A 288,358-nucleotide genomic window follows, 5' to 3' on the forward strand; every position below is an offset into this window, starting at 1 on the left:
GACGCTCGTCCACAGGCGTGAGCGCCAGTACTTGGCCACAAAGTCTGTCTCCCACCACGAATCCTAAACCGAAACTGCGCTTATTCGTATGGCCACTCTAATAGATGTCACAATTTTTGATCTTCTTTCTTCCTTGCTTCGTCCAACGCATTTCTTGTATGGCGGTGATGTCAGATTTTGTTTTGACGAGGACATCAACCAGCCGGGCATCTGCACCAATCCCATTCAGAAAGCGGACGTTCCAGGTGCACGCCCTCAATTCATTGTCCTTCAAACGTTTGCCATGGTCGTCATCAATAGAGAGTGTATTTATCCGAGGCTTGTTGTTATATTTCATTGGAGTATGGTTTTACGTGGCGGGTCCCAAGCCCAGCGCACAACCCGCTCAGCGGGGGTATAAATATTACTTGCACGTTTATATAGCGAGCCGCTTGCTCCAAGACAGACGCCCGCTTGCAGCCGCACCTAGAGATGTACAGACGCTGCCGATGAGATCTCCCACGGCTAGCCCTTAAACCGATTATGTCAGAGTGGCCTAACCAGGTTGTCGCCTTCTCACATTAGCTCACCGCTAAACGGATGTTTAGCGGCTACCCAGAGGATACTTGGCCGCAAGCGGCCGGCAGTAGTGAGCTGCTTGAACCGCATGCAAAAGAATGGCTCTGGTCATTCCCAGGTGAACGGCGGTCAGAAGCTTTCCCCACTTTCGTGGACTTCTACACAGGGCTCCACCCTAAAATCTAGTTAATAGATTAAATGTGAGCAGCCAGGTAAGCGACCATTTTAAAATATGTAAACAATGCAATGTACCAGTCGTCTACAAAAATGTTTGAAAAAGACTATTGAGCAAATGATTTAAGTAATCGTACAGCGATTAAACAGGTGATCGAGGCTGTTTACTATTGTGAACGTTTTTATCGAACATTCGCCACATGTATGAATGCCCACTTGCATGAATCCACAATGCTGTGAACTATTATTTAACAGGTAGGTATGGCAATGGAGGAATAGAAAGATTTTTCACTTGTATGAATTCAAAATGTGTATAATATTGACTTCACCTGTCTGGTTTTATTGCATCATGATCACTTGGAGTAGAGTGTCAGAAGAGATTAATAATATTAAAAAAAAAAAAAAAACATTCACATAAATAAAAGAGAATAAAATATTTGTTTGGATGCCTTTTAACATAAAAAGTTAGATTATCAAAAACTAAGCCAAAAAACTAGAAGAGAACAAAATATTGAGCGAAATTTTTCGAAATGAGTCAAAATCCTTGTAATAATCCAAACATTAGTACGACACTCAGAAACAGTACCTTATCAAATCACGAAGAACAATGCCAACAAGTTCGTGGTCGTTCGCGTAACCACCAGTTTCGCTTGTTTTCTACTTCAGATGCATATGGTATAACCGACGACACCACAACAAGTACTCCAACAGCTCTCAATATTGTAGTTCCAAGCCATATCACTAGTAAAACCTCAATTGTGTCCAAGTCGTCGTTACCTTCACAAATATTAGACCCATCGAATCAAACCCATAATTTGCACCTTTCTAAAATGAATTCATGGATGGAGCAGCCACATTCAACAAGTAGCTCATCCGCTAAGAAATGCCAGGTGAAACCCGAGAGAGTCGAAAAATTGAATTTTGCGGATAGTAAGAATAAGTCCCCTCCAAAAAAATCTCCACAGCACGATGTCAAACATTTAAAACAACGACCCTTTCAAAATCAAACCGAACCTGAGATTTGCGGTGATGCAGCGAAGCTCAATGGGCAGCTAAATGAAATATTTGTGCGTCGTTTGGAAGAAATCGAAAATGTAGCGAGAGGCGACACCGACGTACGTAAGCCAACACATATGTATATATGTATGAATTTATTTCATAATCATTGTTGTCACTTTGGTCCGAGATGTAATAAAACAGACAGGTGAAGTTCAGACTACACAACAAAAATTTGACGGCCTCATAATCCGGTAAAGAATTTTAAAGTAGGCAGAGAGCATTTTGGTAGTATTTGCTAGAAAAGCTAAAAGAAACACGAAGAAATGGTGAAGGAAAAGTATAGGAAGCTGGAGGGCAGTCGGAAAAGTAAAGATAACTAGATAAAGATGGAGAAAGGGAGGGAAAAAGGTAAGGATAAGGGTAATGGTTTCAGGAAAAGTAGGAATAAAAGGTAAAAAGGAAGAGTTGGAATAACAATATGTCCATGCTTCTGCCCCATACAGCAGGACGGGTACGATAAAAGACTTGTAGAGGGAGCATGATTTTCGTTTGCCGAGAGAGAACTTTGCTTTTCAGTTGCCTACCTAGTCCAAAGTAACATTTATTGGCAAGAGTGATTATCCGCTGGATTTCAGAACAGATGTTATTGTTTATGTTAATGCTGGTTCACAAATAAACGAAGTTTTACTATTTCGAAATTGTTTACCAACAATAGCGTGGTTGCCAAAGTGCAAATGCGCTGACTCTCTGCTCGATTGCAACAGGTACTTCGTTTTGTCCTCATTCACCATCAAACCATGTACGGCGAGGTTGTTCAGGCCTATGATATCAATGTCATCAGAATACGCCAGTGATTGCATGCTTTTATAGAATATTGTTCAACAGAGCGGTTAAGTTCTTATCAGGTTCGGAAATTGTGTTTTATGTACACATCTGTATATTGTTATATGTACTATTTTCAATCTTTCTTATACAAGGGTACTGATAAATGATGTATATTGGAACGATTTTCCGTCATCCCTTGTCAAATTTGGTTTTGATACAAACCGGTTTCGGCGTTGTGGCATCATCAGTGTCGATTTTCGTTCTGATCTGTTGCTGTCGTTTGTCCTGTATTTATAGTTCGTAGGTATATGAGCAGGTATTGTCAAATTGATGCTTGTGCATATTAAGTTATGTGTATGTGCTGTGTGTTCATTCAGAACCGAGGGTGGTTTACTAATCGATTTGTGTGGCTGACTGGGGTAGGTAGAAATCTGTGATTTTAGTCGTTTGACCTTCTTTGTCGGTTTTTTGTTTTGGCGTGTTAATTGTTTTGTGTTTATTTCTTGTTGTGTGTTTGTTTGTTGTACCTGTGTGATGTTTTCGAGTACGTTGAGACGTCGGCCCTTTTCCTGTATGTGAAGAACCCTAACTGTTTTATTGATGTTTGCTGGGGAACATTCATTCTCGACCATGTGATTCGCGAAGTTAGACTCGGGAATAATGTTTGGATTCCGTATTTTTTTGTTGTAATCTCTAATATGTTCTCTGAACATCGTTCTTATTTGCCGTCCTGTTTGTCCTATGTAACTATGCTGGCATCCGCAGGTAAGCTTGTATACGCCGTGGCTGCTAAACGGATCCTCTGAGTTAATGTTAGTTCTTAGTTTTCGCCATAGATTGTTCGTTGTTTTGAATGCTGTGTTAATGTTGTATTTTTTAAAGAAGTTTGCCAATTTATATGTTGCTTTTCCAGTATATGTCATAGTCGTCCAGCTATTATTTTCCTTTTCATTATTTCTTTTTGGTTCTCCATTTGTCCTTCTGAGCTTATCTACTAGTGCTTTTTTATATCCGTTGTTTGCAGCAATATTATATATGATCTCAAGTTCTCTCTTATATGCCTCTTGTGTAAGAGGTGTTCTTTCAAGTCTATGTACCAAGTACCTTAATGCTGCATTTTTATGCTGTTGAGGGTGATTTGAGGTATTGTGTATTATTGTGTCGGTGGCCGTTGACTTTCTATATATGCCATAGTTAAATCTTTTGGCTTCTTTATCAATATTTATCGTGAGGTCTGGATAGTTGATTCCTCCGTCTTTTTCGGTTTCCATTGTAAATTTTATATTTCGGTGCTGCTTGTTGAGGTACTCCAGTACAAGCTCTTCGTTATTAGTAGTTAAAACGCATATTATGTCATCCACGTATCTAGCATAAAATGACACGCCTAATTTGGACTTCAGCTCCTGTATGTACTTTTCTTCCAGATTTTGCATGAACACTTCCATAAGAATTGCTGATGTGGGGCTTCCCATTCCAAGACCGTTTGTTTGTCTATATATTTTATTGTTGAATTGAAAATAGTTTTGACGTAAAGTGGTTCTTAACGTATTTGTGATTTGCATACTTTTCACTTTGTTTTTTGTGTTATGAACTATTGTTGAGCTAACTATGTCCAAAGTCTCCGATAGTGGTATAGATGGGTATAAATCTTTTATGTCAAAATATACCAATTTGCTGTTTCTTTTTAGCTCTACGGTCTCGAGTCTCTCTATTAGTTCTTTTGTGTTAGCTATTGCATATTCGTTCCTTAGCTCCAGAGTATCTATCAATATCGTTTTTAAATATTTGGACAGTTTGTAACATGGTGCCGATTTAAAATTAATGATGGGCCTCATTGGCGTGTCCGGCTTGTGGATTTTTTGTAGCGCAACCAGTGGAGGCACCGAAGGGTTCATTTGGACCAATCTATGTGCATGTTAGCATCTACTATATTGGTTGCATTTTTTATAGCAACTTTGATTTGTTTTTGGTATTCATCTGTGGGATCCTCTCTCATTCTACGACATTTCATTTCCTCTATGAGATCCTCCGTTTTGGATATATATTGCTCTTTTTCGATTAGCACAGTGGTGCTTCCTTTGTCCGCTTTCGTTGTGACAATATTGTTTTTCCTTAGTTTATGCCGTAGATTCTTTATTGTTTTCTCCTCTGTATTCGATTTTTGTACTTCCTGTGCTTCCACCACCTTTTTTATGATTTCCCTGCACATGTGTCTTGCGTGCTCCTCTTCTTCCTGTGGTATCAATGATATTGCGATCTCCGCATCTACAATCGCTTGCTCCGTTTTTCTTACTGTATTCTGGTCCATGATATTGTGCTTCAGGCCCTTTTCGAGAAGTTGTTCCTCTTTCTTGGTAATGGCCACTGTTGTGAGGTTAACGAACTTGTCATGAAACTGGTGGGTGTTTTGGTTTTGGTTACCCTCTCGTCGTCCTGCCAGCTTGTCCAATTTTCGGTTCAGCGACCTGTATTTTTGTTGTAGTTCCTGATCGACCTCTGTCTTAATGCGGTCGAAACATTCCATTAATGCAGTCGTAGGCACTTGTTCTGCCAATCTTAAATGGATAGATAATAACTCGGCATTTATCTCATCCTTCTTCGAGTATAAGCGTTCCAACTCATATTTTAAAAAATCCTTTTCCGCTTTTCTAACTGTTTTCCTGCTAGAGGTACTGATAAAGGCTACTTCGGAGATATCGTATTTCGATAGAAATTTCTACTGGACGTAATTATCTCTCTGCTAGGATTATAAGGTGTATTAGCAATGCCTTGTCACTATAAAAATATTTCTGGTTCTTGTCATTGTGTTATAACTCCATAACACATTCGTAGACGCTAAAAGTTTCATGGAGCTACAGAAATATACTGGCAATTTTTTTTAAACTAGTGGAATAATGAAATATGATTAGACATGTATAATAGATTAGTCAGAACATCGTTTTTTAACCGTCTTATGAACCCTAGGATAGTATAGGCTTTTTTATTATTGGACGTTGGGGTAGCGCACTACCCTGAAGTGGCCCAATTAAACCAGGCTAATCCTGTTCATGTGTCCGCACCCCGTGGGACCGCCGTTGGGCATAACGTCACCCGGGGGTGGGGGGGGGGGGGGGGAGTCGATTTAGTCGCCACTACTTCGTATGCGCATTTCTCTCCGCTCCCTTTCAGTATGTATCAATTTCGTTATAACTATAAAGGCCATATTGCTCACAGCAGTCCAACAATCTATTTGTCCGCACATTCGTGAAACTAAATCCCTAATGTAATAATCCTCTCCAAAAACTCTGTATACAGAGAGTCGTTTGACGTAAAACGAGGGCAGAGAAACATTACATGTTCATCGCTTTCCAATTCGGAGGGACAGTGTGGACAGAAAGGATCCTCCTCTATCCCACGCTTATGTAGATATTCCTTGAAGCCACGGTGTCCGATCAATATATGCGTGAGGTGGTAATTTAATTCGCCGTGTTTTCACTCGTACCATTCCGCTATATTCCGAACAAGCATGAAGGTCCAGCGCCTTTTTCTCGATACTTTACACCGTTCTTGCCACCTAACTATTGTTCGCTACCTTGCACCTTTCTTAGCATCTTCAGATGGTCGGCTAATTCCAATGCCATACAGATCGGCCATTTCACTTGATAGTAGATCTACGGGGATTTTCTTGGATAAAACATGGATCGCGTCGTCGGACACTGTCCGATAAGCACATACTATTCGTATAGCAGTAATGCGGTAGGCTGCTAGTATTTCTTTTTGGTGGACCATTTTAGATCCGTGCCATACTGGTGATGCACATAATATTATAGAGCTGTTTATGTTGGATAGCTGGCGGATGGCTTCGCCTTGGCCGCCGATGTTGGGCATTATTCGCGTTAGGGCTCCCCTAACTCTAGAAACTTTCTCCCCCACCGCCCTGAAGTGCTCCTTAAAAGCTAGTTTTGAGTCAGTGATTACTCCTAGATATTTCAGGGAAGGCTTTGAATTTATTTCATGATCTCCTATGGTTAAGACTAACTCATCCACAGTCCGCTTTGAGCTCACCAAAACCACTTCTGCCGTATTGCTAGCCATCTCCAGCTCCATGTTCGTCAGCCATTCCTTTATTCTTTCCACGTCGTCAATACATAATGCTTGGAGCAGATCAAGTTTCTTGGCCACTGCTACTACGACAATATCATCTGTATAGCCAACAACTTCCATGCCTCCGGGAAGGTCGATTTGTAGCACACCATCATACATCGCATTCCAAAGAGTTGGACCTAGAACAGATCCCCGAAGGACACCGAGGGATGTTGTGCTTTCTTGGTCCCTCATCCGTATAAAAAAAAGAGTACTCTGTCGCTTAAATAGCTACCAATTATTCGGAGCAGGTAAGCAGGTGTGCCAAAGTTTCGTAGCGCTGTCATTATCTGCACCCAGTTCGCGATGTTAAACGCCTTTCTAATATCTAAAGTTATCAGTGCACAGAGCTTCCTTTTACTTTGGCCTACGGTTATGGCTCCGCTGGCTATATTGACAACTGTTTGTATTGCATCTATCGTGGATCTCGGTTTTCGAAATCCAAACTATTTGAGAAGCAACCTGGGCTTTCCAGGGTCTGCTGCAGACGCTCACTAATAACACTGCACCACGAATTTCAACTTTTTTTCTTTACCAGAAACGCCGTTATGAAATTCGTATATAAAATCACCCCCTGATTTTGAAAATTGAGTTCATTTTTGATTCTATGGTACCGTTTTTGAGATATTTGCAATTGACCGTTATTCGAAAAAACCAAAAAGATGGCTCCTTTAATTACGTATATCTCACGAAAGGGTCAAGCAATTGCAAATAAGTTTACAGAATCGAAAAGACGATAAAATTTGCTATAAATGCATCATACATTGTTTTTTGCTCAACCATACAGTTTTCGAGATATTAGCTCATCATTTCAGATTTTTGTTTTTTTTTTTATGAAAAAATATGAAAAAAATTACTTTTTGCGAGGGCAGCATTCCAAAACCACAACTTTTTTTCCAAATATTTTTTATTTACGTAAAGCTCTGTTTAATTAGAAAAAAGATAAGCTATCATAGAAGAAAATTGATGCAAAAGTGTAAGTTATAAGCGATCAAATAAAAATACCCAGGTTGCGCAATTTCAACGTATACCTCAAAACGTATGTATGGTATAAAGAAGAGTGAAATATCTAGCTATGCTCTGTTTCTATTTAGTTAAAAGTTCAATTTATGAATAAAATTACCCATATTTTAAACTTTTTTTTTTAATTTATTTATGTTTGTACTATATTCTACCAATCTTTATCTTAATTTTATTTTACTATGTAGTCGAAATAATTATGTGTTCGACTTTGACGCTTATTCAGTTTAGGATCGGTTTCTCTTATGAGAAACCAGCAGTAATCACCCATCATTGCGACGTCCCAGAATCCTTGATATCGATTTTCAATTAATTTCATTTGCTGATGAAACCTTTCACCATGTTCGTCACTTTCGTCGCCAAGATTTGCCGGAAAAAAGCTCAAATGTGAGTGCAGAAAGTGAATTTTTAACGACATATTTACGCCTGGAAAGAAAATATTAGTTAGGTAAACAAGTTATAGAATTTTGGGAAATTAATTTTAATAAGCCTTTAATATTTACCCATTTTCGCATAATTATTGATTAAGTCGTTCACTATCTGCTCGTAGTTAGGGCTTTTGTGTCTACCGAGAAAAGAAGCAACGACGTTTTCAAAGGATTCCCACGCTGCTGCCTCAACTGATGAGAGTAGTCCTTTGAATTGATTATTGTTGATCAACTTTTTTATTTGTGGTCCGACAAAAATACCTTCCTTTATCTTGGCTTGAGAAATATCTGGACAAATTTTTTTCAAATAGTCGAATGCTTCGCCTTCTTTGTCCAAAGCCTTAACAAAGTTTTTAATGAGACCGAGCTTGATGTGTAAGGGTGGAAGTATGATTTTCTCTTTCTTGACAAGAGGGGTGTATTTGATGTTATCCACACCAACGGTAAACTCGACTCTTTCCGGCCAATCCTTTCTGACGTAGTGGTCCTTACGAGCTCGGCTATCCCACTTGCAGAGGAAGCAGCAGTGCTTGGTGTAGCCACTTTGTAGACCGCATAGCATGGCAACGACTTTGAGATCAGAACATATTTTCCAATCATGCTCTTCATATTTGATAAATTTTAGTAGTTTTTGCATTTCCTCGTAGGTTTTATTTGTATTTACTGCATGTGCTAGCGGGATAGAAGGCTTTTTGTTACCAATATGCAATAATACAGCATTTAAACTCAGTTTATTGCTGTCTATGAACAATCGCCACTCTTTTGAATAATATGTTTGACCAAACTCTTTGAATAAACCAGGAATGTCGTTGCAGTAGCATTTACTGTCTTTCTTGGTATAGTGTTTGGAAAATGGTTCGTGACGAGTTCTACAATATATCACCTTAACATCGGATGATACAAATTTAAATTGTTGCATACGAGAAGTGTGGATCTCGGCCTTTTCCTCGGATAGTTCCAAATCTCTTATCCAATCATTAATTTGTGCTTGTGATAGAACGTTTCTCTCCTTTCCCATGCGAAATTCAGTACAACTTGATTCCCCGCACTCAGATGTTACTGTTGACAATGGAACTGGATCCGCAACTGCCGTTGAATGTAGTACTGGTAATGTCACTGTAGGTACGCTGGCATAGGTTACTCTTCTTGATCTTCCAACGCCAAGTACTTTTGTTTGACAAATATAGCACTCTATTGAATGGCAAGTAGGTTCTCTCCATATCATTGGTGTATCAAATTTTATTTGTTGTCCGGATTCCGACAGAATCAATTCTACTCGACACGATGTACACAAAGTGTTCGGTGTCCATGGTTTTTCAGCATTTTTAGGCTCAATACCAAAATACTTGGAGTATAAAGTTTTGATATGATCTGAGAACACTCGTCGTCGCCTTATGATAGTATATTGGCCACACATGAAACAGAACATATCTGGATTGTTATTACACTCAAATTCTCGCGTCCTTTTACTCATTTTATTTTTTTTACTAAATCACGGTTTTGAAATTTGACTTATGAACTGAACTATCTCCGGCGAGCCTTGCAGATGTTATGAAATTTCAAGGCGCATTAACTCATATTTACACTCGGAACAAGAATAAAATTTAAAAAATCAAATCTTACCTAGACAGAAAGGTTCCTTTTTATACGAAGCCGGGAAAAGAAAATACTACCTGCTTTAGATGTAGGCTTTAAAAATTTTCTGTGTCTTATAATTTTGAAAATCTACCTGCATACTTACCCATAAGTGACGGAAATACATGTTTATAACTACATGCCTACAACAGCTTTCGAACCCAACCACTCTTCCTTTCGATGCAACCACTCTACCTACTATAAAACAATTCGAGTATTAAAAGTACTATTTGATTTATTTAAAGAAAAAGTATTATCATTGTTATGGTGTTATTCGTTTATCCGGATAATATCCCATTTGCACTTTATACCTTTAATATATGTATGTATACATACATTAAAGTTGCGCAACCTGGGTATTTTTATTTGATCGCTTATAACTTACGTAGTTTTGCATCGATTTTCTTCGATGATATTTCTTCTAATTAAACAGAGCTTTACGTAAATAAAAAATATTTGGAAAAAAAGTTGTGGTTTTGGAATGCTGCCCTCGCAAAAAGTAATTTTTTTCATATTTTTCATAAAAAAAAGAAAAATCTGAAATGATGAGCTAATATCTCGAAAACTATATGGTTGAGCAAAAAACAATGTATGATGCATTGCTTGACCCGTTCGTGAGATATACGTAATTAAAGGGAGCCATCTTTTTGGTTTTTTCGAATAACGGTAAATTGCAAATATCTCAAAAACGGTACCATAGAATCAAAAATTAACTCGATTTTCGAAATCAGGGGGTGGTTTTACGTACGAATTTCATAACGGCGTCTCTGGTAAATTTTGGCCGTCGACCAGTGTAATACGTTCGAGACTCTTTCCTATTGAATCCAACATACAAAGTGGCCTGTATGAAGATGGCTTGTCGGGCATATTACCAGGTTTCAGCAAAAGAACCAGTCTTTGACGTTTCTTTGATCGAGGAAAGGCGCCTTCTTGGATACAAGCCCTGAAGAGATCCGTAAATACTGATGTTCTAGACCTTATCGCTGATTTAAGGGCTATATTTGGCACTTCATCCGGTCCAGGAGACTTATTATCCGCAACTCTTTGTGTTGCATCCAGTGCCTCCTGCTCTGTTTTTTCTGGGATTTCCATACCTTCGAGGTCCTCACTTTGATAGGTCCAGGTCGGAAAAAGAGTTTCTACGATTCTTCTCATTAGTATCGGGTATGTAGGCTGCTTTGATTTCCGCCCTTTAATTTTCACCATCACCGTTCTTTAAGCCAAACCCCTAGGATCAAGATCCGCACTGTCTATCAGATCCTTGATGCAAGTTCTCTGGCTCTTGTAGCATTTTTAGCGCTGTTCTTTGGGTTTTGTATCTACTATTTAGTTCATCATATCGTGGTGATGAACGTTCTCCCTGTGCCCTTCGTCGTACCTTGTGGCATTTTCTATGCTCCTCCGCTATTTCGTCGTTCCACCAGTATACAGGAGTCCGATTTCCTTTGGGGCGACTTCTGGGCAAGGTAGCATCACACGCCGTACTTAATGATTTATGACCAGCTGGATCGCCTCGCTATTTCGCTACTAGCAAATATGAGATCTATAGTGGAACGTCTACTGCCAGTGTCAAATGTATATATCCTGGCTCATTTAGAAGTTCCTGCCTTGTGTAAGGCTTTCGAGAAAACTCCACTTCTATCGTTAGTTCTACTACTACCCCATACAGTTCACCATTCATTGAAGTGCCGACATATTATAAGCGGGTGTTTACCCTTTGCTTCTATGGTCATCCCAAGAATTGTGTTCTCAAACTCGGTCAACTAGTCATGCTCGGAGGTGCATATCAACTAAAAAAATATATTCCTTTGATTTTTGCAGACGTGAATCCAGCCACTCTCGGTGCCATCTTTCCGTGTGGAAGTTTTCCTGGTATCCAAATTGAAGTTTTCCCAGCCGAGTCCACGACCCACCCTTGTTCCTGCTTATTTATGTACGGCTAGTTTGGGATAAGAGGTCTTGAACTTCACAGTGTTTTAAATTGAGTTGCAACAATCTCATAGGTCAATCTGGCTCCTTCCTTTCCGTTGTGAGCATCTAAATCTAAATCTACCAGCCGAATGTTATCGCCCACATAACGCCCATTTCGGTACGTTTGAGCAGTTCGCTGCCTTATGGCCCTCCTGACCGCATTTCCTTTGGCATCATCCGCTGTAAGGCTTACAGGTGCCGATTTTGTACCGCTGTACCCTGTACGTATACTTTTCATGGCCGTTGGATCAGGCCATTATATCCTGCATTGCTGATGCCTCGCATCACAAATCTCATCGGGCGTTGTAGTTTCATCGAGGTCTTTTAGCTGCAGTGTGACCGTTTGAGACTTTGCTGTGACCTTCGCTGTATCCTTTAGAACTGCTTCAATCTCTGCTTGCATCTCCAGAAATTATGATTGCATCTGGCCTGGCTTTAATCATTTTCTTCCTATTGGTCTTTTTGGGTTTGGCTACCAGCCACTATCCCGACTGCTATTTAACTCGCTTGTGATTCCCGTCATATTGTGGCGTATCGCCCTTGGCTGGGATCGTGGGCTTAGCTACTTGGTTTTCCCTTGTCGAATTTTTTTCGGTCTCCTTCCTGAGGGTGACGAACTTCTATCCCTAGCGGTATCATTGGCAATTATTTCTTCTTTAAGTCCCTTAATGTAATATGATTGGGTCCCCACTTGAGGCCGCTATCTTAGTCCGAATGTACAGTCAGGTAGACCACGTGTAGGTTGATGCAGTCCCTCATGAAAACTGCGTTCAGAGCCAGGTCAGCGTTAATTGGGAGAATCTTAACCGCACCTGCACTACCAACTTAATGATGATGGACTTCGAACGTACCCCAAGGCCTGCCAAAGTTTTAACGGGACGGAAATGAATGTCACATTAGCCGGAAAGTCGTTTTGACGGGGTGTCAAGTCTTGTGCTAAGATTTCCGAATGTCACACTCGCCAACCCTTAGCAAACATATCCAAATCGTTATTCCAGTATACCTTAATTATGACCTTACTGGGCTCAGTCGTAATATACTATCAAATATAAGCTTTCTTAATAATTAAGAATTAAGCTTTTTTCCTTGCTGAATGTGCAGTCTCAACGTGGGTTGTGGATGCCAAACCCTCCTCCCAAGCCGCTTTTGGTCAGGGGCTGCTTGTTTGAATATTCGCAACTATCCTAAATTAATATGTCGTTCACTTTTCGCCGGCAGTGACCCCCTTGGCCTGACCTCAACCATAACGCTGTGGTGCGGCATTTACTTCTGTGCCTGTGACAAGCTGTCCTCTACAAGCTTCTTGATAAACCAACTTTTGAACTCATCTGGTGGGGCTTATACGTTATGTGCCATGTAGCAGGATACCAGGATATGGGTCGTCTCCTTCTTCCCCTCTATTGCGACCACCGCTAGATCTTCGGTGCTGAAGTTAGAAAGCATACACGAGTATACGTGTATACTTACCATGACTGCAGTTCTAATCCTGATTTCCCTCTTTGGTAATAAACGCTGAATCTGCGAGCGCTGAGTCCAGATATCATTCCTCCAGATGAGAGTCATGGCTCCTGTGTCAGCGCCACATAAACGAGCCCTCCTCAAGAGTCAGGAGAAGCTCGATCGATGCCACTTTACTGTGTTAGAAGTTAATCTGTAAGACTCGCAGCGCCATTGAGCTGCTTGTCTCTCTTCTAATTCTCCGCCATTGCGCTGAAGCAATGGATTTTTTCCACTGTTTTAAGAGTGTGGAGGTCCGCTGCCCTTCCCGATTCTGCCTCTAAAAAGCAGGCTTGTGAGGTTCATGTTGTGATTGCTGCCTTTTGCTTCTCGGGGCGTCTTGCTCTTCGATGCATTTTCAAAATTGAGGATTGCTCGCAGCAAAGTTTTCGTCAGTGAACTTTCTCCGACATTCTTTCACTGTCTCACGGGGCCATGCCAAGCGATCGCTCTCATCGTTGTTCGATATAAAAAATAAAAAAAAACGGTTCCCTTAAGCTCCCTATCTCGTTGTTCTCGTTCTAACGTTAGTTTTGTCCGGGCTAGTATACCGCTCTTTTACTGAGCGCACTGACTGCCACTATCATCCGCATCCGAATCATCGCTGAAAGCGATTTCCTTTTTCCGGGCTTGCGGATTGACCGCCTTTTCCTTCTCACCTTTACTTTGTTTTAAAGTTTTTGAGTTCATCTGGATCGTAAGACCACCTGCCCGTCAAGGCGGGCTAAGTGGTCTAATGTTAAAAATGTAGATAAAAACCGTCTCCTACAACTGCGCCCTTTGCTGTGGTAAGGCCGTCATTAATTCCAGAGGCGGGAAAGCTCCGTTCATATACAGCCGAAAATTCCCCTTTGGCTGCAAATAACACCCTGGATAAGGAGGTTGGCAGTTCTTGGTCACCGCCATCCCGCCGCCCTCCTATGAAGCGAAACGGCGTAAATGCAGGCCCTAAACCGCTCAGCCACATAGTCGGGCGCTGTGAAGTTCGGTTAAGCCCTCACACCAACGACAAGGTTCCTGCTTTAGTCAGGGGATGAGTTAAGGTAGTTATTTTTCTTCTTTATCATTGGAATAGTAAATCAGAAATTGTTTGACAGGTTTTTAAAACAAGCTGTTTCAACCTAATTGAAATAGTTAAATGACCACTTTACTTTAAGAAAAAAAAGGTTTTAAAAACGCAGTTGAAGGTGAAATTTTATATTTTTGGGTTGATTGAAGGTTTTACAACATTTGATCCACACCAGTGGAAACATGAGTTTTATAAAAAAAAAATTATATCACAAACTGAACAACGTATATATGTATTATATTGTTATATTTTTCAGATGCGTTTGCGAGACCTTTATCTGGTTAAATGTCTTAAACCGTTCATATGAGGTATCATTTGATAGCATTTGGTCTGCTGGGATGTTTCTTAAATAGCCAACATCGCTAACATTGGCGAACAGAAATATGAGGTTCTTACTATTGAGCTTTACATATTTGTGCTCATCACAGCTTGGAAATAGATTAATGGGGTATTTAAAGGAATAGAGCATGGTGGGAATTGGTTTAATATAACAAAAAATACTCTTTAAATAAAGTTTAAAAAAATTATATGCGGGTTTGCACTTTCACCCGCAATATAAACTTAAACTTATTATTAAGAATTCATGAGCTTAACACCGGCTTATAATAAACGAATATTCAATTATTATGTTTTTCTAAGAGAAACTGAAAAAAAGAAAGAAACATTTATTGGCATATTGCGATGGGATTTCGAAAACCGCCACGTAATCATCATCAGGCAATTTCGTAATGTTATCAAAGGTTTCCACGAGATTCGAACCGCGAATCACACGGTGATACGGCAGTTGCCTTAACCACTAGGCTATACTGCTTGTGTTTGTTTTTCCTTGCTTCCCAAGGCAGTCGGTTCCATGTACCGGAGCGACTCGGGATTTTTCCCGACCAAGGACTGTCATTTCAGTGTGACCCCATTTAATTTGTTGCGTCCCTCCCACAAATTGTCATCCTCCCAGCAGCTCCTTGCAGCAGGACTGCTCCATATTCTCTTACTCCGGGAAGGCATCGAATCCAATCCGGGTCCGTCTCCTGACCCCGGTCCTGAGAAATGGTTTTGCTGCATCTGCCGGAAAAGAATCTTTTTAGGACGGTCATACTCTGTTCAGTGTGTCTCGTGCAAGGGATGGTTGCATCGGACAGGTTGTTCTGGGCTTGATCCCAAAACCCGACGTCCACGTAACTTTTATAAATCTGTTGTGCCTCCTTGCTGTTCACGCCCGTACTCTACTCCTAAGCGCCCCCACTACCTTCCAGCAGCCCCGCTGCTCAGCAAGCCACAACAAGTACCCGCTGCTGCTCGCGCCCCACGGCGCCAACAACTCAAACAGCTGCTACCACTCATAACTACTACCTTTATAGTAGAGTCGGTAGCAATGCTGAGCATCAGCCCCTGCCCCGTCTTCTCCGCCCCCCCCCCCCTCGTTTCCGACAGCAATCGTGCAGGTCAGGGACACAGACTCTTAGTCCCTACCTCCGTTTGCACCGTTTGCCAGCACAGAATATATAGGTTTGCGTCATCCGCCCAATGCAGCTCCTGCCTTGGGTGGTGCCACTTTCCTAGATGTGCTGGTCTCCGCGACGGCAACCCCCCGACGGGTTTCATCGCGCCATGTTGCCAGGTCGCAAACCCAAATCATCCGGGTACCCCAATGCGTGCCCAAGGACGCCCAGTCCCAGGGCCACAACAGCAATTGCGTCCTGGCCTTCCACAACCCAGGCGTAGTCACCCGTCACTTACCCCCAGAGTGGCGGCGTCTCCCCTTATGCACTTCAGAATTCCGCAGTTAAACTGTAATGGACTAACTGGGAAGATTAAGGAGATAGTCGATTTCATGAAGCGGCACAACATCCGTATTGCTGCGATTCAAGAGACTAAACTCACAGCAAGATCTGCATTGCAGACCTGCTCTGGGTATAATGTCCACAGGAAAGACCGCGAGAGCGGAAATGGAGGGGGCCTCGCGTTTATCATACACCACTCTGCGCAATATTATATATTTGATCCTGGCATCGACCGCAGGGACAATGTCTTAGAACGTCAAGGCCTATCTGTCCGGTCATGCGATGCAAACCTAGAAATCATGAACATCTACATCCCTCCTGCCAACTGTTGCCCCAGTGGATACCGCCCTAATATCAGAGCCTTACTCACTGGCAACAATCGCATTATCTTAGGCGGATCAAATAGAAGAAATGACGTTCTGCACAATAAACGGAGACGCCCCCACACGTATTGTAGGAAGCTGTCACAGTTCGCCAGATATCTCAATCGTGAGCGCAGAACTCGTAAACTGCGTCAACTGGCAGCCGATGGTAACATTGGCATCCGACCACCTGCCCATACTTATTTCGCTCGAGCGTACCGCCGACTTCATCGTCACCGAAAAACGCACTTTCATAAACTTCAAAAAAGGAAAGTGGGAAGAATATAAATCTTTTACAGACAACCGCTTTTCTGCCCTCCCTATCCCGACTGATGACCGCCAAGGGGAGCGTGCCTTCCGTAAAGTCATTGAATCCGCCTCGGAACGTTTCATTCCCGCCGGGAGAATTCCCGAAATCCGCCCTAATTCCCGGCGAAGGCCGCAAACCTAGCGAGAAAACGTGACCTTATAAGACAGCTTGATCCAAGCGACCCCCAAATAAGGGATATAAACCAACGCATCAGATTGCTTGTGGACGAACACAAGCGGGCGAAATGGGAAGAGCATCTCAGAGGTTGTAACCTCTCTACCGGTGTGGGTAAACTTTGGTCCACCGTAAAGTCCCTATCGAATCCGACTAAGCACAAAGACAAAGTTTCCATCGCCTTCGGCGACAAAGTGCTGTCGGATGCGAAAACATGCGCGAGCCCTTTCTGCCGACAATATATAATGCATCTTACGGTCGACAAAGATAGACGGAGAGCCAATAGACACGCACATAAACACAAATTCAGCGCGTCACCAATCACCATCACCGCTAAAGAGGTTGAGGACGCCATTGGTCGTGCAAAACCATCCAAAGCAGTGGGCCTAGACGGCATAGCCATGCCGATGCTCAAAAGCCTAGGGAAAGAGGGTTTCAAATATTTAGCGCATGTCTTCAACCTGTCTCTTTCCACTTTTGTCATACCCGAGAAATGGAAAATGGCCAAGGTGGTCCCGCTACTAAAGCCTGGGAAACCAGCTAACATAGGTGAGCCGTATCGTCCGATATCCCTCCTATCGCCAGTGTCAAAGACGCTTGAAGCCATTTTGCTCCCTTATTTCCAAGCAAATTTGCAGCTATCCTCACATCAGCATGGCTTCAGAAAACTCCATAGCACTACCACCGCGCTAAATGCCATTAGCACCCAGATAAATTGCGGTTTAAATCAATACCCCCACCACAGAACAGTATTCGTAGCGCTAGACCTATCAAAAGGTTTTGATACGGTCAACCATGACTCGTTACTGCAAGACCTGGAAGGGTCTACCCTTCCCCCATGTCTTAAAAGGTGGACCGCAAATTATATGGGTGGTCGGCAGGCATTGATGCAATTTAGAAACGAAACATCAAAACCAAGGAGAATTAAACAAGGGGTGCCACAGGGTGGTGTTCTATCTCCACTTTTGTTTAATTTCTACATATCTAAGCTACCTTCACCACCGGAAGAAGTCACAATCGTTTCCTACGCCGATGACTGCACAATAATGGCCACAGGCCCAGGCCCAAAGATCGATGCGCTATGCAATAAAATAAACGGCTACCTCCCTGATCTCTCCAGTTTTTTCCCCTCGCGAAACCTGGCATTATCACCGACTAAATATTCCGCGACCTTATTTACAACATGGACGTCCCAAATGTCGACCATTTTGAACATCCACGTCGATGGCACTACGCTACCGACTGTCCTACACCCAAAAATCTTGGGTGTGACGTTCGATCAGGATCTACATTTTGGTGAGCACGCAGCCGCAATCGTTCCGAGAATTCAGAGCCGTAACAAAATCCTCAAATCCCTCGCTGGCAGTACCTGGGGAAAAGATAAAGAAACGCTCATGACTACATACAAAGCAATTAGCCAGCCGATTACGTGCTACGCGTCACCCATATGGTCGCCAAGCCTAAAAATTACTCACTGGAAGAAACTACAGGCCTGCCAAAATACTGCTCTCAGAATCGCCACGGGCTGTCTTCTTATGTCCCCAGAACACCATCTGCATAATGAGGCGAGAATACTCCCCATCAGGGAGAGAAATGAGATGCTGACCAAACAGTTCCTGTTGAATACCCAGAAACCTGAGCATCCCATCAGACATCTGATTGATGAACCAGCACCGCCTAGGGGCTTAAGGAGTCATCTCCGTAAGCATTCTGAGGAAATACGGCACCTGAGAACCCAGCCGTATGAAGCGAAAAAACACGAGCAGGTCCTTGGTGAACTCCATAAACAGGCGTCGGACCTTTATGCCGGGAATTGCCCGGTGAATCCAGTACTTAAAGAAAATTATCCAAAACTCGCGGAAGAGGAACGCGTACTCCCCAGGGAAATGCGTGTCACTCTTGCTCAACTTCGTTCTGGAAACTGTAACAGGTTAAACTCTTACCTATCCAGAATCAACCCCGACATACAAAATATATGCCCCGCTTGCAATGTGTCCCCACATGACACCAACCATCTCTTTTATTGTAATGTGGAACCAACGCCTCTAACACCCCTTTCCTTATGGTCCACCCCTGTTGAAACGGCAAGTTTCCTTGGACTCCCGTTAGCGGATACTGATGACAATTTGTGATCGGACGCTGCTATTAGGTGGGGCGAAGCATTGCTACAACAACAACAACAACAGAACAGGACTCCTAGCGATAGACTTATGAAATGCTATTGCTACAGTCAACCACGGCACGTCAATGCAAGATCAATTCTCGGGTCCTCCCTTCCTCCAAATCTGAAAAGGTGGACCGCAAATTATCTGGCTGGTCAGCAGGCTTCGGTGCAATTCAGGAACCTAGCATCTAAACCTAGAAGAATTAAACAAGGGAACCCAGGGTAGTGCTATCCCGCTCTTGTTTAACTTCTACATACCAAAGCTCCTTAAGCCACCAGAAGGAGTCACCATTATTTCCTACGCCGATGACTGCACGATAACGGCTACAGGTCCCGCCCCACGCACTATAGAAAATCGTAGAACAACTGCTAATTAAAAATGGTTTTTCGATGTCGCTCCTGGCATGCTTTTTTTATTTTAATCAATGGTATAAGGACCAAACTAGACTATAATATCAAAAAAGTATACATATTATATGAAATGATTTTTTTATAATATCACAAACTTTATAGTTTTGACGGACGTCCATGTTAAGCCCGTTCCCTTCATCACTTTCAAAGTTTTTTTAATGTTATACGTTACAGGAAAAGGTATGATGTATTATATATTTCTGGAAACCTCGTTTTTTGAAAAATATGAAACATCTAATTTTTTTTTTTATGGCCGCGTCACAACCATCTTTTTTCATCTAGATGTGACATTTTCATACAGATGTGCATGTGCTTTGACTAAGAGTGCTTTCATCCTTTGCAAGTGAGAATCGCCAAAAAAATGTTAAGAATGATAGAACATACCTTCGAAAGAATCACCAGTATCCTCAACGAAATCCCGATCCCTCGTGAAACAAACCTCTGATTCTGCAATCGAAATCAGTTAAATAAATCGGTTTTTAAGTATAATATAAATATAAACGAAATCTAACCATCATCAGTGTCAAAAGCAACATTATCCTCAGCAGTAACATGTATTTTAGTTGCATCGTTAACAGCAGAAGCTTCAAAAAATTCGACCGTTGTAAACGAAGCGTCTGCAATCAAAATAATAATAAATTCTTTTGTTGCATTAGACTCTGCCCCACTCTTCCTTTCTTTCTTTCTCTTTCCCAAATTCCTCCGTTTTCATCTGTCATTCTAATTCTGAGTCTCCCTCTCCTTTCCCCTCTTCCTTCCTCAATACCACTCATACTCCCATCCAACTTCTATTTCCGAAAAAAATGGAACAAGTGCAGAATGCATTCATTTGTCAAAAATGAAAAATCGAACTTTATAGAGGTTTTTATGCTGATTCCAACGGTGTATTTCTTTTTTGGTGCAAATGAAAGGTTTAGGGGTAATTGCATGTCAAAAAGCGAAATTATGAATTTTTCAAATCAAAATATCTCCGAAACTAATGAATGGATTTCAAAAATTAAAAAAATCGAAAAATAACTTATAAAAATACCTTTCATCTGATGTATAAATATCTTTAATTTTTCTAGTCTTTATTTACCAAAAATTTCAAAAAACTCTTGCATTCGTGAACGAGCTGATATTACCTTATAACTCTTATGTTTATTGTTATGTTAGCCGATCCAACACCGGCTGCGCCATGCACAGTAATTCTGCGTAGAACAAAAAAAAATATGGTGAAAACATGTTTTTTTAAAGTTCATCGAGACTTTTGACAGTTGCACACGTTTACCCACGCAGTACATTTTATGTTGATTTGTAGCCTAGCTATCCATAAACATAATCAAATAAAAAAAAAAGCTGCGGGAATTTGCGATTTTCGGAGTAACTAGTAAAAATGTTATAAAAGTCAGAAAACGGAAAACCGCTCGCTATCTATTGGGGTTTTAAATGTTGCTGTGTACATCAATAGTTTGCGGTAAGTTTTGTAATTTTTCATTGATATTAGGACGTTTACCTTTTTTGCACTCATGTTGCGAGTGAAAATATTGATAAACAATTTGCACACCAGAGAACAGCGCTGAATGTTTCTTCTCAATAAAAATCCTAGATTTCTCGAGTGACCGTGAGGGTTGAATACAGCTTTAAACAATAAAAAAAGTAAAGCATTATCTTTTCAAACATCATAACAAAAACACTAAATGCAGTTTTGCCTAAATTTTTCAATTTCAGTTGGCGGAAATATATATTTACTATGTATTATTCCTATTTTTTATCAATAAAATTTTCAGTTCTCCCTTGTGACATTGAGCGTTGAATCCTATTTTAAACAATAAAAAGGTAAAGCATTAAGTGCAGTTTTGCATAATATACCTACAATTCGAAACTTTGTGGACGAATAATACATTAAACTAAGAATTTTTAGTTTTTTTAATTTTTTAGGTAGACTGAATGAGTGTGAAGTATGTGCATGGGGACATTTGGTTTCTACTTACTTGCGCAAGGAACTTAGGCATATGTTTAAGAGTACTTATGAGTGTACACCTTATTGAAAAGCCGAGATCTTTATTAATTGCGTTCTTTATTAAAGCAGTAACAAATTCGAAGTAAGAAGTTTTTCACAAAAATTAGACGCTTATATATTTATTACAGAGTTGGCATGTGTATAAAATTGAACAAAGCTATTTGGACATAGCAGATTTGTATTTTCAACACTCCTCCTTTTTGATCAATTTTTCTAAACCACACATTTGATTGTCTTCATATATTTTAACAGGTAATTTTGTTTCGTAGCCCATGGCATTTAAAAGCGCGTATAACCATTTCATTTCTCTACTTGCTTCAGCAAGTGCAATATATACTGCTTCAGTAGAAGAAAGCGAAACACAATTTTGTTTACGACATGCCCAGCTTATTAGTCCTCCATTTAAATAGAAAACATAGCCACTATTTGTACTATTTTCACCCCAATCAGCATCCCGTGAAAATCAATTGTGCCTTTTAAATAATTCATGACGCGCTTAACCTCATTCCAATTGTTTTTAGTTGGACTACAAGTTTTCTCTTTTTTCTCGAAATACTAGCTGTAATATCTGGTCGCGTGTTGAGCGCCAAGTACAATAAACTACCAATAGCCTTTTGATATAATTTATTATCTGGAAGTTTTTCATCACAGGAATTTTTCGAATATGAAACTGATAATGGAATCTCTGATATTTTTGAGTCTTGTAACCCAAAACAACTTAAAATATTTTTAATATAATTTCATTGATTTAGTAAATAATTTCCGTTTGAATCATTGTTTATTTCCCAAATTATTCATTTACAATTTTTTGACTAGGGCTTTTAAAAACTTCAACGATGTGATGAATCTTTGTTTATTTACATTCCTAAATAATGCTTGATCTGTCCCAAATTATTCGTTTCAAATTTTTTGACTAAGACTTTTAAAAACTTCAACGATGTGATTACTCTTTTTACATCCAACAAGAATGTCATCAACACATACTAAAAGAAAAATCATTTCACCTTCTGCTATCTTACTATATAAGCATTGATCAACTTTACTTTGCGGGAACTTTATATTTAAAAGTGCCTTATGTATAGTTTGATTTCATGCTCTTGCTGATTGTTTTAGCCAGTAGAGGGCTTTACTTAGCAGACAAACCTTATTTCCTATTTCAAATCCTGGGGGATGTTACATGTAAACAACTTCGTTGAGATCGGCGTTCAAATATGCTGTTTTGACATCAAAATTATGTATAAACATTTGACCTTTTCCAGCAACTGAAAACAAAGTTCTTATAGTACTTTGCCTAACAACTGGAGCAAATACAGCATCATAGTCAATCCCAAACTTCTTATTAAATCCTTGTGCAACTAACCTTGCTTTAAATCGTTCAATACTTCCGTTTACATTTATCTTTTTCTTGAATACCCATTTACAACCAATATCTTTCTTGCCCTTTGGCAAATCTACAAGCTTCCATGTTTTATTATGTTGTAAAGAATTTAACTCCTCCTGCTTCGCGTCAATCCAATAATCCTTCTCCTCCTTAATTTTAGTAGCCTCATTAAAATTATTTGGATCCGGAGTGCAAGATGCCAAGCTAACATTTTCTTGAATTAATCTTTTTGGTGGAATAAATTTATTAACACGTATAGATATTCTACCAATAGGACCTTCGACAACATCACTAGCATCCAAAAACTCTTCCTCTGTAAACATGACACATTAACATCCATTATTTCCACACTAATTATACTCAGTTGAGCAGAGCTCACAGAGTATATTAACTTTGATTGGATAACGGTTGGTTGTACAGGTATAAAGGAATCGAGATAGATATAGACTTCCATATATCAAAATCATCAGTATCGAAAAAAAATTTGATTAAGCCATGTCCGTCCCAGACCGTTAACACGATAACTTGAGTAAATTTTGAGATATCTTGACGAAATTTGGTATGTAGATTCCTGGGCGCTCATCTCAGATTGCTATTTAAAATGAACGATATCGGACTATAACCACTCCCACTTTTTCGATATCGAAAATTTCGAAAAATCGAAAAATTGCGATATGTCATTACCAAAGAGGGATAAAGCGATGAAACTTGGTAGGTGCGTTAAACTTATGACGCAGAATAGAAAATAAGTAAAATTTTGGACAATGGGCGTGGCAACGCCCACTTTTAAAAGAAGGTAATTTAGAAGTTTTGCAAGCTGTAATTTGGCAGTCGTTGAAGATATCATGATGAAATTTTGCAGGAACGTTACTCCTATTACTATATGTATGCTTAACAAAAATTGGCAAAATCGGAAAATGACCACGCCCACTTTAAAAAAATTTTTTTTTTAAAGTGAAATTTTTACAAAAAATTTTATATCTTTACAGTATATAAGTAAATTATGTCAACATTCAACTCCAGTAATGATATGGTGCAACAAAATACAAAAATAAAAGAAAATTTCAAAATGGGCGTGGCTCCGCCCTTTTTCATTTGATTTGTCTAGGATACATTTAATGCCATAAGTCGAACAAAAATTTACCAATCCTTGTGAAATTTGGTAGCGGCTTAAATTCTAGGACGATAACTGTTTTCTGTGAAAAAGGGCGAAATCGGTTGAAGCCACGCCCAGTTTTTATACACAGTCGACCGTCTGTTCTTCCGCTCGGCCATTAACACGATAACTTGAGCAAAAATCGATATATCTTTACTAAACTCAGTTCACATAATTATCTGAACTCACTTTCTATTGGCATAAAAAATGGCCGAAATCTGACCACGCCCACTTTTTCGATATCGAAAATTACGAAAAATGGAAAAAGTGCCATAATTCTATACCAAATACGAAAAAAAGGGTTGAAACATGGTAATTGGATTGGTTTATTGACGCAAAATATAACTTTGTAAAATAGGTGTGACACCTACCATATTAAGTAAAAGAAAATGAAAAATTTCTGCAGGGCGAAATCAAAAGCCCTTGGAATCATGGCAGGAATACTGTTCGTGGTATTACATATATAAATAAATTAGCGGTACCCGACAGATGATGTTCTGGGTCACCCTGGTCCACATTTTGGTCGATATCTCGAAAACGCCTTCACATATACAACTACCACCACTCCCTTTTACAATTCTTATTAATACCATTAGCTTGACACCCATATTGTACAAACACATTATAGAGCCACCCCTGGTCCACCTTTATGGCGATATATCGAAAAGGCGTCCACCTATAGAACTAAGGCCCACTCCCTTTTAAAATACTCATTATCACCTTTCGTTTGATACCCATAATGTACAAACGCATTCTAGAGTCAACCCTGGCCCACCTTTATAACGATATCCCGAAAAGGCGTCCACCTATAGAATTAAGGCCCACTCTCTTTTAAAATACTCGTTAACACCTTTCATTTGATACCCATATCGTAAAAAAATTCTAAAGATACCCCTGGTCCACCTTTATGGCGATATCTCGAAAAGGCGTCCACCTATAGAACTAAGGCCCACTCCCTTTTAAAATACTCATTAACACCTTTCATTTGATACCCATATCGTACAAACAAATTCTAGAGTCATCCCTGGTCCACCTTTATGGCGATATCTCGAAAAGGCGTCCACCCATAGAACTAAGGCCCACCCACTTTTAAAATACTCATTAACATCTTTCATTTGATACCCATATCGTACAAGTTAATTCTAGAGTCACACCTGGTCCACCTTTATGGCAATATCTCGAAAAGGCGTCCACCCATAGAACTAAGGCCCACTCCCTTTTAAAATACTCATTAACACCTTTTATTTGGTACCCATATCATACAAATAAATTCTAGAGTCACCCCTGGTCCACCTTTATGGCGATATATCGAAAAGGCGTCCACCTATAGAACTAAGGCCCACTCCCTTTTAAAATACTCATTATCACCTTTCGTTTGATACCTATAATGTACAAACGCATTCTAGAGTCAACCCTGGTCCACCTTTATAACGATATCCCGAAAAGGCGTCCACCTATAGAATTAAGGCCCACTCCCTTTTAAAATACTCATTAACACCTTTCATTTGATACCCATATTGTACAAACGCATTTTAGAGTCATCCCTGGTCCACCTTTATGGCGATATCTCGAAAAGGCGTCCACCTATATAACTAAGGCCCACTCCCTTTTAAAATACTCATTAACACCTTTCATTTGATACCCATATCGTACAAATTAGTTACAGAGTCACCCCTGGTCCACCTTTATGGCGATATCTCGAAAAGGCGTCCACCTATAGAATTAAGGCCCACTCCCTTTTAAAATACTCATTAACATCTTTCGTTTGATACCCATATTGTACAAACGCATTCTAGAGTCATCCCTGGTCCACCTTTATGGCGATATCTCGAAAAGGCGTCCACCCATAGAACTAAGGCGCACCCACTTTTAAAATACTCATTAACACCTTTCATTTGATACCCATATCGTACAAGTTAATTCTAGAGTCACACCTGGTCCACCTTTATGGCAATATCTCGAAAAGACGTCCACCCATAGAACTAAGGCCCACTCCCTTTTAAAATACTCATTAACACCTTTTATTTGGTACCCATATCGTACAAATAAATTCTAGAGTCACCCCTGGTCCACCTTTATAACGATATCCCGAAAAGGCGTTCACCTATAGAACTAAGGCCCACTCCCTTTTAAAATACTCATTAACAGCTTTCATTTGATACCCATATCGTACAAACAAGTTCTAGAGTCACCCCTGGTCCACCTTTATGGCAATATCTCGAAAAGGCGTCAACCCATAGAACTAAGGCCCACTCCCTTTTAAAACACTCATTAACACCTTTCGTTTGATACCCTTATTGTACAAACGCATGGTCCACCTTTATAACGATATCTCGGAAATGCGTCCACCTATAGAACTAGGGCCCACTCCCTTTTAAAATACTTATTAACACCTTTCATTTGATACCCATATCGTACAAATAAATTCCAGAGTCACCCCTGGTCCACCTTATGGCGATATTTCGAAAAGGCGTCCACCTATAGAACTAAGCCCCACTCCCTTTTAAAATACTCATTAACACCTTTCATTTGATACCCATATCGTACAAACAAATTCTAGAATCAGCCCTGGTCCACCTTTATGGCGATATCTCGAAAAGGTGTCCACCTACAAAACTATGGCCCACTCCCTCTTAAAATACTCTTTAATACCTTTCATTTGATACGCATGTCATACAAACACATTCCAGGGTTACCCGAGGTTCATTTTCCTACATGGTGATTTTCCCTTATTTTGTCTCCATAGCTCTCAACTGAATATGTAATGTTCGGTTACACCCGAACTTAGCCTTCCTTACTTGTTTTATTCTCATCTACGTCATCACCTACTTCATCTTCATGCATTGAAGAAACATTGCCGATAGATTTAGGTAAAAGTATATAAGTATCGTTCTTCTGAATATCTAAATTATAATCATCTTTTTTATAATTTTTCTCATCCATGAAAACTACATATCGAGACACAACCGCTTTAAAATTATTTCTGTCCATTACCCCGAAAACCTTTTGAGTCTTGAGAATATCCAATAAAAACTTTTTTGTATGAGTTTAAGCGGGGTTTACTCTTATTGCTTTAAATGTATGAAAACATTTATTTGAAGCAATTTTGAATTTTATAATTTATTTAATAATTTGGGAAACATTTTAACAACGTGACACCAGGACGTACAAGGCGAAACAGTTTCAATTATACCTTGTAAATCTCTTCAAAGCCGTTTCCCTCGGGAGTGGGATTTGAACGCGCACCCCTACGATGGTTGAAGTGTTATTTGAACTATTTTCTAATTTTTCTTTCATCTACTCCAATTTGCTGAGGACTGTATGATGTTGTATTCTGAACTTGTGTACCACAGCTAGCTAGAAAATCTTTGACATTACGTCCCATATATTCCCCTCCACGATCCGACCTCATTACTTTCGGATATTGATTGAATTGATTTCTTAATAAAATCCAATACTCTTTAATTTTACTAAACACTTCATCCTGAGATTTCAATAAAAATATCATCATCAACATCAACATCAATAAAAGTAATAAAGTATTTGTAACCACTATTAGTCGACGGTGAAATAGGACCACACACGTCTTATTCATTATCAAATTTACTATCACGTCTATTTTGGCTCTCTTTTGGAAATGGCAATCTTGAAACCTTTCCCTGAACACACTCACGTTTACTATTATCAGAGCAATGGGCTATTTTCATATTTTGTGCTAATTTGTCATAATGAACTTATCGAATAGCCTCAAAATCTCTATGTCCAAAAACACGATGCCAATAATGTACACAATTTAGTCTGAAATTATTAAATTTAGTGTTTAGAACATACAAATCATTATATATACTAGCTGTACACACAATAGTATTACACTTTTCTATAATACACAAGTCTTTTTTAAAAGAAATTTTACATCCATTTTCAACCATTCTTCTTACCGAAAAAAGATTTGAATTTAAATCCGGAACATAGTATACATCTTCAATCCTGAAAGTGATTCCATCAACTTCAACTTTGCATATACCTTTACCTTGGGAGAGGGAAATTTTTCCATTGGCCACAGTAATTGACTTATGTCTCGCATTCGCATCCAGTTTGGTAAACATTCTTTTGTCGTTAGCAATATGACATGTTGCGCCTGAATTGATTACCCAAATTTATTGACTGCTGCATTTTTCAGGCCCACACCACAGCAATTTCTTCTGCAGCTTTATGTACGTCCTACTTTGTCTTTTTCTTATTGTTTGACACCCATGATTTGTATTTTAGACAATTTTTCTTGATATCGGGGCATTCGTTACAAAAATAACATTTCCTTTTTCCTTCGTTTGCATTGTTTACAGCCTTTAGCGTAGAAGTCAATCTACACTCTTACGATCATTTCACTGTTCGGAAATGTCCTTTGCACTCATTGTCATCAGTTTGTCGAATAGTTCATCCATCACATCCACATGCTTTTCCAAATTACCTTCTTCACATAATTGAGTGTATTCGTCTCATCAAATGAACCTTTGAGCTTAAATTTGGTTTTTCGTGCTGGTCCTTTAACTTTAACCATGCACCTTTTGCATCAATTTCATTACGTATGTAAATCAGCTGGCTATCGTCAACACACAAACTGATGATTGCAAACGCATTTTTATCTTTCTTTATAAGTACATCTGCACTGCCTTCCGGAACGCCAGTTTCCAAAACGTTCCATAAATCCTCTTTTTGAAGATACATACGCATTTTAAATTTCCAATTGTAGTAATTATCCGCATTGAGTTTTTCAACTCCGAAAAACCTTTTATCCGCCATTATATTGTGCATTTATTTGGCAAATCGTACTGCAATTAATTGCGCTTAACAAAATGATTCACGAAGACCTCGAAAAACTTTTGTTTAATTCCTTAAATTAATAATGCTGGAATTCATAGGCCCATAACCTATTGAAAAGCCGAGATCTTTATTAATTGCGTTCTTTATTGAAACAGTGACAAATTCGAAGTAAGCAGTTTTTCACAAAAATTAGACGCTTATATATTTATTACAGAGTTGTAGATTTGTATTTTCAACACACCTTAGGTAAGAAACTAACGGGGTTAAAAGCGATTATAACGGAATTTCCAAAATACTCTTTATTTCAACGCATTACCCTTATATTTCATATTAGTACTAGCAGACCTGGCAGACGTTGTTCGGCCCCAAACTTGGTATATCGGCATACATTTTAATAAGCTTTTTCCGTCCTCCCCCTCCTCCCATTTTCCTTATCCTTTTGTTCACTCCTCCCTCCGTCCTTTTCGCTTCATCTATCTCCATCTTCGTCTCCTTCTATCTCTTTCTCAGTTTTCGCATGCATATTTATCAGTTTTGCCAGGTTGATGCGACTAAATCGAATATCACAATGAAAATTACTTTAAAGCTCTCAGCAACAGCTTTCATTTGATATCCATATTACACAAACATTCTAGGGGTGCCCGAGTCCATGTTTTGGGCTATATCTCTAGACCCTAGCCTCCCAGTTGTATGAAAATTATCCTGTACTATAGCACTCATCAACAGGTTTCATTTGATATCCATATTGTATAAACACATTCTAGGGGTACCCGGGCCCACGTTTTGGGCTATATCTCGGGACCCTAGCCTCCCAGTTGTATGAAAATTATCCTGTACTATATCACTCATCAACAGCTTTCATTTGATATCCATATTGTATAAACATATTCTAGGAGTACCCGGGTCCACGTTTTAGGCTATATCTCGAGACCCTAGCCTCACAGTTGTATGAAAATTATCCTGTACTATAGCACTCATCAACACCTTTCATTTGATATCCATATTGTATAAACACATTCTAGGGGTACCCGGGTCCAGGTTTTGGGCTATATCTCGAGACCCTAACCTCCCAGTTGTATGAAAATTATCCTGTACTATAGCACTCATCAACAGCTTTCATTTGATATCCATATTGTATAAACACTGTCTAGTCGCTCACGGGCCCACGTTTTGGCTTATATGTATCTCGAGACTCTAAGCATCCAGGGGTATGAAAATTACCCTCTACTAAAGCACTCATCAACAGCTTTCATTTGGTATCCATATTCTATAAACACATTCTACGGGTACTCGGGTCCACGTTTTGGCCTTTATCTCGAGACCCTAGTGAGCCAAAGGTATGAAAATTACCCTTTACTTCCCATTGAAAAGGTATTCGGTTCGGCTTTCGAAAATATAAACTGTAAAATTTTTTTATTACACTGAAAAAAAATGTTTTTTTCAAAAATAAATTCTTAAACTTCGTTGGCCAAGCGTTTTAAAATAAAAGAATTTCTTTTAAGAAGTTTCTATTTAATATATATAACATATCCAAAAACTAAAATGGCGTATTTTTTTTTTTAATTTTTAAGTAAATGCATCTCTTTATATTTTGTTATCATGGTACTTTTGAGCTGTGATTACTACGGAACGGCTTAACCGATTTCCAAGAGCTTGGTACCAATGGAATGGTATTCAAATCGGCTTTCGAAAACGTACACTGTAAAAATTTTTATTACACTGGAAAAAATGTTTAATTTTTTATTTTTTTTGTTTTAGATTTAATATAATATTTGTACATACTATTTTAAACATAGCTTGGAACCCAGTGAAAAGTAAATATTTTTCAGGAGATAAAAAAGCAAACCAACAAACACCGCTACAGACCTGTTATTCGACCTCCTCAAATTGCTATACGGAAAAAAGAACAAAGCACAGGCAATTGATGTGAGAACAAAATCACGCAATCAATCAACCTTCAGAAGAAATGAGAACCACAGTTTTCTACCTGCAAACAAGTGGGCCACTCACTTAACGAGGGAATACTTACACATACACGAATAACCTGCTACTTGCAACGCATACAAAAGGCACCTCAAAATTGCAAACTAAACCCTTACTCAACGAGCGCATTCACAGAAACACACGAACTACCAGCTACCTGCAAAGTTGCCTGATTATTTTGTTTAATTATGCAAAGGACCGAAGCTATGTAAAGTGGCCTGATCAGGTACAATTCTCCCGTCAACACATGGGACGTTCGAACCGCAAAGTGGCGCAATTTTGTGATTGGTCAACAGGGTCCCTTTGTTCCTAGCTCAATAATTACTTATTAAGTATAAATATGTGATAATTAAGGAAATTGGGTTAGTTTTAATTCTGATGCTAAATAAAAAGCAAGCTAAGCATTTAGTCTCGTGGAATTATAATAAATTGTTTTACGATTTCTTTGACAGAATTTTATCAATCAAAGTTCATCAAAAATAGGGCTTTGTATAAGGACACATTTTCCGCTGATCTTTGTGCATTTATCTGAAGGAACTACTTAAAATTTTTTAATTTTCTTTATTTTTTCAGAACAATAAAGGCATATATTTTCCAAAAATAAATATGGAATCAACACATAAGTATAGATATGTGCGTCTATCATAAAAATTTAGCTCTCAACTTCGAAAAATTAGTCAATATGAAGGAGCGCTGATATCTATATATTTTCCAGCAGTCTCCAACATTGATTGTTACTGCATTCGTGGAATTTGTCGGCTTACACTGCAGAAGTCTGTCAAGGAAAGCACAAGAAATATGTGAAGAATATAATGAACTTCCAACGTGCAGCAGGAATAGTGAACGCGACGAACTCGTAGACGAAATAATTGAGCATGTTATTCCTCATCTCGGAAGCCATCCATCACCAATGAAGCGAAAATATTTAGACAGGGATACATACTGCAAAAAAAAAACAATGCAAATTGTGCAAGGTATTTCAGATACACTTGGATGTGGCTTATTACGAACAAATTTTGGAGAACATGAAATATCAAATTGCAAACTGTTCAAATAATTTGGATAAGCAAACAATTTTATCTCTACTACCAAGCAGTATGACACATAAAGAAATTAAAGACATTTTTGGCCATGACCTGTCTTACGATTTGCTAAAAAATAACACAGTAAAATTGTTTTGTGAAGATGATGAAATCAGCCGAATCATGCCAGGATCATAGGACTCAATTGTAATAAGAAAAGGGAGCTCCCGCGAGAAAGTTCAAAAAAGGCTAATGCTGTCATCCCTTCGTGAAACCTACTACGAATTTAGAAAAAGACACCCTTCACTTCAATTGGGATTTACAAAATTTACCCCGTCGCGACCAAAAAATTGTATCAAGCTTGGGGTTGGAAACCACACAAAATGTTTGTGTGTGCACTTGAGATATACGCCGCCGCCGGCGCCGATTTGAGACTTTTTCGCACGCCGCCGCCGAATGTTAAACAGCGGCGTTCGGCGCGTTACTATATTTTCTACTCTTTTAAGACTGTCTAGGCCATTTATTATTCATCTCGAATATGGTCGAAAGGGGTATCAAGGTATGCGCATCACTGCCAGTTATAAAACTCCAATTGCGAAATTTAACACTTTCTAACCGTTAAAAAGTTATTTGAGAAAACAATGCCAGCTTAACACGGATTTTGTATCATTCACCATGTTATTAAAACAAAACACTTAAAGAAAACTTATATAATAAACTAGCAGACCCGGCAGACGTTGTTCTGCCCTAAATTTGGCCTATCTACATACATTTTAATAAGCTTTTTCCATCTAACTCTGCCCTACCCCTCTACACTTTTTCCTAATCTTTTTATTCACTCCTCCCTCCTTCTTTTTCGCTTCATCTCGATCTTCGTCTCATTCTATCTCTTTTTCAGTCTCCTTCTCTCTTTTCTCTTCTCTCAAACTTTTCACCTTCTTCTTCATCTCTTATTGCCAGTCCCAGAGGGTGATATGTATTTTGTTCCAGTCCCATTCCGAGTCTCAGTCCCAGTCTCACTCCGAGTATCAGTCTCAGTCCCAGTCCTAGTCCTAATCCCAGTCCCAGTGCGTCTCTGGTATACTTGCCGGAAAAAAGCATCGTAAATACTTATATAGGCAAATTTATATATGAAATTTCAGGCAAATCGAATAAGACGTATGTAAATAGGTACATATGTGGGTACTTTAATTCTTGTCTTTATTTCGGCTTCGCACGCATATTTATCAGTTTTGCCAGGTTGATGCGACTAAATCGAATATCACAATGAACTTTAGAGCTCTCAGCAACAGCTTTCATTTGATATCCATAATACACACACATTCTAGGGGTATCCGGGTCCATGTTTTGGACTATATCTCTAGACCCTAGTCACTCAGCGGTGTAAAACTTACTATGTATTATAGCACACATCAACAGCTTCAATTTGATACCCATAATATAAAAACACATTCTAGGTGTATCCGCGTCCATATTTTTGGGCTATATCTCGAGACCGTAGTCACCCAGCGGTGGAAAACTTACTCTGTAGTAAAGCATACATCAACAGCTTAAATTTGATACCCATAATGCAAAAACACATTCTAGGTGTATCCGGGTCCACGTTTTAGGCTATATCTCGAGACCCTAGCCTCCCAGTTGTATGAAAATTATCTTGTACTATAGCACTCATCAACAGCTTTCATTTGATATCCATATTGTATAAACACATTGTAGGGGTACCCGGGTCCCCGTTTTGGGCTATATATCGAAACCCTAGCCTCCCAGTTGTATGAAAATTATCCTGTACTATAGCACCCATCAACAGCTTTCATTTGATAGCCAGATTGTATAAACATATTGTAGGGGTACCCGGGTCCACGTTTTGGGCTATATCTCGAGACCCTAGCCTCCCAGTTGTATGAAAATTATCCTGTACTATAGCACTCATCAACAGCTTTCATTTGATATCCATATTGTATAAACACATTGTAGGGGTACCCGGCTCCACGTTTTGGGCTATATCTCGAGACCCTAGCCACCCAGGGGTATGAAAATTATCCTGTACTATAGCACTCATCAACAGCTTTCATTTGATATTCATATTGTATAAACAAATTCTAGGGGTACCCGGGTCCACGTTTTGATCTCAAGACTCTAGGCACGTAGCGCAAAAAAGGTAGACGTTGGCCGATTCTCAGACCTACCCAATATGCTCACAAAATTTCATGAGAATCGGTTCAGACGTTTCGGAGGAGTTCAGCCTCTAAAACCGTGACAGAAGAATTTTATATATTAGATTTAAATGCTCACCGCATAATTTTAAAAAAAAATTTATAAAATACAATGAATTTAAATAAAATGTCCCAAGTCGAACATATTTTCAAATTGTCCTCAAGTTGTTAAAAAAGCAAGCTGCGCGAAAAAGGTGCCAAATTTTATATCTCGATTGGCTGAAAGAATAAGCGAATCAGTGATGCAAAATCCTTTAGTAGGCTCCAGTGGTTTAAATTCTCCTTTGAAATGGTTCTCAGCTCACACTTAAGTTGCATATATCTTCAACAGACTTTACTTGCTTGACTATAAAATAGCATGAACCAATAAACAGATCCCGCATTAAAAAATGAGAGAGCAGAAAAATCATAGTTGGCTGGGAAATAAATTTCTCAGCGTGACGTCACGCTTTTGACAACATGTTTTATTGCTGACGTAGTGTTCAGACTTTATTCCAACCGGAGTATTTTGCTCCGCTCTTACCTCCTACTACATTTTTTATCTCAAAGGTTTATTTGGGTCGAGTTGAAAACTAAATAATATTACTACCTAATATCTTTTGGTTGAAGTTTTCAATGCATATGTACGTATGAAAAGCTGATTGTTTACAAGTGACGATAGGACGAAATGATTGTTCGTGTCTTAAGACATGTTTGTTCACATTTTTCGTATGGAATCAGAATAGAAGGTTTAAAATGCAAGCAAAAAATGTGTCCGGACGCGATCTGTAAATCCTGCCTAAATTCAACATACTGCTCTTCTTGAAGTTTTATATAAAAATGAAGTACGTTGAGTCAGTGAGGTCAGCTAACCCTGTTTTGCGATAACAGTCGCCAATTGGGAGCACCAAGCGAGGTCAAAGCTTCTTTCAACTGTCTTTCCAAACTCAGTGAAAGTATTCTCTTTCCTATGTTTACAAACTGCCGGAGCGTATTCGTTCATCCGCATAACATGGCCTAGGTAGCGAAGCTTTCTGTTTTTATTGGCTGCACTATCGTCATATCTTCGAAAAGCTCAAATAGCTCATCGTTATACCTCCTCGATACTCGCCGTCGACATCACGGATAGGACTATAAATCCTCCGGAGAACTTTTCTCTCGAATACTCCCAAGAGCCATCTCATCTTCTCTCGACACCTTTCATCATTCCGAGCCATACATCAGGACAGTTATGATGAGTGACTTATAGAGCGAGAATTTTGTTCGTCGAGACAGGACTTTACTTTTCAATTGCTTAAAGAAGCACTTGTTGGCAAGAGTTTTTCTCCGTTTCATTTCTAGGTCGACATTGTTTTTGCTTTTAATGCTGCTTCCCAAATAGACGAAATCCTTCACAGTCCCAATTTTGAATCCGTTAACAGTGACGTGGCTACAAAGGCCACGATTATAGCAAGTATTTCGTCTTGTCCACATTTACTGCAAGACCCACTTTTTTGGTTCTTTATCTTATACCAGATCATCGCCTCCATGTTTGAACAGCCCGGCGGGTATCCCGCCATTACTTGGCAGCTTGTGATTTTTTAGCCGTAATATTGCCATTTTCACTTCGCCAAAGTTGGATGCCGGAGCGTGTTTTTCATCATCGGCAATCGGGGTATCGGGTTCGTCTTACTCCACACTCTGTAGTCAGTTACCAGGCCGCCATTATCATTCCTACAGAAATCTGCCCGTTCCTGAAACCTTCTGTCATTAAGAGAGTATGAAAAATGTATGATAAACCAAAAATAATGATATTTTTCGCGATATATATCCGGGGAGATAGAGCCCACTTTTCTTGCAGAATGTTATGTGCTAATGGGAGCATTATTTGGTAATCCTACACGTTTTAGGCCGACTCCATGTGCATCTGATAACGCAGATTACTTTTTTGCTGAGAAACTTTTCATGACGAAAACACAATCGAAGGGATTGCCAAGCCACCAAATCAATTTGATGTTAGTTCTTCGTCCGCTTTCAAAAAGGAAAAAATATATACTCCGAAAATTTTATTTTTACTCCGCCGTAGTCGTTTACTCAGGTAACAGTTTTAAATACTCCGAACACTGGTAGCGAAATATGAGAGAAATGTAATAAATCGAAAAACTTCAAAAGCGTTACGTCATCAAACTTTTTTTTCAAATTCGATTACAAATACAACAATTCCGGAATGCGAGATCTTTGCTGATTTGTTTATGATAAAATAGCGTCTGAAATCTTAATTTTGATTTTCACACATCATCATTCAACTCCCAAGTTTCCCGGTTTGACATTTCCTAAAGTTGGCGGCCCTATCCCCAACTAGTCCCTTGGAGTGAAACACATTGGATATAGCCTATCAAACATGTTTAAATACGACCTAAACGTGACAGCTCCAGTTACAATTGTGAATACGTATGTACATTTTTTAACCAGGTTAGGCGTTGTCTTTCGCAAGAACACTCAAAGTGGTTAAGCAAAAGCTTTCTAAAGACAGTCGACCAAATTACCGTGTGTTCTACTACCCTAACGTAGGGGATAGCGAACTTGTCTGAAAAATGAAGGCGGTCATCCATAATGAGCTCCTATATTATAAGGCCGGAAGGTCAATGTATCGAACACAAAGGTCTGCAAATTTTGGTCTAAATTTCTAAACTTTCTTTTATATAGATGCGCCAAAGATTATACGATTTTCACCCAAGAGTTACGTAATGATATCCAATTAGACTGCTTATGATTTCGAGGGCGGCAGCCTTGACCGAATAGTTACTCCCTAACGTTTTAAGATTTTTTTTTTTGTGTAACTCGGAAGCGTAGCGCGACAAAAGCATCCGTCAGAATGTCCTCGGAGTTACACCTAGAGATTCGAGGAAAGTGACGTCGACGAAGGTATGAGTTCGAAGTCGTAGTCTTATGGCTTCTGCGCTGGCATATGGTATAAGGGCCAGGATGAGTGGTAGCGACTGGTGGTCGGGATTGCTATTGTTCGCACGTTGGGAATTGTAGCTCTTAAAAACAGCCGAAAAAACTGAAGGCGCTCTTTGTCACGATCAACAATAAGCCAGCATTGATGCTAATCGTTAAAACTGTGTCACGAGAGTCATGACTATTAGTAGATAATTAATAGCAACCGGAAGTCGCCTTTGTGCGTGACCAGCATGTAGCCATAAATGATTTAAAGAAATCGTGGCGACGTCGGGTATTAGAGTTAGCCCAGAACATCTCCTTCGGTGAAACTACGCTACAAAAGTGTGACTATTTCAAGTATTTCTCCCTCTCTCCGCAAGGAGCTACTCCCGAAATTTTTTGAACGATCCACGAGATTTTGAGGCAAAAACCGCGGATATTTTTGAAATTGGCCGAAACGTCGACTTCCTTAAATACATATAAACAAAACCTTTCTAAATATTATTTTTATTTAATTTTCGCTTTACAAGACTTCCAGATACTCATCCGCAAGTTAATGATATTGTTCCAGATCGTCAAAAATACCATTGACGTCAGCAGTATGTTTCCATATTGATTAGTTGTGAACAATATGATACTCTGAAATCCAGCCATTCAATTCAGAGGTTAACGCCGATCACTTAGTCGGCGCGCTGGGCACGCCGCCGCCGCCGATTAAGTGACCGGCGTAAACCTCTAGTGTGCACGCTGCATCAGAATGTGAAGCTGATGTATGAAAAATCCGCCTTGAAATGTATGGAAACTGAAGGTGAGCAGAACTTTATAAACTATAAAGATGTTATAAAATTGGTTATTTGTGATGGTAATATAGAAAACACTGAGTGTGGCGTATCAATGTGTGGCCGCTGCTACAATAATTTAAGAAACCTTAAAGCGATGATGTTGGGATATTATGAAAAAAAATGGAATTCAAGAAGTAATTTACAAAAAATGGAACACAACTCTCAGATGTAATCTAGAGACCATTTCCTCTACTACAGACACATTTGTTGACGATTTTGTTGAACATATCAAAAGATGGTGCCACACCATTTTATAGCTAAGCGCGGTCCCGATTCGTAAGTAAAAAAAAAATGGAATTGCTGCCAGGATAAATGCTAGTTCAAATGGATTTTGCTGAAAACTATGCGTTTGTTTTACAAGATGCCATTCAAAGATACCATTGGAATAATAATCAAGCCACAATACATCCGTTTGTTGCCTATTACAAAGATAACGAAAAGTTAACACATAAGGGGGTTTTTTTTACGCGAGCTCTAAAAAAATGCTCCATCTAGCTAAACAATTTTATTATGTTGCTTCACAGCACTGGTGTCAGGTGTCAAAATAAATGTTGTGTTTGTGAAAATTTTAAAAGAAAAACGAAAAAAATGAGTAATCCTGTCGATTCATTGGTAAATATTTGTATTTAATTGTAAATATTAAATAAAGAGTGTTTATTTATTGTCTAGTTTGTTTCCCTGCCCATTGGCCAGCAAAATGATGTATGCGAAGTGGTGAACGAAATATTGGAGGCCGTATATGCTAGCTCCAGTTCATCCTCCGAAGATTTGGAAAGCGAAAATGAACAGCATGAGAGGTGTAGCAACTTCGAAGTCACGCTTGATGCGATGAGCGGGATGGATTTCAAAGCGCACGTGAGACTCAAGCGTGAAACAGTAGTGTATCTTACCAGTAATAACAAAAGCTTTTTTAATTAGTAAATACATTTATAAACTAAACAAATATTTGATTTCTCTAGCGAGGTATTCCACATCTTCTTTTGTTGCTGACCAGTCTGGTATTGGAAGATCACGTATCACACCCAAGAAATCCATTTACATGTATATATGGTATATTAGCAACAGCGTGACATTTCGCCAACTAGGAAATTTTTTTGGTGTAGCCATATCAAGCGCATGTTCCGTTGTCCAATGCGTTTCTCGCTATTTGGTATATATTAGTGATGAATATATCAAGTGGCCAGAAGGCATTGAGCTACAAAAAACGACTGAAAAGTTTTACCAAAAACAACGTATCCCTGGTGTTATTGGAACTATAGACTGTACGCACATTGGTATTAAAGGCCCGAAGGATCAAAAAGAAATGTACTTCAATCGTAAAAAAACCTATAGTATAGTGCTGCAAGCTGTGGTGGATGCCGATAGAAAGTTTATTGATGTAACCTGTGGCGAGCCTGGGTCAATTCATGACTACAGAGTGACTCTTTAACGATGCCGACAGACTACACGAACAAATGTTTGCAGGTTCATATTTTATAATTGGGGACTCGGCTTATCCGACGACGAATTGGTTGGTGTCTCCATATAAAGACTACGGAAATTTGACTCAAAATCAGCGAAAATTTAACGAAATCCATTCTTCAACGAGAATGGTTGTTGAAAATACGTTTGGACTTTTTAAAGGACGTTTGCGAAGACTTATGAAGTTTACGGAACAAACAGATTTGCAGACGATTACCAACATCGTTGTCAGTGCGTGTGTTTTGCATAATATTTGCATCACCCATGACGATTTGTGTGACGCTGAAGAAAATGAAATGGACGATGCAGTTTCCTTTGAGATTGAAGAGGAAATAGAAGACTCGAATTCCAATTCCAACTTAGATAGAAGGGAAAATCTTTTTAATTATTTAAGGCAACACAATTTAATTTAAAATAACCTTTTGACTTTGAAGAATAAATTATTATAAAAATCTGAAGATAACACGTTCATTTTCCTTCGACCAATGCTTGAAAGTATAATGGGATGCCAGAAAATTTCCCTCATTACCAAGGTGCCTTATGCGATTCGATGAGGGACTCGTAAACCTAACGGCAAACGCAGATGGCGTTGGAATTGTCATAAGTGAAAGTGTCTTCCAACGATTAGCTCTTTGATGGATCGGGCGCTTCCGGAATTCATACCTGGACATCAAATGTCGGGTTGAAAGTCAACGCAGATAAGACGGATATGGTCTTGTTTACAAAGAGGTACAAAGTCCCAAATTAGACCAGGCCTAAGTTAGGAGCGGTGACCCTACAATAGAAACCTTGCACAAAATATCTAGGAATCATCCTAGACAGTAAGCTGTCATGGAAGCTCAACGTGGAGGAGAGTGTGAGAAGGCCTCAACGGCTTTTTATGCATGTAAAAGAATGCTGGGGTGTACGTGGGGCTTATCGCCCTCTCTTTGTCATAGCATTTACATTCCAACCAGGCTCGGTGCCTCGGGGCAGCTTGAGCGCCGACCATACGGCCATAGTAGTATAGCGTCATCAATCACAAGACGAACAGACTACCTGATTCCCTATCTGCGCTTCAAGGGAGATCTTAAGGCCACAATAGAGGTGGACGGTTGGCGCAAGGGTGCTCAAATGGCGGTTCCAAAGTAGTGGAAGAAGAAGGGTCTGTGGCACACTGTGCTGAGATGCGCGGGGCTGTAAAGTGTCGAAGATTATGTGTAGGTCTTTCAACCTTAGACTAACTGAGTTGAAATCTTCAATCATTCGATTTTCGCACCCTAAATTAAAAAGATTCAGAACTCTAAAACATTTTATATAGATTTATTAAAGTTAATCCATTCAAGTTAATATTAATTAGTCCCATCTGACCTATTGAAAATCGATTTTTCAGTAAAGTTCAAAGTTAATAAATAATGTTTGATTTGAAAATTGTTTGCCGATATGAGAAAAATCGAATACAGGTGAAAATTGCAAAACCAAGCATTGAAAAACGTTTTAAAAAAATTGCAAAATTTAAAGTTAAGAGTTTTTTTTTAACGGATGACTTTTGCGGTTTTCACCTAAGTTTACTTTTTTATAAAAACATGTACAAACACATACGTCATAAAATGAATATAAACGAAAGCTCATGCATCTTACTCAAAATTCGAATTCTAAACACGAATCCTCAGTTAAATTTAAAATTTGTTACTAAGATTTTTTATAATTCTTCTGAGTTTGCAGTTTTGTATTTATTTATTGAATTTAAGTATGACAAATTGTTAGTCCTAATGCAAGAAAAGTCTACTGTTTTTTGACACCTTTTTTGTCCACTCAGCTGGAGCAATTTCTTCCCTATAAAGAGAATAAGTTCAAAAGAATATACTCAACTCAGCTGAAAAAACTGTATACTAAATATCTTATTCTTAGTGACTCATTTTTAAATTTTACTGAAGATGCGTATTTCAAATACAAATTCTGCGTAAGATCGTGAGCTTAACTTTATATCGACTTTGTTACGTGTTTGTACATGTTATTACGATATCCGATTTTGATTCGGAACAAAGTCGTGTCAAACCTATCACACAAATTTCTTTATAAATTCGAATACAAATCGAAAGAAATGAAATAAACGAAATTAGAAATAATGGTAAAAATTTACAAAGCGGGTGTATTGCAGAAAATGACCTAGAAGGTTCAATGTAGACATATCATATCGTTTTCGAGATAGTCTCACTTATTCACCCATTTTTCCATTAATTCCAATTTCCTCTGCTCCATCTGCGCATCCTTCTCAAATTTTTCCCTCACCAATTCTTTGAAATACTGCAGGGATTTGTCTCGCGATTTCACTTTTTCTTCTGCCATTTTTTTCTTCAGCTCAAATTTTTTTTCATAGTACAGCTCCCGTGCGGAACGCTTTTTGCGTGATGATGTATTAGCTGACGCAGATGGCACTAGCGATGGCGATGCAATTGGTGGAGGTGTTTGCGTTGATGATGGCATAATCGGTGAAGGTGTTTGCCTTGGTGATGGCATTATTGGTGAAGCTGTTTGTGTTGGTGATAATATTGCTGATGGAGAAGGCACCAACACTGTGAGTACTGCTGGCGTTGATGAGGGAGGCGATGGTGAAACTACCGACGACTGACACGTTGATGATAGTGGTAGTTGCAGTTTTTCAACCGGCCTGCATCCAACGTGGACGGTGTGGGTATTAGAAATTATTGGGCTTTTACCAAATATCTCGTCCATAATTTCCATATATGGAGTAAAGCATGGAGTAGCGCCAGTTCTGCGGTTGTTGCTTTTTGCTGCTTTGTATGCGTTAAGCAACGTACGCATTTTCGCTTCCAAACATAATGGTGTCATATCCGCATCCTAAAACGAATGTTTATTAATTTGATATGCCATGTAATTTATATGATGGTTAAATATGTTTTCTAACATACCCCAATACCAATGGACACCATATCTTCCAATACATTTGAGAAGGCTGACCTCTTTTTTTTTTGGATGCAGGAGCTCCTCCTTCCGTGCAAGGTAGCATCTCAAGAATCCTGTGGTTTGTTCCCGGCTCCACTTTCTCCGTTTTTTTTTGCTGAAATCTATACAACAATTGCTAATTTAATATTTTTGTTTATAAAAAACTCTAGCGCATATTTACTTACGTTTGCTCCATTTTGTTTCACTTTATTTTCTTATTGACGTTTATCTGCACATTCGTATATTCATTTCATTCGCTCGTTCACAATAGTGCCCTATATTTGAATATGCAACACTATACAACACTATCAATCAGGTCGACAATTACCTAAGCGGTTTCAACTGAAAGCGCTTAGCCAACTCAACTCGACAACTTTTTATTGTTGCTTTCCATGCAATTCGGTAAGCTAGCTAGTGTTTTAATTGTACTCGTTAGCAACGAAATACAGCTATAGAAAATTTACCATAATATCCGACTGTAATACCTATGATAGCATAGCAGGTCATTTGTATATTTCAAGAATGATTAATTTTGTTAAGACCAATATAAGAAATTCAATTACGAAAGTTATCTACGTTTCTGATGGTGCAGGGCCACAAAACAAAAACAAATACATACAACTTAATTAATTTATGTCATCATAAAGTTGATTTCGATATATTCGCTGAGTGCCACTTTTACGCCAAACAAAACAAAACAAAAATTTTTTCAGTATACGTTTTCGAAATTCGATTTGAATATCTTTCCAATGGTACCAAGATCTTTTAAATCTGTTGAGCCATTCCGTAGTTATCACAGCTCAAAAGTACCCACTACCGTCATTTTTCACGCATTTTTTACAACTTTGAGACCTTGCGACGCCCACAATTTTTCAAAAATGGAATTTCTAAAAATGAGGTTGTGCTTGTATAAATTGAACATATGTTTTCGGTTTTTAATTAAAATTAATGATTTAGCGTTAAAAATTAATGGTTAGCGTATTTAGCGTTAATAATTTCAACCCATGCGGTCAGTTCCAATTGCAACACAAAACTGATCTAATTGGACTCATAAGAACACTCTTAAGGCTCCATTACTGATACTTAGCATAGACTTGACTTGACTTGGCGTAAACTTGGCAACTTAGCCACGATTATACTCCACTTAGCGCATACAATCTAGCATCATAATCAATAAATGTCAATTTGTATGACAAAATGTCAAAATGAAATGGAAACAAACAAATGGCATCTCAAAATATAAACGTCACATAGAACTTACATATAAAATCAAAATTCAACAGACTTCTAAGTCAAGTTAAGTGTTGGTAAGTTTTGAGTAATCAGTAACATGCAATGTTCATTTAACAGAACTGGAAGTGACAGTTCTCAAGTCAAGTTTAAGTATCAGTAATGGATCCTTTAAGCTACCTATACTGCCTCTCTATTTCCATAAGTGCTATAATTCACTCCAATAAGAAATACTAACGTTGGATCACCATAACAATACTCTCCACTGCCATCTATACAAACTGGTCTCTCGACAGTCAGCGCACTTTTGCTTTGTAAATGTGGTGATGCCGTGAATTATTCTCCTCATGATGCTATGAAAGACATCAGACAACAAATTTGCTTACGTGGGTGGCCATCACTAGTTTATGGGCTTAACTCCTACCCTTATAAATGCGGAGCGTCCTCGATTATTTATGTTTTGTGCAATGGTAAGTCTTAACGAAGGTATGTTCAATAATGAAGTGTATTTGATGGCGTTAAGCGGGGTGTGAAAGTGGTGCATGGATTGTGTTTGAAAAGTTGTGTTCTTTTGGGATAAGTGCTAGGAACTTTGTACTACAAAGTGAATATTAACACTATTTTCTTACTACTACTGGATAGTTAATACAAAGTATTTTTCGCAGCTCTTAAGACTAAGTACCAAATATGGGAGTGCCACGAAATCCCCAAAAAAAAAAAAAATACCCAAACACAAAATCCCCAAAGAAAAAAAATACCCAAACACATAATCCCAAAATTCAAAATCCCCAAAATCAAAATCCTCAAACACAAAATCCCAGTGCTATGATAAACATCATGACCGTGTAAAAAATAGCAATATCTCTTTCCTCTTTCATTCATATTTATGTATGTATAACTATATATTGACGTTTTGGAAATACATATTTTTACTTATCCATATATAGGACTGCTAGTCGCTCTAATTCGAACAAGCTAACAGAAGCATGTTCTACGCAGAAGGATATCACCGTGGCGGTAGCCACGGTTATACCACATACCCGGACTTGGCATGGCGTAGCCCATGGTTATTTTTTATAAGCGCGGCCGAAGGCCGCCTATGCAGAAAGTTGGTATGGATTATTAGCCTTTTTTGGTCGCGGCGATTTTAAACCTATTTTGAATTTTTTTCACACATAAAATGGGGATTTTGTTTTGGGGATTTTGATTTTGGGGATAACGTGGTAGACCCAAATCGAAATCCCCAAACACAAAATCCTAGTGCTATGATAAACATCATGACCGTGTAAAAAATAGCAATACCTTTTTCCTCTTTCATTCATATTTATGTGTGTATAACTATATATTCACGTTTTGGCAATACATATTTTTACTTATCCATATATAGGACTGCTAGTCGCTCTAATTCGAACAAGCTAACAGAAGCGTGTACTACGCAGAAGGACATCACCGTGGCGGTAGCCACGGTTATACCACACACCCGGACTTGGCATGGTGTAACCCGCCGAACGCGTCATGCAAATGCTGCGGCATTACAAAGGCGATCACAGACTCCAGATGAACGAGCACAAGCTAATGCATCGCAGCGTGAACGTAATGCACGAAATAGATCTGTTGTACCTGAAATTATGCGTGCTGCTTTTAATTACAACAGTCAGATTGGTTAGAGTATGTTCGGATATATTGGAATAATGGACGCTATATGTCCACATTGTGATGCGGCTAAATTTCCAGGTAAAACGGCCAGCATGTGTTGTGCTAAAGGCAAAGTGAGATTGCCGGCATTAGAAATTCCACCCGAACCATTGTCTTCATTAAGTTTTGGGACTTCTGAAAATTCGAAGCACTTTTTGAGTCATATTCAACAATACAATTCGGCATTTCAAATGAATTCTTTTGGTGCTAGTAACATTATTAGAGATAATTTTATGCCGACGTTTAAGGTAAATTCTTAAACAGGATTGTCCCAATCAATCTGAATCATACAAGTATTCTATAGTTTTAAAAATTATTATGCAATATATACCTAAAATTGCATACATGTTGCAGATTCAGGGCCAAATTTATCATCAAGCTGGTTCGTTATTGCCATACCCCGACGCTGATGATTGGTGATGAAAATCGTGAGTTGGATCAACGTTGCGCAATTGCTTTGAATACAAGACGAGAAATTATTTGTGAGCTACAAAGGTTTTTCCATCAGCATAACGCATTAGTTCAATTGCTCAAAATTCGAATGCTATTTGCCATTATATTATCAACACGTATGCCATCAAATCCACTTGAATTATGGAACAAATATATACATTATATTGCAGAAGATATTTCAATTCGTATGCGTCATCATGCAAGAAATCCTGATTTGTTGATAAATTTGGAAATGTACAACGAAGCTTTGATAATAATTGAAGATATGTGTCTAACGATTGAAAATAAAACGTTAGTACAATTGGGTATGATCGTACCAAATCGTGAGATGCATGATCTGTTTGATCGTGAATTGCAACGTGAGCAGGAATTCAATTCTAATGATTTGCGTTTATACAATCGAATATAACCAAAATGAATATTCAGCAAAAACATGTATATGTACAAGCCATTTCCAATAATGCAGGTGGATTATATTTCTTGGATGCACGTGGTGGTACAGGCAAAACGTTCGTTATATTACTGATTTTAGCGACTATTCGATCGGAACAGAAAATTGCATTGGCACTTGCATCTTTGGGAATTCCTGCTACATTATTAGAAGGTGGTCGGACAGCACACTCTGCATTAAAATTGCCACTGAATGTCCAGGTGATTGAAACTCCAACTTGAAATATTTCAAGAAATTCTGCTATGGCAAAAGTTCTGCGATTAACGTCAATTATTTTATGGGATGAGTGTACAATGGCAAAAAAAATGACTAGAACAATTTAATCGAACAATGCAAGATTTACGTGGTAATCAACAGCCTTTTGGTGGTGCTTTGATATTACTGTCAGGAGATTTTCGACAAACATTGCCTGTCATTCCTTGATCTACTCCTGCTGATGAAACAAATGCCTGTTTGAAGTAATCAGTTCTTTGGAGATATGTACAAGAATTGACACTGAATATTAATATGCGTATTCACCTACAAAATGATCCAGCTGTCCATGAGTTTTTAAAACATTTGTTAGAAATTGGTGATTGCAAAATACAAATCGACAGTACCAACGAATTGATTACTGTACCGAACAATTTTTGTACAATTACGAAATCGATAGATGAATTGATTGAATGTGTTTTTCCAAATATTCTTCAGAATTACAGAAATCATGATTGGTTGAGAAAACGTGCCATTTTAGTACCGAAGAACATTCATATCAATGCCATTAATTTTCAAATTCAAGCAAAACTCCCAGGTGTAGTCACGACATATAAATCAATTGACAGTGCTATGAATCAAGATGAGGCAATGAATTATCCAATTGAATTTTTAAATTCATTAGAACCGGCTGGTATGCCACCGCATTGTTTGAATTTGAAAGTGCGTTCTTTGGTTATATTATTGCGAAATATTAATCCCCCAAAACTGTGTAATGGCACCAGATTGGCAGTCAAAAATGTATTGCCAAATTAGATTGAAGCTACGATCTTAACTGGTAAATCAAAAGGAGAAGTTTGTTTAATACCGCGTATCTCTATGATTCCAACTGATATGCCATTTGAATTCAAACGATTACAATATCCAGTGCGTTTATCATTTGCGATGTCCATCAACAAAGCCCAAGGGCAAACACTTAACGTTTGTGGTGTGAATTTGGAGGAATCATGTTTTTCACATGGCCAACTTTATGCTGCCTGTTCCAGAGTCGGTACCCCCGCCGTTTGTTTATTCATGCTCAAAATGAAAAAAAAAAAAATATTATTTATCCAAATGTTTTGGATTAAGTTTTAAAATAGCTAGCAAATAATAAAATATCTCTTTTTGGAATAAATGAGTTTGATTTAATGTTTCACTTTATACGTAGCGAAGCACGTACCGGCCCGCTAGTTGTTGTATAAATTAAACAAAAATGAATAAACACTTGTGAAATGCTCAGTTACGAACTTCTGAAATTAACACTGTAAATCCAAAGCAAATGTAAGCTTTCAATTAAAAGTCTGTAGCATGTCTGAAACTTATTTCCAAGTCGAGTGTTTCTTTTTACCAAAACCTTGTCTCCTACCTTGAATGAAAATTCTATTCAACCTTTGTTATGAGTATTTAATTCTAATTGCTGGGCTTGCCTTAGACGCGACGGTATTTCGTTATCCGTAACGACTGTAGTTGGTCTAAATAAGTCGGTTGGCCTTTCACTAGTTACAGAATGAATTGTTTTATTATATTCGATGGCTGAAAGCAAAATTAAATCCTTTGTATCATCTCTATCAACGTACTATGGAACCTTTCTACTTGACCGTTGGAGGTGCTGTGAAGTGGTGGAGCATTTACAATTTCAATACCAAAGCTATTGGCAAGGAGATATCTCTAGCCCTAGGGAAAATGTTCAAGAGTTGTATAAGTTGGGGTTTAATATCCAAAATTGTTCTAGATGATATTGTTTGGACAACCGCAAATTTGGAAAACTTATCCAAACAGTGCATTATGTTCATCAATAAACGCTTTCCAACGCTTGAGTTTTGCGTTTGGATTGCAATCTGAAACCGCAAATGTTAAAGGTTGGTGATCTGTGAAGATATTCAAAAGATGTACTCCATACAGGTGGTTTCTAAAGCTCTTTAATGCCCACACTATTGCTAGAAGCTCTCTTTCGTTTGTTGCAAAGTTGAACTCATTATCTTTCAAAGTTCTAGATATCATGGTTATGGGCCTGCCTTCTTGAGATAGAACAGCACCGAGGCCATGGTTTGACGCATCCGTTGTTAAATCAAATGGCTTTTTAAAGTCAGGGTAAGTAATCTTCACTTATCAACTTTTTCAAATAAATATGCTGTTTATCGGCGGTATCGCATCTCTAGAGCGGGAGGTGTCCTTATTGCTGTTGAATCTAACCTATCGTCTGAGTTGATTTCGCTGGACAATATCTCTCATATCGAATTCATAGCCGTTACACTTTCATTCGGTAGCTATAGCGTAATTGTTTGCTGTTCGTATATACCACCTCGTTCGGATATGGATGTTTATGCTAGTCATAGCTCGGCCATCTGTGATTTGCATTCGTTGGGAGATAATGATCGACTTGTTGTTGTTGGTGACTTTAACTTGCCAACAGTTAGTTGGGTTAATATAAGTGATTCAAACTTTTTAACTCCCACTGCTCAACATGAGTTTCTCAATTGCTTGTTAGACTCATCTCTTTTACAGATTAACAATGTTCCAAATAGTGGAAATAAAATGCTGGATTTAGTATTTGTGGATGGCTCGGTGGGTACTGCCCTTAAGCGAATACCACCTTTATCCCTTCCAGAAGACCCTCTTCACCCTACGCTAGAGATATCACTTGATATCAGCCTACCCCGTAGGATTCAAGTACAGTCTCGTCCCCGATCTAGATGCTTCTACAAAGCGAATTTCATTATGCTCAATGATCTGTTGGCTTCCCATGATTGGTCGGATCTCTATGCTTGCACTGATGTCGATTCGGCTATCTCTATATTTTACAGTACGCTTGATGGCTTCTTTGATACCTGCATTCCTACTTGCTATAACCTATGTTCGAATAAGCCCCCTTGGTTTTCAAGGCAACTTATCAGACTTAATAACATTAAATCTAGGCTTTATAAGAGGTTCAAGAAATCTGGAGCATCTGCAGACCTCTCTAAATATCTAATAGCTCGTTCTAAATTTCACCGTCTTAATCAGCTTTGTTATAAAAATTACTTGAGTTGTTGTAAAGCCCAATTTTTTAGAAATCCAAAAAAGTTTTACAGTTTCGTAAATTCAAAGCGGAAAACTTCTGGGTATCCTTCCTCATTAACCTTTGGAGGTAAAAAAGCTTGCACTGATGACGACGTTGCTGAACTATTTTCTGAGTTCTTTAAGTGCACGTATTCATCCAGTGGTTTTCATTCCGGTCAATATCCCTATCACTTAGATAGCTCGAATTACATTAGGAATCCTGCTATTGATGTTAATATTGTTCTTCAGAGTCTTCAATCTTTGAAGCCCACCTTTTCTCCGATACCGGACGGTGTTCCAAGTTGCGTGCTTAGGTACTGCGCCGAAAACATGTATGAGCCTATTTTAAAATTATTTGAGCTATCTCTGGGATCTGCGTCATTCCCGGCACTTTGGAAACAGTCTTTTATTATACCCCTGCATAAAAAAGGTAGTAGGTCAAAAGTTGAGAACTACAGGGGTTTTGCTAAACTTTCAGTCATTCCTAAAGTCTTTGAACAGATTGTCACCAGTCAACTGCAATATCAGTGTTCTAGTCTTTTATCTGCATGCCAACACGGTTTTATTCGTCAAAAGTCAACCACTACAAATTTGCTTGTATTCACCTCTATAGTTATGGAAGGATTTTTAGCGAACAAGCAAACGGATGTCATCTACACGGACTTCAGCAAAGCATTTGATACCGTCAACCATGAGTTGCTTATTCATAAGCTTGATTTACTGGGCTTTCCATTTCACCTATTAATGTGGCTGAAAAGCTATCTTTCTAACCGGACCCAACAAGTCCTGTTCAAGTGCAATCTGTCGGAATCGTTCGGAGTTTCCTCCGGCGTACCCCAGGGAAGTCATCTAGGCCCTTTGCTCTTTGCCCTTTTCATTAATGACTTGCCACAGACAATATTATATTCCCATACTATAATGTATGCGGATGATGTAAAACTTTGCTACACTTACTGTCCTACCGATTTGAGTTCCTTGGATCTTCTTCAGGCCGACTTGGACTCGTTCCAATGTTGGTGCACAACAAATTTACTAGCTTTAAATTGCTCTAAATGTAAGCATATGACATTTCACCGAGTGAAGCCAGCATTGAAATCTTATGTAATAGATGGTACGCCTTTGGAGCGTATATCTATTGCAAATGATCTAGGTGTCCTTTTTGATCCGAAATTGAATTTTAACATGCATATTTCATCTATAACCAACAAAGCGTTGGGTTTACTTGGATTTGTTAAAAGATGGGCTAAAGAGTTCGATGATCCATACCTCACTAAGGTTCTTTACACATCGCTGGTTCGCCCAATACTCGAGTATTGCTCATGCGTTTGGTCCCCTGTTTCTCAAAAGCATATAAAGCGTCTTGAGTCAGTTCAAAAGCAATTTTTGATATTTGCATTGCGCGGCCTTAATTGGAACACAAGTCTCCACCTTCCTCCATACAGAAGTAGACTTCTTCTTATTAACTTACCCACTCTGGAAAATCGGAGAATATTACTGGGGGTATTGTTCATCCATAAGCTCATTATTGGAAAAATTGATTCCGTTGACCTCCTCAGCCGCTTGTTCTTTGCGGTTCCCCCTAGAGTATCCAGACACTACGTTCCTTTCTATTTACCCTTTTGTCGACGAAACTTTGCTAAAAATAATCCTCTTTTTATCTGGTGCGCGCACTACAATGACTTGTATAGCTGCATCAGTCTTGAATGTACTTTTGCCACTATACGTAATGCAATACTTGCTTATCTAATTTAAGAGATACAAGCTAATTTAATTTGCCGGCATTTTATTCCTTCGATAAAAAACAGGAACTATCTCGCTTAAGGAAGGAGGAACATTTATCAACATGTATCATTAAGAAGGAACAAGACAGTACTGTGTTGATTGGAATCTGGTGCATTCCAACAACGTAAAAACATGCTTTTTCATGAGTCACTGACCGGAATCGTATGCATTCCGGCAGTATAATCTTATGGGTCAGGCATCGAGCTGATTGGAATCCGGTGCATTCCAACAACACAGGTCATTTTACTTTTTTATGCCTTGTGATGGCGTATCCTCATTACACCACTCTTAGCACTGCCGGATTCCCATGACATGCTGATTGGAATCTTGTTGCATTCCAACAGGGAGATTGGAATCCACTGCATTCCGAAATCATGCTGAGCGGAATCTGATACATTCCGCCAGTATAAGATTTCGGCATAAGATCTTATTTCTACTCATATTTCTTATTATTATTATATTCTGAAATTAAATATTAATGTTCATTAATATTTCTTTGTTTGTAATATAACATTGTTGATCTCTCGATATATCTTAAATTTTATCTTTTGAGTTGTATATTTATATATCTTTTATATTATGCAGTCGACCATAGTTTGTCGTCGACTTTAAACAATAAATAAATAAATAAATAAATAAATAAATAATATGTTTCGAAGTATCAAATACATGGTATTGCTTTGAGTTTAACATGATCTTTACCCTTTTTGGTTTGTTGGCGCTGGCTCGGCCACTTTCACCTTTAAAATATCGTTCAAAGGTTTAGCTATACTGGCGAAGTCCTTAACAAAACACCTATAGTAGCTAGCTAGAAATGATCTGAGACTGAACAAACTGTCAGGAGCAGGGAAATTAAGAATGGCACTAATTTTGGTGGGACAAGTTTTGATGCCGTTTCTTGACACAATAACATGCCAACCTAATATAAACGCACGCAAGTAATTTTCTGTCAAAAATGTCTCATGCACATACAACTTGTATGAGAGCAACCCAAATTGAATTTTTTGCGTGAAAACCTAACTCGATTTCCAATTTTTATTCTGTGTGACATTTAGATTTGACGTTTGCACACATGCGTTACATTGTCGCAACGCATGCTTATTTGGGTTACAGCAAAAAACGCCGATTGTTTGCGTGCGCTAAAAAAATGCAGTGCGGTTTTATTAGGTTGGCATGTAAGTCCGAGGTATTCGATCTCTTTTTTGAAAAATTTTGACTTTTCTACTGAAACCTTCATATTAGCATCACATAAACTTTTCAAAACCCAATCTGTATCTTTAATGTGCTGCTCTTTTGTTTGTGAGAATATGATTACGTCATTCACGTAAACATAACAGCTCTTACCTATTTATTTCCTAAGTACATCGTCTATAGCTCTTTGGAATATGCCAGGAGCGTTCTTTAGTCCGAATGGCAACCTACAGAACTCGTACTTGCCATTGTTGATAGAAAAGGCTGTTTTTCCTTATCTCGTTCTGCGAGCTCAATCTGGTGAAACCCTGATTTGAGATCAAGGGTTGTAAAGTACTCCGACCGACTCATGTTTGACAAAATCGACATTACATTTGGTATCGGGTACCTATCCTCAATGGTAATTTCATTTAGTTTTCTAAAATCTACTACGAGGCGCTTCTTTCTGTTGCCTTCTCCATCAAATCCTTTTTTATCCACTACCCAAATTGGACTATTGTAGGGAGTCTTGGATGGTCTGATAATACCATTACGTAAGAGTTCTTTTACTTCTTTATTTACAAAGTCTGGTACCCCCATTGGGTACGGGTATAATTTAGAATAGATGGCGTCCTCATGTCTAGTTCTAATTGGTGCAACTACATTCGTGTTGTATGGTAGAGACATATTTGGATCGGTAAATGCATTTAATCTTTTTCCGATCATGTTCAAAAAGTGTCATTCCGTTCAAAAGTCGAGGATAATTACACCTTTTTTAAGATTCCCTACAGCATTAACTTGCGTTAATATGTCAAGACCAATTATCGCATCAAACGTTTGAAAATTGGGTAATAAAATGAAGTCTGCGTTCACACCAAATAAGTTTAATTTGCACTTTTCACATACTTTTGTTTCTCCATGTATTGATTTCACTAAAAATGATTTCGCTAGAGGCACGATTCCCTTAAGTTCAGATAAAGGTTTTATGTAACTTTTTGAAGCGCCTGTATCTATCAACATTTTTACTGCCCTTCCCTCAGTTCCTGCTGTTCTGCATATCCAAGAGAGTAGGGTCCTTTCCATAAAAAATTAATTTCTTCATCCATATCTTCAACTTGGTTTTCTACTACGCTATCATAAGAATATTTTTCACCTACATATATCTGTTTAAATATGATTTATTCTCTGAATTTTCTGCCCTGTATGCCTATCGGATTCAGGACGTCGTTTAAACTGTTGCCCGTGAGTGGCAGTGTTCAGAGAAAGTTGTCTTTGCTTGGAACTTTGAAAATTATTGGACTTATTTCGTGCTAAAAATTCTTTTGAAAGGTTTCAGATTCGTATATTTGAGAACGACGTAGCCGGGATATTGATGGGTCTACGTCCATCGGTTCAGGATTTACTTGTCTACTAAAAGTGAAATTGCGCTTTTGTTGCTTATTATTATTATTCGTATTATATTGAAAGTGTGGGTTTTTTTGGGTCATCCAGCCCCCTAACTGATTATTGCTGCATTCACCTACTCTTTTATCTAATGTTTTACTCTTGATATTCTCATCGAAACGCCTTGAAAAATGTGTTGCAAATACATACCGTTCATGGTTAGCCTCCACTTATTGTGCAAATACTAAGGCTGACTGTAAGTCCGCCGGACGAGAGGAAAATAAAATATCGCATAGAGGTTTTTTTAGACCAGAGATGAATACGCGAAGTGCATCCATTCTGTACTTTTCGTTTATTGAATTCGCTATTTGATTTTCATAAGTCATTATTGTTTTGTTAGTGGGAAGGGTGCGCTTTCGCTCCACCTCATTTCATTTCATTTATTTATTAGTTATTAGTTTTAATACATTAGCACATTAAGATTAAAATCTTTTATTGCGCAATACAAACATAAAACTTATGTATATGAAAATACTTATATAAAAATTAAAAATATGAGATAGACAAATCTATAAAAACGGTGTTAGTTTTAATACATTAGTACATTAAGATTAAAATCTTTTATTGCGCAATACAAACATAAAACTAATGTATATGAAAATACTTATATAAAAATTAAAAATATGAAATAGACAAATTTATAAAAACTGTGTTAGTTTTAATACATTAGCGCACCAAGATTAAAATCCTTTATTGCGCAATACAAACATAAAACTTATGTATATGAAAATACTTATATAAAAATTAAAAATATAAGATACACAAATTTATAAAAACCGTGTTATGCAGTTTGATCACTAAAATAGTCAAATATAAGATTTTTAAAATTATTTTCTCTCATTGAGTTCCTTAAAGACTGTGGAATGGAGTTCCATAGCCTAACGCCGTTAACAAAGAAAAGCCTGGAAGAGGTTAAATAATTAAACTTTAATAAAAAAAAAAATAAATGTAAGGCGCGATAACCTCCGAAGAGATCTAAGGCCGAGCTTCTCTTCCAATTTGCGTCGTGCTCCTCTTGATTTTTCCCTACAAATTGGCCGGACGGGACCTACATGTTTTATGCCGACTCCGAACGGCATCTGCAAGGCAGATGAGTTTTCACTGAGAGCTTTTCATGGCAGAAATACAATCGGAGCGCTTGCCAGACACTGCCGAGGGGCGACCCCGCTTAGAAAAATTTTCTTCTAATTGAAAAATCTTATATCTAAAATTTTGATGTTGCTTTGCCCGGGAGTTGAACCCAGGGCATACGGTGTGATAGGCGGAGCACGCTACCATCACACCACTTTGGAAGAATAAAATTAGAGAAGCGTGTGCTTTTGGAAAACGTAAGCTTATCGTACAAATAACCCGGCTTTTTGTAAACTAGCAATTTAAACATAAAAATGCAATTACGCCCTTTGATAAAATTTATTAGGTCACATCCAAGAATTGAGTTTCTCAACGTAGATGAGTGAGAAAATTTCTTTAAACCGTGTACATATCTAGTAGCGTGGTTGAAAGCAACACTGAGTTTATGAAGGGAGACAGCATCTAAATTGCTATAAACGACCTCAAAGTAGGTTATGTAGGGTACAATAAGACACAGAATAAGATTTTTCTTTGTATCAGAAGGTACGAAAATTGATGACACCCTAAGGCACCGCAATGTATAATAGATTTTACCCACAACTTGATTGACGTGGTCTTCGCAGGACAACTTAGAGTTGATTACAAAGCCTAGATTTCGTACTTTATCGACTAACTGAATTCTTGCAGATTCGATATAAAGGTGTGGGATATCAGAAAACTGGATCTTATCCTTATAGATTGGAAGAACATATGATTTTCGAGCATTAAGGCACAGAAGGTTTGACCTAGACCACTCCATAATCGAGCGTAAGTCCGCATTCAGCTTATCTGTAAGATCCTGAACCAGGCTGATATGGCTTGAAATGTATAATTGCACATCATCCGCATAAGCATGCCGTCGAGCAACAGAGCAGACATTAAAAATGTCATTTATAAAGATACTGAAAAGAAGGGGACCCAAGACAGAGCCCTGTGGTACTCCAGACCTGGTAAACCCAGCTGTAGAGAAACTATTTCCGACTTTAACCTTTTGAGTTCGGTTGCTAAGATAGCTCTTTACCAGCTTAACTGCGTTTCCATCAAAACCGAAACATTTATATAGCTTATCACAGAGAAGGATATGGTTGACAGAGTCAAATGCCTTGGAGAAATCCAAAAGACACAGAAGTGTCAAGTGACCCTGGTCAAACTCCTGACGGATGTCATCGACAACTTTCGTGACAGCAGTCGAGCAAGAGTGAGCTTCTCTAAAACCCGATTGAAATGGACTGAGGAGATTATTTTTCTCAATAAAAGCTATAATTTGATTCGCCATAAGTATCTCAGCTACTTTAGACAGGCCAGTCAGAATACTTATGGGTCTGAATTCACAGGGCTCAGAAGCCCCAGGTTTCTTTGGGAGCGGGATAACAATTGCTTCTTTCCATGCAGCAGGGAAAGTCGAAGTAGTGAAACAGTGGTTTATGAGGTGAGTGATGCAGCGTAAGATATTAGGTAGGATAAATTTAATAAATTTAAGTGGAATGCCATCAGAACCTATTGCGTTTGATTTGATACCATAAACACATTTAGCTACTTCGAGTTCCCCAACCGACACGAATTGAAACTTAGGTAAGGATGATAATATGGACAAGGAATCTAAAGGTAGAAGACAAGGGGTAGCAGAGGAGCTGGATGAAACAAAAAAAGAATTGAGAAGGTTAGGGTCTATAGAACAAGAGGCTTCCGAGGATGGCCGTACGCCTAACCGCTTTAAATTAGACCATAACTTTTTGGGAGGCAAATCAGTGTTAAGTTTGCCACAGTAAAATTTCTTTTTAGCCAGTAGAACAGAGGTTGAAGCTTTGTTCCGAGCCTGCTTATAGGCGATCCAGTTTTCACGAGTACGTTTTCTTTTCCATACGTTATATGCGAGGTTTCGATTTTTTATGGCCACTTTGACCTCGCGTGAAATCCAAGGGCTAGAGCGCGAGGAGCACACAAGTTTACGAAGAGGAACATGCTTATTAAAAAAGTAAAGTAGGGATTGTGATAAAAAGTTAAGTTTGTCATCAACAGTGACTAATTGCCAGCAGCGTTCCCAGGAGAAGTGGTTTAAATCGAAAAACAGACTGTTTAAATAATAGCCTTGTAATCACGGTAGTAAAAATCAGTGGTTGCAACATCATTATATTGCAATTTAAAATTTAAAGTACAAAATATTAAGTCGTGATCTGAAACAAAAGGCAATTGATCAAATAGAACCACAGCGGTAGAAGTTGGGACAATAAAGATGTCTAACAAACTTGGACGCGAATTACAAGAAAACCTAGTAGGCATTTGGCTATTAACAATGCGCATGCCAGTAGATGCGACCGAGTCTACGAAATTTACCGAATTGGCGTCAGGAGTTAATAAATTAATATTGAAATCCCCGCAAATAACTAAATTATCAAAATCAGTTAATTTGGAAGAAAGATCGTCGAAGAAAGGGAGATACGAAGAGTTTTTATTTGGGTTGTAAACACAAGACACAAACACCTTGAGAAGGAATCAGATAGGATTAACGAGAGAAACTCAATTTCAGTTAAAGAAGACCTAGTTACTATGTTAACATCTAGGTAATCTCTACAATATATAGCTACACCCCCTACTTTTTTACCCGACCGATCATTCCTGAACAGCTTGTAATTTTTAATGGAGTAAAATTGGTCCGGAATATCAGGGTGAAACCAAGTTTCCGACACGCAGATTTTATCAACAGTAGATTGTTCAAAAATACTCCGAACATAATCTAACTGTTCACTGTTCAAGCTACGAGCATTAAAATGTACAGCTTTAAAGCCATCCAGCATGTTTGCATAGCACATTAAGCATAATTGAATGATCAAATTGCATGTTAAAAGACAAGCGAAAGCATTGACAAACAAACAACACGCATAAACGTAAATAGTTAACAGGGTATGTGTGTCTATATCTGTGTATATACGTAAATACGAAATAATAGAATAAATAAAGATGTAAACAACTAAGCACCAACAATGATACATAAGTGGTCGTTGCTTGTGACGGTGACAGGTTCGCTGTTACTTGAGATGCGTACGAAGATTACTCCCCGTCTGGAGAACACACTGCTTAACTTATTCGCTTTCTTGTATTTAAGAGCAGCCTGTAAGAGTTTTCTATTGTCGGCAGAAAGGCACTCGAAGATGCTAAAGTTATTGTCACTGTCGAAACCAGCCAATTTAAGAGAAACAGCTTTGTTTTGCTTTCGATAGTTGGAAAAGGCTGAAAGAGTGCGAGTGCGATCATATGGTGAACAGAACTTAACTATTACAGCACTGTTGGGTCGCGCAACTGTATGTTTGGTGCGAAAGATGTCGCGAAGAGGGGGAGGGGAGAACTCAATAGATTTGCATACGCGCTCAAAAATGCAAGATAAGTTTTCTTCACTGGCGAAAGGTAGACCAAAAATGACAGCGTCGGCCGAATGATTGTTGTTGTCGTTCACCCTCTCAGTCTTTAGGTTTGCCAATTCCTCTTTAACTGCCTTTAACTCGACAGACAAAGTGCACACCGTTTCTGCTTCCACTTCAAGCCTACGTTCAACTTTATCAATGCGCTGAGCGAAGGCTTCGATGCTCTCCTGCAGTTTAGCTGTAAACTTACGCTCAAGTGAAGCAATCTCTTCGGACAATTGAGAGTATATACCACTGATTCTCTCACGAATCCTCTCTTCCATCATCATAAAATTTCAAAACCGGCAGATTCCCCTCAAAGTGCTTAACTCCTGTTCGATCAAATAAATAGGTCTCTTATCGGCATAAGTAAAGTCTAGTCGTGATATTATAGCCTTAAAATTTAACACAGTATTGAAGGAAGCCAAAACTCCATCTGCCGAACCCCTTACTTTATTTCTGATGATTGCGACCGCCTGGTAATGTTTTGCGCTTCCGTCATATTTCTCGTACAGTTTATAGGCCGTGTGCGCCGCTTGCCTCGATGAAACATAGTTTTCTTGCTTGCCGTCAAATTCCGGTAAGGATTTGATGAGATCGAGGGTTTCCTCGCATTTCACATTTCACCGAGTGAAGCCAGCATTGAAATCTTATGTAATAGATGGTACGCCTTTGGAGCGTATATCTATTGCAAATGATCTAAGTGTCCTTTTTGATCCGAAATTGAATTTTAACATGCATATTTCATCTATAGCCAACAAAGCGTTGGGTTTACTTGGATTTGTTAAAAGATGGACTAAAGAGTTTGATGATCCGTACCTCACTAAGGTTCTTTACACATCGCTGGTTCGTCCAATACTCGAGTATTGCTCATGCGTTTGGTCCCCTGTTTCTCAAAAGCATATAAAGCGTCTTGAGTCAGTTCAAAAGCAATTTTTGATATTTGCATTGCGCGGCCTTAATTGGGACTCAAGTCTCCACCTTCCTCCATACAGAAGTAGACTTCTTCTTATTATTTTACCCACTCTGGAAAATCGGAGAATATTACTGGGGGTATTGTTCATCCATAAGCTCATTATTGGAGAAATTGATTCCGCGGACCTCCTCAGCCGCTTGTTCTTTTCGGTTCCCCCTAGAGTATCCAGACACTACGTTCCTTTCTATTTACCCCTTTGTCGACGAAACGTTGCTAAAAATAATCCTCTTCTTATCTTGATCGCGCACTACAATGACTTGTATAGCTGCATCAGTCTTGAATGTACTTTTGCCACTATACGTAATCTATTCTGCTTATCTAATTTAAGAGATACAAGCTAATTTAATTTGCCGGCATTTTATTCCTTCGATAAAAAACAGGAGCTATCTCGCTTAAGGAAGGAGGAACATTTATCAACATGTATCATTAAGAAGGAACAAGACAGTACTGTGTTGATTGGAATCTGGTGCATTCCAACAACGTAAAAACATGCTTTTTCATGAGTCACTGACCGGAATCGTATGCATTCCGGCAGTATAATCTTATGGGTCAGGCATCGAGCTGATTGGAATCCGGTGCATTCCAACAACACAGGTCATTTTACTTTTTTATGCCTTGTGATGGCGTATCCTCATTACACTACTCTTAGCACTGCCGGATTCCCATGACATGCTGATTGGAATCTTGTTGCATTCCAACAGGGAGATTGGAATCCACTGCATTCCGAAATCATGCTGAGCGGAATCTGATACATTCCGCCAGTATAAGATTTCGGCATAAGATCTTATTTCTACTCATATTTCTTATTATTATTATATTCTGAAATTAAATAGTAATGTTCATTAATATTTCTTTGTTTGTAATATAACATTGTTGATCTCTCGATATATCTTAAATTTTATCTTTTGAGTTGTATATTTATATATCTTTTATATTATGCAGTCGACCATAGTTTGTCGTCGACTTTAAATAATAAATAAATAAATAAATAAATAATATGTTTCAAAGTATCAAATACATGGTATTGCTTTGAGTTTAACATGATCTTTACCCTTTTTGGTTTGTTGGCGCTGGCTCGGCCACTTTCACCTTTAAAATATCCGTCAAAGGTTTAGCTATAACTGGCGAAGTCTTTAACAAAACACCTATAGTAGCTAGCTAGAAATGATCTGAGACTGAACAAACTGTCAGGAGCAGGGAAATTAAGAATGGCACTAATTTTGGTGGGACAAGTTTTGATGCCGTTTCTTGACACAATAACATGCCAACCTAATATAAACGCACGCAAGTAATTTTCTGTCAAAAATGTCTCATGCACATACAACTTGTATGAGAGCAACCCAAATTGAATTTTCTGCGTGAAAACTTAACTCGATTTTAAATTTTTATTCTGTGTGACATTTAGATTTGACGTTTGCACACATGCGTTACATTGTCGCAACGCATGCTTATTTGGGTTACAGCAAAAAACGCCGATTGTTTGCGTGCGCTAAAAAAATGCAGTGCGGTTTTATTAGGTTGGCATGTAAGTCCGAGGTATTCGATCTCTTTTTTGAAAAATTTTGACTTTTCTACTGCAACCTTCATATTAGCATCACATAAACTTTTCAAAACCCAATCTATATCTTTAATGTGTTGCTCTTTTGTTTGTGAGAATATGATTACGTCATTCACGTAAACATAACAGCTCTTACCTATTTATTCCCTAAGTACATCGTCTATAGCTCTTTGGAATATGCCAGGAGCGTTCTTTAGTCCGAATGGCAACCTACAGAACTCGTACTTGCCATTGTTGATAGAAAAGGCTGTTTTTCCTTACCTCGTTCTGCGAGCTCAATCTGGTGAACCCCTGATTTGAGATCAAGGGTTGTAAAGTACTCCGACCGACTCATGTTTGACAAAATCGACATTACATTTGGTATCGGGTACCTATCCTCAATGGTAATTTCATTTAGTTTTCTAATACTACTACGAGGCGCTTCTTTCTGTTGCCTTCTCCATCAAAGCCTTTTTTATCCACTACCCAAATTGGACTATTGTAGGGAGTCTTGGATGGTCTGATAATACCATTACGTAAGAGTTCTTTTACTTCTTTATATACAAAGTCTGGTACCCCCATTGGGTACGGGTATAATTTAGAATAGATGGCGTCCTCATGTCTAGTTCTAATTGTTGCAACTACATTCGTGTTGTATGGTAGAGATATATTTGGATCGGTAAATGCATTTAATCTTTTTCCGATCATGTTCAAAAAGTGTCATTCCGTTCAAAAGTCGAGGATAATTACACCTTTTTTAAGATTCCCTACAGCATTAATTTGCGTTAATATGTCAAGACCAATTATCGCATCAAACGTTTGAAAATTGGGTAATAAAATGAAGTCTGCGTTCACACCAAATAAGTTTAATTTGCACTTTTAACATACTTTTGTTTCTCCATGTATTGATTTCACTAAAAATGATTTCGCTAGAGGTACGATTCCCTTAAGTTCAGATAAAGGTTTTATGTAACTTTTTGAAGCGCCTGTATCTATCAACATTTTTATTGCCCTTCCCTCAGTTCCTGCTGTTCTGCATATCCAAGAGAGTAGGGTCCTTTCCATAAAAAATTAATTTCTTCATCCATATCTTCAACTTGGTTTTCTACTACGCTATCATAAGAATATTTTTCACCTACATATATCTGTTGAAATATGATTTATTCTCTGAATTTTCTGCCCTGTATGCCTATCGGATTCAGGACGTCGTTTAAACTGTTGCCCGTGAGTGGCAGTGTTCAGAGAAAGTTGTCTTTGCTTGGAACTTTGAAAATTATTGGACTTATTTCGTGCTAAAAATTCTTTTGAAAGGTTTCAGATTCGTATATTTGAGAACGACGTAGCCGGGATATTGATGGGTCTACGTCCATCGGTTCAGGATTTACTTGTCTACTAAAAGTGAAATTGCGCTTTTGTTGCTTATTATTATTATTCGTATTATATTGAAAGTGTGGGTTTTTTTGGGTCATCCAGCCCCCTAACTGATTATTGCTGCATTCACCTACTATCTATTTATCTAATGTTTTACTCTTGATATTCTCATCGAAACGCCTTGAAAAATGTGTTGCAAATACATACCGTTCATGGTTAGCCTCCACTTATTGTGCAAATACTAAGGCTGACTGTAAGTCCGCCGGACGTGAGGAAAATAAAATATCGCATAGAGTTTTTTTTAGACCAGAGATGAATACGCGAAGTGCATCCATTCTGTACTTTTCGTTTATTGAATTCGCTATATGATTTTCATAAGTCATTATTGTTTTGTTAGTGGGAAGGGTGCGCTTTCGCTCCACCTCATCATAAAATTCCAAAACCGTCAGATTCCCCTCAAAGTGCTTAACTCCTGTTCGAACAAATAAATAGGTCTCTTATCGGCATAAGTAAAGTCTAGTCGTGATATTATAGCCTTAAAATTTAACACAGTATTGAAGGAAGCCAAAACTCCATCTGCCGAACCCCTTACTTTATTTCTGATGATTGCGACCACCTGGTAATGTTTTGCGCTTCCGTCATATTTCTCGTACAGTTTATAGGCCGTGTGCGTCGCTTGCCTCCATGAAACATAGTTTTCTTGCTTGCCGTCAAATTCCGGTAAGGATTTGATGAGATCGAGGGTTTCCTCGCATTTCACATGGCCTACAATCTGCACCTCCTCAAACGTTTTTACTTTGGAAGTCAAAGTATTTGTAAATTTTTTCGTAACTTCATCTAACTTCTTTTCAAAATCTTGTTTTTGAACATTTAATGCGGCCGATATTGCAGCCGTAACCATACTAGTCAGCTCATCAGTATTCATTTGTCTTGATTTTTATCTTCCAGACCTAATAAATTAAAAAGACTGGCTAGCGCAGGTTCGCTCATTAATAAATAGAACAACCAAAAAATTGTATAAGGATTTACAAGTACGTACTGTACTAAAACAATTTATATCCATTTATGAAAGAAACACTTATTAGAAATAACCCGCAAGGCTTATCGCAGAAGAAATAAGATTGTAATATAATAGACAAACTTTTAATCGTTTGGGAAAAGAAAAAGTTTTTTGCCAAAAATAGCTGGTAAAATTTATAGCATCGAAACCATGATAATTTATTTTTTGAAAATTAGGTAAAAACACTGAGCAAATCACTTACAATTTTAACTAGTTTACTGCAAACTGCCGTTGTCTTCTTTGCTTCTTCCAATATCACCCAATGTCTTTGCTTGAATTTTTCTGCATTTTTTCTCTGTATTTTTCAATGTCAGTCAATGTCGTCGATATTAATGGGATTTTTCCCATACATGGAAGGTAGCCTCCGACTAAATACAATGTTAGGTAAGGGCGGGTCAAGGCATATGATGAATTTCTTTAGGCTTTTGCTTTAAAGATTTGTGTTTTATAATCCAAATTATAAACTTTTCCACGCAAATTGCGAATTTCCGGCGATTGGGCGGCAATTAAACAAATGTTTTCGTTTTTAATTATATTTAACTAAAATTAATGATTTAGCGTTAACAATTAATGTTTAGCGTGTTTAGCATTAATTATTTCAACCCATGCGGTCAGTTCCAAATGCAACACAAAACTGATCTAATTGGACCCATAAAAACACTCTTAAGCTACCGCTTACTGCCTCTCTATTTCCATAAGTGTTATAATTCACTCCAATAAGAAATACCAGGCATGCTTAGCCAACGAACCTATATCATTTCGTTACGATAAGTAACGTTAATAAACGAAACAAAGTCATTTCGTTAGAACGTCAAATTAACGAAATGATTTTGTTTCGTTTTCACCTGATTGATGGCGGAGTCATTAAGTCACCAAGCTGATTGCAACTTTTCTCATGAATTTTGACAGTACGAACATTTCTCAGAGTATTTTTGACATTACCGCCAACGAATTACACAAACAAATTACATGGAATTTGTGTGTATGTCCGCTCGCTTACGCTTCACCATGGCTATAGCATTGCCAGCACAATTCAAACATAAAGTATTACGTTTTTGTTAACGTTTTCGGTTAAAAACGAGATAAAATTTATCTTGATAATTTCTTTATCGATAATATTTCGCTTTTATTACCCTGCAAAAATCGTTGGACCATGTGGTCCACTGGAGTACTTACCATTCTACTCCACTGTAATGCAGCGATGGACCAACTCATGTTTCTACACGAACATCCCTGCAAAAATCGTTGGACCATGTGGTCCACTGGAGTACCTACCATTCTACTCCACTGTAATGCAGCGTTGGACCAACTCATGTTTCTACACGAACATGTTGTAAGCCGATTATTGCTCGTTTCTAACGATTGTAATCACTACACGATGTTTATTGGACTGTGGGTACTCCATGGAGTACTCTGATGTAATGCGGAGCTGGATTATATGGTCCGGTCCTAGGACATCGCAATGTTAATTGGACCATATGTTTTGTATGAATTGTGGTTAATTTTGGAGCACTCGCTTGGTCCATAGCGAGTACTCCATACATGCATGCATGGAGTACTCGCGATTTTTGCAGGGATGTTGTAAGCCGATCATTGCTCGTTTTTAACGAATGTAATCACTACACGATGTTTATTGGACTGTGGGTACTCCATGGATTACTCTGATTTAATGCGCAGCTGGAGTATATGGTCCCGTCCTAGGACATCGCAATGTTAATTGGACCATATTTTTTGTATGAATTGTGGTTAATTTTGGAGCACTCGGTTGGTCCATAGCGAGTACTCCATACATGCATGCATGGAGTACTCGCGATTTTTGCAGGGTATCATCTGAGGATATTAGTAAAGCTATTTCGGAGCTTAAACCATCATATCAGACAGATGTTGACGGATTTCCCCGGTCTTGATAAAAAATTGCCCTTCCTTAGTTTTTCCTTTGAGATTGATATTCAACAAGTCCCTATCGTCTGATACTTTCAATGATGATTGGAAGGTTACTTCTGTTATGCCCGTTTCTAAAAGTGGCAATAAAAATGATGTCCGCAACTACAGACCTATTTCCAAGCTGTCCACCATTTCTAAAATTTTCGAGCATGCCGTCAGGGCAAAACTAAGTTTTGCAGTTAAATCCCTGATATCTCCGTACCAGCATGGCTTTGTCGCTGACAGATCTACAAATGCCAGCCTTGCGGTTTTTAATGAATACTGCATTGCGTAATTTTCAGGTGGTTTTCAGGTAGACTGTATCTATACAGATTTTTCTAAAGCTTTTGACAGAGTTTCTCATAGTGTCTTAATTAAAAAGTTGAGTTGTTTTGGATTCCATTGGTTCTTATCTATCTAATCGACAGTGTGTGGTCACTTTTGATGGTGTATCCTCTAGTTCCTTTGTGGCAACGTCTGGTGTTCCTCAGGGAAGTATACCCTGCAAAAATCGTTGGATCCACTGTGGGTACTCCATGGATTACTCTGATGTAATGCGGAGCTGGAGTATATGGTCCAGTCCTAGGACATCGCAATGTTAATTGGACCATATTTTTTGTATGAATTGTGGTTAATTTTGGAGCATTCGGTTGGTCCATAGCGAGTACTCCATACATGCATGCATGTAGTACTCGCTTTTTTTGCAGGGATATTAGGACCACTATTTTTCATTTTATTTATTAATGACATTAGTAGTTGTTTTTCATTTTCTAAGTGTTTGTTGTATGCAGATGACTTAAAGATATTCTCAATAATCAAGACACCTGATGATTTTCTAAAGTTGCAAAGTGATATCAATAAATTATATCAGTGGTGTCTGAACTCACGTCTGTCTCTTAATCCGTCTAAATGTTTCCATATGACTTACTCTAAGTCAACTTCCGTCTTGCGCACAAGGTATAATATTTCTGATAGCGAACTTCAGTGCGTAAGCGAGATTAAAGACCTTGGTGTCCTCTTTGATAGTAAGTTTTCTTTTAATAGTCATATTAATTATGTAACTTCTCAATCTTACTCCATGCTTGGTTTTGTTAGGCGTAATACCTCCAAATTTTCTGATGATTATACAATCAAACTTTTATATACCTCGTTTATTAGGTCGCACATTGAATATGCTGTATTTATTTGGAGGCCATAAATAGAATCGAGAGGATACAGAAAATTTTTCTAAAGTATGCTATTCGTCCATTAAACTTTTCAGAACCCATGCCCTCCTATTCTTCTCGGCTTATGCTCTTAGGGCTCAAGTCACTTGAGAGTCGGCGATCTATACTCTGTTTAACTTTTGTATACAATGTGATTAAGGGGGTTACTGACTATCCTGATCTGTTGGAAAGGATTCGCTTTAATGTTCCTCAACGACTTCTTCGGAATTTCTTTCCTTTCTATGGAGATAACTTCAGAACAAATTATGCTAATTATGCTCCTGGTAATCGTGCTACTTGTGAGTTCAATGTACTAAGTAAAAAAGTCTCTTGTTTTTTCGCTTCCAAGGGCCGATTTTTTGATAATTTTGAATTCCGCTTTTTAAGCTGTATATTTTAATTACAATTAAGCTGTATGTAATACTTTATTAGATTCTATAGTCTATAAGGATTTTTGTCCAATGACTTATTAATAATAATAATAATAATAATAATATGTCGTGGTAAATATGAATATCAGAACTTCCTATACTTACCTCCATTTTGTGTTTTAAGTCGCTAGACTACGTTGATGTATGCGTAAAGCTCAAACAGCTCATCCATCACTTAATCTTCGTATGTACTTAGTCCAAAGTAGCATCTATTGGCAAGAGCTATTCTTTGCTGGATTTCAAAGCCTCTTGTTGTTGTTTGTGTTAATGCTGTTTCGTAAAGGAAAGAAGTCTTTCAGTATTTCGTAATTGTGGCTGCCAACAGTGGTGTGGTTGCCAAGGCGCTGACGATGCTTGATGACAGCAGGTACTTCTTTTGTTCTCATTCACAATCAAACCCATTTTTGCAGCTTCTTTTTCAAGATTGGAGTAAGCAGAATTTACTGCACGGGTGTTCAGGCCGTTCAGGCCTTCAGCATAGACCAGTAATTGCATGTTTTTTAGAATATTGTAACAAATTTAAAGAAATGTTTGATTATTCTTCCCTTCTATTATCGTTCGAATCTCTGATCTGTCGAATAAGTGATACAAATATTCAATATAGCATAAAATTGGTTATTTACACTACCTTGGTAGAAATACTTTACAATAAGATTGCTCGCGTACTTCAGTTATGGCATGCCAAGAGTTAAACTGATATTTTATCCCTCAGCTTGCTCTGCTTGCATACTCTCAGTTGCCTCGTTCGCCTTTATCTCTTCCGGAGCTGTCACGAATAGATGTCTTGAAAATTTGCTTGTTTATTTCTCGTTTCTGTATCCCATTGTTGGGATATACATGTATATGTGTGAGCAATGTCATCTTCGCTTTTAGCTGATTACATGTATGTACGACTTTTTCTATTTCTTCTTCGCTCTTGCTTTGCTGTTGTTTTGAATTTATTTACTAGTAGCATAGTGACGTATCGAATTTGGCAACCCAGAAACTTTGAAAAAGTATAAAAATTCTTGCAACTTCCAAAGTGTGGAGCACGGAGTGCAGCCGAAACTTATTATTTGTAGTGAAATCAGAGAAAACTATAAGTCTACTTGTGATATTAAAGCGGTGATAATACAATAACAACAGCAGCGAGTTGTGCAGAAGTAGCAAACACCACAATAAACAAAAACACAATTGTTAAACGTCCTGAACTGCATTGCCGACAATTTAGCAAACAATGCTGCCATATGTACAAAAATAATTTGGGTGTTTTTTTTATCAAATCCAAACGTTAATTAAAAATCTCAGCCATGCGTACGCCAACATCACAGGCAGCAAAACGCAAGTTGGGTGAGACTTCCCTTGAAATCTCACTACATGGCATTATGTATGCGATAAAAGGCATTGAAAGAAATGTAAATAAAAAGCTCGATGGTTTCGCTTCGAAAAGCGACATCGATGAGCTGAAACAAACTTTTGGTGTCCAAATTGAGCGTGGAAGGGAGCTAGAGAGTATGGATTTAAATCGCCTGGTGAACGAGTGTAAGAAGAAAAAAGTTATTATAAGAGATATGCCAGAAGAAGCCTCTTCTAAACTAGCGGCACAAAAGCTCTGCGACGAGAAGCTGAAAATGCAAAATTTTCAAGTGTGAGAGCCGCGCAAATTTTATAGCAGAAGCCAGAAAATGGGAGTGATAGCGGAGTTTGTTTCAGCAGAGATGGCTAGCTATATCCTCAAAAATGCTAAGAAGATATCTAGGACGTCAGATGGGTTTGATGGTGAATGAGGACAAAACGAAGTACCTGCTGTCATCGAGCAAAGAGTCAGCGCATATGCGCCTTGGCAACCACGCTACTGTTGGCAGCCATAATTTCGAAATAGTATTTGGGAACCAGCATCAATACTAGCAACAACATCAGCACTGAAATCCAGCGAAGAATCAATCTTGCCAATAAATGCTACTTTGGACTACGTAGGCAATTGAAAAGAAAAATCCTCTCTCGGCGAACGAAAATCATACTCTACAAGTCACTTATCGTACCCGTCCTGCTATATGGGGCAGAAGCATGGACCATGACAACAGCAGATGAAGCGGCTTTGGGAGTGTCCGAGAGAAAAGTTCTTCGAAAGATTTATGGACTTCTACGCGTTGGCGATGGCGAGTACCGAAGAAGATTTAATGATGAGCTGTACGAGCTATACGCAGACATCAACATAGTCCAGCGAATTAAAACGCAGCGGCTGTGCTGGCTAGGCTATGTTATGCGAATGAAAGATGATGCTCCGGCCAAGAAAGTGTTTCTATCGGAACCCGCCTATGGAAGCAGAGGTAGAGGGCGGCCCTTGGTGCGACGAATTGGCGCCGGTTGGCGGAGCGAAGGAGCGACTGGCGCGTCTTGTTTGACGGCCATAACCGTTTAGACGGTTAAGCGCCAATTAAGTAAGTAAGTAAGATAGAAACAAAAACAATTGCTTCTCCGATCATATACCTATTGTTATTAATTTCCACGGTCGTCCGAGAGTGCCGACGCCGATGAACATGTACTTTCTCCCATACTTTCATGGAAACCGCATATCGCGAATAAATTTATAGAGCTCATTACTAGGTCCTCCAACAGCGAATATATATACTGAGGCCCCTATTGATGAAAAAGTGTCTATAATCAATGCAAAAATTAAAACGGCGGCACACCTCTCCAAAGGAAAGTGTCTTTTCTCACCGAAAAATGTGTGGTTTGATAGCCAGTGCTCAAACTTACGCAATAAGTTAATTAACGCTTTAAATATGCTGAGGAGGAATACAGATTGCGATAAGATTAAGTACCTCCCTCTTCGTAAAAAAATATGCCAAGCTCTGTAACAGGAAGAAATTAGATGTAAGGAAATTGAACAGCTTAATAGCTTAAGAAAGGTGACCCTAACGCTATTACAAATTACAAAGGCCTGTCTCTGCTAGACACTATTTATAAAATCTTTTCTGGGATTTTGCGTAGTCTCATTAATGCTTGGATCGATTGTAACAATATTTTAAGTGAGTCTCAGTCCGGTTTTGGCAGAGGCTATTCGACGATAGACAACATCGTTGTGCTTTCAAGCATTGCCCAACTCAATTTTTCACGCAATAAAAGAGCTTTTGCCTTTATCGTAGATTTCTCCTGTGCTTTTGATACGATTCCCCGCAGCATGCTCTTTTATAAACTAGCCTCCTATGGTCTTTCAACTCATATGATTGAAATTTTAAGATTAGTCTACGCTAATACGACTTGCAAAGTTCTGTTTGATGGCAATTTTGTCGGAGCCTTTGTTCGCCTTTGTTCGCCAAGGCTGCCTCTTAAGCCCGGTTCTAATCTATTTGTACTTAAACGACTTTTTGTGCGGTTGTGTCAGGGTTAATAACATTAATGTGAAGGTGCTGATGTACGCAGATGATCTGGTCTTACTTGCGGAATCACCTGAAAAGCTACAGGAAATGATAAACTCCCTTTACAACTATTGCAGTAAATGGGCACTAACTGTCGACTTGAACAATTCAAAAATTATGGTATTTAGGAAAGGTGGTAGAGCCCCCGGCTCATGGAAATGCATCTACGGTAGCGAGGTTATTGAAGTAGTTAACGAATACAAATACTTAGGTCTTAGACTTCTCACTTGTAAATTATCTTTTAACAAACATTTGGACTCAAAGGTAGTGGATGCTAAAAACGCTATTAACGCAACGTGGTCGAGCTATATTAATAACCCTCGCATCTATTTGTCGCAGAAAATAAAAACCTTCGATGCTGCTTCCAGGTTCATTATGTTTTACGGCGCGCAGGTGTGGGGGATTAACGAATTCGACCAAGTTGAGAAACTTCTTAGATTTTTCGTAAATAAACTGATCTTCCTTCCCTCTAATATGCCAAACTATATGTTGCATCTGGAAACAGGCTGGCAGACCCTATATTTACATACGCTTCGCCTTCACATGCTCTATATCGCTCGTTGCTTTAGCCTATCACATGACAGACTTCCGCGTATTCTAGTAGAGGAGACTGCCAACGTGGGGATTTCTTGGATAAACACTTGGAAAGAACTTGCTAATACCGCCAATCTACCTTTCGTTACGCAACTGCCATCAGATAATATACATACCTTCACTTCCTCGCTCTTAGAACGCTTGGCTGAATATAATACAAATAGGTTCCTCGAAATGGCTCGGAAGTCTACTACCCACGACCTTTAACCGGTCCTAGTGCCGTTGGAGGGTTTGTATTTCATTCGTGATTACAGTGCATATGCATCCAGTCTGATTCTCCGGGCACGGGGAGGTTTGTTAAATCTAAATGCAAGAATCTATAAAAACATATCGTCTCCACTTTGCACACCTTATTGGCACATGTCCGATATATAACAACATTCGTTCCCTTTACTTTGGTGAAAGAACTTTAGATATGGCCAAGGTGGTTGCCAGTTTTAATGGATTTAACTTCGAGGCTCAGGACTAATTATTAAATGAATTTTTGTAACTCGATAGTATTTTATTTAACACGTGGTGCGACACACAACATACTCTGTTATTGTCGCTAATATCTACTTTAATTATTTATTTGATTCGATGTACGCAAAAGCATGAGTCATACTCTGTATCTGATTTTTTTGAAAAAATAAATATATACTACTACTACTGCTAGTGACGTATCGAACCGATAATATTCCCCACACTCCACGACATCGCTGATCCGCTTTACACTTTTGTACGGACCTTTTAACCTACACTGAAGTTTTGGCGGAACACCTTTCCGCCGGTGGAGGTTGTATAACAGTACCAAATCTCCATACACGAAACCTTCCGAATTGTTGTCCTTGTCATACCTCTCTTTCATCTTACTGCTTCAAAGAGATTTGCATCGTGAGTATCGATTTGACGTTCTCTTCGTTAGTATTGATTTGACTACCCTTGTATTCTTTTTAGGAAGTTCTTTCCTTCGTTTGGATGCGACTATTTGGGTTTGTCATTGCTAGTGCGTTCGCCGCAGGTTTTGAGTTGTTGCCCCTCCGTTCCACCAACCTTTACCCGGTCTACTGTCTTCAACTTTTGTTGTATTTGTTCACTCTCCCCCACCAACACACGTTTACTACTTATCGCCTTCTCAAAGCTAAAGTTACCCTGCAGAAATCGTTGGATAATTTGGTCCACTTGTGATGTAATGCTGAGCTGTAGTATATGGTCCAGTCCTAGGACATCGCAATGTTAGTTAGATCATATTTTTTGTATAAATTGTGGTTAATTTTGGAGCACTCGTTTTGTCCATAGCGAGTACTCTATACATGCATGCATGGAGTACTCGCAATTTTTGCAGGGTAAGTGGTACATTCTTGTTCTTAGATATCATAATCCTTCTTTGCATGTCGATCCTAATGCCATGGTCAACTAAGAAGTCCACTCCCATTATGACTTCATCGACAATCTCTGCACAACGAATTTGTGTAGAACCGTGACTTTCCCAATTAAGACTTCACATACCACTTCTCCTTGAACTTGGTTATACTCACCAGTGATCGTATGCAATCTTGCTCCGTGTAATGGCTTTACTCTCCTATTGGCCAAATCAGATAGAACTATAGAGATGCGCACGTATCTACAGTCAGTAAACGCTCCTTGCCATCCACGTGTCCACCGACTGTAGGACCGATTTTCTTTCGATATGTGATACAGACAGGACATTTAATCACATATGTTGCCAGAACTTTTTCAAAAAAGAAAGGCTAGATGCATAAAAATAAAGGCTAAAAAAAGCTAAACAAACATTTTTTAGGCTAAGAAATAAAGCTAAAAGTTAAAGGCGTTTTAATGATTTATTTCAGATTTATTTCATAAAAACATAACAGGCTAAACATTTCATACATCTAGTAAAAAATTAAGAGTAATGTTTACTTAAGTTTCACAAAAAATAAATAACAAAATTTACATATGCAACCTGTGATTTAAAAAATTGCTTAAAGTCTAGAATTTGAATATTCATCTACTACTTCCACTACAACTTGTTCAGTGCTTGCAACAGCATAGCTATATGTATAACTAAAAGTTAGTATGTTTGAGATAATACATCAAGGGCTTAATTCACAAAGGCCCTAACCTATAATTTTTTGAAATGCGTTTTTCGCAGGTTTTGGTATCTATGATATATTAAAATATACAAGATTTTAAAGTGTTAGAAATAATAGAATGAAAAGGACGCAATAGCGCCACCTTTAAAAAGCAAATTTCGCTTGTAGTGAATGTGGAAAAACACATGTTTTTTACTGCTTTGTTTTATAGGCCTATTGATAACGGATTCAAGGTTCGATTCGCGCTCAAAGCTAGAACAAAAATGTGTATGATAATTATTGTGTTTTTTTTTCAATTTTTCTATAATTGAAAAATAATTTTTTTTTTGGAATATATGGTAGGAATCTTTTCAGACAATCTGCCATAGCTGCGCAGATAGATACATTTCGAAGGTTGCTAAGCCTCTATCATCCGTACGCTTTAGGCCGGATGCGCTGAGTATTTAGCTATACGCGGTGGTTTGTTGACTGATAAATTGCTACTTCTATTACATTTAATCAGCGCTGCACCATCAGTTGCAAATCGCTCATAAAACCATATCGAAAGTTGCTTGGCTTTATCCAAAAGCGGTGCCGCTATATTACGACCGTTTAAGAGCGGCCGGTACACTCACTGTTTTGAGCGGCACCACTTTTTTGTAAATTTCGAACACTTACGGCAGACGATCCGCAAAATTTAATTTTTACATCTGCATGTTTTTATACCTTTCATGAAAATGAAATGGTATATTAATTTTCTCACGAAACCCAAAATTGTAAGTCCTTAAAGGAAAATAGATAGACCCACCATTAAGTATACCGAAATACTCAGGATGAAGAGCTGAGTTGATTTAGCCATGTCCGTCTGTCCGTCTGTCTGTTTGTATGCAAACTAGTCCCCAATTTTTGAGATATCTTGATGAAATTTGGTGAGCGGGTGTATTTAGGTGTACGATTAGACATTTGTCGGAACCGGCCGGATCGGACCACTATAGCATATATCCTCCATACAACCGATTTTTCAGAAAGAGAATTTTTTTCATATCTTACTCAATTTAACAGATTGAAGCTTCAAACTTCACCATATAATTTCGTATATTGCACATATTTTTGCCTGAAAAAATTGATGAGATCGGTCGCATATATAGTATAGATTAAGAAACTTTTCGTAATTACTGCCCTATTTTAAGAGCTAGAGGCTTCAAATTTCAACGAATGCTTACGCATATAGCATATATTGTTTTCTGAAGAAATCATAAAGATCGGCGGTATATATAGTATAAATATGGTGGTATATATAGTATATATATATAGTATATATATATTTTCGCAATTTTAGCCCCATTTTAACAGCTAGAAGCTTCAAATTTCGCCGAATGCTTACGTATATAGCATATATTGTTGTCTGAATAAACCATAGCGATCGGTTGTATATATAGTATATATCTCATACAACCGATTGTTCAGATAAGAAACTTTTCGCAATTTCTACCCCATTCTAACAGCTATAAGCTTCAAATTTCACCGATTGCTTACGTATATAGTATATATTGTTGTGCCAAAAAATCATAGAGATCGGTGATATATATAATATATATATGATGGTATATATAGTATATATATATATTTTTTTTGCGATTTCGGCCCCATTTTAACAGCTAGAAGCTGCTTACGTGTATAGCATATATTGATGTCTGAAAAAATCATTGAGATCGGTGGTATACATAGTGTATATCTCATACAACCGATTGTTCAGATAAGAAACTTTGCGCAATTTCTGCCCCATTTTAACAGCTAGAAGCTTCAAATTTCACCAAATGCTTACGTATATAGCATACATTGTTTGCTGAAAAAATCATAGAGATCGGTGGTATATATATTATATACCACATACCAACTCTAATTTTTGCCCCTTTTTTACGGCTAGAAGCTACAAAATTCATCAAATTTCATCAAATAGTTACGTTTACGTCATATATTGTTGAAATACGTGATTCGTAGTCATAGTTTTTATACGCAGACCACATAAAACCTGAAACTTTGCATCCTCACACAAAGTACCTACCTGTTTTTATACTCAGTTGAGCAGAGCTCACAAAGTATATTACGTTTGATTGGATAACGGTTGGTTGTACATATATAAAGGAATCGAGATAGATATAGACTTCCATATATCAAAATAATCAGGATCGAAAAAAAATTTGATTGAGCCATGTCCGTCCGTCCGTCCGTTAACACGATAACTTGAGTAAATTTTGAGGTATCTTGATGAAATTTGGTATGTAGGTTCCTGTGCACTCATCTCAGATCGCTATTTAAAATGAACGATATCGGACTATAACCACGCCCACTTTTTCGATATCGAAAATTTCGAAAAACCGAAAAAGTGCGATAATTCATTACAAAAGACAGATAAAGCGACGAAACTTGGTAGATGAGTTGAACTTATGACGTAGAATAGAAAATTAGTAAAATTTTGGACAATGGGCGTGGCACCGCCCACTTTTAAAAGAAGGTAATTTAAAAATTTTGTAAGCTGTAATTTGGCAGTCGTTGAAGATATCATGATGAAATTTGGCAGGAACGTTACTCCTATTACTATATGTACGCTTAATAAAAATTAGCAAAATCGGAGAAGGACCACGCCCACTTTAAAAAAAAATTTTTTTTAAAGTAAAATTTTAACAAAAAATTTAATATCTTTACAGTATATAAGTAAATTATGTCAACATTCAACTCCAGTAATGATGTGGTGCAACAAAATACAAAAATAAAAGAAAATTTCAAAATGGGCGTGGCTCCGCCCTTTTTCATTTAATTTGTCTAGGATACTTTTAACGCCATAAGTCGAACAAAAATTAACCAATCCTTTTGAAATTTGGTACGGGCATAGATTTTATGACGTTAACTGTTTTCTGTGAAAACGGGCGGAATCGGTTGATGCCACGCCCAGTTTTTATACACAGTCGTCCGTCTGTCCTTCCGCATGGCCGTTAACACGATAACTTGAGCAAAAATCGACATATCTTTAATGAACTTAGTTCACGTGCTTACTTGAACTCACTTTATCTTGGTATGAAAAATGAACGAAATCCGACTATGACCACGCCCACTTTTTCGATATCGAAAATTACGAAAAATGAAAAAAATGCCATAATTCTATACCAAATACCAAAAAAGGGATGAAACATGGTAAGGTAATTGGATTGTTTTATTGACGCGAAATATAACTTTAGAAAAAACTTTATAAAATGGTTGTGACACCTACCATATTATGTAGGAGAAAATGAAAAAGTTCTGCAGGGCGAAATAAAAAACCCTTAAAATCTTGGCAGGTATTACATATATAAATAAATTAGCGGTATACAACAGATAATGTTCTGGGTCACCCTGGTCCACATTTTGGTCGATATCTGGAAAACGCCTTCACATATACAACTACCACCACTCCCATTTAAAACTCTCATTAATGCCTTTAATTTGATACCCATATCGTACAAACTCATTCTAGAGTCACCCCTGGTCCACCTTTATGGCGATATCTCGAAAAGGCGACCGACCACCTATACAACAACCACCACTTGCTTTTAAAACCCTCATTAATACCTTTAATTTGATACCCATATCGTACAAACACATTCTAGAGTCACCCCTGGTCCACTTTTATGGCGATATTTCGAAACGGCATCCACCTATAGAACTAAGACCAACTCCCTTTTAAAATACTCATTAACACCATTCGTTTGATGCCCATATTGGACAAACAAATTCTAGGGTCGCCCCTGGTCCACCTTTATGGCGATATCTCGAAACGGCGTCCACCTATGGAACTAAGGATTACTCCCTTTTAAAATACTCAATAACACCTTTCATTTGATACCCATATCGTACAAACGCATTCTAGAGTCACCCCTGGTCCACCTTTATGGCGATATCTCGAAAAGGCGACCACCTATACAACAACCACCACTCGCTTTTAAAACACTCATTAATATCTTTAATTTGATACCCATATCGTACAAACACATTCTAGAATCACCCCTGGTCCACTTTTATGGCGATATTTCGAAACGGCATCCACCTATAGAACTAAGGCCCACTCCCTTTTAAAATACTCATTAACACCATTCGTTTGATACCCATATTGTACAAACAAATTCTAGGGTCACCCCTGGTCCACCTTTATGGCGATATCTCGAAACGGCGTCCACCTATGGAACTAAGGATTACTCCCTTTTAAAATACTCATTAACACCTTTCATTTGATACCCATATCGTACAAACGCATTCTAGAGTCAACCCTGATCCACCTAAATGGCTATATCCCTAAATGGCGTCCACCTATAGAACTATGGCCCACTCCCTCATAAAATACTCTTTAATGCCTTTCATTTGATACGCATGTCATACAAACACATTCCAGGGTTTCCCTAGGTTCATTTTCCTACATGGTTATTTTCCCTTATGTTTTCACCATAGCTTTCAACTGAGTATGTAATGTTCGGTTACACCCGAACTTAACCTTCCTTACTTGTTTATTTTATATTTATCTTAAAAATCGTTTAGGTATGTAGATCTGTTCACTATATATTTCTTATCTTATACATCCGATTATTCGGAGATTACGAACGGGATAAGATTATTGTTCAGCCCCATTCATGAAAGGTATGAAGTCTTCGGCACAGCCGAAGACAGTCCCGTTCTTACTTGTTTTAATTATACTCAGTTGAGCAGAGCTCACAGAGTATATTAACTTTGATTGGATAACGGTTGGTTGTACAGGTATAAAGGAATCGAGATAGATATAGACTTTCATATATCAAAATCATCAGTATTAAAAAAAAATTTGATTGAGCCATGTCCGTCCGTCCGTCCGTCCGGTGTCTGTCCGTTAACACGATAACTTGAGTAAATTTTGAGGTATCTTGATGAAATTTGGTATGTAGGTTCCTGGGCACTCATCTTAGATCGCTATTTAAAATGAACGATATCGGACTATAACCACGCCCACTTTTTCGATATCGAAAATTTCGAAAAACCGAAAAATTGCGATAATTCATTACCAAAGACGGATAAAGCGAGAAAACTTGGTACGTGGGTTGATCTTGTGACGCAGAATGGAAAATTAGTAAGATTTTGGACAGTGGGCGTGGCACTGCCCACTTTTAAAAGAAGGTAATTTAAAAGTTTTGCAAGCTGTAATTTGACAGTCGTTGAAGATATCATGATGAAATTTGGCAGAAACGTTACTACTATTACTATATACATATGTGCTAAATAAAAACTAGTAAAATCGGATGAAGAACACGCCCACTTTAAAAAAAAAAATTTTTTTAAGTCAAATGTTAACAAAAAATTGAATATCTTTACTGTATTTAAGTAAATTATGTCAACATTCAACTCCAGTAATGGTATGGTGCAACAAAATACAAAAATAAAAGAAAATTTCAAAATGGGTGTGGCTGCGCCCATTTTCATTTAGTCTGTCTAGAATGCTTTTAATGCCATAAGTCGAAGAAAAATGTTGCAATCCTTCTTAAATTTGGTAGAGGCATTGATTCTATGACTGTAACTGTTGTCTGTGAAAATGGGCGAAATCGGTTGAAGCCACGTCCAGTTTTTATACACAGTCCACCGTCTGTCCTTCTGCTCGGACACGATAACTTGAGCAAAAACCCATATATATTTACTAAACTTAGTCCACGTACTTATCTGAACTCACTTTATCTTGGTATAAAAAATGGCCGAAATCCGACTGTAACCACGCCCACTTTTTCGATATCGAAAATTACGAAAAATGAAAAAAATGCCATAATTCTATACCAAATACGAAAAAAGGGATGAAACATGGTAATTTGATTGGTTTATTGACGCAAAATATAACTTTAGAAAAGACTTTGTAAAATGGGTGTGACACCTACCATATTAAGTAGAAGAAAATGAAAAAGTTCTACAGGGCGAAATCAACAGCCCTTGGAATCCTGGCAGGAATACTGTTCGTGGTATTACATATATAAATAAATTAGCAGTACCCGACAGATGATTTTCTGGATCACCCTGGTCGATATCGCGAAAACGCCTTCACATATACGTCTAAGGGCCACTCGCTTTTAAAACCCTCATTAATACCTTTAATTTGATACTCATATCGTACAAACACATTCTAGAGTCACCCCTGGCCCACCTTAATGGCGATATCTCGAAAAGGCGTCCACCTATAGACCTGAGACCCACTCCCTCTTAAATTGCTCAGTAAAACTTTTCGTTTGATACCCATATCATACAAACATTCTAGAGTCACCCTTGGTCCACCTTTATGGCGATATCCCGAAAAGGCGTCCACCTATACACAGAAGGCCCACTCGCTTTTAAAATACTCTTTAACACCTTTCATTTGACTCCCGTATCGTACAAACACATTCTAGAGTCACCCCTGGTCCACGTTTATGGCGATATCTCCAAATGGCGTCCACCTATGGAAACAAGGATCACACCCTTTTAAAATACTAATTAACACCTTTCATTTGATACCCATATCGTGCAAACTTATTCTAAAGTCACCCCTGGTCCACCTTTATGGCGATATCTCGAAAAGGCGTTCACCTATAGAACTAAGGCCCATTCCCTTTTAAAATACTCACTAACACCTTTCATTTGATACCGATATCATACAAGCATATTTTAGAGTCTACCGTGGCCCACCTTTATGGCGATATCTCGAAAAGGCGTCCACCTATAGAACTAAGGATCACTCCCTTTTAAAATACTTATTACCACCTTTCATTTGATACCTATATCGTACAAACCCATTCTAGAGTCACCCCTGGCTCACCTTAATGGCGATAACTCGAAAAGGTGTCCACCTATATACCTAAGGCCCACTCCCTCTTAAAGTGCTCAGTAACACCTTTCATTTGATACCCATATCGTACAAACACATTTTAGAATCACCCCTGGTCCACCTTTTTGGCGATATCTCGAAAACGCCTTCACATATACAACTAAGGCACACTCCCTTTTAAAATACTCATTAACACCTTTCATTTGATACCTATATCGTACAAACAAATTCTAGAGTCAGCCCTGGTCCACCTTTATGGCCATATCCCTAAATGGCGTCCATCCATAGAACTATGGCCTAATCTCTCTTAAAATACTCTTTAATACCTTCCATTTGATACACGTGTCATACAACCACATTCCAGGGTTACCCTAGGTTCATTTTCCGACATGGTGATTTTCCCTTATTTTATCTCCATAGCTCTCAACTGAGTATGTAATGTTCGGTTACACCCGAACTTAGCCTTCCTTACTTGTTAATTTATTATTTTTTAAAACACATGAAAGAAAAAATATATTCAAAATATTAGAAGTAAAAAGATTTTTTATTTTGTAAATAATTTAGAATATTTGACAAAATATTCACCGCTTTGAGTAAAGAGGTGGGGAAAAAGTTGATGGACGACTTTGTACCGTCATCACGGCCGTAATATGTATTACCACGCCGCTATATTACATTAAGGTGAACTTCGCCGTCTTCTTAGTTTCCACATAATTACGGAAATGACGGAAAAATAACTCTTCAACTCTTGTACTTGACCTGTAGTACCATACAAAACCTCAAAGAAGAAAATGCAGAGTTGAGAAAAAGAGTTGATAAGCTGGAGAGTAGATTAATCTGGAAAGAACAAACACAATTGGAGAATTCCATTGACGTTGTAGGTGTGCGAAATGTCAACAAAGACAATGCAAAAGAATGCGTAAACAAATTTTTTTGCGGTGCAGTAAATGTGCAGGTAATGGATGATGAAATTGACAAAATTATCGTGAAGCATACTAATGCTAATAAAATTAGTGGTATTGTTTGCGTTAAGCTTAAGTCTATGGAAAGCAAGAAACAAATTATGACAGCCAAACGAACAGCCGGGAATAAGCTGTTTTATTTTTAATTCGAAATTATGAATATAAGATCAGTTATTACGAATAACAGCCCAGTCATTAATGTCTTCAATGACTCTAAAATATTAATATCCAAAGACAATACGTTTACAGTTTTGCATCAAAATGTAAGAAGTCTCAGGCAGAATTTCGAGTCCTTACTTTGCAACCTCGAATCCTTTGTTAATCTTCCCGATATTATATTCGTCTCAGAAATTTCGAGTCCTTACTTTGCAACCTCGAATCCTTTGTTAATCTTCCCGATATTATATTCGTCTCAGAAATTTGAATTTTTTCTTATGAAATAAATGACTATGGTATTCCTAGTTATAATTTTGCAAATACAAATGACTCTTATACTGCTGGTGGTTTTAGAGTTTTTATACGTGATTTTCACGAGTATGGAGTTACTTGCCTTAGTCTATCAAGCACTGATGTAATAAAAATTTTATTGCAAATATGCAATGTACCTTTCACTTTTGTATGTCTGTATAGATTTCACTCACTATCTTTTAAATTGTGCCATGAGGAATTCTCTCTTTTTTTAAGTAGAGAGCGGAACATGGTTTATTTTCCTTCATTCCTTCATAGGCCAGAATCAGGGGCTTGTATAGACCATGTTTATGGTAGATTTAGTAACATTGAAGATAATATGCATGCTGGTATATACCTTGACTTTAGAATTTCGGACCATTGTTTGACCGGAACTCAACTTACTAATTTAAATGCAAATAGGCGAATTACCAATTGCGATATATTATCAGCTATTATGAAATTAATTGTTTATGTTTTAAATGAATCACTTTGCTTTGAAGAATGGGAAACAGTTTTATATGAGTCAAATGTAGACAAAGCATATACTTTTTTTATGGAAACACTTACAATGCACATAAACTACTCTAGTATCTCTATTTTTCCTAAAAGATCAACTTTAACTTTTAAACCTTGGATCACTCAAACTCTATTAAAAAGATCAGGCTTAAAAACACATTACGGAAAAAAGCAACAGGTATCCGGCGAATACTAAACCAAGAAATCGGGCGCGTCTGTTGACTAAAAGGGTAAACAAAGAAATGCGTACAAGGCGCGATAAATATTTTCAAAACCTTTTTTTCATAGCGCAGGGCAACTCCAAAAAAGAATTGGATGCTGTAAATAGAATAACAAACCGTAATTCTAAAAGAAAGTGTGACCCGCTCGTATCAAACGTGAATGGTGTAGATGTGTCGGAGCCTCAGGAAGTTGCAAACGAACTCAATTATTTCTTTGTCAACGAGGGAAAAGCCTTCGATTTAAGCAGTAATCCTCAGCCCTGCACCTGCTATACAAACCCAATACATACCGAATTCTTTCCGCCGAGTAACATTTTTTTCTTTGATGCCATTACAGGCGCAGAAATTATTAATATAATTAAATCTCTAAGTAACTCTAATTCATGTGGTAATGATAACATATCAAATCGAACGTTAAAGAGCATAGCACTTAACATTGTTGATATTTTGAAACATTTATTTAATTTAAGTATAGCCTCCGGAGTTTTTCCTGCTCACTTAAAATGCGCTTCGGTCATACCACTCTTTAAAAAGGGGAAAAAATTACAAAAATAACTACAAGGTCTATATCTCTTTTATCTTCAATCTCAAAAATTTTTGAGAAAGCAGTGAAAAATAGGATGTCGTCGTATTTAAACAAAGTTAAATTTTTTAGCCCTAAGCAATTTCGTTTTATGTCCGGGCTGTCTACTGAAGATGCTCTTCTGGATTTTTCTTCCTTTATTTATAAGTCACTTGATGAAAAAAATGTTGTGCGAGTCTCTTTGTAGACATAACAAAGGCATTTGATATGGTTGACCATAGAATTCTAATAAACAAGCTTAGCTACGCAGGTTTTCGTGGTAACATTAATAATTGGTTTACGTCATATCTAGAGAATGGAGTTCAGAGAGTTAAAGTTGAAAATAATCTAAGTGAACCCAGGCCTATAACCATAGGGGTTGCACAGGGTTCGGTTCTTGGACCAATCTTATTTTTAATATACATTAATTTGTAGGGAAAAATCAAGAGGAGCACGACGCAAATTGGAAGAGAAGCTCGGCCTTAGATCTCTTCGGAGGTTATCGCGCCTTACATTTATTTATTTTTATTTTTAATTCAATATTCTCTTTGCCTTTCATTGGTAAAGTAACAGCCTTTGCTGATGACCTTGCCATCGCATATGGATCGAAAAATGAATTAAATCTTTTTGCTGGTATTAATCAAGATGTTTACCTTTTAAGATCTTGGTTCGCAAGGAATAAGCTCGCGATAAGCAGCAAAACGAAGTTAATGTATTTCAACCTTTGCGGGAAGGAAATACCTAGAACGAGGTTGTCTTTCATAGTTCTATATGTATGCGGCATCGTTTGTGTTCAACTACTTGTACTCAAAATAACAAAACTGTTAGTTTTGATGAGAAAATAAGTTGTTACAGTAAATGTTTTGAGATCGAATTCGCCTCTAATTTCAAATATTTGGGTGTTATAATCGATCAAAATCTAAGTTAGTCATCGCATATTTCTGCATTGAAATCTTATATATTATCAGCTCTTCTTTTTTTCTATAATTAAGAAAACTGTGTTCCAATAGAATATTGTTATTGGTGTATCATGGGCAAATCCATTCAAAATTACAATACGGAGTCAGTTGTTGGGGTGGTGCCTACGCTAGTAAGATCCATCCGCTTTTAATCCTACAGAAGTGTCTAATCAGAAGTATATGTAAAGCTGGTCTTTTAACCCACTCTATGGATCTATTCAAAAAATTAAATAGTCTTCCTGTCCGGCACTTATACTATTTTAAAGTTTTAAAAATTTTTTTTATAAGGAGCGGGTATACGTAAAGCCCAATATATAACCTTTCAATCTGAGAAATAAGACGTTATCTCAAACAAATGTTCCTAGCTTTCGCACCACACTTTTTCGTAACTTCTACACCATCGTATCATGTAATCTATATAACAAACTACCTGCTGAAATACGACTCATTAGAAGGCTACCAGCGTTTCTGAGGGAAGTGTAGCAGTGGCTACTTGGCTTCAATCATGAGGACATTGAAATTCTTTTGAGACCTATAATATAAGTACCTGTGTCCATTAGCTACGAGGTTTTTTTTATCTTTTTCCATTTGATGAAAGTACCTTGACATCTGTAATTTTGAAATTTTTGTTTTAATATACATGCATATAACAGTTATACTTTTTCCTTATACATATTTATATCTTTTCAATTGTAAACAATTATAATTTGATATTATTATGCGCCCCACAAGCATTTAATACTAAACGAATGAAATGGCATTTCCTCTGCTCTTTGAATGAGCATCTAATATCACTATCTATTTTCTTATTTGTATTTATTAACTTTGATTGGATAACGGTTGGTTGTACAGGTATAAACGAATCGAGATTGATATAGACTTCCATATGGGCGATTCTCTGCGAGCTTACAGTTTTGTGTCTTCTCGAAATTTGAAATATATTAAAGCATTTTCTATGAATTAAATTATGTAATTGAGTTAGAGTTATGTTTATTTTAAAGTTTCATGTTGAATTTGATTCACTGGTTATCAGTTTTATGAAGTTATAGTTCATAATACCCTACAAATGTCACAACCGTGGCATGTCCACAACCATATTTTTCATAACATTTTAGGTGGTAACTTTTTTAATATTTAATTACACGAGTAAGAAACTGTCATTATATTAAATACTTGACTTAATCTGCAATATTAAATGTTGTTTTAATGATAACATTTCTGTTTTCGCTTTGCAATTTAATTTTGAAAAGTGTCCATGAGTTTTTGAGTAAAAAATATTATTCAAATCGTTAGGTTGGTACTGCTTTATTGCACACTGGTTTGTGACATGTGAGTGTGAATTTTGATCAGCAATTGCCGCCGCATATTACCATGTTAATGTTTGCAGTCTTAAAATAACTAATATCCATTTTTAAACACTGAAGAGCTGGGAAAACGGTACGTATCAAAAAATCGGGTCAATACCGTGGCACTTGTGTCTTTGTAGTTTTAAGTTAAGTACCGTCTATTGTACCATTTTTCTTTAAAGTTTGCTGACATAACCTTAAAATTTTACGGAAAGTCTTGCGAGTCATACTAGCTTATTTTAATGAGCAATTTATTGTCAAAATGTCACAACCGTGGCACGCGTGTAATGTCACAACCGTGGCAGGTTTCAGTATCAAGAACAGAAATTAATAGCTGTAGCTCGTCCCCTTTGAGAAGGGTTTTTAGCTATAAGTGGGTGAGTAAAACTGAGAGCTCGCGGAGAATCGGTCATATATCAAAATCATCAGTATCGAAAAAAATTTGATTGAGCCATGTCCGTCCGTCCGTCCGTTAGCACGATAACTTGAATAAATATTGAGATATCTTCACCAAATTTGGTACACTAGCTTATCTTGACCCAGAATAGATTGGTATTGAAAATGAGCAAAATCGGATCATAACCACGCCCATTTTTTATATATATAAAATTTTTGAAAACATGGCATGGCATGGCACCGCCCACTTATGATAAAATCAATTTTACAAATATTATTAATCATAAATTAAAAATCGTTAAACCTATCGTAAAAAAATTCGGAAGAGAGGTTGCCTTTGCTATAAGGAATGATATGAAGAAAAATTAACGAAATCGGTTAAGCACCACGCCCACTTTTATTTAAAGATTTTAAAAAGGGTCGTGGACGAATAAAATAAGCTATATCTTTGCAAAAAAGAGTTGTGTATCAATGGTATTGCATTTCCCAAGTGGATTTATAACAATAAATAGGAAAAACTTCAAATTAAAAAAATGGGCGTGGCTAAGCAATTTTCTATGTTTCGGGAGCCATAACACGAAGAAAAATCTACGGATCGTAATAAATTGGGTACACAAATTTTCCCTATAGCAGGAAATATTTCTAGGAAAAATGGACGAATAGCTGTGCAGATAGATCCATTTCGAAGGTTGAAGGTAAAAAAATAACGTCCTTTCTTTATATAGTTACGTTATTCATAGAGATGGGAAACGGGTAAATACCCAAATGGTAAATACCCGGTAAATTGGTTATATATGGTAAAAATGGGTAAATACCCAAATATTTACCCAAAAGAAGGGTAAAAATAATCTTTTGGAAAATATGGGAAACAAACACACAAATTCAATCCAAAATGTACCCAATTTGTCCTATATTAGTGGGTAGTTATCCATTACGCTTGAATTAGTTTTAATCTGTAATCCAGCGTTTTTTAAAAATATTTAGTCAATAATGCATGCCCTTGCAAAAACTTAAGTTTATCCAGTAAACAGTCGGAAAAAATATCTAAATTTGAGCGCTTACAGTCGGTATGAGCTTATTTGGAAGGCTGAAACCAATGTATTTCCCTTCTTGCAATGGTCGTCCTATATGAGCCTCTTAACGTATATCATTTGAGCCTAAATAAGAGTCCGACATGTGCCTTAAAAGGCTTTTAAACAGCTCATTATACTATACACTCACGCCGCATTTGTGTGCATGCATGCACATGCATGCTTTTCATACACATGCATGTGTGTGTGTGTGCAGGTTGCCAGCACCCATGCACGTATACGTAAGGGTGGTGGTGTGTGTGGCTTTTTCCCCTCCTTAATACCAGAGGACTTTTTTTCGCGGCTTAGCGGTTGTCATCAACGGCACAACCGGCCTCTTTCTCGACCAACCGCCTAACGATACGCATCGTCCAAGGATCAACGCCGTAATTTTTTATACAGGTAAAATATCACTTATTTAATCTTGCACTGTACATTTCTTGCGTTTTATCATTAAATCATATATTATAACGAGGAAAATCCTCCTGTGTTCTTCTTTATTTCTTTTGAGTGAACCAACAATCCCGAGATCGACCAGTGTGCGCCTACCCACTGCCGGTTCCAGACGCACTCAGGCCGAGCATTGGTCCTCCTCACCAGGAACTAAAAGCGTCTTTTTATATATATACAGTCCACAACACAGCACATTTGCCTACTACCAAATTTTGCACGAATTGCCACAAAAAATCATCAAAAGTTTAATTTGCCAAAGCATATCCCAGCAGAGCCACCAAAAAGTTGGAAGTTTGATACTATACACGACATTAGCAGCCACCGGAGCCACAGCCATCACATCAATTTCTCCACAAAAAAAAGTAAGTTTATATTTCTTGCCACTTTTTTTTCGAGTGCTGGTTATTTAAAAATAAAGAAAAACACCTATTGTGCGCGGAGAAGTGAGTTCAAAAAAAAGTGTACACAGTGAAGTTTATTTTTGTGAGCGCCAATTGTTTAATTCCTTGGTTCAAAATTTAAATCACTTGTTTTTCATTTATTTCGGTCCTTGTGATTATCTGGTCTATCCCCCCCACCAGTGGTAAGGTTTTCCAGACACAACACAAGGAAGAGGATAACATAACCTCACTTTCAAACAACCTCACGACATTTAACCATTTTTTGTTGTTGTTGATTTGTAAATCACAGACACAAAATTAAGTACAATTTAATTAAGCAGGCGCTCACGTCACTTAAAACACTTTTTTACACTTTTTTCCGCTTATTTTTCAATTCCGAAAAACAATATCGCACGCACTTTTCTTTTTTACAATTCAACCATTAAACTGTGCAGGTGGCGAGTGGTCCCCTTGTCTGTTATTACTGCCGAGGAAAAAGTCTATGAGACAAACCCCTTTTGTTGTTGCTACTGAGACAGAAAAGTCCAAAAATAAACCCTTTTTGCTGTCGCTGTTGTGACAAAAAGTTTAAAAAATAAACTTCTGTTGTTGTCGCTACCAAGACAAAAAGTCTGCAATAAACAAAAATAAATAACAAACTTCGAATTTCAATAGTGTTTATTTACGCCTGGGCAGGTATTTTTACTCTAAAGCGTTCCATTTCTATAATCGGCAATTTTCTCTTTAATAAACGTAAATAAAACAATGGAAACCTACATCCGTTTAGCAGAGTCAATCGCAGAGTTTGATAAAGATTACAGTCTTATTCCGGAGAGCGACCATAGCAAACACACCCTTGCAATACAGCAGGAAGAGTTGCGGCTCTTGTGGAAGAAGGTGAAGTCTGCGTTTGATTCGCTATTGGGATCTGATGAGGTGTCAGCGGATGACGTTATGGCGATCAGAAAGAAGCAAAAGGCAGCATACGCAATCCACGTGCGATGTTCAGCGTCTATATCTGCTGAGGCAGAAAAATACAAGAAGGATGAAAAGAACGTCAACCCTGAGCAAGAACCTCATGGGCATAAAATTCGCCTCCCGGCTTGCGACACGGAAGTTTTTAAAGGGGATTATCTGTCTTGGCCAACTTTTCGCGACCTGTTCACGGCAATATATATAAACAATTCTAGTTTGAAAGGGGTGGAAAAGTTATTCAATCTCAATAACAAAACGCAGGGCGAAGCAAAAGATATCGTAAAAAAATGCCCTCTCACAAATGAAGGTTTCGAGATGGCCTGGAAAAACTTGTGTGAAAGATACGAAAACAAACGTATCTTAGTTAACACACAACTACAAATTTTATTCAACTTAAAAAAGGTAGAAATTGAGTGTGGCAGTTCAATAAAAAAGCTGCAAAATGATATAAATAATTGTATTTCGTCCCTCAAATGCCACAAAATTGACACTTCCAATTGGGATGCAATCCTGACCTATCTATGCTCAACCAAGTTACCAGAGAGCACGCTGGCTCTTTGGGAGCAAAGTATAGACCATAAAATGGACATATCCAAGTGGGAGGATATGGATAAATTCCTGTCTAATCGGTTTCAGACACTTGAAACAGTGTCTGGTTTTACAGGGCATGCCACTTCGAAAGTCCAAAAACCAAACGCGTCGCGACAATCGTCAGAAACCCCTACGAAAAGACTTGGTGCTTTTCAAACGAAAGTATCCAAGCAAACAATAAAATCAATTTGTAAAATGTGTAAATCCCTTGAACACAGATCACGCAACCGTTCACGCTTCTGCGAGTTAACCCCACAAGTGGCTGCCTGAATTGCTTATCCCCAGGACACACCGTGACGAAGTGCACCAGTTCCTACAACTGTTCCAAATGCCACTCTCGTCACCACACGCTCCTGCATGCCGATACATCTCAGCACACGGCTGTACGCAATCCTTTCAAAGATGCGGATAACATCCCAACAACTTCGGCACAGGCGCGACAATCTGCGAACCAGAATGTAAAATCCTGTCATGCCAATTCCAGCACAGGCGTGCTATTAGGAACTGCTCGCGTACACATTCGCCATAATGGTACCGACTTCTCCGCACGGGCATTAATTGATTCAGGGTCTGAATGTTCCTTTTTAACTGAAAGACTGAAACGCAGAATCAATTTGCCAGCGAGAAAAATGCATGCCCAAGTTTCAGGCATCACAAATGCGGTGTCAGCTCAGGTGAAAGAGGCATCCAAAATTGAATTACGTTCACGAGTGGATGCCTGCTTCAGCCTGACTACACCTGTTCTAGTCTTAGCCAAACTCACGGGGAATCTTCCATCCTGCCATATCAACGCCATGACTATGCAGGCATTCCCAGACTTGGTTTTGGCAGATAAAAGGTTCTACATCAACGAAGACGTAGACCTCATACTTGGAGGAGACATATATCCCCAAATTATACTGAGCGGTCTGAAAAAGAATGTACTAAATACACTTTTGGCCCAAGAGACAGTGTTCGGTTGGATACTCAACGCGTCAAGTCCGACAGCAAATGGCATTAGTCTAAACGACATACTCCACCCACGTCCAGTACTCCAAGCAGACTTGCCTATTTTAATTTTACGTTGGCGACTGTATCGCTTCGTCTTTAATAGCGACATCGAAAAGATGTATAGGCAAATTTGGGTGAACGAAAATCACACCAAATTTCAACGGATTGTCCATCGAACATCCCCCAACGAACCCATCCGTCTTTACGAACTAAAGACTGTCACCTTTGGTGTAAACTGCGCCCCCTACCTCGCGATATGGTCACTTCTACAATTGGCTGATGATGTAGAAAATACGCACCCAATAGCATCGGGTATATTACGAGAAAGTATGTATGTCGACGACGTTTTATCCGGAGGACATAAAATAGCGTCAACCATCAGAGCAAGAAACGAGAGTCGAGAAGCATTACACTCAGCTGGCTTTCTATTGCGCAAGTGGACATCAAATTGTGAGGAAATCCTTCAGGACATCCCCAAAACGGATCTGCTCAGCGAGGACTTCCTAGCGTTTGAAGAGGCTAGCTCGGTGAAGGCACTCGGAATACGATGGAACGCGCATGCAGACATGTTTTACTTCACCGCAGGAGCTTTAGAGAGTGGCGAGAACATCACCAAACGCGTAATCCTATCCGCTATAGCCAAACTTTTCGACCCTTTAGGCTGGCTTGCACCAATGGTCATAGTGGCAAAAATACTAATGCAGCATATCTGGTTAGAGGGCACTGGGTGGGACGAACCTGTCTCCCCAACTACCTTAGAACGGTGGAAAAATTTCACCCAACACTAAAACGAAATAGATAACATTAGGATACCGCGATGGGTAAATTTTACGCCCGAGGACGACATCGAAATACATGGTTTTTGCGATGCATCGGAAAAGGCATATGCAGCAGCAATCTACATGCGCGTAAAAAGGGACGATAAAATTTTCACAAATCTCTTGCTAGCCAAAACCCGAGTAGCCCCAGTGAAAACCATCTCACTACCACGTTTAGAACTTTGCGGCGCCGTGCTGCTCGCAGAAATCATGGAATCAATATTCCGAAAAATTCATTTGGGGCCAGCAAAAGTTCACCTCTGGACGGATTCAACCATCGTACTCGCATGGATAAGAAAGACGCCCTGTTCCTGGTCAAACTTCGTCGCACACCGAATCACTAAGATCATCGATATGGTCGGTAGCAAGGACTGGCTTCACGTGGACTCGGAATCTAATCCAGCGGATCTAGGAAGCAGAGGACTACTTGCATCAGAGTTGGTCAACAATTCGTTGTGGTGGCAGGGACCTTCTTGGCTGCAAGAAGACAATTCCCACTGGCCAGCACAAGAGACCGAACACAAAACGTCCGTTGAGGAGAAGAGGGCACAATTATATGCCACGACAAGGGTAGATCATATAGACATTCTTGACCGATTTTCAGATTTACCACGAGCTTTGAAAGTCCTGTCTTTTGTTAGGAGATTCTATGAAAGAACGCATCCTAAAACTAAAGCCGCGTTCCAAGAAAAGTCGTGCATAATCTCAGCCGATGAGATTAAGGCAACGACTCAAGCATTAATACGAGTCTGCCAGAAACAATTTTACGGTACAGAATATTTAAAATTAAAAAATAGGGAACCTATTGATCGGAAGAGTGAAATCCTGTCACTCAACCCATACATCGACAAAGATGGTATTATCAGAACAGGAGGGCGTCTAGGGGCTTCAAAAGACATGTCATACAACGAGCGGCATCCGATCATCTTGCCTTACAATTGCAGGCTGTCTCGCCTTGCAGTCATGATGATTCATCATGATTCCCTTCATGGCGAGAACCAGCTCATGCTCCGCCTTATTCGAACCCAGTATTGGATTCCGAATGTCAAGACAATGATAAGAGCCATCATCCACAATTGCAAAACCTGCATTATTCACAGGAAGCAGGCGCAGTCCCAACTTATGGGTACCCTTCCCTGCGAACGTACTACCTTTACCCGCGCGTTCACCAATACCGGGGTAGATTTCGCTGGGCCTTTCGGCATCAAAAGCTACCGCGGTAGGGGATGTCGACTGTCAAAAGGCTACGTATGCCTTTTTGTCTGTTTCTCCACTAAGGCCATTCACTTAGAAGGCACTAGTGACCTTAGTACTCCATGCTTTCTCGCAGCCTTTGCGCGTTTTATCGCGAGAAGAGGATGTCCAAAAAACATATACTCCGACAATGGTACAAACTTTGTCGGAGCGTCAAGATCTTTACGATGCGAATTTAAAGCCTTCCTGGCAGAAAGCCGAGACAAAACAGTCTCAAAGTACAGCCATCAAGCATTAAGCTGGCATTTAATTCCCGCCGCTGCTCCACATGTGGGCGGCTTGTGGGAGGCGGGAGTGAAGAGCTTCAAAAGCCACTTCAAAAAGATCGCGTCTCCCCATAAGTACACCATGAAGGAGTTCCAAACCCTTTTGTGCAGGATTGAGGCGTGCCTCAACTCGCGCCCACTCAGTCCAGGGTCGAATGACCCAACGGATCTGGAACCACTAACCCCAGGACATTTCCTAACCGGCAGCCACCTGCTGGATCCACCAGAACCAGATGCCAGTGAGAGCTCTGCCTCGATGATCAATCGATGGCAGAAACTCAAAGCCCTCCATCACACCTTCTGCAAACGATGGAAGGTGGAATATATATCCGAACTTCAAAAACGAGTGAAGTGGAAGCATCCCAAAGAAAATATAAAAGTGGGAGATCTCGCTGTCCTCAAAGAGGAAAACTTATCTCCCCACGAGTGGAGGCTAGGTAGAGTCGTCAACGTACACCCCGGCGAAGATAACCGAGTTCGCGTAGTCGACCTCATAACAGAGAAGGGTCAAGTCAGACGACCTTTGGTCAAACTGATCCTTCTTCCAACGGAGGAGATGGATTGCGAGAGGGCCAATAGCTCCTCATAACAATCCCTCCGTTCCTCTCCCTCACTCCCTTCCGAACTCCACCTTCCTATCGAGACCCAAAAACAAACCCTAATTAACTCGCTTACCCAGAGCGAGGGCACCAGAAAACATCCCACAATCGACTCGCTCCCCCGAACGAGGACACCATACCACTCACTCGTTATCCCATAACGAGGATACCAGAACAGCCCTAACGCAGATCCGCTATCTGCCACAGAACATAAAGGCCTTCGGCCTATGTTATTTACAATTTTCAAAACAAACCCAAATTCACTCGCTATCCCATAACGAGGACAACAGAAAATCCTAACGCAGAAGGGCGAACCGCTCTGCCACAGAAATCAGCTGCACTCGTTGCCGCGCAACGAGGCACATCGCAAGCCTACCGCGGATAAGAAAACTCATCTGCCCCAGATATTAGCAGGGTTAAATTCCTTATGCTTTTAGATTAAATAATTTGCAAATAAAAAGCAACTACTTATGTCGTTGATGAAAAGAACAAACAAGAACAGACCCTCTAGAACGCTCATCATCTTAATAGTAGTCAAAGATAGTCAGCCACGATTCAGAAAGCTGAATGGAAAATGATTGAAGAGTTTCAATCACCTAAAGTAACCACATTAGATGCGAAGAGGATTCCGCCAGGGTGATTGGAAAGCTTTATATATTCAGTTTTTTGAACATTACGAGGAGTCATATCTGACTAGCCTTGTTGCTTAAATTATATGATAACTCATTATTTGGTCAGAAAGAGTAACCCACTGGGTATTGGTACAAGGCGAAATTCAGAATTTAATCACCTACTTGCTGAGGGTAGGTAGAAGATGAAGAGCGTGAACGTATACAAATGCGAACGTAGATGATTATTCATCTACAATTACGTGTGAAGTAGAAGAACAGTGCAACAAAAATAACGAAGGAAAAACTGATTGGCTAAATCGTATGGAAACGTGCCCTAATCCTGAAATTCATTCGTTTTATCCGCAAACTGGTCCATGGGAAGGTGGTACAAATATCACAATACGTGGAATAAATTTAGGTAAAATTGTCACCGATATTTATTCGGGAATACGAATTGCTGGTATAAGTGCTATGCCGTTTCAACAGTATTATATTCATACAAAGGAAATTGTGTGAACGTGGACAGCCCCGGTGTTCAATTGTACCGTAACGGACGCATCGTTGTTCAAATAGGAGATTACAGGGGTGAATCGAAAGAAGAATATGAATTCGTGGAACCAAAAATTACAAATTTCACGCCGCAATATGGCCCTGTTTCTGGGGGTACTCATTTTCGTCATCATCATATTGAAAAACCTGATAGCGTTTGGGTGCTGTATAGGAGTTAATTCTAATACTAGCATCATTGTAAACATCACCAGAGGAATTAGTAAGTGGTTCATCGAGCGAAGGTGGTCGAAAAGCCATTGACTTGCGACGCGTGCGTTGCGCAATACAAGTTGTAATGTTATGTATATCATGGGGTTGTGTTTGCGTTGTTGAAATCCTTGTACGGGTTGCCTTCACATGCTTCCTCGAGTCAGCTGTGTCTACAAGACCTTCATCACCACTATAGTCACTATCGGTAACAATACACCTAAATTTCACAGTTTTACTGCAGTTCATTTTGTGTTTATGACCTCATTAATATTACAATTTAGTGTGTTAGTTTCTCCTACAATTTCACTTCTTTCTGCTTTATTTACATGTAGTTTAGCTGTTTCACTTTTGTACGAGTTATGAGGTATTATAACTTCGTCATCTTCGTCAGCCTGACGCCGTCGTAGTATGTTATCTTTAACAGGAGAAACATCGCCATTTTCTTGAGTATTTTTATTTATCTCAACCTCGCTATCACCGTCGCATACATCAATATCTAAGTTTTCAGTATCCTGTACAATTTGAGAACATTCATTGTCTTGACTGTCATTTTGTTGTTGTGAGCTTAAACTTTCTCGCCCACTATCTGCGTTAGAAAGTATTTGTTTACAATTTTCACAATCAAATGTATTGCTCTGGTCGCGCACACAACTGCGATGTACAGCCACTGATCCACATGTTGTACAATAAACTAAGCGATTTGGTGTAGTTGCTGTTCCCGTCCACGTTTGTTATGGCAAATCTCTGCGCTACATACTCTGGGTCTTTCTAGCAATTCTGCAAACGCATTGGGCACCAACTCCCATTCAGCGTCTTTGTCGTATACGAAAATACCCCAGTACGACATATGCGCTTTGAACTTCTCACAGTCATTACAGAGCGGACATTTGAAGAAATACCCAGAACTTTTGGCGAATTTTTGCAGACAATACTTGTGAAACCAACAATTTTTACAGCATGGGGCACGTATAATATTTACAGCTCTAAAACGTTTTACTTTCAGCGAAAAGCTCTCATAACAAATATAACAATTTTCTGTGGGTTTTGGAGGTGTAGGTACTTTTCGTACATGTCGATCACAAAATGACCGAAATGTATATAGAAATTGATTCATAGCACCATTATCAATGCCACATATCATATGAAAGTTTCGATAGCAACGCACTTTGCAGCAGACAATATTCGCACGCATATTACCACAGTAGATGCATTGAATTGTTGCAACGCGTTTACGTTCTGCTGCAATATCACTAGGCAGAAACCCAAGTATTCCCTCATTATCCTTACCACTTTGTTTAAGCCAGAGGATAAATACAAACAATGCGTATGAACTCCCTTCCCACTTTTCTTAAGGAATTCTCCATATAACACACTACTTTGCCGGGCTGAGCCGCACAGTTCGCTCTTCATTTTTAGTGCATTCAATTTTTTTATTATTCGAATTGTGCAAAATATTTATTAAAGTGGCTAGCAAAAGGTTCTTCGGCTAATTGGAAAGTATTTAAATGCAGAATCGAGTATTTAAATGCAGGCGAGAATACAAGTTTTTGTCAACGGTCATTTGCCCTGCGAGATATTAAGCTTCGATGTTACACAAGCAGTATGTCGTACAGCTCCTTCACCAGGTATCGTTGAAGGGCGACTGAAAATGTTATTTGACAATGGGCAACGTGAATTCAGCGAATACAAGTTTAAATACGTTCTTGCTCCCCTAATTGAGCAGGTCTTTTCGGGCCCTAGAGGACAATTAAAAGTTCCCCGAGGCATACCCGCTGGCGGAATTGAAATTTCAGTGACAGGAACTCAATTCAACGATATTCAGAGCCCTAAAATGTACGTTTGCCATAAAAATAATATATATTATAGTCAGTGCAAGGTTGAGTCAGCTACAGGTCCAGGCCATAAAAATAATATATATTATAGTCAGTGCAAGGTTGAGTCAGCTACAGATATGATATGCTACTCACCTGTAATTAACACCGATAACGACGTTCTTGATGCTGAAAATCCAGGGCTTCTTAAACATGGATTCTTAATGGATAATGTTTTGCAAGTTCAAAATCTCTCTAGTAAACATAAAAATAATTTCGAGCTTTATCCCAATCCAATATATTTTAATTTCGAAGAACATATAAAGTATTATAAAAGTGAGCATTTCACGATTAATGGACGCAATTTGGATCGTTCCTGCAAAGAAACTGATGTAGTAGTACGTATTGGTAAAGGCCTTTGCAATATAACTTCATTATCACTTCAACAATCGACTTGTCGCCCGCCACTAGAGTCAGCCACTGAATCCCACAATGAATCAGGACCAGAAGTCATTGTCCATATTGGTCAGTCTTTGGAATATCGGATAGGAATCCTTAGCTATGCATCCCCAAATATGATGCATGACTTAAGTAAGAATCTTCTATTATTCATCGGTGGTAGTTATAGTCATGATTTTTGTTGCACTTCTGGCTGCGTATAAAAAAAAACAAAAAATACATCAGAATCGATTCGCGTTTTACGAAATATGCAAAAACAAATGGCTATATTAGAACTTAAGAGTCGCGGCAGAATGCAAGAAAGCATTTGCTGAACTTCAAACTGACATGACTGACTTAACTGGGGATCTAACATCTGGTGGAATACCATTTTTAGACGTTCGTACATGTGCCATGAAAATTCTTTTTCCAAATAACGAGGACCACATCGTATTGCAATGGGAGCGGCCCGAACTATTACGTAAAGAGAAAGGTCTACGCCTGTTGGGGCAACTTATTATGAATAAAACTTTTTTTTACTGCTATTCATACGAACATTGGAATCCAATCGCTATTTTTCTATGCGTGAGCGAGTCAATGTAGCTTCCCTGATTATGGTCACACTGCAATCAAAATAAGAATATTGTACTGATATACTTAAGACTTTGCTTGGTGATTTCATTGAAAAATGTATAGAGGGCAAAAGTCATCCAATGCGTTTGGCATGAGATGCTCCACCAAAAGGATTAGCCTTCCATCGTGTTCCCAAATGCGCCTTTTTGTAATCCTTATCAGCCCAACGCTGATCGTGGCGATGATTCACATGCTTCCTGGCTGTGCGAAGACCTCTTGGCTTGCCCATAATGTCTAAACTAGCAATGTTAATTTTTTATGCGTTATTACTCCAGGCCACGTCGTAGTAAAAAATGAAATGAAAGAACGGAAAATCACTGTATACATTTCCCGTTGTTTCAATTCATAGGAATTTTACATTCTATACACGGGTATGTATGAATGTGCGTTTTTTTTTTTTTTGCCTTTGCCGTTGGTATGCTGGTACCAGTGAGTGGAATTCTAAAATGGAAATAGTAGTAGTTGGTAGTTTTTACCAAGAAAACAAAAGCTACAGTTCATATTTGTACCAAACAATTAATAATGTCTTGTAAAACAAATAACGCGCATTTCATGGAAATGACACTTTAAAACACGTAAACAAGACAAAATTACATGTACATTTGTATATACCTACATAGTTTATGCCTATACGGTACTCACTTTTTTCCTGTATCATGAGTGTGAGATACTGAAAAACATGCACCAAAACGTCGAATCACAACAACAATATTCCAAAATACCAAACATACTGCCAAAAAATAACCGATTTCGGCATGTTATCGTTTACGTAAAACTTTTTTGTTTTCCTTCAAATTATTCAAAAAAAAAAAAAAACGCTATTTGTCTCATCAAAAAATTTATTCCCTGTTAAGTTGTCCACAAATTTTTCAAAATTGACTGATTTGGTCAGTATCACCTCCTCACGTTAGTTGGGTCGGCTCGGCAATTCAATACTTTAAAATGTCGCAGTATACGTTTTCAGTGCGAAAATACCGAAATATTGGTAGAATCTAAGTTTTGGTGGCAGAAGTCGTAAAAGTAGTAGAAAATGAAAAATGGGTCAAAAAGGTTGGTCAATCTACCAATGCGGTAAAGTCCGTGCACTGACTGCCCATATACTTTTACCAACGGATGTACATATATATGCTGAGTTTTAAATGCACATTATATTAGGGATGCATAAAAAGATGCAAACGGGTACCCAAAAACCCGTTTCCGGAAAAATCGGTACCGGAGCAAAATACCCTTCGGGAACCGTGCCATTTGATAAAGGCCGTCAATTTAACAGGACTACAAGCCTACTTGGGGGAAGGTTGAACAAATAAGCGGAGAGCAATACAAACAAATAAAAAATTATACATTTGATAAATCTCCCCCCTCTTCCAAAACGAAGATTTTTTTTATTTTTTCCTTTATATAGTATAAAATTTCGCGTTCCAAACATTTTTTTTGTGGCGGGCAGGAAAATTGTTGGTTCTTAGCACCAACAACACAAATAACAGCGACTCAAAAGAACCCACGCTATACACTTTCTTCCCGGTTCGGTACCAGAATGTGTGAACCGAAAATCGTAAATGCTAATTTTTCTGCAGCACTAGTGTGCCCGTGGCTAACTAAAACGCTACCGGGTGACATAAACTAAACAAAATAAGGCACTAAAGACCCAGGCACATAACGTGCAGGGAAAGAGGCCATGCACATAATATGCGCCAAATATTTTTTTTCCAGCAACAGATGATTTTCCCCCTACACACGCGCCAATAAAATTTCCTAACCTCGATAATCAAATTAGGGTCTACTCGCCACCGAACGCGTGACACAGGCATTATAAGTAAATGAGTTTCTTTTTGTTTTCTTTCACACTCTGCATAGAATGACTCGCTACGCATCGTTGCGCCAAAGAACCGAGCGCCAGGCCAGTCGCTACCCCAAGCCGTGCTCTCTATGTGACGCTCAACACCCCATTCGCTCGTGTACTGTCTACCGGGCGAAGACCCCTCTGCAGCGGTTGCGCGAGATCATACGCCTTAAATATTGCCAAAATTGTTTGTCGATGGTACATCGCGCTAAGAATTGTCCCAGCGACGGCAGGTGTCGACGATGTGGTCGGCCACACCACACCACACTACATTTACCGATGGAAGATCTTCCACGACAACTAGAGCCCTATAAAAGTTGGGCACAGCAAGTGGAAGAGGAAGAGCGCGAAATGATACGGGCATCCAGAGAGAGTAGGTCCCACCACGCAGGAGAAGAAACGGATGAAGTGCTATCCATTCACGCTTCAGAGTCAGCTTTTTATCGCGACGCACCAGAAAATCACCAGTCGGAAGCAACCACAAAGTCGCCACAACCGTACATCGGGGGATCGGACCCACGGCCGTTCCGACCCCTGTTAGCCCATGAGAAACGAAACCAGAGGGGCGCGGAATCACGGCCTTTCTGCTCCTCAAATAAACGTCAGAATCATCCCATCCGCCATGATCGCAGACTGGCTACTCGGCCACGCCAGCTGCACCGCACGACGGACTCCTCCCACAACGACGGCAACCACGAGCGTAGACTGGCCCCACGGCCGCGCCAGCTACCTATCTATTCGGCATTTCGTAACGGTATTCCGATAATTAATACTACCTTGGGCCCAACTCTGCGACCGATGGCAAGTCTTGCGCCGACTGCGATCGTGAAGGTGGAAGCCGGGGGCGATTGCATCTCATTTGAGCGCTTATTGACGCATGTTCCCCTTGCACAACGATCGACCACAGGCTGACGCAAGATTTAGCGCTTCCGACCACCCACGCTGCCGAAGAGGTCGGCTGTTTTGTGCGTCTCCGCGGGAAACATGGAAACAGCAGGACGGTGACGACCCATGCGGTATGCATACGCGACTTTCAGCGTGTCAACCCTTCACTTAGTGTCGACGCCAGCATTGCGACTCCCTACGAGCATGTCCGCCTGGCTGATCCACACTTTTATGCTTCTACACCTATCCGTCTTGTTCTCGGCGGCGATGTCTATGCCGAGGTGATAACACCGGGAGTTTTACCACCATCTTTCGGAGCGCTGCTCGCGCAAAGTACGATCTTCGGGTGGGTACTTTCGGGGACCCACCCGATCTAGTATGCCTTAGGAGTTATTTATTTTTTTTACTTTTTTATTTTATTTAAGATTGTGCACTTAAATAGTACGTTTGTTCGAAATAAATGGAGTCTTTCTTTAAACGGCAAGAAATATGAACATGTATATCTTTTTACTTTTTTTGCAATCCCTAGCTCTAGGCAAACATGGCTCAGGCCTCTAACCATGACGGGAAAGTGGCGAATGGCCGAGGCATGCGCAACCAAGCTCGCACACTACGCAACTCACCGTGCGTGCTGCCAAGACGGCGGACTCGCCGTCGTTAGGTTAAGTTAGTTATAATTTTTAAGTAGCTTTGTTTGTGTAAATATGTGTATCCTAAAAAACAATCTCGAAGCGCCTACAGTTCTGAAGTTCAATATGGGTCTGAAATACGTGAAAAATATCAGCCTCAAAAATGCTACCACCTAAGAGTACTTTATTACTCCAATTTGATCAAATTATGAACAAACGAAAAATACAAAAATCGGTAAACTATGCAGCTCCGGAATAAAAACTCAGAAATTTTTCTGCGACAATTTATTTTAAATAAATAATTAACTTAACTAATACTTATTTCATTTCTATCTTATCCTCATGGGAGTTTTATCACCTATGTTTTTCGCTTCGGATATGTGTCAAAAATTGTTCCTAAAAGCCCCGAAGTAGAGTCATGAGAACTCAAACTTAGTAGTATTTGAAGCCAATAAGGTTCATATATGATATCGGAAGGAGGCCTGTATAAGACTTATGTAAGAAGCAAAATATGAACCTGCTAGAAGTCATATAGCATTCGCTTTAGGCTCCTAAATGAGTTCATAACGAGTGCAAACGATCCAAAATTTGGACTCCTTTCAGACTAATTGTTGACTCCGAGTGTTTGCTGTGTTGTTTGTTTAAAATCAAAACGAAATTTTTTTAATTTCAAATGACGTATAAATTGAATTGCTGAATTGTAATTCCAAGCAGCCTCATTCAAATGATTTTTAAATACCCAAACAAAAATACAAAAAAGGAATATTCCGGGCATTTTCCTAGTATTTACCCATAAAAATGGTATATACCCGGTACGATCCCAACTCTAGTTATTCAACCCATGTCTTTATACTTGGTGTAATTTAAAATATTTCATGCTTTTATTTAGCATTGAAGAAAAAGTATAATAAATTTTGGAAAGCGATGAAGCAGAACAAACTACCCAGCATTTTTCTTTTGCATTTTACCGGCTTTTGGAATCGTTCGTTCAGTACAAAGAAAGTGGTTTCTCAAAATGCCAGAATTTGTTTGGTTTATTTTATAATACATATTTCAAACATAGAAACAAAAATGTACTCATTTGCATCTGCTCTTATGAAAAAGCATTCTGGTACTGCTTTCCAAACACTATAATATTGTGATGAATTATACCATCTCTAAGCTGTTACTAAGTAAATAATCACGTAACCACAGAAAAAACACTGAAGCGAGCCACACATGTACATGTACATGCATACAAGGCAACGAAGAGATATAGAGATATTACGCACACACACTTGTGGTCATCAGCCGAAGTAGTGCTCATACATACACACGCATATGAGAAACGCATAAACTACAAATATACATGCATATCGCTGCCAACCAAGCAAGTGATTCTAGAAGGCGAAACGTCTAGAGCTTTGGAGAAATATGCTGACGAGGCAACAGAGAGTATAAAAGCAGCGCATGCCGAAGAATGACTAATCAGTTTGATTTAAGCACGCTATCAGTTGCGAAGTGAAGTTTAATTGTGAAGTATAATAAAGACCATTTTGCAATACCGAATATTGGAGTGATTTATTCAACAGTTTAGCGATTCGAACGTAAGAAGAAGGTTGCAAATAAGCGGAACTTCGCTAAATTCGTTACAATTCGTGTCAGAAGAGGAATTGTTGAATAAATTCCAGAGGACAACAAGGACATGCCCAAGTTAATCCAGCAGCTTATAAAGGAATTGGAGGACTGTGGGTTGAATACAACCGGCAATACATCCGAACTACAAAAACGACTACGAGAGGCAATGGAATCCGAAGGAATTAACACGGAAGAGTATGTCTTTCATGTTGATGGCGATGAGATAACAAAAGTGGAGGAGAGAAACGAAACACCGCAGACAATGGCGAATAGATACTTGAACATGATATTGGCTGCAATATCGTCACAAATGTCCGAAATGTCATCTTAAATATCCACAAACATGTCATCGCAGATGGAAGAACAGAATACATATATGGCAACTCAACTGGAATCGCAGGAGACTCGTATAACATCCAAGATTGAAGCACAAGAGGCACGAATATCCGAAATGTCTGCACAAATTTCAACACAGATAGATCTGTGCACAACTGGAAGAACAAGAAGGGCGTATTTCCTCGAAGTTAGAGGCGCAGGATACATAAATTTTACAACTCCAGGACAAATTTGATGCCGAGATTGAAACATTGAGAGGTCGTATACAGGAGTTGCACCTAATCCGCCCAGCAATTTCAGCGAGTAATCCAAAGGTAACATCACCATCCTCTGACGGTTCTGTTCCTTTCCAGGTGTTTAAGCTTCAGTTTGAGAAGACCGCAGCAGTGAACAACTCGAATGAGGATGATAAAGTCGCTACACTGTTCGTGGCATTGAATGGGCCTACAGCTGAAATATTACAGACTATTCCAGAGTACGAACGGAGCAGTTACGAAGCATTGTTGGCGCTGTCGAAAGACCTTACGGAAGCGGTCATGGGAAACAGATATATCAAATACAATTGCAAAACCGTTAACAAAAAGCTAATGAAACTTTGCAAGAGTTTGCTTCGGATGTTGAAAGGTTGGCTCATTTGGCAAATGCGGACGCACCCGTGGAATACACCGAGAGGGTAAAAATCCAGAGTTTTATTAATGGCATACGGGACGTGATAACGAAGCGAGCTACATACGCGAACCCAAATCAAACATTTGCTGAAACGGTGTCCGATGCATAGACTCAGGAAACGGCGTCACTATTGAGTAAACCAGCATACAAAGCTCATCTTGTGGAAGTAGAAAGGCCAGAGTGGGTAGACACAATTTTGGAAGCACTGAAGGGATCACAACAGAAAAATGCTGGAGTTATAAAATGTTTCAAGTGCGGCAACCCAGGTCACATTGCACGTCATTGCAGCACCGGTCCTAATAGTTCCAACAATGTGGGTGGCCGTAAACGCAGAATTGAAGGAGATGAGAAAATCTCCAAATCTACTCAATCGGTAAACTAAAGCGAGTCAGCCGCAAGGGGCGACAGCTGGCTACCGCAATTGAATGCCCCATAATCTCTATTTCGCAAATTGGAAGAAGATCAAGCAATCTTGCTGGCGGAGGACATGTGGATGGAAAGGAACGTTTACTGACTGTAGATACGGGTGCATATCATTCCATAATTCGGTCAGATTTAGTCAACAAGATGATAAGACCATTGCTTGGAGCAAGATTACGTACAGCCACGGGATAGGACGCTCAGGTAATTGGAGAAGTAGCATGTGAAGTAGCAATTGGGAACGTCACGGTGCTACATAATTTTATAGTGGCAGAGATTGTTGATGAAATCATAATTGGAGTGGAATTATTAATCGACCAAGGCATGATCGACATGCAAAGCAAGACGATGCGATATAAGAACATGCATTAGCCATTTAATTTCGGCTACAAGTAAACGGGTGGTGTTGGAGGAGAATCAGCTAATGCCACCATAATCGGAGGATTTCATCTGGGCAAAGATTGATGGAGATTGTGGGAAAAACAAAAGGTGGGTTGTCGAAGCAGCAAACATATCAAGACCGGACGTACTTATAGGAAAAACCCTGGCTATGACAAAACAAGATGGACATATTCCGGTAAGAGTACTCACGGAGTTCAATCGGGAAGATGCCAAGAGGCTGAAGTAGTTATTAACTGTGAACAGCTCTAGGAACACGTTTCAACTAGTAATACTGATGTTTCAAATGACATCACGGCACAGACGGAGGGGCTAGAGGTAGATTATCAGAGAAAGGCAAAACAACTGCTCCTAAATTATGCGAACATATTTGACCAAGATGGCTCCAAACCAGGCCGTATCAACGTTGTGAAACATCAAATTGACACTGGAGATGCGAGGCCGATCCGTCAAGTTCCACGTAGTGTTCCACTGGCGAAGGGGGAAGTTGTGAATACCAGCTAGTCCATGGAGCTCACCGGTAGTAATTGTAAAGACGAAGGATGTAAACATGGGGGTTTGCGTGTACTACCGTAAGTTGAACGACGTCACGAAAAAGGATAGCTACCCATTGCCAAAAATTGACGACACTTTGGATTCGCTATCTGGTACGAAATGGTTTACCACACTGGACTTAAAAAGTGGCTACTGGCAAGTGGAAATGAAGGAGGAAGACAAGTAGAAAACAGCCTTCAGTGTCGGAGATGGTCTTTGGCAATTTACAGTAATGCCCTTCAGAATATGTAATGCACCAGCTACTTTTGAGAGACTCATGGATCAGGTACTGAAAGGACTACATTGGAAAATAAGCTTAGTGTACCTAGACGACATCATCGTATTGGGAAGGAACTTTGAAGAACATCTTAAGAGCTGAGAGGGAGTTTCCAGAGAAAAGCTGGCGCTGGTCTGAAACTAAGTCCCAAAAAGTGTTCGCTGTTTAAAAAGGAAGTAAGTTATTTGGGTAACAAGGTAACGACAGAGGGCATCTGCATTGCGAGTGAAAAGATAGAGGCTGTAAAGGATTGGCCAAGACCACAGAACCTGCATGAATTGAGAAGTTTCCTTGGGCAGTGCACATATTACCGCCGATTTATACCAAACTTTTCCAGCGTAGCCAATAGCCTCCATGAGTTTACAAGAAAAAATAAAGCTTTTGTATGGAAGAAGGAGCAAGAAGTGGCTTTCCAAACATTGAAAGAGTGTTTGTGCACTGCCCAGTGTTGGCATATCCGATTCCAGGAGCAACATTTATTCTAGATACAGATGCGAGTGGATATGCTATAGGAGGCGTTTTATCACAACTGGTTGATGGACAGGAGAAGATAGTTGCATATTACCTACAGCCGATCAATTGGAAAAGCAGAGAGGAACTATTGCGTTACATGGAGATAGCTGTGAAATGGCTCCTGTAGTTCCGTAATCCAGAAGGACAATTGGCACGGTGGATCGAGCGACTACAAAGCTATGACTTTTCCATTGAGCATCGAAAAGGTAGTACCCATGGAAATGCTGATGCAATGTCACAAAGACCATGTAGTTTTGAATGCAAACACTGTTCAAAAGCTGAGGCAAAGAAGACATTATAGATGTCCAGCTAATGACTATAACTTGCACGGATGAATGGAACAAGGAAGAACTAAGGAAGTGTCAGCTGGAAGGTACAGATCTGTCACATGTTATGCAAGGGCTCGAGCGAAACGAAAGACCAAATAGGGAGGAGATGTCAGTAGTGAGTCCTATTGCGAAGTCATATTGGGCATAGTGGAACAGTTTAGAATTGATATCCGGTTGCTTGCATCGAGTGTGGGAGAGTGAAGATGGTCAATGTAAGAGGAAACTGATAGTTGTTCCCAGGAAAAGGATTCCTGACGTTCTCAACGAGCTACATAATGGTCCAAGTGGAGGTCATCTCGGAATCACGAAGACAGTCAAGAAAATTAAGCAGAGATTCTATTGGGCTGGTTGCCGTCAGTCGGCCACTGAGTGGATTATGAACTGCGAGGCTTGCAGCAGAGCGAAAGACCCCAAAACACGAAGTCATGACCAGATGAAGCAATATAACTCAGGTGCGCCATTTGAAAGGATCGCCATAGATGTCGCAGGTCCATTTCCTACTAACAACTGCGGAAACAAATATGTACTGGTGGGTATGGATTATTTAAGCCAATGGCCAGAGGTATACCCAATTCCAAATCAAGAAGCGGAAACAGTAGCAGAAGTGTTCATAAAAGATTTTGGTTGCGAGGTATGGTGTACCAATGGAGTTACATTCTGACCAAGGGAGAAATTTTAAATCAGCTGTGTTCCAAGAAATATGTAAAACATTGGGCATTCGAAAAACATGGACAACATGACGTGACACGTGACAAGATGAAAGCCAGATATGATAAAGCAATTAATTCGAAAGGTTTTCGGGAAGGAGATTTGGTGCTGCTATACAACCCACAACGAAAAAAAGGTTTGTCACCGAAATTGCAGTGTAATTGGGAAGGCCCATACAAAGTTATAAAACGAATCAGCGATGTAGGTTATCGCATACAAACCATTGGCAACCCACGAAACAAAATGAGAGTGGTTCATTTGGAAAGGCTGGCAGCGTGTAGAGCAGAAAATGTGTCTGAATGGGACGATTAGACTTAGGTGGAGGACAGTGTGACGAATATTACCATCTCTAAGCGGTTTCTAAGTAAATAATGAAGCAACAACATAAAAAAACATTGAAGCGAGCCGCACATGTACATGTACATACATACAAGGCAACGAAGAGATATAGAGATATTACGCACACACACTTGTGGTCATCAGCCGAAGTAGTGCTCACACATACACAGGCATATGACTATGAGAAACGCTAAACTAAAAATATACATGTATATCGCTGACAACTAAGCAAGAGATTCTAGAAGGTGAAACGTCTAGACCTTTGGAGAAATATGCTGACGAAGCAACAGAGATTATAAAAGCAGCGCAAGCTGAGGAATAACTAATCAGTTTCATTTAAACACGTTATAAGTTACGAAGTGAAGTTTAATTGTGAAGCATAATTGTACTACTCCCAAAGTAGTCTAATAAAGACCATTTTGCAATACCGAATATTGCAGTGATTTATTCAACAGTTTAGCGATTCGAGCGTTAGCAGAAGGTTGCAAATAAGCGGAATTTTTCTAAATTCATTACAATATCAATTCAGTGCGCTGCTTATGCTTCCCGATTATTGTGAATATGTATTTGAATTGTTCAATAGTTCTATCAGATCGTTTGTTATAACAAAGACATGGCCATCGTGTACAAAAAAGTGTGATATCTTATCCGTGAACTGCCTGAGAGAATGTCCAAGATGGCTACTTTTAGCGTTTGGGCAGCGTTTTGACAGGATGTTCAATATGGCGGGCATACGGCCGGCTATTTTCAGCGGGTCATAGAAAGAGAAACAGGATGAAGCCAAGATAGTAACATACCAAGTTTCATCAAGATACCTCAAAATTTACTCAAGTTATCGTGTTAACGGACGGATGGACGGACGGACGGACATGGCTCAATCAAATTTTTTTTCGATCCTGATTATTTTGATATATGGAAGTCTATATCTATCTCGATTCCTTTATATATGTACAACCAACCGTTATCCAATCAAACTTAATATACTCTGTGAGCTCTGCTCAACTGAGTATAAAAAGATCCCAAACGGTCAATTTTTGAAAAAGGTATAGCAGAAAAGGTATAGAAGAAAAACTTTCAGCCAATTCTAAAGGGGTCGCGTTCGAAATTGGTCGAAATGGGATGGAATACCCCATATAAATATGGTTCTATTCTGAACTAATTTTCGTTTAAAAGAAGCAAAAAGGATATAGAAACTAACACCGATGAACTTGAGTGGGTAATAATGCAGTTTTCCTTCAGATATGAGGATTTCCCTACTGTTTATTTTAAAATAAAGATATAACAAAAGAATAAACATAAACACACAAGTGCCATTGTACTAAAAAGCGTTATTACAAAAAAAAGAGTTGAGTTATTAATGAAATTTTCCAACTTTTACTAGAAATAGCTTATTACGGTGACACGCCCATTTTTATACCTTTCATGAACATGAAATAGTATATTAACTTTGGTCCGATGTTTGTAACGTTGACAAATATAGAAGATAGACTTACCATTAAGTATACCGAATTGATCAGGGCGACGAACTGAGTTGATATAGCTATGTCCGTCTGTCCGTCTGTCTATTTGAACGCAAACTAGTCCCTCAAATTTTGAAATATCTCAATGAAATTTGGCACAAGGATGAATTTTTGTCTTATATTAGACATTTGTCGGATCCAGTAGGATCGGACCACTATAACATATATCTCCCATACAACCGATCGGTCAGATAAGACGATTTTGGTCATTCCTGCCGCAATTTAAGTATATACGTGAAAATCGGCGATATATATTCTAATATATCATAGAAGATATCCTGAAAAAATCACTTTGATTGGAGCTACATATATATAGTTATATACCATACAACCGATCGTTCAGATAGAAAGGTTTTTGGCCATTTCTCCCTTAATTTAGAAAGTATACACGTGAAACTCGGTGATATATATTTTAATATATCATAGAAGATTTTCTGAAATAATCACTTTGATCGAAGCTATATATAGTATATATCCCATACAACCGATCGTTCAGATAGAAATATTTTTGGCAATTTCTCCCTTAACTTCCAATACAAAGCTTCGCTGTTTATTTGTATTTGTGGCTATTTGCTTTGATGTTCGCATGCATTTGTGGCTGCTTACTTTAATGTTTGGTTTTCTGATGTGAATTTATTTACTCGCAGTATAGTGACGTATAAAACTGATAATATTCGCTACAATATTGTTGCAGAGCTGCTAAGTTCTGTAGCTTCTATTGGTTTCTCCAGCATCAAATTAAAGAAATCGCTTGATAAGTGCTCATCCTGTCTGAAACCCCGATTAGTTTCGAAAGGTTCGAAGAGGTCCTTCTCAATTCCGGCTAAGCTGATAGTGTTGCTCAGCATCATTGTGCGCCTTATAAGTTTTGTAGGGTAACCATATTCAGAACTGCCGCTATGTCTTTTTTGTGTTGTCTAAGGCGGCTTTAAAATCGGCGAAGAGGTGATGTGTGGCAATTCTTTTTCTCGTGCTTGTGGCGCATTGTGAAAATCTCGTTGTTGTTGTTGCTGTAGCGATAAGGACACTTTCCGAAGGCTAGGGGAGCGAAAATCTCGTCGATGGTATACCAGCCCTGAAGCCGCACTAATAAAGTCCAATCAGCCGATTCACGATAGGCTGATTTCGCAATAGTTGGAGAAGAGTGCTAGATCCCCCTTCTTTTGGACTGGGCAAACAACACTTAGATTCCAATCGTCAAGCATGCGCTCGTCCGACCTTATTCTGCAAAGAAGCTGATGCATGCCCTTTACCAATTCCTCGCCTCCGTATTTGAATAGCTCCGCAGGCAATGCGTCACGGCACTGTTGTTTTAAATCCGGTTATTGCTTTCTTCGTCATAATCGGGTGAGGGATAATAATTTCGTTATCGTCGATTGCTGGCTCGGGTTTATCATCCCTGGGTGGTATATAGCTGTCTGCATTTAGGAGGGCAGAGAAGTTATCCCTCCATAATCAAAGTACTCTCTAGACATCAGTTGCAAGTTCGCCGTTATCGTTCTAACCAAAGTTTGCCCCGGACTCAAAATCTTCTGTGTGTCGCCGAATTCGAATTTAATTTTCAATTTGCAGGCGGTATGCCGGGGTGCCTAGCAGCTCAGTCCGCTCCTTTCCGCCTTTGCTTTTTGCATCTCGCTTTTCAACTCGCGGTAGCATTCACACATTCTTCGTCTCGAGACGGAATAATATCAGTCGTATATACATAAGCAGGTATAGGAAAACTTCTTTCAAGTATTTCAGTTTCTCATGCACCGAGCTCAGACTGCGAGATAAACGTCATTTTTGTAACTTCAATATTACAGACAAATTAAAGACAAGGAATTAATCGACAAGACAGATTGGTCCCAGTTTTGAACTTTGAGGAACTCCATGCGATATCAAGATTTCGTCGCTAAAGTGATTAGACACCTTGACCCTAAAGTGTCTTAGTTCCAAATAGCTTTGAAACCACTTTAAACAGTTATCTCGTATTCCTGCATTTTCTAGAGCTTTAAGCAACTGCCCGTGGGAAAGAGTATCGAATGCCGTCAAAACCTAAAAATTCCTTCCTCACAGATCTCTTCTATATATATAGAGTTAGGTGTCTTATAATCGATTTCAGTTATAGTCCTAATTACACAGGTATGTATTGCACATTTTACACCATCGTCAAATGTTCTAGCAAAAGTATTACAGATTTCCTTTATGTCTGTACTCTTAAAGTTTTTTATGACACTACAATATTTATTAGGAGTATAAACGCATGGCAATGAGCAAGATAATTTAACTAATAGGCGTTCAGTAACGCTATCACATATTCCTGATATTACGCGAGTTTTATGATACTTCATTAAACATATAGCAACATCTCCGCCCTTTTAAGACCTCCTGTCCATCCTATAAAGTTCGTAGCTGTTTATCTCAAAAGAACTTCATCACTAACCAGGCCTCGGAGACACATATGATAACAACGCATGACGGTTCAAACAGCGCTTTAACAGAACAGAACAATATAATAACAGAAAATATACATAATGAATTTAAAAGTTATTGGTTAGTTAGATAACCGTTATTTTAAATCTCTGGTTAAAACAGATTAAACTCGTGACATATCAAGAGTGGGTAGATATGCTGATGCAAATTAATGAAGTGATAATTGCTAATATGGTAGATTTGGAGAGCGAGGTCGCCGAAAAACTGGAGTGTATGAAACGTAAAATTAATTCCTCCTGCAGTCAAACGAGTAACATTGAGCAGAAGTATCGTCTGGACATTTGCTCATTAATGCAGCTCATAAAGAATGCGTACCATCATGACAACTGGGACACACAAGGGCTTGACTTCCACACGGTTAATCTAACTGAGATCTTTGGTTCACGGGAAACTGCAGTAAGTAAGTTTAATTAAGTAACTGATTCATAAATTAATCTTATTAGCTTTCAGTGTCCGGGACAGGAGCATACAATTAATATGAAGGTGAGAATAATATGCATTCCTTTAAGCATGGATGAATCCCAACCATTTTTGTGGGGATCCTAATTTTGTTTGTAGGATGGTGATTTTAAATACGAGAAAGTCCCGTATCAAAAAAGATACCTAAATTAGAGCATTAACACTTTTTAAGAGTCCCATCAAGATGCCTTTTTGTAATCTACAACACTTTCGGAATGAGCCTCCGATAAAAAAATACAATTTGCGCTATTTACCTCCAAGGAGATTTGGGCTGAGCTTGCTTCTCTTACAGTTTGCGTCATGAATAAAAAATAAATAAAATACGCGATATGCCTCCGAATAGATATAGGCCGAGCTTCCCTTCCAATATGCATCGTGCTTCTTTTAATTTTTCCCAAAAACTGGTGGGACGGGACCTACACATGTTACGCCGAAAAAATTTTTCTACATTTTTGATGTGGCTTTGCCCAGAACTTGAACCCAGGATCTTCGGTGTGGTAAGCCAATCATGTTACTAACACATCACTGCGACCGTATAAGGGAAACTTATTTGGGCATATTTCGATAATTCCATGGAAACCGTATATTTTCGCCTAGCAACCAATGCCTACGCACACATACGCACAGTAAACTACCTTATCATCCCGCAGAGTTAATGCAGTTAAAACCAATATCGCTTTCTTCTTCTTTTTTAAACTTCTTATTAAAAAAAAAGAGCTAAAGACACGCTTTTATATAATATCGAACTTAAGAGTAAAAATAATTTTCAAACTAAGTTTAAAACAATAATGAATGAAAAATACAAGTATTATTGTGAAAAAAGCCTCGGTCGCTCGATATATGAAAAATATTGCACAAAGCGCCCACGCTTTTTGTCAAAATTAAGCATGGTATCCGTGATGAAGTCGGAGGATACACTGCGGCTTCTGCAGAATCAGAATCCGAACATACCAATACAGGATTGGAACGTACTTATTTTATCTCGGCCTACTGAGGAAGGTCAGTTCTACATATTCCAAATAAACAAGCAGGAGGAGGATATATTGTACATGCAGCTTGGCAAAATGTCCTGGGGTACAGGCAAAATTTACATGTGACTCAGGAAAAGAAGTTCCGAGGATAAAAATGCTAACACGAAGTGGGCGAAGTCGAAAAAGACCTCAAACGCATAAGAGAAAGAGGAGAGGTGGAGTTAGCCGACGTCACCACGAAGGTGTTAGAAAAGGAGCAACAGCCAAATGGCGCTGCGTGGCGCACAGAGGAACACCCGGCACAGCATTTACGAGAGGATGGAAAGGGCCTCGAATACTTACTTACTTAATTGGCGCTTAACCGTTTAAACGGTTATGGCCGTCCAACAAGGGGCGCCAGTCGCTCCTTCTCTCTGCCAACCGGCGCCAATTGGTCACACCAAGGGAGTTCAAATCGTTTTCCACCTGGTCCTTCCAATGGAGTGGGAGCCGCCCTCTACCTCTGCTTCCATAGTCGGGTTCCTACAGAAACATTTTCTACGCGTAGAGGTCCACAAATCTTTTGAAGAACTTTTCTCTCGCACACTTCCACAGCCGCTTCATCCGCTGTTATCATGGTCCATGCTTATGCACCATACATCAGGACGGGTACGATAAGTGACTTGTAGAGTACGATTTTCGTTTGCCGAGAGAGGACTTTACTTTTCAATTACCTACCTAGTCCAAAGCAGTTTTTATTGGCAAGAGTGATTCTTCGCTGGATTTCACAGCTGATGTTGTTCCTAGTGTTGATGCTGGTTTTCAAATAAACGAAGTATTTTACTATTTCGAAATTATGACTGCCAACAGTAGCGTGGTTGCCAAGGCTCACATGCGCTGACTCTTTGCTCGATGACAGCACGTGCTTGTTTTGTCCTCATTCACCATCAAACCCATATTTACCGCTTTTTTCCAGTTTGGAGTAAGCAAAACTAACGGCGCGGGTGTTTAGGCCGATGATATCAATGTCATCAGCATACGCCAGTAATTGCAAGCTTTTATAGAATATATTCCAGAGCGGTTAAGTTCTGCGGCTAGTATAATTTTCCCCAGCATCAAATTAAAGAAATCGCACGATAGGAGGTCACCCTCTTTGAAACTTCGTTTAGTTTCGAACGGCCCGGAGAGGTCCTTCCCAATTCTGACTGACCTGATGGTGTTGCTGAACGTCATCTTGCACAGCCGTATAAGTTTTGCGGGGAAACCAAATTCAGACATAGCGGCATATAAGCAGCTCCTTTTTGTGCTGTCCAAGGCGGCTTTAAAATCGACTTGTCGATTCTTCTTTCGCGGGCTTTTCCAAGATTTTGCGCATTGTGAAAATCTGGTCGATTGTAAATTTACCAGGTCTGAAGCTGCACTGATAATGTCCAATCAGCGGATTCACGGTGGGCTTCAATCTTTCGCACAATACACTTGACAGGACCTTATATGCGATATTAAGAAGGCTAATTCCGCGTTAGTTGGTGCAGTTTGCAGTATCTCCTTTCTTGTGGACTGGGCAAAGAACACTTAAATTCCAGTCGTCGGGCATGCACTCGTCCGCCCATATTTAGCTCATGCATGCGCCTTACCAACTGCTCGCCGTATTTGAAAAGCTCCGCAGGCAATCCATTAGCGCCCGCGGCCTTGTTGTTTTTCAATCTGGTTATTGCTATTCTGACTTCGTCATAATCAGGTGGGGGGACATTTTTTCCATCATCATCGATTGCGAGATCGGGTTCGTCATCCCTGTGCGGTAAAACCTTGTCTCTCCATAATCTAAGTACTCTGGACATCAGTTACAAGGTCGCCGTTTTCGGGGGCCTCGAATACTCTAAACCAAAAGTGCCAGGGGAGGACGGTGACGTCACGACGAAGGTGTTGGAGGGGAACAAACAGCCCAATGGTGCTGCGAGTTTTACAGATAAACCTCCAACACAGTATAGTGGCGTCGATCGAACTCCTCCTAACCCTTGAGGAGGGTTCGTTTGACGTGGCGCTGATCCAGAAGCAGTGGCACTCATCTGGAGGAAAGGTTTTTGGACTCAGCGCGCGTATTTGGCGGTTACTACGCACAAACGGAAGGACGGGCGCGAGCTGTAGGCATGGTAAGGAAACAGCTGCATTCATATATGCTGCCTAATTACACTACTGAGAACCTCCTAGTGGTGGCCGTTGAGAAAAAGAATAAGCAGATATTTATCCTGGCATCCTGCTAAATGGCCCGTGCTGCGGAGGTTCCACCGATGGAGTGCAAGAGGCTAGTACACGACGAAGAGCGCAGAGGGCGGTTGGTCATAGGCGCGGATGCAAATGCGCACCACAATGCGTGGGTAGAAGGATATAAGAACGAGGGAGGCGAATGTCTATTTTTATTTATTTACTAGCAGACACCGCAGACGTCCTTGGTCTATCTGCATATCTCTTAAAAACTTTTTACCTCTTACCTCACCCCCACCCAGTTCTAGTTCCAGTTCCAGTCCCAATCCCAATTTCAGTTTCAGTCCCAGTCACAATCCCAGCTCTAGTCCTAGTTACTGTTATAGTTCCAATCCCAATACAATTCCCAGTCGGTCCCTGGTCCATTTTCTGGAAAAATAAGTTTCGTAAATAATAATCTAGGCAGCGGGTCTACCAATATACCAAATTTTAGGCAAATCAAACGATTCATAGAATTTCTTTGAATAGATCGGTCCCTTGTCCACCTCCCGAAAAAAAATCGTAATTACTAATTTAGGCAAAGGGTTACCTATATACCAAATTTCAAGCAAATCGAATTATGAACCGAACTTGTTCGAATATTTCGGTCCCTGGCCCGAAGTGTTGTGAACACGAATCTAAGCAAAGGGCTACCTATATACGAAATTTCAGGCAAATCGAACGAATCCCCGCTCCACTTTCCGGAAAAAAGTTTCGTAAATACTAATCTAGGCAAAAGTCTACCTGTGCACTAAATTTCAGGCAAATCGAACCGTGAATAGAAGTCATTCGAATGGATCGGTCTCTGCTCCACTTCTTGGAAAGAACTTTTCCCTCCGCAAGAATCATCTTCGTACCTCAATGAATATCCTAAAAAAAAAGAAAATGATAAATCAGTCGAACGGTTCATTTTTATATTATGGACTAACACACCCGGCAGACTTTGTTCTACCCTATTTTTGATCTACTCGTATCTGCATAACTGCATAACTTTTAGGAAGTACTTATTCTTACTCCCCCCCTCTCCCCATTTTCTCTATTCTATTATTCACTAATCTCTCTGCCTTTCTCTCTTTCTGGGCCTCTTTCTCTCCCTCCGCTTTTCCCACCCTTTTTCTATTTCTACCTCCCTCTCCTTACTCCTCCGATCCATCTATCTCTATCTGTATATCTTCATCTAACTCGGTCTCTTTGTCAGTTTCTTTTCTTTCTTTCGTTTCCTCTTCTCTACTTCCCTTTCTTCTATTTCAGCTCACTGAACACCTTTGCAACTCTTTTGATAAATGTACGTGATAATTTAAACTTTACCTGTGAAAAATATTGATCACTTGTAATTATTTCGTTCGGGCTAACATAAAATAACACTTTTGTTATGATAAAATTAATTCGCTATGAGCACAGCTTACACAAATTACGAACAAATTTTAATAAGAAAATTCGTGAAAAAACATTTAGGGATGCGATGAAAAAATATAAAAAATTTATATTCAATCATTTTGTGTACGATCAGCACAAATTAGCATAAAAAATGTATTGAAGGATTAAGTCTTCTTAGTGCACATACATTAGCATATACAGTGTACTCTCTCTTACACGGGCACCTAAGAGTCTGCCCAATTTGTCCGCTTATGAGAAAAGTATTATTGATGAATGTTTAAACAGTTTTATTTCCAAAACAAGAATATTAATACATACAAATAAGACTGAGTCAGGAGGTTCATAAAGCTTTGTTCATAAATTAAAGAATAAAGTTTTGTGTACAAAATATTCAAAATAATTTAAAAAAGTCAGAAATGCTCGGAAGAATAAGCCAGTATCATCTGCATTATAAATATTTCGTGAATCATATCCTTCAATCAAATATTGCACTTTTGTGCAAAAACTTTTGACGTCATCTTGGTTTACACTACCGGCTTCTCCAGAAATTGTACGGAAAGTTATGTTGTAACGTTTTTGAACCTTTCCAGCCAGCCGGATGATGCACTAAAATCGTCGTAATTGAGTCCACTGCAATTTCTTTAGCTTTGCTCCTGATAAGTGTACCTGACAGAGAAATGCTCTTATTTCGAGCCTTCATAAACCATTCGTAGCACAATTTATCAATATTAAGGCCTTTGGGCTTCAGCGGACTCCTTTTTCTCTCCGGGTTGACGCCAGTGTCCCACAAACTTAAAATTTGATCTTTGTTTTTGATAGTGCCAGCAGCTTGCGTTTTGCTGATCTTACATTTTTTTGCCAACTCTCGTACACTTAGTTTTTCTTTCTTATGAATTTCAAAGACATTAACTTTGTCTTTAATACTCAACATTATTTTAGGCATTGCGATTCACGTACGTACACACAAAAGAAGATACTAACTACGTGTATGCAATAGGTACACACATTTTTATGTTTTTTACTGTATTGAATACAGGTTCTTCGTATTTAGGGGATTCCCCTACAACCATGCACGTATTAGTAAATAAGCAACAGCTGTACGAATATGGTAAAGAGTAAATGAAAAAAAGTGTTGTAAGCTGTCCGGTTATGGGAAATTAAAAAGCCCTTTGGGGTAAAAAGCAAGTGTCCGCGTCCTGTTATGGGAGGGCTGTCCGCCCAAAAGGGAAAAACTAAAAAATGCTTAAGGATTTTTTTGGTACTGAAAAAATTGTCCGTTTATGAGAGGTGTCCGCTTAAGAGAGGTGTCCGTTAGGAGAGAGTACACTGTATTCGCAGATAATTTGTGAAATATTTCTCCTGCAGGGTAGCCCCTCCTAGATAAGGCCTGGTTCAATCTAAAACCAAGCACCTCTCAGAAAACAATACCATATCTGCCTTTTCCGCGTTGGCGGTCAACCCAACATTAGACGCCAGGTATATATGTATATCCCGAAGCCCCCGTTCCATGAAAATGCTAACCGTTGGAAGGCATTTTCCACTTGTGACAATTGCAACGTCATCTGCGTAAGCCGTAAGTTTTACGGGTCCCTCATCTAACTGCCTGAGCAGTGGGTTGATGACCAGCGTCTACAGCAGGGGTGATAAAACCCCGCCCAGCGGCATTCATACAACCCCCATTGTAAAGTTATCTTCCTGCAATTAAACATGCAGCTGATGCATTTGGTTCTGGCTGGATGTACTTTAAGGTAGTTAAGACCATTCAATATTATTTAAGCCATTCCACATAAGCTCTACTTGAAATTAGCATGGCCGGGAATATACCACCTGGGCCCGGCGATTTAAACTTAGAAAACGTCTTCCCCGCCCGTTAGATCTTGGTATCGGTCACCTAGACCGGCATTACCCGCTCCGTGATCGAAGTGTGAGTGCTGTCTGCTGACTCTTCTGAATCATTTCTCAACGGAAAATGTGTATCGAAAAGTACCTCAATGGCCTCCTCACTATTACGTGACCATTTCCCGTTCTCTTTCCTTATTAGTCCATGGACTATGTTTCCTCCTGCTAGGACTTTTTTCAACCGTGTTGTTTCGCTGGAGCACTCTATGTCCGTACAGAAACTTTTCCATAAGATTCTCTTCATCCTGGCAACTTCACGCTTATAGATCCTCAGTGCACCAAGAAACAGCGGAGTTCCGAAGACTTTCTAACGGATTTTTTTGTCGCGCTATACTGCCGAGCACTACCAGAGAAACACCTTGACATGTTAGAGAGTAACTATTCGGCCAAGGATGCCGCCCTCGAAATCATAAGCAGTCCAAGTGGATATTATTGCGTAACTCATGGGTGAAAATACTATAATCCTACATAATTTAAATTTTACAAGGACCTTGAATACGTTTGTGTTCGAGACATTGATTTCAATAGTCTTCGCTAAACCAAAACGATATTTTAGATTGAAAGACCGATTTTAAGTTGAAAGATGTTAAGGTTATACGCTCAGTTCAAACTGTTGTTTTCCGGCCTTTTGATACAAGAATTAATTATGAATAACCGCGTAGCTTCAGTTAGGCTAGAATCACTGTGATCCACTACAAGGGACTAGTTGGCGATAGGGCCGCCAACTTTAGGAAATGTCAAAACGGGGGACTTGGGTGTTGAATGATGAAGTGTGAAAATCAAAATTAACACATCAGACGCTATTTTAAAGTTTCGCAAATAAACAACAGATGTTTGAATATAAGGCCAAGTGATTTTTCAAACCCTTCTGTGTCCAACTTAAGTATGAGGTGAGAATCATTTCAAAGGAGAGTTTATACCCTTGGGACCTACTTACTTAACGATTTTGCATAACTGATAACGCTTATTATTTACGGCAATCGGAATATAAGAATTTTTGAAACAATCAGCATTTTTTTCGGGTAACTTGCTTTTTTAACAACATAAGGACAATTTGAAAACATGTTCGACTTGGGTCATTTTATTTGAATTCATTGTTCCTTCTTAATTTTTTTTTTAAAATTATGAAAAGTGAGCATTTAAATTTTTTATATAATTTTTCTTTTAGTGTTTTGTTTTAATAACTTGGTGAATTGAGTGACGCAAAATCCGTGTTAAGCTGGCATTGAAAGCGATTGTTTTTTAAATTACTTTTGAACGGGTAGAAAGAGTTCCATTACGCAATTGGATTCTTATAACTGGCAGTGATGCGCATCCGTTGATAGCCCTTTCAACCATATCCGTCCAATTTTCGACATGAACAATAAATGGCCTAGACAGTCTTAAATGAGTAGAAAATATAGTACCGCGCCGGACGCCACCGCCGCCGCCGCGCCGATATTTTTGACATTCGGCGGCGGCGTGCAAAAAACGACGAAAATCGGCGGCGTATATCTCTAGTATGTATGTTTGGACAGTTGAATGCATTGAAAGTAAAACGAATTCTAAGGCATGTTACAGTGCGGCGTCGATCACGGGCTTATTGAAAGAAACGTTTTTAATGTTACAGACATGGATACAGTTAATTTCTATACATTTACCACGCTACTAAAACCAAAATATAAATGGAGACTTAGTAATGAAGATATCGAAATATTTCTTTGGAAAAATGTTAAATGGTTACGATATAAAAAAAGGAATTTCGCTAAAATATACTATAAAACTAGTCATAATGAAATTGGCCTTTCAACGTTTTAAATATTCTAAATAGGGCTTCAAATACAATTTATTAAAAACAAGTAAGAAGGGCTAAGTTCGGGTGTAACCGAACATTACATGCTCAGCTGAGAGCTTTGGAGACAAATTAAGGGAAAATCACCATGTAGGAAAATAAACCTAGGGTAACCCTGGAATGCGTTTGTATGATATGGGTATCAAATGGTTATTAAAGAGTATTTTAAAAGGGAGTAGGGCATAGTTCTATAGGTGGACGCCATTTCGGGATATCGCCATATAGGTGGACCAGGGGTGACTCTAGAATGTGTTTGTACGATATGGGTATCAAATAAAAGGTGGTAATGAGTATTTTAAAAGGGAGTGATCTTTAGTTCTGTAGGTGGACGCATTTTCGAAATATCGCCATAAAGGTGGACCAGGGGTGACTCTATAATGTGTTTGCATGATATGGGTATCAAATTAAAGGCACTAATTAGGGTTTTAAAAGGGAGCGGCCCTTAGTGGTATATGTGAAGGCGTTTCAAGATATCGACCAAAATGTGGACCAGGCTGACCCAGAACATCATCTGTCGGGTACCGCTAATTTATTTATATATGTAATACCACGAACAGTATTCCTGCAAAGATTCCAAGGGCTTTTGATTTCGCCCTACTTAATATGGAAGGTGTCACACCCATTTTACAAAGTTTTTTCTAAAGTTATATTTTGCGTCAATAAACCATCAAATTACCATGTTTCATCCCTTGTTTCGTATTTGGTATAGAATTATGGCATTTTTTTTTTTAATTTTTCGTAATTTTCGATATAAAAGTGGGGGTGGTTATAGTCGGATTTCAGCCATTTTTTATACCAAGATAAAGTGAGTTCAGATAAGTACATGTACCAAGTTTAGTAAAGATATATCGGTTTTTGCTCAAGTATTCGTGTTAACGGCCGAGCGGAAGGACAGACGGTCGACTGTGTATAAAAACTGGGAGTGGCTTCAACCGATTTCGCCTATTTTCACACAAAACAGTTACCGTCATAGAATCTATGCCCCTACCAAATTTCAGAAGGATTGGTTAATTTTTGTTCGACTTATGGCATTAAAAGTATTCTAGACAAACTAAATGAAAAAGGGCGGAGCCACGCCCATTTTGAAATTTTCTTTTATTTTTGTATTTTGTTGCATCATATCATTACTGGAGTTGAATGTTGACATAATTTACTTATATATAGTAAAGATATTAAATTTTTTGTTAAAATTTGACTTTTAAAAAAATTTTTTTTAAAAAGTGGGCGTGTTCTTTATCCGATTTTGCTAATTTTTATTTAGCGCATATATAGTAATAGTAGTAACGTTTCTGTACACCTGTGGTTGCGGCTGCAAGCGGGCGTCTGTCTTGGAGCAAGCGGCTCGCTATATAAACGCGGAAGTAATATTTTCACCCCCGCTGAGCGGGTTGTGCGCTGGGCTTGGGACCCGTCACGTAAAATCATACTCCAATGAAATATAACAACAAGCCTCGGATAAATACAATCTCTATTGATGACGACCATGGTAAACGTTTGAAGGACAATGAATTGAGGGCATGCACCTGGAACGTCCGCTTCCTGAATGGGATTGGTGCAGATGCCCGGCTGGTTGATGTCCTCGTCAAAGCAAAATCTGACATCACCGCCATCCAAGAAATGCGTTGGACGAAGCAAGGAAGAAAGAAGATTAAAAATTGTGACATCTATTGGAGTGGCCATGTGAATAAGCGCAGTTTCGGCGTCGGATTCGTGGTAGGAGAGAGACTTTGTCGCCAAGTGCTGGCGTTCACGCCTGTGGACGAACGTCTCGCTATCCGAATAAAAGCAAAATTTTTAACATATCATTCATTTGCGCCCATGCGCCGACAGAGGAGAAAGACGATGAGGTGAAATACACTTTTTATGAACAATTAGAACGAACGTACGAGCGCTGCCACCGTCAAGATATAAAAGTCGTGCTTGGCGACTTTAACGCCAGGGTTGGCAAAGAAGGTGTTTTTGGCCCTACAGTCGGAAAGTTCAGCCTACACAATGAAACTTCTCCTAACGGACTGAGGCTGATTGACTTTGCCGGTGCTCGAAACATGGTCATATCCAGCACGAGGTTCATGCATAAAAAGATACATCAAGCTACATGACTGTCTCCTGATCGAAATACTCGCAATCAGATCGATCACGTTGTGATAGACGGACGGCATGCCTCCAGTGTTTTAGATGTGCGCACGATCCGAGGACCTAACATCGACTCGGACCATTATCCCGTTGCAGCCAAAATACGCACCCGCCTCAACGCGGCTAAAACCAAGGAACAAAAAACACAAGGAAAGCTAGACGTCGAAAAGCTTCAATCACAACAGACTGCCAATTATTTCGCAACTCGACTCTCACACCTGCTCCCTGAGAACACAACTCATCCTGAAGGAATACAGGAGCAGTGGGAGCATATCTCCAAAGCACTTCGTACTACCGCCGAGGAAAAAATTGGTTACCGGCGGCCACGAAAAAACAACTGGTACGATGAAAACGCGGCGTTGCAACCGAAAGAAAGGACGCTGCGTACAGGGCTACGTTAAAAGCGAGCGTGACAAGAGGAGTGTGTGAACGCTATCGTGAGTTGAAAAAGGAAGCGAGACGCCTTTTCAGGAAGAAAAAAGCAGAAGCAGAAATGCGTGATTGCGAGGAGCTTGAGCTGCTAGCCACCAGGAATAACGCCCGAAAATTTTACCAAAAAATACGGCGACAGACGGAAAGTTTTAAGACCGGGGCAATCTCCTGTAGGAACGAAAACGGCGACCTTGTAACTGATGTCCAGAGAGTACTTAGATTATGGAGGGTACACTTCTCTGCTCTCCTAAATGGAGGCAGCAATTCACCGCGGAGAGATGAAGAACCCTATCCCGCAATCGATGATGATGGAACGTATGTCCCCCCGCCTGATTATGGCGAAGTTAGGATAGCAATAACCAGATTGAAGAACAACAAGGCCGTGGGCGCTGATGGATTGCCTGCGGAGCTATTCAAGTACGGCGGCGAGGAGTTGGTAAGGCGCATGCAGCAGCTTCTTAGCAAAATATGGGCGGAAGGGTGCATGCCCGACGGTTGGAATCTAAGTGTTCTTTGCCCAGTCCACAAGAAGGGGGATACTGCAAAATGCACCAAGTATCGTGGAATCAGCCTTCTTAATATCGCATATAAGGTCCTTTCAAGTGTATTGTGCGAAAGATTGAAGCCCACCGTGAACCGGATGATTGGACCTTATCAGTGCGACTTCAGACCTGGTAAATCTACCATCAACCAGATTTTCACAATGCGCCAAATCTTGGAAAAAACCCGTGAAAAGAGAATCGACACTCATCACCTCTTCGTCGACTTTAAAGCCGCCTTCTACAGCACGAAAAGGAGCTGCCTATATGCCGCTATGTCTGAATTTGGTTTCCCCGTAAAACTTATACGGCTGTGCGAAATGACGTTGAGCAACACCATCAGCTCAGTCAGAATTGGGAAGGAACTCTCCGAGCCGTTCGAAACTAAACGAGGTTTCAGACAGGGTGACCCCCTATTGTGCGATTTCTTTAATTTGATGCTGGAGAAAATTATACTAGCTGCAGAACTTAACCGCACTGGAACAATATACTATAAAAGCGCGCAATTACTGGCGTATGCTGATATCATTGATATCATCGGCCTAAACACCCGTGCTGTTAGTTTTGCTTACTCCAAACTGGAAAAAGAAGCGGTAAAGATGGTTTTGATGGTGAATGAGGACAAAACGAAGTACCTGCTGTCATCGAGCAAAGAGTAAGCCCATACGCGCCTTGGCAAACACGCTACTGTTGGCAGCCATAATTTCGAAATAGTAAAATATTTCGTTTATTTGGGAACCAGCATCAACACTAGCAACAACATCAGCACTGAAATCCAGCGAAGAATCAATCTTGCCAATAAATGCTACTTTGGACTAGGTAGGCAATTGAAAAGTAAAGTCCTCTCTCGGCGAACGAAAATCATACTCTACAAGGCACTTATCGTACCCGTCCTGCTATATGGGGCAGAAGCATGGACCATGACAACAGCAGATGAAGCGGCTTTGGGAGTGTTCGAGAGAAAAGTTCTTCGAAAGATTTATGGACCTCTACGCGTTGGCGATGGCGAGTACCGAAGAAGATTTAATGATGAGCTGTACGAGCTATACGCAGACATCAACATAGTCCAGCTAATTAAAACGCAGCGGCTGCGCTGGCTAGGCCATGTAATGCGAATGAGAGATGATGATCCGGCCAAGAAAGTTTTTCTATCTATCATGATATCTTCAAAGACTGCCAAATTACAGATTGAAAAACTTTTAAATTACCTTCTTTTAAACGTGGGCGGTGCCACGCCCATTGTCCAAAATTTTACTTTTTTTATTCTGCGTCATAAGGTCAACGCCCTACCAAGTTTCATCGCATTATCCGTCTTTGGCAATGAATTATCCCATTTTTTCCGTTTTTCCAAATTTTCGATATCGAAAAAGTGGGCGTGGTTATAATCCGATATCGTTCATTTTAAATAGCGATCTGAGATGAGTGCCCAGGAACCTACATACTTCAAAATTTACTCAAGTTATCGTGTTAACGGACAGACGGACGTCATAAGGTCAACGCCCCTACCAAGTTTCATCGCATTATCCGTCTTTGGCAATGAGTTATCAACTGAGTATAAAACCATTGCTTAATGAAAGGGCTATAATGAAGCTTAGCTCACTATATTAAATATAAACATACATAGATATGAGTGCAATGACCCCGAATTTCTCCTTTTATTTTTTCTAATTTATGGAGTAAGTTTTTATGTTAAAAATACTGTTTATTGTTAAATAAAACTAATAAATGGAACACATTTATCTCGAGATTGTATATTTCCGTTTTGAGTTAAGTCGTTAGTTTTGTACGTTTACTGTTTGCAATAAAAACCTGTGTCGATATACATAAGTTAGGCTGATATTTAAATCAAAATCTGCAATAAAGGCTTAAGTCGATGTAAGATGTAAGTATACATATTTTAAAATTTCCAACAACCCACTAAGTTATTTAAGTGCAACAATTTCTTGTAATACACATACGTTTTAAAAAAGAGTTGGTGGCTTTTATTAACCTTACCTTAAGCCATCTGATGCACAAACTTTTGATTGAGTAACTGTTTTAAACTTTTTCAAATTTGCGGCAAACTAAAATATAAGACTTAAACGGTTATTGCAAAAAAGCACAGAAATAAGGTAATAAATTTTGTTGTTTTTTTTTGTGTAATTTTGTTGTAGCGCTGCCGTGTTATAGAAATATTGTGAGGGGCTACCATGCCGAATCCCAAGTTCAAGTTTCATAAAAATGATCATAAAAAATTCTTTACAAAATTTTTCTAATTGGGGCGCTGTTTTGGCAATCTGTATTTGTGTCAGTAAAAAGACATCTGTTTCAGCAGATGCCTTCAATAAATACAAGGCGCAATAGATCTCCGAGTAGATTTAGGCCAAGCTTATATTCCAATTTGTGTCCTACCCCATTTTTTTCTACAAATTGACGGGATATAGGGCCCATATGCTTTATGCCAACTCTGGGTGGGATGTATTTCCGCTGAAAAGATTTTCAGGTCAGAAAGGGAAGTGTGACCCAAAGTCCTGCCGAGAAGCTATCCCACATATAAAAATGTTTTCTAAAGCAAATACCGTTTTCGACGTTGCTTGCCCCGGGCATTGGTCCCACGTAAACAAATTGCATGGTCTTCATCATTTCACAGCTAGGTTAGGTTAGGTTCAACTGGCCGGTCCAGGGGGACCTCACTTAGACTGAATGAGTTCGTAGTGTTACCAGACGTTTATATAACGACCAACATGAAAAACCCTGTCAAAAACCAGGACCTATGTTAGAAAATAACGCCGTCCTCTTGGCAAGTACAAGCAGCTTCCTAGACTTAAGCCACTTGCTGCTTCTAGATCTGACAGCTGTATCACTCCTAATAGCTGGAGTTTTAGCCTGGCAAGCGCAGGGCACGAGCACAGAACGTGATCGATCGTTTCCTCCAATCCGTACTTCCCACATATGCTATCACTGACCAAGCCTAATTTAAAGGTATGTGACGCCAGAAGGCAGTGTCCAGTCAGAATACTCGTCATAAGTCTACAGTCCTCTCTTTTTAATGATAGAAGCAACTTTGTTAGTCTAATCTTGTAAGGACTACACATAATCTTCGACATTTTGCAGCCCCGCGCTTGAACCCACGCCTTTCCTGCTTGGTCGATCACGTGCACCTCTCGCCTTCCCTTAATCTCGCTAAGTCTAATTGGGATGTCTACGGAGCAAGCTTCAAAGTATGCGCCCTTTTTAGCTAGTTTATCCGCTTTTTCATTCCCATCTATTCCCAAATGCCCTGGAACCCAATATAGGTAGTCTGTTCGTCTTGTGATTGATAAGGCTATACCACTATGGCCGTATGGTTGGCGGTTAAGCTGTCCCGAGGCACCGAGCCTGGTTTCTGTTGTTAACGCTATGTTCTTTGCTACCAAGTATACAGGTGGAATGCGCAGAATGGCATACAGTGCAGCCGCCGGGGTTATTTCGAGGGCTCTCGTAATGCTAGGCATTGAAAATCTGCATACCCCCTAATTTTTTGAGAAAGGTTCTTTTTTGTGTGGCTTTCCACCAAACATGAACTCCATAGTATAGAATTAGGCTTACAATCGCTGTAAAAACCCAATGAGAAAGAGAGGGCGATAAGCCCCACGTATACCCCAGCATTCTTTTACATGCATAAAGTGCCGCTGAAGCCTTCTTCACCCTCTCCTCCACGTTGAGCTTCCATGACAGCTTACTGTCTAGGATGATTCCTAGATATTTTGTACAAGGTTTCTCCTGTAGGGTTAACCCTCCTAACTTAGGCCTGGTCAAATTTGTGACCTTGTACCTCTTTGTAAATAAGACCATATCCGTCTTCTCCGCGTTGACTTTCAACCCGACATTAGATGCCCAGGCATAAATATCCCGAAGCGCCCGATCCATCAATGAACTAATGGTATTGTCCCACCCCTAATAATATGTGTATTTTATTTTACACAATTTTTAAATCGAATGAAAATTTTTGATAGTACAAAAATCAAAAATATGAAAATAAAATTATTGAATAAACGAATTAAATTACAAAGTATATAAAGTTAAAGTAAATTTTTCAACATATTAAAAGGAACCCTACATTACTCCCAATTCAAGAAAATTTACCATTAAACAAATTGAACATAACTCTCTCTTGGTGTTGTTTGTGTCTGTTGTTTCAATTATTGCCGGTTTTAAACTGTCAATTGGAACAGTTTTACTATTATTATTGGTTTCAAGCTTAAAAAATTTTCGGCCTTTTTTCACAATTTTGTAAGGTCCTTCATATGGCTGTTGTAGTGAATGTTTTTTAATAACCCGAACAAAAGCGAATTTACAAGTTTGAAGATCTTTTGGAACATAAATTCCAGCATCAGAATCTTTATGGTGACTTTAATTTGATCTATTATTTCGGAAATGTTGACGTAAATTACTTAAAATTTCAGTTGATGAGAAAATTTTAGCTGATGGCACAACAAGTTCCCCCCTGGCAAACGTAAATTTTGGCCAAAAACCATTTCCGCTGGTATAGCCGAGGAGTATGACAGGTAATTCATCATACCAAGTATTTATTCCATCCCTAACCATAATAGTAGCTTTTAGCTGTCTATGAAATCTCTCAACAATACCATTACTCTGAGGGTGATTATTATTATTATTAATAGGTCTGGAAGCACTGCGACCTTTGTGCAGGTCTATTGTGCAAGACCTTTCAGCCTAATTTTGTATCTGGAGGCTCTTGATGTATCTAAGTACCTCTTCAGGCTTTCTACTCCATATCACATAGGGATTAAGAGTCCCATCACCTAAATGGGATAGTCTCTGCCTAGCTAGAGCGACGCATTCGCAGAGAATGTGAACCGACGTTTCATCATCCAGCTCACAGAAACGACAAATTTGGGTATCAGATAGATTTAATTTCCTTAGGTGATATCGTAGACCGCAGTGTCCCGTGTAGTACCCAGTAAGAGTTCTTAGGTCCTCCCTGATTAGGTTAATGAGTTTGGCTGATACTTTCGTTGCCGGAAGTATAAACAGTTTGGCCTGCCTTTGCCCTGGGCAATCAAAGTGACGTCTGAATTGTTTAGTTTCCCAGTTACTTATAGTTTCCCTGGTGTGTGCTTTTGTGAGTCCACAAATGGGCTCTGGACCATAGAATGCTGATGTAGCACCCTGCTTTGCTAGGTAATCTGCATGTTCATTACTTTCATGTCTCTGATGTCCGGGAACCCATCCCAACAAAACCTTGTTTTTGGCTACCAGGGCATTAAGGATTTCAGTGCATTCATCCACCAGCTTAGATGTAACTATGTAGGATTGCAAGGCACGCAGTGCCGCCTGGCTGTCCGACATAATGTAGATGCTCTTCGATGTTGAGCCTCTCCGCAGACATTCCCTACCACAGACCTCCATTGCATGAATTTCTGCCTGAAATATGGTGGGGTAACATCCCATTGGTATCGATTTTTTGAAGTTTGGCCCATAGATGCCAGCTCCCGTTCTTCCGTCATCGAATTTCGATCCATCCGTGTACCAGACCTCTGAGTCAGGGTCGTTATAAGGATTCCCTATTTCCCAGTGGGTCCTGTCCACAATGAACACTTCAAAGTTCCGTGAGATTCTGAGCTTAGGGGACATTACGTCACGCAATGAGGGATTTCCTATGAATTTTCTTATTACTTTCATATGCCCTATCATATTTCCTTCCTTCAACTCAGAAATATTTGGAAGTCAGCACACCTAGTGTTGCCTCTTTCTCTATCAGAATAGGGAAGGGAGGTGTTCCCACTAAAGCACTAAGTGCGTCAGCAGGGGCGGTTCTCATCGCACCCGTTATGCCAACGCAAACTAATCAATGCAGTTTGCTTAGTTTAGCCGTTGCCTTTCTTTGCGTGGCCTTCTGCCACCAAACTAGAGAAGCATAGGTGACTATTGGCCTTACAACAGTATTAAATGTCCAATATACCATTTTTGAACAAATCCCCCATGTTTTGCCGTAGAGACGAGTACAGGCGAAGAAAGCTCTTGTTGCCTTGTTTAGGATAGCATCCAAATGAGCATTACACGTGAGGGTTTTATACAGTGTGATCCCTAGATATTTAGCCTCCATTGAGAATTGTACCACCCAGGGATGATTCTGGGATGGATACTTTCCTTCTCCGGGTGAAAGACACTATAACAGTTTTGTTAGGATTTATAGACAATCCTTTGGTATCGCACCATGTCTCTACGATGCAAAGGGCTTGTTGCATGCGATCTGATAATGTATCTTCGTGCATCCCTGTGATGCAAATAACTATGTCATCTGCATATCCTTGTGTGTCAAATCCCTCGGTTTTCATTAACTGAAGGAGGTCATCAATGACCAGGGTCCACAGCAGAGGGGAGAGCACACCCCCTTGTGGGCAGCCTCTTGTGGATGCAATTGATTCATTTCCCCCAGTTCCAAATGGATTTTTCTACTCTTTAACATATACAGCACCCATCGTATTATTATAGGGCTTATGTCCTTGTCAATCATAGCTTGTTCGTTAGCTTGATATTTTGTGTTATCGAAAGCCCCAAAGCGCAGAGGGCTATATTTTTTGACTCTTGAGCCTTTTCGATTTTTACAGTGAGACTATGGCTAGCCGTCTCCATGGATTTCCCTGACTGGTAGGCGAACTGATTCCTACACAGAGGGAGTTTATTTAGATTGACCTCCCTGATATGCTGATCTAAGATTTTCTCCATACCTTTTAGGAGAAACGAGCTCAGGCTTATTGGTCGATACGACGAGGGCAGTTGCTCGGGTTTCCCTGGCTTTGGTAAGAATACTACCTTAACCTCTGCCCACCTGCTCGGGATATGGCCGAGCAGTAGTGATGCCTTATATAAAGTGGAAAGGACTTGGGCTATATGCTTTATACCTTGCTGTAACAGACATGGGTAGAACCTATCCGGTCCTGGCGACTTGAATGGGCTGAAATTAGACAGAGCCCATTGCACTCGTTTCATAGTGGTGAGCTTTGTTGCTAGGCTTTTTTCATTACCACTGATCGTTGGCAAATCTGCCATTATAGGTGGTGATTTATAGCCTGCTGTGCAGTCAGGAAAGTGTGTTTCGAGTAATAGTTTGCTCGTCTCTTCCGGCCGCGTGGTGTAGCTCCCATCTGTTTTTTTCAACGTGCCAATTACGTTTCTGTGATCTCTAGAAAAGGCTTTTAGATTTCCTAAGTTCTTTATTGTAAGATGTTAGAGCAACTTTGTATGAATCCCAGTCGCCCGTAGATCTCGCTTTATTGAACAGCTTCCTAGCCTGGCATCTTAGTTGCCCAAGCTTTTTGTTCCACCAAGGCACATCACGTTGTGTACGTATCTTTCCTATTTTAATGTCTGAGTGGAGCTGTTCAGCTTCCTTCTCCATCTCCTGCACGGTGGTTATAGGTCGCTGTAAGCCGTTACCAGCTTCCTCAATAATAAATCGGAAAAGCTCCCAGTACGTTTCCCTGGAGTTTCTTTTTCGAGTCTCCAGCATGGCCAAAATAAGCATATTTCATTTTCTGATCAGAAAAACTCCCTCGTCGGTAGAAAATGGTACCCTACGAGCGACTACACTTGGTGAGCCTCGTTTAACCCATATTTCTAATCAGTATTTAGTCTTTTACGAGTCATATTTACCATCATTTATGAGTCTTGTGGGAATAATTTTTAAGTGTGTTTTAAAGCTATTGCGATCAAAAGAGGACTCGAAATCGACTCCCTCTTATGAGTGAAATATGATTTATTGAAAAAGCAACAACAAAATATAAAGCAGACAAAAATTGTTTACTCAATCCATATTTCGATCCCCAATGTGATCAATTTGTGATCGCTTTATATTTTGTTGTTGCTTTTTCAATAAATCATATTTCACTCATAAGAGGGAGTCGATTTCGAGTCTTCTTTTGATCGCAGAATTGATTAAACAGTTTTTAGTCGTCAAAAGGAGTCCATAATGTCTCATTGTGGCGATTTATACTTTAATCAATCTTCCATATGGGAAGGGATAACGATCGGGAACTGTAACAATATTTAATCTTTTAAATTCACCACATGGATGCCAATCATTTAACTCTTTTTTAGGTACAAGGTGAAGTGGCGATGCTACTGAAGAATTTGAAGGCCGACAAATGCCTGTATTCACTAAGAAACTTTGCATTTTAGCGGATCTACGCGCCTAGGCTTAGAAAATGGAAGACTACCTTATGGGTTTAGTATATTCTGGCTCTACAATAAGTGACGGAAACTCTCTTAATAATTTTGTAAATTTATTGTCAACCACAAATAATTTAGGTAATGGAATATCACAAAAGTAAGATATTGTATTAACTGAGAGATTGGTTAATGAATCTACAAACGCTTATGTTTAATATCTATAGGGAGACCATATTTACAAAGAAAATCAGCGCCAATTATTGGCTTGGCTATATCCGCAATCAAAAGAGCAAAGGGAAATTCACGTCTTAACCCCAAATTTACGTTTAAAAGCCTTTTCCCGGCAATTGTTGAGCCAATAGCTGCAGTGGGAATTATATCGGAATGTTTTGTATCAGAAAATTTAGACGCAGGTAATGCCAAAATTTCTGCTCCTCTATCGAAAATAAACAAGCGACTTATCGAAAATTCTAAATTTCTCTTGTTCGTCGCTGCAACAAAGTTTTAACTAAGTTTTCTAGAACAGAATTTTGCGTTTTTGTATCTAAAAATTTATTAACCGAAAATACTTCATTTTTGTTTATTAAATAAAAAAATGTAAGGCGCAATAACCTCCGAAGAGATCTAAGGCCGAGCTTCTCTTTCAATTTGCGTCGTGCTCCTCTTTATTTTCCCTACAAATTGGCCGGACGGGACCTACATGTTTTATGCCGACTCCGAACGGCATCTGCAAGGCAGATGAGTTTTCACTGAGAGCTTTTCATGGCAGAAATACACCCGGAGCGCTTGCCAAACACTGCCGAGGGGCGACCCCGCTTAGACAAATTTTCTTTCTAATTGAAAAACCTTATTTCTAAAATTATGATGTTGCTTTGCCCGGGGTGCGAACCCAGGGCATACGGTGTGATAGGCGGAGCAAGCTACCATCACACCACAGTGGCGGTTTGTTTATTACTTCCCAAAAATTATCTGCTAATTTTGTTAATGCGGTAATATTACTAGAACTCGAACTAGCCAAAATCTCATTCACATTTTTAGGAAGTTTACGCATCCAAAATTTTTTAAAAATATTTTCCCTAAAATTGGACCCGGCTAATATAATTAAAGAGCACTAAAATTCTGAGGACTTGCGATCACCCATTTCAGAATCGTTTACAATTTTATCAAGTTTAGAATTTTCGCTAAGTGAGTGTCTTTCTATTAACACTTTTTTAAGTTCAGTAAAATTATTATTATTACAGTTGTTAATCACTTCCTGTGGAAGTGCTGTAATAATTTATTCATACTTAGTATTTTCTTGTGTAATGTTTTTAGTACTAAATTGTGTTTCTGCATGAATAAACCATGTTTCCGTACAACTAGTCCAAAATTGTGGAAGTTTTACTGAAACTGTCGAGATTTCATTTTGATTTATGTTTTCATATGGATTTATTGTTTGTTGTTGAGAAGTGTCATTTGGTAAATCTATCAAAGAGTCATTTAAATTGCTAGTAAATGTAGATGTTTGTGTATTATGTTGTGGTGAACGAAACATGTTGAATTAAATGAAAAGAGAGTTTATTAACAAAACGGTAAAACAAACTAGTAATTATTTAAAGAGAGAGTTTGCAATAATAATAACTAGTATCGCCTGTGGTCGAAATTCGACCAACTTGTATTTGTTTCAACTCAGTCTATGCATCCAGTGTTGGGGGTAGTGCAATTATGCGTTAATAGTTAAGCAGTGAGTGGAAATATAGCAAACTGGCCTAACTTAAATTTTGAATTTGATCTAAGACGTTATATTATTTGATTGTATTTCCTTAAATTTTCTACAAATTTTTCAAATGTAATTATAACGTTTTGGTATGGAGCTCCTTAAGAGAAAATATAAAAAATATGTAAAATCAAATGAAATTGACATAGAATTATGGTGAAATTACTTGAAATTGAATTGAAAAATAGCTTTTTCCACACCACCCGGGAGGTACGCCGTTGGCGCGCTACCGAAGTTAGTTCTGGGTGCTCGGTTCCCCAGTAGGCCTATATCACCCATATAAACTGCATATACATATATCGCTCATTTACTTCAACAGTGTCATAATTCAAAAAACACGAACTTTTAGTTAAAAACGAAGAAATGTGCTAAAGGAATTTAGCCTATTTCACACCACCCGTTAGGTATGCAATTGGCGTTTTACCGAGTTTAATTTTATATAAATACATATGTAATATGTAAGTGTGAAACAAAACGAAAATTTCGAATAGAATAGAGGATACCTTTATAAAAAATAAAATTAAAATATAAAAAAATTATGTAATGGGAAAGAAGGCAGAGTTTGCTAAAGAAATTTAAAATGAAAGAAAAAAAATAAAGTACTTTAAATGCGAAAAAAATCAGGTGAATTGAAGCAGAATAAATTAGAAAGAAAAAAAAAACAAACAAAAACATTGAAATTATTCACATATTTACTAAAATAAAATTAATTCCATAACTTTAAGCGATATAAGCAAATTAGGGTTATGGGATCTAAGCATCCGATTAATGGGCATATAATCCAACAAGGTTAGCCTAATAGTAAAATACAGTAGGTAATATAGGGCTTATGCAATAAGGCCGCTATGATGCCTGTTGCCGTTTTGACCTAAAATCAGAAACTTTTTTGGCACGTTCTTTTTTTTTTTGTTTATTATACAACTTGAAATTTTCCGATGCAACCAAGTTGCATTTAAATAATAATAAACTAAGTTGAAATAAAAGAATATATAATAAAATAAAATAAGAAATATCAAAATAACTTAATATAAATTAATTATTAATAATTTAACCATTAACCATTTAACCATTAACTGTTCTAAATAAGCTTAGTGAGTTTTCAACAAAAGTTAACTCATTATTTGTGATTTCATGTTTTTTTTTTTAACCACTTAAAAAAAAATGCAAAGAACCTGTTAAATAAAGACCTACGTATATACGTGTAAGTGAAATTTGCCACTAAAATGGGCCGGTCAAAAACTAATTCTATTTAAGATTTTTTACAAATCACAAATTATTTTGGAACAATTTTTTAGGAAACCATGTTTTATTTTTTCGCCGTCTAGCGCGTACGCATTGGTCCTACAGATGGCGCGCTTTTGTGCACTAAAGTAAATTTCGATATTTGGAGAGATTGTTAGAATTTACAAAAAACTTTTTCTATTAGTTATATACAAATAGAATAATATTTGTTAACAAAAATAGGCCTATGCACTGCGGCTGATCCATACGAATCGATTCATATAATTTTTATATGATTTTACGTATGCTAAGTATGCCAAACAGCGTGTCAATTGATTGTATGGAAATTTTTTTAGCGTATTAATGTATAGATAATATATCTATATATTTGTATACATACATATATAAAATGTATACATATTCACATATAAAATAAATATTACTGTTCACCAAAATTATTGTTACATATTATGTTGTTGTTAAAATACTTGCTGTGAATATTGTTTATGCAACGGCTTTTTATATTATTGTTACTCAATCAATGTTTATGCAATGGCTTTGTTGAAGGGGTAGATAGATATAATGTACATAACTATTATTATATACGGTTCGGATTCTGGTTATTGTTGTTGGATATAACTTTCTTTTTTTAATGGCTGCTGTTGTTTATGTTTGTTAATTACATAGCATTTAGCAGTTTTATCAACACAGTAGGAAGCAACACAAGCTAATGGTTTCAGGCTATAAATCCCTCTTTGAATGTATGACTACAATATATGCAGCAGCGGTTATGAGTTTAAAGTTGAATATTTGGGATGGTTGTTCATCGATCTCTGCATTTGACGCCAGAAATTAAAAAAATCTTTTCTAGTTTTTACAAGTAGTGATCAAAATGTATTTTATTTCCCAGTTGTTGGCTTCTGCGCCATTTGTATATTTACTTATATGAGAACGCACATTCCATTGCACTAATCACTTCGATTACATTTTAACGCACTACCGCACAACTCATTTTTATACTCAGTTGAGCAGAGCTCACAGAGTATAGATATAGACTTCCATATATCAAAATAATCAGGATCGAAAAAAAATTTGATTGAGCCATGTCCGTCCGTCCGTCCGTTAACACGATAACTTGAGTAAATTTTGAGGTATCTTGATGAAATTTGGTATGTAGGTTCCTGAGCACTCATCTCAGGTCGCTATTTAAAATGAACGATATCGGACTATAACCTCGCCCACTTTTTCGATATCGAAAATTTCGAAAAACCGAAAAAGTGCGATAATTCATTACAAAAGACAGATAAAGCGACGAAACTTGGTAGATAAGTTGAACTTATGATGCAGAATAGAAAATTAGTAAAATTTTGGACAATGGGCGTGGCACCGCCCACTTTTAAAAGAAGGTAATTTAAAACTTTTGCAAGCTGTAATTTGGCAGTCGTTGAAGATATCATGATGAAATTTGGCAGGAACGTTACTCCTATTACTATATGTACGCTTAATAAAAATTAGCAAAATCGGAGAAGGACCACGCCCACTTTTAAAAAAAAATATATAAGTAAATTATGTCAACATTCAACTCCAGTAATGATGTGGTGCAACAAAATACAAAAATAAAAGAAAATTTCAAAATGGGCGTGGCTCCGCCCTTTTTCATTTAATTTGTCTAGGATACTTTTAACGCCATAAGTCGAACAAAAATTAACCAATCCTTTTTGAAATTTGGTACGGGCATAGATTTTATGACGTTAACTGTTTTCTGTGAAAATGGGCGGAATCGGTTGATGCCACGCCCAGTTTTTATACACAGTCGTCCGTCTGTCCTTCCGCATGGCCGTTAACACGATAACTTGAGCAAAAATCGACATATCTTTAATGAACTTAGTTCACGTGCTTACTTGAACTCACTTTATCTTGGTATGAAAAATGAACGAAATCCGACTATGACCACGCCCACTTTTTCGATATCGAAAATTACGAAAAATGAAAAAAATGCCATAATTATATACCAAATACGAAAAAAGGGATGCAACATGGTAAGGTAATTGGATTGTTTTATTGACGCGAAATATAACTTAAAAAAAAAACTTTATAAAATGGTTGTGACACCTACCATATTATGGAGAAGAAAATGAAAAAGTTCTGCAGGGCGAAATAAAAAACCCTTAAAATCTTGGCAGGTATTACATATATAAATAAATTAGCGGTATCCAACAGATAAAATTCTGGGTCACCCTGGTCCACAATTTGGTTGATATCTGGAAAACGCCTTCACATATACAACTACCACCACTCCTTTTTAAAACTCTCATTAATGCCTTTAATTTGATACCCATATCGTACAAACTCATTCTAGAGTCACCCCTGATCCACCTTTATGGCGATATCTCGAAAAGGCGTCCACCTATAGAACTGAGCCCCACGCCCTTTTAAAATACTCATTAACACCTTTCATTTGATACCCATATCGTACAAACAAATTCTGGAGTCACCCCTGGTCCACCTTATGGGCTTTAGAACTTAGGCCCACTCCCTTTTAAAATACTCATTGACACCTTTCATTTGATACCCATATCGCACAAACAAATTCTAGAGTCAGCCCTGGTCCACCTTTATGGCGATATCCCTAAATGGCGTCAATCTATAGAACTATGGCCCACTCCCTCTTAAAATACTCTTTAATACCTTCCATTTGATACACATGTCATGCAAACACATTCCAGGGTTACCTTAGGTTCTTTTTACTACATGGTGATTTTCCCTTATTTTGTCTCCACAGCTCTCAACTGAGTATGTAATGTTCGGTTACACCCGAACTTAGCCTTCCTTACTTGTTTCTATTCAATTTAATGAACTCATGTTAGATTTTTGAAATAACACCATTTAAAATATACATAAATGTAGAAAGGAAAATACATAAAATTATATGAACTTCATTTCATTTTTTTTATGCATAAAATTTGTTCTTTATATACTACGTACGTATATGACGCCTAGGGCGTATTCGTTTAAATATACTTAGATTGTAAGGAAGCGCACTTTTGAAAGGCGTGAGGATCCCTCACTATTTTGTGACCATTCCCCGTTCTCTTTCTTTGTTAATCCCGGGACTATGCTTCCCTTTGCTAGGACTTTTTTAACCGTGCTGTTTCGCTAGAGCACTCTATGTCCGTACAGACACTTTTCCGTGAGATTCTCTTCACCCTGGAAATTTCACGCTTGTAGGTCCTCAGTTGATCCCTGTACTCATCCCGAAACGCTTCGCTTTCTGCGGTCTTTGCTAGCGCCCAGCACCACTGGCCTGTTTGTCCCCCTCCAGCACCTTCGTGGTTAAGTCGTCGGCTTCCCCTTGCCGTTTTGCTTTAGAGTATTCGAGACCCCCTTCAGCCTCTCGTAACTGTTGTGCCGGGTATTCCTCTGTGCGACTCACAGCACCCTTTGGCGGTTGGTCCTCTTCCAACACCTTCGCGGTGACGTCGGCTACCCCCACCTGTCTTCTTTGTCTTAGGCTTTTTAGGTCCTTTTCGACTTCGCCCACTTCTAGCGTGTTGGGATTTTTATCCTCGGGACTTATTTTCCTGAGTCGAATGTAAATTTTACCTGTGCCAAAGGACATTTTGCCAAGCTGCGTGTACAATATATCCTCCGCTTAATCTTAAGCATTAAGCTAATAAGCTCCCTTTCGACAGATCTCCACCTTTCAGTAGTCATCTGTCCGAAAGGACTGCTACGATTACCCAGCGCCACAGTCAGTGACTGCTTTGCCACATCACTCATCTTCAAGGGAAAAGCCGGAGTCTTATTGTTATCTCCCTTTGGCACCTCCGAGAAAGTCGGAGACTTAGCGTTATCTCCCTTTGGCTTATCTCCTACTTCCGTAGTTGGTGCTTCTTTCTGACTCGCAGCTTTCGAGGTAGTTGCTACCTCGCTATTGGGGCCCATCTGTCTTACATCTTTGGGCCTACTTGTCTTGTCTATGCAACTGCACTGCCTCGCGTCTCTGGGACTGGGTCCTTTCTGCCTCTTGAAAGCAGGCTTGTCGCCTTCCGCCGAACGTTGCTTCTTCATTATGCCATTCGACGCTTTTCCGCCTCGTACCGGTTGCAGAACCGAGGGTTTCCCGCAGCAAAACCTTTGAACTGACTTCGACCTATTTCTGCCACCTCGTGGGCCCATTCCACGCGCTCGATCTCCACTTCTGTTGGGTCAAGCACTGCTCCGAGGCGTTGTACAAATCTTAGTGCTGCACGGTACTGCGAGAGAGCTCTTTTACTTCCTATGCTCCGTAGCCTTCTCCACTCTTCTACTCAGTTTTCATTTGTGTGCTTCTCCAACACGGAGTTCATTGAATCAGCACTACTCTCGCTCCCCAAGTCCCACGCATCGCTTAATGCGTATTTGTCGTCCTTGGCTTGCGACTCAGTCCTCCTCTTATCATCGTCTTTTTACAATTAGATAATGAGTCCTTCATCTCGGTCGTACGACCACCTGCCCGACCAGGCGGGCTCAGCGATCCATTATTATATACGGGGAAAGAACCGTCCGCCAAAGCAGCGAACCTTACTGTGGTAAGGCCATCAATACTTCACGAGGTGGCCCGGTATCTGGAAGGCTCCGTTCGAATACAGCCGAATTTATCCCCGGGCAGCAAATCGTCCAATAGACACGGTCCGCATAACACCCTGGATTAGGGGGTTGGCAGTTCTTGATCGCCGAAATCCCGCCACCCTCCTATGAAGCGAAACGACGTAGATGTCAGTCCTTAACAGCTCCGCCTCATAGTCGGGCGCTACGGAGTTCGGCTAAGCCCTCACACCAAAGGCAAGGTGCCTATCCTAGTGAGGAGTGCTGTCAGGGTACTTTGCCGTAAAATGAATTTCAATCAAAACATATATATAGGTAAACATGTCGAGTTGTAGTTTTAATTATGAATAAAATGCTACATCCTACAGAACAGAGGATCATCGGAAAAATCTCATAACTTAACTAATATTCTTTGAAAAATTTGGCGCAGATTTTCCTTTTTTTTTCAGCGCAATCATTTTGTTCGCCGCTTTCATTTTGCGATGTAATTTATCCACTAGCCTCGATAAACAATTACATTCGACTCCTGGTCGAAATTGGTTATTTCCAAATCCTGTTTAATAAGATATTTGTTCACTTAAACCACAATAATATTAATAATTGTTTCAAATCTGAAGTATTAATTCACTATTCATAATTCGATACAACGCGCAATACACAAAAAGGCAGCGCAGTATTAACAGTCGCGAGAAACGAATGAAACAGTGTTGCCGCTTATAATGATAATGCGATATGTTTTATTTACCCAAGTGTATTATTAATTCATTATACTGTGCATAATCATTATTGCGGCGCCCGTAAAACATTACGCCGGCATCAGTGCCTTCGCAAATCGGCTGTACCTTTCACTTACTTCTATTCCCATTCATTCGCTGTCAAGTTACTGCGCTCTCACACGATATTTATATTTACGTTCAATAGGGCTGATTACATTCACGACGGCGGTGTAGCCGTCACATCTGTCCTATTATTTTTACACATGTTCTTATGAGTGTCGTTATTTTCGGCGCAACAGAGCGGCACGACAATCAATCACGAAAGCCGTTGTAGCCAGATTAAACCTAATTATATTTTTGGAAAGCGAAAATGAGTGGGGTCCTTTTATTTTGTCAATAAAAACTTAAATAGAAGTAAATAACAGATAATAAAAAAATCATTCTTTTGGGCGTTTTTAAACATAATTAATCTTTTTTTTCGAAATTTTCGCTACTGTTTGCTGTAATTTATATTGGTGGCTGCCGCTTTCAAAGCAATTAAGAAGCCAATGCTTGGCTACGGCTGTCGTCAAGCTTTGCTTTATTGTGGTTGTGGTCTGTAGTCGCCGTGTTGAATAAATCATCCCTAATAGCGGCAAAACAGCGAGTTCCGCTAATTTATTTTGCATATATTTTATTATATTAAATTCATTCTAAAGCAGGGTGCGCAAAAATTCGATCGCGATTGCTCAAAAACATGATTTTCTCGCATTATCTCATTTTACATTCGCGATTTCTCGCGATAAATACTTATAAGGACGAACGATTGCAAAACAATTACCTTTTTCGTTTTTGAGAGACTAGATAAACAACTTTTCACAGCAGCCTTTCCGCCGCGATCGATCGCTTTGTACGCTCGTTCGTTTTCGATGTGTATACACAAACACGGTCTCAACTACGAAAAATATTTTAACGAACGTTCGTTGAACTTAGCATTTATCGTGAGAAATCGAATTTTTGAGCAATCGCGATTGTTGTTCCTATGGTGCGAATGCAAAAAGTTGAGTTTAATTAGTAAAAAAAAAGTTATATACGTGGTAGATTGTTTTTAATATTATTAGTATTATATTAATAAAAAAAAAAACATGGGGAAAACGTCGAATATTGACAAGACAAAACTTGTGGCGTTTAATAAAGATACCAATTTGTCAAAATGCCTTTTATGCGAAAAAGAGCTTAAAGGGCATATATTAGGAAACATTAAAAGACACTACGAGACCATATATAAATATAGCTTTGGTGAAGTGGAACCATCCACAAGTGCAAGTAAGAACTCAAATCGTGTAAAATTAAATAAAACCGAGTTTATAAAATGTTGTGTTGGACTGGTAACTGTAAAAAACATACCATTTCGAATTTTCGACGACGAACTATATTTTAAGCAAATGATTGCACCCTACCAAAAAAAGTTTAACTTGAATTTGAATTCTAAAAATATCGTTGAACACGTGAACCTTATCGCAGATAACATAAAAAATATTTTGAAACAATACTTTTCCAAGAAAATGTTATGTTTAAAGATTGATATTGCTACAAGAATGGGAAAAAGTATATTGGGTATAAATATTCAATACATCAAAGATTTTAAAATTGTGATAAACACTATTGGTATGATACAACTGAAAAAGAGGCATACGGCAGAAAACGAGGATGACGGCTGCGAATCAGTACACGATCGCTTAAATTCAATGTTGGCTATAGTTAGATGTGCTGCGCATACAATTCAACTTGCAGCTCATGATTCCTTCAAGCATATGCAAGGAAAATTAGAAGATTGCAGAAAAATTGTGAAACTCCTAAGGGCGAAATTGTGAAACTCCATTAGGCGTGGTCGTAACACTGTGGACATACGTATGCCACCTCTGGACAATATCACCCGCTGGAACTCAACTTTTGAAATGATGGAGTCCCTGTTGAGTTTAAAAGATCACATAAATATGAACGAGATCGAGTTTCCTGTTGACACTGAAATTGATTGGAGCTTTGTAGAAAGCTTTGTCGATGCATTCAAACCAATGGCGCAATGTACAAAGCAACTTCAAACTGAGCAATACATCATTGCTGATTTCTACAGAGATTGGCTAATATGTGAAGTCAAATTAAAAAGAATGACTGGAAATGCTTTTGCTGCCAAACTGTTAGAATCTATGGAAAAGAGAAAAGAAATATTGATGAACAACGTCGCATTCCTTGCTGGTATATACATCGATCCAAGATTTAACTTCTTAGACTCACCGTATATGACTGATGAGCAGAAGAAAAGTGCAGTGGTATGTGTAAAAAATCTAACTATGTGCTTTTGTTTGAAAAATTGTCATTTCCTCAGGTGCATATATTACGAACAAACGCAAGCCTTAACTCCTTGAATGGAGAATGCAATTCGCCTAACGAAAGAAATGATTCAGAAGATACTGCGCTAGGTTTGCTTAATGATCCCTACAGTATTTTAGAAGAGGAGTTCAACATCATGACCAGATGTACATTGACAACTGAAAGCAATGCTAGTATCCGCCAAAAGCTCGATAATTTAGCATACGGCGAAAGGAAGCCTTTTGCCGCTGATATACTTGATTATTGGAAAAATCTGTCCACAAAAGAAAATGATTTGTATAAGCTGGCTGAAGTCATTTTAGCTGTTCCGTCAAGTTTCCGTTGAGAGAGGATTTAGTGCGTTATCTACAATTCTCACTAAGCAGCGCTCCAGATTAAGCAGTAACACAATAAATGATTTACTTATGATTAAGCTCAATAATATTTTACTGGAAAAAGTAAATTTCTAAAAGTTCTATTCAAGTTTTACTAAATTGTCGCATGAATCTCTTTTAAATATGTTATATTTTCTTTGAATTCATATTTTAAGCTTATTTTCATTTTCTTGTACCTACTTGAAATTTTTCGTTTACTGAATTTGGTGTTGAATTGCATATGTATGTATGAACGTATGTATATGTAGTGAATTGATATTTTAATAAATGGAAATATTTATAAAGATGTAGTTCGCTTTCTTGTACTTTGTTCATTTCAAAAAGAATGTTTTTCATGTGAATGTATCTACCTACCATTTTTACATTTGATGTCATCATAATTGAAATACGCTGTATCCATACTTACTCATGTATGTATGTACATATGTACATGCATAATACATAACTACCTGCTACAGTTGACAAGTTTTTTAAATCTTTACATTTAAGAATGGTATACGGTAGCTACAGTAGGCAGAATATTTTAAGGGTTAGTATTTGCGTGAAAAATTTTAGGTAAATAAATTTATTTCAAAACAAGTAAGAACGGGACTGTCTTCGGCTGTGCCGAAGACTTCATACCTCTCATGAATGGGGCTGAACAATAATCTTATCCCGTTCGTAATCTCCGAATAATCGGATGTATAAGATAAGAAATATATAGTGAACAGATCTACATACCTTAACGATTTTTAAGATAAATATAAAATAAAAAACAGGTAGGTACTTTGTGTGAGGATGCAAAGTTTCAGGTTTTGTGGTCTGCGTGTAAAAACAATGACTACGAATCACGTATTTCAACAATATATGACGTAAACGTAACTATTTGATGAAATTTGAAGCTTCTAGCCGTAAAAAGGGGGCAACAATTAGAGTTTATATGGGGTATATAATATATATACCACCGATCTCTATGATTTTTTCAGACAACAATATATGCTTTACACTTAAGCATTTGGTGAAATTTGAACATATCTAAACGATTTTTAAGATAAATATAAAATAAAAAATAGGTAGGCAATCTGTGTGAGGATGCAAAGCTTCACGTTTTTTGTGGTCTGCATGTAAAAACTATGACTACGAATCACGTATTTCAAAAATATATGACGTAAACGTAACTATTTGATGAAATTTGATGAATTTTGAAGCTTCTAGCCGTAAAAAAGGGGTCAAAATGACAGTTTATATGAAGTATATAATATATATACCACCGATCTCTATGATTTTTTCAGACAACAATATATGCTATATACGTAAGCATTTGGTGAAATTTGAAGCTTCTAGCTGTTAAAATGGGGCAGAAATTGCGCAAAGTTTCTTATCTGAACAATCGGTTGTATGAGATATATACTATGTATACCACCGATCTCAATGATTTTTTCAGACATCAATATATGCTATACGCGTAAGCATTTGGTGAAATTTGAAGCTTCTAGCTGTTAAAATGGGGTAGAAATTGCAAAAAGTTTCTTATCTGAACAATCGGTTGTATGAGATATATACTATATATACAACCGATCTCTATGATTTTTTCAGACATCAATATATGCTATACACGTAAGCATTTGGTGAAATTTGAAGCTTATAGCTGTTAAAATGGGGTAGAAATTGCGAAAAGTTTCTTATCTGAACAATCGGTTGTATGAGATATATACTATATATACAACCGATCTCTATGATTTTTTCAGACATCAATATATGCTATACACGTAAGCATTCGGTGAAATTTGAAGCTTCTAGCTGTTAAAATGGGGCTAAAATTTGCGAAAATATATATATATATACTATATATATATACTATATATATATACTATATATACCACCATATATATACTATATATACCACCGATCTTTATGATTTTTTCAGATAACAATATATGCTATATACGTAAGCATTCGTTGAAATTTGAAGGCTCTAGCTCTTAAAATAGGGCAGTAATTACGAAAAGTTCCTTATCTGAACAATCGGTTGTGGGGGATATATACTATATATACGACCGATCTCATAAATTTTTTCAGGCAACAATATGTGCAATATACGAAAATATATGGTGAAGTTTGAAGCTTCAATCTGTTAAATTGGGCAAGACATTACAAAAATCCTCTTTTTCTGAAAAATCGGTTGTATGGAGGATATATGCTATAGTGGTCCGATCCGGTCGGTTTCGACAAATGTCTAATCGGACACCCAAATACACCCGCTCACCAAATTTTATCAAGATGTCTCAAAAATTGAGGGACTAGTTTGCATACAAACAGACAGACGGACAGACGGACATGGCTAAATCAACTCAGCTCTTCAACCTGATTATTTCGGTATACTTAATGGTGGGTCTATCTATTTTCCTTTAAGGACTTACAATTTTCGGTTTCGTACGAAATTAATATACCATTTCATTTTCATGAAAGGTATAAAAACAGGTAGGTACTTTGTGTGAGGATGCAAAGTTTCAGGTTTTTTGTGGTCTGCGTGTAAAAACTATGACTACGAGTCACGTATTTCAACAATATATGACGTAAACGTAACTATTTGATGAAATTTGATGAATTTTGAAGCTTCTAGCCGTAAAAAGGGGGCAAAAATTAGAGTTTATATCGGGTATATAATATATATACCACCGATCTCTATGATTTTTTCAGACAACAATATATGCTATATACGTAAGCATTTGGCGAAATTTGAAGCTTCTAGCTGTTAAAATGGGGAAGAAATTGCGGAAAGTTTCTTATCTGGACAATCGGTTGTATGGGATATATACTATATATACCACCGGTATCTATGATTTTCTCAGACAACATCATATGCTATACACGTAAGCATTTGGTGAAATTTGAACAAATCTAAACGATTTTTAAGATAAATATAAACAAGTAAGAATGGGACTGTCTTCGGCTGTGCCGAAGATTTCATACCTTTCATGAATGGGGCTGAACAATAATCTTATCCCGTTCGTAATCTCCGAATAATCGGATGTATAAGATACGAAATATATAGTGAACAGATATACATACCTTAACGATTTTTAAGATAAATATAAAATAAAAAACAGGTAGGTACTTTGTGTGAGGATGCAAAGTTTCAGGTTTTTTGTGGTCTGCGTGTAAAAACAATGACTACGAATCACGTATTTCAACAATATATGACGTAAACGTAACTATTTGATGAAATTTGATGAATTTTGAAGCTTCTAGCCGTAAAAAGGGGGCAAAAATTAAAGTTTATATGGGGTATATAATATATATACCACCGATCTCTATGATTTTTTCAGACAATAATTTATGCTATATACGTAAGCATATGGTGAAATTTGAAGATTCTAGCTGTTAAAACGGGGCAGAAATTGCGCAAAGTTTCTTATCTGAACAATCGGTTGTATGAAATATATACTATGTATACCACCGATCTCAATGATTTTTTCAGACATCAATATATGCTATACACCTAAGCATTTGGTGAAATTTGAGGCTTCTAGCTGTTAAAATGGGGCCGAAATCGCAAAAAAAAATATATATATACTATATATACCATCATATATATATTATATATATCACCGATCTCTATGATTATGATGACATACTATATACGTAAGCAATCGGTGAAATTTGAAGCTTATAGTTGTTAAAATGGGGTAGAAATTGCGAAAAGTTTCTTATCTGAACAATCGGTTGTATGAGATATATAATATATATATAACCGATCTCTATGATTTTTTCAGACAACAATATATGCTATATGCGTAAGCAATCGGTGAAATTTGAAGCGTATAGCTGTTAAAATGGGGTAGAAATTGCGAAAAGTTTCTTATCTGAACAATCGGTTGTATGAGATATATACTATATATACAACCGACCTCTATGATTTTTTCAGACAACAATATATGCTATATACGTAAGCAATCGGTGAAATTTGAAGCTTACAGCTGTTAAAATGGGGTAGAAATTGCGAAAAGTTTCTTATCTGAACAATCCGTTGTATGAGATATATACTATATATACAACCGATCTCTATGATTTTTTTAGACAACAATATATGCTATATACGTAAGCAATCGGTGAAATTTGAAGCTTATAGCTGTTAAAATGGGGTAGAAATTGCGAAAAGTTTCTTATCTGAACAATCGGTTGTATGAGATATATACTATATATACAACCGATCTCTATGATTTTTTTAGACAACAATATATACTATATACGTAAGTATTCGGTGAAATTTGAAGCTTCTAGCTGTTAAAATGGGGCTAAAATTTGCGAAAAAAAATATATATACTATATATATATAATATATATACCACCATATATATACTATATATACCACCGATCTTTATGATTTTTTCAGACAACAATATATGCTATATACGTAAGCATTCGTTGAAATTTAAAGCCTCTAGCTCTTAAAATAGGGCAGTAATTACGAAAAGTTCCTTATCTGAACAATCGGTTGTGGGGGATATATACTATATATACGACCGATCACATCACTTTTTTCAGGCAACAATATGTGGAACATACGAAAGTATATGGTGAAGTTTGAAGCTTCAATCTGTTAAATTGGGTAAGATATTACAAAAATCCTCTTTTTCTGAAAAATCGGTTGTATGGAGGATATATGCTATAGTTGTCCGATCCGGTCGGTTCCGACAAATGTCTAATCGGACACCCAAATACACCCGCTCACCAAATTTTATCAAGATATCTCAAAAATTGAGGGACTAGTTTGCATACAAACAGACAGACGGACAGACGGACAGACGGACATGGCTAAATCAACTCAGCTCTTCAACCTGATTATTTCGGTATACTTAATGGTCTATCTATCTTCCTTTAAGGACTTACAATTTTCGGTTTCGTGACGAAATTAATATACCATTTCATTTTTATGAAAGGTATAAAAATAGGTAGGTAATCTGTGTGAGGATGCAAAGCTTCACGTTTTTTGTGGTCTGCATGTAAAAACTATGACTAGGAATCACGTATTTTAAAAATATATGACGTAAACGTAACTATTTGATGAAATTTGATGAATTTTGAAGCTTCTAGCCGTAAAAAAGGGGCAAAAATTACAGTTTATATGAAGTATATAATATATATACCACCGATCTCTACGATTTTTTCAGACAACAATATAAGCTATATAAGTAAGCATTTTGTGAAATTTGAAGCTTCTAGCTGTTAACACGGGGCAGAAATTGCGCAAAGTTTCTTATCTGAACAATCGGTTGTATGAGATATATACTATGTATACCACCGATCTCAATGATTTTTTCAGACATCAATATATGCTATACACGTAAGCATTTGGTGAAATTTGAAGCTTCTAGCTGTTAAAATGGGGCCGAAATCGCAAAAAAAATTATATATACTATATATATATACTATATATACCATCATATATATATTATATATATCACCGATCTCTATGATTTTTTGACACAACAATACATACTATATACGTAAGCAATCGGTGAAATTTGAAGCTTATAGCTGTTAAAATGGGGTAGAAATTGCGAAAAGTTTCTTATCTGAACAATCGGTTGTATGAGATATATACTATATATACAACCGATCTCTATGATTTTTTCAGACAACAATATATGCTATATACGTAAGCAATCGGTGAAATTTGAAGCGTATAGCTGTTAAAATGGGATAGAAATTGCGAAAAGTTTCTTATCTGAACAATCGGTTGTATGAGATATATACTATATATACAACCGACCTCTATGATTTTTTCAGACAACAATATATGCTATATACGTAAGCAATCGGTGAAATTTGAAGCTTACAGCTGTTAAAATGCGGTAGAAATTGCGAAAAGTTTCTTATCTGAACAATCGGTTGTATGAGATATATACTATATATACAACCGATCTCTATGATTTCTTTAGACAACAATATATGCTATATACGTAAGCAATCGGTGAAATTTGAAGCTTATAGCTGTCAAAATGGGGTAGAAATTGCGAAAAGTTTCTTATCTGAACAATCTGTTGTATGAGATATATACTATATATACAACCGATCTCTATGATTTTTTCAGACAACAATATATGCTATATGCGTAAGTATTCGGTGAAATTTGAAGCTTCTAGCTGTTAAAATGGGGCTAAAATTTGCGAAAATATATATATATACTATATATACCACCATATATATACTATATATACCACCGATCTTTATGATTTTTTCAGACAACAATATATGCTATATACGTAAGCATTCTTTGAAATTTGAAGCCTCTAGCTCTTAAAATAGGGCAGTAATTACGAAAAGTTCCTTATCTGAACAATCGGTTGTGGGGGATATATACTATATATACGACCGATCACATCAATTTTTTCAGGCAACAATATGTGGAATATTCGAAAGTATATGGTGAAGTTTGAAGCTTCAATCTGTTAAATTGGGTAAGATATTACAAAAATCCTCTTTTTCTGAAAAATCGGTTGTATGGAGGATATATGCTATAGTGGTCCGATCCGGTCGGTTCCGACAAATGTCTAATCGGACACCCAAATACACCCGCTCACCAAATTTTATCAAGATATCTCAAAAATTGAGGGACTAGTTTGCATACAAACAGACATACGGACAGACGGACATGGCTAAATCAACTCAGCTCTTCAACCTGATTATTTCGGTATACTTAATGGTGGGTCTATCTATCTTCCTTTAAGGACTTACAATTTTCGGTTTCGTGACGAAATTAATATACCATTTCATTTTCATGAAAGATATAAAAACAGGTAGGTACTTTGTGTGAGGATGCAAAGTTTCAGGTTTTTGTGGTCTGCGTGTAAAAACTATGACTACGAGTCACGTATTTAACAATATATGACGTTAACGTAACTATTTGATGAAATTTGATGAATTTTGAAGCTTCTAGCCGTAAAAGGGGGGAAAAAATTAGAGTTTATATCGGGTATATAATATATATACCACCGATCTCTATGATTTTTTCAGACAACAATATATGCTATATACGTAAGCATTTGGTGAAATTTGAAGTTTCTAGCTGTTAAAATGGGGAAGAAATTGCGCAAAGTTTCTTATCTGGACAATCGGTTGTATGGGATATATACTATATATACCACCGGTATCTATGATTTTCTCAGACAACAACATATGCTATACACGTAAGCATTTGGTGAAATTTGAATAAATCTAAACGATTTTTAAGATAAATATAAAATAAAAAATAGGTAGATAATCTGTGTGAGGATGCAAAGCTTCACGTTTTTTGTGGTCTGCATGTAAAAACTATGACTACGAATCACGTATTTTAAAAATATATGACGTAAACGTAACTATTTGATGAATTTTGAAGCTTCTAGCCGTAAAAAAGGGGCAAAAATGACAGTTTATATGAAGTATATAATATATATACCACCGATCTCTACGATTTTTTCAGACAACAATATATGCTATATACGTAAGCATTTTGTGAAATTTGAAGCTTCTAGCTGTTAAAACGGGGCAGAAATTTCGCAAAGTTTCTTATCTGAACAATCGGTTGTATGAGATATATACTATGTATACCACCCAACTCAATGATTTTTTCAGACATCAATATATGCTATACACGTAAGCATTCGGTGAAATTTGAAGCTTCTAGCTGTTAAAATGGGGCCGAAATCGCAAAAAAAATATATATATACTATATATACCATCATATATATATTATATATATCACCGATCTCTATGATTTTTGGACACAACAATACATACTATATACGTAAGCAATCGGTGAAATTTGAAGCTTATAGCTGTTAAAATGGGGTAGAAATTGCGAAAAGTTTCTTATCTGAACAATCGGTTGTATGAGATATATACTATATATACAACCGATCTCTGTGATTTTTTCAGACAACAATATATGCTATATACGTAAGCACTCGGTGAAATTTGAAGCGTATAGCTGTTAAAATGGGGTAGAAATTGCGAAAAGTTTCTTATCTGAACAATCGGTTGTATGAGATATATACTATATATACAACCGACCTCTATGATTTTTTCAGACAACAATATATGCTATATACGTAAGCAATCGGTGAAATTTGAAGCTTACAGCTGTTAAAATGGGGTAGAAATTGCGAAAAGTTTCTTATCTGAACAATCGGTTGTATGAGATATATACTATATAAACAACCGATCTCTATGATTTTTTCAGACAACAATATATGCTATATACGTAAGCAATCGGTGAAATTTGAAGCTTATAGCTGTTAAAATGGGGTAGAAATTGCGAAAAGTTTCTTATCTGAACAATCGGTTGTATGAGATATATACTATATATACAACCGAGCTCTATGATTTTTTCAGACAACAATATATGCTATATACGTAAGCAATCGGTGAAATTTGAAGCTTACAGCTGTTAAAATGGGGCAGAAATTGCGAAAAGTTTCTTATCTGAACAATCGGTTGTATGAGATATATACTATATATACAACCGATCTCTATGATTTTTTCAGACAACAATATATGCTATATAATAATAATAATAATAATAATAATATCCAACGGATTAAACCCTCCAAAGCCCGCCCGACCGGCGCGAGGGGCGCATCCGCATGACGCACGGATTTGTTATTGCCGAGTTGTTGATAGGCGGAGGTTTGTTAAGCGTCGAGATCTAAAACTGCTCAGCTACAGAATAAAAATCATCAGCTGAGTACTATACATAACAGTTAGAAATTACATAGAAATTATACATATATATACTACATTGTTAAATAAGTGAACATTTTTAATTTATTTGATTTTTTTTTTTTTTGTTAAGAGTTAAGATAGGATAAGACAGTTTTCTTTATGGTAAAAAGTGAATCGGTTATATCAAATGAATTAGAATGAGTGTTAAAATCATGACACAAACACCGAAAAGATTCATTTAATTCGAAATTAGTTCTACACTGCCTCAAAAGAAGAGGTTTGTGATGTCTTGACACCCGTGATGGGACGTTGAAATTTACTTCGTTCAAAAGAATTGGACTAGAAATCAGTCCATTCAGGAGTTTAGCCATAAATATAACGCCTAGGATTTCTCTACGACTTGCAAGAGTTGGAAGATTGATAAGCTTTAACCGACTAGTATAAGGTGGAAGATTATACTCAGAGTCCCACTGAAAATTCCTTAAAGAGAAAAGTAGAAATTGCTTTTGTATTGATTCAAGTCTATCTGCATGAACTCGATATTGTGGATTCCAGACTATTGCTCCGTATTCTAGTATCGGCCTAACTAAGGTGATGAAAAGGGCTTCAGTTACATAAAGGTCACTAAATTCTTTGGACCACCGTTTCACGTATGAAAGAACACCTCTAGCCTTATTGACAGTAGCATTAATATGGAGGTTGAAACTAAGTTTAGCATCTATCGTGACTCCCAAGTCCTCAAAATAGTTTACTGATAGAAGACAAAAATTATTAATTACGTAAGAGGCTGCTGGCAAAGATCTTCGAGATAGGCACATGAATTTGCATTTATTGAGGTTCAGCGGCATTGAATTTACGTTGCACCAAGTAACTAGGCAGTTTGAATCCGCTTGAAGCAAGGGACGTTCTTCGATAGACGCATATGACCTAAAAAGTTTTACATCATCAGCATACATTAAGATTTTGGAATATTTTATAGTGGTACAGATATCATTAATAAATAGCAAGAACAGAATTGGACCAAGGTGGCTGCCTTGTGGGACGCCAGAGGGAACATCGATGACATTTGAAAAAGTATTTTTAAAAATAACTTTTTGCGTTCGACCGCAGAGATACGACGAGATCCACTGGGTGAGACCAGGTTGGAAGCCAAGCCGATCCAGCTTGTAGATAAGTAAGGAGTGGGATACTTTGTCAAATGCTTTACTGAAATCAGTATAAATAACATCTGTGTGAAGATTTTCTCTAAATCCCTTAGAAACATGAGTTGTGAATTCAAGTAGATTAGTAATGGTAGATTTGCCTTTACAGAATCCGTGTTGCGGTTCTGCAATAAAAGTAGAAATGGAAAATGTTAGCTGATTGGTAACGATAGCTTCAAACAACTTTGGGATGGCCGACAACTTTGCTATTCCTCGATAGTTCTCTACACACGACCTACTACCACTTTTGTGAAGGGGTATGAGAAAAGGTTCCTTCCAAGCAGAAGGAAAGACTCCACTTTTTAGGGACATATTGAATAAATCAGTTAGAGGCTGATAAATGTGTTCAGCGCATTTTTTAAGAAAACAAGTGGGAATTAAATCAGGACCGTACTTGTAAGATTCTTTCAAAGACGTTAAATATGAAAAAACTTCATCCGGATATATTTCTGGAATATTAATGGTGTTAAGTGAGTTAAGCTGAAATGGATATTCACTTGAAAAAGTATTAAATTCATTGGAATAGTTGGACTTGAAAAATTGTGCAAAGAAGTTAGCAATATCTTGATCGTCGCTAGACAAATCACCCTGGTATTTTAAAGCAGAGGGAAACCCCTTAACCCTACGTTTAGAGTTCACGAAATTATAGAAAGCTTTCGGATTGCAAGTTATTTTCCTTTTCATCTTACAGATGTACATACGTATTATAGCACTTTTTGTTTAATTCAAAATATTTATGACGCAAAATAGAGTAATGCAAGTAATCGGAGTGAGAGCCCGACCTTTTGTATAATTTGAAGAAGCGAGATTTTCTGTTTTTTAAGGACTTCAGCTCTTTAGTGAACCATATTTGGACTGATTCGGTAGACACACGTTTTCGCTTAGGTACGTGTTTTTCCAAAATACCGTAAATGGTGGTATAAAAGTCAGAAACATTTTTGTCAATATCTACACCATATTTGGGCCAAGCCACTGTAGATAAAGTTTGATTAAGTTTACTAAAATTAGCCTTCGCGAATTTAAATCTGAAACTAGAGTCGTATTTAGTAGCAATGCTACTCGGAGAATTTCTTTCGAATTCGTATGCTATTTCCAGGGAAGGATGGTAAGGGTCTTAAGGTACAGTAAGAGGTTCACCCCGGCTTCGAGTACATTTTGATGTATCATCGACAAATACCAAATCAAGGGTCCTCCCGAACATGTTAGGAATTATATTTATCTGTTTAAGGCAAAGTTCAGTTATTTCGGCTAAAAATTCGTTGTTGGACAGGTTAGAAGAAATAGGTACAATATTCTGATCAGATATGGTCCATAATACATGCGGGAGATTAAAGTCACCCAGGACTATCATCGAATCAATGGGCTTCATCAATGAATTAACAATTTTGAGCAGGGAAATATGATCCATATACACCGAAGGATCAGAAGATGGTGGGATATAGCAGACCGCGATATAGACACAACCCATTCCGAGATTGATTCTAATGCATTTGAATTCTGTAGAATCAATAATGGGTAAATTAACCTCAGCTGAAGGTAAAGAAGAATGTACCGCAAGCAAAACTCCACCTCCAATTCTGTTCAAGCGGTCATTTCTGTATATTTGGTAATCATTGCAAAGAATCTCTGAGTTAAATACATGAGGTTTTAGCCAAGTTTCAGTTAAAGCGATAATGTTGTAATTGCAGTTAAACGATTTCAAATACAATTCAGTTAGTTTAGTGTTTAAACCTCTAACATTTTGATAAAACAAATTTAGGACCGATTTAACATTCAGTTTTTGATGCAATATTGTTATGTGGAAGTGTAGCAAGATTTGAAATATTAGTATTACGCCTACGCTCGAATTCCCGCACAAAAGCACAGGGCGGCCAAAAAGAATTATTTAATATAGTATCAAAATGTTGTGCGGATACATCAATCCTAAAAGACGAAATATCCCTAGGATAGTTAAAATTGAATTTTCGAACTGTCACGTTTTCAAATTTAAGCTTAGCGATGATGTACGACTTTAGGTCCTCTTCTGTGGTGTCTTTATCAAATCTTGACACAAAAACAGATTTTTTAATAGGGACAACAATAAGATTGTTAGACGGCGGTTCGGATTCCGTAGAAGGGTTTTGTGGATCTTGATTATCTTTTGCAGAATATTTTTTAGGTTTTGTTAAAGAAACCTTGGATGAAGATGGCTGAGCTGGTAAGGGACTTGGAGATGCCAGATTTATTAATTCGATAGTTGGGGGTGCTGTAACTACGGGTGGAGGAACTTCAGCAACGGCATTGAGTGTCGGAGCACTAGAGGAGGCATTACAATTTCTATGTTGGTTTACGTTAGTTAAGTCATCCGGATATTTGAAAGACTTAAATAAGTTTTCATAAAAAAAAAAAAAAAAATAAGTTTTCATACTGGATGAATTTCTTGGACAGTGCGTCAATTTCCCTGCCTATTTCAGAGAACCCATCACGAGCCTGTTTGAAAACTTTGAAAAGATCAATCTCAGTTGGTCTACATTTCAAACAGGCCCAACGAACTCCATTATCACTATCGTTGAGAGCGTCAACCACTCTTGCTGACAAACCGGCACATTTCATATGGGCGAGCCCATCGCAAAGCCAGCATGACACGAAGGGATGGGAATCACTTTTTATCAAGCAGTTCGCATATAGGCAAGACATTTTAATACAAATTAAGAGACAGAAAAAAGAAATTAATAAAATAGTGAGAGTAAGTTGATTAATTGAAAAATAGCACAGCGGGTTATATAGAAAAAATAAAAAAAAAAAACAGTTTGGATGCACTGTATGAGCAGTTTGAGATGCACTGTGATAACACTGAACAAACCGCGCAAACAGCTGTGACACTAAGAAAGAGAAATGAAGTGTGCGCGCAAAATCAAAAATAAAAACAATTACACTATTAAAACTGATGCCTATCAACAGCAACAACACAATGCAATGCAGAAAACACTCGGCAAATCAATTGTATGTAAATAAGTGTGTGTATATGCAAATTAATGAAAAATTAGTTTTTATATTAAATATTTAACTAAAACAACTGAAATTAATTTAATTTCTTTAATTAGCACACTCAATGAATTCACTTCACTACTTATGTCAACAATAAAACTATCTTTAACAATATTAAACAATTTGTTTATCAAAAAAGACAAGAGCACAGATACAAAACAAACTATACAGCTTGACGTTTGCAAGAAGATATACGTAAGCAATTGGTGAAATTTGAAGCTTATAGCTGTTAAAATGGGGTAGAAATTGCGAAAAGTTTCTTATCTGAACAATCGGTTGTATGAGATATATACTATATATACAACCGATCTCTATGATTTTTTCAAACAACAATATATGCTATATACGTAAGTATTCGGTGAAATTTGAAGCTTCTAGCTGTTAAAATGGGGCTAAAATTTGCGAAAATATATATATATACTATATATATATACTATATATACCACCATATATGTATATACTATATATACCACCGATATTTATGATTTTTTCAGACAACAATATATGCTATATACGTAAGTATTCGTTGAAATTTGAAGCCTCTAGCTCTTAAAATAGGGCAGTAATTACGAAAAGTTCCTTATCTGAACAATCGGTTGTGGGGGATATATACTATATATACGACCGATCACATCAATTTTTTCAGGCAACAATATGTGGAATATACGAAAGTATATGGTGAAGTTTGAAGCTTCAATCTGTTAAATTGGGTAAGATATTACAAAAGTCCTCTTTTTCTGAAAAATCGGTTGTATGGAGGATATATGCTATAGTGGTCCGATCCGGTCGGTTCCGACAAATGTCTAATCGGACACCCAAATACACCCGCTCACCAAATTTTATCAAGATATCTCAAAAATTGAGGGACTAGTTTGCATACAAACAGACAGACGGACAGACGGACATGGCTAAATCAACTCAGCTCTTCAACCTGATTATTTCGGTATACTTAATGGTGGGTCTATCTATCATCCTTTAAGGACTTACAATTTTCGGTTTCGTGACGAAATTAATATACCATTTCATTTTCATGAAAGGTATAAAAACATATTAGAATCATACATATAAGTATGCTTGCATATTCACATTGGTTGCATATCTATATATATGTATGTATATTAGGGTGTGCCAAACAAATTTTATTTTACTTTTGATATAGTGAAAATATAGTTCAGGACATCCGAATAGCTAAAAAAAATAAATACCTGGCTCGATTTACCTCCGAGGAGATTTATATTGAGCTTCTCTTCCAATTTGCGTCGTGCTTCTTTTCAATTTTACCTAAAAATTGGCGGGACTCCGAACGGGATCTGCATAGCAGATGAATTTTCGCTGATAAGGCTGTGTGTCAATCGATAACATTTTACTCAATGGAAAAATGAGGTGTAAACATTTTCCATTTTGGTGAAAAATTTTCCATTTAGATGTGCTAATCCACGTGCAAAGAATTTATTTTGTCTTATATTTAGTTTTTAACGCACGCTTTTCACATGCATTTCTTCTTTTCGTATGTTTTTGGTTTGTTGGTGCTTGAGAAGCTATTATTTTTTGTATTTCTGAAACAAAATATATGCACGAGCACACAAAAGTAATTGTCAAATTTTACCTAGCTATTATCAATATTTTACCTAGCCTCATTGGCTAGGGAAAATTCTGACGTTCGTATTCTCCACGATAAGTATCAAAATTTTCCTTCGGGTCTAAGTTTTTCATCGCAGAAATACCCTCAGATTGTTTGCGAAACTACCCTAACTAACTATGTAGGTATAATTGAGAAAACTCTTTTTGATATTGCTTTGCCCGGAACTAACCCACACTTTTTATATTTGTATAGAAACAAGTAAAAACGGGACTACCTTTCATGAATGGGGCTGAACAATAATCTTATCCCGCTCGTAATCTCCGAATAATCGGATGTATAAGATAAGAAATATATAGTGAACAGATCTACATACCTTAACGATTTTTAAGATAAATATAAAATAAAAAACAGGTAGGTACTTTGCGTGAGGATGCAAAGTTTCAGGTTTTTTGTGGTCTGCGTGTAAAAACTATTACTACGAATCACGTATTTCAAAAATATATGACGTAAACGTAACTATTTGATGAAATTTGATGAATTTTGAAGCTTCTAGCCGTAAAAAGGGGGCAAAAATTAGAGTTTATATGGGGTATATAATATATATACCACCGATCTCTATGATTTTTTCAGACAACAATATATGCTATATACGTAAGCATATGGTGAAATTTGAAGCGTCTAGCTGTTAAAAATGGGCAGAAATTGCGCACAGTTTCTTATCTGAACAATCGGTTGTATGAGATATATACTATATATACCACCGATCTCAATGATTTTTTCAGACAACAATATATGCTATACACGTAAGCATTTGGTGAAATTTGAAGCTTCTAGCTGTTAAAATGGGGAAGAAATTGCGCAAAGTTTCTTATCTGAACAATCGGTTGTATGAGATATATACTATATATACCACCGGTATCTGTGATTTTCTCAGACAACAATATATGCTATACACGTAAGCATTTGGTGAAATTTGAACATATCTAAACGATTTTTAAGATAAATATAAAATAAAAAATAGGTAGGTAATCTGTGTGAGGATGCAAAGCTTCACGTTTTTTGTGGTCTGCATGTAAAAACTATGACTACGAATCACGTCTTTCAAAAATATATGACGTAAACGTAACTATTTGATGAAATTTGATGAATTTTGAAGCTTCTAGCCGTAAAAAAGGGGCAAAAATGACAGTTTATATGAAGTATATAATATATATACCACCGATCTCTATGATTTTTTCAGACAACAATATATGCTATATACGTAAGAATTTTGTGAAATTTGAAGCTTCTAGCTGTTAAAACGGGGCAGAAATTGTGCAAAGTTTCTTATCTGAACAATCGGTTGTATGAGATATATACTATATATACCACCGATCTCAATGATTTTTTCAGACATCAATATATGCTATACACGTAAGCATTTGGTGAAATTTGAAGCTTATAGCTGTTAAAATGAGGCCGAAATCGCAAAAAAAAAATATATATACTATATATATATGCTATATATACCATCATATATATATTATATATTTAGTAAAAATTAATATTTTAAAGTTACTAATATTTATTGAGTAGAGATTCTACTAAAAAATTCAGATCAAATAAAAGTTTTGCTTTTAAACACGCGTGCCGGTAATTCAATGGCCGAATCGAATAAGAAAAATTTACAAAAACAATGCAAAGAGTAATTAGCGAACAATGTAATGGAAAAATGTCAAAACTAAGTGTAGGTAAACGCTAATGAAATTATTGCAGTATTAAGTGTTGTAGAATGCAAGTTATGATACAAAATGTTTTGTTATTACAATTCAAATAATAGTATAATTGATAAATCAAAATTAAATGATGTGGGTACGCCACATTACTCCCCTCTTAGATGCCAGGCCCTGTTGCGACGAAAGCCGGTTTCAGCCTATCGATCGTGATTTTGACATGTTTTCCGTTTATTTCCACAGTGTAATACTTTGAAGACCTACGTAGAACTTTATAGGGACCTTTGTACGGTGGCGAGAGCGATGGTCGAATAGAGTCATCTCGAATAAAGACTTGCTCGCATGTTTCCAGCGACCGATGTACAAAAACTTTTGGTGTTGAATCTAGCTGTCTTCGTATTTGGCGGTATCACTGACACATCAGCGCCAGTATCAATAAGAAATTCAATTTTGGATAATGGGTCAAAAATACGAAGCCGGTAGTTGTTGGCGATTTCAGGTTGTTTGCCGGGACCTGAAAACGCTGCAGCTGAGCAACCTCATTGATTTGTCGGCTTTTTATCGAAGGTGCATGGTTGACGGCACTTCGTTGCTTTGTCTGAAAATGTTCGGTGGTACCAACAAAAGGTTTCTGAAGAGGCTTGTTGATCGTTGAGTCGCATCTTTTTCGTTCGTGAAGTCGATCGTGAACGATGGCGACGATCCTTCAAGCTCAAATGTTTTTCAACATTTCGAGCTAACTCAGCAATTTCACTTTTGAGGTTAGAAATGTCTGTATGTGTGGACACAGCATCCACGTGACCGCTTTGCCAACCAATGGACTCTACAATGGAGTCGGCAATTTTAGTTTTTTCGTCGAGTGGCACTTTTGCAGCAATTACAGCTGCTTGCACATACGGTGGGAGGCGCGTTACCCACAAGTCGTGCAACAAACTGTCGTTTAGAGTGGTTCCGGCAACACGCCTCATTTCACTAAACAGCTCACTAGGTTTGCGGCCACCAAGTGGCATGTCTTTCAGCAGCTTTTGCAGGCGACGTTGCTGGCTATCTGCAAAGTGGTCTATAACCTTTTGCTTTATGTATTTAAATTTCTCAACTGCCGGCGCTGCTTCGATTGTTGGTTTGAGCTCAAGTAATTTGTTAGGTGGCAGGCTCGCTAATACGATATGAAATTTTCTGGTATCAGAATACACGAGTGATGCATGAAACCAGAACTCCAGGGCGTAGAAGTAGGCTTCGATGTTATCTTCATTCATGTGTGGCAAGGGAATACGTGGCACTGTGCTAAAATTTTCGGTAAGATTGTTATTATCCCCACCGCTGCCACCAACTTGCATGCTGTCGTTTAATGGCATGTTGAGGGAAAATCCAAATGAGGAATTGCCGGTATCAAGTGCACCTAATTAGTGAGGTTACGTTGCTCCGCTACACTAAGGCCGTCGCAGGCACTCAAGTAAAAAATGCAATATTCGTACAAAGATTGCAGGAAAAAGAACTCACCAACGTGCGGGGTCACCAATTTAGTAAAAATTAATATTTTAAAGTTACTAATATTTATTGAGTAGAGATTCTACTAAAAAATTCAGATCAAATAAAAGTTTTGCTTTTAAACACGCGTGCCGGTAATTCAATGGCCGAATCGAATAAGAAAAATTTACAAAAACAATGCAAAGAGTAATTAGCGAACAATGTAATGGCAAAATGTCAAAACTAAGTGTAGGTAAACGCTAATGAAATTATTGCAGTATTAAGTGTTGTAGAATGCAAGTTATGATACAAAATGTTTTGTTATTACAATTCAAATAATAGTATAATTGATAAATCAAAATTAAATGATGTGGGTACGCCACATATATATCACCGATCTCTATGATTTTTTGACACAACAATACATACTATATACGTAAGCAATCAGTGAAATTTGAAGCTTATAGCTATTAAAATGGGGTAGAAATTGCGAAAAGTTTCTTATCTGAACAATCGGTTGTATGAGATATATACTATATATACAACCGATCTCTATGATTTTTTCAGACAACAATATATGCTATATACGTAAGCAATCGGTGAAATTTGAAGCTTATAGCTGTTAAAATGGGGTAGAAATTGCGAAAAGTTTCTTATCTGAACAATCGGTTGTATGAGATATATACTATATATACAACCGATCTCTATGATTTTTTCAGACAACAATATATGCTATATACGTAAGCAATCGGTGAAATTTGAAGCTTATAGCTGTTAAAATGGGGTAGAAATTGCGAAAAGTTTCTTATCTGAACAATCGGTTGTATGAGATATATACTATATATACCACCGATCTTTATGATTTTTTCAGACAACAATATATGCTATATACGTAAGCAGTCGTTGAAATTTGAAGCCTATATATAGCTCTTAAAATAGGGCAGTAATTACGAAAAGTTCCTTATCTGAACAATCGTTTGTGGGGGATATATACTATATATACGACCGCTCTCATCAATTTTTTCAGGCAACAATACTGCAATATACGAAAGTATATGGTGAAGTTTGAAGCTTCAATCTGTTAAATTGGGTAATATATTACAAAAATCCTCTTTTTCTGAAAAATCGGTTGTATGGAGGATATATGCTATAGTGGTCCGATCCGGTCGGTTCCGACAAATGTCTAATCGGACACCCAAATACACCCGCTCACCAAATTTTATCAAAATATCTCAAAAATTGAGGGACTAGTTTGCATACAAACAGACAGACGGACAGACGGATAGACGGGCAGACGAACATGGCTAAATCAACTCAGCTCTTCAACCTGATTATTTCGGTATACTTAATGGTGGGTCTATCTATTTTCCTTTAAGGACTTACAATTTTCGGTTTCGTGACGAAATTAATATACCATTTCATTTTCATGAAAGGTATAAAAATAAGGTCGGTATGAGACTCTTCTAAACATAAAACAGCAAACAAAAATTTGAAATTTTATACGGCTATATTTTTAGATGCTTTGAAAAACTTTTTCATTATAACAACACCCACCCCAATGTACATATGTATATGCATTTGTATAATTTCTCATTAATGATAATTTTGTATGCACTTGGGACCTACTCCTCTAGACGATCGCAATACATATAAATTAGAAATAAATTCAAGTAAATTGTTCATTTTTGTTAAATTCTTATTACAAAAATAGTAACTTTTCTTTGTGTTAGGAGGGGATAACCCTTTATTGCTTAATGTATGAGAACATTAAAAAATTTTTTTTTAAATTTATTTACAATTTATCTAAAAATTAATTAATTCAATTTTTCACATATTACTTATAAAAAAATATTCTTTTCATTTAACTTATCAAGGGAAAACTCAAAGATATTGCATCACCATTATTTAAAAGATTGTTTATTTTACAACATCATATTGATTTTCAAACGAACGATCGCAAATAACGAGCGATACTGAAAAATCGAATCACCACGCTTGATAAGAAGTTTTGTCGCTCGTATTAGTTTGCGAAAATTGTTGTAGCTTGTGAGAGATTGTTTATTCATTCGTAGGCAAATTCGATTTCTCACTCGCGAGAAATGCCAAGCACTAAATTTTAATTGAGCGATAAGTTGTTTGAGAGATCGTATTTTGAGCGTTCTCCGCACCCTGTTCTAAAGGAATAGTTCCGCTAGTTGTTTCTTTCGATATATAAGTCAAGTAAACTTAAAATTGTATTCCTTTTAAGCGTTTGGGTGTTAAGCTAAACGCAAGTGTAAGTTTACTCATTGAATTAAATGTGAACTTTGTATATAAATAATCGCAGAATAAATTTTGCAGATTTTAGTGCGTTTGTATCATTACTCAAGATACGTTTATTTATTCCACACCAGGTGCTACAAGCTAAAATACTTCTCTGGAAAAATATTGAGCAATAAAAAAAATTGACCCCTCCCCCCACACACACCCCCACCTAGGGACGCCCCTGCGTATAATGAGCCAGTGCAAGCCTGGTTTACTTAAGAGCTAAAAGCTTTCAAAAATTAAAAAATCACTTATTTAAATTATATAATGACTATGCACAGTACGTTTTTTTCGGTCACAAGTATTTTGAACTTAATAAAAAGTGTTATAATGTTTACTTATGTGAAATCAAAAGCAACATTATTTGCAACCCGTAGTCTTTTTATGATTTCTCAAATTCTAAACGTAGAATTCTGCTATGAAGTTTAGAAATGGCATTTCTAGCGACCATCAAGGGATTTCAAACTTCGTCGTTCAATTCTCTCGCTCTAATTACTCTGCTGAGGCTGATTTATCACCTAAAAGTTATTTATATGACCTGGATTCTAGTAACTAAGTATATGTTCCATATTTGTTCCCTGAAGATGTTTTATTACACCTAGAGAGCCTAACAGAGCTATGGTCCTGATTTGATTCCAACATCTTTTCTTAAGAAATGTGCCGATAACATTAACAGCGCCTTCCTGATCTATTTAAACTTCCTTTAAAGAATGACATTATCTCGACGACTTGGAATATTTTCTTATTCCTCTCCATAAAAAAGGTAGCAAGTCGTCTATTGGAAAATATCGTGGAATAGCAAAGCTCTCCGCTATCCTTTACTTATTCTAAGCAATCGATACTAATTACCTTACATTTTTGACTTCCACATTGATCGATAGTTCTCAGCATGGCTTTTGTGGAGGGAAATCAACCACAACCAATTTGCTTGAATTTACAATTCACGTCTTCAATAGTCTTAGAAACAACGTTATATACACTGATTTCAACCAAAGCATTCGACAAAGTTGTAACGTAGCTTTACAATAACATAACCCCCCTGTACTTCTTTTTCACTCCAGCCTGACCCCCCTGTACCTTTTCTATAGCATAGCCAACAACCATCATATGGCAAATGGCAATATGCAACCAACAGCAGATGGCAGGCCAGTGTTGTAATTTTGCAACAAGACAATCATCACGTGGTGTAATTCTCCAGCATTTTGTGGCACAAACCGTATAAAAGGAGTGAATTTGCATTTTGCAATTCAGTCCCCGCAGGTGAGCCAGCGGGAGTGGTTGTCTTTTTAAGACATAATTACTACTCCGGCTAGCTAACTGATCGGAAAGGGTGTCGTAATGGCGCGGGTCACCCTTCACCTGGCCTGGACAGGAGTGGTGTCTTCGGACTTTCTCCCTCCGTCGCCCACCCAGGTGTCGAGTGGCACAACGCCGACTAAGCAACCCCTCCCCCCTCAGCTCTATGGTAGTAAGCTGGCCGGAGCGGCATATCTGACTACTCCCACTAGCGAGCGGGGGAGTAGAGGGTGAGGCCGTGGCGCGAATCACCCCGTGCTGGGCCTGGACGACAGGAGTGGTGTCTTCGGACTTTCTCCCTCCATCGCACATGCTCTGGTTCCGGCCGTGAACCGATGTGTGCGCACAAGGGGCTACCGCTGTACCGTTAAGGTGTACTTCCCCTCCGCCCACGGATCGATTCGCGATGTCTCGGCTAGTGCAGTCCCGCCCCCATTGCGCGGCTTCTATCTACCGCGCAAGTAGGGTGGTGGGGGTGTCCAGCGGTGGAGCCAGCACTAACTGAGTCCTAGCAGTCTCTTCCGTAGGTTACCGACACCGCCGACTACCGATCCATCCGATACCGTCGCTACCACTGACGACTATCGATCCGTCCGATCCCGCCGAATACCCCACCCGGAATAAACAGTCACTGTACAGGTAAACTCCGTCGCCAGCCTACTCCTCGTTCCTCCGCCCTGGTGCGCGCTCCGTCGCCAACCGCTGCTGATGTAGCATCATCTGGTGTCGCCGCTGCTTCCATCCCGCCCCTGCTGCAACGACCGTTGGCCGTCCGCTTTCCTACCGGCGTTCAGCCGCTGTGCGGATCCCACCGCTGCTCCCTCCCGCCGCTGCTACGACGACCACTGGCCGTCCGGCGTTAAGCCGCCGGGATGATCACGTCACTGCTTCTATTCCGCCGCTGCTACGACGACCGTTGGCTGTACGCTATCCTACCGCCGTGCAGATCCCGCCGCTGCTACGACGACCGTTGGTCGTTCGCCATCTTACCGCCGCTCAGCCGCCGTGCTGATCCCGCCACTGCAGCCATGACCGTTGGCCGTCCGCTATCCTACCGCCACTCAGGCACCGTGCTGATCCTGCCACTAGAGCCACCACCGTTGGCCGCCGCTACTACCGTCCGCCGTTCAGCCGCCGTGCTGATCCCGCCGCTGCGTCCATACCGCCTCTGTATCCATACCACCGTACCTATCCGGCCGCTACTACTGTCCGTCGTTCAGCCGCCTTGCTTATCCCGCCGATGCTTCCATACCGCCTAACCTATCCCTCCTCTTCTACAACGACCGTTATCCGCCGCTCTCCTCCCTCCCCGCCAGCATGCCGTTGCTGTCCTCCTAACACCTCCAGCCGCGTGTGAGTGTGTTCGTAACACATAAATATTGTGTTTTTATTCAGTAGGGGTTTGTAGGACCTTTACTCGACTCTGGATTTACTTAGCGCTACCTCAACCTTCGACAAAACCCACCTCATAAAGTATGCCACTCGTTACTTGTCTATAAACTCGAGGTGCTTGGCTCTCAACTTGGCCTAGCACGCTGGATCTTCTCCTATATTTCTAGCAGAATTTAAAGTGTAATTTTTAAAAATATTTGTTGGAATGCCATTGATATTTCCTCGGGTGAGCCTTAGGGCAGCCATCTTGGTCAGATCTGTTTTTGCACTTAATAAACGATATTTCCACAATACAATATACAGTGAACAGATGTACATACCTAAACGATTTTTAAGATAAATATAAAATAAACAAGTAAGAACGGGACTGTCTTCGGCTGTGCCGAAGACTTCATACCTTTCATGAACGGGGCTGAACAATAATCTTATCCCGTTCGTAATCTCCGAATAATCGGATGTATAAGATAAGAAATATATAGTGAACAGATCTACATACCTTAACGATTTTTAAGATAAATATAAAATAAACAAGTAAGAACGGGACTGTCTTCGGCTGTGCCGAAGACTTCATACCTTTCATGAACGGGGCTGAACAATAATCTTATCCCGTTCGTAATCTCCGAATAATCGGATGTATAAGATAAGAAATATATAGTGAACAGATCTACATACCTTAACGATTTTTAAGATAAATATAAAATAAACAAGTAAGAACGGGACTGTCTTCGGCTGTGCCGAAGACTTCATACCTTTCATGAACGGGGCTGAACAATAATCTTATCCCGTTCGTAATCTCCGAATAATCGGATGTATAAGATAAGAAATATATAGTGAACAGATCTACATACCTTAACGATTTTTAAGATAAATATAAAATAAACAAGTAAGAACGGGACTGTCTTCGGCTGTGCCGAAGACTTCATACCTTTCATGAACGGGGCTGAACAATAATCTTATCCCGTTCGTAATCTCCGAATAATCGGATGTATAAGATAAGAAATATATAGTGAACAGATCTACATACCTTAACGATTTTTAAGATAAATATAAAATAAAAAACAGGTAGGTACTTTGTGTGAGGATGCAAAGTTTCAGGTTTTTTGTGGTCTGCGTGTAAAAACTATGACTACGAATCACGTATTTCAAAAATATATGTCGAAAACGTAACTATTTGATGAAATTTGATGAATTTTGAAGATTCTAGCCGTAAAAAAGGGGTCAAAATGACAGTTTATATGAAGTATATAATATATATACGACCGATCTCTATGATTTTTTCAGACAACAATATATGCTATATACGTAAGCATTTTGAGAAATTTGAAGCTTCTAACTGTTAAAACGGGGCAGAAATTGCGCAAAGTTTCTTATCTGAACAATCGGTTGTATGAGATATATACTATGTGTACCACCGATTTCAATGATTTTTTCAGACATCAATATATGCTATACACGTAAGCAGTTGGTGAAATTTGAAGCTTCTAGCTGTTAAAATGGGGCCGAAATCGTAAAAAAATATATATATACTATGTATATATACTATATATACCATCATATATATATTATATATATCACCGATCTCTATGATCTTTTGACACAACAATACATACTATATACGTAAGCAATCGGTGAAATTTGAAGCTTATAACTGTTAAAATGGGGAAGAAATTGCGCAAAGTTTCTTATCTGAACAATCGGTTGTATGGGATATATACTATATATACCACCGGTATCTATGATTTTCTCAGACAACAATATATGCTATACACGTAAGCATTTGGTGAAATTTGAACATATCTAAACGATTTTTAAGATAAATATAAAATAAATAAAATAAAAAATAGGTAGGTAATCTGTGTGAGGATGCAAAGCTTCACGTTTTTTGTGGTCTGCATGTAAAAACTAAGGCTACGAATCACGTATTTCAAAAATATATGACGTAAACGTAACTATTTGATGAAATTTGATGAATCTTGAAGCTTCTAGCCGTAAAAAAGGGGTCAATATGACAGTTTATATGAAGTATATAATATATATACCACCGATCTCTATGATTTTTTCAGACAACAATATATGCTATATACGAAAGCATTTTGTGAAATTTGAAGCTTCCAACTGTTAAAACGGGGCAGAAATTGCGCAAAGTTTCTTATCTGAACAATCGGTTGTATGAGATATATACTATGTATATCACCGATCTCAATGATTTTTTCAGACATCAATATATGCTATACACGTAAGCAGTTGGTGAAATTTGAAGCTTCTAGCTGTTAAAATGGGTTAGAAATTGCGAAAAGTTTCTTATCTGAACAATCGGTTGTATGAGATATATACTATATATAGAACCGATCTCTATAATTTTTTCAGACAACAATATATGCTATATACGTAAGCAATCAGTGAAATTTGAAGCTTATAGCTGTTAAAATGGGGTAGAAATTGCGAAAAGTTTCTTATCTGAACAATCGGTTGTATTAGATATATACTATATATACAACCGATCTCTATGATTTTTTCAGACAACAATATATGCTATATAAGTAAATATTCGGTGAAATTTGAAGCTTCTAGCTGTTAAAATGGGGCTAAAATTTGCGAAAATATATATATATATACTATATATATATACTATATATACCACCATATATATACTATATATACCACCGATTTTTATGATTTTTTCAGACAACAATATATGCTATATACCTAAACATTCGTTGAAATTTAAAGCCTCTAGCTCTTAAAATGGGGCAGTAATTACGAAAAGTTCCTTATCTGAACAATCGGTTGTGGGGGATATATACTATATATACGACCGATCTTATAAATTTTTTCAGGCAACAATATGTTCAATATACGAAAGTATATGGTGAAGTTTGAAGCTTCAATCTGTTAAATTGGGTAAGATATTACAAAAATCCTCTTTTTCTGAAAAATCGGTTGTATGGAGGATATATGCTATAGTGGTCCGATCCGGTCGGTTCCGACAAATGTCTAATCGGACACCCAAATACACCTGCTCACCAAATTTTATCAAGATATCTCAAAAATTGAGGGACTAGTTTGCATACAAACAGACAGACGGACAGACGGACAGACGGACATGGCTAAAACAACTCAGCTCTTCAACCTGATTATTTCGGTATACTTAATGGTGGGTCTATCTATTTTCCTTTGAGGACTTACAATTTTCGGTTTCGTGACGAAATTAATATACCATTTCATTTTCATGAAAGGTATAAAAATAGGTAGGTAATCTGTGTGAGGATGCAAAGCTTCACGTTTTTTGTGGTCTTCATGTAAAAACTAAGGCTACGAATCACGTATTTCAAAAATATATGACGTAAACGTAACTATTTGATGAAATTTGATGAATCTTGAAGCTTCTAGCCGTAAAAAAGGGGTCAATATGACAGTTTATATGAAGTATATAATATATATACCACCGATCTCTATGATTTTTTCAGACAACAATATATGCTATATACGAAAGCATTTTGTGAAATTTGAAGCTTCTAACTGTTAAAACGGGGCAGAAATTGCGCAAAGTTTCTTATCTGAACAATCGGTTGTATGAGATATATATTATGTATATCACCGATCTCAATGATTTTTTCAGACATCAATATATGCTATACACGTAAGCAGTTGGTGAAATTTGAAGCTTCTAGCTGTTAAAATGGGGTAGAAATTGCGAAAAGTTTCTTATCTGAACAATCGGTTGTATGAGATATATACTATATATAGAACCGATCTCTATGATTTTTTCAGACAACAATATATGCTATAGACGTAAGTAATCAGTGAAATTTGAAGCTTATAGCTGTTAAAATGGGGTAGAAATTGCGAAAAGTTTCTTATCTGAACAATCGGTTGTATGAGATATATACTATATATACAACCGATCTCTATGATTTTTTCAGACAACAATATATGCTATATAAGTAAATATTCGGTGAAATTTGAAGCTTCTAGCTGTTAAAATGGGGCTAAAATTTGCGAAAATATATATATATATACTATATATATATACTATATATACCACCATATATATACTATATATACCACCGATTTTTATGATTTTTTCAGACAACAATATATGCTATATACGTAAGCATTCGCTGAAATTTGAAGCCTCTAGCTCTTAAAATAGGGCAGTAATTACGAAAAGTTCCTTATCTGAACAATCGGTTGTGGGGGATATATACTATATATACGACCGATCTCATAAATTTTTTCAGGCAACAATATGTTCAATATACGAAAGTATATGGTGAAGTTTGAAGCTTCAATCTGTTAAATTGGGTAGGATATTACAAAAATCCTCTTTTTCTGAAAAATCGGTTGTATGGAGGATATATGCTATAGTGGTCCGATCCGGTCGGTTCCGACAAATGTCTAATCGGACACCCAAATACACCTGCTCACCAAATTTTATCAAGATATCTCAAAAATTGAGGTACTAGTTTGCATACAAACAGACAGACGGACAGACGGACAGACGGACATGGCTAAAACAACTCAGCTCTTCAACCTGATTATTTCGGTATACTTAATGGTGGGTCTATCTATTTTCCTTTAAGGAATTACAATTTTCGGTTTCGTGACGAAATTAATATACCATTTCATTTTCATGAAAGGTATAAAAATGGTAAAAACCCTTATCTGAACGATCAGTTGTATGGGATATATATTATATATAGCTCCGATCGAAATGATTTTTACAGGAAATCTTCTATGATATATTAGAATATATATCACCAAGTTTCAAGGTTTTATTTTGGAAACTAAGGGAGAAATGGCCAAAAATCTTTCTATCTGAACGATCGGTTGTATGGGATTGGTATATACTATATACATATAGCTTCTTTGATCAAAGTGATTTTTTCAGGAAATCTTCTATGATATATTAGAATAAATATCACCAAGTTTAACGTTTTTATATTGGAAATTAAGGGAGAAATGGCTAAAAGCCTTTCTATCTGAGCGATCGGTTGTATGGGATTTATATTATATATAGCTCCTATCGAAATGATTTTTTTATGAAATCTTCTATGATATATTAGTATAAATATCACCAAGTTTAAGGGTTTTATATGGAAATTAAGGGAGAAAATGTCAAATATCTTTCTATCTGAACGATCGGTTGTATGGGATATATACTATATATAGCTCCGATCAAAGTGATTTTTTCAGAAAATCTTCTATGATATATTAAAATATATATCACCGAGTTTCAAGTTTATACTTTCTAAATGAAGGGAGAAATGGCCAAAAATCTTTCTATCTGAACGATCGGTTTTGTGGGATATACCTATATATAGCTTCGATCAAAGTGGTTTTTTCAGGATATCTTCTATGATATATTAGAATATATATCACCGAGTTTCACGTTTATACTTTCTAAATTGCGGCAGTAATGACCAAAATCGTCTTATCTGAACGATCGGTTGTATGGGAGATATATATTTTAGTGGTCCGATCCTACCGGATCCGACAAATGTCTAATATAATACAAAAATACATCCTTGTGCCAAATTTCATTGAGATATCTCAAAATTTGAGGGACTAGTTTGCGTTCAAACAGACAGGCGGACGGACAGACGGACATGGCTATATCAACTCAGTTCGTCGCCCTGATCAATTCGGTATACTTAATGGTTAGTCTATCTTCTATATTCCTCAACGTTACAAACATCGGACCAAAGATAATATACCATTTCATGTTCATGAAAGATATAATAAGGTATTGGAAATGCATTTAAAGAACAAATTTAATATTCTCCCGTTGATTGAAGGTTATTACAACATTTATATACACACAGTCTCCAGCTTTTTAAGAAAAACTAGCTCCGCACCAAGGTTCACTTTTTCACAGGACCTCCCCTAAGTACTTCCGGTACTGGGCTTGTGACGGGTCTCATAAAATGACATTGAAATGAAACAAAACCTAGAAAATTAAATATTAGTACCGAGAATGATTTAACTGTCTGGTTGGTAAATGTTTTGTTGTTGTTGTTGTTGTAGCGATAAGGTTACTCCCCGAAAGCTTTGGGGAGTGTTATCGATGAGATGGTCCTTTGCCGGGTACAGATCCGGTACGCTCCGGTAACACATCACCATTAAGGTACTAGCCCGACCATCTCGGAAACCTTCAGGCCATCCCTCCCTCCCCACCCTCAAGTTCCATGAGGAGTTTGGGGTCGCCAGAGCCTCGTCTGTTAGGGAAACAGGATTCGCCGCTCGAAGGTGAGGTTGACAATTTGGTTGGAGAACCTATAAATTGCGCTACACAACCCCATGAATCCCTGATAAATTTTTGCGCGAAGGAGAGCGCTGACACCATCGCTATTCAATTGAAAAGCGCAGATTTTTCAAAGATACTTCACCACCATTAAACTGATATTATAATCACGCTTATGAGGCGAAATCCTCTTCCTGATTTTAATAAGTTGATGAACCTTTCATAATTCATTTTTGAGCGCCTTCGTGCTGACGGAGGCTGATGCGGAAAGGACTCAGGTATGCACAAGCACTGTCCACGCCATAATATAAGTCATGCTTGGCGAAAACGCCAAAATTGGCAAATATATGTATTTTGCCACGAATTGGAAATATCCAGCCTCAATGAAGAGCCCTCACATATTGCATTAAAGCTAATTGTCTTTCCCTAAACATGGTTGTTTTTGTTGTGGTTGAGGCTACTCACAAATTGTCATCAAAGTCCACCCGAGGTAAGGGGTGCGTCGAGTTGCCTTAAAGTATCTTTTATTAAGCCATTAATGGTGTTCGATGCTATGAGGACTCCACCAGCCATCTCAAAGTAGGAATATTGATAATGGAGTATTTTTTAATATTTGGGCCACAACTTATAAAAAAACAAAATTATGGCATTATTTTTTAGAAGAACTGATTTTATTTTATTAGATGATTTGTGAATGACGTTTAGAAAGTTTCATACTTGTGTGCATTTTTTATTAAGGTTCAACATTCTTTAATTTTTAGCCCCGCAAATAAGGGTTTGTTGTTGTTTTTGTGCTTTGGGGCGAATCTCAGATGGGGCAGTGAGACGTTCGCCATATGATTTTGCAGTCACACGATTCGATGCTCCGCTCGACATGGCAAACTGCAATGATCGTATTGGAGCCGGCTGCCTGAGTAATTTTTGTAATGCCCTGGTTACCGGGTAATTGGATAGCCGGATATTATCCCAACTTTCTGGTACTCCGTAATAACTCATGCTCGGATTAATTTACAAATACATACCCTTATCTTTATTCAGAAAGGCCCAAACAATTTGTCGAAACTACATTGATCACAGATTTTGCGTAATGTTCGAGTGTCTGAGTTTTTCGGTACTCGAGTAATACCCGGGCAGTTGGATCCCGACACCTGCCTACCCGGGTACCTCATTACTCAGGTAAAATTATCAGCCCTACCTCCCAACAGACGCATGGCAAACTATAGGAGCACACTGGTATTTTCATCGTCAGCGCCTCGGTATAGAACCTTCTTCCCCCACTACATCTACAGTCATACGTCATCTTGAAAAGGAGCTCTCGCTGCTCTTTTAAACGTCCGAGACAGCGAAAGTTATTTCGGCAAAGTAGCGGCTTATTCTACGACCAGCTAACTCTAATATTTACATTAACCGGCAGCATTAGGGCAGGAGTGTGGTCTTCATTAAGTTGCTCCATACAGTGCGCTGTTTATTTTTCTTATAATTGACTAGCAGACCCGGCAGACGTTGTTCTGCTCTAAATTTGGTCTATCTGCATACATTTTAATAAGCTTTTTCCGTCTAACCCTGTCCTACCCCTCTTAACTTTTTCCTAATCCTTTTATTCACTCCTTTCTCCGTCTTTTCGCTTCATCTATCTCTATCTTCGTCTCATTTTATCACTCTCTCAGTCTCCTTCTTCTTCTCTCTTTTCTCCTCTCTCTTCTCATTCTTCTTCATCCCTGATTGGCAGTCCCAGAGGGTGGTACGTATTTTGTTCCAGCCGCATTCCGAGTCCCAGTCCCACTCCGAGTCTCAGTGCCAGTCCTAGTCCTAATCCCAGTCCCAGCCCGTCTCTGGTCTACTTCCGGGAAAAAAGGATCGTAAATACTAATATAGGCAAATTTATATACCAAATTTCAAGCAATTCGAATTGGAAGTATGTAAATAGGTATGTTGGTATTATTAATTCATGTCTTTATTTCGGCTTCGCATGCATATTTATCAGTTTCGCCAGGTTGATGCGACTAAATCGAATATCACAATGAAAATTACTTTGAAGCTCTCAGCAACAGCTTGCATTTGATATCTATAATACCCACACATTCTAGGGGTATCCGTGTCCACGTTTTGGCCTATATCTTGAGACCCTAGTCACCCAGAGGTATGAAAATTACTCTCTCCTGAGACACTCATCAACAGCTTTCATTTGTTATCCATATTCTAGGGGTACCCGGGTCCTTTTTTTTGGCCTATATCTCGAGACCCTAGTCACCAAGGGGTACGAAAAATACACCGTTCAAAGTACTCATAAACAGCTTCCATTTGATACCCATTTTGTACAAACTCATCCCAGGATTACCCAGGTCCACGTTTTGATCTCAAGACCCTAGCATATGTGCGTCGATCGCAACCAAACCTATGTAATAACCACCGCGTGAGGTATACGCAACTTATGTGAAAGCTTGAACAAGATCGACCAACGCATCTCTTCAAACACTGGCGACCAACTAAGCGACGCATTTCTGGTTTTGCTACAAAAAGTTTCTGAGCGAGAACTTAGCAGTCCTAGGTGATTCAGTTTGGAGTATGCATAAAACATGCAAGGCCGGCCACTTAGAGATATATCTCTATCATTTCGTCAAAGCTTCTTGTACCTAATGTTCTTGAATTCATGTGTAGTATGGCAAACTTGAAGTATATTCGGAGAGCCTGTCATAAACTTGTATTAATATTTTAATGAAAAATGTAAAAAAATGCACTTAGTGCTTAGATACAAAAAGGTACCATATTTAATACTATTTCACAAAAGAGGCCGTCTCTTCTGTTCTTCCCCTTTCTCTCATCATTATTATTGTATGGGAGTTTTCAAAATGAGCTGTCACTACATATACCACCTTGTCTTTATTACATCATGGTGGGGTATATATATCCGGTCTTCTCGTTTTAAACGTTTTTTTATATGCCTTAAATGTCTATTACATTATGGGTAACTATGACATCTATCTGAGAAATACTAGCGGGGCTCATTTAACCTTATAAATGCCTTATAAAGTGTGTAAACGTATAAATTTATCTAGTGCGTAAACGAACTGTAAAATTTTGTATGAAAAATCATTTACACAATTTGTATAAATTTACGCGCACATTTCATTGTGTAAACGCGGTAAACTCAAAGGAATGCAACCTAGCAAACATAATTTCCGTCCTTTTCATCAGAAATCTCCAACATCAGCAAGTCATTTACAAGAATTTCTTAATTTCTTTAATGAGTCCCCATACTGTTTTATGGCCATGAAAGTTGGTTGGCAAACATTTAGTGGGGATAACGCATAACCAAAGAGGGTCGAATATCGAAAGAAATCAGCATCACATACTTGCTGTCATCCGGTGGCAAAATCCTGAGCCAGATAAATAATTTTGCATGCAAATGCAACAACAACGATTTGAGCCAGATAAATCCAGATAGAAGTATGGTTCAATTTGTGAGCCAGATAATTTGTTAATTACTTCTTTTTAGGTTGGCAACGCGGCCTTTAATAAACCTACTTTTTCAAAAATAGATGTTGCTGCTTAGCTTTCGCCGTATGAGTTAAATGAAAAACAGCGGCGACATCTGCCTATCACATTTCACGTGTGCGAAGATTTCACGACATCTGCTTTTCAAGTCTCTCAATGATCCAGAGCATTCCCGTGAGAAGTGAGCGTGAGCCGGAGCTGTAAAACTCACTGAAAGACGGCAACTATCGTTTTATGTCCCACGTATTAAATAGCTTAGGCCCGAGCTGATAGTCTCAGTTCAGACAGAGATACAAATTGTCGACAACACGTTTCCTTTCCCCCTTTCGGGTGAAATCACCACATGGTTGGAAAATTTTATAACAAAACGGTATTTTGAATTTTCTCTCTCTTACCCAAGGTTACGACACCATGTTTTCATTTGGGACTAAATTTCAAAAAAATTAACCAAATTTTTGTTTTATTTTATTGGTATACAACCAATCGAGATCGAGAGTGTCGTATTCGTTGTAAAATATAAAATTTTAGAACATTTTCACGGTTTCCTATATACAATTTTAAATAAAAGAAGTAAGGAACTCTAAGTTCGGATGTATCGGAACAATACATACTCAGCTGAGAGCTCTGGAGGCAAAATAAGGGAAAATCAATATGTAGGAAAATGAACCTAGGCTAACCCTGGAATGTGTTTGTATGACATGGGTATCAAATGAATGGTATTATACAGTATTTAAAAGGTAGTGGGCCTTAGTTCTATAGATGGACGCCTTTTCGAGATATCGCCATAAAGGTGGACCTGGGGTGACTTTAGAATGTGTTTGTAAGAATGTGGATCAGGATCATCTGTCGGGAACTGCTAATTTATTTATATATGCCATACCACGAACAGTATTCCTGCCATGATTCCAAGGGCTTTTGATTTCGCCCTGCAGAACTTTTTCATTTTCTTCTACTTAATATGGTAGGTGGCACATCCATTTTACAAAGTTTTTTCTAAAGTTATATTTTACGTCAAAAAACCAATCCAATCGTCATGGTTCATCCCTGTTTTCGTATTTGGTATAGAATTATGGCATTTTTTCATTTTCGATATCGAAAATCGACCACTCCCGGTCAAAATTGAATTTTACCCATTTTTAATACCAAAATAAAGTGAGTTCAGATAAGTACGTGAACTAAGTTTAGTAAAGATATATCGATTTTTGCTCAAGTTATCGTGTTAACGGCCGAGCGGAAGGAAACAGAAAACTGTTATCGTCATGGAAGCTATGCCCCTACCAAATTTCACAAGTAGTGGCAAATTTTTGTACGGCTTATGGCATTAAAAGTATTCTAGAAAAATTAAAGAAAAAGGGTGCAGCCACGCCCATTTTGAAATTTTCGTTTAGTTTTGTATTTTGTTGCACCATATCATCACTGGAGTTGAATGTTGACATAATTTACTTATATACTGTAAAGATATTCAATTTTTTGTTAAAATTTGACTTAAAAAAATTTTTTTTTAAAGAGTGGGCGTGTTCGTCATCCGATTTTGCTAATTTTTATTTAAAACACATATAGTAATAGGAGGAACATTCCTGCCAAATTTCATCATGATATCTTCAACGATTGCTAAATTACAGCTTGCAAACCTTTTAAATTACCTTCTTTTAAAAGTGGGCGGTGCCACGCCCATTGTCCAAAATTATACTAATTTTCTGTTCTGCGTCATAAGGTCAACCCACTATCAAGTTTCATCGCTTTATCCATCTTTGATAATGAACTATCGCAGTTTTTCGGTTATTCGAAATTTTCGATATCGAAAAAGTGGGCGTCATTATAGTCCCATTTCGTTCATTTTAAATAGCGATCTGAGATGAGCATCCAGGAACTTCGTACAAAATTTCATTAAGATACCTCAAAATTTACTCATGTTATAGTGCTTACGGGTGGACGGACATGGCTAAATGAATTTCTTTTTTCGCCCAGATCATTTGATATATAGAAGTCTATATTTATCTCGATTAGTTTATGACGTTACGGGTACCGTTATGCGAACAAAATTAATATACCCTGTGAGCTCTGCTGAGCTGAGTATAAAAATTTACTGAATAACGAAATCGTTATATTTATCGAGATTTTCTAAATATCTCGGCCCCTGTTTCATTAACAAGTATCATGAAGACCTGAACTATGTGTGAATTTCAATAAGAAGTTACTTAAAACTCGATCGCGAAATTCTACATGCTCTTTATGGATTTTCTAAATATCTCGATCCCTTTCCAATATAGTAGGTTTTTTATTGTTAATATTGCATTTAATAAGACTGTAGCTTATAAGCTATATTCAAAGTTTCAAATCTCCAGCTAACCGAAAATTTACTTAAAAATCTGTTGTAAGAGTCCCCAGTTTTGTTCTAAAATTCGCGAACAAACATGAAACAAAACTAATATAATGGAAGTAAAATAACTATGGTCGCCAGTAAAAGTTGACCTTAAATCACGGTAACCACATCATATATTTTCTTGTGCGAAAAATAGTATTCAAGTAATTTGGAATTTTTCTATCTCTCTCTTTTCTATGAAACGGCGTCAGTTCCATGCAAGACACAAAAATCACTTTCAGCAGTGCATTGGAAGAAAATTTGTTAAAATTAACATATTCCAATTGAAAATACACTTACGTTAAAGAGACTATAAGTACTAATCAAGAGAAAAAGAACACATATGCTCAAATAGGATTGCAAATTCTATTCAAATAACTCATAAAAACAGTCACTGTTCTCACTGGTACTAACCCGACTGTCTTGTGAAAGGATAGTTGGCGAAACAAGGGTCTCATATGCACGCTTGCTAAAAACTTTTAGAAAACGGTAGCAAAAAGTGTATGAGTTTTTTTGAGAGGTGGATACTAATTGACAAACGACATTTTCCTTGAGCATTTCTTGAGCGTATTTTGTATGACATTTTTCATTTCTTGCGATGTGGATACCGCGCCTAAGGCGCCAATTTTTTTGTATATGCAAATCAATAAACACAAATATAATTCTAAAATACTTACTTCTATGCTTATTAAAACTAAAGAATTTCATTTATTTTAACAGGAATCTTTCGATGCTGATCAGGATTCACGCAACAGGGCTCGTAGGCGCAGCATTTTCTAAACTTCAAACATTTATATGTACATACATACATACACATAGCACATAGTAATTTCTTATCACAACGTATTTTGTATAATTTATAACCATGGCAAATATAGAAAAAAAAACATATTTTTTCATCCGCTTATTTGCAGTGTGAATGTACGATGCAAAATGTAAGTATCTTTAATTTCGGAATTTAAAACTTTTTTTAAACTACCCCCTTTGTTCAGGGTCCGTACTTTTTACGATCTGTGATCAAAACTCGTTTAAATCACAATAGCTCTGGAATTAATGGCATATGCGAACTATCGACAAATAATACTCGTTAGATTCATAACTTATTCTATTTTTTAGAAATAATTTGACAGTTGCAGAGTTATCATTTGAGTGAAAATGGGTTTCAGTCACTGATCATAAAACCTAATACGGGCCCAGGTTATTTTCGATCCGCTTCTTATTCGAGTGAGTCGATAAATAAATACACTTGTGTTCATTGAAACAGTAGTGACCCATTGCTTATAAAAAATGGGGATGTTATTTTAACCCGCCTCTCATTGATCCGTAACTGAGTTTTCGGAACGCTCTTCAGAGTCGACGATCCCCCGCGAGTTAACCACGTCAGTACAAAGTTACATACGTAAGTACATATATAAATTTATACACCACATATGTATATACCTATATTAGGGTGGGTCGATTTGTATGGACGAAAGTTAACCGATATCGCGCCATCGATAGCATTTGGGATCAGGAAAAACAGTTCCACTACGCACACCCAAATAATTTTCGAGCTTGCGAAATTTCATTGTTTTTTGTACTTTTTTCGACTTTGATTTTTAAGGGTTTTTTCATGTACATTTATTCCCTGTCCGAACCAAAAATTTCGCAGGCTCGAATTTTTTTTTTTTCTGATATGCGTAGTGGGACTTTTTTCCTGAGCCCAAATCCTATCGAAAAATCGATGGCGCGATATCGGTTAATAAATTGACCCACCCTAATATATGTATATACATATATACACTGCATACATATATACATAATTATTGTTTATGCATCACATACATATTAAAGATATACGCCGCCGCCGATTTGCGACGTTTTTCGAACCCCGGCGCAGAATGTCAAAAATTTCGGCACGGCGGCGTCGGCTGCGGCGTTCGGCATGTTACTGTATTTTCTACTCTTTTAAGACTGCCATTTATTGTTCATCTAGAAAATTGGTCCGATATGGTCGAAAGGGGTATCAAGAGATGTGCATCACTGCCGGTTATAAAAATCCAATTGCGAAATTTAACACTTTCTAGCCATTCAAAAGTTATTTGAGAAGAGGCGCTTTCAATGCCAGCTTAACACGGATTTCGTATGACCGAATTCAAAAAGTTATTAAAACAAAACACTTAAAGATAAGATATCACAAGACGAACATGATTCCCCATCTGCGCTTCGAGGGAGATCTTAAGGCCACAATAGAGGTGGACGGTTGGCGCAAGGGTGCGCAAATGGCGGACGAGGCGATACATGTGTACACCGATGGTTCCAAAGTAGTGGAAGGAGTAGGGCCTGCGGTATACTGCGCTGATCCGGAAATAAGCAGATCCTACAGGCTGCCGGATTACTGTAGCGTTTTGCAAGCGGAAATATTAGCCGTAACCAAAGCAGTAGAAACCCTGGAAGAGAATAGCTTAAGCTGAAACCGTGTTAACTTTTATATTGACAGTCAAGCAGCAATTAAGCAATAATCCCGCATCGCACAGCATCTAAATGCGTGTTAGAGTATAAGCAGTCTCTGGAGAGAATCGGGACAGGGAGAAGCATACATCTATATTGGGTCCCAGGGCATATGGGAATAGATGGGAAAGAAAAAGCTGACGAACTAGCTAAAAAGGGCCCATCTCTTGAAGCTTGCTCCGTAGATGTCCCAATTAGATTGGGCGAGATTAAGCGAAGGCGTGGGATCAATCGCGGTGCTGTAAATTCTCGAAGATTATGTGTAGGTCTTACAACCTTAGACTAACACAGTTGCATCTATCATTAAAAAGAGAGGACTGTCGACTCATGACGGGTATTCTGACTGGACACTGCCTTCTGGCGTCACATGCCTTTAAATTAGGCTTGGTCAGTGATAGCAGATGTAGGAAGTGCGGGCTGGAGGAGGAAACGATCAAGCACGTTCTGTGCTCGTGCCTTGTCTTTGCCAGGCTAAGGCCCCAGCCATTAGGAGTGATACAGCTGTCAGATCTAGCAGCAGCAAGTGGCTTAAGTCCTAGGAAGCTTCTAGTATTTGCCAAGAGGACGGAGTTATTTTATAACATAGGTCCTCGTTTTGATAGGGGTTTTCAGTTTGGTCGTTAAAACAAACTTCTGGTAACACTACGGACTCAATCAGTCTATGTGAGGTCCTCATGGACCGGCCAGTTCAACCTACCTACCTGAGATATATAATAAATTTAAATGCTCACTTCGCACTATTTTTTCAAAAAATATTAATAAAGAATGAAGAACAATGAATTTAAATAAAATGGCCCAAGGCGAACATGTTTACAAATTGTCCTTAAGATGTTAAAAAAGCCAGTTACCGGACAAAGGTGCCGAATTTTATATCCCGATTGGCTGAAAAAAAACGAAATCAGTGATGCAAAGTCCTTTAGTAGAATGCAGTGGTTTAAATTCTCCTTTGAAATGATTCTCAGCTCACGCTTAAGTGTATATACATACCTTCAGCACGTATAAGAATGATTTGAAAATAATGGCCACAGGCCCAGGCCCACAGGTCGATGAGCTTTGCAACAAAATAAACGGCTACCTACCTGATCTCTCCAGTTTCTTCACCTCGCGAAACCTGACATTATCACCGACTAAAACATCGGCGACCTTATTTACAACATGGACGTCCCAAATGTCGACCATTTTGAACATCCACGTCAATGGCACTACGCTATCGACTGTCTTACACCCCAAAATCTTCGGTGTGACGTTTGATTAGTATCTATATTTCGGTGAGCATGTAGTAGGCTCTATTATATACCGGCGGCGTTGGCGGCGCTCCGGCGTACGCCGGTGTTCTTGCTTTAAAATGCTTGATTTTTCTATTTAAAAAAATAATAATTTGGAAAGGTTTTGTTTGCATGTATTAAGGAAATCAACGTTTTAGCCATTTCGGAAAGATTCAGGGTTTTTGCCTCAAAATTTCGCAGATTGTTCAAAAAATTTCAGGGGTAGCTCCTTGCGGAGGGATTGTCCCTCGTTCACTTACTCCAGAGAGGGTTCGAACCTAACCCCAGCCTTTGGATACATAAAATGGTCACACTTTTATCTGTATATCTCGTGCAAAGCGCAGTTTTACCTAGGATTAATTCCTAATAATCGTCGCGAACACAATTTCTTGAAATCATTTGTGGCTCCTTGGCGGCCACGCACAAAGGCGACTGAAAGTTGCAATTAATGGTCTATTAATACTCAAGACTTTCATGGCACAGGGCGCCTTCAGGTTTTTTCGACTGTTTTTAAGAGATACAATTCCCGATGTGCACCAGTCGCAACCATGCCTCCTGACCCTCACACTATATGCCAGCACAGAAGCTATAGGACTGCGACTTCGAACTCATACCTTCATCGACTTCCCTTTCCTATAAGCTCTAGGTGTAGCACGAAGACTTTCTAACGGATGTTTTTGTCGCGCTATGCTGCCGAGCTACGCCAGAGAAACACCTTGAAACGTTAGGGAGTGACTACTATGAAAATCAGCGCATCTACATAATTAAAACTTTACAAGGACCCTGGATAAAATTTTTAAAATGTAGACCAAAGTTTGCAGACGTTTGTGTTCACAACATTGATTTCAATAGTCTTCGTCAAACGATATTTTAGAACGAAAGCCGACCGATTTTAAGTTGAAAGATGTTAACTACTATATAAGAGCTCATTATGGATGACCGCGTAGCTTCAGTTTTCCGACTAGTTCGACTGTCCACTACGTTAGGGTAGTAGCACACTAAGTGTGTTCGACTGTCTTGGGAAAGCTTTTGCTTCATCACTTTGAGTGTTCTTGCGAAGGACAAAGCCTCACCTGGTAAATATATGTGCCTACGTATTCACATTTGTAAGAGAAGCCGTAACGTGTAGGTGATATTTAAACTTGGTTGGTAGGTTATAATCAATGTGATTCACTCCAAGGGACTAGTTTTGTATAGGGCCGCTAACTTTAGGAAATGTCAAACCGGGAGACTTGGGTGTTGAAGGATGAAGGATGAAGTGTGAAAATTAAAATTTACATTTCAGACGCTATTGTATAGTTTCGCAAATGCACAACAGATATTTGAATGTAAGCCCAAGCGATACATAAACGTATACGGAGAGCAGATGCTATGAAAATAAAATAAAATCTAATACATGGGTTTTGAAATCTTAGAATTTCCATAGTCAATTGACATGATATTTGTAAAAACAGTAATCTGGGTGCAATCCAAAATTGCATTTAATGCATATACATTTTTTTACACTTGCCACAGTTTTTGCATCGACGCTGAGTTTTTGAGTAATTCGACCCCATCGTACCTAGTCTCGTTTTCTCGTTTCCTTTTTCGTGCTGAAACTGAACGAAATTCTATTGGTTTTGAAAGTATACCTCTTGTGAGACGTCTTATGAATCCGATAAAAGTTATTTGTGGATATGCTTTTCGAAAAAACATCCATAAGTTTACATTTGCATCATTTAGGCAAAATCTGACAATGGCCCAATACCATTTCCTTGACCTAATTCGAGTTCGGTAAGCTGCCCTTTGCTGGTCGAAGAGATCGACGCCACCCATTCCGAAATTATACTCCTTGATGATGACTGGTTGATTTACGTCTAGTCTGCGTTTTTGCGTTTTTCCTTTGCGCCGAAGTCCCCGACTATGAGGTGTTTGTATTGCTCACATCATTCAAAAACTGTAATTAATCCACTTCTGAATTGGCAATTTTTATTTCGCATGCTCTTTTTAGAAACCCACGACCCAAACAGCCCAGTGTACCTTCTTCGTCTTCATGGGCGTCATCGCAATCGGATAACTCGTGTTCTTCAGGTGGGAATAAAGTCCCACCGAGTGAATTGGCATTATTGATGTTTTCTATAAAGTCTGCATCGTAATCTTCATTCAGATCGTCCCGCCATCCAATTATCTCCTCAGTTGTTGCTTGTCTACAAACAGATATGAGTTTCCAGAAAGCTAAAACTGGGCTAACGTTTACGTATGATAAAGCATACATAATAATCTACAAACAACTAAAACACTTTCCAAGGCAAATTTTTCACCGCATTTTGGCCCTAATCGGTAGCCTGTGGCTTAAACTTTTAATTTGTGCAGTTTTTAAGTTATGTAATTTTGTTGCTTAGTTTTTATGAATATATAAAACTCACGTGCGTGCCATTATTCACTTTTCCGCATAAATTGGCACGAAAAACGTAAACAAGAGAGCTTTAAATGACAACTTAAAAGCTTTTCTTTAAAAATATGTCTTTTATCTCACTCACCCTGCAAATAGAAACAGCTTTTATGTGATCCCGGATTTTTGAAAAATTAAAAAAAACGCCCTCTTTGCGTATGATATATCATACTTTGTCATTAATGGGTTAAGTATGAGATAAGAATAATTTCATAGAAGAGTTTATGTCCCTAGAACCTACTAAAGGATTGTGCATCACTGATTTCGCATATTCCTTCAGCCAATCGCTATATAAAATTTTTTTGAAAATCGGCACCTTTTTTGGGTAATTTGCTTTTTTCTAACAACTTGAGGACAATTTGACAACATGTTCGCTTTGGGTAATTGTATTTGAATTCATTGTTCATTATTATCATTTATAAAGCAATTGGCCAGCCGATTGCATGCTACGCGTCCCCGATATGGTCGCCAAGCCTAAAGACTACTCACTGGAAGAAGCTACAGGCCTGCCAAAATACTGCCTCCCAAAACACCATCTACATAATGAGGCGAGAATACTCCCCATCAAGGAGAGAAATGAAATGCTAACCAAACAGTTCCTGTTCAATACCCAGAAACTTGGGCATCCCAGTAGACATCTGATTGATGAGCCAACGCCCCCAGGAGCTTAAGGAGTCATCTCCGTAAGCATTATGAGGAAATACGGCACCTGAGAACACAGCCGTATGAAGCCAAAAAACACAAGCAGGTCCTCAGTGAACTCCACAAACAGGCGTCGGACCTCTATGCCAGGAATTGCCCGGTGAATCCTGTACTCAAAGAACGATACCCTAAACTTGCAGACGAGGAACGCACACTCCCTAGGGAAACGCGAGTCACTCTAGCTCAACTTCGATCTGGATACTGTAACAGGTTAAACTCTTACCTATCCATAATCAACCCCGACATACAAAACATACATATGTCCTGCTTGTAACCTGTCCCCACATGACACCAACCATCTCTTCAACTGTATTGTGGAACCAATGCCTCTAACACCCCCCTCTCATTATGGTCCACCCCTGGTGAAACAGCAAGTTTCCTTGGACTCCCGTTAGAGGATATTGATTACAATTTGTGATCGGTCATACCTATTGGATGGAGCGAAGCACTGTTACAACAACAAAAACAAACTCACTTTATTTGCTGAACTATAAAATAGCGCATGAAATCCTAATTTGGATATTCACACCATCATTCAACCCCCAAGTCTCCCGGTTTGACATTTCCTAAAGTTGGCTCCCTATCCCCAACTAGTCCCTTGGAGTGAATCACATTGATTATAGGCTATCAATCAAGTTTAAATATCACCTACACGTTACGGCTCCTCTTATAAATGTGAATACGTAGGCACATATACATATTTACCAGGTGAGGCTTTGTCCTTCGCAAGAACACTCAAAGTGGTGAAGCAAAAGCTATCTCAAGACAGTCGAATAAATTACTGGGTGTGCTAATACCCTAACGTAGGGGATAGTCGAACTAGTCTGAAAACTGAAGGCGGTTATCCATAATGAGCTCTGATATAATAAGGCCGGAAACGAAGACTTGAAATCAATGTATCGAACACAAGAAGTCTGCAAATTTTGGTCTACATTTTAAAACTTTTATACACGTTCCTTGTAAAGTTTAAATTATTTGGGTGCGCCAATGGTTATACGATTTTCACCCATGAGTTACGCAATGATATCCACTTCGACCACTTATGATTTCGAGAGCGGCATCCTTGGCCGAATAGTTACACCCTAACGTTTCAAGGTGTTTTTTTGGTGTAACTCGGAAGCATAGCGCGACAAAAGCATCCGTCAGAAAGCCTGCGGAGCTACACCTAGAACTTCTAGGAAAGTGACGTCAACGAAGGTATAAGTTCGATGTCGGAGTCCTATGGCTTCTGTGCTGGCATATGGTATAAGGGCCAGGATGCGTGATAGCGACTGGGGATCGGGATTGCTACTGTTCGCACGTCGGGAATGGTAGCTCCCAGAAACAGCCGAAAAAACTGAAGGCGCCCTTTGGCGCGATCAACAATAAGCCAGCATTGATGGTAATTGCTAAAACTGTGCCACGATGTGATAGCAACTTTAAGTCGCCTTCGTACGTGACCAGCATGTAGACATATTCATTCATTCCACAATATGATTAAAATAAATCGTACCGGCGACGGGTATTAGAGTTAGCCCAGAACATCTCATTCGGTGAAACTACGCTACAAAAGTGTGACCATTTTAAGAATTTCTCCCTCTCTCCACAAGGAGCTACTCCCGTAATTTTCTGAACGATACGCGAGATTTTGAGGCAAAAGCCGCGGATCTTTCCGAAATGGCCGAAACGTCGATTTCCTTAAATACATATAAACAAAACCTTTCTAAATATTATTATTTTTTTTAATTTTCGCTTTACAAGCCTCCTAGATAGTCAACCGCAAGTTAATGATATTGTTACAGATCGTCAAACATACCATTGACGTCAGAAGTATGTTTCCGTATTCATTAGTTTGTGGACAATGTGATACACTAAAGTCTATGCGACTGCCCTGCCTCGCGGCTCTGGGACTGGGTCCTTTCTGCCTCTTGAAAGCAGGCTTGTCGCCTTCCGCCGAACGTTGCCTTTCGAACGTTGCAGTTCGTGGTAAATCATGTTGAGACAACTTCTGTTGTTTTAGTGTTGTCTATATTGTTATCATACAGGGTTAAAGGGCATATTGTTGTTTATCAGCATTTTGTTTGTAACCAATAATTCTGCATATATGTATGCAGTGTATTTATGTATTACAGGTTTACGCCGGTCACTTAATCAGCGGCGGCGTGGCCGGCGCGCCGACAAAGGGATCGGCGTAAACCTGTAATACATAAATACACTGCATACATATATGCAGAATTATTGTTTACAAACAAAATGCTGATAAACAACAATATGCCCTTTAACCCTGTATGATAACAATATAGACAACACTAAAACAACAGAAGTTGTCTCAACATGATTTACCACGAACTGCAACGTTCGAAAGGCAACGTTCGGCGGAAGGCGACAAGCCTGCTTTCAAGAGGCAGAAAGGACCCAGTCCCAGAGCCGCGAGGCAGGGCAGTCGCATAGACAAGACAAGTAAGCCCAAAGCTGTAAGACAGATGGGCCCCAATAGCGAGGTAGCAAATACCTCGAAAGCTGCGAGTCAGAGGGAAGTTCGAACTACGGAAGTAGGAAATAAGCCAAAGGGAGATAACGCTAAAACTCCGGCCTTCTCGGAGGTCCTAAAGGGATTTAAAGCTAAGACTCCGGCTTTCTCGGAGGTGCCAAAGGGAGTTAACACTAAGACGGCTTTTCCCGAGAAGATGAGTGATGTGGCAAAGCAGTCACTGGTGTTGCGCTGGTTGATCGTAGCAGTCCTTTCGGACAGATGACTACTGAAAGGTGGAGATCTGTAGAAAGGGAACTTATTAGCTTAATGATTAAGATGATGCGGGAACAACCAAGTAAGCCCCTTCCAACCTTTGGGGGGGGGGGGGGGGGGGGGTGGTATAATGGTGTGAAGATGATAGCGTGCGACAACATTGCGAGCTTGCGGTGGCTGGAGGAAGTGGTTCCAAACTTCCAAAGGCAAGGCACGAACGCGCGGTTTGAGGTAGTGGATAAAGCGCAAATCCCCACGGTACCAAAAGTTAAGGTATGGATACCATGCGTGATGAAGTCGGAGGATACACTGCGACTTCTGCAGAATCAGAATCCGAACATACCGATACAGAATTGGAAGGTACTTACTGTATCTTGGCCTATGAAGGAAGGTCAGTTCTACATCTTCCAAATAAACTAGCAGGAGGAGGATATATTGTACACGCAGCTAGGAAAAATGTCCTTTGGTACAGGCAAAATTTATATGCGACTCAGGAAAAGAAGTCCCGAGGATAAAAATCCTAACACGCTGGAAGTGGGCGAAGTCGAAAAGCACCTCAAAAGCCTAAGGAAAAAATACAGGTGGAGGTAACCGACGTCACCACGAAGGCGTTAGAAGAGGACCAACAGTCAGATAGTGCTGTGAGTCGCACAGAGGAACACCCGGCACAACAGTTACAAGAGGCTGAACGGGGCTTCGAACACTCTAAACCACAAGGGCAAGGGGAGGACGACGAAGGTGCTGGAGGGGGACAAACAGCCCAACGGTGCTGCGAGTCCAACAGATAAACCTCCAACACAGTAAAGTGGCGTCGAGTGAACTCCTAACCCTTGAGGAGGGTTCGTTTAACGTGGCCCTGATCCAGGAGCCGTGGCTCTCATCGGGAGGAAAGGTTTCTGGACTCAGCGCGCGCGGATTTGGCGTTTACTATGCGCAAACGGAAGCACGAGTGCGAGCTGTAGTGATGGTAAGGAAACAGCTGCATTCATATATGCTGCCTAATTACACTACTGAGGACCTCGTTGTTGTTGTAGCGATAAGGTTGCTCCCCGAAGGATTTCGGGAGTGTTATCGATGTGATGGTCCTTTGCCGGATACGGATACGGTACGCTCCGGTAATACAGCACCATTAAGGTGCTAGCCCGACCATATCGGGAACGATTTATGGGGCCACATCAAACCTTCAGGCCATCCCTCCATCCCCACCCCCAAGTTCCATGAGGAGCTTGGGGTCGACAGAGCCTCGTCTGTTAGTGAAACAGGATTCGCCACGGATAGGTGAGGCTGACAATTGGGTTTGGAGAAGCTATATATTGCGCTGGCAACATGAAGGGTTGCGCTACACAGCCCCTTTAATCTGGTATTTTAGTCGCTTCTTACGACAGGCATACCTACCGCGGGTATATTCTGACCCCCTAAACCGCTGGGGAGTGAGGACCTCGTAGTGGTGGCCGTTGAGCAAAGGAATAAGCAGGCACTTATCCTGGCATCCTGCTACGTGGCCCATGCTGCGGAGGTTCCACCGATGGAGTGCAAGAGGCTAGTACAGGACGAAAGGCGCAAAGGGCGGTTGGTCATAGGCGCGGATGCAAATGCGCACCAAAATGCGTGGGAAGGATCAGATACGAACGAGAGATAGCCAACAGGGGAAATGTCCCTAAATACATTGGTCCAACATCCAGCAATGTTTTGGATATTACACTGAGCTCCGAACGTGATATATCAAGGTATGATTGGATGGTTCTTGATAGACCATCCTTCTCCGACCATGCGTATATCAGCTTCAGCATCCCCCTAAAGAGGGTAGAGAAGGGAGGAACCGTTAGAAACCCTAGGTCAACAAACTTTACTAAATTCCAGAAACAGGCAGAAACGAAACTGGGACAACCCAAAGAGGTTGCCAATGTGGAAGAACTGGAGGAGTCTAATGAATTCCTAACTAGGACGCTTATGACTGCGTATAACAAAGCTTGCCCTCTTAGAAGATTCAGAGGAAAAGCAAAGCCGCCATGGTGGAGCAATGAGCTGAGTCTTCTAAGAAGACAGGTAAAGGAAATGTTTAAGCTAGCAAAGACCGCGTAAAGCGAAGCGTATCGGGACGAGTACAGGGATCTACTGAAGATCTACAAGCGTGATTTTTCCAGGGCGAAGAGAATCTCATGGAAAAGTTTCTGTACGGACATAGAGTGCTTCAGCGAAACAGCACGGTTGAGAAAAGTCCTAGCAAGGGGAAATATAGTCCAGGGACTAATAAAGAAAGAGAACGGGGAATGGTCACGTAATAGTGAGGAATCCCCTGAGGTGCTTCGCGATACACATTTCCCATCGGGATACGTTTCGTGGAATGGCTTAAAATAATGGGTGCATAAGAGTGAACCTTTACCGCACTCTTGGAGAACTGCTCGTGTAGCTTTCCTACCAAAGACGGGAAAGATCGGTTACTTGTATGCCAAAGATTATAGACCCATTAGCTTAATATCATTTTTGCTCTCTGAAAAGCTGCTCTCCACAACACAATATGTGTACACCAAAGGCAAGTCGGTAGACATCGCATTGCATAGGGTGGTAATAAGCGTAGAGAAAGCCCTTGAATATAAGGAATATGCTCTAGGAATCTTCTTAGACATTGCCGGGGTTTTCAGTAATGTCTCTAAGTGGGCGATTATGGATGGTTTTAATCACATTAAAGTACATCCAGCCTTAACGAAATGGATCGGCTGCATGTTAAATTGCAAGAAGAATACATCACAATGGGGATTGTACGAGGCCACGAAATCAGTGGACAGGGGAGCGAGGCAGGGAGGGGTGCTAGCACCTCTGCTGTGGACGCTGGTCATCAACCAACTGCTCAGTCGATTTGATGAGGGACCCGTAAAACTTACGGCTTACCCTGAAGACGTTGCAATTGTAATAAGTGGAAAGTGCCTTCCAACGATTAGCTCTTTGATGGATCGGGCGCTTCGGGATATTCATACCTGGGCATCAAATGTCAGGTTGAAAGTCAACGCCAATAAGACGGATATGGTCTTGTTTACAAAGAGTCCAAGGTCCCAAATTGGATCAGGCCTTATCGTTCACAAGACGAACAGACTACCTGATTCCCTATCTGCGCTTCGAGGGTGATTTAAGGCCACAATAGAGGTGGACGGTTGGCGCAAGGGTGCTCAAATGGCGGACGAGGCGATACCTGTGTACACAGTTGGTTCCAAAGTAGTGGAAGGAGTAGGGTCTGCGGTATACTGTGCTGCTCCGGAAATAAAGAGATCCTACAGGCTGCCGGATTACTGTAGCGTTTTCCAAGCGGAAATAGTAGCCGTAACCAAAGCAGTAGAAACCCTGGAAGAGAATATCCTAAGCTGCAATCGTGCAAACTTTTATATTGACGGTCAAGCAGAAATTAAGTCAATAATCTCACATACCACAGCATCTAAATGCGTGTTAGAGTGTAAGCAGTTCCTGGAGAGAATTGGGACAGGGATAAGCATACATCTATATTGGGTCCTAGGGCATATGGGAATAGATGGGAATGAAAAAGCGGATGAATTAGCTAAAAAGGGCGCATCCCTTGAAGCTTGCTCCGTAGACGTCCCAATTAGACTGGGCGAAATTAAGCGAAGGCGAGAGGTGCACATGTTCGACAAAGCAGGAAAGGCGTGGGTTCAAGCGCGGGGCTGTAAAGTGTCGAAGATTATGTGCAGGTCTTAAAACCTTATACTAACAAAGTTGCTTCTATCATTAAAAAGAGAGGACTGAAGACTCACGACGGGTATTCTGACTGGACACTGCCTTCTGACGTCACATGCCTTTAACCCTATACACATAACCTTGTAAGCTGCCCTTTTAAACATAACCATTCATCATTTCGACGAGCTATTATTCGCGATATATAAAATCGGGTGAAAATATATATTTCTGAAAGTTTTAACACTCAGTTATATTAACCAAGTATATCTTAAGTAGAACACACAATAAATTTAATTTTTTGTTAGTATATTTATTATAATCTACGTTTTTATAAACCGCTCTCTTTTGAGACCACTGTGAGATAACATACTTATAAAATCTAAAAAAAAAACCAACAAAAACAGCCTCTTCTTTGGCGATATTTAACTATATTCTATTATTAATACGAAAAAAAATATTCATTGCAAATTTTTTGAAGCACATTGTGTGCAACAGTCGATTTTGTGTTCACCACAAATTGCAACATTGCATTTCGAGCATGATGACTTTGTCATACGTCTCTTTTTATATGAGCAGAGATTACAGATTCTTTTCTTATTGGAATTGGGTACTTCTACTGGCTGAAACTCATTGCTGGTTGATGGCAGACTTTCATCGTGACCTTTGAGCTCATTTCCTTTTAATACATGTAGAATATTGTCTTTTACATTCCGTGGCATTGTGCGACACTCTAATCGGGTTTTGAGCCAAGGTTCTACAAGTTTTGAATGTAGCTGCTCCATGAACTCACGCCGGGTAATTATTGATTGTCCGAGTACAGAAGCCTTATGGCAATAAAGTATGTAGCTGTTGATACAAGATATATTTAACATACCATAAAAGACACACATTGACCATCGATTGGTTTTTCTGTTGCATGACATTACTGAGCACATTTCGAACGTGTCTACTCCACCTTTAGTACTATTATAAAACTCGACCATAGACGGCTTTTTTGTTTCCGGATTCACCGATCCCTCTTCATCGCAACATGATAATAGGTAAACCATTTTAGAGGGTTTAGGTTTGTATGACTGTAGAGTAAGTGGGCCATCGTAACAAAACATCGATGTATTGATATTTCTCAACCGATTATTTTTCATTTCTTCTGAGATTTCTTTTTTGTTTGCTCGCAATGTTCCTACAATTGTGAACTTATAAGGCTGCTGAAGTAGCTGTTTCGCTAGTGGTATTGACGTAAACCAGTTATCAATGGTAACATTTCTGTTTGAGCCATGTATACTACGAGTAAGTTCTTTGACGAAATACTCTCATAAAGGCAGCCCTCCAGTATCTGTTTCTTTTCCAAGATATGGCATAGTATCAATCATATATCTAGTGCCACTGTCACACATAATAATAAATTTAACGCCATATTTTGCCGGCTTATTCGAAAAATACATCCGAAATTTACATCTCCCACGAAATGCTAATAATTGCTCATCAATTTTGACATTTGTTCCAGGCATATAGTTTTGACGGCACTGAGCCATGAGTAATTCCCAAATGTTTCTTATGGGTATAAAAGGATCTTTTGTTTGCTTTTGTAATCGTAAGATTTTATCCTCAAAATGTGGACACCGAAGAAGAAAGTCGCATCTCTTTTTACTCATGCACGATATATATCTAGTCCCAGAATACTCTATATTGAACAATTCGTTGAGTGTCAAATAATTATCTTTCAACTAGTGATTGTATCGCCGCTATTTGCAAATCGCTTATAGCTATAGCTATTGCAATCCAAAAATATTAGTGATTGGCAATTTTCCTTCATTCGATTCTTTTGAATGGCAATCACCTCTGGCAGAATATCGCCAATAGCGATTGGCGATTTTCCTTTAGCATGAAATTCTAATACTAATATTGATAGCGGGGATGCAATCATCGATAGTGAAATATCGTTCATCACTACTCATCTGTGTGCTTTGCTTTCCGACTGAGTAAAAAAGTTTATTGGCGACAAAAAGGAATAATTTTCTCGAAAATTGGAAAAAATATACTTTTAAAAAAGTTTGCCAGCTATTATCGAAAAATGGGGATAGTTGTCTTAAGAACTGCACAACGAAAAAAATTTTTCGTCAACAGATAGTGGTAAATAAGGGCGAAAAAAGTATGCTTTTTGTGCAGAGAAATTGTGGAAACGGCGAACGGAACAAAGCAAAATTGTGCAACAAAAATTTCGACGACGAAGTGATGTGCAATAATTGCAAAAAATGGTTTTGCAATGGGCGTGTAAGCACATCTGGATCCCAAATTGTTAAACTTTCGGTGAGGGCTAAACATAGGGAAGTCACCCTACATTCTGAAGGTCCACTTCGAGAAACAGTACTAAAATTTTACTCGTGTGGCGTACGTAATGTACATGAATTGTGATCAAGAACAATGGAAGCACTTATAACTGATCGTTCGTTTTTGCCGTGGTTGGTTAAGGTGCCTACCGAGCAAGAGCAGAAGCGTGCACGACAAATATCAGCAGCACAAATAAACAAATTAGAGGAATTATGGAAGGAAAATATCGATGCAACATTTCAGGATTTAGAGAAGCCAGGTATAGACACTGAACCACCACAAGTGCTATTGCGTTATGAAGATGGTTATCAATACGAGATAGTTTTTGGTCCACTTGTGCGCCTTGAAACAGAATACGATAAAAATTTAAAAGGATCGCAAACACAGGAGGGTATAGAAATAAGATGGGACGTTGGCCTAAACAAAGAAACAATAGCATTTTTTCGCTTGCTAAAACTGATTCGGACATGAAACTAATGCATGTGTGATTCATAAGTTAATACTTCTAGTCTGTAGCCGTTAAGAGTTTTATAAAATTTGTGTTTTTGATGGAAAAATAAAAGAATTATAGAAACATATATCACTCGTCTTAATGTAAACAGATTAACTCAAATTTAAGTTTTTTGGGAGAATGCAACTCAAGCTTTGTCATATGGTTTGTATATGTTTGAATTCTCCGGCTAATTTCTAGGGCACTGAAGTGGGTGGCTAATTTTCTGCTAAAGAATATTTTTATAATAGTTTGAAGAATTTGCTATATTTTTCCTCTGTATTTTTCATTAAAAATTGATTCACTTTACTATACAAATATTATGCAGCCAAATACAACGTTCAGATTAAATTCATACATCGGTGTAGTATAATAAAGTAAATAAATCATGTTTTTATGGTGTTACATATACAGATTTATTTCGGGTTGATTCATCTCACATTTAAAAATCAAAGCATTTTCAATTAGCAAAATTTATAAAACAAAGATGCATAGCTAGTTTCATCTCATTGAGTGTAATACGAGACTGAACATATTAGAATTTCACATTACATCAGTTTACTATAAAAGGTACATATTTTCGTCTTTTTATTCCAATTTTGGTTCATATATTCTGTATACTAAATTAAATTAATGTATAACATTCAATCTACTCCGGTAAACAAACTTAAACATTCAATTTTTATATCAAAGTATACAAATAATTGCAGATTCACTTATCAAAGATAAATGAAAGCGATCGCCATAGCTGTAAAAAATAGCCATATCTATATTCACTGATAGCTCAAAATCGCTGTATCGCCCATCATATATTCTGTATAGAATCGCTTGTTAAAATAAAGCGATCGCTATAGCTATAAAAAATAGCCGTGATTCAAAAATAGCCATATCTATTTTCACTGATAGCTCAAAATAGCCATATCGTCCATCACTACTTTCAACGCTGCAGTTAATACTACAATACCAATCAGAGCTCTTATCTCAAATTTGCTAGTTTCACTCTGTGAAAATTTAGCTGGCTCATAGTTTTCTTTCCTGATTGTAATCTCCGAGTTTGTCCACTTCACAATTTCTTCTAACATTTGATCAGTCATAAAATGCTCAAATAATGCAAGTGGATAAGTTATATTTTTGATAGAACGGGCAGGTCTTCTAGCAACACGTACAATATTAATTGAAGATGTTCTTTTTGAGCTACTCTCTTTACTTGTAGCCCAACTATGTCGTGAGCGACTACCAATGTTACTTCCTGAAAAGCTTACAATACATGGATTGTTGTTTGAAAGTTGAACTGAAGGAGAACGCGACTCTAGTGAACGGTTCAGCGAAACAAGAGAAGATTGATCTTGTGTATTTAGGGAGTTATCCACACTATCAGAATAATCGTCTACGTGATCGCTTTCTACATCATCAAGCTCCACATTATCTTCAAGTTTGCTGCCAGACGAGTCATCCAACACACTGGCATCTTCCTCCTCCAATAAGAATCGAAGAATAGATTCCTCAGAAAACACTCCTCTTGACGGCATTAAAAAAACTACACCAAATAAAAATATTAAACTGTCACAAAATCTACACAATTGTAAAAAAAAGTACACAAATACTAACCATTCGTCGAAATGACGTACAATTTCTCGGAATATCAAAAAACTACCCAACTACGCGCCTCACACGTACGCTTCTCTAGAGAGCTCAATGAATACTGAGTTGACAAGTAAAGGTATGGCGACCATCCTGCATATTAAAAAGTTATAACGATATTTCTATCTTCTGGTCGACGATTCGACGAAGGTTAGGTGTATAGGGTTAAATTAGGCTTGGTCAGTTATAGCAGATATAGGAAGTGCGGGCTGGAGGAGGAAACGATCGAGCACGTTCTGTGCCCTTGCCCTGCGCTTGCCAGGCTAAGACTCCAGCTATTAGGAGTAATACAGCTGTCAGATCTAGAAGCAGCAAGTGGCTTAAATTCTAGGAAGCTTCTAGTATTTGCCAAGAGGACGGAGTTATTTTATAACATAGGTCCTGGTTTTTGATAGGGTTTTTCAGTTTGGTCGTTAAAACAAACTTCTGGTAACACTACGGACTTATTCAGTCTATGTGAGTTTCTCATGGACCGGCCAGTTCAACCTAACCTAACCTGCTACGAACTGCAACGAACAATATTATAACAATATAGATAGAAATGCACTATCACTAAGCCAAACAATAACTATCTACTAGTAAACAGATAACGACCGACGCATCTTGTAATGTATGTGGGATTAACGTGCGCGACTAACTTGACAAGTAGATACCGATCCTTACGAATGCAACCCTTACACATGCAAAGTAGAACGCACTGAACACCGCCAATTTACTTTGACAAGTCGAAAGAAGGACGATCAAAGTCATTGTTAATAAAACCGCCATCAAGCGAAGTTGTCTAAAAACTGTTTCATGTAAAACCGTGTTGTGAGCCAATTAAATATATTTAAACTAATGTAATTTTGATCATGTAAAATCAAACAAATTTGTGAACATTAAAATGTCGAAGAACTACAAGCTGCGTTTTAATTAAAGGTCCCACAAAGTGGTGTCAAAAGTGGCACGAGTCCATAAGAACTCTCAAAGATCTGATTATATAAATATGCACATTTTAAATTTTTTGGCTTGACGTATGTACACATACATATTTGTATGTGCAAAGTGGAAGCTCATAAAAAATCGCCAAAATCCACAAATCTGAGAATCCTAACGGTAAAATAAATTTACACTGGAAACAGCGGCACAGTTATAAGTTCACCAACATTTATAACCGCAGTAGCTACAAAAAACGCCAGCAGCAGAGGCGGCAACGTCAAACAGCATCGGGCACAGGCGAGTGTTAGCACAACAGCAAAGCAAACAATAGCAGAAGTAACAACAACATATATATCCAGCAGACGGTAACGAGTGACGAAATAAATGCAAAGAATTTTACTGTATGTATGTACTTTGAATTTTATATATATTTGGAAATGCCGTACTGTTTTGCTTATACGTATGTGAGTCAAAGGCAAAGAAATAAAATTTTGTTGTTATTATTGGAAACTATTTGAAGCATTGCAGTACACTAGCGAGCACAATTTTAGCGTAAGTATTTGATAGAGTATTTAGAATATTTCGTGCAACAAAATCTGTCCATACTTTAATAATTGCGATATAGTAGAGTGCGTAAGATTATCATTACATACAATTTAAAGATTTTAAACTATTCAAATTTCTTACAAAACGTATATGTATAAATTTTAATAATTTTGATTTTCCAATAAACTGTAAGACATGGACCGCGACGAAATACTTAGATTAACCTTAGATAGTTTGAAGGAAAAGCTGACTGAATTAGGGTTGTCGACGAACGGGCGTAAAGCCACATTACAAGACAGACTTTTAGAGCACTTCGGCCTGAATGTTAGCGATGGTCCGGAATCAGATGATAATGATACTCTAAGTCAACATAGTGTGCGTGAGGTCGTAGTTGAAAGATCGATGTTCACTCTTCGCGGCATCGAAGATTCAATGACGTCATTCACCGGGTCTGGTCAACCAAGTTTCGAATAATGGTTAGAGGATTTCCAAAATAACGCAGAAGCTGTCAGGTGGAATGAATTACAGAAATTTATTTATGCGAAACAACTTCTTAAAGGGGCTGCCAAAATTTTCATCCGTAGCCAAGCTGGAATAAGCAACTGGAGTTCATTAAAACTCGCTTTGCGTCGAGAGTTTGGAGCCACCTTATCGTCCATCGGGGTGCATCGTATTCTACGAAACCGCCGGAACCAGGCCGGCGAGGACCTGTGAAAATATCTGTACGTACTAATGGAGATCGGCAAGCCAATAAGCCTCGACGACTCAAATCTTATCGAGTATTTCATCGAGGGTGCACAAGATTCTCGCACCAACAAGAGCAACCTTTATCAAGCGAAAACCATCGACGAGTTAAAAAAGCAGATCAAGGTATACGAGAAGATCCATTCGAGCAAACCCTAGACTGCGAGTGGGAATTATGTAAAACCAACATCTTCAAACAGGGATTCACATAATCCACCACAACTAGGAAAGGGTGTTATAATTGCGGCGATCAATCTCACTTTGCCAGAAATTGCCCAAGCAAGCGGGTGAATTGTTTTATGTGTGGCAAGGAGGGATGCGGAGGCACGGCGAAAGAGATGAAAACTGAGAAAAGCTCAGCGAACATGATGGCAATTAGACAGAGTGGTCTAATTTTTAAAGATGTATTTTTCAGCGAATCTAATCAAAGAATTTCAGCACTCGTCGACACTGGGTCGGACCTGTGCCTAATGCGTCACGACACCCTGTCCTCAAACACGTTGACCTTATTGTAACAGAAGATGGAGCCATGTTTAGAGAGAAGATGATAGAAGATGCACACAAACGTAAGGCAGTGGCCGGTAATTACGAAGGTGTTGGGCAAGTCGAGCAAAGTTCGGGCGAAAGTACAGCGGCGCGCAAGGCAGAGGCTGATGATTGCGCAAGTGCTCGTCCCGTTGATTCGATTGCAGACGATGTGAATGCGGTCTATGAGGCAATAAAAAATGCAGTTAGGAAACTTAAAGAGAAAGAGTTTTCTAAGGCTCCATGTAAGAGTGAGGAGATGCGAGACGGTGTCCGTGGACATAGTGGAAGTGCACAGACTTCGAGCGAGATGAGTACATGTGAACGAGAAGTGGAGCAGGTGAAACAGTGTGAAGGTAGTTCGCCTGGGAAAATCGACGAGCTGCAAGGGGAGTTCGAAGACTTATGTTTGGTAGCGGACAAAGAGCTAGACAGCGGGTATGAGATTGATCTATCGCATTTAAATGCGACATTAGCAAGGGAGGTACGGAGCTTAGTAGCAGCCTACAAGCCAGCTAAGAACTCGGTATCGCCAGTAGCGAAGAAAATCCTTCTGACGGACGACGTGCCGGTGTACGAATGACCAAGGAGAATGTCATATGCAGATCGACAAGTGGTAGATAATCAAGTAGCAGCATGGTTAGATGAAGGGATCATACGACCTAGCAACTCCAATTATGCATCACTAGTTGTTCTCGTAGCGAAAAAAGATGGAAGCAAACGATTCTGTTGCGACTACCGATGTCTCAATGAAAAGATCATCCGCGATAACTTCCCGATGCCTATGATTGATGATGTCATCGAACAGCTCCTGGGAGCCAATATATTCTCTACGCTTGATCTCACGAACGGGTTCTTTCATGTGCGTGTTGAGGAAGACTCGAGGAAATACACATCCTTCGTAACGCATGGTGTCCAGTTCGAGTTCATGTATGTACCGTTTGGTATATCCAATTCACCGGCAGTGTTCTCGAGGTTCGTGGCTGCAGTCTTGAAATATCTGGTGCGCAGGGGAACAGTCATGGTGTACATGGATGACATGATTATTCCCTCCAAGGATGAAGTCGAGGGCATCCGGAAACTGAGACAGGTGTTGGAGGTTGCTGAGCTGAACGGTTTGCAAGTGAAATGGAGGAAATGCCAATTCCTGAGGAGGAATGTCGAATTCCTCGAATACATCATTACCAACAATACCATACGGCCCTCTGAAGCAAAGACTAGCGCGATTAGGAACTTTCCAGTGCCAAGTGATAAGAAGTCCTTACAACATTTCCTTGGCCTTACATCCTACTTTCGAAGATTCGTCGATAACTACGCGGTAATCGCAAAACCCCTATCCGACTTACTCCGAAGGGATGTTAAGTTCGCGTTACAGGATGAGCAACTAGCGACATTCCAGCAATTAAAAGCAGCCCTTACATCTTCACCGGTATTGAAACTGTATAATCCACGAGCGATCACTGAGGTGCACACTGATGCGAGTATGGTAGGTCATGGCGCAGTGCTTCTGCAGAAGGACGTTGAGGACCAGGACTTCCACCCAATCTAGTTTATGAGTCGGAAGACGAAGCCCTCTGAAGAAAAGCTGCACTCCTATGAGTTGGAGGTATTGGCCGTAGTCGAAGCATTGAGAAAATGGCGAGTATACTTGTTGGGAATAAGCTTCAAAATCGTAACGGACTGCAATGCATTTACTATGACGCTCAAGAAAAAAGATGTCTCTCTTCGAGTTTCGCGCTGGGCAATGTTCCAACAGGACTTTAACTATGAGACCGAGCACCGGAGTGGATTAAAAATGCGACATGTAGATGCTTTGAGCAGGGTCTCCTGTCTGATGCTGGAGGATTCACTCAGTCATCGACTGAAACAGGCCCAGCTCCGGGACGACTGGATACGAGCGGTTCGGAAGGTTCTAGAAAAGGATGAGTACGAGGACTACTACGTACATCAAGGTGTCCTATGTAAAGATCCGGTGAAGGAGTTAATCTTAGTCCCATCACTGATGGAAGATGAGATCATTCGTATGGCGCACAAACAGGGGCACTTTTCCATCAAGAAAACCCAAGAGGCGTTGGACAAGTCTTTCTACATCCCTCACTCGACCCCGAAGGTAGCCAAAGTAGTGCGAGGTTGTGTGGAGTGTCTTATCATGGATGCTGAGGCTGGGAGGAAGGAGGGTTATTTGAATGCCATCCCTAAGGAGGACATGCCTTTGAGCACCTTTCACCTAGATCATGTCGGACCAATGGAGACCACCAAAAAAGCTTATAATTACATACTAGTGGTGGTAGATGCTTTCTCGAAGTTTGTTTGGCTATATCCCACGAAGGACACAGGTGCAGATGCTGTAATCGACCGTATGAAAAAGCAAGCGTCAGTATTTGGAAACCCTAGGCGGGTGATAACAGACCGAGGATCAGCTTTCACTTCGCATCTCTTTAAGGATTACTGTCAAAGTGAGGGGATTGAGCATCTCTTGATCGCTACTGGTGTTCCGAGGGGCAACGGACAGGTTGAAAGGATGCACCGGATAGTCGTACCCATGATAGCGAAGCTGAGCCATGAAGCCCCGGGAAACTGGTACACGCATGTCAACCGCGTCCAGCAATTCATCAACAGTGTCGCACCTCGCAGTACAAAGGTATCGCCGTTTAAAATATTGACTGGTGTGGAGATGCGAATCCAAGGGAGTCCCCCATTGCAAGAGCTACTCGAGGACGAGCACGTACCCGAGTTAGACGCGGAGAGAGAGGAAGTGCGTCGTCAAGCGCGAGACAATATTGCTGTAATACAGGAGGAAAACCGTAAGACTTTCAATAAGCACCGCCAAGCCGAGAGGGCGTATATGATCGACGAGCTGGTAGCAATCAAGCGAACGCAGTACGGATCAGGTCTAAAGCTGAAGGCCAAATATCTGGGGCCCTACAAGATTGTGAAGACCATGAGGCGAGGGCGTTATACCTTTGAGAAAGTTGGAGATCCCGAAGGCCCGAACCGCACTATCACCGTTGCTGACCACGTGAAAAAATGGGATCCATCATCCGAGGTCGAATGATAGCGCAGGATGGCCGAATGTGGGATTAACGTGCGCGACTAACTTGACAAGTAGATACCGAGCCTTACGAATGCAACCCTTACGCATGCAGAGTGGAACGCACTGAACACCGCCAATTTACTTTGACAAGACGAACGAAGGACGATCAAAATCATTGTTAATAAAACCGCCATCAAGCGAAGTTGTCTAAAAACTGTTTCATGTAAAACAGTGTTGTGAGCCAACTAAATATATTTAAACTAATGTAATTTTGATCATGTACAATCAAACAAATTTGTGAACATTAAAATGTCGAAGAACTACAAGCTGCGTTTTAATTAATGGTCCCACATGTATCCAAACTGAATGCATGCAGATCTGCGCGCATAACACGCGCTGTTCTAAGTTGTTTAGTCTGTAACTAAGAATTGGCTGACACCGCGTATTCCTCTACTCCAACATTTTCACACGCTTTCAGCAAGTGCATTGAAGCAGTTTATGAATGTGTACGCGTACGCTTGGCTGCATGACTTTTGTTAGAATTAGAGTAAATATGTATATGTTTATGTAGTAACTAAGTAGCGCATAAGAATCATGTATAAATAGGCTGAAGTTTTTATTAATAAAGAAGATTCGGTATAGGACACTCGGTGGTGCCACTTCCTTAAATAATCTTGTTTGAACATTTGGGGTATTCGGCACTTAATGGTGCCTCTACCAAAATAAATGATTTAATTTATTATACATTGAACATTTAGGGTATTCGGCACTTAATGGCGCCTCTACCCAAATAAATCATTTAATTTATTATACTTTGAACATTTAGGGTATTCGGCACCTAATGGTGCCTCTACCCAAATAAATAATTTAATTTATTCTACATGGCGATCCTGCCAATTAATTTATTCTACACTTCTGCCACTTTACAATCGCCACCAATAAAGGACATCAACATTACCAGAGAGCGACGGTTTCGAAAAGTAAGGTGGTAATTTATGTAGACGTGCCCAGTTCCTGAGAGTGACGGAATCAAAACCCAATGGGGAAAAAATAGAGCCTACATATTAAGCAAAAGCGCTCACAGTACACAACACATTTACTCTCATTGAAAGGACATAATGCAAGGTTTCTTATAGAACATCCATTAACATAATAACAGACAGAAAATAACAGCGGCATACGAAATGGAATAATAGCGGCATACGAAGTGGAATAGTACTGAGGAAGGACACAAATGAAGATAACAAGCTGATTCACATACGCTGAGGAAGATAACCGGCAACAGGAACAACAGAAACATACAACAAAGTTTAGGCATTATTGTTAAGTAAAATAACCATACAAATATTATGGCAACTTAACGGATGCCTATTGACGAGCAAAAGTTATATTTTTGCTGTAAATTTTTTTTCTAATTTTTGAATTATGATCCCAGAAGAGGACATACAAAATCAAAGCCAGTTTGACCAAGTATTTAATAAATTAGTTAGATTAAGTTTAAATTTGCAATTTTGATATCTATCTTTTGACAATGGGAGGCCAAGAATCGAAAGTCACTAATCCAAATGCTAACGTGGTAAACACAGTCCAAATAATAGACCACGCTGTAGCCTTGGAAACCATAAAGATGTATCTTCTAGCTATTGCCATTATTGGCGCTGTGAACTTATTTTTGAAATGTTATTCAATACATAACAAAATTTTGAAAAAGATGTATCAGAGTCGTGCTGACGGCATAGATAAAATATAGAAACCAAATTTTTTTCTCTCTTTACCTCAATGGGTAAATGGGAAACTATTTTCAACACAGTTGTGGAAGAAAAAACTTTGGCCGAAAAGGCTTATAAATGCATTAATAAAAATTCAAGCATAAGAAATGAAACTGTGTTGAAGGATCTCACGGTAACATTACAGTCATTGAATAATATAGGCAAAGCTATATAAGAGGTAAACAGCCTATTAATAGACAATCATCAGCTGGAAGCACATCAAATATTTTCCAGTGTTAGGGATAAATTAGTATCATCACTAGCAAGATATAATATAGAGGTAACCGTCCCAATCACATTTAAGGCTGGTTGCGACTTCGCCTATATTTTAGGCACCTAAACTAATATTCCACTGGAACTTTCCAGCACTGCAATATATTTGGAAAAAGGTGTCAAAACTGTACGAGTTGATTTGAAAACCTAAATTGTTAATTTCTGCTAAGAAAGTAATAACAATATGGGAAATTTGGTATTTTTGATGCGTTTTCACGCTTAAAAAGAACAGAGGTCAATTAGGGTCCGCGGTAAGTACCTATCCCAAGATAACAGTTCAAGAAAATGCAGTGGCTCCGTTTTATAAGGCTTTTTTCGGACTTAGTGGAGCACGTGCACAATGACCTTTTCCACAATCTCGAATTCAACACTGTGATGTTGGCACGCCTCCAATAACTTCTTTAGGCCAATTAGTGCATTTGGCTGCCAAATATGTTCAGATTGCGGTCCATATTTGAGAAGGATCCAATTCTTGTGTCGCCAACATCAGCTTCAACAAAATTGAGCTCACCATCACGTACAATCGATCGGACCTTAATCGCAGCAGCGATCATCGCTCTATGATTTATGAATTATTTTAATTGAATGGACAAGAACCATTTTTTTCCATATATGTGTAATATTGAAAAATCAATGTATTTGTTTTTGAAATTTGACATTTGAATTTAGGTTGAAAAGTATACTCATAAAAATTCTAAATTTTTATTTTGCACTGCCTTACCGGCAGTTTCCAGTGATTTAGGTTTTTTCTCTATTTGGGTAGAAATTTAGGTCAACTCGCACACAGCCTAAAAACGTAATAGAAACAGACTTTAGTACCCTTTTGGAATCTCGATCAAATTTAGAGTACACTCCGAAAATTGTAACCCAACACAAAAATTTCCAAACAGAAGATTTGCAAACTAAAAAGATGGCGCAAACAACAGTAGAATTTTTATACTCAGTTGAGCAGAGCTCACAGAGTATATTAAGTTTGATTGGATAACGGTTGGTTGTACAGATATAAAGGAATCGAGATAGATATAGACTTCCATATATCAAAATCATCAGGATCGAAAAAAAATTTGATTGAGCCATGTCCGTCCGTCCGTCCGTCCGTTAATACGATAACTTGAGTAAATTTTGAGGTATCTTGAGGAAATTTGGTATGTAAGTTCCTGATCACTCATCTCAGATCGCTATTTAAAATGAATGATATCTGACTATAACCACGCCCACTTTTTCGATATCGAAAATTTCGAAAAACCGAAAAAGTGCGATAATTCATTACCAAAGACAGATAAAGCGATGAGACTTGGTAGGTGGGTTGAACTTCTGACGCAGAATAGAAAATTTTGGACAATGGGCGTGGCTACGCCCACTTTTAAAAGAAGGTAATTTGAAATTTTGGCAAGCTTTAATTTGGCAGTCGTTGAAGATATCATGATCAAATTTGGCAGGAACGTTACTTCTTTACAGTATATAAGCAAATTATGTCAACATTCAACTCCAGTAATGATATGGTGCAACAAAATACAAAAATAAAAGATAATTTCAAAATGGGCGTGGCTCCGCCCTTTTTCAATTAATTTGTCTAGGATACTTTTAATGCCATAAGTCGAACAAAAATTTACCAATCCTTTTGAAATTTGGTAGGGGCATAGATTTTATGACGTTAACGGTTTTCTAAGAAATTGGGCGAAATCGGTTGAAGCCACGCCCAGTTTTTATACACAGTCGTCCGTCTGTCCTTCCGCATGGCCCTTAACACGATAACTTGAGCAAAAATCGACATATCTTTACTGAACTTAGTTCGCGTACTTATCTCAACTCACTTTATCTTGGTATAAAAAATTAACGAAATCCGACTATGACGACGCCCACTTTTTTGATATCGAAAATTACGAAAAATGAAAAAAATGCCATAATTTTATACCAAATACGAAAAAAGGAATGAGACACGGTATTTGGATTGGTTTATTGACGCGAAATATAACTTTAGAAAAAACTTTGTAAAATGGTTGTCACACCTACCATATTAAGTAGAAAAAAATGAAAAAGTTCTGCAGGGCGAAATAAAAAACCCTTGAAATCTTGGCAGGTATTACATATATAAATAAATTAGCGGTATCCAACAGATGATGTTCTGGGTCACCCTGGTCCACATTTTGGTCGATATCTGGAAAAACGCCTTCACATATACAACTGCCACCACTTTAAAACTTTCATTAATACCTTTAATTTGATACCAATATAGCACAAACACATTATAGAGTCACCCCTGGCCCACCTTTATGGCGATATCTCGAAAAGGCGTCCACCTATAGAACTAAGCCCCAGGCCTTTTTAAAATACTCATTAACACCTTTCGTTTGATACCCATATCGTACAAACATATTCTAGAGTCACCCCTGGTTTACCTTTATGGCGATATCTCGAAAAAGCGACCACCTATAGAACGAAGACCCACTCCCTTTTAAAAATACTCATTAACACCTTTCATTTGATACCCATAACCTACAAACAAAGTATAAGTTGCGATACCTCGAAAAGGCGTCCACCTATAGAACTAAGGCCCACTGCCTTTTAATATACTCATTAACACCTTTCTTTTGATACCAATATTGTACAAATGTATTCTAGAGTCACCCCTGGTCCACCTTTATGGCGATATCTCTGAAAAGGCGACCACCTATACAGCTACCACCACTCCCTTTTAAAACCCTCATTAATGCCTTTAATTTGATACCCATATCGTACAAACAAATTCTGGGGTCACCCCTGGTCCACCTCTATGGCGATATCTTGAAACGGCGTCCACCTATGGCACTAAGGATTACTCCCTTTTAAAATACTCATTAACACCTTTCATTTGATACCCATATCGTGCAAACAAATTCTAGAGTCAACCCTGATCCACCTTAATGGCGATATCCCTAAATGGCGTCCACCTATAGAACTATGGCCCACTCCCTCATAAAATACTCTTTGGTGCCTTTCATTTGATAGACATGTCATACAAACACATTCCAGGGTTTCCCTCGGTTCATTTTCCTACATGGTTATTTTCCCTTATGTTGTCACCATAGCTCTCAACTGAGTATGTAATGTTCGGTTACAACCGAACTTAACCTTCCTTACTTGTTAAAAACAGCTTCGTCAATTCTGCCCGAGTTTGATGGTAAGCCTGAAAAATGACATAGTTTGTTAGACGCATTAGATATCCTAGAACAAATTAAGGATACTCATGAGACCATAGCAGTCTCCATTATAAAAACTAAGCTGATGGGAACAGGTGGAAACCTTTTGAGCACTGAAAATTCAATACTAACAATAAAGCGAAAGTTGAGTTCAGCAATTAAAGGTGAATCTGTACAGGTTTTGACAGCAAAACTCTTAAACGTCCAACAGCGCAGTAAAACAGCTAACCACTACACTGCAGAAATCGAAAAATTAACAAAATCATTGGAGGGTGCTTACATATCTGATGGTCTTGCACCTGATTTGGCAACCAAATATGCCACACAATCAGCTGTAAAGGCTATGTGTAAGAACTCGGCTAACGAAAGAGTTAAATTGATAATGCAAGCAGGAACGTTCACTTCTATGAACGAGGCTATTTCAAAATTTACGAATAGCTGTGCTGAAGTGACGGGTAACTCAAATACAGTGTTACGTCTGACGCGCTCTCAAGGTAATTACCGGGGTCACTTCCGAAGAAGCTACGAAAATAATAATTATCGAGGTAACCAAAACCGAAGATATTATAATAATTCTAACCGGTATAATAATAATAAAAATAGACAAAATAATAATTTCCCAAGACGCAATTTTGGTGGTCAGTCAAGATCATATAATTTGAAAACACGCGAAATCTCCGTAATATAAACCAACAGGAAAACCAGCAAACTCCACTCCAACAGTAAACTCCAAGGGCAATAAGTATGTACATTCAGCGTGCATCTGAACAGCTACATATCTTCCAATACTACCCTAAAAAAGCCAACTTCAACGTTTCTGATAGATACAGGAGCGGATATCTCATTTATAAAGAAGGGTCAAATTGACAGTAATGTCACAATAAATAACTCACAGATCACAGGTTTAAAAGGTATTGGTCGAGGCATAACAAGCACACTTGGAACAGTAAAGCAGATCTAACAGATTATAGTATTTTAATACGACACAAATTTCACATAGTAGAAAATGATTTCCCAATCCCATGTGATGGAATTTTGGGACTCGATTTCATTAAAAAATATAATAGCATTTTAGGTTATAATAAAAATGGGGACAGCCTAATACTACGACCATATGATTACTCAGAAGATATAGTTATACATATGACGAATAAACCAACAATCAATAGCATTACAATACCCGCAAGATCCGAAGTAATTAGACAGGTTCGTATCAACAGTAACAATAATGAACTATTAATACCTCATCAAGAATTGACTGATGGCATTTTTGTAACCAACACGGTAGTAAACTCAAATCAAGCTTTAATAAGAATAATAAACACAACAAATAGATATGCAATCATTCAAGATTATGACATCAAAACAGAAAGTTTAGAGGATTATGTAATAATTGAAAATACGCCTCACTGTAAAGCTAATAATAAAAAAAAAAAATTAGAAAGATTGAATAAAAATTTCCCGCCATTCGCTGGTAAATCAACGACACATTATGCTCAGAATTCGTTGATATATTTTAATTAGAAACAGAACCAATCACGACCCACAATTTTTACAAACAAAAGTTGCATATGAAGTTGCATAAAAATTATAGACTACCTCAAGACGAGTGAGATAAACAAACAAGTAAAATATTTACTCAAGATGATATTGTGGAGCCATCAACTGTAGAATATAACAGCCCTATTTTATTGGTACCTAAAAATTCCCTTCCAGGTAAACAAGAAAAAATGTGGAGATTAGTTGTTGATTTCAGACAAATAAATAAAAAATTAACGCTGATAAATTCCCTTTGCCTAGAATAGGTGATATTCTGGATCAATTAGGAAGAGCGAAATATTTCTCATACCTAGATTTAATGTCAGGATTTCGCCAAATAGAACTCAGCCCAGAGTCAAAGGATATCACATCCTTTACAGCAGATAACGGTACTTAGATTGGCTTATGGCCTCAAAGTAGCTCCAAACTCATTCCAGAGGATGATGACATTGACATTCGCAGATATAAAACCATCACAAGCATTTTTATACATGGAAGATTTAGTCGTATTGGGTTGCTCCGAAAAATATATGATACAAAATTTAAGAAATGTCTTTTCAACTTGCAGAAAATATAATTTAAAATTACATCCCGATAAATGTTTATTCTTCAGTCGAGAAGTTACTTATCTTGGACATAAATGCACAAGTACTGGAATTTTACCAGAAACACTGTGGTGTGATGTTATCGTGCTCCGCCTACCACACCGTATGCCCTGGGTTCACACCCCGGACAAAGCAACATCAAAATTTTAGAAATAAGGTTTTTCAATTAGAAGAAAATTTTTCTAAGCGGGTTTGCCCCTCGGCAGTGTTTGGCAAGCGCTCCAGGTGTGTTTCTGCCATGAAAAGTTCTCAGTGAAAGCTTATCTGCCTTGCAGATTCCGTTCGGAGTCGGCATAAAACACGTAGGTCCCGTCCGGCCAACTTGTAGGAAAAATCAGAAGGAGCACGACGGAAATTGGAAGAGAAGCTCGGCCTTAGATCTCTTCGAAGGTTATCGCGCCTTAAATTTTTTTTTTTTTTTATTTAAATAAATTTAAAATAGTTCAAAATTACCCAACTCCCAAAATTGCCGATGAAGCAAAAAGATTTGTCGCATTTTGTAATTATTATAGAAGATTCATACCAAATTTCCCGGAATACGCTAGGATACTAACAAGGCTTAGTAAGAAAAATGTCATCTTCAAATGGACAGACGACTGCGAAAAATCTTTTAACTACCTAAAAATGCATTAATTAGTCCAAATATCCTACAATATCCCGATTTTGATAGAGAGTTCTGTATTCAAACTGACGCAAGTGGTTATGCTTGCGATGCTGTGCTAAGCCAAGAGTATGAAGGAAAACAAGTACCAATTGCCTATGCCTCAGGATCATTTAAAAAAAGCGAAATAAATAAAGCCATGATCGAAAAAGAATTGGCGGCCATACATTGGGCCATTATATATTTTAGACCATATGTTTATGGCAAAAGATTCACAATGAAAACAGATCATCGACCCTTAACATATTTATTTCCAATGAAAAACCCTTCATCAAAATTACCGAGAATCAGGTTAGATTTAGAAGAGTATGACTTTGGGGTGGAGTACACAGCTGGAAAAGAAAATTACGTGGCAGACGCTCTTCACCAATAGATATCAATGATTTGAAAGAAATGTCAGTACAGGCATGTAAAATAATGGAAGTTACGACAAGATCGGAAACTAAAAAGAATTCCAGTAATATCGGTAATAAAAATGAAGAGAAGAAAAGTCACAAAGAGAACTCTATATATATTGTATATGAAGTGCTTAATAAATGTGAAGTAAAAAGACTAGTCCAGCTCGTTTTGGATCCTCCGAAATTATATTTCAAAAAGGAAAGTAAATTTGTAGTGAAATAAATATAGATAATCAAATTGTTGAGACGAAGATTGACCCAGATCAATTCTTTACCAGGCTTATGAAAGAAGCCGACATTTCAAAAATAAATAAAATGCAGTTGTCCTTAGGAGACAAATTGTTTAAGTATACTCGAGTAAACACATTTAAAGAGATTGGTACCAAAGTTCTGAGAAATTTAACTATTGCATTAACTCCGGAGGTTGTGTATTTGACGGAAAATGATAAAATCAAAAAGATTCTTCAAAAATATCACGATGATCCTTTTAATGGTGGCCACCTAGGAATCAATCGTACAACTAATAAAATTAGACAAAAATATTACTGGAAAAATATGAAAAATGATATAAGAAAATATATAAAGAAATCCGTAAATTGTAATAAAAATAAAATTAATAAAAATTTAAAAGAACCAATGATTTTGACTGAAACACCAACGAAGACGTTCGAAATAGTACAAATAGATACAATTGGACCATTACGCTGTAACTCTGATATGTGATTTTATTTATTTACTCATCTTGAAATTGTTACATTTCTTACAGACTAATGGCATATATAAAGACTTAACCACTAATTTAACATTTCGTTAAGTAATAATTTAAAAGTATTTTCAGAGTAGGAAAAGTCCAAAATTTACGAATTTGAGAGCAAGTTAAACTCTTTAAGAGCTCTGGAAAGAGGAGCATTTGCAGCATAATTAGTTCTTGCCAATCCCACAAAAAAATACGCATTATTTCTTAGGCATATGTGTGGAATAGCAAGGAAAATGCGTTCTAAAAGGTAGGGACAATCAACAGCCCCACGGATTAAATTAAAAACAAATATTAAACAAATATTAAATTTGGTACCAAAGTTCTGAGAAATTTAACTATTGCATTAACTCCGGAGGTTGTGTATTTGACGGAAAATGATAAAATCAAAAAGATTCTTCAAAAATATCACGATGATCCTTTTAATGGTGGCCACCTAGGAATCAATCGTACAACTAATAAAATTAGACAAAAATATTACTGGAAAAATATGAAAAATGATATAAGAAAATATATAAAGAAATCCGTAAATTGTAATAAAAATAAAATTAATAAAAATTTAAAAGAACCAATGATTTTGACTGAAACACCAACGAAGACGTTCGAAATAGTACAAATAGATACAATTGGACCATTACGCTGTTACTCTGATATGTGATTTTATTTATTTACTCATCTTGAAATTGTTACATTTCTTACAGACTAATGGCATATATAAAGACTTAACCACTAATTTAACATTTCGTTAAGTAATAATTTAAAAGTATTTTCAGAGTAGGAAAAGTCCAAAATTTACGAATTTGAGAGCAAGTTAAACTCTTTAAGAGCTCTGGAAAGAGGAGCATTTGCAGCATAATTAGTTCTTGCCAATCCCACAAAAAAATAAGCATTATTTCTTAGGCATATGTGTGGAATAGCAAGGAAAATGCGTTCTAAAAGGTAGGGACAATCAACAGCCCCACGGATTAAATTAAAAACAAATATTAAAGAGGGAAAAGTTCTCCTGCAGTTCAAAGTCTTAGGATTGATAAGCAAACATTTGGATTCATAGGAAGGAAAAGGAAGATCAAAATGAAGGGGACGTAGAGCGTACTTAATAAATACTTTTTGAATTCTTTCAAGACGATAAATATGACAAACATAAAACGGCCGCCAAATAAATAAGGCATATTCCAATTTCGAACGTACGAAAGTAGAATATAGTGAATGTAAAGTATATGGGTCAGTGAAATCAGAACTGAATCGTCGAACAAAAGCCAACATCGAGTAATTGTAAAGTTTAAATGACTATGAAAAGAAAACTTAGAATCAAAGACCACCCCAAGATCAGTGACCTCGGACACAGTGCTTAGTTGCGCGCCCAATGTGGTAGGAAGTAGGAATGAGTAAACGGGATTTATAATAAGGGACATGATAGCACTTTTTAATATTTAACGCAAGTTTATTATTTTTGCACCAAGTAACTACATTATCTAGGTCCTTCTGAAGTTTAATTGAATCAGAGGGGCAAGTAATCTTGTTGAAAATCTTCATATCATCTGCGTATAGCAGGAATTGCGAAGATTCAAAACAGCTGGCAATATCATTAATGAAAATCATAAAAAGAATAGGGCCCAGTATGCTTCCTTGAGGAACGCCTGAAGAAGCTATGAAGGGATATGAGGTCATACCATCAACTACCACGGTACAACTATGGTTGGAGAGATATGATTTAATCCATTTAAAAAAAAAACAGAATGAAAACCAAAACAATGTAATTTCGATAGTAGAATACTATGATTAAGTTTATCGAAGGCTTTTGAAAAGTCGGTATACACGGTATCTACTTGGGCTCGATTAGTAAAAGCGTCGATGCAGTATTCCGAAAACACTGCCAAAAACTCACTATCCAGGAAATTGTTATTTAACCACGACTCTACAAGAACAAAGATGTCGTAATCCATGTGGGAACTCATAGTATGAAGATCGTAAGACTTCGTCCTGAGGCCTGATACATTTTGATAATAAATTTTAAGATCATTAGGAGGAATAATATGCGTCTCATCACTAACTACGGCACTTGACGAGGTGTCCCCTCCTTGCGAAAAGACCGGAACGGCCGAATTTGGACATTTGTAGGCCAGATACTAGCATTAACTACTTTATTATAGTAGCAGTGCGGTACGCCAAGTTTAAAGTTAACTTTAGTTAGTTCTTTTAAGCTGGTATCTTTTTTGACAAGTGCATAACACACGACAAATTTTTTGTCAATTTCAGCGTGCTTTGAAATATACGTTACAATTTCTGCACTGGTCACATTTGGAGAGAATGATGATAGGTGCAGCCATGCCAATCTGGGGGCAACAAGTAATTCCTGATTTTCACTAGATCCAATCACAAGTGGCTTACTTAAGGTTATTTTTGAACTATGCACAGATTTCCTATTGGGTACTTTTGAAACAGAAGATGTAGCCGAATTCACTACGTTAGCATTCTCTACCGTATTCAGTTAAGCGGATGGATCAGGAGAGACAGGCATAACTGAGGCAGCATCAGAGGTAGTCGGCTTCGACGTCAGTTTCACTTGTGATGAAGCAGGGGCCAAAAGCGAATGCGCATTACCAAGAGAGCCGGCCACAGTAGCAAATGTTTGCATATTATTGTTTAGAGCAGCGACGCCGACAGCGGTATTAGCAGCAGAATCGATTGAACTGCCAGCTGCAGACGGCGAAGGCAAACTTTGTGCGTTTGTACCAACAGAAATGTCACTATCCACATCAATAATGCGCTAAAAAAATTTCCATACAAACAATTGACAGGCGGTTTCGCATAGTTAGCATACGTAAAATCATATAAAAGTGATATTAGTCGATTCGTATAGATCAGCCGCAGTGCATAGGCCTATTTTTGTTAACAAATATTACTCTATTTGTCTATAATTAATAGAAAAAGTTTTTTGTAAATCCAACAATCTCTCCAAATTTGGATATTTACTTTCTTGCACAAAAGCGCGCCATCTTTGGACAAATTATGTAAGTGCTCTAAGCCACAAACCTACATAAGCGTGAAAGATTAAAACATGGTTTCCCATTGCTGCAACTTACCTATAATAGCCTGTACAAAAATCCTAAATAATTGTTCCAAAATAATTTGTAGCGTACCAAAAAATCTTAAATAGAATTAATTTCTGACCTGCCCATTTTTTGTGGCAAATTTCACTTACACGTAAATACATAAGTCTTTATTTAACAGATTCTTTGTTTTGTATTTTAGTTGTTTACAAAAAAACATGAAATCGCAAATAATGAGTTAGCTTTTGTTGAAACTAACTAATTTATTTATAACAATTAATGGCAAATTTGCCCCAAAATGTTTTTGCATTTGCAGATCTTATCCTCATTTTAGATAAAGTACGTCTTATACTGAACAAAAAAAAAAAGTTACAAAAATATAACATTAAATTTTTTATATTGTTTTTTATGCTAATTTATTTTATTTCTTATTTTATTTTATTATATATTCTTTTATTTCAACTTATTATTTATATTTATAGTTATTATTATTTAAATGCAACTTGACTGAATCGGAAAATTTAACGTTGTATATTAAATGAAAACGTCCCAAAAACGTTTTTGATTTTAGGGAAAAACGGCAACCGGCATCATAGCGGCCGTATTGTGTAGGCAGTATATTACCCACTATCTATATATTAATACGCTAACAAAATTTCCATACAAACAATTTACAGGCGGTTTCGCATAGTTAGCATACGTAAAATCATATAAAAGTGATATTAATCGATTCGTATAGATCAGCCGCATAGACCTATTTTTGTTAACAAATATTACTCAATTTGTCTATAATTAATAGAAAAAGTTTTTTTGTAAATCCAACCATCTCTCCAAATTTGGATATTTACTTTCTTGCACAAAAGCGCGCCATCTTTGGACAAATTATGTTAGTGCTCTAAGCCACAAACCTACATAAGCGTGAAAGATTAAAACATGGTTTCCCATTGTTGCAACTTACCTATAATAGCCTCTACCAAAATCCTAAATAATTGTTCCAAAATAATTTGTAGCATACCAAAAATTTTTAAATAGAATTTATTTCTGACCTGCCCATTTTTTGTGGCAAATTTCACTTACACCTAAATACATAAGTCTTTATTTAACAGATTCTTTGTTTTTTATTTTAGTTGCTTACAAAAAAACATGAAATCGCAAATAATGGGTTAACTTTTATTTAAACTAACTAATTTATTTATAACAATTAATGGCAAATTTGCCCCAAAATGTTTTTGCATTTGCAGATTTAATCCTCATTTTAAATAAAGTACGTCTTATACTGAACAAAAAAAAAAAAAGTTACAAAAATATAACATTAAATTTTTTACATTGTTTTTTATGCTAATTTATTTTATTTCTTATTTTATTATATATTCTTTTATTTCAACTTAGGTTATTGTTATTTAAATGCAACTTGACTGAATCGGAAAATTTCACGTTGTATATTAAATGAAAAAAGTCCCAAAAACGTTTTTGATTTTAGGGAAAAAACGGCAACCGGCATCATAGCGGCCGTATTGTGTAGGCAGTATATTACCCACTATCTATATATTAATACGCTAACAAAATATCCATACAAACAATTGACAGGCGGTTTCGCATAGTTAGCATACGTAAAATCATATAAAAGTGATATTAATCGATTCGTATAGATCAGCCGCAGTGCATAGGCCTATTTTTGTTAACAAATATTACTCTATTTGTCTATAATTAATAGAAAAAGTTTTTTGTAAATCCAACAATCTCCAAATTTGGATATTTACTTTCTTGCACAAAAGCGCGCCATCTTTGGACAAATTATGTAAGTGCTCTAAAACACAAGAAAAAGTTTTTTGTAAATCCAACAATCTCTACAAATATGGATGTTTACTTTCTTGCACAAAAGCGCGCCATCTTTTGACAAATTATGTAAGTGCTCTAAGCCACAAACCTACATAAGCGTGAAAGATTAAAACATGGTTTCCCATATTTGCAACTTACCTATAATAGCCTCTACCAAAATCCTAAATAATTGTTCCAAAATAATTTGTAGCGTACCAAAAAATCTTAAATAGAATTAATTTCTGACCTGCCCTTTTTTTGTGGCAAATTTTACCTACACGTAAATACATAAGTCTTTATTTAACAGATTCTTTGTTTTTTATTTTAGTTGTTTACAAAAAAACATGAAATCGCAAATAATGAGTTAACTTTTGTTGAAACTAACTAATTTATTTATAACAATTAATGGCAAATTTGCCCCAAAATGTTTTTGCATTTGCAGATTTAATCCTCATTTTAGATAAAGTACGTCTTATACTGAACAAAAAAAAAAGAAGTTACAAAAATATAACATTAAATTTTTTATATTGTTTTTTATGCTAATTTATTTTATTTCTTATTTTATTTTATTATATATTCTTTTATTTCAACTTAGGTTATTATTATTTAAATGCAACTTGACTGAATCGTCCCAAAAACGTTTTTGATTTTAGGGCAAAACGGCAACCGGCATCATAGCGGCCGTATTGTGTAGGCAGTATATTACCCACTATCTATATATTAATACGCTAACAAAATTTCCATACAATCAATTGACAGGCTGTTTCGCATACTTAGCATACGTAAAGTCATATAAAAGTTATATGAATCGATTCGTATGGATCAGCCGCAGTGCAAAGGCCTATTTTTGTTAACAAATATTACTCTATTTGTTTATAATTAAAGAAAAGGTTTTTTGTAAATTCGAACAATTCACAAAAATTTCGAAATTCATTTTCGTGCACAAGCGCGCCATCTTTGGGAACAATTATATAAGTGTTCTAATGCGAATTCCAAAGACCTAAACCATTATGTATCCCCGCTAAATTCGAAAGCACAAATGTTTGACGTACATACAAATATGGTTTCCCATTGTTGCCACTTACCTATAACAGCATCTACCAAAATCCAAGAAAATTGTTCCAAAATAATTTGTAGCGTACTAAAAAATCTTAAATAGAATTACTTTTTGACCGGCCCATTTTTTGTGCCAAATTTCACTTACACGTAAATACATAAGTCTTTATTTAACAGATTCTTTGTTTTTTATTTTAGTTGTTTTCAAAAAAACATGAATTCACAAATAATGAGTTAACCTTTGTTGAAACTAACTAATTTATTTATAACAATTTGCCCGAAAATATTTTTGCATTTGCAGATTTAATCCTCATTTTAGATAAAGTACGTCTTATACTGAACAAAAAAAAAAAAAGTTACGAAAATATAACATTAAATTTTTTATATTGCCTTTTATGCTAATTTATTTTATTTCTTATTTTATTTTATTATATATTCTCCTATTTCAAATTGGTTTATTATTATTTAAATGCAACTTGACTGAATCGGAAAGTTTCATGTTGTATATTAAACGAAACAAAAAAACGTCCCAAACACGTTTTTGATTTTAGGTCAAAGCGGCAACCGGCATCATAGCGGCCGTATTGCATAAGGAGTGTATTACCCACTATATTTATTATTAAACTAACTTTGTTGGATTATATATCCATTAATCGAATGCTTAGATCCCATAACCCTAATTTTTTTATGTCGCTTAAAGTTACGAAATCAATTTTATTTTAGTAAATATGTTTGCGTGAATAATTTCAATGTTTTTGTTTGTTTTTCTTTTCTTTCTAATTTATTCTGCTTTGTTATATCTTAGTATTATATTGTTCACAGACGATATTTTATGGTAGATATGGTCATATATTCATGAAATGGAGTGTTTACAAATTTAATACAAATTAATTACGTACATAGATCTCAATGGGAATCCCAACATTAAACATCCGTATATTAGGATCTTCATATTTCCACAATGATCACATTAAATCCCAGAAAAAAGTCTAAGTGCGGTTATTGCGTTTTTATATGGAACTATTTGTTCACTTCACTTAATTTATTCGCAATTTAAGTACTTTATTTTTTTTTTCCTTAATTAAACATTTTTTTAGTAAACTCTGACTTCTTTCTCATTACATAATTTTTTTATATTTTTATTTTATTTTTTATGAAGGTATCCTCCATTCTACTCGAAATTTTTTTTTGTGCACACTTACAAATTAGATATGTATTTATACAAAATTAAACGGGTGGCGTGAAATAGGCTAAATTCCTTTAGCAAATTTCTTCGTTTTTAACTAAAAGTTCATGTTTTTTGAATTATGACACTATTGAAATAAATGGGCGATATATGTATATGGGTGATATAGGCGTACTGGGGAACAGAGCTCCCAAAACTAACTTCGGTAGCGCGCCAACGGAGACCTTCCGAGTGGTGTGGAAAAACCTAATTTTCAATTCAATTTCAAGTAATTTCACCATAATTCTATGTCAATTTCATTTGATTTTACATAATTTTTATATTTTTGTTTAAGGAGCTTCATACCAAAACGTTATAATTACACGTCAAAAGTTTGTAGAAAATTTAAGAAAATACAATCAAAAAGTACAAAGTCTTAGATCAAATTAAAAATTTTAAAGAAAAAGTTAAGTAAGTTAGACCAGTTTGCTATATTTCCAACACTTGATGCATAGACTGAGTTGAAAAAAATACACGTTGGTCGAATTTCGACCACAGGCGATACTAGTATTTATTATTATACTAACTTTGTTGGATTATATATCCATTAATCGAATGCTTAGATCCCATAACCCTAATTTGTTTATGTCGCTTAAAGTTACGAAATCAATTTTATTTTAGTAAATATATTTGCGTGAATAATTTCAATGTTTTTGTTTGTTTTTCTTTTCTTTATAATTTATTCTGCTTTGCTATATCTTAATATTATATTGTTCACAGACGATATTTTATGGTAGATATGGTCATATATATTCATGAAATGGAGTGTTTACCAATTTAATACAAATTAATTACGTACATAGATCTCAATGGGAATCCCAACATTAAACACCCGTATATTAGGATCTTCATATTTCCACAACGATCACATTAAAACCCGGAAAAAAGTCTAAGTGCGGTTATTGCGTTTTTATATGGAACTATTTGTTCACTTCACTTAATTTATTCGCAATTTAAGTACTTTATTTTTTTCCTTAATTAAACATTTTTTTAGTAAACTCTGACTTCTTTCTCATTACATAATTTTTTTATATTTTTATTTTATTTTTTATGAAGGTATCCTCCATTCTACTCGAAATTTTTTTTTGTGCACACTTACAAATTGGATATGTATTTATACAAAATTAAACGGGTGGCGTGAATTAGGCTAAATTCCTTTAGCAAATTTCTTCGTTTCTAACTAAAAGTTCATGTTTTTTGAATTATGACACTATTGAAGTAAATGGGCGATATATGTATATGGGTGATAAAGGCGTACTGGGGAACCGAGCTCCCAAAACTAAACTCGGTAGCGCACCAACGGGGACCTTCCGGGTGGTGTGGAAAACCCTAACTTTCAATTCAATTTCAATTAATTTCACCATAATTCTATGTCAATTTCATTTGATTTTACATAATTTTTATATTTTTGTTTAAGGAGCTCCATACCAAAACGTTATAATTACACGTGAAAAGTTTGTAGAAAATTTAGGAAAATACAATCAAAAAGTACAAAGTCTTAGATCAAATTAAAAATTTTAATGAAAAAATTAAATAAGTTAGACCAGTTTGCTATATTTCCAACACTTGATGCATAGACTGAGTTGAAAAAAATACACGTTAGTCGAATTTCGACCACAGGCGATACTAGTATTTATTATTAAACTAAATTTGTTGGATTATATATCCATTAATCGAATGCTTAGATCCCATAACCCTAATTTGTTTATGTCGCTTAAAGTTACGAAATCAATTTTATTTTAGTAAATATGTTTTCGTGAATAATTTCAATGTTTTTGTTTGTTTTTCTTTTCTTTCTAATTTATTCTGCTTTGTTATATCTTAGTATTATATTGTTCACAGACGATATTTTATGGTAGATATGGCCATATATATTCATGAAATGGAGTGTTTACAAATTAAATCAAATAAATTACGTACATAGATCTCAATGGGAATCCCAACGTTAAACATCCGAATATTAGGGTCTTCATAATTCCACAATGATCTCATTAAAACCCGGAAAAAATCTAAGTGCGGTTATTGCGTTTTTATATGGAACTATTTGTTCACTTCACTTAATTTTTTCGCAATTTAAGTACTTTATTTTTTTCCTTAATTTTACATTTTTTTAGTAAACTCTGACTTCTTTCTCATTACATAATTTTTTTATATTTTTATTTTATTTTTTATGAAGGTATCCTCTATTCTACTCGAATTATTTTTTCGTGCACACTTACAAATTAGATATGTATTTATACAAAATTAAACGGGTGGCGTGAAATAGGCTAAATTCCTTTAGCAAATTTCTTCGTTTTTAACTAAAAGTTCATGTTTTTTGAATTATGACACTATTGAAGTAAATGGGCGATATATGTATATGGGTGATATAGGCGTACTGGGGAACCGAGCTCCCAAAACTAACTTCGGTAGCGCGCCAACGGGGACCTTCCGGGTGGTGTGGAAAAACCTAATTTTCGATTCAATTTCAAGTAATTTCACCATAATTCTATGTCAATTTCATTTGATTTTACATAATTTTTATATTTTTGTTTAAGGAGCTCCATACCAAAACGTTATAATTACACGTGAAAAGTTTGTAGAAAATTTAAGAAAATACAATCAAAAAGTACAAAGTCTTAGATCAAATTAAAAATTTTAAAGAAAAAGTTAAGTAAGTTTGCTATATTTCCAACACTTGATGCATAGACTGAGTTAAAAAAAATACACGTTGGTCGAATTTCGACCACAGGCGATACTAGTCCACATTAATATGCTTTGGTCGATCAACATTGTTTGGTTTTTTCGAACCAACACTGGATTTTGATGTTTTCAAATTAGCACCAACATCAGCAGTATTACCATCAACAGCAGCAGTAGCTGGTTGAGGTGAGAAATTAGCATTTCCCGTTGAGACACTAGCAGATGTTTCACTGCCTTTAACCATCGAGCGAGTAACAATAGTTTTTTTGTTGTTATTTGCATTTACATTAGACAAACATCTCTCGCCCACACTCACAGACAATGATTTAAAAAAATCACATAAATTATTTAAGTTTGATAAAGTTTCTGCAATTGACTCTTTACTTAATGAAAAACCCAAACACTGGGCAGCACAATTAGAGCAAATTGACATTATTTTGAAATTTATAGATATCAATGTTTAATAAAAATTTGCCTCTAAATGGAGAGCAAAAAACACACGTCAGTTCGCTACAAACTCAACTCAACTCAATTTGACTAAATACCTAGTTGCAATTCCTATACAGAGCAAATATGCAAAAACAGTAGCCAGAGCGATATTCCAAAATTTCATCTTAATTTATGGAAGTTTGAAAACAATAATAACGGAAATGGGATCTGAATATAAAAATAGCTTGTTGGAGGAACTATGTAAGCTTCTCAATATTGTGCACAAAACATCTACTCCGTATCACCACCAAACTTTAGGCACTGTTGAACATAGCCATAGAACTTTCAGTGAATATGTGCGTTCTTACATATCCATTAACAAAGATGATTGGGATGAGTAGGGTAGAGGGGGGAGGCTTCGACAAGTTAAGAGAAAATGATTTTTTAAGAGAAACTAGAATGAGAAAAAGATAACTCCTCTCATAATTACTGATGCCATTTATGTTTATGACACCTCGGATTTGTGGTTAATATTCCACTTGTTTTTTTTTTTTAAGTTATAATCAAATAACCAAAAACAAAAAATATGACGAAACATCCCTTTTTCAGGGAGGCTTCGTCAGTCATCTGGGTGGCTTCGACATTGGGTGGGAGGTTTCGACATTTATCAAATATAGCAATTTAACCAGAAAAATAAAAAAAGGCTGTTGGAAAAAACTCTAAATACGATTTTTAATTCATATTTGATGTTATTTATTTCAATACAGTAACAATTTTTTAGAACAAAAACATAAGAAATGTAACCATAAAATAAAGTATAACTAATTTTAACGAACATCTAAATTTGAAAAATCAAAGTTAAAAATAAACTTGCTTTGCGCGCGTGAAGTTCCTGGTGGATGTTCAGGTGTGGGCAATACACGTATTATATCCTGCTTTGAAACCAAGAGTCTGTCTTCTACAATCGGTTCAAAGAAATATTGGGGTTTATTTTGACGTCTAAGGAACTTCACGACGAACGTCGAATTTTCAACTTCCACGACTACGCCAGTGTAAAAGAAATTTGTTTTGTCAGTGAACATGAAAACAAAAACAAGAAAGAATCGTCTAGCCAAGTCTTACGTCAATCCATGATGAAGATTTGAACATTTCTTGAAGTAAACAGTTGATTCTTTTCCCTGGGCAGCTGTAAGTACTTGATTGGAAGAAAACTCCGACTGAGAATCTTTAATAGTTCCCAGATTTGTTTGCTCCTTTGAAATTCGAGATATTAGTGTTGTCCGCTTCAAATTATATTTCCGAGCAGCGCTTGATGGTGTTTCTTTTGTTGTTTTATCTCCTCGATGGCTTTTTTCATTTTGTCTTCGTTGATGATCTTTTCAGGGAACTTTCTTTTGTAGATACTTGGCATCTTGATGGCTGTAAAATATTACTTGCTAAGTAAAAAAGCTAAAATTTGTCGAAGCCTCCCAAAACATATTGTCGAAAATTCTCCCGTGCACTTATTTCAGATTTTTCGCTCCAAAAAAACATCTTAGTGTTATTAAAAAAGTCTTTAAAAGCATTAAATCTTAATTTTATTGCAATATTAATGGGCAGAAAACTCATGTTATATAATCTATATTGTACACCTTACACGCGAATACTTACCAGCAATTTTTACATCAAAACTTTTCAAAAATAAAAAATCTCGTCTGCATACCATGGTCGTTGAACAAGCACGTAATAGCTTTCATGACAGCGTCACACACAATTTGGTTACTGTTTATTCGTGGAATAAGAACAATGGCAGTAATAACGGCGGCCAAATTTGAAAAAATCGAAGCCTAACTCATGTCGAAGCCTCCACCTTCTACCCTATCATAAATATTTTGCATATTGTTATAATACAACCCCATCTACAGTTCATTTTAATTGCCCGTTGGAACTAGTTTTTGGTAAAAAACCTCAGACTTACGAATTTTTACAAGAAAATACGGTAAGCCCATTATACAATATTGAGGCTTACGATAAAGAAATTAAATATAGGTTAAATAGCACAGGATAGAGCCTTTAAATTAGTAAAAGAAGCTAAAGAAAACAAAAGATTAGTTATGAGAAAAATATTCACTATAAGGAAATAAATATAGGAGTTTCAGTGTTAGTTAAAAATGAAGCAGGCCATAAGTTAGATAGTAGATATAAAAGGCCCTATAAGGTAGAAAATATCGATAAAAATAATAATTTTTCTCTAACACCCTATAAGTTAGAAAGCATAGATAGAAATAATAATAATTACGTTTTAAGAAATGAAAAAAAGAAAAGTATAATACACAAAAATAGACTTAAATTACTTAAATAAAAACATTTTAGCTCGACTTAAATGTTCACTTTACTCACTCATAAATTTCTACTAAACATGTACAAACAAACATATAAATCAAGAAAAATATTGTACACAAAATATGCACAAATCATTAAAAATAAAATCATTTCATTTCTTACTATCATAAACATAACCCTATGCTTAAGCAAAATGTTCAAAAGAAAATCAAAAATACAAAGTAAGAAAAAATACCGCATGAATAAAATAGAAATCTGAAATAAATAAAAATTACCAAAAGCAATTAAATGAAATAGAATCGCCATCGATTCTTTTTGAAAAGGGAGGTGTAATGTATCCAACGTGAATGCATACATATCTACACACATAACACGCGCGGTGTCTCTACTCCAACATTTTCATACGCTTTCAGTAAGTGAATTGAAGCAGCTTATGAATGTTTGTACGAATGTGTAAGCGTACGCTTGGCTACATGACTTTTGTTAGACTTAGTAAGAATGTAAGAATTAGAGTAAATATGTATATGTTTATGTAGTAACTAAGTAGCGCATAAGAATCATGTATAAATACGATGAAGTTTTTATTAATAAAGAAGATTCGGTATTCGGCTCTCGGTGCCACTTCCTTAAATAATCTTTTTTGAACATTTAGGGTATTCAGCACTTAATGGTGCCCCTACCCAAATACATAAATAATTTAATTTATTCTACATTGAACATTTAGGGTATTCGGCACATAATGGTGCCTCTACCCAAATAATTAATTTAATTTATTCTACAATCTCAATAGTATAAGTAGCACTAAGATTTATGTAAACCAGTTAGTCTAAAGATTATGAATAAAGAGTGCACATTTCGGTGTAACCAAAAGATATTCTTTTGTCTCAAATATCGACCAAACGATGTTAACTCGCGCTACACTAGAGTGCATAGGACATATTTGTATGGTTTGCCTCAGAGCTTAGCCATCAGTGTCGGTAATATTGCAAGACCAACTTCCTTTTCAGCGAAGGGTTGAGTACCATCTCAAATGATTTTCATGATTTCTTTTATGTTCGTTATAGAACTAGACTCATACTATGCTTTCGCACATTTAAATGGAAAAACTACTTTCTATAACGGTAGGACGACTTTATCCCTGTGTGCTCCCAAGCAGAACGGATTTAGTTGTATGTAAATCAAGAACCCATTGAATTCTACGTGCTACGTCAAACATTTCACACTTCGTTGGTTACCATAATGCATTAATGCCAGGTGTTCTATGTAGTACAGCTCATTTTGAAAACTCCTATACGATACGAATGATGAGAGCAAGGGGAAGAACAGAAGAAGCCGCTTTCTGAAATAGTATTTAATTTAGTACTTTTTTTTAGCAAAAAACTTAATACAATATGGTAATTTGCTATATAAAAATAATAGGTGAATATAGGAAATTTTTTGGGCAGCCACCTTAAAGTACAAATTTTTACTTAACGGCGTCGTCCGCCCAAAATCGCTTGGTAAGCGCTTCGAGTGTATTTATGCCATGAAAACTTTCTCAGGAAAAATGAATTGACCGTTAGGAGTTAGAATACAGCATCTAGGTGCCGCTAATTTATGATTATGCAAAATTCGGTTTTGAAAAGGGGTATCAATATGATTACAAGCCAACTGTGGGCAGGGGTTCAAAGCCAAAGAGAGCGTACACACATCTAACCAAGCCTTCGCTGATAGTGAAGATATCAAACAAGCTGCTAAGATTTCACAGGAGGTTGGGAGCTTGTGGAGAAGTCAAATCTTTATTTCCGCTTAATACTTTCCACTTAAGGCTTGGTTTCCTGTTAAGCGGTGCCGCTATATAGCGGCCGTTACATAGCGGAGAGTACGTTGTCAAAAATGTTGCAATGTAAAAGTAATTTTCTGGAAACTAACAAGACGGCGAAGTTCACCGTAAGCTGTTAATACTACGGCCGTCATGACGGTGCAAACTCGTTCATCAACGTTTTTTCCCAACGCTATTGTCAAAGCGGTGAACATTTTGTCAAATATGTATGTTAATTTCTTTCTAAAATAAACAAAAGTTTTGATTTCAAATTTTTTTACTCAGCTGAGCAGAGCTCACAGAGTTCGCGTAACGGTAATCCGTAAAGGCGTAAACTAATCGAGATAGATATAGACTGCTATATATCAAAATGATCTCGGCAAAAAAAGAAATTCATTTAGCCATGTCCGGCCGTTCGCCCGTCCGTCCGTCTGTCTGTCCGTAAAAACACGATAGCTTGAGTAAATTTTGAGGTATCTTAATGAAATTTGGTATGTAGGTTCCTGGGCACTCACCTAAGATCGGTATTTAAAGTGAACGAAATCGGACTATAACCACGCCCACTTTTTCGATATCGAAAATTTCGGAAACTGAAAAAGTGCGATAATTCATTACCAAAGACGGATAAAGCGATGAAACTTTGTAGCTGGGTTGACCTTATGACGACGCAGAATAGAAAATTAGTAAAATTTTTGCCAATGGGCGTGGCACTGCCCACTTTTAAAAGAAGGTAATTTAAAAGTTTTGCAAGCTGTAATTTGGCAGTCGTTGAAGATATAATGATGAAATTTGGCATGAACGTTGCTCCTATTACTTAATGTGTACTAAATAAAAATTAACAAAATCGGATGACGAACACGCCCACTTAAAAAAAATTTTTTTAAGTCAAATTTTAACAAAAAATTTAATATCTTTACAGTATATCTTATAATTTTAAACGAGCAATTCTTGTATATTTGTATGTTTGTATAGCCGAACCATCTCGGAAACGGTTCAACCGAATTAAATGAAATTTGGCACAGAGATAATGTATCACCTTCTAAGACTTTCTACCTAGGTGTTGCTACCCAGAATGTTTAACAAGGTTTTTATCTATTCGAAATTTAAAAAAAATCCATGAGATATGCCGATATGAGTATCAAACGAAAGGTATTTCACTCCGCATTACAATACTGAAACACAATTTAGTACCAAAAATATAACACAAGAGAATACCAAATACGTACATATTATAACAGCACTTCCACAAGAAGTAATAGTAACAATTTTAGATTTTATCCAAAATCCTCCCCTCACTAACTAAAAAAGTTTTGATAGAAAGACATTCACTTAGTGAAAATTCAAAACTAGACAAAATTTTAAGTAATTCAGAAATGGGTGATCGAAATCCCTCTGAGTTTCAAATTTTGGTGAGAATATTTTAGAGAGAATTTTGTTGAGGAAACTTCCCAAACATTTTAATGTCATTTTGGCTAGCTCAAGTTGTGATAATATTAATAAGTTAACAAAATTAGCAGATACATTTTTGGAGTTATGAATAAAAACGAAGTTTTCTCAGTAAATACAAATTCAGATACAAAAGTGAAAATTTAGTTAAAACCACTTCTTTAATGTGTGAAAGTTTTCAGAAACTTTCTTTGGAGTTAGCATAAATTAAAACAGAAGTGAATCGGAATCAATCTGGGTCGCGTTCTAATTCTAGGAATAATTTTTGAAATTCTCTTAGGCATCGTTCTAACTCGCGTAATAATCCAAGTTGGTTGCGTAGATTCCATTACAAATTTGGAAGCAATGCCAGGAAGTGTGAACAACCGTGTTCGTATAACAAAAACGAAGATTCAACAAACTAAATTCTTCCGTTGTTGCAGCGACGAACAACGGAAATTTAGAATTTTCGACGCGTCGCTTATTTATTTTTGATAGAGAAAATAAACAAAATGTTTAATTGATAGTGGAGCAGAAATTTCGGTATTACCCGCGTCTAAATTTCCTCATACGAAACGTTAGACATAACTCTCACTGCAGCTAATGGCTCAACAATTACCACTTACGGCAAAAGACTTTTAAACGTAAATTTAGGTTTAAGACGTGAATTTCCCTTTAAATTTTTGATTGCGGATATAGCCAAGCCAATAATTGGCGCTGATTTTTTTTGTAAATATGGTCTTAGATTATACTAAACCTGTTAAACATACAGCAGTACATCGACTTGTAACAGAAGGTAGTCTTCCATTTTCTAAGCCCAAGCGCTTAGACCCGCTAAAACACAAGGTTGCGAAAACCGAATTTGATTTCTTAGTTAAAACAGGAATTTGTCGGCCTTCAGTAGCATCACCACTTCACCTTGTACCTAAAAAAGATTTGAATGATTGGCGTCCATGTGGTGATTTTAGAAGATTAAATATTTTCACTGTTCCCGATCGTTATCCCTTACCTCACATTCAGGATTTTAATATGAATATTCGTAATAAAACTATATTTTCAAAATAAGACTTAGTAAGAGCATATCACCAAATTCATATGACTGAGGAAGACATTTATAAAACGGCAATTACAACTCCTTTCGGTATGTTTGAGTTTATGCGAATGCCTTTCGGACTTAGAAATTCTGCACAAACTTTTCAACGATTCATAAATGAGGTAGTTGGTGACTTAGATTTTGTATATGTTTACATCGACGACTTACTTATTGCAATTAAAAACGAAGAACCACATTTAAAAGATTTACATATCCTTTTTGAACGCCTTATAAAGTACGGTTTAAACAATAAACCAAGTAAATGTACTTTTGGTGTAACAAATATAGATTTTTTAGGACATAACATTTCTGGAACAGGTATTCGACCTTCCGATGAAAAGGTATCAGCTATTCGCAATTTCGAACGTCCAAAATCAGTTAAGCAGGCACAGAAATTTATTGGTATGGTAAATTATTATCATAGATACATTCCAAAACTAGCAGAATTTACAAACAAAATTTATGATCTTATTAACAAAGTAAGAAAAGTGGCAAAACTTTGGTATGGGATAAGAATACGATTGAAGCTTTTGAATGCATTAAAGATAAATTTGCATCTACGATATTGTTAAATCAATTTAACAAAGATGCTAAATTATCTTTAACAGTAGATGCATCTAACACAGCGATTGGGGGCGTTAAACAACAAAATTACAATGGTAAAATTGAACCCATTGCATTCTTTTCTAAACAACTTTCTCCAACTGAAATTAAATATAATGCTTTTGATAGGGAGTTATTGCCGATTTACTTAAATATAAAACATTTTAGATATCTTTTGGAAGGACAACAATTTACAGTTTATACGGACCATAGACCTGCTTTAAATTCAAAAACAGAACAAAGTCCTAGACAAACGATACACTTGGAATTTATAGCACAATTTACTGATGACATATAATACATTAAAGGAGAATCCAATTTTGTAGCAGATACGCTATCTAGAGCTTTTGAGGTTAATGCAATATATAATACAGAACTGAATTTTAAAATTTTACAAACTGAACAACAAAAAGATGATGACTTAAATCAACTTGTGTGAGGACCCAAATCCACCGGCTTTGGAGCCCACACATTCGAACCTATAAATATTTTTCAGAACTTATTTGAACATTTATAAATCGTATTTGAATTACAAATTATATATCATTTTTCGGAACACCCTAATGTACATGACAATGAATTTATATCAGTGCATATAGCATGTAAAACATATAAACCTGAATTATATAAATTGAATTTACACACATAAAATAATAATTTTTCTGAAACATCCTAATATACACTTATATATTTATTTTTTCGCAAAAACATAATTTTCTCTGGCCGCATACGGCAAATATTTTGGTTGGATATTAAATTTTGCATTGAGATCAGTGAACGTGGTGGAATTCTAAACAACGATAGGAATACAGCAACGCAATAAGCAACACACATTTCCACTGCAAGAGCACCAAAAACGAACAAACATACGTATAAAAAGAAATTGCAACCAAGCACAGCAGGCATTGAAGCGAACCGTCAAGACGGACATCGCACAAAGAGGAAACAAAATAATGCAATGTACTAGAAAGACGTCATCTCGGCATACCAACAACACAGCATTGGTATTAGGCAGCCATAAACATTACACTTGCAAGTTACTTACGAAGGGCAACCAACTCGTTGACAACAACAAGGCACAATAAGCAGGCGGCAGAGGGAAATTAAAGTAACTATGCTAACTAACTGGAGATGCGTACCAATGAACTCGCATGCTAGGGAGCAGTCCAGGGGGAATTACTACATATTTAATTCAGAAATAAATACTTATATGCAAGTAAATAATCGAATCTATAGGTAGAATAATGCCATTAAACGTAAGATACCTTGTGTAAATACATATAATAAGTAAGATTTATTGTTGCAGGATAACTGTCCACCTGCGCGTGGACAAGTATAAAAGGGCGACAAATTTTGTGAATTTGGGTAGTAGCCAGCTAGGTATAGTAGGCTGCTAACGCCTTGTTTAGCGGTGAATAAGACTCTTGGGATTTTTCCATCTCACGAGTTCTTTATTTTAGTAACTTTGGGGGTTTTTCCAACCCCATCGTTTGAGGGATTGTGGTGGTTTTTCCACCTCCGCAACCTTCAGGAAGAGCAGGGTATCTTTAAGTTTTATACTCGGTGGGGGTTTTACCAACTCCACCGAGTGGGAGGATGTGGTGGTTCTCCACCTCCGCTTTCTTTACCAATAGGTTGCTATTTTAGTTTAAGAGTAGTCCCGGTGGGGGTTTTCTAACCCCATCGGCGTAGAAACGACGGTGGTTTCCCACCTCCATCGCCGTAACTTTAAGGAGAGTTTTTGCAATTTATTTGAATAAAGAGTTTATAACGTTTAAACAACAGAGAGGATCTTTCTCTTTAAAAGGAGACGATAGGGATCCTTCTCTTTTCCCACAGGGATCCTGGACGGACTGAGCATACCCCGGCGTAAGGAAAAGTTCGTCACAATTGTATCTGATTCTCAATATCTAAATTTAAAACTAATTAGTATTCCCATTTTAAATTTTAATATTTGGTGTGAAATTTCAGGAGAAACTCCTAGGCCATTTGTACCGAGTAATTTGCGAAAGACAGTATTTGATATTTTACATGGAATAGCACATACGGGTACCAGAGCTACACGAAGGCCCATAGTTTAAAAATATTATTGGCCTATTATGAATAAGGATATTAATATTTGGTCAAAAGAGTGTCTTAATTGTCAAAAGTCTAAAGTTTATCGTCGTGCAAGATCCCCTTTTGTCAAAATTCAAATTCCCAAGAATAGATTTGAACACATCCATTTAGATATAGTTGGACCATTACCTATTTCAAAAGGACATCGCTATATTTTAACGATTATTGAAAGATTTACCCCTTGGCCTAAGGCATATGCATTAAAATATATTTCAGCAACTACAATTGCAAATAAGTTTTTTAGAGAATATAGTTCTCGGTTTGGAGTTCCGTTAACCATAACAACTGATCAAGGTAGCCAATTTACATCGAAATTCTTTTCAGAGTTAATTAAATTACTTGGTAGTCACCAAATTACAACATCCGCATATCACCCTCAAGGAAATGGTATGTTTGAAAGGTTTCATAGACAATTAAAGACTACTATAATAGCTAGAGAGGACACAAATAATGGTATGACGAGTTACCTGTCATATTACTTGCGATCTAATGATATTTCGGCTACACCAGCGGAAATGGTTTTTGGTCAGAATTAACGTTTGCCAGGGGAACTTGTTGTGCCATCAGCTAAAAATTTCTCATCAACTGAAATTTTAAGTAATTTACGTGAACATTTTCGAAATGTTAGATCAAATTTAAGTTATCTAAAGATTCTGATACTGGAATTTACGTTCCTAAATATCTTCAAACTTGTAAATTTGCATTTGCTCGAGTCATTAATAAACATTCATTACAACAACCATATGAAGGACCTTAAAAAATTGTGGAAAAATACCAAAAATGTTTTAAAATTGAAATAGATAATAATATTAAAACGGATATATTAAAACCTGCAATAATTAAAACAACAGACACAAACAACACCAAGGATTTACATAAAAAGAAAGTTACGTTAAATTTATTTAATGTTAAATTTTCTTGATGGGGTTCTTATTATTTTTATTTAACTTTGTATTTTAATTACTTTGAACTTTGTAATTTTAAAATATTTTATCAATATTTTAATTTTCAATATTGTTTTTTCAATTTTCAAAAATTTTCTTGATTGTGAAAATTTTAAAATAAAACATACGCATACATTTAGGCGTATTGAAAAATTTAGTTTAAAGTTTTTATAAATTAAAACGTGGTTTCAATCTCCACAGTTACAAATATACATACACACCAACGTTCATATTTAACTGACCCAGATAACCACTATGAGTTCATTCGCATTTGCCAAACCGCCCAATATATTGATTCGTCATACCAACCAGCTTATGCGCGGATCATATTGACAATATGTAGGTCAATGCAATAAAATGCTGACAAACAATTATTCATTATGAAATCATTGTACTTTTTGGTATGTAAGCATTAATGTAAGTATGTATGTGTAGGTTAAGAACTTCTGTATAAATAGAAATGGATTTCGTTAATAAACAAGAATCACTTTTTAACGCTACACATCGGCGTTCTTCTATTATTTATTTTAACGTTTTTAAATGGCGATCCTGCAGTTCGACCCTTAAGCATAAAATTTGCTGAACAAGCGAAAATTGCTTAAAGGAATTGACTGATCAGAGCTCCTGACAAGTTTTTTTTTTGTTTGTATAAAAAACGGGAAAAGGACCACGCGTTATAACTCGTACAGCAGTAGAGCTAGAATTCCTCCCACCGATCCAGTAATTTCAAAAAGGATATAACCAGGATCCAGACGATGAATTAAATTGCGCAGAAGAATAAAATGCTATTGCATTATCCAACAATATAGGACAACCAAATATCATTGAAAAAAAAAACTTTAAGCAACAACAATAGCTACAGATAGACAAAGCATAATCGAGTGGAATATTATCACAGAATGTCAAAATCAGCAAACCGTGGATATTTTGGTAACAGCAAAACAACATTCTGACTGGCAGCAAGTAATATAAGTATATTTTAATCTGTAGAATCTATTGAGCGGCCTTAAGGACGCTACACCATGAGCAAAAAATTTGTTTTTGCTTAGGAACTTTTTTTTTGAAAACTAGAACTTATGTTTAGCAAAAAAAAAATTTTTTTTTTAAATTAATAAAATGTTTAAACTAAACTTTTTCTTTGAAAAATGGCACATCTCCAGCCTAAAAATAGAAAAATTGTAAAGCCCAGAGTGGCATAGGAAAGAAAATGGCATAAAAGTAGCATAGCAATTAATCTTAAATAATATTTTGCAAAATTAGTTAAAAGAAAAATAAACTATACTCAACCATTAATAATTTGAAAAAAAAAATAAATAATTATTAATCCTTTTTCGAAATGTTAAAAATTTTTAAGAAAATTTTAGATCAACACTTTTTAAATAATAATTTCTTTAATGTTAATTAAGTGAAATAAATTAACAAAAATTATAAGTAAGATGGAATGCTGAGGATAAAGATTAAAATCAAAGAAATTTCAATGAAATTTGAATTTACCACTTATTTCACGGGAACAGAAAATAAATATTGAAATTTTAACATAGCTTGGTAGACAAAGATTGCGCACGGCATCATGATAGCGTTAGCCGGATACGAACTAGGGAAAGGAAACTCTGAAACGTCAGAGAATATAATAGTAAAGTATGAGTCACCAACTAAGGTAGATACAGAAAATATTCCGAACGCAGAACGCGAGATTCGTTGCTTAAGTCGCGGCGGTGCTTTTTAAAAAGGAAGATATAAACCAAAGGCAGAATACGCTTAAGTAAATCAACACGACTGACTAGGGTGTAACTCTGAATCAAACTGAACTTTCACTTTATTACAGTCAATAATGAAACTTACAATTTGCTGATAATAATATTAATACTTATTGCTAAATGAATGATATTATTGCTTACTAAGTAGAATTAACTAGCTGTATACTTAATGTTTTGTTAAATAGCAGAGTTCCCAGAATTAATTAATTTAGACCGGGTATTAATACTTTTGTTTATTTGTGATTTTTAAAATGAATTGGTCAATATCGTCTGCTGCTGACTCTGCACTTATATAACTTGGCGAGCTATTGACCTTATTTGGTAGAGTAGCGGAATTATACGTAACTACCCTCCCTTTTAGATTGGAATTCTCCTGAGTTCTACTATTTAACTTTATAACTACTTTATTATGTTTAAAAATTGAAAATATTACAACCATTATTGTTATAATAATTATGCTTACGATGCATACATATGAAATCTTGCTATGGTTATACAAGCTTGCAATACTCTGTAAATTTATTTTATTAAGTTTAATGACATCCGTTAAAGTTATTTTTTCTGTAAAATTGCGTATCATTTCATTTTGAATGTATATCGTTTTTTCTTCAATATTTTCTTTTGAATTTGAAAAATAATAATCATTTATTTTTAGTGAACAGTTCGTATATTGTAACAAATTATTTTCTACTAGAATAACTGTATTTTCTGTACAAGTTTGATTTATTAATAAGTTTCGGGCATTCTTAATAAGAATTGTATCTATATCAATTTCTATTATTTCTAGCTCTTTGTTTTTAGTAAATTGGCAATTTTAGTTTAAAATAAAATGTGTGCTTGGCTTTAATTTTCCTAGCTGTTTACTTTCTTCAAATTTATACGTTTTGTTGTTGTATTCAAAATTTTCTTCGATTTCGTAGTCAATCTCATGATAGGAATCGTTTGGTATTGGTATAATGCATCTAACTTGAACATTTACAAAAGTTACAGGTATTTTTATACTAAGTATTAGAAATGTATTATTCAAAAATGCTGTTCCAGGTTGTAGGTATTTTAGATTATCGTAGTCAATATCATACTTCAATATTTCATTACTTGTTAAGATATTAGGGTGTATTATCTTGTACTTGGCTGCCACTACGCTATCAAGTATCTGTTCTATTCTAGTTTTCAGCAGTTGAATTTTTGTTAATTGCTCAAAATATAAACTTCTTTCATATTCCTCATCAAGTGATTTTTGAATAAGGTTGAGTCCTTTTTCTATTTTAATTTTATCGTTATTTATAATCTCGTTAATCTATTCTAGGGTGCTGCTAAAATAATCGTTTATAAGGACCTGTTTATTAATTTTTTCTCCTGTTTGTAAGAGGTGATTTTTTATATCCTGTCTATCCTCTTCGTCCATCGTACCAAATATCCATTTTGATAAGGTACCGCCTGCATTTATCAGCCCTCGCTTGTGTCGTTTGTTTTTCGGTCTTAGCGTTAGTAATTTGCTCCTTGTGTCTGTTATTTCGAGTAATAAGAGGTCTTTGTATTTTGCTTTCGTTAATACTACGTTGTCCGTCATTTTGTTTAAAATGTCTTCTATCCTGGTTATATTAATCATGTGTTAGATAAATTCAGTGTCTTTCACGATTTTTTCCGTATTAAATTGAATGTCTGTAAATCCTGACTGATCCTTAATTTTAGTCACGACGATCTCACAATAGGATTTAGACGCCCATTGTATCATCAAAATTATCATCATTATTATCTGTAAATTTAAGAGGTCTTTTAATATTACATGGATGAATACCCTTGAGACTTTTCTTCTTATATTTTGGTTGTTCCTTGTGCCTTAATGCTTTATAATTTTTTATAAAGCCTCTTCTCCTAATTTCTACGTAGCTTTCTCGTTTCTTGTTAAGTTTATGGATAAATTTTCCTTTAGATAACTCCATATTTTGTCTAACGTTTTCTTTACTAATCTTGCCATTTTGTACTTCTACCGGGATACCTTTTATTGTTGAATGATATCTTTCATTATAAGTTCTTATTGCTTTTTGCATAATTTGATTGATTGGTAATTTCTTGTTCAAATAATATATATATGGGTTTGATGGTGAATGAGGGCAAAACGAAGTACCTGCTGTCATCCAGCAAAGAGTCAGCGCATACGCGCCTTGGCAACCACGCTACTGTTGGCAGCCATAATTTCGAAATAGTAAAAGACTTCGTTTATTTGGGAACAAGCATCAACACTAGCAACAACATCAGCACTGAAATCCAGCGAAGAATCAATCTTGGCAATAAATGCTACTTTGGACTAGGTAGGCAATTGAAAAGTAAAGTCCTCTCTCGGCGAACGAAAATCATACTCCACAAGTCACTTATCGTACCCGTCCTGCTATGTGGGGCAGAAGCATGGACCATGAGATTTATGGACCTCTACGCGTTGGCGATGGCGAGTACCGAAGAAGATTTCATGATGAGCTGTACGAGCTATACGCAGACATCAACATAGTCCAGCGAATTAAAACGCAGCGGCTGCGCTGGCTAGGCCATGTTATGCGAATGAAAGATGATGCTCCGGCCAAGAAAGTTTTTCTATCGGAACCCGCCTTTGGAAGCAGAGGTAGAGGGCGGCCCCCACTCCGTTGGAAGGACCAGGTGGAAAACGATTTAAACACCCTTGGTGTGAACAATTGGCGCCGGTTGGCGGAGTGACCACATAACCATAACCGTTTAGACAGTTAAGCGCCAATTAAGTAAGTAAGTAAATATCTCAGCGACAGAGTTGTGCATTCTTTCAATATTTGCATTTCCTGTGTGGCTATTAGGTTTCGTCAGGTGAAGCTAGATTCCTTCTTGATCTAAAAATTCCTTCAAACGTACTGTTTTGAATTCATTATCCGCGATTATTTTCTCTGGTTTGCCTATTTTCGAAAAATGATTTTCTAGCTGTTCAATTATTGTAATGTGATTTCTATCTGTTAAGGCATATACTACTCCAAATTTGGAGAATTTGTCTATTATTGTTAGAAAATGAAACCGCTTTATAACGTAGGTATCTATATGTATTACTTGATTTATATCCGGTGGTGTTTCAGTGTAAAAAAATTTATGTTTGATGGGATTTTGATCAAATGCATACTCTCTTTTACGTGGTACAGTGATATCTGTTTCACTGCCTCTACCTCCGTTTCAATGTCCCTTGTCCTCATTGTACATTTATAGAATTTTAATTGGTTGTCATCTGAAAACATTTCCCTTAACTTCTGTTGGACAATGTTATATTTCGTATCGGTAAGCTCTGAATATATTCCAACTGATCCTTTGGTGATATACTTTCTAAAGATTTTTCCCATTGTATTAAAATCGCTTTCCGCTATAAAAATTATTCTTTTTCCATGTAACTGTTTCATGTCTTCGATCTTGTTATTAGTTAAAATAATTTGTGTTTTATATTTGTTTACAATTTCTTCTTTGATAAAAAATAATCTTGAAGATTTTCTTCCGCTGAATGCATTGTAGCCATCGTCTCATCTTCTAGGTTATTTATCGTTTCCGAATCAATTTTCTTATCCTTGACTATTGGTAAATCCCCACATTTATCAATTTCTTTCACACTTTTCATTTTATCAACTTCATTATCTATTCTACTCAAAAAGTCTGCTACTTGATTTTCCTTCCCTTTTAAGTATTCTATGTTGAACTGATACTCTCCTAATTTTAGAAGCCAACGTTGATGTCTAGGTGACATGTCCTTTCCTTTATATTTAGCATGTAGGTATTTGATTGGCTGATGGTCTGTAAAAATTGTAAACTTTCTTCCGTAAAGGTATGGTCGTAAATAATTAACACTCCATAAAATCGCTAGGAATTCTTTATCTGTAGCAGAGTAATTTTTTCGTGATCATTTAGTGTTCTGGAAATATAGCATATCGGATACCCTTCTTGTGACAAAACAGCAACGATTGCATAGTTCGACGCATCAGTAATTAGAGTAAATGGTTTATCAAAATTAGGATATCTCAAAATTAGGTGAGAACTAGTTAGTATTTTCAATTTTTCGAATGCTTCTATATAGGTTGGATCATTAGTATTGATCTTTACGTTTTTTTTTTAAGTATTTTGTTATAGGATGTGCTACTCGTGCGTAGTCTTTTATAAATTTCCGGTAGTAACCTGTCACTCCTAGGAAACTTTTTATTTGTTTCTCCATTTTAGGTAACTGTAACGCTTCTATTACCTTTATTTTATCCGGATTTGGTTTTAAGCCATTTTCTGTTAAAATGTGCCCCAAAAATTCAGTTTATTTTTTCATGAAATTGCATTTGTCCATTTGAACCTTTAAATTGGCTCTTTCTAGCACCTTAAAAATTTCTGTTATTGTCCTTACATGCTCCTTAAGGGATATAATAAACATCAAAATGTCATCTAAGTACACCACACATGTTTTATTGATGAAGTCTCTTAGAGTTTCATTCATTAGACGTTGAAATGTTGCCGGGGCATTTTTCAATCCAAATGGCATTCTAATAAATTCATACAACCCGTGAGGTGTTGCAAACGCCGTTTTCTCTCTATCTTGTTCCCTTATTAAGGTTTGTCCAAAATTGAATTAATATTAGGAAGAGGAAATTTGTCATCTATTGTTACTTCGTTCAGTTTTGTGTAATCTATCACAATTCTATATTTCCTTTCTCCAGAATTATCCTTTTTTTTGGGTACAACAATTAATGGGCTAGAATATCGTGAGCTACTTTTTCTTATAATTCCTTGTTCTTCCATTTCTTTTATTTGTTTCCTCACCTCTGCCTCATGTTGTGGGGGATATCGATATAGTTTGCTGTTAATCTGTCCGTCTGTCGTCGTCCTAATTTCATGTACAACCTTCATCGTGTTTGTTAGTTGGTCACCTTCTTTAAGAAAATATGTTTTTAAACCTTTTTATTATTTTTTCAACCTCCTCTCTTTCTTCCTTGTTTAAGTGGCCAAGTCTTATTCTGCTCCAGTCAGACTTATTTGCTTCTAACGTATGAATTTCAATATTTTTATACGGGTTACTTTCAAAATAAGTTGTTTTTGCATTAAGTGTTATACATCCATCCACTACTTTGATTGTTGTGTTAAAACAATTGAGTAGATCGATGCCTATTATAAAATTATATTTTCTGCCTTTTAATGGAGTTACTTTCCAATTAACTCTTCCACAATTCAGAAGATTAAATTCCGTTGGGGCTTCCGTCAAAACTTCATATTTAATTATATCATTTTTAGTTATTGTACTAAATGCGATTGGATTCTTCAGCAAAATTTCTTTGAAATCGTTTATATCACTATCGATTAAACCTATACTTGCTCCAGTATCAATCAGAGCAAAATATTTCTTGTTCCGAAATGTAAGCGTTATGGTGGGAAGACAGTCTGAGCTGGTCCCTCGAAAAAATTTTGCTCCTCTTCATCTGGATTTTCATTAAATAGGGTCCTATAATATTCACAGTTATTTAATTCTTCTTTTCTTTCTTCTTGGTTTGCCCGAATTTTTTCTAAATTATCAATCTCCATCGGTTCCGCTCGGTTTTGCCTAGGTTGATTACCGCGATTTTGACCGGAATTTGGCCTAGGGTTTCTTACCTTTGGGTACCTCTGAAGTTGATCTGAACTACTTCTGTAGTTATTATTCTGGTAATAATTTTGAGGACTCTGCCTCCTTTGTAATGACACATTTTCCCTATTTTGGTATGACCCTTGCTGGTTTTGTCTTACTTGTGCTGAGTTTCCTTGATTATTTCTAAAATTACCAGAGCTTCTCTCGCCTTGGCCTGTGTTTTTATTTGGAACTTGTGGCGTTTGGTTATAGTTTTTCTTCGGCCAATCTCTATACCTTTCTTCCCTTCTATATATTTTTCTATATTCGGGTCGGATACACGTATCCTCGAATTTTCTTTGATTCATTATGGATATAGTTTGGCCTAATTCCCTACATTCATATATTTTGTCTAGCAACGTGCCCTGTGTCATCTCCTTCGTTGTGTTTACTAAGAGACTATCTATGTTAGTGAGATCTATTCCCTGTCCTCCCCTATAGTATACTATAAGCTCATCGGCTTTATACTTGATATTTTGAATTTCAACAGCCAGTTCACTTACCGAGTTCACCTTAAGGGCTGTGATCCGTTTATAGATCTCGTGAGGCTCCGTGTCGGTCTTATATCTCATCTTTAACACTTCTTTTATCAGTTGCCAGTCGTCTGGGCGAGGGATATTTATTACTACGTTTTTCGCTTCGCCCTGTATGGTCCGGTAGAAGATCATCCTCGTCGCGTCCTTCTTCTCGTTTTCGTTGTCTATTGTTGACAGCAGGTATTCTGTGCTCGAGAAGAAAGAGTTTACCGATACATCGCCTCGCCCGGTGAAAATTGGTATCTGGGCGATATTCTTCGACAGCCGGTCCGTCCTCGTATGGTCCGCTCTGTGTTGCAGCTCCAGGTATGCTGCCCTCAGCGCCTCCAACTGTTGTTCACGTCTTCCAGTTCCTCGACCCAGATCTACTGGTGCCATTTGAGCTTGATCTTGAGCCATTGCCCTTCTTAAGTCGTATTCTCTTTGCCTTGCTGTGTCTATTTTATTTTTTTTTTGCACTATCACTTTTTATTTATGTCCGCTTTTGTGGGTGGTGCACTACAATCCTGTTGCGTTCACTTCACTGTCACTTATTTCAATATTTTGTGGGTGGTGTTCTACAAGTTTATTGTTATCACTGCACTGCCACTTATTTCAATATTTTGTGGGTGGTGTTCTACAAGTTTATTGTGATCACTGCACTGCCAATTATTTCAATACTTTGTGGGTGGTGTTCTACAAGTTTATTGCGATCACTGCACTGCCAATTTTTGTTGCTGATAACAAGTTTTATTTTGCTTTTATTTTTATTTATTTTATATCCTAGAGGGTCCGGCCAACTCCTGAGTTGAATACGGAATCGCAGGATTGTATACGGGTGTTAATTAGTATTATATATTTTAAGGGGAACTTTTTCCGTAACCGATCCTTTTTATTTTAAAAGGACTTTCGACTGCGCCAGATTCGTTGCTTAAGTCGCGGCGGGGCTTTTTAAAAAGGAAGATATAAACCAAAGGCAGAATCCGCTTAAGTAAATCAACACGACTGACAAGGGTGTAACTCTGAATGAAACTGAACTTTCACTTTATTACAGTCAATAATGAAACTTACAATTTGCTAATAATAATATTAATACTTATTGCTAAATGAATGATATTATTGTTTACTAAGTAGAATTAACTAGCTGTATACTTAATGTTTTGTTAAATAGCAGAATTCCCAGAATTGCCAGTTGACAACTTTAATTTAGACCGGATATTAATACTTTTGTTTATTTGTGATTTTTAAAATGAATTGGTCAATATCGTCTACTGCTGACTCTTCGCTTATATAACTTGGCGAGCTATTGACCTTATTTGGTAGAGTAGCGGAATTATACGTAACTCGCGCGGAGGTCCAATATAATTAAAAGGAAAAGAAAACACAAATAATTTCAATATTAGTATGATATAATAATTGGTTTATTATTTGCTAAGTTAGTACAATTAATTTACCTTGGCATAAATTGTGATGTGGCGGGACCGCAGCAGTTGACCTTCGTCCTTCGTGGTTGAAATTGAACAGAAAAATGGAAAGTGACCTCCATGTTGTCGAACGGGAGATCGTGCGGGGGTTTTCCAAGGGATATTTGTTATCCGATGGAAAACTCAGTTACCCGTGTTAGTGTTGCATATATAAGAACACACATGAATGGGTATGCATTTGGGTGTGCAGTACATGAAAGTATGTATGAATGTATTTGCACTAAATAAATTATGTATTAGAGTGGCCGCGTTTGCAGTATAAAGTTATTTAGGTCCTGACCTAAACATGCCGGCCCCCTGGCGGTAAGCAACATCTTAAAATGAAGGAAGGTCATGCTGAAGCTGTCACGCGCACGTATTACTTAAAACTAGATAGTAGTGGTAGTAGTAGTAGTTTATTTTCTTTTAAAAATGGAATTACAAAAGTAAAAGCAAAATTAACCTGAACTAGATATAAAATAAATAAACATTTTTTTAGACAATAACAATAAATGTTGTGTGTCTTAATATCACTTATATATAAACAAACTGTTAGAGATGTTAGCTTGAACAACGTTTATCGCTGTTAAATAAAAGAATACGATGTAACTTTATTACTATACTCCAATACTTTATTTCAATTATTATTTGCACTAAGAGCATGTGTGTTACGCAATGTAGATAAGCACAAGACGATCAAATCAAAACAATATTATACTGATGGATAACTACGAATGACAAGAGAATGATATAAAACAAATTAATGTTAGTGTTGCCATCTTGCCATTGGTCGTGCTTAATTCTTAACATTTCCGCCCACCTCGTCCAATGTGGACGAAATAGGAGGGATATCCTCCCTTGGCGGCCACCGTGGTGTGATGGTAGCGTGCTCCGCCTATCACACCGTATGCCCTGGGTTCAACTCCCGGGTAAAGCAACATCAAAATTTTAGAAATAAGATTTTTCAATTAGAAGAAAATTTTTCTAAGCGGGGTCGCCTCTCGGCAGTGTCTGGCAAGCGCTCCGATTGTATTTCTGCCATGAAAAGCTCTCAGTGAAAACTCAACTGCCTTGCAGATGCCGTTCGGAGTCGGCATAAAACATGTAGGTCCCGTCCGGCCAATTTGTAGGGAAAAATCAAGAGGAGCACGACGCAAATTGGAAGAGAAGCTCGGCCTTAGATCTTTTCGGAGGTTATCGCGCCTTACATTTATTTTTTTTTTATTTTTTATCCTGTATCTGCCCACCATGTGTACCGGTAGTAGTGTCAGCTTCTATTGGGAGTAAAACGAGTTTGGAGAGGGCTCGTTTTATCAATGACGATTTAGTATGTATTGTTGCCACGCGGACATTTCCAGTATGCACGTTTTCAATTCGGCTTAAGAGCCATTGTGTAGGTGGTGCGCGTTCGTCGCGAATCAATACAAGATCGCCAATTTTTAAATTTGATCTAGGTTTCTGCCATTTGGTGCGGACCTGGAGGTCATGTAGATACTCCGCGCTCCACCGCTTCCGAAAATCTTGCTGCATCTGTTGGAGCTGTTTCCATTTAGTCAGGCGGTTGGTTTTTACATCCAGAAGATTTGGCTCAGGAGTGGCTGTTAATGAACCACCAATCAAAAAATGTTCCGGGGTCAACGCCAAAAGATCTGAAGGGTCATCGGACATTGCAGATATCGGTCTAGAGTTTAGAACGTCTAGCCAAGTCTTACGTCAATCCATGATGAAGATTTGAACATTTCTTGAAGTAAACAGTTGATTCTTTTCCCTGGGCAGCTGTAAGTACTTGATTGGAAGAAAACTCCGACTGAGAATCTTTAATAGTTCCCAGATTTGTTTGCTCCTTTGAAATTCGAGATATTAGTGTTGTCCGCTTCAAATTATATTTCCGAGCAGCGCTTGATGGTGTTTCTTTTGTTGTTTTATCTCCTCGATGGCTTTTTTCATTTTGTCTTCGTTGATGATCTTTTCAGGGAACTTTCTTTTGTAGATACTTGGCATCTTGATGGCTGTAAAATATTACTAGCTAAGTAAAAAAGCTAGAATTTGTCGAAGCCTCCCAAAACATATTGTCGAAAATTCTCCCGTGCACTTATTTCAGATTTTTCGCTCCAAAAAAACATCTTAGTGTTATTAAAAAGTCTTTAAAAGCATTAAATCGTAATTTTATTGCAATATTAATGGGCAGAAAACTCATGTTATATAATCTATATTGTACACCTTACACGCGAATACTTACCAGCAATTTTTACATCAAAACTTTTCAAAAATAAAAAATCTCGTCTGCATACCATGGTCGTTGAACAAGCACGTAATAGCTTTCATGACAGCGTCACACACAATTTGGTTACTGTTTATTCGTGGAATAAGAACAATGGCAGTAATAACGGCGGCCAAATTTGAAAAAATCGAAGCCTCCCTCATGTCGAAGCCTCCACCTTCTACCCTATCATAAATATTTTGCATATTGTTATAATACAACCCCATCTACAGTTCATTTTAATTGCCCGTTGGAACTAGTTTTTGGTAAAAGACCTCAGACTTACGAATTTTTACAAGAAAATACGGTAAGCCCATTATACAATATTGAGGCTTGCGATAAAGAAATTAAATATAGGTTAAATAGCACAGGATAGAGCCTTTAAATTAGTAAAAGAAGCTAAAGAAAACAAAAGATTAGTTATGAGAAAAATATTCACTATAAGGAAATAAATATAGGAGTTTCAGTGTTAGTTAAAAATGAAGCAGGCCATAAGTTAGATAGTATATATAAAAGGCCCTATAAGGTAGAAAATATCGATAAAAATAATAATTTTACTCTAACACCCTATAAGTTAGAAAGCATAGATAGAAATAATAATAATTACGTTTTAAGAAATGAAAATAAGAAAAGTATAATACACAAAAATAGACTTAAATTACTTAAATAAAAACATTTTAACAATTTTTGTTGTTATATCGGCCTACTGATTTTAAGATTGCGGGTTCGAATCGAGCTCAAGGCCTAACAATAATTTTTTATCATTATTATTGTTATGATAAATTTTTTCTTAATTGAAAAAATTTTTTAAATTAGAATAGAAGAAAGAAAAAATTTTAGACAACTGCCAAAGCTCGTTGTATAGATCCATTTCGGGAACTGCTAAATTCCTTCATCGGCAACGTTTAGGCGCCGCTGCTATAACCATTCAGCCATCACAGCGGTTTTTTGTTTGTCTTCATTAATCCTACTTCTATTCTGTTTCGTGCCAATTGATATTCACAACACTGCGACATCTGTTGCAGAATGGCTGTGAAAATTGGACTTGTTTGTTGGCAATGCCGCCATAGTGTCATAATTTATTGACACTTTTTTTTTTTTTTTTTTTTTTCCCCGTGCTCTGGGATGTATTAACAATTTTTGTTGTTATATCGGCCTACTGATTTTAAGATTGCGGGTTCGAATCGAGCTCAAGGCCTAACAATAATTTTTTATCATTATTATTGTTATGATAAATTTTTTCTTAATTGAAAAAATTTTTTAAATTAGAATAGAAGAAAGAAAAAATTTTAGACAACTGCCAAAGCTCGTTGTATAGATCCATTTCGGGAACTGCTAAATTCCTTCATCGGCAACGTTTAGGCGCCGCTGCTATAACCATTCAGCCATCACAGCGGTTTTTTTGTTTGTCTTCATTAATCCTACTTCTATTCTGTTTCGTGCCAATTGATATTCACAACACTGCGACATCTGTTGCAGAATGGCTGTGAAAATTGGACTTGTTTGTTGGCAATGCCGCCATAGTGTCATAATTTATTGACACTTTTTTTTTTTTTTTTTTCCCCGTGCTCTGGGATGTATTAACAATTTTTGTTGTTATATCGGCCTACTGATTTTAAGATTGCGGGTTCGAATCGAGCTCAAGGCCTAACAATAATTTTTTATCATTATTATTGTTATGATAAATTTTTTCTTAATTGAAAAAATTTTTTTTTTTTTTTTTAAATTAGAATAGAAGAAAGAAAAAATTTTAGACAACTGCCAAAGCTCGTTGTATAGATCCATTTCGGGAACTGCTAAATTCCTTCATCGGCAACGTTTAGGCGCCGCTGCTATAACCATTCAGCCATCACAGCGGTTTTTTGTTTGTCTTCATTAATCCTACTTCTATTCTGTTTCGTGCCAATTGATATTCACAACACTGCGACATCTGTTGCAGAATGGCTGTGAAAATTGGACTTGTTTGTTGGCAATGCCGCCATAGTGTCATAATTTATTGACACTTTTTTTTTTTTTTTTTTTTTTTCCCCGTGCTCTGGGATGTATTAACAATTTTTGTTGTTATATCGGCCTACTGATTTTAAGATTGCGGGTTCGAATCGAGCTCAAGCAATCTTAAAATCAGTAGGCCGATATAACAACAAAAATTGTTAATACATCCCAGAGCACGGGGAAAAAAAAAAAAAAAAAAAAAAAAAAAAAAAAGTGTCAATAAATTATGACACTATGGCGGCATTGCCAACAAACAAGTCCAATTTTCACAGCCATTCTGCAACAGATGTCGCAGTGTTGTGAATATCAATTGGCACGAAACAGAATAGAAGTAGGATTAATGAAGACAAACAAAAAACCGCTGTGATGGCTGAATGGTTATAGCAGCGGCGCCTAAACGTTGCCGATGAAGGAATTTAGCAGTTCCCGAAATGGATCTATACAACGAGCTTTGGCAGTTGTCTAAAATTTTTTCTTTCTTCTATTCTAATTTAAAAAATTTTTTCAATTAAGAAAAAATTTATCATAACAATAATAATGATAAAAAATTATTGTTAGGCCTTGAGCTCGATTCGAACCCGCAATCTTAAAATCAGTAGGCCGATATAACAACAAAAATTGTTAATACATCCCAGAGCACGGGGAAAAAAAAAAAAAAAAAAAAAAGTGTCAATAAATTATGACACTATGGCGGCATTGCCAACAAACAAGTCCAATTTTCACAGCCATTCTGCAACAGATGTCGCAGTGTTGTGAATATCAATTGGCACGAAACAGAATAGAAGTAGGATTAATGAAGACAAACAAAAAACCGCTGTGATGGCTGAATGGTTATAGCAGCGGCGCCTAAACGTTGCCGATGAAGGAATTTAGCAGTTCCCGAAATGGATCTATACAACGAGCTTTGGCAGTTGTCTAAAATTTTTTCTTTCTTCTATTCTAATTTAAAAAATTTTTTCAATTAAGAAAAAATTTATCATAACAATAATAATGATAAAAAATTATTGTTAGGCCTTGAGCTCGATTCGAACCCGCAATCTTAAAATCAGTAGGCCGATATAACAACAAAAATTGTTAATACATCCCAGAGCACGGGGAAAAAAAAAAAAAAAAAAAAAGTGTCAATAAATTATGACACTATGGCGGCATTGCCAACAAACAAGTCCAATTTTCACAGCCATTCTGCAACAGATGTCGCAGTGTTGTGAATATCAATTGGCACGAAACAGAATAGAAGTAGGATTAATGAAGACAAACAAAAAACCGCTGTGATGGCTGAATGGTTATAGCAGCGGCGCCTAAACGTTGCCGATGAAGGAATTTAGCAGTTCCCGAAATGGATCTATACAACGAGCTTTGGCAGTTGTCTAAAATTTTTTCTTTCTTCTATTCTAATTTAAAAAATTTTTTCAATTAAGAAAAAATTTATCATAACAATAATAATGATAAAAAATTATTGTTAGGCCTTGAGCTCGATTCGAACCCGCAATCTTAAAATCAGTAGGCCGATATAACAACAAAAATTGTTAATACATCCCAGAGCACGGGGAAAAAAAAAAAAAAAAAAAAAAAAAAAGTGTCAATAAATTATGACACTATGGCGGCATTGCCAACAAACAAGTCCAATTTTCACAGCCATTCTGCAACAGATGTCGCAGTGTTGTGAATATCAATTGGCACGAAACAGAATAGAAGTAGGATTAATGAAGACAAACAAAAAACCGCTGTGATGGCTGAATGGTTATAGCAGCGGCGCCTAAACGTTGCCGATGAAGGAATTTAGCAGTTCCCGAAATGGATCTATACAACGAGCTTTGGCAGTTGTCTAAAATTTTTTCTTTCTTCTATTCTAATTTAAAAAATTTTTTCAATTAAGAAAAAATTTATCATAACAATAATAATGATAAAAAATTATTGTTAGGCCTTGAGCTCGATTCGAACCCGCAATCTTAAAAACATTTTAGCTCGACTTAAATGTTCACTTTACTCACTCATAAATTTCTACTAAACATGTACAAACAAACATATAAATCAAGAAAAATATTGTACACAAAATATGCACAAATCATTAAAAATAAAATCATTTCATTTCTTACTATCATAAACATAACCCTATGCTTAAGCAAAATGTTCAAAAGAAAATCAAAAATACAAAGTAAGAAAAATTACCGCATGAATAAAATAGAAATCAGAAATAAATAAAAATTACCAAAAGCAATTAAATGAAATAGAATCGCCATCGATTCTTTTTGAAAAGGGAGGTGTAATGTATCCAACGTGAATGCATACATATCTACACACATAACACGCGCGGTGTCTCTACTCCAACATTTTCATACGCTTTCAGTAAGTGAATTGAAGCAGCTTATGAATGTTTGTACGAATGTGTAAGCGTACGCTTGGCTACATGACTTTTGTTAGACTTAGTAAGAATGTAAGAATTAGAGTAAATATGTATATGTTTATGTAGTAACTAAGTAGCGCATAAGAATCATGTATAAATACGATGAAGTTTTTATTAATAAAGAAGATTCGGTATTCGGCTCTCGGTGCCACTTCCTTAAATAATCTTTTTTGAACATTTAGGGTATTCAGCACTTAATGGTGCCCCTACCCAAATACATAAATAATTTAATTTATTCTACATTGAACATTTAGGGTATTCGGCACATAATGGTGCCTCTACCCAAATAATTAATTTAATTTATTCTACAATCTCAATAGTATAAGTAGCACTAAGATTTATGTAAACCAGTTAGTCTAAAGATTATCAATAAAGAGTGCACATTTCGGTGTAACCAAAAGATATTCTTTTGTCTCAAATATCGACCAAACGATGTTAACTCGCGCTACACTAGAGTGCATAGGACATATTTGTATGGTTTGCCTCAGAGCTTAGCCATCAGTGTCGGTAATATTGCAAAACCCACTTCCTTTTCTCAAATGATTTTCATGATTTCTTTTATGTTCGTTATAGAACTAGACTCATACTATGCTTTCGCACATTTAAATGGAAAAACTACTTTCTATAACGGTAGGACGACTTTATTCCTGTGTGCTCCCAAGCAGAACGGATTTAGTTGTATGTAAATCAAGAACCCATTGAATTCTACGTGCTACGTCAAACATTTCACACTTCGTTGGTTACCATAATGCATTAATGCCAGGTGTTCTATGTAGTACAGCTCATTTTGAAAACTCCTATACGATACGAATGATGAGAGCAAGGGGAAGAACAGAAGAAGCCGCTTTCTGAAATAGTATTTAATTTAGTACTTTTTTTTAGCAAAAAACTTAATACAATATGGTAATTTGCTATATAAAAATAATAGGTGAATATAGGAAATTTTTTGGGCAGCCACCTTAAAGTACAAATTTTTACTTAACGGCGTCGTCCACCCAAAATCGCTTGGTAAGCGCTTCGAGTGTATTTATGCCATGAAAACTTTCTCAGGAAAAATGAATTGACCGTTAGGAGTTAGAATACAGCATCTAGGTGCCGCTAATTTATGATTATGCAAAATTCGGTTTTGAAAAGGGGTATCAATATGATTACAAGCCAACTGTGGGCAGGGGTTCAAAGCCAAAGAGAGCGTACACACATCTAACCAAGCCTTCGCTGATAGTGAAGATATCAAACAAGCTGCTAAGATTTCACAGGAGGTTGGGAGCTTGTGGAGAAGTCAAATCTTTATTTCCGCTTAATACTTTCCACTTAAGGCTTGGTTTCCTGTTAAGCGGTGCCGCTATATAGCGGCCGTTACATAGCGGTAGAGTAAGTTGTCAAAAATGTTGCAATGTAAAAGTAATTTTCTGGAAACTAAGAAGACGGCGAAGTTCACCGTAAGCTGTTAATACTACGGCCGTCATGACGGTGCAAACTCGTTCATCAACGTTTTTTCCCAACGCTATTGTCAAAGCGGTGAACATTTTGTCAAATATGTATGTTAATTTCTTTCTAAAATAAACAAAAGTTTTGATTTCAAATTTTTTTACTCAGCTGAGCAGAGCTCACAGAGTTCGCGTAACGGTAATCCGTAAAGGCGTAAACTAATCGAGATAGATATAGACTGCTATATATCAAAATGATCTCGGCAAAAAAAGAAATTCATTTAGCCATGTCCGTCCGTTCGCCCGTCCGTCCGTCTGTCTGTCCGTAAAAACACGATAGCTTGAGTAAATTTTGAGGTATCTTAATGAAATTTGGTATGTAGGTTCCTGGGCACTCACCTAAGATCGGTATTTAAAGTGAACGAAATCGGACTATAACCACGCCCACTTTTTCGATATCGAAAATTTCGGAAACTGAAAAAGTGCGATAATTCATTACCAAAGACGGATAAAGCGATGAAACTTTGTAGCTGGGTTGACCTTATGACGACGCAGAATAGAAAATTAGTAAAATTTTTGCCAATGGGCGTGGCACTGCCCACTTTTAAAAGAAGGTAATTTAAAAGTTTTGCAAGCTGTAATTTGGCAGTCGTTGAAGATATAATGATGAAATTTGGCATGAACGTTGCTCCTATTACTTAATGTGTACTAAATAAAAATTAACAAAATCGGATGACGAACACGCCCACTTAAAAAAATTTTTTTTAAGTCAAATTTTAACAAAAAATTGAATATCTTTACAGTATATCTTATAATTTTAAACGAGCAATTCTTGTATATTTGTATGTTTGTATAGCCGAACCATCTCGGAAACGGTTCAACCGAATTAAATGAAATTTGGCACAGAGATAATGTATCACCTTCTAAGACTTTCTACCTAGGTGTTGCTACCCAGAATGTTTAACAAGGTTTTTATCTATTCGAAATTTAAAAAAAATCCATGAGATATGCCGATATGAGTATCAAACGAAAGGTATTTCACTCCGCATTACAATACTGAAACACAATTTAGTACCAAAAATATAACACAAGAGAATACCAAATACGTACATATTATAACAGCACTTCCACAAGAAGTAATAGTAACAATTTTAGATTTTATCCAAAATCCTCCCCTCACTAACTAAAAAAGTTTTGATAGAAAGACATTCACTTAGTGAAAATTCAAAACTAGACAAAATTTTAAGTAATTCAGAAATGGGTGATCGAAATCCCTCTGAGTTTCAAATTTTGGTGAGAATATTTTAAAGAGAATTTTGTTGAGGAAACTTCCCAAAAATTTTAATGTCATTTTGGCTAGCTCAAGTTGTGATAATATTAATAAGTTAACAAAATTAGCAGATACATTTTTGGAGTTATGAATAAAAACGAAGTTTTCTCAGTAAATACAAATTCAGATACAAAAGTGAAAATTTAGTTAAAACCACTTCTTTAATGTGTGAAAGTTTTCAGAAACTTTCTTTGGAGTTAGCATAAATTAAAACAGAAGTGAATCGGAATCAATCTGGGTCGCGTTCTAATTCTAGGAATAATTTTTGAAATTCTCTTAGGCATCGTTCTAACTCGCGTAATAATCCAAGTTGGTTGCGTAGATTCCATTACAAATTTGGAAGCAATGCCAGGAAGTGTGAACAACCGTGTTCGTATAACAAAAACGAAGATTCAACAAACTAAATTCTTCCGTTGTTGCAGCGACGAACAACGGAAATTTAGAATTTTCGACGCGTCGCTTATTTATTTTTGATAGAGAAAATAAACAAAATGTTTAATTGATAGTGGAGCAGAAATTTCGGTATTACCCGCGTCTAAATTTCCTCATACGAAACGTTAGACATAACTCTCACTGCAGCTAATGGCTCAACAATTACCACTTACGGCAAAAGACTTTTAAACGTAAATTTAGGTTTAAGACGTGAATTTCCCTTTAAATTTTTGATTGCTGATATAGCCAAGCCAATAATTGGCGCTGATTTTTTTTGTAAATATGGTCTTAGATTATACTAAACCTGTTAAACATACAGCAGTACATCGACTTGTAACAGAAGGTAGTCTTCCATTTTCTAAGCCCAAGCGCTTAGACCCGCTAAAACACAAGGTTGCGAAAACCGAATTTGATTTCTTAGTTAAAACAGGAATTTGTCGGCCTTCAGTAGCATCACCACTTCACCTTGTACCTAAAAAAGATTTGAATGATTGGCGTCCATGTGGTGATTTTAGAAGATTAAATATTTTCACTGTTCCCGATCGTTATCCCTTACCTCACATTCAGGATTTTAATATGAATATTCGTAATAAAACTATATTTTCAAAATAAGACTTAGTAAGAGCATATCACCAAATTCATATGACTGAGGAAGACATTTATAAAACGGCAATTACAACTCCTTTCGGTATGTTTGAGTTTATGCGAATGCCTTTCGGACTTAGAAATTCTGCACAAACTTTTCAACGATTCATAAATGAGGTAGTTGGTGACTTAGATTTTGTATATGTTTACATCGACGACTTACTTATTGCAATTAAAAACGAAGAACCACATTTAAAAGATTTACATATCCTTTTTGAACGCCTTATAAAGTACGGTTTAAACAATAAACCAAGTAAATGTACTTTTGGTGTAACAAATATAGATTTTTTAGGACATAACATTTCTGGAACAGGTATTCGACCTTCCGATGAAAAGGTATCAGCTATTCGCAATTTCGAACGTCCAAAATCAGTTAAGCAGGCACAGAAATTTATTGGTATTGTAAATTATTATCATAGATACATTCCAAAACTAGCAGAATTTACAAACAAAATTTATGATCTTATTAACAAAGTAAGAAAAGTGGCAAAACTTTGGTATGGGATAAGAATACGATTGAAGCTTTTGAATGCATTAAAGATAAATTTGCATCTACGATATTGTTAAATCAATTTAACAAAGATGCTAAATTATCTTTAACAGTAGATGCATCTAACACAGCGATTGGGGGCGTTAAACAACAAAATTACAATGGTAAAATTGAACCCATTGCATTCTTTTCTAAACAACTTTCTCCAACTGAAATTAAATATAATGCTTTTGATAGGGAGTTATTGCCGATTTACTTAAATATAAAACATTTTAGATATCTTTTGGAAGGACAACAATTTACAGTTTATACGGACCATAGACCTGCTTTAAATTCAAAAACAGAACAAAGTCCTAGACAAACGATACACTTGGAATTTATAGCACAATTTACTGATGACATATAATACATTAAAGGAGAATCCAATTTTGTAGCAGATACGCTATCTAGAGCTTTTGAGGTTAATGCAATATATAATACAGAACTGAATTTTAAAATTTTACAAACTGAACAACAAAAAGATGATGACTTAAATCAACTTGTGTGAGGACCCAAATCCACCGGCTTTGGAGCCCACACATTCGAACCTATAAATATTTTTCAGAACTTATTTGAACATTTATAAATCGTATTTGAATTACAAATTATATATCATTTTTCGGAACACCCTAATGTACATGACAATGAATTTATATCAGTGCATATAGCATGTAAAACATATAAACCTGAATTATATAAATTGAATTTACACACATAAAATAATAATTTTTCTGAAACATCCTAATATACACTTATATATTGTAACGAATTTGCTGCAAATCCTCTTATTTGCAATCCTCTGCTAAGTTCGAATCACTAAACTGTTGAATAAATAACTCCAATTTGTAGTAATGCAAAATGGCCTTTATTAAAGTACTTCACAATAACACTCCAACTGTACAACGAATAGCTTAATAACCAAACTAATAGCTTAAGGAAACTGACTTTCAAAATAATAGTGCTATTGCTCGCTAGATATCGTCTTACTCGTAACTGCTTGACAATTCAAATCAAACTGAATTACTTCTTACTCGCCTGCACTGCTTTTATAGTTTACGCTGCATACTTCTAGGCTCTTCGATTTCCAGAAGTTACTAGTTGTTTCGGCTACAAAATCGTCAGCCACAACTACGTGCACAAATTATTGCTCTCTCTTGTGACAACTCAGATAAGATATATGCATGTATTTGTGCATTGCCGCTCAGATGTTCGTATACGTACATATGTGTAGACGCAATTATTTATTCGTTTATGTAGATACTTAATGATGAATTATTGATGTGCATTCACGTCACTGGTTAGCATCGCTTAGAGACGATAGCATCGCTCAGTGCTGCTAACATTCGTTACACTGCCCTCCACCTAAGTCTGATCGTCCCGATCAGACAAATCTCTCGATCTAAACGCCGCTAGCATCTCCAAATGAACCACCTTTCTATTTCGTGGTTTCCCAATGGTTTGTATGCGGTAGATGGAATTACTGATCTTCTTCACAACCTTGTACGGGCCTTCCCAAATGCACCGAATTTTGGCTGGAACACCTTTCCGCCGGAGAGGGTTGTTTAACAGTACCAAATCTCCCTCCAAGAACCCTTCCGAATTATTGTTCTCATTGTACCTGCGTTTGATCTTACTACTCATTATCCTTAGTCGTTTCCTCACACTCTGTTGTTTGACCAATGAACTACTTCGCAGAGCTTGCGCTTGACGGATTGGCTTGACAGTATCGTTCCGCCGTTTCCCAACAGAAGTGCGCGATGGCTTGAAACCACCCTTGCATGCTTCCTGCAAAATTCTTGCAGTCGTTTTAGTGCGTCCATTAGGGTTTGTCAATGCCGGTGTTTTTGTCGCAGGTACTTTTGATTTCGCTTTGTTTGGCCCATTCGTTTCATCAACCTTTACCTTTGACTTTCGTGGCCTTTGTCGACTTTTCTCCACCAGTACTCGATTACTGCTGAAACCTTTTTCCATACTGAAGTTAATTGGCACATCCTGGTTCTTATAAAGCATCACCCTTTTCTGCATATCGATCTTGATGTCATGGTCAACCAAGAAGTCCACTCCCAATATGACTTCATCAACGATCTTCGCCACAACGAATTTGTGTAAAACCATGACCTTCCCAATCAGTACTTCACATATCACTTCTCCCTGGACTTGGTTATACTCGCCTGTGACCGTACGCAACCTTGCTCCAGGTAACGGTTTAACTCTCCTGTTAACTAATTCAGATCGAATCAAGGAATGAGATGCCCCCGTATCTACAGTCAGTACACGCTCTTTACCATCCACATTCCCTCTGACGGTAAGACTGCTTGATTTCCTTCCAATTTGCGACACAGATATCACAGGACATTCAATAGCCGGGGCAAGTTTTCGTTCTTTACATTCGACACGCTCTTGCTCATTTCCGCCAGCTTTGCGTTTACGGCCACCCACATTGTTGGAGCTATTGGGACCGGTGCTGCAATGTCGTGCAATATGACCTGGGTTGCCGCACTTGAAACATTTAATAACTCCGGCATTTTTCTGTTGTGATCCCTTCAGTGCTTCCAAAATTGTGTCTACCCATTCTGGCCTTTCTACTTCTACACGATGAGCCTTATATGCTGGTTTACTTAATAGGGAGGCAGTTTCCTGAGTCAATGCATGTGATACCGTTTCAGCAAATGTCAGTTTTGGGTTCGCGTATATAGCTCGCTTCGTTTCCACGTCTCGTATGCCATTTATAAAACTCTGGATTTTTACCCTCTCGGTGTATTCCACGGGTGCGTCCGCATTTGCGAGATGAGCCAATCTTTCAATATCTGAAGCAAACTCCTGCAATGTTTCATTTGCTTTTTGGTAGCGGTTTTGCAACTCAATTAGGAATATCTGTTTCCTATGCTCGCTTCCATAACGTCGTTCTACAGCAGCCATCAATGCTTCATAATTGTTCCGCTCTCCTTCGGGAATCGTCTGTAGAATTTCCGCTGCTGGCCCCTTCAATGCCACGAATAGTGCAGCAACTTTATCTTCCGCATTCCAGTTGTTCACTGCTGCGGTCTTCTCAAACTGTAGCTTGAAGACCTGGAAAGGAAGAGAACCGTCAAAAGATGGAGTTTTTACCTTCGTATTGCTCGCTGAAGCAGTCGGCCGATTAAGTTGCAATTCCTGTATACGACCTCTCAATGCATCCACCTCTGCCTCGAATTTTTCTTCAAACTGCGTTATTTTCTCGTCCATACGCGCTTCGAGTTTTGATGATATACGCGCCTCTTGCTCTTTCAGTTGTGTTTCCATCATTGATGTAATCTGTGTCGACATTTCTGAAATACGTGTCTCATGTGTTTCCAGCTGGGATGCCATATATGCCTTTTGCTCTTCCAATTGTGATGTTATACGGGTTTTCTGTTCTTCCAGTTGTGATGACATGTTGGTGGATATTTGTGATGACATTTCTGTTATACGTGCCTCTTGCGCTTCCATCTTAGATGTTACTGTCGATGTTTGAGCAGTTATTGCAGCCAATATCATGTTCAAGTCTGTGCTGGTAATTGTCTGTGATGATTCGTTTTTCTCTTCAATTTTTGTTGTCTCCTCGCCATCAAGATGAAAGACATACTCTTCCACATCAATTCCTTCTAATTCCATTGCCTCTCGTAGTCGTGCCTGAAGTTCGAGTTTAATGCCAGTTGTATTCAATCCACGGTTCTCCAACTCCTTCTTCAGTTGCGGGATCTTCAATTCACTTAACTTTGCCATGTCCTTGTTGTCCTCTGGAATTTATTCAACAATTCCTCTTCTGACACCAATTGTAACGAATTTGCTGCAAATCCTCTTATTTGCAATCCTCTGCTAAGTTCGAATCACTAAACTGTTGAATAAATAACTCCAATTTGTAGTAATGCAAAATGGCCTTTATTAAAGTACTTCACAATAACACTCCAACTGTACAACGAATAGCTTAATAACCAAACTAATAGCTTAAAGGAAACTGACTTTCAAAATAATAGTGCTATTGCTCGCTAGATATCGTCTTACTCGTAACTGCTTGACAATTCAAATCAAACTGAATTACTTCTTACTCGCCTGCACTGCTTTTATAGTTTACGCTGCATACTTCTAGGCTCTTCGATTTCCAGAAGTTACTAGTTGTTTCGGCTACAAAATCGTCAGCCACAACTACGTGCACAAATTATTGCTCTCTCTTGTGACAACTCAGATAAGATATATGCATGTATTTGTGCATTGCCGCTCAGATGTTCGTATACGTACATATGTGTAGACGCAATTATTTATTCGTTTATGTAGATACTTAATGATGAATTATTGATGTGCATTCACGTCACTGGTTAGCATCGCTTAGAGACGATAGCATCGCTCAGTGCTGCTAACATTCGTTACAATATTTATTTTTTCGCAAAAACATAATTTTCTCTGGCCGCATACGGCAAATATTTTGGTTGGATATTAAATTTTGCATTGAGATCAGTGAACGTGGTGGAATTCTAAACAACGATAGGAATACAGCAACGCAATAAGCAACACACATTTCCACTGCAAGAGCACCAAAAACGAACAAACATACGTATAAAAAGAAATTGCAACCAAGCACAGCAGGCATTGAAGCGAACCGTCAAGACGGACATCGCACAAAGAGGAAACAAAATAATGCAATGTACTAGAAAGACGTCATCTCGGCATACCAACAACACAGCATTGGTATTAGGCAGCCATAAACATTACACTTGCAAGTTACTTACGAAGGGCAACCAACTCGTTGACAACAACAAGGCACAATAAGCAGGCGGCAGAGGGAAATTAAAGTAACTATGCTAACTAACTGGAGATGCGTACCAATGAACTCGCATGCTAGGGAGCAGTCCAGGGGGAATTACTACATATGTAATTCAGAAATAAATACTTATATGCAAGTAAATAATCGAATCTATAGGTAGAATAATGCCATTAAACGTAAGATACCTTGTGTAAATACATATAATAAGTAAGATTTATTGTTGCAGGATAACTGTCCACCTGCGCGTGGACAAGTATAAAAGGGCGACAAATTTTGTGAATTTGGGTAGTAGCCAGCTAGGTATAGTAGGCTGCTAACGCCTTGTTTAGCGGTGAATAAGACTCTTGGGATTTTTCCATCTCACGAGTTCTTTATTTTAGTAACTTTGGGGGTTTTTCCAACCCCATCGTTTGAGGGATTGTGGTGGTTTTTCCACCTCCGCAACCTTCAGGAAGAGCAGGGTATCTTTAAGTTTTATACTCGGTGGGGGTTTTACCAACTCCACCGAGTGGGAGGATGTGGTGGTTCTCCACCTCCGCTTTCTTTACCAATAGGTTGATATTTTAGTTTAAGAGTAGTCCCGGTGGGGGCTTTCTAACCCCATCGGCGTAGAAACGACGGTGGTTTCCCACCTCCATCGCCGTAACTTTAAGGATAGTTTTTGCAATTTATTTGAATAAAGAGTTTATAACGTTTAAACAACAGAGAGGATCTTTCTCTTTAAAAGGAGACGATAGGGATCCTTCTCTTTTCCCACAGGGATCCTGGACGGACTGAGCATACCCCGGCGTAAGGAAAAGTTCGTCACAATTGTATCTGATTCTCAATATCTAAATTTAAAACTAATTAGTATTCCCATTTTAAATTTTAATATTTGGTGTGAAATTTCAGGAGAAACTCCTAGGCCATTTGTACCGAGTAATTTGCGAAAGACAGTATTTGATATTTTACATGGAATAGCACATACGGGTACCAGAGCTACACGAAGGCCCATAGTTTAAAAATATTATTGGCCTATTATGAATACGGATATTAATATTTGGTCAAAAGAGTGTCTTAATTGTCAAAAGTCTAAAGTTTATCGTCGTGCAAGATCCCCTTTTGTCAAAATTCAAATTCCCAAGAATAGATTTGAACACATCCATTTAGATATAGTTGGACCATTACCTATTTCAAAAGGACATCGCTATATTTTAACGATTATTGAAAGATTTACCCCTTGGCCTAAGGCATATGCATTAAAATATATTTCAGCAACTACAATTGCAAATAAGTTTTTTAGAGAATATAGTTCTCGGTTTGGAGTTCCGTTAACCATAACAACTGATCAAGGTAGCCAATTTACATCGAAATTCTTTTCAGAGTTAATTAAATTACTTGGTAGTCACCAAATTACAACATCCGCATATCACCCTCAAGGAAATGGTATGTTTGAAAGGTTTCATAGACAATTAAAGACTACTATAATAGCTAGAGAGGACACAAATAATGGTATGACGAGTTACCTGTCATATTACTTGCGATCTAAAGATATTTCGGCTACACCAGCGGAAATGGTTTTTGGTCAGAATTAACGTTTGCCAGGGGAACTTGTTGTGCCATCAGCTAAAAATTTCTCATCAACTAAAATTTTAAGTAATTTACGTGAACATTTTCGAAATGTTAGATCAAATTTAAGTTATCTAAAGATTCTGATACTGGAATTTACGTTCCTAAATATCTTCAAACTTGTAAATTTGCATTTGCTCGAGTCATTAATAAACATTCATTACAACAACCATATGAAGGACCTTAAAAAATTGTGGAAAAATACCAAAAATGTTTTAAACTTGAAATAGATAATAATATTAAAAAGGATATATTAAAACCTGCAATAATTAAAACAACAGACACAAACAACACCAAGGATTTACATAAAAAGAAAGTTACGTTAAATTTGTTTATTATTTTTATTTAACTTTGTCTTTTAATTACTTTGAACTTTGTAATTTTAAAATATTTTATCAATATTTTAATTTTCAATATTGTTTTTTCAATTTTCAAAAATTTTCATGATTGTGAAAATTTTAAAATAAAACATACGCATACATTTAGGCGTATTGAAAAATTTAGTTTAAAGTTTTTATAAATTAAAACGTGGTTTCAATCTCCACAGTTACAAATATACATACACACCAACGTTCATATTTAACTGACCCAGATAACCACTATGAGTTCATTCGCATTTGCCAAACCGCCCAATATATTGATTCGTCATACCAACCAGCTTATGCGCGGATCCTATTGACAATATGTAGGTCAATGCAATAAAATGCTGACAAACAATTATTCATTATGAAATCATTGTACTTTTTGGTATGTAAGCATTAATGTAAGTATGTATGTGTAGGTTAAGAACTTCTGTATAAATAGAAATGGATTTCGTTAATAAACAAGAATCACTTTTTAACGCTACACATCAGCGTTCTTCTATTATTTATTTTAACGTTTTTAAATGGCGATCCTGCCAGTTCGACCCTTAAGCATAAAATTTGCTGAACAAGCGAAAATTGCTTAAAGGAATTGACTGATCAGAGCTCCTGACAAGTTTTTTTTTTGTTTGTATAAAAAACGGGAAAAGGACCACGCGTTGTAACTCGTACAGCAGTAGAGCTAGAATTCCTCCCACCGATCCAGTAATTTCAAAAAGGATATAAACCAGGATCCAGACGATGAATTAAATTGCGCAGAAGAATAAAATGCTATTGCATTATCCAACAATATAGGACAACCAAATATCATTGAAAAAAAAACTTTAAGCAACAACAATAGCTACAGATAGACAAAGCATAATCGAGTGGAATATTATCACAGAATGTCGAAATCAGCAAACCGTGGATATTTTGGTAACAGCAAAACAACATTCTGACTGGCAGCAAGTAATATAAGTATATTTTAATCTGTAGAATCTATTGAGCGGCCTTAGGGACGCTACACCATGAGCAAAAAATTTGTTTTTGCTTAGGAACTTTTTTTTTGAAAACTAGCACTTATGTTTAGCAAAAAAAAAATTTTTTTTTTAAATTAATAAAATGTTTAAACTAAACTTTTTCTTTGAAAAATGGCAATCTCCAGCCTAAAAATAGAAAAATTATAAAGCCCAGAGTGGCATAGGAAAGAAAATGGCATAAAAGTAGCATAGCCATTAATCTTAAATAATATTTTGCAAAATTAGTTAAAAGAAAAATAAACTATACTCAACCATTAATAATTTGAAAAAAAAAAAAAATAAATAATTATTAATCCTTTTTCGAAAGGTTAAAAATTTGTAAGAAAATTTTAGATCAACACTTTTTAAATAATAATTTCTTTAATGTTAATTAAGTGAAATAAATTAACAAAAATTATAAGTAAGATGGAATGCTGAGGATAAAGATTAAAATCAAAGAAATTTCAATGAAATTTGAATTTACCCCTTATTTCACGGGAACAGAAAATAAATATTGAAATTTTAACATAGCTTGGTAGACAAAGATTGCGCACGGCATCATGATAGCGTTAGCCGGATACGAACTAGGGAAAGGAAACTCTGAAACGTCAGAGAATATAATAGTAAAGTATGAGTCACCAACTAAGGTAGATACAGAAAATATTCCGAACGCAGAACGCTAGATTCGTTGCTTAAGTCGCGGCGGTGCTTTTTAAAAAGGAAGATATAAACCAAAGGCAGAATACGCTTAAGTAAATCAACACGACTGACTAGGGTGTAACTCTGAATCAAACTGAACTTTCACTTTATTACAGTCAATAATGAAACTTACAATTTGCTGATAATAATATTAATACTTATTGCTAAATGAATGATATTATTGCTTACTAAGTAGAATTAACTAGCTGTATACTTAATGTTTTGTTAAATAGCAGAGTTCCCAGAATTAATTAATTTAGACCGGGTATTAATACTTTTGTTTATTTGTGATTTTTAAAATGAATTGGTCAATATCGTCTGCTGCTGACTCTGCACTTATATAACTTGGCGAGCTATTGACCTTATTTGGTAGAGTAGCGGAATTATACGTAACTACCCTCCCTTTTAGATTGGAATTCTCCTGAATTCTACTATTTAACTTTATAACTACTTTATTATGTTTAAAAATTGAAAATATTACAACCATTATTGTTATAATAATTATGCTTACGATGCATACATATGAAATCTTGCTATGGTTATACAAGCTTGCAATACTCTGTAAATTTATTTTATTAAGTTTAATGACATCCGTTAAAGTTATTTTTTCTGTAAAATTGCGTATCATTTCATTTTGAATGTATATCGTTTTTTCTTCAATATTTTCTTTTGAATTTGAAAAATAATAATCATTTATTTTTAGTGAACAGTTCGTATATTGTAACAAATTATTTTCTACTAAAATAACTGTATTTTCTGTACAAGTTTGATTTATTAATAAGTTTCGGGCATTCTTAATAAGAATTGTATCTATATCAATTTCTATTATTTCTAGCTCTTTGTTTTTAGTAAATTGGCAATTTTAGTTTAAAATAAAATGTGTGCTTGGCTTTAATTTTCCTAGCTGTTTACTTTCTTCAAATTTATACGTTTTGTTGTTGTATTCAAAATTTTCTTCGATTTCGTAGTCAATCTCATGATAGGAATCGTTTGGTATTGGTATAATGCATCTAACTTGAACATTTACAAAAGTTACAGGTATTTTTATACTAAGTATTAGAAATGTATTATTCAAAAATGCTGTTCCAGGTTGTAGGTATTTTAGATTATCGTAGTCAATATCATACTTCAATATTTCATTACTTGTTAAGATATTAGGGTGTATTATCTTGTACTTGGCTGCCACTACGCTATCAAGTATCTGTTCTATTCTAGTTTTCAGCAGTTGAATTTTTGTTAATTGCTCAAAATATAAACTTCTTTCATATTCCTCATCAAGTGATTTTTGAATAAGGTTGAGTCCTTTTTCTATTTTAATTTTATCGTTATTTATAATCTCGTTAATCTATTCTAGGGTGCTGCTAAAATAATCGTTTATAAGGACCTGTTTATTAATTTTTTCTCCTGTTTGTAAGAGGTGATTTTTTATATCCTGTCTATCCTCTTCGTCCATCGTACCAAATATCCATTTTGATAAGGTACCGCCTGCATTTATCAGCCCTCGCTTGTGTCGTTTGTTTTTCGGTCTTAGCGTTAGTAATTTGCTCCTTGTGTCTGTTATTTCGAGTAATAAGAGGTCTTTGTATTTTGCTTTCGTTAATACTACGTTGTACGTCATTTTGTTTAAAATGTCTTCTATCCTGGTTATATTAATCATGTGTTAGATAAATTCAGTGTCTTTCACGATTTTTTCCGTATTAAATTGAATGTCTGTAAATCCTGACTGATCCTTAATTTTAGTCACGACGATCTCACAATAGGATTTAGACGCCCATTGTATCATCAAAATTATCATCATTATTATCTGTAAATTTAAGAGGTCTTTTAATATTACATGGATGAATACCCTTGAGACTTTTCTTCTTATATTTTGGTTGTTCCTTGTGCCTTAATGCTTTATAATTTTTTATAAAGCCTCTTCTCCTAATTTCTACGTAGCTTTCTCGTTTCTTGTTAAGTTTATGGATAAATTTTCCTTTAGATAACTCCATATTTTGTCTAACGTTTTCTTTACTAATCTTGCCATTTTGTACTTCTACCGGGATACCTTTTATTGTTGAATGATATCTTTCATTATAAGTTCTTATTGCTTTTTGCATAATTTGATTGATTGGTAATTTCTTGTTCAAATAATATATATATGGGTTTGATGGTGAATGAGGGCAAAACGAAGTACCTGCTGTCATCCAGCAAAGAGTCAGCGCATACGCGCCTTGGCAACCACGCTACTGTTGGCAGCCATAATTTCGAAATAGTAAAAGACTTCGTTTATTTGGGAACAAGCATCAACACTAGCAACAACATCAGCACTGAAATCCAGCGAAGAATCAATCTTGGCAATAAATGCTACTTTGGACTAGGTAGGCAATTGAAAAGTAAAGTCCTCTCTCGGCGAACGAAAATCATACTCCACAAGTCACTTATCGTACCCGTCCTGCTATGTGGGGCAGAAGCATGGACCATGAGATTTATGGACCTCTACGCGTTGGCGATGGCGAGTACCGAAGAAGATTTCATGATGAGCTGTACGAGCTATACGCAGACATCAACATAGTCCAGCGAATTAAAACGCAGCGGCTGCGCTGGCTAGGCCATGTTATGCGAATGAAAGATGATGCTCCGGCCAAGAAAGTTTTTCTATCGGAACCCGCCTTTGGAAGCAGAGGTAGAGGGCGGCCCCCACTCCGTTGGAAGGACCAGGTGGAAAACGATTTAAACACCCTTGGTGTGAACAATTGGCGCCGGTTGGCGGAGTGACCACATAACCATAACCGTTTAGACAGTTAAGCGCCAATTAAGTAAGTAGGTAAATATCTCAGCGACAGAGTTGTGCATTCTTTCAATATTTGCATTTCCTGTGTGGCTATTAGGTTTCGTCAGGTGAAGCTAGATTCCTTCTTGATCTAAAAATTCCTTCAAACGTACTGTTTTGAATTCATTATCCGCGATTATTTTCTCTGGTTTGCCTATTTTCGAAAAATGATTTTCTAGCTGTTCAATTATTGTAATGTGATTTCTATCTGTTAAGGCATATACTACTCCAAATTTGGAGAATTTGTCTATTATTGTTAGAAAATGAAACCGCTTTATAACGTAGGTATCTATATGTATTACTTGATTTATATCCGGTGGTGTTTCAGTGTAAAAAAATTTATGTTTGATGGGATTTTGATCATACTGAAATTCTTTACAAATGTCACATTGTTTAATGACTATTAGTAACAATTTCATTAACTTTGGAAAATAAATTTTTTCTTTAATTTTATTATATATCTCCTGGATGCCTGAATGCATACTCTCTTTTACGTGGTACAGTGATATCTGTTTCACTGCCTCTACCTCCGTTTCAATGTCCCTTGTCCTCATTGTACATTTATAGAATTTTAATTGGTTGTCATCTGAAAACATTTCCCTTAACTTCTCTTGGACAATGTTATATTTCGTATCGGTAAGCTCTGTGTAAGCTTTGGTGATATACTTTCTAAAGATTTTTCCCATTGTATTAAAATCGCTTTCCGCTATAAAAATTATTCTTTTTCCATGTAACTGTTTCATTTCTTCGATCTTGTTATTAGTTAAAATAATTTGTGTTTTATATTTGTTTACAATTTCTTCTTTGATAAAAAATAATCTTGAAGATTTTCTTCCGCTGAATGCATTGTAGCCATCGTCTCATCTTCTAGGTTATTTATCGTTTCCGAATCAATTTTCTTATCCTTGACTATTGGTAAATCCCCACATTTATCAATTTCTTTCACACTTTTCATTTTATCAACTTCATTATCTATTCTACTCAAAAAGTCTGCTACTTGATTTTCCTTCCCTTTTAAGTATTCTATGTTGAACTGATACTCTCCTAATTTTAGAAGCCATCGTTGATGTCTAGGTGACATGTCCTTTCCTTTATATTTAGCATGTAGGTATTTGATTGGCTGATGGTCTGTAAAAATTGTAAACTTTCTTCCGTAAAGGTATGGTCGTAAATAATTAACACTCCATAAAATCGCTAGGATTTCTTTATCTGTAGCAGAGTAATTTTTTCGTGATCATTTAGTGTTCTGGAAATATAGCATATCGGATGCCCTTCTTGTGACAAAACAGCAACTATTGCATAGTTCGACGCATCAGTAGTTAGAGTAAATGGTTTATCAAAATTAGGATATCTCAAAATTGGGTGAGAACTAGTTAGTATTTTCAATTTTTCGAATGCTTCTATATAGGTTGGATCATTAGTATTGATCTTTACGTTTTTTTTTAAGTATTTTGTTATAGGATGTGCTACTCGTGCGTAGTCTTTTATAAATTTCCGGTAGTAACCTGTCACTCCTAGGAAACTTTTTATTTGTTTCTCCATTTTAGGTAACTGTAACGCTTCTATTACCTTTATTTTATCCGGATTTAGTTTTAAGCCATTTTCTGTTAAAATGTGCCCCAAAAATTCAGTTTATTTTTTCATGAAATTGCATTTGTCCATTTGAACCTTTAAATTTGCTCTTTCTAGCACCTTAAAAATTTCTGTTATTGTCCTTACATGCTCCTTAAGGGATATAATAAACATCAAAATGTCATCTAAGTACACCACACATGTTTTATTGATGAAGTCTCTTAGAGTTTCATTCATTAGACGTTGAAATGTTGCCGGGGCATTTTTCAATCCAAATGGCATTCTAATAAATTCATACAACCCGTGAGGTGTTGCAAACGCCGTTTTCTCTCTATCTTGTTCCCTTATTAAGGTTTGTCCAAAATTGAATTAATATTAGGAAGAGGAAATTTGTCATCTATTGTTACTTCGTTCAGTTTTGTGTAATCTATCACAATTCTATATTTCCTTTCTCCAGAATTATCCTTTTTTTTGGGTACAACAATTAATGGGCTAGAATATCGTGAGCTACTTTTTCTTATAATTCCTTGTTCTTCCATTTCTTTTATTTGTTTCCTCACCTCTGCCTCATGTTGTGGGGGATATCGATATAGTTTGCTGTTAATCTGTCCGTCTGTCGTCGTCCTAATTTCATGTACAACCTTCATCGTGCTTGTTAGTTGGTCACCTTCTTTAAGAAAATATGTTTTTAAACCTTTTTATTATTTTTTCAACCTCCTCTCTTTCTTCCTTGTTTAAGTGGCCAAGTCTTATTCTGCTCCAGTCAGACTTATTTGCTTCTAACGTATGAATTTCAATATTTTTATACGGGTTACTTTCAAAATAAGTTGTTTTTGCATTAAGTGTTATACATCCATCCACTACTTTGATTGTTGTGTTAAAACAATTGAGTAGATCGATGCCTATTATAAAATTATATTTTCTGCCTTTTAATGGAGTTACTTTCCAATTAACTCTTCCACAATTCAGAAGATTAAATTCCGTTGGGGCTTCCGTCAAAACTTCATATTTAATTATATCATTTTTAGTTATTGTACTAAATGCGATTGGATTCTTCAGCAAAATTTCTTTGAAATCGTTTATATCACTATCGATTAAACCTATACTTGCTCCAGTATCAATCAGAGCAAAATATTTCTTGTTCCGAAATGTAAGCGTTATAGTGGGAAGACAGTCTGAGCTGGTCCCTCGAAAAAATTTTGCTCCTCTTCATCTGGATTTTCATTAAATAGGGTCCTATAATATTCACAGTTATTTAATTCTTCTTTTCTTTCTTCTTGGTTTGCCCGAATTTTTTCTAAATTATCAATCTCCATCGGTTCCGCTCGGTTTTGCCTAGGTTGATTACCGCGATTTTGACCGGAATTTGGCCTAGGGTTTCTTACCTTTGGGTACCTCTGAAGTTGATCTGAACTACTTCTGTAGTTATTATTCTGGTAATAATTTTGAGGACTCTGCCTCCTTTGTAATGACACATTTTCCCTATTTTGGTATGACCCTTGCTGGTTTTGTCTTACTTGTGCTGAGTTTCCTTGATTATTTCTAAAATTACCAGAGCTTCTCTCGCCTTGGCCTGTGTTTTTATTTGGAACTTGTGGCGTTTGGTTATAGTTTTTCTTCGGCCAATCTCTATACCTTTCTTCCCTTCTATATATTTTTCTATATTCGGGTCGGATACACGTATCCTCGAATCTTCTTTGATTCATTATGGATATAATTTGGCCTAATTCCCTACATTCATATATTTTGTCTAGCAACGTGCCCTGTGTCATCTCCTTCGTTGTGTTTACTAAGAGACTATCTATGTTAGTGAGATCTATTCCCTGTCCTCCCCTATAGTATACTATAAGCTCATCGGCTTTATACTTGATATTTTGAATTTCAACAGCCAGTTCACTTACCGAGTTCACCTTAAGGGCTGTGATCCGTTTATAGATCTCGTGAGGCTCCGTGTCGGTCTTATATCTCATCTTTAACACTTCTTTTATCAGTTGCCAGTCGTCTGGGCGAGGGATATTTATTACTACGTTTTTCGCTTCGCCCCGTATGGTCCGGTAGAAGATCATCCTCGTCGCGTCCTTCTTCTCGTTTTCGTTGTCTATTGTTGACAGCAGGTATTCTGTGCTCGAGAAGAAAGAGTTTACCGATACATCGCCTCGCCCGGTGAAAATTGGTATCTGGGCGATATTCTTCGACAGCCGGTCCGTCCTCGTATGGTCCGCTCTGTGTTGCAGCTCCAGGTATGCTGCCCTCAGCGCCTCCAACTGTTGTTCACGTCTTCCAGTTCCTCGACCCAGATCTACTGGTGCCATTTGAGCTTGATCTTGAGCCATTGCCCTTCTTAAGTCGTATTCTCTTTGCCTTGCTGTGTCTATTTTATTTTTTTTTTGCACTATCACTTTTTATTTATGTCCGCTTTTGTGGGTGGTGCACTACAATCCTGTTGCGTTCACTTCACTGTCACTTATTTCAATATTTTGTGGGTGGTGTTCTACAAGTTTATTGTTATCACTGCACTGCCACTTATTTCAATATTTTGTGGGTGGTGTTCTACAAGTTTATTGTGATCACTGCACTGCCAATTATTTCAATACTTTGTGGGTGGTGTTCTACAAGTTTATTGCGATCACTGCACTGCCAATTTTTGTTGCTGATAACAAGTTTTATTTTGTTTTTATTTTTATTTATTTTATATCCTAGAGGGTCCGGCCAACTCCTGAGTTGACTACGGAATCGCAGGATTGTATACGGGTGTTAATTAGTATTATATATTTTAAGGGGAACTTTTTCCATAACCGATCCTTTTTATTTTAAAAGGACTTTCGACTGCGCCAGATTCGTTACTTAAGTCGCGGCGGAGCTTTTTAAAAAGGAAGATATAAACCAAAGGCAGAATACGCTTAAGTAAATCAACACGACTGACAAGGGTGTAACCCTGAATGAAACTGAACTTTCACTTTATTACAGTCAATAATGAAACTTACAATTTGCTGATAATAATATTAATACTTATTGCTAAATGAATGATATTATTGTTTACTAAGTAGAATTAACTAGCTGTATACTTTATGTTTTGTTAAATAGCAGAATTCCCAGAATTGCCAGTTGACAACTTTAATTTAGACCGGATATTAATACTTTTGTTTATTTGTGATTTTTAAAATGAATTGGTCAATATCGTCTACTGCTGACTCTTCACTTATATAACTTGGCGAGCTATTGACCTTATTTGGTAGAGTAGCGGAATTATACGTAACTCGCGCGGAGGTCCAATATAATTAAAAGGAAAAGAAAACACAAATAATTTCAATATTAGTATGATATAATAATTGGTTTATTATTTGCTAAGTTAGTACAATTAATTTACCTTGGCATAAATTGTGATGTGGCGGGACCGCAGCAGTTGACCTTCTTCCTTCGTGGTTGAAATTGAACAGAAAAATGGAAAGTGACCTCCATGTTGTCGAACGGGAGATCGTGCGGGGGTTTTCCAAGGGATATTTGTTATCCGATGGAAAACTCAGTTACCCGTGTTAGTGTTGCATATATAAGAACACACATGAATTGGTATGCATTTGGGTGTGCAGTACATGAAAGTATGTATGAATATATTTGCACTAAATAAATTATGTATTAGAGTGGCCGCGTTTGCAGTATAAAGTTATTTAGGTCCTGACCTAAACATGCCGGCCCCCTGGCGGTAAGCAACATCTTAAAATGAAGGAAGGTCATGCTGAAGCTGTCACGCGCACGTATTACTTAAAACTAGATAGTAGTGGTAGTAGTAGTAGTTTATTTTCTTTTAAAAATGGAATTACAAAAGTAAAAGCAAAATTAACCTGAACTAGATATAAAATAAATAAACATTTTTTTAGACAATAACAATAAATGTTGTGTGTCTTAATATCACTTATATATAAACAAACTGTTAGAGATGTTAGCTTGAACAACGTTTATCGCTGTTAAATAAAAGAATACGATGTAACTTTATTACTATACTCCAATACTTTATTTCAATTATTATTTGCACTAAGAGCATGTGTGTTACGCAATGTAGATAAGCACAAGACGATCAAATCAAAACAATATTATACTGATGTATAACTACGAATGACAAGAGAATGATATAAAACAAATTAATGTTAGTGTTGCCATCTTGCCATTGGTCGTGCTTAATTCTTAACATTTCCGCCCACCTCGTCCAATGTGGACGAAATAGGAGGGATATCCTGTATCCGCCCACCATGTGTACCGGTAGTAGTGTCAGCTTCTATTGGGAGTAAAACGAGTTTGGAGAGGGCTCGTTTTATCAATGACGATTTAGTATGTATTGTTGCCACGCGGACATTTCCAGTATGCACGTTTTCAATTCGGCCTAAGAGCCATTGTGTAGGTGGTGCGCGTTCGTCGCGAATCAATACAAGATCGCCAATTTTTAAATTTGATCTAGTTTTCTGCCATTTGGTGCGGACCTGGAGGTCATGTAGATACTCCGCGCTCCACCGCTTCCGAAAATCTTGCTGCATCTGTTGGAGCTGTTTCCATTTAGTCAGGCGGTTGGTTTTTACATCCAGAAGATTTGGCTCAGGAGTGGCTGTTAATGGACCACCAATCAAAAAATGTTCCGGGGTCAACGCCAAAAGATCTGAAGGGTCATCGGACATTGCAGATATCGGTCTAGAGTTTAGAACGGCTTCGATGTGCTTTAGGACGGTGTAAAACTCTTCGAATGTTAGCATTGTGTCACCTATAACCCGACGAAGATGGTGTTTCATGCTCTTTATGCCCGCTTCCCAAATGCCACCAAAGTTTGGGGATCCTGGGCGTATAAAATGCCATGATACATTGTTCAGAGTCACCGAATGAGCCCCTGCTTCCATCTGAGCGCGAAAGGCTACAAAATCTTCCTTGAGGACTGTGTTAGCACCGACAAATGTTGTTGCGCAGTCACTATAGATATCGGAGCTATATCCGCGTTGAAAGAAAAACCGTCGGAGCGCCGCTAAGAATGCGTCTGTAGACATATCACTAACTAATTCCAGGTGTCTAGCACGCGTGCTTAGGCATACGAAAAGTGCCACGTACCCTTTGGAGCTGCGGCTGCCGCGTCCCTTAGTAGCTCGTATTTTAAAAGGTCCTCCATAGTCAAGTCCGCAGTGCTGGAAAGGATGTGCCGGGTTACACCGACTTGAGTGCAAGTAACCCATTATCTGGTTGAGGCTCTGCGGTCTCTGGCGAATACATTTAACGCATCGATGTATGGACCTCTTTATAGATGATCGCGCATCGATTATCCAGTATCTTCTTCGTATAGCATGTATAGTTGCTTGGGTGCCCCCATGGAATGTAGCTTCGTGCGCTTGTGCAATAAGTAAATTGCTAAGTTGGCTATCTTTAGGCAAGATGATGGGAAAGCGTTCAAAGTTAGGCAAATTAACATTTTTTAGTCTACCATTTAATCGTAGGAGACCATCATCATCTAGCATTGGATTGAGCTTTAACAGTTTGCTTTTCGCATTGATTCCTTGACCCTGCTGAAGACTGTATATTTCATTAGTAAAATGTTTATTCTGTATATACCTTATCCAAAATCTCAAGGCCGTAGCTCGCTCTGTCGCAGTACAATATTTTGTGTTTTCATGAGACCTCTTCATGGCGGCATGTATAAAACGCTGACACCAAGCAGTGACAGCTACAAGTTTTTGAATACTCGAGTACTTCTTAAGAATCCAATCGTCGGACTGATGGGCCGCCAGCAAAGATGTGATGCAAGCATCGTCGTCACCGGTCACTTTGGAGGTTGCTGGATCAACAACTATGTTCGTAGGCCAATATCTTTCGTCTTTCTGTAGCCATGTGGGGCCCGCCCACCATGTGGCAAGGCTTTCCAGTTGCGAAGGAAAAACGCCGCGGGAGGCAGCGTCGGCAGGATTGCAGTTCGTGGGCACATAACGCCACTTGTCGATGTCAGTTAGCTCTTGAATCTTTGTTATCCTATTAGCAATGTATTGTTTATGCTGTCCGGGGTTGGAACGGATCCAACTAAGTGCTGTTTTCGAATCGCACCAACACCATATATTTTTAGATTTAAGCGGTAATGTTGACATGATTTTTGTGAGTAAGATACTTGCTAGCACTGCTCCGTTCAACTCCAAACATGGTACGGTTCGTTTTTTTAATGGCGCTACCTTTGTTTTAGCCATAAGAATTACCACTTTTATTTCACCATTAATTTGCCTTACCCGTAGATACGCGACCGCTGCGAAAGCTGCTGTTGATGCGTCGCAGAATACGTGAAGCTGAACCTCTTCTGAATTTTCCATCGTGAAGAGCCATCTAGGAACTTTAACATTTTCTATCAGCGGCATTTCGTTGCGGAATTTTATCCACTGACTTTGGTGAGGTTCAGGTATTGGATCATCCCATATACATCCTGTGCGCCAAAGATCTTGGCACATACGCTTCCCTGTAATAATTACCGGCGCCAGCAAGCAAGCAGGATCATAGATCCTTGCGACGTCGGGAAGCTGCTGTCGTTTAGTGATTGCTGAGGAAACTGAGCTTACATTTACTTTATATCCAATAAAGTCTTCATGGCAGGACCATAATACTCCCAGTGCCTTAGTGTCTTTGTCTAAGCTCAGATCGCAAGTTTGGTTGGGACTAATTTTTTGTATTTTTTGAAGAAATTCGTCAGAATTTGAATTCCATTTACGCAGTGTTAACCCGCCGCGCTGCAGTAAAGACTGTAATTGTTCTTGTAGTTCAATGGCCTTCCCGACAGAGTCAGCCCCGCATAAACAGTCATCCACGTAGAAGCATTCCTTTAAAGCAGCTGCGGCTTCAGGAAATTCCGCGCCCTCATCCTTAGCCAAGGTAGGAAGAACTTTTATGGTTAGGTAGGGTGAGCAGTTCAGCCCGTAGGTGACTGTAAGCAAACGATATAAACAAGGCTGACCTCGTCCATCTTTCCAAAAAATTCGTTGCATGTCTGCGTCTTCGCGATCAACCAATATTTGTCCAAAACATTTCTCAATGTCTGCCATGAACGCAACTTTGTACCACCTCCACTTTAAGATAATTGAAGACAGATCGTTTTGGAGTTTCGGCCCAACAAACAAGCAATCATTGAGCGAGACGCCGAGTTTCGTTTTACGTGAAGCATTAAATACCGTTCTTAGTTTTGTGGTTGAACTTGAGTCTTTGTATACACCGTGGTGTGGAATATAACATACAGGCTGTGGTTCACTGGCCTCCTTAATGGGTTCCATATGGCCGAGCTTTTGATACTCCGACATGAACTCGTCATAAAGCGTTTTGAGATAATCATCATTGCGAAGGCGGATGTTTTGATGATTGTAAAGCTTTAAAGCGTCATATTTAGTGTCTGCAAGCACAGACAGATCAGCTGATGGTTTAAATGGGTAGCGTACAATATAGCGGCCGGATCCGGTCCGGCGTACTGTACGTTCGAAAAATTCTTCACAATAAATTTCATCAAGGGTTAGCTTCGATGACGATTCAATGTCTTCGCATGCATTAAAAGTCCAAAGAGCCTTAATTAACTCATTAAGCTCAGCTGCCGCTGTTGCACAAAAGCTTGTGCGCAATGGAGCTCTAGATTGAGAACAGCGTCCGTGTATGACCCAACCTAAGTGAGTATTCTGCGCCACTGGGGAGCTAGGAGACGACTGCTTCAATTCTTTACGGAGCAACTGCCCATAAATATCCGCTCCCAATATAACATCTACTGGTCCAGGCTCAAAGAAGTTGGGATCGGCAAGGTTCAGATCGCAAAGATTAGAAAAAAGGTTAGGATCTAAGGGAGTGCTTGGAAGTTGCTGACTTAAACGCGGTAAAATTAGCGCCGTACATCTAATATAGAAATCTGGTTCTTGGATTGAACAAACATTAAATTCGACGAACCCTGGAGAGACCACAGCATTCTTGCATCCAATTCCAGTTACTGGGACCTGCACGCGTCGTCGACGAAGGTGCAGTCTCTGTGCTGCATATTCCGTTATAAATGACGCTTGCGACCCGCTATCCAAAAGTTCTCTAAGGTGAAGACTATGTCCATTATCTGAGCATCCATTAATCTGAGCTGTAGCGAGCACTACATGGCTCAGTGTTGTTGGTGTAGGATTTTCATCACAGGTGCGCACATGGCGAGTACTAATGCGGGAGGTATTTAGACCGTCATGTAGCATGGTGTGGTGTTTTTGGTTGCATTTTTGGCAAGTATAAGCCGATGTGCATTCGCTGTACCCGTGGCCACTCTTTAGGCAGTTCTGGCAAACTTTATTTTTTGAACGAAGTTGAGCTTATGAGCTGCTGACAGCTTGCGGAATTCGGGACAAAACATAAGTATGTGCTTACCTGGACAGATACCGCATCGACCGACGCCACTAAAGTGACTGCGGACTGGTAATGCTGATGTTGTTTTAGTTCCGGTGTCCTTTTGTTTTGACTTCGGAGAAACCCCCATCGATTCAAGACCTTGGACGCGACTCTCTAAAAACTTAACTAGTTCCGCATACGTTGGAATGTGATTTGGTGATTCGAGTGAAATTTCCCAATCTCTGACAGTGTTAGGATCAAGTTTCTCGGTCACCAAAAATATGAGCCAGTCATCCCATTTTGAGGTTGGACATTTCAAATGCTCAAGTGCCCTAACCGCTTCAGAAACGCTGTTTAGTATTTTACGTATGAATGCAGCAGATTCAGCTAGTGAACAAGGCAGATTGACTATTTCTTTTAAATACATTTTTACGAGTCGTCTTTTGCTGTCATATCGTTGGCATAGCGCATCCCATGCAATATTAAAATTACTTTCAATTACAGTGATATTTTCCATCAGGGCTTCTGCTTCGCCGCATGTACTGCTCTTGAGGTAATGCAGGCGTTGTACATCGGACAACGATTTATCACCAATTACAATAGCAGTGAACATATCCTTATATTGCAACCAACCCTGAAGCGTGCCATCGAATTTGGGTAGTTCAATTTTCGGCAAAATTGATATTGCGCATGAAGATGAATGCGGATGTCGAAAGTTTACCGAAGCAGATCCAGATGTCGAGAGCAATTCGATTGAGTCATTCAATTCACCCACTGCTTCGCAATAAGCCGCTTCGATTGAGTTGAAATGACTGCCGGCTTGCACATTTTGCAGCTGCGCTTCATTTTCTGCAGTTGCTTTGATATTACGAACTTCTTCATATGTCGCATTATATTTTTCCCAGTAATCTTCCAACAAACCCTTCCTCGCAACGAATTAACCTTTTGTCTGCTTTGTCTTGGATACCTTATTGGTATTAATAGAAAAATTCTGGATGTACTTAGCAAGTGATTCTTCTTTTGTAAGCGCCATGTTTTATGCAAGGTTATGTAGAATCTTGGTGTTGGAGAGTTATGCTGTGTGTAAAGTATGTACACCGTATTCCCCGCAAGGGATGCCAAATTAATGTTAGAGATGTTAGCTTCAACAACGTTTATCGCTGTTAAATAAAAGAATACGATGTAACTTTATTACTATACTCCAATACTTTATTTCAATTATTATTTGCACTAAGAGCATGTGTGTTACGCAATGTAGATAAGCACAAGACGATCAAATCAAAACAACATTATACTGATGGATTACTACGAATGACAAGAGAATGATATAAAACAAATTAATGTTAGTGTTGCCATCTTTCCATTGGTCGTGCTTAATTCTTAACACAAACATTTAGGAAAATTCGTTCATAATAAGACTTATATATTTGAGACAGTTACTTATATAAACGTAAAGCGAATGATAGTTACAACCTTTAAGGATATTTATCACCATCTGCAGATCTAAAACTTTCTCACCAAAACAATTATACCGAATATCTTTATATATTGGACATATGCCAATGAAATGGTGTGTGTCTTCAACAGCATTTAGATTGCATATAGAGCAGTTTACGGAAGCAACGTTTTTGAAAGTTCTAGCATTAAGATTTAGCAAGCCACCCCTTGCCCGGAAGATCAGACTTGTGGAATACGCAGAATACGTATCATTAAAATAGGTGGAGTCCGTAGGAATCAAGCCGGAGTAGAGGTCGTGTGACCTAGACTGGCGTGCACTTTCGGTGTAGTTATCAAACTCTTTTTGAATCAATTTTTCTAGTGATATTGGATTACTAAGCTTGAGCGATGCGTGGTAGAAGTCCGACTGGGGAATCATGAATCACGCGGGGGAGTCTGTTTGGAGTCAAACTTAAACAGCGTGAAATATAAAGAATGTATGTACGCAAAGTATGTATGAATAAGGAGCATAAACCTTATTCTAGGTGTATCATATAATTTGGTGAGTTAGATGGGAGAAAGGTTAACTTTTGTACAAAGAAACGCAGAAGTTTATCTACGCATTCAAACTTATCAACACCCCATATTTGGGCACAGTAAAACATGATGGACCTACATGCGGCGTCAAAAATTTTCATCTTTTTTAAGATACAAATGCGAGGCTTATTTATATATTTTAACCATGTAGCATTTATAGCTGTCTTAACCTCTGCGAATTTCGTCTCAAGGTGCTTTATGTACGATAATTTGTAGCTCAATAGAACTCCCAAGTAGTTGTACTCATTAACAATTTCAATGATCTCGCTCCCATAATTCCATTGAAAAGTAGGAGACCTGTTACATTCCCTGAAAACTATTACTTTAGATCTGGCGAGGTTAACTCTCAAGCCCCACTGCATACTGTACTCGTAAAGATCATTTATCATTTTCTGTAAAACTTGTGCCGAGTCGGCTAAAAGCACGATATCGTCGGCGTACATAAGAGCTTTTACTGTTGTGTCCGCAACCTGTACACCGCCGGTGAGACTGTCACTTAAGTCATTTATATATATCGAGAAAAGAGTTGGACTTAGCAAGCAACCTTGTCGAACACCTTGATTGACAGTAAACGGCTCAGAAAGCACTGCATCAAACCATACCTGACTTGATGTATCTTTATAAATGAGTCGCTGAACCTCTATAATGTGGCTGGAGAGACCGATATGAGCCAGCTTGTAAAAAAGCATATCCCGAGGAGCTGTGTCAAAAGCACATGAAAAATCCACAAAGAAAGCGAAAGTTTTCTTCTTCGCACTGAAGTTTAAGTGTACTGTACTAGTTAAATTGAACAGATTGTCCATTGTTGAATAGTTTTTTGCGGAAACCCGCTTGGTATTCCTTAATTATATTGTTACAATCAAGCCACGCTACTAAAACTAGATACAATATAGCCGTGTTTCTTTTACACGTAAACGTCTATACTGTAACGAATTTTTATTTGCAAATCCTCTTATTTGCAATCCTCTGCTAAGTTCGAATCACTAAACTGTTGAATAAATAACTCCAATTTGTAATAATGCAAAATGGCCTTTATTAAAGTACTTCACAATACACTCAAACTGTGCAACGAATAGCTTGCTTAATAACCACACTGACTGATAGCTCAATGAAACTCTACTATTCAAAATAGTACTGCTATTGCTCGCTAGATATCGTCTTAATCGCAACTGCTTGACAACTCAAATCAAACTGAATTCTTCTTACTCGCCTGCGCCACTTTTATAGTTTACGCTGCATACATCTAGGCTATTCTATTTCCAGAAGTTACTAGTTAGTTTCGGTTACAAAATCGCCAGCCACAACTACGTGCACAAATTTTTTGCTCTCTCTTGTGACAACTCAGATAAGATATATGCATGTGTTTGTGCATTGCCGCTCCGCTGCTCGTATACGTACATATGTGTAGACGCAATTATTTATTCGTTTATGTAGATACATAATGATTGAATTATTGATGTGAATTCACGTCACTGCTTAGCATCGGCCTGGAGATGGCAGCACCCCTCAGTTTTGCTAATATTCGTAACACTGCCCTCCACCTAAGTCTGATCGTCCCGATCAGACAAATCTCCCAATCTAAACGCCGCTAGCATCTCCAAATGTACCACCCTTCTAATCCGTGGTTTCCCAGTGGTTTGTATGCGGTAGATGGTATCCTGATCTTCTTCACAACTTTGTACGGGTCTTCCCAACTGCACCGTAATTTGGCTGGAACACCTGTCCGCCGGTGAGGGTTGTTTAACAGTACCAAATCTCCCGCCAAGAAACCTTCCGAATTAAAGTTCTTGTCATGCCAGTGTTTCATCTTACTGCTCGTTACCCTGGGCCGTTCCTTCACACTCTGTTGTTTGGTCAATGAACCACTTCGTAGAGCTTGCGCTGGACGTATTTGCTATGCATAATCGGTATCGTTCCCACATTTCACAAGAGTAGTGCGCTCCGGCTTGAAACTACCCTCGCATTCTTTCTCGGAAATTCGTTGCTTCGTTTTCCGGCGTCTTTTAGGTTTTGTCAATGCCAGTGTTTCTCTCGCAGGTACTTTTGATTTTGATTTATTTGGCCCATTCGATCTATCAACCTTTGCCTTTGACTTTCGTGGTCTTTGTCGAGTCTTTTCCACCAGTACCCGATTACTGCTGAACCCTTTTTCCAAACTAAAGTTAAGTGGTATGTCCTGGTTCTTATAGCGCATAATTTTTCTCCGCATATCGATCCTGACGTCATGGTCAACCAAGAAGTCCACTCCCAATATGACTTCATCAACGATCTCCGCCACAACGAATTTGTGTAGAACCATGACTTTTCCAATTAATACCTCACATACCACTTCGCCTTGAACTTGGTTATACTCGCCAGTGACCGTACGCAACTTTGCTCCAGGTAACGGTTTTACTCTCCTGTTGACCAAGTCAGATCGGATCAAGGAATGAGATGCGCCCGTATCTACAGTCAGTACTCGTTCTTTGCCATCCACATTCCCTCTGACGGTAATACTGCTCGATTTTCTACCAATTTGCGACACAGATATCACAGGGCATTCAATAGCTGGATCTAGCTCTCTACCTCTTACTCGCTCTTTCTCATCTCCTCCAGTTTTGCGTTTACGGCCACCCACATTGTTGGAACTATTAAGACCAAGATCGCAATGACATGCTATGTGACCGGACTTCCCGCATTTGAAGCATTTGATAACTTTTTCACTTCGCTTTTGCGATCCTTTCAGTGCCTCCAATATTGCGTCTACCCACTCTGGCCTTTCTACTTCCACACGGCGTGCTTTGAAAACTGGCTTACACAGAAGCGACGCTGTTTCCTGAATCAGAGCTTGTGACACCGTTTCTGCGAATGTTGGCTTTGGGTTTGCGTATGTAGCTCGCTTTGTTTCGACGTCCCGTATGCCATTTATAAAGCTCTGAATCTTTACCCTTTCAGTGTATTCCACGGGTGCGTCCGCATTTGCGAGATGAGCTAACCTTTCAACATCCGAGGCAAACTCCTGCAAAGTCTCATTCGCTCTTTGGTGACGGTTTTGCAACTCAATTTGGAATATTTGTTTCCTATGCTCGCTTCCATAACGTCGTTCTACAGCAGCCATCAATGTTTCATTACTGTTCCGTTCATACTCTGGAATCGTCTGTAAGATTTCCGCGGCAGGACCTTTCAGTGCCACGAACAGAGCTGCAACTTTATCTTCAGCATTCCATTGGTTCACTGCTGCGGTCTTCTCAAACTGTAGCTTAAAGACCTGAAAAGGAACAGAACCGTCAAAGGATGGTGTCTTTACCTTTGGATTACTCGCTGAAACAGCTGGCCGATTTAGTTGTAACTGCTCCATACGACCTTTTAAATCATCTACTTCTGCCTGAAATTGCGCCATTTTTGCATCCTGCGCTTCCAGTTTTGATGATACCTGTTCCAAAATTTCTGCCGACATTTCAGATATACGTGCTTCTTGCGCTTCCAATTGAGATGCCATATATGTCTTTTGGTCTTCCAGTTGAGATGACACTTGCGACATCATTTCTGAAATACGTGCCTCCTGTGATTCCAGTTGGGATGCCATATATGTCTTCTGTGACTCCAGTTGGGATGTTATATTTGTCTTTTGTTCTTCCAGTTGGGATGACATGTTGGTGGATATTTGTGATGACATTTCGGACATTTGTGCCGATATTGCAGCCAATATCATGTTCAAGTCTGTGTTTGTAACTGTCTGCGATGTTTCGTTTTTCTCTTCAATTTTTGTTGTTGTTTCGTCCCCATCAGGATAAAAGACAAACTCGTCCACATCAATTCCTTGCGACTCCATTACCTCTCGTAGCCGTGATTGAAGTTCGATCTTATTGCCGGTTGTATTTAATCCACGGTTCTCCAACTCCTTTTTCAGTTGCTGGATCTTCAATTCACTGAACTTAGCCATGTCCAAGTTGTATTCCAAATCTTCGGAATTTATTCAACAATTCCTCTTCTGACACCAATTGTAACGAATTTACTTGCAAATCCTCTTATTTGCAATCCTCTGCTAAGTTCGAATCACTAAACTGTTGAATAAATAACTCCAATTTGTAATAATGCAAAATGGCCTTTATTAAAGTACTTCACAATACACTCAAACTGTGCAACGAATAGTTTGCTTAATAACCACACTGACTGATAGCTCAATGAAACTCTACTATTCAAAATAGTACTGCTATTGCTCGCTAGATATCGTCTTAATCGCAACTGCTTGACAACTCAAATCAAACTGAATTCTTCTTACTCGCCTGCGCCACTTTTATAGTTTACGCTGCATACATCTAGGCTCTTCTATTTCCAGAAGTTACTAGTTAGTTTTGGTTACAAAATCGCCAGCCACAACTACGTGCACAAATTTTTTGCTCTCTCTTGTGACAACTCAGATAAGATATATGCATGTGTTTGTAGTTTACAGTCTCCCGCACACACATAAGCGTATAAGCAAATTCATCGGTGTGTGACATCTCATCTCTCGCTGCCTTGTATGTAAATGTTGCTCGTCGGAATGTGTACATATGTGTAGACGCAATTATTGATTCGTTTATGTAGATACATAATGATTGAATTATTGATGTGAATTCACGTCACTGCTTAGCATCGGCCTGGAGATGGCAGCACTCCTCAGTTTTGCTAATATTCGTAACAATACGTTTAAACTTTATATGGACTGCTAAGCGTCAAACTTTAAATACACCTATGAAATTGATGCGCATAAAATGTGTACTACTAAATTTCAATACGCATTATACTCAGATGTAACTGAAATATATGTTTTTGTTTCACCCTCTACACTACCTCCATGTATTTCATGTGTGTCCACAATTGATCGCAACTGATATCGCTATATGTTATACCCTATGGCGATCAGAGGGTTGTGTCTCCGCTTTTCGGTAAACCCTGTGGCTGTAGCTAGTTATTTAACCACTGCCGCTAGATGGGTCTCCTAAGCATTATCTAAGCGAGGATAGGCATTTTTTTTTTCACGCGCAAACGTAAACGTATACGCGTGTATAAAAAAACACGGCTTATTTTTGTATTATTGAGTGAAAATTTGTTGGCTGATCACGTCCGGACTTGTTTGCATATAGTAGCCGCTGTAGGAAAAAGAAGCAATATATTAAAGCTGAAAACAAGAACGGGTTATAATTCAACGCAAATTATACAGTCTACATATTTGTACTGTATTTATTTGTATTTATCTCTTTTGTATTGCGAGATTTTTCGTAGTCTGGACGTCTCCGTTCCATATTTCGACGAATGTAAATTAATTTTCCATCTGGACAAAGAGGCCAAGTCTCTGATCCAGATTTTAATTTTATGAGGTTAAATTTTATATCCAGACGAAGAGGACGTGTCTACGTGCCAGATTGGATTTATTTTGTTATATTATGCGATAACTAATTTTACATCTGGACAAAGAGGCCAAGTCTCTGTTCCAGATTTTAACTTTATGAGGTTAAATTTTATATCCAGAGGAAGAGGACGTGTCTCCGTGCCAGACTGGATTTATTTTGTTATATTATATTTGAATTTTAATTTTTTGTTTTATTTAAAAAAATTAATTTTGGTTAGGTGTCGAACGCTGAATGGCATATGTATATGAAATTTTTATACTCAGTTGAGCAGAGCTCACAGAGTATATTAAGTTTGATTGGATAACGGTTGGTTGTACATATATAAAGGAATCGAGATAGATATAGACTTCCATATATCAAAATAATCAGGATCGAAAAAAAATTTGATTGAGTCATGTCCGTCCGTCCGTCCGTCCGACCGTTAACACGATAACTTGAGTAAATTTTGAGGTATCTTGATGAAATTTGGTATGTAGGTTCCTGAGTACTCATCTCAGATCGCTATTTAAAATGAACGATATCGGAGTATAACCACGCCCACTTTTTCGATATCGAAAATTTCGAAAAACCGAAAAAGTGCGATACTTCATTACAAAAGACAGCTAAAGCGACGAAACTTGGTAGATGAGTTGAACTTATGACGCGGAATAGAAAATTAGTAAAATTTTGGACAATGGGCGTGGCACCGCCCACTTTTAAAGGAAGGTAATTTAAAACTTTTGCAAGCTGTAATTTGGCAGTCGGTGAAGATATCATGATAAAATTTGGCAGGAACGTTACTCCTATTACTATATGTCCGCTTAATAAAAATTAGCAAAATCGGAGAAGAACCACGCCCACTTTTAAAAAAAAAAATTTTTTAAGTAAAATTTTAACAAAAAATTTAATATCTTTACAGTATATAAGTAAATTATGTCAACATTCAACTCCAGCAATAATATGGTGCAACAAAATACAAAAATAAAAGAAAATTTCAAAATGGGCGTGGCTCCGCCCTTTTTTATTTAATTTGTCTAGGATACTTTTAACGCCATAAGTCGAACAAAAATTAACCAATGCGTTTGAAATTTGGTAAGGGCATAGATTTTATGACATTAACTGTTTTCTGTGAAAATGGGCGAAATCGGTTAATGCCACGCCCAGTTTTTATACACAGTCGTCCGTCTGTCCTTCCGCATGGCCGTTAACACGATAACTTGAGCAAAAATCGACATATCTTTAATGAACTTTGTTAACGTGCTTACTTGAACTCACTTTATCTTGGTATGAAAAATGAACGAAATCCGACTATGACCACGCCCACTTTTTCGATATCGAAAATTACGAAAAATGAAAAAATGCCATAATTTTATACCAAATACGAAAAAAGGGATGAAACATGGTAAGGTAATTGGATTGTTTTATTGACGCGAAATATAACTTTAGAAAAAACTTTATAAAATGGTTGTGACACCTACCATATTAAGTAGAAGAAAATGAAAAGTTCTGCAGGGCGAAATAAAAAACCCTTAAAATCTTGGCAGGTATTACATATATAAATAAATTAGCGGTATCCAACAGATGATGTTCTGGGTCACCCTGGTCCACATTTTGGTCGATATCTGGAAAACGCCTTCACATATACAACTACCACCACTCCCTTTTAAAACTTTCATTAATACCTTTAATTTGATACCAATATAGCACAAACACATTATAGAGTCACCCCTGGCACACCTTTATGGCGATATCTCGAAAAGGCGTCCACCTATAGAACTAAGCCCCACGCCCTTCTAAAATACTCATTAACACCTTTCGTTTGATACCCATATCGTACAAACATATTCTAGGGTCACCCCTGGTTTACCTTTATGGCGATATCTCGAAAAGGCGTCCACCTATAGAACTAAGCCCCACTCCCTTTAAAACTCTCATTAATACCTTTAATTTGATACCCATGTCGTACAAACTCATTCTAGAGTCACCCCTGGTCCACCTTTATGGCGATATCTCGAAAGTCCACCTATAGAACTAAGCCCCACTCCCTTTTAAAATGCTCATTAACCCCTTTCATTTGATACCCATATCGTGCAAACAAATTCTAGGGTCACCCCTGCTCCACCTTTATGGCGATATCTCGAAACGGCGTCCACCTATGGAACTAAGGATTACTCCCTTTTAAAATACTCATTAGCACCTTTCTTTTGATACCCATATTGTACAAACAAATTCTAGGGTCACCCCTGGTCAACCTTTATGGCGATATCTCGAAACGGCGTCCACCTATGGAACTAAGGATTACTCCCTTTTAAAATACTCATTAACACCTTTCTTTTGATACCCATATTGTACAAACAAATTCTAGGGTCACCCCTGGTCCACCTTTATGGCGATATCTCGAAAATGCGACCACCTATATAACAACCACCGCTCCCTTTTAAAACCCTCATTAATACCTTTAATTTGATACCCATATCGTACAAACATATTCTAGAGTCACCCCTGGTCCACCTTTATGGCGATATTTCGAAACGGCGTCCACCTATAGAACTAAGGCCCACTCCCTTTTAAAATACGCATTAACAACTTTCGTTTGATGCCCATATTGTACAAACAAATTCTAGGGTCACCCCTGGCCCACCTTTATGGCGATATCTCGAAACGGCGTCCACCTATGGAACTAAGGATTACTCCCTTTTAAAATACTCATTAACACCTTGATCCACCTTTATGGCTATATCCCTAAATGGTGTCCACCTATAGAACTATGGCCCACTCCCTCATAAAATACTCTTTAATGCCTTTCATTTGATACACATTCCAGGGTTTCCCTCGGTTCATTTTCCTACATGGTTATTTTCCCTTATGTTGTCACCATAGCTCTCAACTGAGTATGTAATGTTCGGTTACACCCGAACTTAACCTTCCTTACTTGTTTATATTCGTATTGACCCTCTGACAGGCGCTTAAAGCAGATTGACCATGTGCAGGGACCTGCTTATGGGTTTTCCAAAGTTCGTGCAGTGATGCATTTGCAATAGCCAGGGCCGTCGAAAGGGATTTCCAGGCCCGGTGGGAGAGTTATCTACGGGCCCTATCCCCCTTTCGTTCATTTATAGCTGCAAATATTCCACTTATTCCACTTATGATTGAGTCGATTATAACAAAAAAAGTGTTTCTCTTGGAATCAATTTCTTCAACAGTGCAGTCTTCATTGAAGATTTCATGTGACGAGTCAACACGTTTTTTTTTCCTGGCTGGAGGTAAAATGGATGAAGTATCGATCAAATTGTCAGCGGCGGTTTTGCATTCATTATAAATTTTACTCCACTGATCGCGTAGAAGCTGCAAGTCGGCAAGTAAACTTCGAAGATTGTCGTCTTCAACGTCAATGGTAGCGTTCATCTCTTGAAGAACTAGATTTCTTTCATTAATAGCCTGAAGAATTTTGAACCAAATAGAATTCATCAAGACACACTCAAATGAACTCATATATTTTAGAATGCCATTGACGTCCCGAAGAGTTTCTGCGGTCAGATTCAGTTTTTTGATTTCTTTGAGAGACTCTCAATCCAGGAAGATTCTTCGCAAATGGATTCACACCATCAATTCTTGCAGCCCACCGTGTATCGGAAAGACAGTGAAGCGAATTAGTTATATTTGATTTCAAAATCTCCCAGCGTTGTGTGCTGCTACTACAAATGTTATAAAATTTTTGAACTACTCCAAAAAAGGTTATTGCTTGAATACAACTTTCTGCAGAATCGACTCCAACTAGATTCAATGTATGTGCTCCACAAGCCGAATATATTGCGTACTTATTATTTTTATTTAATTAGCGGTTCACATATCAAGTCCGCAATCGGTTTGCCTAAAAAACGTTCTTTGATATGGTAAACGTTTTCTTAATTATCGTAATGAAGGTAGCGTAAAATAAAAGTAGTTTATTCCACGTGACTGGAATCTGCAGTTGCATCAACAATGATTGTGTAGTATTTTGCTTTTTTACCTCTTTCAAAATAGACGATATAACATGATGAGCACAGAGTTCAATGAACTCGTTTTGTATCTCGACCGACAAGTAGGGTACTTGCAAACGTTGATGTGCTTCTTGAAAAGATTTAACTTTTTTTGGCCGACTAAATTAATATCTCCTCGTAAAGCTAATCCCCTTTCACCCAAAAATAGAATCGTGTCTAAAATGCGCTTTAGAATCTCTCGCCAATTTTTTGCTTCACTCGCTATCTCTTCCCTCAACATCATATCGACAGGTGAGTCTTTTTCAATGCGTACTTCTAAATCACACCACTTTACGTAACATTGAATTTGATCGTAACTACTTTCATGTGACGGAAATTTAAGATACAACTTTTTCCAAAATTGTGCTTTAGATTAGCCGTTAGGAGAACACATTTTTGAAATATCAACGTATTTTTACTAATAAGGCGACAGGGGAGGCAATAAAAAGCGCTTTTCGTTTGACTCCAAACTAACCAGTCACGTTGAATTTTTTCACCGTTAGGCAAAATAGTAGACAGGAGTGAAAGTGGAAATGGCTCGCCCAACCGATCCCGAGGAAAAGTTGACGGCATTTTGGAATAACCTCGACGGAGGACTTCTTGGACTTCTTGCGGTTGTAAGAACTCAGCTTCGAGAGTACCAATATCGTAATCATACGAATGTTAATCAACAAATTTCGAATTAAATTTTTCATTCGTATCGTATTTCACTGAGGTAACAAATTTTTCACCAGTGGTGTCATCGTTTTCGTAGTTATCTAGCTCAACATTCTTAACATCTCTGAAGTGAGAACTGAATGAACTATTTTTCGGCTCACCCTGTATGTCGTTGCTAACTGGCTGTGTTGAAGAATTTTCAGGTTTTTCAGACTGGCGAGGGCATGAGTTCTTGTCACTTGCAGGAGTTGTAGAGCTTGAATTCGCATTCTGCTGAAAGTTGAACACTTCCAAAGTTCGTTGCGCCTTTTGTGCTTTTGCAAGTGCTTCTGCTCGAGAGGAGCGGTCCTTACGCTTTTGGGAACCGGACTTATGCGAATACATCTTTTCAACTAAAATTTAATGAGATTACAGTCAAAATGGGAGGTTAGTACAGTCGATCTGAGTATTTAGCCGGAAACTTTGCGGAAAACATTCAAACAGACAAAATAAAAAATATCACTCACCTGTAATCAGAAAAACATTACGCAAACACAAGAAATAACCACACACTTCAACTGTCACAACAACACTGAGTGGTAATTGGTCATTTTGCGTGTCAGCTGTTCACTAGCCCATCGTTTGGCAATATTGCCAGCTGCGAAAACTAGTTCATGGGCTAAGAGCCTGATAAAATTGAGAGTTATTGAGAGAGTCGAATATCTAGTCATCTTTGATTTTGATCTTCTCAACCAAATTAGATACTTCAAAGTTATTTGATATATTTCTCAAAGACCATAATTCAAAATAATCATTGGTAAAATTATATGGAAAGCAGCAATATGTACACACATAAATACATACATTGACAGAATTAAAGCGAAAATATGCATGTCCGTATATACATACATATGTACATGATCGTTTAGTAAATTAACAAGGAAACTTCTTTCTGAGCTTATAACATATTGTTACGAATATTAGCAAAACTAAGGAGTGCTGCCATCTCCAGGCCGATGCTAAGCAGTGACGTGAATTCACATCAATAATTCAATCATTATGTATCTACATAAACGAATCAATAATTGCGTCTACACATATGTACACATTCCGACGAGCAACATTTACATACAAGGCAGCGAGAGACGAGATGTCACACACAGATGAATTTACTTATACGCTTATGTGTGTGCGGGAGACTGTAAACTACAAACTCACATATGTACATCTGAGAAGCGCTAAAAAGTAGACAATTGTAAACAAGTAGGAACTATATGAGAACTATACACACACGAATATAGTTGGTAAGTTCTGGAAATGGAAGAGCCTAGAAGTATGCAGCGTAAACTATAAAAGCGGGGCAGGCGAGTAAGAAGTAATTCAGTTTGAGTTGAGCTATCAATCAGTTTGATTAAGCACGCGATCTGGCGGCCAATAGTAGAGTTTCATTTGAGCTATCAATCAGTTTGGTTATTAAGCGAGCTATTCGTTGCAAAGTATAAGTGTTATTGTGAAGTACTTTAATAAAGGCCATTTTTCCATTATTCAATATTGGAGTTATTTATTCAACAGTCCAGCGATACGAACGTTGGCAGAAGATTGCAAATAAGAGGATTTGCGGCAGATTCGTTACAATATGTATGTTAAGATGTAAATACGTATGTGCGTGTTAATGCATTGCAGAAATATTATGCAACAGAATATTACTGAAATATACATATGTTCAATTCGTACATATGCATGCATATAAAAAGTTACTTACTACAGTTATAAAGGTACATATTAAATTTTTCTCAAATTTTGAGAGTTGGACTGAAATCCGGGCCCCCTAGAAACTCCGGGCCCGGTGGGAATCCCACCCTTACCACCCCCTCTCGGCGGGCCTGGCAATAGCGAAAAAGAATAACCGCGTGAGCGCACAACTTTTTATCAACGGTTTATTGATCACTTTCTAAATGCTCCCTGAGTACATCATATCTCTTATTTATTCATAGGTAGAAAATGAATAAATTACACTTGCGAGTGATGAATTCATAATTTCTACTGAATACAATAAATAAAAATTTGTGTATTCCAATCTGATCGAAAATTTATAATTTGGTTTTTATTTTTGTGATTTAATTTGTCACAAAGTTTCCTGCCCCCAAAGAAAGTTTCGCATTTTCCAACTAAGTTTGTGGATTTCGGTAAAAATATTGTAAAGAATTTACTTGCAATTCCCTTTATTTGCAATCTTCTGCTGAGTTCGAATCACTAAACTGTTGAATAAATAACTCCAATATTTAATAATGCAAAATGGCCTTTATTAAAGTACTTCACAATAACACTCAACGAATAGCTTGCTTATTAACCAAACTGATTAATAGTTCAAATGAAACTCTACTATCCAAAATAATACTGCTATTGCTCGCTAGATAGCGTCTGAATCGAAACTTGCCCATAGCGCCTCTACCGCTGATGCTTTTATACTCTGTGATTTCTTCGTGGCATCTTCTAGGCGCTTCCAGAATTTTACTTAGTTATAAATTTCTCAGCTACAACTACAGATGTATAATTTCTCATTTGAGTCATACTTGCACAAATTATTGCCCTCTCTTGTGACAACTCAGATAAGATATATGCATGTGTTTGTGCATTGACTCTTAGCTGTTCGTATACATACATGGTACATATGTGTAGACGCAATTATTGTTTCGTTTATGTAGATACATAATGATTGAGTTATTGATGTGAATTCACGTCACTGCTTAGCATCGGCTTAGAGATAGCATCACCCCTTAGTTTTGATAATATTCGTAACACTGCCCTCCACCTAAGTCTGATCGTCCCGATCAGACAAATCTCCCGATCTAAGCGCCGCTAGCATCTCCAGATGTACCACTCTTCTACTCCGTGGTTTCCCAGTGGTTTGTATGCGGTAGATAGTATCACTGATCTTCTTCACAACTTTGTACGGGCCTTCCCAACTGCACCGAAATTTGGCTGGAACACCTTTCCGCCGGTGAGGGTTGTTTCACAGTACTAATTCTCCATCCAAGAAACCTTCCGAATTTCTGTTCTCGTACCTGCGTTTCATCTTACTACTCATTATTCTTGATCGTTCCCTCGCACTCTCTTGTTTAGCCAATGAACTTCTTCGCAGAGCTTGCACTTGACAGATTGACTTTGCATCATCATTATCGTCTTGATGTTTCACAACAGTAGTGCGCGCTGGCTTGAAACCACTCTTGCATTCTTTATGAAAAATTCTTTCAGTAGTTTTAGTGCGTCCATTAGGGTTTGTCAATGCCGGGCTTTTTCTTGCAGGTACTTTCGCTTTATTTGGCCCATTCGATCTATCAACATTTCCTTTTGACTTTCGTGGCCTTTGTCGAGTCTTCTCCACCAGTACTCGATTACTACTGAACCCTTTCTCCAACTTGAAGTTAAGTGGTATATCCTGGTTCTCATAACGCATTATCCTTCTCTGCATATCGATCTTAATGTCATGGTCAACCAAGAAGTCCACTCCCAATATGACTTCTTCAACGATCTTCGCCACAACGAATTTGTGTAGAACCATGACCTTTCCAATCAAGACTTCACATATCACTTCTCCCTGAACTTGGTTAAAATCGCCAATGACCGTACGCAACCTTGCTCCAGGTAACGGTTTTATTCTCCTGTTGACCAAGTCAGATCGGATCAAGGAATGAGATGCGCCCGTATCTACAGTCAGTACACGTTCTTTACCATCCACATTCCCTCTGACGGTAAGACTGCTAAATTTTCTACCAATTTGCAACACAGATACCACAGGGCATTCAATAGCTGGATCTAGCTCTCGATCTCTACCTCTTACTCGCTCTTGCTCATCTCCTCCAGCTTTGCGTTTACGGCCACCCACATTGTTGGAACTATTAGGACCTAGATCGCAATGACGTGCAATGTGACCGGACTTCCCGAATTTGAAGCATTTGATAACTTTTTCACTCCGCTTTGCGATCCTTTCAGCGCCTCCAATATTGCGTCTACCCACTCTGGCCTTCCTACTTTCACACGGCGTGCTTTGAACGCTGGCTTACTCAAAATTGGCGCTGTTTCTTGAGTCAGTGCATGGGATACCGTTTCTGCGAATGTAGGTTTTGGGTTTGCATATGTCGCTCGCTTCGTTTCTACGTCCCGTATGCCATTTATAAAACTCTGGATTTTTACCCTCTCGGTGTACTCCACGGGTGCGTCCGCATTTGCCAAATGTGCCAACCTTTCAACATCCGAGGTAAACTCCTGCAAAGTCTCATTCGCTCTTTGGTGACGGTTTTGCAACTCAATTTGGAATATCTGTTTTCTATGCTCGCTTCCATAACGTCTCTCGACAGCGGCCATCAATGCTTCATAGCTGTTCCGTTCGTACTCTGGAATAGTCTGTAAGATTTCGGCAGCTGGTCCTTTCAATGCTACGAAGAGTGCAGCAACTTTATCTTCAGCATTCCAGTTGTTCACTGTTGAGGTCTTCTCAAACTGTAGCTTAAAGACCTGGAAAGGAACAGACCCGTCAAAGGATGGTGTTTTTACCTTTGGATTGTTTAAAGTGTCCATTGTAGACACCCAAAAATATGCCCCACACACACACTTACGTTTTTCCTTTTTTTTAAGTTCAATAAATGTTTAAATTAGTTTTTAAATATAATTGTTTTCTTTAACACTTAGTTCTACACATTTTTCAGTTCTTAGTTTTTAAGTTTATAACTTTGATTTTTTTAAATTTCTATTCACAATTTTGGACTTTATGATTTTGTGCATGTCTTTATATTTTGCCGGTTGTCTATCTACTCTAAATATGTACCTACGCTGCGTTGCCATTTTTCATCTCTCTGAAGGCAATTGTCACTGCTGAGTGCAATTGGCATTGCTGTTCAGCAACAGCTGACGGGGATGCCACTTGCACGCAGGGGTGCATTTTGTTGCGTAAAGCGGGCAAACGCAGTGCGGTTATACCACCCTTCCTTAGAAAAAGAAGAATCTGACAAGTTGATCAGATTTGTCATATTCTTCTTGTTCCTATGACTTTCAAATTGTTTTGGTTGAATGAATGTATGATATTAGGGTGTTCCTCCCCTTTTTTCTCATTCGTTCAATCAGAACAATTTTTTTCTTTCACATATGAAATTTAGTTAATATTAATTTAATTACTTACATGTAATTTTTTTTCTAATTTCTATTGCACTAAATTAATGTATTATATATATTTATTACAAATAGTGCATGCATATTAATTTTTGATTTTATTTACATGCAAACTGAAAAACATTTTTTGTTTTTGTATATTAATATAAATTTTAATTAGAGATTTCATGCTTCACTAACAGAGTAATGACAATTTAAAATTAGTTACAAGCTAGTTTGTAAATTTGTATGAGAAAAAAATTTTCAGTTTACCTTATTGATTTGGTTTTTGTGAACGGTTTTTCCTTTTTATTTACTTCATCTAAAACCGTGACATTAACTCCATCAATTTTTGTGACTATATATGGTCCT

At 37.6% G+C, this 288,358-nt stretch overlaps 1 protein-coding gene and 1 pseudogene across 5 annotated transcripts; both read left to right on the forward strand.

Moving 5' to 3' along the window:
* Positions 1 to 1,134: 1,134 nt before the first annotated feature.
* LOC137240338 (uncharacterized) lies at positions 1,135 to 176,835 on the forward strand. 5 transcript variants are annotated; one of them, XR_010949701.1, is made up of 5 exons: positions 1,135 to 1,847; positions 110,267 to 110,560; positions 110,608 to 110,647; positions 126,450 to 126,551; positions 176,695 to 176,813. XR_010949701.1 is itself a non-coding variant. In XM_067766444.1 (4 exons), exons 1-4 carry the CDS (start codon positions 1,263 to 1,265, stop codon positions 176,752 to 176,754), a joined length of 972 nt encoding a protein of 323 aa, XP_067622545.1. In that variant the 5' UTR covers positions 1,135 to 1,262; the 3' UTR covers positions 176,755 to 176,835. The 5 variants fall into 5 exon arrangements, 3 of the variants coding, with proteins under 3 accessions (XP_067622545.1, XP_067622547.1, XP_067622546.1); XR_010949700.1 differs by having other exon boundaries at positions 110,615 to 110,647; XM_067766444.1 differs by lacking the exon at positions 126,450 to 126,551 and having other exon boundaries at positions 110,615 to 110,647; positions 176,695 to 176,835.
* Positions 68,020 to 96,772, forward strand: LOC137240049 (plexin-A4-like; annotated as a pseudogene).
* Positions 176,836 to 288,358: the final 111,523 nt, after the last annotated feature.

Source organism: Eurosta solidaginis, chromosome 2 (genome assembly GCF_040869045.1).
Source record: "Eurosta solidaginis isolate ZX-2024a chromosome 2, ASM4086904v1, whole genome shotgun sequence".
Taxonomy (NCBI): domain Eukaryota; kingdom Metazoa; phylum Arthropoda; class Insecta; order Diptera; family Tephritidae; genus Eurosta; species Eurosta solidaginis.

What these genes read in the sequence shown, in the direction of transcription:
- LOC137240338 (XM_067766444.1), top strand. Translation starts at nt 1,263, where the DNA reads ATGAGTCAAAATCCTTGTAATAATCCAAACATTAGTACGACACTCAGA. An exon ending in TAGCGAGAGGCGACACCGAC is followed by an intron (nt 1,848 to 110,266) that starts GTACGTAAGCCA and finishes TGGTTAAAACAG; the next exon opens with ATTAAACTCGTGACATATCA. An exon ending in AGCATACAATTAATATGAAG is followed by an intron (nt 110,648 to 176,694) that starts GTGAGAATAATA and finishes TTATTTTAACAG; the next exon opens with GAATCTTTCGATGCTGATCA.